At 41.0% G+C, this 281846-nt stretch overlaps 20 protein-coding genes, 3 non-coding genes and 2 pseudogenes across 37 annotated transcripts; 21 read left to right on the top strand and 4 right to left on the bottom strand.

Moving 5' to 3' along the window:
* The first annotated feature begins 40124 nt into the window (after positions 1–40124).
* On the top strand, positions 40125–51440 carry LOC146624215 (multidrug and toxin extrusion protein 1-like). Its single transcript, XM_085363776.1, has 16 exons — positions 40125–40313; positions 44989–45090; positions 45264–45332; positions 45462–45610; positions 45731–45773; positions 45883–45927; positions 46106–46203; positions 46371–46468; positions 47249–47430; positions 47945–48053; positions 48243–48318; positions 49428–49497; positions 49598–49730; positions 49827–49921; positions 51083–51128; positions 51271–51440. Exons 1-16 carry the CDS (start codon positions 40125–40127, stop codon positions 51438–51440), a joined length of 1674 nt encoding a protein of 557 aa, XP_085219902.1.
* Positions 51441–58021: 6581 nt separating this feature from the next.
* Positions 58022–79453, bottom strand: slc47a1 (solute carrier family 47 member 1). Its single transcript, XM_085364508.1, has 17 exons — positions 79212–79453; positions 78755–78856; positions 68544–68612; positions 68278–68426; positions 67877–67919; positions 67583–67627; positions 65533–65630; positions 64874–64971; positions 64671–64784; positions 63621–63688; positions 63412–63520; positions 63242–63317; positions 63088–63157; positions 62826–62958; positions 60400–60494; positions 58959–59063; positions 58022–58865 (listed from the first exon to the last, which is right to left on the bottom strand). Exons 1-17 carry the CDS (start codon positions 79422–79424, stop codon positions 58500–58502), a joined length of 1953 nt encoding a protein of 650 aa, XP_085220634.1. The 5' UTR covers positions 79425–79453; the 3' UTR covers positions 58022–58499.
* Positions 79454–83172: 3719 nt separating this feature from the next.
* Positions 83173–90506, top strand: tmigd1 (transmembrane and immunoglobulin domain containing 1). Its single transcript, XM_085363774.1, has 5 exons — positions 83173–83236; positions 83366–83644; positions 89841–90128; positions 90261–90364; positions 90449–90506. The coding sequence occupies exons 1-5, from the start codon at positions 83173–83175 to the stop codon at positions 90458–90460; spliced, it is 747 nt and encodes a 248-aa protein (XP_085219900.1). The 3' UTR covers positions 90461–90506.
* A 4284-nt stretch (positions 90507–94790) lies between these two features.
* pimreg (PICALM interacting mitotic regulator) lies at positions 94791–97922 on the top strand. The gene is made up of 5 exons (XM_085363773.1): positions 94791–94843; positions 95538–95855; positions 95969–96270; positions 96508–96603; positions 97763–97922. The coding sequence occupies exons 2-5, from the start codon at positions 95562–95564 to the stop codon at positions 97920–97922; spliced, it is 852 nt and encodes a 283-aa protein (XP_085219899.1). The 5' UTR covers positions 94791–94843; positions 95538–95561.
* A 2358-nt stretch (positions 97923–100280) lies between these two features.
* On the top strand, positions 100281–106641 carry cct8 (chaperonin containing TCP1, subunit 8 (theta)). Of its 3 annotated transcripts, none has more exons than XM_085363771.1 (16): positions 100281–100422; positions 100921–101011; positions 101099–101178; positions 101273–101422; positions 101522–101702; positions 101800–101861; positions 101939–102076; positions 102165–102343; positions 102701–102767; positions 102852–102939; positions 103020–103135; positions 103528–103599; positions 103709–103873; positions 104904–105023; positions 105446–105582; positions 106370–106435. In XM_085363771.1, exons 1-15 carry the CDS (start codon positions 100363–100365, stop codon positions 105551–105553), a joined length of 1677 nt encoding a protein of 558 aa, XP_085219897.1. In that variant the 5' UTR covers positions 100281–100362; the 3' UTR covers positions 105554–105582; positions 106370–106435. The 3 variants fall into 3 exon arrangements, with proteins under 3 accessions (XP_085219897.1, XP_085219896.1, XP_085219898.1); XM_085363770.1 differs by having other exon boundaries at positions 105446–105586; positions 106370–106434; XM_085363772.1 differs by lacking the exon at positions 105446–105582 and having other exon boundaries at positions 106370–106641.
* A 1283-nt stretch (positions 106642–107924) lies between these two features.
* Positions 107925–114768, top strand: rskrb (ribosomal protein S6 kinase related b). Of its 2 annotated transcripts, XM_085363768.1 has the most exons (14): positions 107925–107954; positions 109657–109947; positions 110089–110172; positions 110335–110403; positions 110766–110835; positions 111692–111799; positions 112074–112114; positions 113263–113313; positions 113388–113415; positions 113641–113730; positions 113888–113976; positions 114137–114247; positions 114326–114439; positions 114532–114768. In XM_085363768.1, the coding sequence occupies exons 1-14, from the start codon at positions 107925–107927 to the stop codon at positions 114766–114768; spliced, it is 1413 nt and encodes a 470-aa protein (XP_085219894.1). The 2 variants fall into 2 exon arrangements, with proteins under 2 accessions (XP_085219894.1, XP_085219895.1); XM_085363769.1 differs by lacking the exon at positions 113263–113313.
* Positions 114769–117111: 2343 nt separating this feature from the next.
* Positions 117112–128290, top strand: aldocb (aldolase C, fructose-bisphosphate, b). Of its 3 annotated transcripts, none has more exons than XM_085364505.1 (9): positions 117112–117183; positions 123187–123303; positions 124972–125183; positions 125638–125692; positions 125791–125951; positions 126076–126159; positions 126255–126429; positions 126835–127034; positions 127145–128290. In XM_085364505.1, exons 2-9 carry the CDS (start codon positions 123192–123194, stop codon positions 127235–127237), a joined length of 1092 nt encoding a protein of 363 aa, XP_085220631.1. In that variant the 5' UTR covers positions 117112–117183; positions 123187–123191; the 3' UTR covers positions 127238–128290. The 3 variants fall into 3 exon arrangements, with proteins under 3 accessions (XP_085220631.1, XP_085220633.1, XP_085220632.1); XM_085364507.1 differs by lacking the exon at positions 117112–117183 and adding an exon at positions 118449–118537; XM_085364506.1 differs by lacking the exons at positions 117112–117183; positions 123187–123303 and adding an exon at positions 124342–124699.
* A 2853-nt stretch (positions 128291–131143) lies between these two features.
* Positions 131144–136757, top strand: pigs (phosphatidylinositol glycan anchor biosynthesis, class S). Its single transcript, XM_085363767.1, has 12 exons — positions 131144–131162; positions 132378–132517; positions 132614–132725; positions 132810–132899; positions 133008–133099; positions 133310–133550; positions 133628–133770; positions 133855–133969; positions 134072–134217; positions 134310–134410; positions 134490–134700; positions 136423–136757. Exons 1-12 carry the CDS (start codon positions 131144–131146, stop codon positions 136699–136701), a joined length of 1689 nt encoding a protein of 562 aa, XP_085219893.1. The 3' UTR covers positions 136702–136757.
* Positions 136758–137290: 533 nt separating this feature from the next.
* Positions 137291–141604, top strand: LOC146624207 (serine/arginine-rich splicing factor 1B-like). Of its 2 annotated transcripts, XM_085363765.1 has the most exons (5): positions 137291–137691; positions 138158–138360; positions 138464–138636; positions 140546–140634; positions 140978–141604. In XM_085363765.1, the coding sequence occupies exons 1-5, from the start codon at positions 137501–137503 to the stop codon at positions 141126–141128; spliced, it is 807 nt and encodes a 268-aa protein (XP_085219891.1). In that variant the 5' UTR covers positions 137291–137500; the 3' UTR covers positions 141129–141604. The 2 variants fall into 2 exon arrangements, with proteins under 2 accessions (XP_085219891.1, XP_085219892.1); XM_085363766.1 differs by lacking the exon at positions 140978–141604 and having other exon boundaries at positions 139908–140607.
* Positions 141293–148497, top strand: LOC146624206 (serine/arginine-rich splicing factor 1B-like; annotated as a pseudogene).
* A 3135-nt stretch (positions 148498–151632) lies between these two features.
* Positions 151633–153134, top strand: dynll2b (dynein, light chain, LC8-type 2b). 2 transcript variants are annotated; one of them, XM_085363764.1, is made up of 3 exons: positions 151633–151708; positions 152266–152406; positions 152500–153134. In XM_085363764.1, exons 2-3 carry the CDS (start codon positions 152275–152277, stop codon positions 152635–152637), a joined length of 270 nt encoding a protein of 89 aa, XP_085219890.1. In that variant the 5' UTR covers positions 151633–151708; positions 152266–152274; the 3' UTR covers positions 152638–153134. The 2 variants fall into 2 exon arrangements, with proteins under 2 accessions (XP_085219890.1, XP_085219889.1); XM_085363763.1 differs by having other exon boundaries at positions 152262–152406.
* An 884-nt stretch (positions 153135–154018) lies between these two features.
* On the top strand, positions 154019–161637 carry heatr6 (HEAT repeat containing 6). Its single transcript, XM_085363762.1, has 20 exons — positions 154019–154312; positions 154556–154663; positions 155400–155540; positions 155625–155740; positions 155940–156054; positions 156138–156239; positions 156335–156499; positions 156589–156806; positions 156922–157096; positions 157175–157381; positions 158160–158259; positions 158353–158741; positions 158823–158945; positions 159054–159140; positions 159755–159889; positions 159976–160098; positions 160213–160337; positions 160457–160553; positions 160670–160874; positions 161027–161637. Exons 1-20 carry the CDS (start codon positions 154019–154021, stop codon positions 161635–161637), a joined length of 3636 nt encoding a protein of 1211 aa, XP_085219888.1.
* A 1478-nt stretch (positions 161638–163115) lies between these two features.
* On the top strand, positions 163116–167281 carry ddx52 (DEAD (Asp-Glu-Ala-Asp) box polypeptide 52). Its single transcript, XM_085363761.1, has 15 exons — positions 163116–163229; positions 163465–163711; positions 163853–163992; positions 164143–164328; positions 164427–164570; positions 164724–164835; positions 164915–164987; positions 165113–165316; positions 165408–165498; positions 165640–165762; positions 165856–166006; positions 166090–166165; positions 166449–166520; positions 166637–166933; positions 167223–167281. Exons 1-15 carry the CDS (start codon positions 163143–163145, stop codon positions 167257–167259), a joined length of 2040 nt encoding a protein of 679 aa, XP_085219887.1. The 5' UTR covers positions 163116–163142; the 3' UTR covers positions 167260–167281.
* Positions 167282–168014: 733 nt separating this feature from the next.
* Positions 168015–170499, top strand: rpl23a (ribosomal protein L23a). Its single transcript, XM_085363760.1, has 5 exons — positions 168015–168084; positions 169030–169210; positions 169457–169633; positions 170178–170247; positions 170439–170499. Exons 1-5 carry the CDS (start codon positions 168015–168017, stop codon positions 170451–170453), a joined length of 513 nt encoding a protein of 170 aa, XP_085219886.1. The 3' UTR covers positions 170454–170499.
* Positions 169253–169325, top strand: LOC146624202 (small nucleolar RNA Z17). Its single transcript, XR_014906556.1, has one exon. It is a non-coding gene; the product is annotated as a small nucleolar RNA Z17 (small nucleolar RNA).
* LOC146624201 (small nucleolar RNA Z17) lies at positions 170034–170105 on the top strand. Its single transcript, XR_014906554.1, has one exon. It is a non-coding gene; the product is annotated as a small nucleolar RNA Z17 (small nucleolar RNA).
* LOC146624200 (small nucleolar RNA SNORD42) lies at positions 170294–170362 on the top strand. Its single transcript, XR_014906553.1, has one exon. It is a non-coding gene; the product is annotated as a small nucleolar RNA SNORD42 (small nucleolar RNA).
* A 2510-nt stretch (positions 170500–173009) lies between the features above and the next one.
* Positions 173010–180480, bottom strand: birc2 (baculoviral IAP repeat containing 2). Of its 4 annotated transcripts, none has more exons than XM_085363759.1 (13): positions 180451–180480; positions 178273–179086; positions 177913–178193; positions 176602–176904; positions 176152–176440; positions 175315–175414; positions 175090–175168; positions 174945–174993; positions 174308–174550; positions 174099–174197; positions 173567–173722; positions 173419–173460; positions 173010–173288 (listed from the first exon to the last, which is right to left on the bottom strand). In XM_085363759.1, the coding sequence occupies exons 2-13, from the start codon at positions 178364–178366 to the stop codon at positions 173095–173097; spliced, it is 1929 nt and encodes a 642-aa protein (XP_085219885.1). In that variant the 5' UTR covers positions 178367–179086; positions 180451–180480; the 3' UTR covers positions 173010–173094. The 4 variants fall into 4 exon arrangements, with proteins under 4 accessions (XP_085219885.1, XP_085219882.1, XP_085219883.1 ...); XM_085363756.1 differs by lacking the exon at positions 180451–180480 and adding an exon at positions 179930–179974; XM_085363757.1 differs by lacking the exon at positions 180451–180480 and adding an exon at positions 179361–179595.
* Positions 180481–184405: 3925 nt separating this feature from the next.
* On the bottom strand, positions 184406–196418 carry LOC146624197 (transcriptional coactivator YAP1-like). Of its 2 annotated transcripts, XM_085364504.1 has the most exons (9): positions 196182–196418; positions 195623–195852; positions 193645–193844; positions 192748–192902; positions 189875–189976; positions 189532–189635; positions 189218–189336; positions 188749–188849; positions 184406–188457 (listed from the first exon to the last, which is right to left on the bottom strand). In XM_085364504.1, the coding sequence occupies exons 2-9, from the start codon at positions 195821–195823 to the stop codon at positions 188279–188281; spliced, it is 1161 nt and encodes a 386-aa protein (XP_085220630.1). In that variant the 5' UTR covers positions 195824–195852; positions 196182–196418; the 3' UTR covers positions 184406–188278. The 2 variants fall into 2 exon arrangements, with proteins under 2 accessions (XP_085220630.1, XP_085220629.1); XM_085364503.1 differs by lacking the exon at positions 189875–189976.
* Positions 196419–209165: 12747 nt separating this feature from the next.
* Positions 209166–213523, top strand: angptl5 (angiopoietin-like 5). Its single transcript, XM_085363755.1, has 8 exons — positions 209166–209371; positions 210314–210485; positions 210606–210709; positions 210792–210885; positions 211786–211889; positions 211974–212094; positions 212760–212945; positions 213091–213523. Exons 1-8 carry the CDS (start codon positions 209315–209317, stop codon positions 213408–213410), a joined length of 1158 nt encoding a protein of 385 aa, XP_085219881.1. The 5' UTR covers positions 209166–209314; the 3' UTR covers positions 213411–213523.
* Positions 213524–216192: 2669 nt separating this feature from the next.
* On the top strand, positions 216193–229640 carry trpc6a (transient receptor potential cation channel, subfamily C, member 6a). 2 transcript variants are annotated; one of them, XM_085363754.1, is made up of 14 exons: positions 216193–216349; positions 217224–217546; positions 219490–219622; positions 220705–221005; positions 222107–222292; positions 224596–224760; positions 224844–225075; positions 225178–225405; positions 226216–226480; positions 227275–227470; positions 228741–228941; positions 229120–229176; positions 229295–229370; positions 229460–229640. In XM_085363754.1, exons 1-14 carry the CDS (start codon positions 216210–216212, stop codon positions 229588–229590), a joined length of 2634 nt encoding a protein of 877 aa, XP_085219880.1. In that variant the 5' UTR covers positions 216193–216209; the 3' UTR covers positions 229591–229640. The 2 variants fall into 2 exon arrangements, with proteins under 2 accessions (XP_085219880.1, XP_085219879.1); XM_085363753.1 differs by having other exon boundaries at positions 217218–217546.
* A 2263-nt stretch (positions 229641–231903) lies between these two features.
* LOC146624194 (rho GTPase-activating protein 42-like) lies at positions 231904–248950 on the bottom strand. The gene is made up of 24 exons (XM_085363752.1): positions 248406–248950; positions 245719–245814; positions 245563–245624; positions 241298–241369; positions 239346–239447; positions 239144–239254; positions 238470–238574; positions 237781–237910; positions 237558–237658; positions 236797–236906; positions 236618–236696; positions 236452–236491; positions 236282–236344; positions 236123–236197; positions 235949–236033; positions 235812–235870; positions 235554–235659; positions 235295–235454; positions 235052–235202; positions 233594–234289; positions 233317–233470; positions 232851–232922; positions 232667–232746; positions 231904–231992 (listed from the first exon to the last, which is right to left on the bottom strand). The coding sequence occupies exons 1-24, from the start codon at positions 248557–248559 to the stop codon at positions 231904–231906; spliced, it is 2952 nt and encodes a 983-aa protein (XP_085219878.1). The 5' UTR covers positions 248560–248950.
* Positions 248951–253257: 4307 nt separating this feature from the next.
* On the top strand, positions 253258–268061 carry LOC146624192 (uncharacterized). Of its 3 annotated transcripts, XM_085364498.1 has the most exons (18): positions 253258–253474; positions 254060–254266; positions 254369–254479; positions 254714–254813; positions 255794–255861; positions 255961–256031; positions 256123–256205; positions 256291–256402; positions 256519–256659; positions 256874–256974; positions 257158–257323; positions 259610–259694; positions 259785–260349; positions 262329–263104; positions 263301–263605; positions 263699–263807; positions 263976–264114; positions 264217–264388. In XM_085364498.1, the coding sequence occupies exons 1-18, from the start codon at positions 253258–253260 to the stop codon at positions 264386–264388; spliced, it is 3528 nt and encodes a 1175-aa protein (XP_085220624.1). The 3 variants fall into 3 exon arrangements, with proteins under 3 accessions (XP_085220624.1, XP_085220625.1, XP_085220626.1); XM_085364499.1 differs by lacking the exons at positions 262329–263104; positions 263301–263605; positions 263699–263807; positions 263976–264114; positions 264217–264388 and adding exons at positions 261049–261353; positions 261447–261555; positions 261724–261862; positions 261965–262136 and having other exon boundaries at positions 259785–260852; XM_085364500.1 differs by lacking the exons at positions 262329–263104; positions 263301–263605; positions 263699–263807; positions 263976–264114; positions 264217–264388 and adding exons at positions 266800–267530; positions 267727–268061 and having other exon boundaries at positions 259785–260004.
* LOC146624193 (uncharacterized) lies at positions 264393–266562 on the top strand (the record flags this gene model as incomplete). The annotated part of the gene is made up of 6 exons (XM_085364501.1): positions 264393–264472; positions 264815–265278; positions 265475–265779; positions 265873–265979; positions 266148–266288; positions 266391–266562. Coding segments are annotated over 6 exons (1269 nt in total), but the record flags the coding sequence as incomplete, so codon positions are not given.
* Positions 268062–271507: 3446 nt separating the features above from the next.
* Positions 271508–273063, top strand: LOC146624191 (U11/U12 small nuclear ribonucleoprotein 35 kDa protein pseudogene; annotated as a pseudogene).
* The last annotated feature ends 8783 nt before the right edge of the window (positions 273064–281846 follow it).

Genomic DNA, 281846 nt, shown 5'->3' with positions numbered 1-281846 from the left:
GCTCAGCGGTGAGTGGTCGCCTCGTGTCCTCCTAAAGTCAACAACCATCTCTTTTGTCTTGTCAACATTCAGAGACAGGTTGTTGTCCTTACACCAGTCCGTTAGTCTCTGCACTTCCTCTCTGTACGCTGACTCGTCGTTCTTGCTAATGAGACCCACCACGGTCGTGTCATCAGCGAATTTAATGATGTGATTTGAACTGTGTGTTGCTACACAGTCATGAGTCAGCAGTGTGAACAGCAGAGGACTGAGCACACAGCCTTGTGGGGCCCCAGTGCTCAGTGTGGTGGTGCTGGAGGTGCAGTTCCCGATCCGTACTGACTGAGGCCTTCCGGTCAGAAAGTCCAGGATCCAGTTGCAGAGGGAGTTCTGGGTGGACAGACTTGGTTTTTGGGATGATGATTCAGTGAGATGGACCAATATCTTACAAAGAATGGAAGGAAATTGCTTAGTCCCAGGAATTCAGTACAGTTCAGAAATGGCTACAAAGTGCAGCCGTCACAAAGACAAGAGCAGTTTGACAAAGATGAAAAGAAGAACAGATATTTCTATACTCGATGTGTCCTGCATGGGCATGTTTTTCTCGTGGCATTCGCAAGATATAAATGTGCAAATTTCTCACTAGCACAACACCCCATGACAATACATAGTGCTCCGTTTGTGAGAAAATACAAAATGCAGTTTTTAAATGATGATTTTATTTCTTAAGAGAAAGAGATTTGTGCGAAAAAGTAATTCCATCTCCATACTTGTTAAACCAAGAATTAACTGTGATGAACCACTTTTCCCTCTCTTTTTTTTTTCCACTTTTACTAACCACACCCAGGCCTGATTACTGCCAGCCCTGCTGAATTAAGAAATCACTTAAATAGAACATTTCTGACAAAGTGAAGAAGACTAAAAGATGTCAAGAAAGCAGCACATCAAGGTCGAAAGAAACTGGGGAACTTCCCATTCCAATCAGTATAGAAAGGGTTACAAAACCATTTCTAACCCATTAGGAATTCAGCAATCTGTAATGAGAGCCTTTTCCTTCGGGATCAATAATGTATTCTGATTCTGATTCATGGTGAATATTCCCAAGAGTGTCCAGCCTACCAGAATTACTCCAAGGGTGCATCCATGACACATCCAGGAGGTCACAAAAGAACCCAGAACAACATCCAAGGGACTGCAGACCTGACTTGCCTCAGTTAAGGTCACAGTTCATGATTCAACAGTAAGAAATGCACAAGGCTAAAATGGCCCAGTGTGGCTGAATTAAAACAATTCTGCTGAGAACACTGAGCAAAGACTCCTCCACAGCGATGTGATAGACTCATTCACAGTTACTGCAAATGCTTGGTTGCAGTTCTTGCTGCCTAAAATTAGTTTGATGATCTGAAACTTGTAAGTGTGACAAATATGCACATACACTAAGAAATCAGAAAGCCAAACCACTGTGCATACAACAGAAATCTCAAGATCATGTCAAAACAGAGTAAGTTTAAACACTACAGAAAATAAACATGTTTTTTTTACCACTAGCAACAATTTTCATCCACACAACTGTCATTGTGGAGGACTTGTGGTGAGAAAAATGTAACTCGAGATGTGTGCGCTGCTATATTTAGATGACCTGCGGCACAAAAATGCACAACACGAGGACTGATACCGCACTCTATTAGCAGCAATCAAGAAGGCAATCACAAGGAAGTGGTGTGAAGAGGACCACCCTACTCTGGGTAACTGACCGCACGTAGCTGAAAAGATGTACACTTTGAAGGACTCTCACTTGTTTTGTTTTTTGGGCCACTGTGAATCATGTGAAGTCTGCAGAAGTTACACTGATGCAGTTTGGCCTCTGCGCCAAAACAGTTTAGGGCTCTTCCTACTATAGGCGAGAGCACAGATCTGACAGGGGCCTTTTCAAAGTGTAACTGGATCCGGGCTAATTTGGTGGCATATGTATAAAGCAACATTCATTAACTGATGATTCATTCATTCAGTGTGTGAATGTGTGTGTGAATGGGTGGATGACTGGTTATGTAAAGCGCTTTGGGGTCCTTAGGGACTAGTAAAGCGCTATATAAATACAGGCCATTTACCATTTACCATTCAAGGTTAACTAATCACATAAACCTCTCAAAAGTGACCAACAGGGTGTCATGAGACAACCTGCATTAATGCACGACTTATTAAACGATAATGACTCATGCATTAGTTAAGCACACTGCACTCTTAGCAAAAAAGCTTTCCATTATCAATACTAAAACAAGAAGAGGCGTAGCATTGCAGCAGCACTGTCCCTCAAAAGGTTTAAACCTCACTACCTCTGCCTGAAACATGAGGATAAGAATCAAAGCTCTGTTAGGGTAAACAACTCCAGGTGGTAGAGGAAATGTTTGTTCTTTTTTTCCAGCTTCCATTCGACTTTATTTATTACAGAAACAGCTTCCACTTCCACTGTCAACCAGTCATTCCCAAGGTCTGCCGTAATGGGGCATTTTTGTACATAATGACTCAAGGGCAGATAAATATAAAGTTATTTCTGGCATTCAGTTTTCCTGTTGTTTTGAAGGTAAAGGAAGACACTGCACTGCTATTACTAGCATTTATGTGCCGGATAACGTGGAAACAAGTTGATTCACAACGTTAAGCCAACCTCATTTCCATACACTTCATTTGTCTCTGACAAGCCCCTGCTCTGGCCTTGTGCGCCACTAAATTCAGCTGTCAGTCCTCGTACAGGTTGGGTTTTCACTGCATTAAGGCCTGTGCATGTGTTTATGGGTGTGTTTTCTTTGTATGTGTGTCTGATTCATCCTCGCGCTGTACGTTCAGTTAATCACAGACAGGGGTTTGGTATTTTCACTGATGTTTTGAGGTTAATTGGATATTAGCAGCAGATGTCACATGTGGCCAACTTTATCGAGCAATTATCGAGCTTCCTGATTCAAAATGTCTTCGTTATTTTTACAGACAGAGAATTGCAAATATTATTTAGAGTCTTGAAAGTCTTCAGTCCTGTAATTAGCTGAATTTTCTGCTCTTACTCAGAAATTAGTCCTGATCTCCTCCAGATATCTAAACTAATACGGCACAAACATTTTTACTTTTCATGTCTTTTTTTAACTAAGTGAGTAATTACTCACAGGGAAGGCTGGAAAAAATAAAGTCAGCGCTTGAATTTAGTAACTTGCCAAACCTCTGACATTTCCTGCATGTGCTTAGGGGGACTTATGAGTAGGGCTTTTGAATCACTCGTCACTAAAAAAAAAAAAAAGAAGCCTGTTTCACTTCCTGAATATTCCCAGCATCTCTTCATTAAACATCTCTGGTCAGGTTATATAAAACAATATCAAGCAGTTTGGTTACACTTTGAGTTTTTTCCCTAAGGTAGCAAACACCTGGCAGTCAGTAAGGTCCAGATCATTATGCTACCACCATGCTCACAGTTGGGATGAGGTTTTGGTGCTGGTATAAAGTGCAGTGTTTTATGAAATTTATGAAATTTGTGCAGCAAGTCTTTCTTTGCTTCCTCACATGCAGGGCCAGCCCATGGTTTTATGGGGCCTTGGGCAGAATTTGATTTTGGGCCTCCACCCCCAGCTAAACCCGTTGGCCACATCAACTATACTTATTATTTGTGTGTGTGTTGAAAAGGTGTCCAATAAACCAGGAGACAGTGGAACTTACAAACAAGTTAAAAGCAGGTTCAATAGGGTTGAAAGGTAAAGCAGGTCATCTGCTAATATTAAAGTTGATGGTTCAATCCCTGGAGGCTCCAGACTGCATCCTAAACATACTTGGGCAAAATACTAACCCCTAAGTTGCTCTCCGATGCATCCGTTGGTGTGTGAATGTTAGACATGTTGTATCAAGCACTTTGAGCGCTCAGGTAGAACAGGAAAGCACGTTACAAGAATCAGTCCATTTAAAGAGCAGAACGACCACAAAGAATTTAACATAGGCTTGAATATTTTTCTTTTTTTAACATAACAAATGCAAATGTAAAAACAGACAATATTAATTAATTTGAATGGAATCTAACTAACTAGAGAGCTAACAATAGTTTGCTTCTGGTTTCCATCAACATCACCACACCTCACCTGAGCTGAACGCTTGTTTGGAGCTTCTCATTTAACATTATTGTTAGTGAAAGTTCATGATAAACACCTAACATGGACCTTTATTCATGGACCTTTATTCTTTGCGCTCTTTTTTGTTTTTATTTTCTTTTAAGCCTCAGAAGGACAAATCCTTTTTCAAGACACACTTGCTACAATCTACTTGCAAACATTTACAGTTTGCGTGAACGTGACCCCAGCTCAGCTCTCACAGTGAAGACGATTAAACCAGTAGCAACAATTTGTCAGTCAGTGAACATATTTATTAAAACATTTCCCTTTCTCTTGTATGATTACTGTATGATTAATATATCACATGCACAAAAAGATGCACTCACTTTGGGTGTTTGGAGGCCCCAAGCAGCTGCCTAGTCTGTTTATTCTATGTTACCCACTCCAAGTGAGATTTCTATTGTGATGAACATCCAGCCATAAAAAATGCTGCTGCAGTCTATAATGATTTTTCTAATGTCCTGTAAAAGTTGGTGAAATTGAGATGCGCTCACACCAACCTATCTTTTTTTTTGAGTTTGTCAGTAATCACAATTTGTGTCTTCATTAACAAGAAAAACACAGTTCCAATCCCATCTCCCTAACTGAAACATCTGACTCCAGACAGAAGTCATTAGCACAGAGGTTCACTTATCTTTTCCCGCCTGCACCGAGAGTTATTGCTCAGTGTATTCATTAAAGGCATGAAAAGTACAAGTGTTTGTGTGTTATTAGTTTAGCCAGATTGTGTTTCGTGACTGTGTCTTAGATGAAAATCAGATCCCCGCTGCATGAGTAAATCAGTGAAACTGATGGACTCAATCTGGTAATTCACAAACCTCTTTCATCAACCGCATAGCCCGCGCAGCCTACCTGGAAAATAAAATGGAGCTTTGTTTCTGTTTTAAAGTGAGGTTTGACTCGTCTTTGTGTGGAAATATGTTTTGTGTTTGCAGATGAGATATGCACACATCAAATGAAAATGTAATTTGTTACAATGGCTTGAGGCACCACATAACCTCTGTTTGATTAGATTCTGCGCGAGCGACTGTTTGCTGCAGAATGTGAAGCATTCGCAAGGCAGCCGTGTCGTTGCGCCTGCGTGTGTGTGTCTGTGTGTGTGTGTCTTTGTTGAAATGCTTGACGGCAGCAGCAGGCTCAGAGAGGTAAGCATGGAGCCGGAGGGCAGATGCTGATATAACGGTCTGGCATTATCAACTGCCACTCAGCATTAGTTGGCCCCTTACCCTCACTCCATGTCCGCACCCCCGCACTGACTCACACTCTACCGCCTGCTTGGCCACTCACATAGTTTAACACTGGTACACCGTGCTTGCATTTAATGGAATACACACACTGGAGAACACACACATACACCTCGCAGTAATAGTTCCATTTATGTGGTCTTTTTCGCTCGCACAGACACACACACACACACGCAGGGAAACAAACACACTCGCCCCTCTCTTACTGTAATGTACATTACAGACAAACGAACCTTTGGAGGAGGTTGGGGCGTGCTGTCACTGATGGTTCCCAGTACAAACCGCTAAGACAAGAGGCAATGACAACACGTGGCTGGCCTTTTGTTCCATTTAATTAACTTTTTCTTTCCACTGTTGGTATTGGACTGAGGAGAGCTGCAGGGTTGCGAGGCAGAGCTGAAAAATCGACACGCTTCAAACAGTCGCAGACACGGATTGGTGAATTCCCCAGGTTTTGCTGACATTATGGCCACAATTATAGTAATGGCTGGCTGGGGATCTTTCGGCAAGTGTGCTAATGCAGCTACCTCGCACAGCAAAGGGTCTCTACCTGGAAGTGATAAAATAGAGCTCCTGATTAACAGAAGCTTTTCTGCCCACGCCATTTTGTCAGGGGAGGGAAGGACAAGTAATTGCACCATAAGGTTCCTACAACACAATGCTTAGCTGGGACTCGATGATGTGTGCAGGACCCCGGCGCCCACACTATAATCTTCCGTTTCATCGAGGCAGAGGCTTTTTGTTTTTTTCACATGTGCTTTAAAGTTAACATTTTATGCGAGCTATGCTAACCTACACACATATCTGCATATGCATGTTGCGTGTCTTAGTCACAGGAGACTCATATGATGACACTTCTTACAATAATGCGGATTATTAGGTTAATCTTTTACATCCATTGATCAAAAGTTTTCTGTCAGTGCTCAGGATACGGAAAGTAGATGCTGTCACTTTATGGCCCAGTTTCATAGAAAGCAGCCATTTCCAGCCACCGAGCTGAATCACTCCCTGTCGTTCCCACGTTGTTCTCTGTGAGTCAAATACCGTTCGCGTCAGAAGGTTCAACGCAGCGTCGCACAACAACATCTGTTCTACTGGGGCTGGGTGACACACTGCTGTTATGCTGCATTGTTATTGTTGGCTTTTATAGCTAAGCAGCTGTGTTTACATATGGAAAGTAACGTGGTAGAAGAGCCTGACAGCGGAATTTTTTAAAACCCCTGTCCCATCGGTAGCCCTCAAAAGCCTCCAGATTAATTGGTGATATTACAACCAAATCCGGCTTTAACGAGCGTTAAATGACACCGATGTCAAGCCTGGTTTGTGCCGTATTGCAGACTTAATGTCATCGTAATACATGATGCAACTTTTCCCTTTGCATTGTTACAGAAATGCTTGTGGAGACTGCATATGCAACATAGCAAACATGTTATGCAGGAAGTCATATGTAGTCATATGTAATTGTAGCGTTACGTTTTCTTACAGTATGCACATCTTTGAATTTACCTTTCCAAAGTGGGCACAGCAGCTAATATCCAACGTTTCTGGTCAGCTTGTGTCATGCTGCTTTTTATCTGCTAATGCATGCTGGGAAAAAATGCATCAGTATTAGCACTGTTGCCTCACAGCAAGACGGTCCTGAGTTCAAATGTACCATCTGGCCGGGTCTTTCTGTGAGGAGCTTGCATGTTCTCCCTGTGTTTGCGTGGGTTCTCTTTGAATATTTTGGCTTCCTCTCACAGTTCAAAGATGTGCAGTTAGTGGGGTTAGGTTAATTGTGGTGATTCTAATTTGCCCATAGGTGAAATTTGTGTCTCTCTGTTAGCACTCCTTCCTATTTGTCTTTTATCCAGTTGCACCAGTTCCTTACTCCTCAAACCCAAAACTTTGACTTACTTAAGTTTGTATTTCTGGAATTTTCTTCACTTCTCTTTTGACTGTTTATTTTTTATTATATCTTTTTGTACTGTTTTACTGACCTTTAACTCAGAATGTTTCATGCATGGTGTGCTTTTGGATTCCTGGGCTGCTTTGTTTTTTTGGACCTCGCCATCCCTTGCCTCTTTTACTTGCCTCACTGACTGCCTTAATGTCCATTGCCCTAAGCCTAGTATTAAAGATTTGGATATTTGAACTTTTATCTGCCTCTGGCGTCCTGCATTTGGGTGCACTCAAGGATGTTGGTTGTCACATGACATGTCACGCTGATATTAAAGTAAATAAATAAAATAGAAATGGAGCAATCAGCAAAATCAATATGGTCATGTTAGTGGCTTTTAAGAAAATACCTTAAAAGGATTTTTAAAAAAATCAAATATTCCTAATATTTGTATTGCATCTATCCTCCCAGGTGCCTAAATCGGTTCTGTCAGCCCTGCAAAGAATAATGTCTTTCTGTTCACACTGTGCAGCCCTGTGAATGAACACCATCCTTCCATAAGTAATCCATGACAGGTTAACGCATCTACCCTGATGAATATGTGTTAAGGGTAATATTGGAATCTATAAACCAATATTAATGATAGTTCGAGCAGCCACTGAATGCCAAATACCTATTAGACCTTTCAAAAGAGTTATGGTGGGACTCCATGGACCCCTCGGGAAGTGGATTCTGTGTGAATAATGTGTGCGTATTGTGGTGATTGTTGTCCTACTCTCTCACTGTCTGCTACCCAGAAATCATTTACCCACTTGAATATTAGCTGTAAAATGTGCATTGCAACCTTTGAGAAACTGGTGGCGTCAGTGACGGATGGTGTTGGAGGCCAGAAGCAGGCAATGAATTTGAGGTTGATGAGGCGACTCATATCGGAGCGCGCGACATCAGTGCTCGCCATCAATCTCTTCGCCTCTTCCCTGTAGACATCTGGCACATGCATCAGCAAACACACTACTGAAAGTGAATTGAACCCAACCCTGACAAAAACACATGCAGACACAGGGCAATGCAAAGCCTGATGACAAGATGCTCGGCCTGCAGCCAAATGCCTCTAATGTAATACAGTAGAACCTGAGACTTTATTAGAGTAATAGCTAGCATCCACGTCATTTGTAATCACTGCACCAGAAAGCACAGATGGCAAAGCCACGAATTGAAGTCTTAAAGGCAGGCAAGTTGCAGTTTTGCAGAACTTCTCTATAACATGTGGCCAATTTTATCCTTATGCATTGATCCAAAATAGTCAAACAATGAAACACTGTGTTTAAATATACAAACAAGAAAATGCAATGTTAAAAATGCAGCTTTTATTTTTTTACTGTAGCTATATTGATGCATAGAAGTTCCTCATTTACATTCATGAAAAAAAAGATGCCATTGCAGTTGTCATTTTACTGAATTCTGAAGCTTAGTAAACAGTAGATGTTTATTTGTTTGTTTGCACGATTTTACATTATTCATTCTATTGGTATTAAAATAGAGCATTAGACTTCAGGCTACTAGTAATTGTGAAAGGCATAGCTAAAGCTATGTTGGCTCTTTTTTTTTTTAACTTTACTTAAAAATGCTGATATAATCTCTGCTAATACTGCACATATATACACACATATATACACCAAGTGCATTTCAGCTATCAGACTGGTGCTTGTGTCTTTACTTTCCTCGTGTTTTGTTTAGACTGCTCATTTTTAAGTGACCTTGTTAGTGTTGTCACTGATTGTGAAGATGCTTTTCTTATTTGACCATTTAAAGTGTTGACTTCTCAACCCAACTGTAACACTAAAATGTAGTATTGATTAAATTTTACGGTCATTTTACAGTTTTAAATTTGGTCAGTGATGTCCTGGCAACCAGCAGTCGATAGAGAAAAGTGTGTTTTTCAAAAATGCTAGCAGTCGCTAGTGTGAAATTGGTCACTAAGGGGTATAAAGTGCTGAGCCAAAATCTTATTTGAGATTACTTTAGTTGCTAGAAGATTTCCAACTTGACTGCAGTAAAAGTTGTGCCTTTCGAATTTTTTACAACGTTTACTTTGAAGTCAAACGTTCACTGTTTCCAGTTTGTGTCACACCTTTTCAAGTTTCATTACAGCTGAAAGAGTAAATGGCGAGTGTTTACAGACAAGTCAGCCATGCAAACTATTGGCAACCATAGCAACCTCTTCAGTGACTGATGAAATCTCAAGGAGTTTCTTGGTGTAGCATTTTCTTTGCAATCAATAAAACTCTTTTTAAACTGCCAGCAACCCCTCGTCATCTCGTTGCGAAACATTTTTCACAGATCACCAACCGTCTGGCTGTAACATTAGGTTTCTACCCACTGTAGCTTTAATATTGTCTTTCTTATCTCATTTATGATAGTACAACAGATATTTTTTTGTTTCGGCTGCAGGGCCAACAAATTTTAGATTATAAAGTAAAAAAAACCCCTCCTTTGTGAATCCTAACTGATCGGGAAAGAAACACGGTCATTTCCCATCAGCTCACTGCTTGCCTGCGTGTGTTGCTGGTCTAGACCAAACGCAAACAGGCACAAGCTGTACCACTGCTATACCTTGAGGCAAACAAACAGAAGGAAGGATGAGTCCTCCAAAACTCCTTGTTGAAGTGAAAACTGTTATCAGTTATCAGCGCACCACCCGACTGGAAGGGAAGTAATTTGAAAGCCGTTTGAAATGCAGTAATTTGCCAGTGTGACTCATCGCTGACACCTACAGCGACAAAAACCTCTGATCCTCTAAAGGAAGAATGGGGGTAACATAACTGTGTGTGTGCGTGTGTGTTATAAACCAGCAAGCTGGCATTTGAGGTTAATAGATAGAAAGCTATAAGAAGATATGTACCTTCAATCATAATAATTATGGATCATATTTCCTGCATCATTGTAAAAAATATCTTTTATGTCCGGCTCCAAGCTCCACTTGCTAACCTTTAATTGATGCAATTAAAACATGAAGTTTTGTTTTATTTTGTTTTGATTTTCATTGATTAAATGCACTTGAGCTCCTGTGTCTGCAACTGCAAAAAAGGATCACGAACCCTTTTATTGTTCCGACAGTCAACACGTCTTTCTATTTATAAATGTCCTGTGAATATTTAGGGACTTTCCATTAAAGGAGAACAAGCTTGCTGTGGGTATTAAATGATATCACAAGGCTGAGATATAAAATAAACTGCCTACATTTCCATATCAGGCAGGAAGCCGGGGTCCAGTTAATATGATTTTGATGACAACCTGATGGCATCAAAGAAAATAGGGCACGCTCACTCGAGGTGTCAGGGTGACGGAAATTATCATGATTAATGTTGGGTTATGACTAGGCAAGAATGTAATCAGTCTCTCACTTGTTAATCATTATCTCTCCCTGATTAATTTTGGCTCAAGATTTAAAATAAGATATCATGCTTCATTGTGTTGGGCGAAGGCCTTAAACAAGGCTTTCACTGCATGAAGCACTAGACTTTGCGACTCGTAATAATATTAATAATCATACGAACACGTCTCCTGCATTTAACATGTGCTGAAATCAAAAGCGAGACACTTTAATACCATAGAAAGCCTACAGTTAGGAGGTATACAGTATACTTGTCATCAACAGTAAGCATAGCCCCAGGTACTGCATCGAGTATCCACTGTGAAGCCATCGGGTTCAAAAACACTTCAAGTCCTAACAAAGCCAGGTGATTTGTGGCCAGCTTGTCAGCTAAAAAAACATAAGGTGCATTTTTGCATTAAGCTTATTTCTCCTTTTAGGGATGCTAGAACCCTCCAGCCAACCCGCCAAACCAACACGACACACAAATGAATGAACAAAGAAAATTTATAAGCATCCTGTCAAGTGGACAGCAGGCTAACCAACAAAGTGGGACATGAGTGAAGCCTTTAAATGTATTTGTGGTTATCATATTATTGCAATACTGCATGATCCATGTAGAATAAAAGTTTTTCAAAGATTGCTAAGGCACTGCAAAGGTTTGACAACACTCTCTCATTTTTTAACAGTGAGTTATCAAGCACAGAGTAACTCATATACTGTTATTGTATGTCTGAGTGCCACGGTGGCATGAAGAAAATCACACAATGAGCAGTGTTATTCCCAACAGTATTACATGTACTTCTATTCTACACTCGCCAAACACTTTGCTAGGTTAGCCCAGGGGTGCGCAATCTCTAAAACCTGCAGGGACACGAGGGCCGGTGTCCCTGCAGGTTTTAGATCTCACCTTGGGTCAACACACCTGAATCACATGATTAGTTTGTTACCAGGCCTCTGGAGAACTCCAGGACATGTTGAGGAGCTAATTTAGCCATTTAAATCAGCTGTGTTGGTTGGAGGACACATCTAAAACCTGCAGGGACACCGGCCCTCGTGGACTGAGATTGCCCACCCCTGGGTTAGCCTGTCAACTGCTGATTACAAGAAATATCAGATCACCTCATTGGATGGTAGCAACTCAGTGCATGTACATTATGATTAGAGGTTATTAAAACGACTTTGAATGTCTCATGGTTGTTACCACTTGACCTGCTAGTTTAAGTAAACTGCTGATCTACTGTGAATTTATTGCACAACCATCCCTAGGGTTTACATACAGTTGTCTAAAAGTTCAGAGGAGAATGACCAGATTGCTTTGAGCTGTAACTCAAATAACCAAATTCCAACCAAGGTATGCAGAAGAACATCTCTCTACACAGCAGCAGAAGCCCACACTGGGTACTACTCCTGTCATCTGTCAACTGTAATATTAAACACATCCCACCTCCTATCTCCACCAAGGTCTAAGTCATATTTCACTCAATGACATATAAATCAATTTATAACTTTTATGTAATGTGTTTCCTCAGGATTTTTGGTTGGTATTGTGCCTCTCTCCATTAAATTGAATATACCACAAAATTAGAGAATTTACATTTCGTTGTAAGTGAGAGCAACTGTTGTGCTTGTCCTTTTTCTGCATATTAAATTCTGCCTGTATATTTGTTGTTAAACTGTTAAATAAAACAAAAATCTGCACATTTAAGTCATCCCTTTGAGCCAAAAGCTCAAACAGCTGGTTCTCTACTCATGGATCTGTGTGACATTAACAACAGTTGACGGTCATCTCAGCTCTTGCTGTGCAGCGCTCCCCTCCACCTGCTCTGTTTGATTTATATTTATCCACCGCTCTAAAGCAGAACACACTGCAAGGTTTGGATGACAAAAAGAAAATAAAATTAGTCTTTTTAAAGAAGAAAGCTTAAGAGGATTAAGTTTTTATTTCTCTATTTGTTTCTCTTTGTTAGCATTTTTGGCTAGGCTAATGCTAACCAACCCTGCTGTTACATCTGTAAGGATCATCACTGAGGAGTGAGAGCAACAGGCGACATGCTATAACATGTCTCTGAAATGTTGCCATGCGTAAGAAAAGGTTAACATTACCCAGTGAAGATACCACAAAATGCTGCTGGTACAAGCTGCCAATTATAGGTAATCAGTATAATCATTATCACCTGCTTGCTGATTGCAGTTTAACAGAGGCGTTTTCTCTGAAGGTGGTGAAAATGCACTCAGTGACTCAAGGAAACTCTTGAAGGCTTTTTGCAAAAAAGTGTGCTGTGCATGAAAAAATTAAATTAAACACACTCTCACAACAACCTTTCTATTTTGCACACCATGAGATTAGCATTAGATTATCTTGCTGTATCAAGGGCTTTAGAGTTTTCAGAGATCTGATAAGCCTGCAAACTGTTAAACATCTTCATCTGATAAGGGTCTTAAAAGTGTGCATAACATTTATGGTTCAGAAACATGTGGGAGTGAGATTTAAAGATAAAAATATCACAACGTAATAATGATGCACTCGTGAAATGCCAAATTTGGTGCAAAAAGTCGACAAATGGGTAAGTATACATTGTTTATGTACAAGTATGTATGTATATATATATATATATATATATATATATATATATATAATTATTATTTTTTTTTTTTTTTCATTTATGCCTGACTTTGATAATCGCATTGAAGTGTGGAACCTTAATCCTCACATCCCAACCTGTGTTTGTTTTTAAATCACTGAATTAAACTGTGAAATTAATGACTTCCACAGGGTTGGACACCTTCAAAAGCTCCGATAAGGATTTATAGGGCAACATCAGTAATGCGATCATGTTCAGGCACATATGCAACCTTTTATTTTTGTAAGTGGAGGCAATATTCCTTTCCTTATGTGGTTATCATAGTGAATTCTCATATTAAACAAGACAAAAGTTTAGGATAATACCACTGTTGTTTGTATAGGTAATCCCTGTGAGCTGATGAAGCTCAGACTTTGGTTTTTCCAGTAGTTACCATCAGAGTTATTAAGAAAAAATTTACTGTTTCTGTAATAAATTCAAATTTGCTTTCATTTGCTTAAGAAGAAAGAATAAAAGTACATATTATTTATTTGAACTGCCAAAAGTGTGGTAGGCTGGAAAGCCGGAGCCCTTTCATGCACAAAGGACAATGTTGAGGACAAGCTGTAAATCACAATTCATTAATGAAAGGTGTTTCTTGTATCTCTATTAAGATTTATTTGTTCATTTCAGTGCAAAATAAGGATATTTTTACAATATAGCTAAGCTTATCTTCATAGTTCTACCATCTCCTACAAACTGTTTTAACAGCTGCAAGGATGAGAGGGATATACAGTCCTGATCAAAACTTTAAGACCACTTGAAAAATGGGGTAAAATCACATTTTGCATGGTTGGATCTTAACCAAGGTTCCAAGTAGAGCTTCAACACAGAACATGAAGAAATGGGAGAGAGACAAAACATTGCTTTGAGCATGCAATTTATTTAAAACAATGTTCAAACTGAAACAGCCCATATTGTAGCTGATCAAAGGTTTAGGACCACACTTCCAAAACAATGTAACCCCCCCCCCCCAAAAAAAAAAACAAAAAACAGAAATAAAAGTTCTCAGAAATGAGTGGCTCCACCGTCACTGTTGATAACTTCAGAAATTAGTTGCTGTGTGCTTGATGCAAGCCTTTCCATGAAGTGAGTAGTAACATTTCTCCAAGTGGTGAAGATGTCCACACGAAGGGCATCTACTGTCTGGAACGGATGTCCATTTTTTTAAACTTTACTTGCCATCCATCCCCAAAGGTTCTCAATTGGATTTAGATCAGCGGAACATGCAGGATGGTCCAAAAGAATGATGTTATTCTCCTGGAAGAAGTCCCTTGTCCTTCGGGCATTGTGTACTATAGCGTTGTCCTGTTAAAAAACCCACTCGTTACCACACAGACAAGAGCCCTCAGTCATAAAGAATGCTCTCTGCAACATCTGGACACAGCCAGCAGCCGTTGGACAGTCAAGTAGATCCGGCTCAGTGCTGGGCAATTCTTTTGAGTCTTCCACTTGACTTTTTTGTTCAATAACCCTCAGGATCATTTAAGAAATTCCAAGTTACTGTCTGACCACGTCCCACCTCAGCACTGATGGCGCACTGCAAGAGACTATGCTTCCTGCGTATGCAGTTCAACAACCCAACCATGTTCAAAAAGGGATGGCTTTTTGCCTTTGCTATCAGAACGTCATGACAGTCTGACTACCTGACAGAAAATTACAATGAATCCACATTTTTGCACAGATTTGGCCTTTTAAAGGCATGCGGTCCTAAACTTTTGATCAGCTGTAAAACAGCCTGTTTCAGCTTAAGAGTTGTTTCAATTTCAATGGGGGAGCAGCACAGCAAAGAAGGACTCATCCAGGCTGGAGAAACTAATCAGGAAGGCGGGCTCTGTGGTCGGCATGAAGCTGGACACTCTGGTGACAGTGGCAGAGAAGAGGACCTTAAAGAAACTGATGGACATTATGAACAATGCCGGGCATCCTCTGCACACGGTCTGTTGTTCACGCCTCAGTGTGCCCCACAGCGTGCACCACAGCTGGTTGTTTCACTTCCTGTCTTTGTCAGTTTTCCCTCCTTCCCACCTTCTTCAGTTTCACCTGTGTTGAATTTGTTTCACCTGTGTCCAGTTCCCAAGTAACTCTCTATATCAGCACTTTTATTTTGTCCTCTTGTCTTAATCAAGCTTTTCAAACATTTTATGATGTTGCTAATATTTGTGTCTCCTCGTGTATGTCTTTAGTGGAACTGTTTACTTTCACTTAGGATGTTTAGTCAGTTTAAATTGAACTCAGTTCGTTTTCCCCTCATTTGTGCAGGATTGAAGACAGAAATCAGATTTGAGTGTGGACCAAAACACCCACACCAAGACCCTTTGGAGGTGGTGGTACGGTCCCAAATGAACTAATGAGTGGTTCGTTTATGGTGTGAACATAATCCGACCCTGATCCGAACCAACTACTGGGTGTGCTTTACAAGTATGAACTAAAAAATGTCTCATAGTTATGTATGCTGTGTATTCTCAATGCAGGAAGTTACTATAGATCAGGGGTGTCAAACTCAAATACACAGTGGGCCAAAATTCAAAACTGTAACAAAGTCGCAGGCTAACATTAATATTTATTGAAATATATTTATTCCTCCAGATATAAGAATGAATCTTTTCTTATGGACTCAAACACGTTTTGCTGAAAAACTTAATATGGAACAAGCAAAGCTTAATACTAAACAATATATATATTAGCTGTATAATACCAGTAGGCCAGCTCTAATAGTAATTTGGTATGGCTTTGCGGGCCAAATGTAATTAGGCTGCGGGCCAAATTGCTACATTCCAGGATGCCCTGTACCCCACAGTTAAGCCAAACTGAACTAACCCTGTTCGCCGACAGGTCAATGTCGCGCGTCCACGACAAGGAGGGAGCATAACCTCCGGGCTCTGCGCTTCCTAGCAGACTCGAACTGCCGTTCTAGAATAATTTATAATACTTTGAAACAACAATCAACACCCAACACAAGTGTATGACTGAGGCAGATCTACCCTGATGGACAATGGGGACTCTAACCCACAAAATGACCAACCAAGGTCTGACCTAATGACCAACCGGGACTTTAACCCACAAAATGACCAAATTTCCTACCAAACTACTTGAGACTCTAACTCAATTTCTTTGGGACTTCAACCCAGTATTTAAACTTTTCCTGGCAGACTCTAACTGCTTTAGCAGACTTTACTGCTTTCATTTCTTCTTAGCAGAACTCTAACTGCTTCAACTCATGAGATTTTTCATCAAAATCAAAACAGACATCCACCAGTAACTTCAGTGAGTAGACTTAAATTTTATCATGTCCAATTTGGCACACTTTGGAAATAATTCAACAGGTAGTGCCTTACCTTTGGATCAGCCGGCTTATGTCCACTCACTTCGACCACTGGAATTCATGTCTGCCCGTCAGACCACCTAAGACCAAATTTCTCCATCTACACCTTCAATTCTCCCTCCTCAACCACCGGACGAAGCCCCCAAATGTTAAGGTTCAAAATTGAGGAAGGAGAATACAAACCACCCATGGTCCAGGAGCTCTTGGTCAAACAATGATTTTAATGAATACACACGTGTGGGAAGACAACTCTGTATGCAGACAGCAAGTAGTCTTCAACTTAATCAAAGCATGAACAGATATTTTATAGCATCAGGGTTTGATTTACTGACGCCCCTTCATGCGTCACAGATACATTTTATACATAGATCAGATCAACACCACAATGACTTTTAACCCAGAAGATCATCTTCTATTTTCATGGCTGGTACTTTCCGTTCTTGTCTTAAAGTGAATTGTTCCTCTTTCTTACCGAGACATGACTAATCTCTCCTCTAAATAAATCTAACTCATGTGTGTGTGTATGTTGACCTCACATGCTCTCTGTGTCACCTCTTCACCTACTAACTGTCTGTGTCTCGTCCTCAAATGCTCTTTCTCAATTCACCTGTTGCACTTCTGACCTTTCACCAGACCAGAGGCTCACTGAGACTATATGTATGTCTTCTACTAAATAAATGTTTTAACCAAGAACTTCTACTAAAACCTTAATATAAAATGACCTGATATAAGTGTTTTGTAAGCATGTATTGCAATTCCTTCTATGGCTCCAAGTCACTTGCACAATAGATTGTCCGGACATCGCGCCGAACAAAGCTTCCAACCCCCAATTAATTGACCGAGCTCCAACTCTTTAATAAGCACAGATATGCATTGTGTATAAAATAGTCATAACTGCACCTGAAATACAAGGTCAACATAATAACTGTATGCATAACATCTTAAGGCCTTCTTAAAGCTATCTGTTACATTGTTAAAGCCTCGTCTTAGCCTGCTGCTCAAAATAACTTCCTGCTTCTGCAAACTCTCTGCAAGCCTGTTTCCTGTCAGCCTGTGACTTTTAGCCTTTCTGAAAGACACACACTGTTCAACCCCTGAATGCAATATAAACTCCAGATTATATTATTAATGCAATGGTAATAATGATGATTATTTAACAATAGCAGTAAAATAATTTCCCTGCTCCACAACACCTATGCTATAGATGTTCAAGGTCTGTAGTAGAGATGGACCGATCCGATATTACGTATCGGTATCGGTCCGATACTGACCTAAATTACTGGATCGGATATCGGAGAAAAATAAAAAATGTAATCCGATCCATTAAATATCACGAAAGCACCTCACAAAACTTGCAACACGCCATAACTCGCCTCAGAACGTTAGCACGTCGGAGCAGTATGCATCACGTGATAGAGCGGCTGTGGCATGCGGGACCTGTCGGTGGTCTGGATAGCATGTGGAGCTTCACTAGCAACCCGGCATTTCATCTCCGACAAAGTTATCCCCGAGAGAAGTAAAAAAAGTGTGTAAGTCCATCTCTGAATGTTTGTAAAGCATTCCTGCGTTAAGCTTAACAAGCGACTGCCTCTTCTTGCTGCTACTTCAATCATGAAACTGGTTAATGATCAGCTGATCGGCTTTTCTGTCACGAGTCCGTCTCTCTTGTTTGTTTTTGGCCCACTTTGCACCAGAAAGAGGAAACCAGTGGATAAACAACAGCAGCACGTTTAAGCTTGATAAGCTGTTGTTAGAATTTATTTAATATTACTTTCTACTCGAGGAGCTTTTTCTATGTAGCTGACGGCTGGTAACTGTGCAGGGGCGGATCTAGCAAAGTTTAGCCAGGGGGGCCGATAGGGCATGAACAGGGAAAAGGGGGCACAAAGACATACTTTTCTTTCTTATTCTCATTTAAAATGTCTAGCTTTTAATAATTAATTATCTGACACCCAAAGTTTTAATTTGATGTAAAATGAATAGAAGTCAATTACTGTATATAGTGACTATTAAGTCTAATATATATATACTGTATATACCCTAGTAAGCTATAGTACTTTTTCCTTTGGGAAGGTACCATCTGTGCAGTCTGCAATTTTGTTGAAGAAAGATGTTGAATCTATTTAATATTTCTTGAAAAATAATTGATTTCTGTGCATTTTTTTTCACACTGCATCAAATTAAGGTTGATTACGTCGATTAAGCATCATGAGGTGGAGCGTGAGGGGTGGTTCCCTATTTTTTATTTATTTATTTTTGTTGCTGGGAGTTGGAACCCTATTAGTTAGGTTGCTTAATATTTATGCTAAGTACTCTTTAAAATACCAGAATAGGGAGGATGGTGTAGGTTTAAGTTTATTAGATTGATCAGTATTGCTGAACTATGAAATTTTTTTTTTTGCATACAGGTATAACAGAATAGCTTTAGTGTAGTTGTTGTTTTAAACTTGAGTATGAACTTATATACAAAATGCAGCAAGATATTTAAAAAAAAACAGTTGTTGATTAAAAAACACTACATCGGATTCATATCGGTATCGGCAGATATCCAAATTTATGATATCGGTATCGGTATCGGACATAAAAAAGTGGTATCGTGCCATCTCTAGTCTGTAGATTCCTTATTTCTCCAATAGCCCAGAACTCAGGATATTCTTCCTGCATTTACTCTTGTTGCTCCCGCCCCAGACACATCTGGCCAATGAGCAGAGTGAACATTGTCATGTGCTTTGTAGAGACACTTTTTGTTTTACTTTCAGTTCACTTGGACGTTTCTCTGTATGTAGACAAACCAAACCACAGGAAAAAGCTCCAGTTTTTCAAACTTCTCAACTGATTTGGACCAGAGTAAACAAACTATAGGTGTGCTAACGCCCTCACAACTTCTAGACATATGGCGCCTGATCCGGTTAGAGAACTGAATGAAACTGGACTGGTACCTTAAACAACACAACTTCGCCAATGTGGCCACCGCACTGTTTTACTTCATTCATACAATACATAGATACAATTACATTTCTGTGGTGTGTGCATCTGATTCAAGAAAATTTGTGGCATTCGACAATTTCTAAAACTCAGGAGCAGCCCAGACCTTTACTAGAAGTCTTATAGAAAAAGTTTGCTTCTCTCCACAGGCGGAAAGACTATTTACTTGACACGAAATGTCATTGTAAATTATGAAATCTTGGCAAAGCGCACCTCCTCATGAGCAGGTGGCATTTATTTCACTGGCTCCCACTCGGAACACTTTGGGAAAAAGACAAATAACACGTTTTGCAGGTCCATGTTAAACTTTGTACACATACTTTATTTTACAAGCTGTAGAGCGTGTCACAGAAAAAAGGGCCTCATTGTAGCCAGGGGTAAAACCTGAGCTTGTCAGTGTAAAAGGATTCAGCCAGAGAGGGACTGAATAAAGCTTATATTCAGCTAGCTCAGTATTCACAAAATCCATTTTCCAGATAGCAGTGTACAATGAAATTTTCCATTTCTTTATCTGTCACTTCTGCTAATCCAGACACTGATCTTCCTGAAACAAAGCTCTGCTTTCTGTATGTAACTGATTGTCATAAACTCATTTCTCCTTTATCATTTGAGCTCATCACCTCCTCTATTCTGGCTGCATGCATTTTATTTTTATGATTTCAGTTTTCCAAGAGTGTTTCTCTATACGTTCTGAGTGCCTGCCTGCATCCATGAGGCAGCATTTGCAGCAGAAAATGAAGATGGTCTAAGCACAAAGATATGGAATAATTCTGGCCTTTATTTGTTAAATCTCATTACTTTTAACATTCTAAAATTCATATTATTATACTTATCATACTCTTAATTTCAGACTTGAAAGTTTACATGTCAATTAACACAATATGTAATAATCTCCACCTGTTATAAATAAATCAAAGAGCCGTAAATATTTTATATTTTCTTTCTGCTACGCGTGTTGTTTCTTAAAAGACAAAATGCACTGCACTTGGTATGCACAAGGCTGATAAATATTTTTGTGACTTGGCATTAAAAGACCTTTGCTCAGCTGTCTTGGTCAAAGACTTAGAGAGCCGAGCTACTTCAGGGATGTATTTAATGTTATGTTCGTACAGAGAGTGTTATCTGTAATTGAAACATTATATCCTGTGCCTGTCCTGATCTGGACGGACTGCTTACTGACAGAACAAGTCTCTTTAAAAGTAAACAACACGGCTGAATAGCAGGTTTGTCTAATCTTTCTGTTGTTGGAGGAGTTCATTGCAGTTATATTCAGTTGTAACCACAGAAAAGAGGCAGAAGAATCCTATCACTTTTGTTAATCACTTGTTGAATTCCTGAAAAAAACCTCTGCAATGGTAGTTCCGTCAGTCTGGCATTTTCTGGCATGAAAATGCACTGTCAAAAGGCTAAGAGGCTGGTATGAAGGTGGCCCCAAAAGCAGACTCAATACACGAAGAATTCAAACTTAAACAGATTTTATTTAACACAGGGATTATCAAAGGCAGAGCAGGGCTCAGAGGAAACTTCACAGGAGCTGGATCCACTGCAACGGGAGGAGAGAGGCATTATTTCCAGTGCAGTGGACTACAGGAGAGTTTAATGATGAGGTGGATAAAAGAAGAGTGCTTACTTGGCAGGTAGAGGAAAGAAGCTATTGAGGGTAGGGTGGTTCACTGGGGGTGATGGCAAAGTTAGCAGGGAGTGAAACGAGAATGCCCAGGCACTAGAAGTTGTGGATGGTTGCAATGAGCAAGAGGGCAGGCCAGTGAGTTTCCTGATTTTCCACAGGAGGTGTGGAGGCAGCTGGGAGGAAGAATCAGGGTGGAAGTAAACTGGAGCGAAGGAACAGTGTCAGGGGAAATCCAGGTAGTTACAGCAGTAAGTGGAGAATGAACCAGGGGTGCAAGCAACCGGAGAAATGAGACCATGAGTTTACACGAAGAAAAACTTGAACAGACAAAGCATGGAGTCCAATTTACAGCTATGGTTTAGCTGACGATCTGGGGAAGAATTAAGGCCTGAACCGGTCCTTAAGACTGCCATGCTGATTGCTGATGATGAGCTGCAGGTGGAGACAGGTGGAAGTGGAAACCCTGAACTCCACCCGGAGGTGAGGCTAGAGCTCCGGACAGGAAAACAACAAGCAACGGCACATGACCGACACCCTGGGTCATGACAGGAACACACTGCTTTGCCCTGACCGACAAGGACAGGGTGTTTGTCAGTCAGGGTCGTGAATTCAAGTCACCACTCTAATGAGAGATGCCATAATCTGTAACTGGCAAACACACTTAATACACAATCAGAGGGTTGTTTTAGCCTGCATTTAGACACTAAAACCAGCAAACGGTGATGCACGCTTGTTTTTAAGGCGGTAGACTATTGTAAAGACTGCTGGAACATCAGAATTCACAATGCTTCAGCAACCGCCTGACACAAAGGGTACAAATGCCCACCTGCCTCCATGATCTGGTATAATGTCCTGATAGGACACGAATTATGATATTGGGCAAAAACTCTCAGATGAACATGTATTGTGGAGAAAAATGGAGCATTAGGTTAAATAGGAATGGTTTAGCTTTGAGGCTTTAGGAATGATTTCCAAAACATTTGGCACATTTGACAAGTTGAGTCTACCTTGGAGACTACTTGGAAAACATGCAGCTATTAAAAAGACAATAACAACCAGTTGGGAAACCTGCAGCTTTCATTTTGACTGCAGGTAGATAAGTAGCTATCATCATGGGATCCAAGGATGCTCAGCAACATGTGGAGTAGAATAGGATCTGCTAAACAGCACAAATTTGGAAACAGCAGGAGGACAAGATGGACATAATGTGGCTCATTATGTATTGTTGGTTAAGAATTTGCAAAGCAGTTGTTGTACACACTTAGTGAAACCCAGCTATCACAATAATAACCACTTTTTCATGTGTTCCACATCTATTATTATAAATAAAAGCTGATTTTTAAAAAAAAAAGCAAAAACGGTGATGCAACACTTCGGTTTTAGTGCTTTATTTTCACATGAATCAAATGGCCTTTTTTATACTTTCTTATGCAAATTTGAAAGCATCTGAGAGTTTATTGACAGCGGAGAGGAATAAAGAAACATTAGAAGAGTGATGTGAATGACTTGCAGCAAAGTTCTCGAACTGGATTCAAACTGCAGATATTGCTGTTTTATGACACGTGTCTTTATCAGCAAGCTAACAAAAACCTTTGTGTTTGTGTGTATGTGTGTTATCATGGCAAAGAAATGGTGCTAGAGACACCCACTGCTGCAGGAACCATCATTTTAAGTATTGTAGCCGCTCTTTGTATGTTTGTTAGTCTGTGGATAGATTTTGTCGGCTTATCTGACAAATGTGGACTAAATACTCATGCAATAATGTAGTAATAACTCCAAAATACTCGCAAACCCTGCTTAGGTTGCATTAAGGTTTTAAGGCTTTAAGTTATGCAGGTTTGGCCATTTTGAGTGACAAACTGGATACTTTGTCATTTTAAGGCTATTACCTGAGAAATGAAGAGACACAGTGTGTGATTAATTGTAAAAACAGGTCAATCACGAAGTCTGGGCACCAGTTTAGTCATTACATTTCCTTTCCAAATTTGTTAGCGTTAGCTGAAAACTTATGTCTTTAAAAAGCGTTCCACAAACCAATGAGTGACACCACATCATGTTTCCATCAAAGACAGTATACAACATGGGCGTATACATCAGGTGATAGCTGTGGTTGCAAAAAAAGACTTCGAGTCCTATGGAAGTTTATAATATAGCATGTTTCTGACATCACCTCTGTAAACACTTTCCAACTTTGCTGGATTCAGTCATTCGTTTTGGGTCATATTAAACAAATAAAAGGAAATCTTTAAAAATCAAGTCTTTACAATTTTGGGCTATGCTCTGTTCTAAGTTTTCAATCATAAAATTATGATTCATTGTATTTTCTTTGCCCAAGTTTATGCTCATCTCAAGGCTTCAAATCAGGACGTCAGGGTAGCGTCCATCTTTTATGCTGTCATTGGTTTACAATTAAGACATAGGCACCTATAACAGGGTATCCTATTCCTGTTTTAAATGTCTAAAACATTTGCACATCTCAACACTTTTAGTGTCTTGAACGTGGTATTTAGAATTGTGCTTTGATGTTACAGTTTTCATTTTAGTGAGGTCATATTTCTAGCTTGTTGGCATTAGGAACATTGTAGAAATGTTATATATCATATATAACTAGAACAGAAGAGGTTAAATTACATTGCATTCCTTCTTGGTCTTGTTCAGAGCTGCTATATCATAGTATTACATAGAGTAGATGAGTAGTAGTAAATGGTAAATGGCCTGTATTTATATAGCGCTTTACTAGTCCCTAAGGACCCCAAAGCGCTTTACATATCCAGTCATCCACCCATTCACACACACATTCACACACTGGTGATGGCAAGCTACATTGTAGCCACAGCCACCCTGGGGCGCACTGACAGAGGCGAGGCTGCCGGACACTGGCGCCACCGGGCCCTCTGACCACCACCAGTAGGCAACGGGTGAAGTGTCTTGCCCAAGGACACAACGACCGAGACTGTCCAAGCCGGGGCTCGAACCGGCAACCTTCCGATTACAAGGCGAACTCCCAACTCTTGAGCCACAATCGCCCCAATAGTAATAAGAATCTTGGATCTACTCTAGTATAAAGCAGTTAAAGTTAAACTAACTCAGATTTATGTTGTTCCTTTGTGCCTCAAAACAACCTTTAGCAGGAGTGAAATGGTGAATTTCTCAGTATAAAAATTTTATTTTAGCTCCTGCAAATCTTAATAGTTTTCTTTATATCAAGTATATCATTTTGTTTGTGTAGCTTTGGCAGTGGGATATAGCCAGAAATTAGACTAGAGGCAATCATTTAAATCCTACTCACAGTGATCGTATCACTACACCACAGTATTTGCTAAGCTTTTCCTTTTTCTTTTCTTTTTTTTTTTTTGTCATCTCCACAGTCATAGGCTATTAAAAGTCTGCATTGTTCAAAATACGCTTTCAGCAACTTCCAATTCAAGTCATAAATATTTCAAATGTTTGAAATAAATGTGGGATGCTCTGATGGAGAAGTATGTAGTGCCATAACACTGAGTCATTGGCTCTTGGATTCTGAATAATAAATGCTGAGGAGAGAGTGTTGCCTGCATGTATATATACATATATGCAACTAGTATTATCCCCAAACTTTGAAAACTGACAGGAAGATTTTTGTGGCATACAAGTTATTTTTGTCTCTTAAAGGAAATACTCCTGGATTATTCCATATTAGAGCATGTTTGGCAGATAAGGTCTATTCTAAATGAAGATTTCCACACATCATTTTTGTGGTTCATTCACACGGTGAAAAAAAGACGGTGTCTTTATCAGGAGTGTCCAGGATGTGCAGAAGATTAATGTGCACATGCTGGAGCAAGATAATAAATAACACTGGTCTGTGGGAAACCCTTATACAGTCAAGCCGCTTGGCTTTGTTAATGAACACACAGCTTATGGCATCCGTGTGCGGAATAACCAGCTCAGAGGATAACAGTGCAGGATCCCCTCTGTCAAACTGAAACAACTAATGCCGAATACAAAACTATTGCACTCAAAATGTAATATTTCATCAGACAGCTTTGCTACGTATTCGTGAAGGTTTCTCTTGGGGATAAAACATCTATCAGGAACAGAAGCATGTTGGCATACATCCGCTTAGCCACATGTTTTGTGTAACTAATTGGATAACCACACCAACTAAAGCACGAAATTGCCTTTTTTTTATCCCTCGTGCAGCAGTGGATGCAAACCCTCTCTGCAGGGCGTTGGTGGGGCACAGAGGCGCGCACATTTATGAGTCATACATTTAATATGCTCTCCCTTCCTACCCATATCATAAACACTCAGAGGGATGGAAATGAAACATCCCCTTTTTTTCCTCTTTACCCGCGTCGGGAGACTTCGTCAGACAGCTGAGAGAGATCCTCTCCTCTCTGTCCTTTGAGTGTTTCTCGTCCGTACGCGCCGGTGCCCCCTGACTCTTCTCTTCTTCGCTGTCTGACACACAAAAGTGCTGCTTTGACTCTCCTTGCACTATTTTATTTTTTTTTAAATAATCTGCGCGTCTGTGTGTGTCTGTGTGCGTGTGTTTGGCTGAGAAGATAAGAGATTAGCATGAGTCAGATAATGATTCAGGACGCCAGGTGGCAAATGCCTCAAATCACGCTCTCCCCCTTTTCGCTCCCTCGTTTCCTTTTACTTGTTCACTTGCCGTCCCTGCTCTCTGCGCCGCACGAACTGTCGCTGCTGCTCTTTTCTGCTCACCAATTCCCACTCCTTTCTCCTCAAAATTTGAGCCCATCTCTTTTGTCTACCCCCGTTTAAGTCCCTCTCGCTCTTGTTCCTCCCAATGTCGCCTTCTGTCCCCTCACCGCCTGCAACTGTGGCAAACTTAATAACCCATCGGTTCAGGGGTGGGCGTGGAGAGGTTAACAGGGGAGATAAAGAGGGCAAAGACAGATCGAGTGAAGAGGGGACGGTGGTGGGGGTGCAGTAGGGAGATCGATGGCCCGATGTGGAGAGATAAACGGGAGCGTGTCGGATCAAGGTGGATTTTGAGCACGAATCTCAAGGAGTGCTCATGGAAAAAAGCGGCTGGTTTCGTGCATGTGCCGGAGGGAGTAGAGGGTGGTGGGTAATTTAGAAAGAGTGGGACATAGGAATGTGTAGTGAGAGGCAGAGAGGGTTATAGAGAGCTGTGTAGAGGTGGATGGAGGCAGGGATAGAGAGATAGAAGGAGGGGTGGTGATCCTGGGGGCCTGATGACTCATGGCTGTGCTGCGGTTTGTGCGTCACTGGCGCTGGTTGGAGGAGGAGATAGTGGAGAGGTCTACGCATTTAATTACAGCCTTCCAATTTAGACACACTGTACACACACGCACCTACACACACACACACACACACTTGCACAAAATAATATCACAAATAATAGTCTTGCAAGTACCCTAATTGGTGACACACAAACACGTAGGAATACGTGGATGGAGGGCGCACTGTGAGCGCCTCAAACATGACATCGTTGGGTTTTACTTGCAAGCTGGATGTAAAAATGTTTACATCCCTTCCCTTTTTTTTCTGCATTCCCTTTTTTGTTGTCAGCGGTATCGAGCTAAAACGATTACAGTCATGGGCGTGTTGAGCATGCACGTTCACTGTGTGCAGCCACCCCATCCCAGACAGACCTTGAGGCACAAAACTTATCAATCCCACCCCCACCACCACCACCAAAAAAATAAAGAATTCCAAAATACAAAATCGTACCCTTTGAGCAGTTGCACCACACAGCCTGTGACTGGAATATGAAATAGAGACAGAGACATACAGAGGGACGTGCAGGACTGGCTTTGATGACGCAGTAAAGCAAACTCTTCTCTCAGAAAAATCCTGCACGCTTGAGAGTTTTCACCACACAGCCGCTGCAGCGTGATATACAAGTTGTCCTGCTGGTTAAAGGTCAGCCCCGTAAGAGCAGGATTTCTGCATCATCTGTTATTTATTCATTGTATTATACATGGTTGTGTGGTTTTGACAAAGACATGGAGAGCTTGTTATTTTTAAATGCCACACCTGAGAGATTTTTTAAAAGGATAAAACTGTGGAGGAAAAAAACCCCTCCAAATATCACATTCTTTACATCGAAGGAGCTGTTTGCACAGTTCCCTGCTGCATAGTCGAGTCAAGTTTTAACACCTGCTTTCCATCAGCCACTTTGAGAAACAAAGGACACATGTAGATAGAAATGGAAGCAAGACACAGAACAAGAACATCATGAATATTAGGAAATGGGTGCAGAGCGTGCTGTTGGCAACAGAAGAAAATGCAACAGCTGCTTCGTGCAGCGTTCACTGCATGTATTTCTGGTAATATTTGTTTTGTGTTGTTGAAGCATCAGAAGAGAGGAAGCTAAATGTAAATAAAGCATTAATACAGTAGATTTACAGGGATTTACAGGGATTCTCTATTACAGACTTAAAGCAGGTAAAAAAAAAACATTAAAAATTGTAATTAATGTAAATAGTAGTGATTTTTATATGTTCAACAACTAGGCTAATAAGAAATAAAAAGATAAGATAATAAAGATAATATCTGCTGATGATTTCAGTTTCTGTGTCTACAGATAAAAACAAATAATGTTTCAAAATTGCCATGACTTGCACAGAAATACAAAGGCAACTCAAAGCAGCAGAAGTTATTTTTGTATTTCAACATCCTGCTATCAGCTATCATTTCCAGGTTTCCTGTGTTTGTCATGGGTTTAAACATATTAAATATACTATTTTCCTTCTCTGTTATATTTCATCCAACAGGAAACTGTGGGGAAATTTGATTCCAAGGCCTCTTTGTACTTTGATGTGGCAGTAAAAAAAAAAGAAATTAAAGAAAAAAACATGTGAAAGAGAAAAGAGCTCCAGGGCAAAAAAAGAATAAATGAAATACCGATTTCAGAATATGCTGCTTTCACTGGTTCAAATTTAATTTCAAATGTTTCAGATTTAACTGATCCACTGCATCCTCTCATTGTGGCATAAGGGCCACGTTCCTTTTAATTTCCCCACTCTTTTTTTCCTTTTTTTTTTTGACTCCTCTTTCCTGTCCAAACACATTACCCTCCTTGTGTGCCAATTATCCCCTAAGAGGCAGCAAGCCTCACTCTTAAACAATAGGAGCAATCAGTTGCCCTCACTCCCTCTCCCCCTCTGTGCCCCTTTACTCACTCTCTTTTCCAGCAACGAGTGCAAAGGGAGGATAATTTTTTCCAAACAACTGCGGTGAGAGTAGAATGGCAGAGGGAAGAGAAAGGAGAGGTAGAAAGAGATAAAGGCAGAGAGAGGGACTGCTGATCGGCCAGGTCACGTTGGTTCAAAGAGTCTAGAGGCACATCTGACAATACAACGACGCATACAGATGTTTGCTGTCCTAAGCCAAGACAGGCAAATGCACAGCTGCTCTATAACCCCTGACACAGAGTCTATAAAGCCTAAAATATACAAAGACACAGCTACAATCACATCTACTAAAATGATCCCAGGACAAAGAACCGGAAGAAGATAACAGCTTACATTTGCATACTAGTAAATATGCACGTGTATTTCTCCAGCGTTTCATTTCTGTCTTTTGTCTGCAATGTCTGAAAAAATGTGGGTTTGCAATTGCTTAAATCTAGCAAACATTTATTAAAATGTTATTTTTTATTAACAATAATAAAATCATCACATTTTTAGGTAAACCAGACTATTTTTATTGTTCTGCAGAATTTTAAAGTAAAGGAAGAAAAGCACTCTGACACAAATAACTTTTGTAAAAAATATTTTTTACTGTTACTGTGTGTGTGTTTTTTGGGTTTTGTTTTGTTTTTAATTAATTCAGGGTGTTTTTCTTCCCGGCAGTTTTCCAGGTCTTTCAATTTAACGCCTATTTCCCCTTTCATTCATGTCTCCTATCATGAGTTGTCAGCAGCTACATCCCGAGGGAGGGAAATCCCAGCTGTCACTAAATAACTTTTCAGATCACACCAATAAAGCTAATGTCCACGGACATTAAAGGCTATGGAGTCCATTTAACAACCACTTAACGCATGGGCACACATGTGACACACACACACATACACACACACACACACAGGCTGTTGTGGATTACTCTAACCAGGCTAATGATCTCCTCAATGGGACAACTGGGACTCTTCTGAGACCGTCTTCAGCCTGAGGTCCCACAGGGACCTGGAGAGAGGCTCAGGGGTAATTACAATGTAAATGCTCCTTTTGGGTGTGTGTGTGCGAGTGTGTGTGTAAGGAGGGGCCTCCTGTCTGTATTTTCAAGATTAGGCTAATCTATAGTTGTACATTTTGATTTTGATGGTAAAAATCACACTTTTTATAAAAAGGGGGGGAAGCCACTTATTTGAACCTTTTTACATGCATGTGTGTGGACAGTTTCACTTTCTGTGCATTTCTTTTCTTAAACATATCAGATGTACACTGTATATTTGAATCCTGCTGCTATATTTGGTTTGTTTTGAAAGGTTTTAAGAAGATTTTTTAGATAATTCCTCTTTTACCAAAGTATAAGTTTCCAATAAAGTTTAGCAATGGCTACATGTCATGTTTGGAAACGTCAATACGGGCACATGCTGGCTTTCTGATGGCCTTTTTACCATCCAAATGAGGCTCAGCTACTTTTCTGCTCAGTAAGCATTCAGATTTGGCATCACAGAGGCATAACAGTTTAGACTGCAAGAGAGAATAGACATTTTAAATTATTTTCAGCGCTTGAAATCTGTGATATTGGGTGACCAAAAAATGGAGGGGAGAGTATTATTGAGAGGCAGAGAGAGGAACGGGGTAAATGAATGTATGATTGATGCGAGTTTGACACTAGGAGGGTTAGACAGAGAGAGAGAAAGAGATATACACCTCTTTTTTTTCACTCTGCCTTTGTTTCGGCTCATCGCCCCTCATCATTACCCTCATCATCATCATCACCATCATAATTATTTCCCTCGCTCCTTTTTTTCGAGCTCTGTCAACAGTCCCCTTGTCCCACCCCTCTCTGTGACGCTCACCATGCCAATCAGATCGTAACGTGACATTATGGCTCATTATACCTGGGCTGCACCGTCTGCTGCAAGTGGCCAGCCTTCTCAGAGACACACACAAAAAAAAACAAAGATCTTTAGCTCAACATGTAAATGTTTCTTTTATTTATCTCTTTTATTTGCATTTCATGTCTGTAGTATCCACACACAGAACTGTATGGGATCCCGCATTGTGTAATCTGGAGGCTTGTAAGCTGCTTAAAAGCACCAAAGGGAAGGAGATAGCAAGAGGTCTGAAGCTACAAAAATAGAGTAAAGAAAGGGACTAAGAATCATAGGAGAGGCAAAGGTAGAAAGAGAGCCACGAACACTCAAGCAGCAGAAAAACATTGTGGTCATCTGCAGTGCGATGAGTCACCTGTAGGCAACACGCACACACACATACACACACACACAAATGCGCACTAACCCAAAAGAGACAGGCTTTGCAATCACAGCCCACATCTCTGTACTTATAATGCCATATTGTTTCATGAGCTGCATCTACTGAGAGCTTTGCATTGTCAAATCTGGAATGCAATCTTCTGCTGAGAGTGAGAACCAAAGTGAAACGATGGAATCAAACTGCAAAATGATTCGACCTTTTACAGCCTTGCTGGCGAATTCGAGATCTCGCCCCGATAATTAACGTCAACCGCCGAACAAAATGTTAATGAAAGGCAGCAAAAAAAGACATGGTTTACTTGCAGCAACGATGTTGTTGCTCTTGTAATTAGTTAAAATACAAATCTGTGGATTAAATCAGCCATCTGCATCTTGTATACATATTTCCTTCTGCACCCCTTCTGCTCCTCTTCTTGTGAGTAGGGCGTGAAACAAAAAACTGCATCAAATATGCTGTCATCAGTGTGATTAATCCATTCTTTTTTTTTTCACTCATAATCAAACCTACAGACACACCACATATGCACTAAAGACAATTACTAAAGCTGCAGCTAATTATGGTTTTCATTAATGACTAATCTTTCCATTATTTTCTCAATGAATCATTTGGTCTATAATAAACTATAAAACCAACGCAACATCCTACGACACAAGGTGACCCTAGAAAATGCCTAAAACTCAAAAATAGATAATGGAAGGCTTTAAAAAGCATTTGATTATCTTGTTTAAAGGATCTGGAGATATTAGCTTTTTTTTTAAAAAATCAACTAAAAGAATTAATTTAGTGTTATTGTTATTATTTTTAGAATGATACAGTAACCATCTGCACTGCTAAAATTAAAGACAACCTCACTTTGACACTTTTAAAAGGGTTAATAGAATATCTCAGCCCTCCTGTGTGATAGCAAATCGGGGCAAACTGGAAAGCACATTTCATGACAAATAATCAAAAAGGAAAAATCCTCATAAAAAATGACAACAACAGAGGGGGGAAAAACATTTGACTTTCACTGTAGATTTGATTAAATTCCTGCTACAGTTTTATCAAATCTTGTGGAGCCCAACACTGGATTTGCTTTGGTTTGATTATCACAAATATTCGCTTCATCTTCTGAACTGTGTCTCCTTCCGTTCTAAACGACTCTGTATGTTGAGCTGGCTCATTATTCATTCATACTGCTGCCTGACAGAAAATCAGGTGAGCTTTCACCAGCAACATTAGCTAATTTCCAAACTGCCAATCCATCATCAGATGTTAAAATTTCCTTGTTATTTGAATGTGAAACGTCTGACTGCTGCAAAGTTTGGGTCGTGAGGCGATGCCCATCGAATTCCGACAATGAGGACAAAACAGATGTGGGGGAAAAAGGAGTAGATCTTGTCATCATTCATTCCAATTCTCTTTGCGTTTAACTCTCACTCTCTAGTCCTCCCCCCGCACGGCTTCATCTCTTTTCAAGCCTCATCACCAACACGCAGCACTTCCCCCGCTCCGCCCTGCCACCTCCCTCCCCTCCCCAATTTCCTCCATCCACACTCATGTTCCTGAACAAGAATGAGACTAATTCAGACCATTTGTATTAGCAGGAGCTGTTTATGCTCCTTTAGGTTCCCTAACAGCAGTGGAAAAAAAATTATAAATTCATGCTCCTTGTCTGCTGTACGCTCACACAGCATTACCTCAGTGCTGTGGTCTCACTCTGATATATAAACATGCATGCAGCTAAAAGCCTGTGCTCCAGTTTGCACAATTTATCCTCTTGTAAAAATGCATCTTCCATTTCTGAAATGTTTTAGTTACATGCTTTCTGCAGCTTCCAGGAGACAGGAGACATTCAGATGAGAAAGACAACAGTAATCATTAGTGCAGTGATTTAGCTTTTTCAGTACCATACAATGTCAAAGACGAACATATTGATTATTACTATTTTGCTATCTCTTCAAACTTAAGACACACCGGGTCCTGCACCTGTGTGCAGCAGGCTCTTATTTATAGTCTGTGGTGACCTTTAATTCTAGAGTCTGACCACATATTTGGCTGAACCCTGTTCAAACACAATGCGTACATGGACAAACATCCACACTGGACCAAATCTGAGATTCACCCAAGCCGGAGAGCAGATTCATCACACAGATTTAGTCCAAAACCTAATCAGTCAAGTCTAAAAAGAGACAAATCGCTGAAAAACTGAAATACTTAACTTGCTGAATGTCAACTCTTAGTCTTCGCTCTAATGTAATTGTGTGGAAACAAAAAGAGGTTTAAAATGACGTGAATTATTCTCTGGTTTCTTAGCGCATCATTTGTAATTGCCAGGTCTCTCTTGGAAATGAGATTTTTAATCTCAATTAGATTTTTTACCTGGATAAATAAAGGATTAATAAATAAATAAAAATTGATGTGATTACATCTTAGATTTGAAATTTTGTGTCATATGCAAAAACGTGTTACATAAAGTCACTGAGAATGAAGATGATCAAGATGAAAGCACAAAAAAGGAAGAAAGGAAGACTCTGATTCACCCTCTTCAATGAACTGCACAGTATGTTTGTTTGTGTCCACGCTTCCTATATGAGTAACTTTGTCTGAATATGAAGACGAAGGCGAGGCGATATTTTTAGAAAGTTCTTGGTTTAACTTGCTAAACAATAACAGTAATGATAATGCTGTCATAAATTATGTTCTATAAGCCGCCTTTTCCTCAAATAATTGTAACCTACAGATGGTAGTTGCACCGTAGATAGTCTTAGAAGGCAGGGAATGTTTAAAAAAAGGCACTGGACACTTAGTGTTTCAATTAAGTTTAATTGAAATGTATTTTTATGACGTAAGTTTAAGCTATTGGGTGAAATGGATGATGTTGGAGCTATAAAGCTCGTCTTTCAAGTCACTGATCTCCTTTCTTTGAGCTCTTCATGTTGCATGGCCACATTACGTTTTCAGTTTCCATATTATTATTATTTTTTATGGATCACATTTTGTTTGCCATCTGCTTAATTCTAGTGACGCATTTCAAATGTAACATTCAGGAAACTTCAAGACGTACCACTGTCTGTTTTTTGTTTTTGTTTTTTGTTTTTTGCAGCAAACAAATGTTACAGGATATAATGTCGAAAACTCAAGCAAAAAGTGGAGTGTGTTTGCCCTCCCTACTCTTTGTTTCACAGGTGTGATGTGAGTGTACAAGTGAAGGTTTCAAGCTTAAAGGTTGCACATGTGCTATGATTCAGCCCGAATCAAAGACTATCTTTCTGGGTAATCAGGACCATGCCAGTATAAGGACAATGCCCCCCTCTTCAACAAAACATACTTCATACTTTACCATGAGTCTAAAGAGCTGAAAGACTTTGAGATCATCAGTAAGGCATCACTTCTGTGCATTAGATATAATGCACCGTAGGGTGAGGCCAGGTGCCTCTCACCTCCGACTCTCACGTCAGAACGAATATCTTCTGTTTCCCTCCTTCAGACAAGGCACGCACAAGAAAGCTCCAGAGGTTCAAACTGAAAGTGAGAGAAACAGGTTGCTTTCTCACCAAGGTCAACCAGCTGCCACAGTCAATGAGCCTCTTCAGACTGTGAGTCCACAAAGCACCGAATCACTTCCTATTATAAATGTGTCATCAATAATGCCGACCCTGTCATGCACATAGTCACATGTGGGCTCAGTGAGAGGTTTTTGACTGACTAATGCAAGATGTCCGCAAAAACATGTTTACCTCTTATCACTTCCTGTGTTTTCTTTTTGTTTTGGGGGAGGTTTGGGTTGTTTTCCTGCTCTTGACCATCCCCATGTGAGAAGTCCCTGAGATACCCTTTGGAGCTGTCGGTTTGCGTTTATCCCTGCGGACAAACCTTGCAGCTTCATCAGGGGTGCTACGGAAAGGACAGTGTGTCATGAGGGAGCGTGTGGCATGGTGTCGCATTGTTTCAGAGGCTGGATGAGTCATGGAAGAAAAATCAGGGTTGGTGGCATTTTGAGAAGGCTCGTCCGTTGCGTTAAGACAGCACTGCTAAATCAAGAGCGGAATTATAATGTGGTCTTTTGATGCCTGTTGCAGCGGGTCAGACATGGAATTGATTAAGGCATAGTCTAATCTAATTACCTGAGAGGCTCCGCAGTTACATGTCATGAGTGTAATTTGTTTTTGAAGAATACCACCGCCATCCTCCGCCATCCTCTGCCGTCCGTCCTCACCGAGCTGACGGGAGTTTAAATTCCCAAAACATCCGAGCGTATTTATAGCGCCTACTTTACAGTTTGATTGCTGTGACTGTTTCAAGTAATTTCTATATGACTCACCAAAGAAACTCAATGGCTCGTACATCATCAAAAGGCAGACAGCAAAATTTCTTTTCTGCTTTAGTCATGGCTGAATTACTTTTCATCTGTATCGTCATTTTTCAGTCAGATGAGTCCACGCTTCAATTATGGGTTCCCTTTTTTTTATTTTTAGCAAAGTCCAAAATTCAAATGACGTGCTTGACATCGTGTGGATTTAAACTGAAAATGTGGTCAAAGTGATGTCAGACAACCCCCTCTACCACCACTACCACCTCCCGACACCCCACCTCCCTCGGACCCACCCGACACCTCCCACCATCTCATTCAGCTTTTACCATGTTTCAAAATAATGCTTCCCAGTAGGGTTCAGCTTTCTCTGAGTGGCTGCCTTTGAGTGTTTTTTTTCTCTTTCTCTCTCTGTACTGATAAAAGCAAAATTACACAAGATTGCCCACATACAATAGAGGGAGCTATAAATGCTTTCATTTTGTTTTTTCATTTCAGCTCCTACACGTTCGTCCCATACGCGAATGTCAAGTATATGCAGGTGACAGGCTCTAATCTCTTTCCCTCCTCGTGCCCCTTTTTTTCTCCCTCTCTCTCTCTGTTTCCACCTCTGTCTCTCTTTGTGTCTCCCTCGCTCCCTCTGACCACCCTCACACACTCTGCCAACATGAGATAGTCATGTCTGCGTGTCCGGCGCGTCGCGTGTGATAGCCTGTGACGTATAGCGTCACGTGCCGGCGGTTTTAGGGTTCCACAAGAAGCTACTTATTATCGTTATCGTTTTTAGGCATCATCATTATCAGCTGGAGCAGACGCAGCGGGTCCCTCTACGTCATTGTTCACTCCAAAGCCCCTAAAGCTCTTGCCGCCAAAGCTACCCACAACATAGCCAACAAATGGAAGGGAGGGAGGGAGGGAGGGTGGAGAACATGACAAAAATCACTCTGGCACTCTTTCAATGTCTCTCCTCTCATCCAGGCCTCCAAGCCCCCCACCACCACCACCCTACTTCCCATACACCCTCTCCACTCTATCTTTCTGTGTTTATTGTTTTTTGTTTATTGGGGGGTTTTCACCTCTCTATTATCGAATGTTCACGTTTGTCTCGTCCACGCTTTCTTGTTCCATCACACTCTATCTTTCAGCGTGACACCCTCTGCCCTCGTCCGTTCTCCGTGGCGGCCATTATCTAAACCACCCATCTCCTCATCTTTCCCCCCAATTCTACTCGCTGACGCTCAGGAGGAAAAATTTCACAACCTAGACGTAGATAGACACACACAGTCGTAGGGCGTGCGTGCAAATGCTCTCACCCACCAACCCCACCGTCCTCCTCTTCCCCCTCCTCCTCCTCCCACACCACCACGACCACCTCCACAACCTTCTACTCTTTTCAAACCCCTACCCCCCACCCTAATCCTAATCACACCACCGCCACCGTCATCAGCCCTTATCTCCCTCCACCAAATCTGCTCTGACTCAAAACAATTTCCTCTCATTTGCGATTTTTACGGCCCGCCCCCCGCCTCCTACACCTTCATCAACCCACCTACCCCCTTCCAATAAACCCTCTCCACCTCCTCAATACCCCATCGCTACCCATCCGATACAAACCCCACCCAAACTGCACACAAACACATACACGAATGGACTCACGTACACACACTCTGAGCGGTCGCCATTAAGAATGACGGCTCATCGCGTGTAAGCGGCGAATTGCCACTGTCATCCAGTGGAGCCCGAGAAGAACTGCAGTGTGACGTCATGGCGGACGCCGGCCCCGCTGGTTGGTGGAGAATATTTACGTGTGTGTGATTCTGTGCATGTGGATGGGATGGGGGAGACAGAGGAATACAATTTGGTGAGTGGGTGGACCCGTTGGGCCTTGCTGCATCACTGAACCAGGAAAATGAATGAGAACCTACATTAGATGTCACCCCTTCCTCTCTCATTGGTCTCCGCTAATTTTCATTCCTTTTTCCTCTAATTCACATCTCCTTTTGGCCCCCAAGGTGAAGAAAAACAGTTAAAACTGCAAAAACTATCCAAGTGTTTGACGGTATGTTCGACAGTATGTTACAGGGTTCTTTAACTGTATTCAGTTATTTAAAGCAGCTGAAGAATAAACAAATGGGCGTTTTTTTACATTTATTATATGGTAAGAAATCCATTCAAAGTTCAGTTAAGCAGTCTGGTGCTGGTGCCAGAAATTTTGTGCATTTGAATTTTCACAAGAGCAAAACAGCACCACCCAATGGGAGGTTTTCATAGCCACAGCTGGAGAGAGGAACGCCTCACTGAGAGGTGTTACTAGGGCAGAAAAGAACATGAACATACTACGCAATGAGCTGCAAAATTGACAGGATACAAGCATGCACGACGCTTTACAGCAGCAGTGACTCAGTGATTTACTTCAGTGAGGGGGGAAACAAAATGTAGTCTGTCTCTGAAAAGCACAGACCCAGTTCTTTTTATGTCTCTCCTTTGACTAAAAGGCACATAGTTTTTACAGTGCAGTTTTTATTGGTGAGCTGATTTTTCAATTATTGCCCTTAGCTGATAGTGAACATGGTGATTCACAGATGTTGAGCCTATAGTGAGAAGGTTTAAAAACTGTAATTCAGGTCAGATTCATGAACAAATTGGCAAATGTCAGCATGGTTGTCAATGCAACCTTACACTGTTGTCCAGCAACTTCCACTCAAAGACCATTGGTCTCATGATTGCATCAGACACAAAAATATAGCAAAGTCTTGATTTTAAACTTTTAGCTACATTGGTAAACACACATATTGAGATAATGTGGTATATTGCTAGGCGAGATTGGTTTTTAATCTCTCAGATGTTATGTATAAAAAACATTTTCACAGGACACTATGCAGTGTAACTTTATCGGTTTTTCATATCACTGTGGAGGAAATGTTACTCTATAATGTTGCTTCATTGAGCTTTGTGGGCAAATTCTCTGGCAGGAATAAAGTCCGCCACAAAATTTCAAACAGATAAGGGTTTGGACTTTGACTGGATCACCTGGATTCTCTTTATCAGCCTCCTCTCTGGTGTAGATTTCATGCTGTCATTGTCATTGTCATTTTGCGTGATCCAGTTTTGGCCAGCCTTTAGCTGTCAGGCAGATGGCCTCACATTTGACTCTAGAATACTTTGGTATATAAACTTCAAGTTTAATCAACAACTGTAAGATGCCCAAGTACTGTGGAAAACAAGCCCAAATCATCACCCCTCCGCCATTGCGCTTGACAGTTGGTATGAGGTATTTGTGCTGATACATATAACATTTAATATGCTAACTGAAATATTTGCATGTTTGCATTTTTTCTGAGCATCCGACAGTGTGATCTTGTGAATGTGGTACGATTTCCATTCCTAGGAAGACTGTAGTGTCATGTTAACACACTTGAATGCTCCAGTCCTGCAAACTACCCAAACTTCATTTTTTATAAAATTGCTCACACATGTGATAACTTTCATTTTCACGTGACTGTATATTATCACCCAGCTTTATGGTAAAATCAGCATCTTAATATAATAGTATTTTGCCGTTAGTTGTTTTGGCTCGGGGAGTTGGGAAGCGCATCTGTAACCGGAAGGTCGCCGGTTCGATCCCTGGGCTCTCTGTCCTGGTCGTTGTGTCCTTGGGCAAGACACTTTACCCTACTGCCTACTGGTGTTGGCCAGAGGGGCCGATGGCGCAATATGGCAGCCTCGCTTCTGTCAGTTTGCCCCAGGGCAGCTGTGGCTACAACTGTAGCTTGCCTCCACCAGTGTGTGAATGCGAGAGTGAATGAATAGTGGAATTGTAAAGCGCTTTGGGTGCCTTGAAAAGCGCTATATAAATCCAATCCATTATTATTATTATTATTATTATTGGCTTTATCAATGCCAAAACAGAAAACAGAAAAAGAAAAGCTTATATCAAATGGCAGCATTGGATCCTAAAAGAAAAAGAGACCAAATCCAGAGCAGGCTAAATCTTTGGAACCAGTGACAGTGTCTTTTTAATCCCTCAATACATATCTAGCACCAAGGATAATGTGTCATTTACCTGCACTGTTTAATTCTTCTTTGATGGTGTTCAAAATGCTCCCTTTGTCCTGATTCAGTTTCTATTGCATTTTTGGATTATTGTGTTTTTGTTGGCTTTCTTCGTTGTTCTTGTGCTTTTGGTTTTTGATTATAGTCAGGCTAAGGTTTTGATTTCACTTTATGCATTAGTTCCCATTGTTGTCTTGTTATTGTTTAGTGTTTACAGAATCGAAATCGTGTTAATATGATTTACTGTTCCAGTGTAGGTTTTGAATCCTTGTTTTTTTCCTACTAGGCTTCAGTTCATATTTTGAGTTCCTTTTCTACTACTCACTCTTTCTCCTCTTCCGATGTTACCCAATGTATTACTTCATATATGTTTAAATTATGGTTGTTGCTAATTGTTTCTTGTATCTTGTTTTGAGTTTTACCTCTTTGTCTACGGCTGTCTTGATTGCATTTGTGTCTACTTTCCCCACCTGTTTCCACTTCCCTTATCAATCCCATGTGTATAAATAGTCCAATCCTCCCTGTTATTTCCTTTCCCTAGTGTGCCCTAGTGTGAGTTATCAGGATTCCTAGGTCCTCTGTTTTGTTATGTCTGGGTTTTTTTTGGGGGGGTGTTTTTGTTTTTTTCATTTCTTGTATTTTTATGTTGAAACTGTTAGACTTTATGAGATTTTAATAAAGCTCTCTCTTTATTTGATCTGCATTTATTTTTAGACTAAATCGTAACACCTTGGAGATTTAACTTCTTCTTCTATATAGCAAGTTGTGAAATCCACCCCTGTAATAACCAATAAGGCACAGGGAGAAACAGGATGAACACTGTTTTGACCTGTTAGTGTTTAACCATAGAACTGTGAACTTGCACTTTGACTGCTTTGTTGATGCGGTGAAGACCAGTGATTCTTCAATGATCAACCTTATTTGTGATGCAGCTTGCAGTGTCCTGGCTTTTTTGGTGGGACAGAGGTGGTGAGATCCCTGCTGCCATTTACAGTGCATGTCCACTTTCAGAGACAAGGAGCAACGTGGGCAAGAAGAGCCTTGGTTATTGATTAATACTCTGGTAATTGGTTATTGATTGCTTTCAGCCTCCTTCACATTGTCTGAAGGGAATGCACTGTGCGAACATCATTTAGTTTGGGACTGAGTTTTGTTTTCTGCCAAATCTCATTTCAGGATGGAAGATTTAGTATCTGAAAGTAGATGTAGAGGGGTAATTGGTCAGTCCAGAACAGACGAATTGCCTCCTTCTGCTGCTCTCAGTGTTGACTCATCCTGCGGATCCTGCCTGAAAAGCATCAAGCGCTGGGTGCCTTTGGACTACAAGCATGAAATGGTTCAGCTTTTAAAACTTGCAGGTCCTGTGGTAAGACTGTGTTTAGCTGAAGCAGCTGACAAAGTTTTACCCTGTCTGTATGACTGAATCTAACGGTACTAAGGTACTCCAATTTGAATGTGAATCTTTGTAAATGCTGGAACAGCTCTCTAGTTATTATTAGTGTATACTGAGCAGTTTGCAGTGTAGATCACAAGTTGTCATGAATGAAGTTTGTTACTTTAACTTGGGGTTCGTTTTAGACCAGTAATTATTTTTAATGTGACACCTGTTTTATTAAAACAGTAATGAACAGGTTAATTGCTTCAAACCACTGAGGCTCACTGATAAATAATTATCCAATGGTGATAAAAGTATGATCATGATAGCACTTTAACTAAAACTAATTTCACCCTTTTACTGACCTAAGATATAGTATACTGTATGCTTTAGAGAAGTGGCTCTCAGGCTGTGTGGTGGGCCCCCTGGTGGAGGATACAATCACTGCAGGGTGGATGTAGAAGACTTGGGATAAAATATGGAGTTAAACTAAGTTGAATTAATATGAATTATTTAGGGAAAATAAACCAAAAAATACCTTCCTGTTATTATGTTGACCTTTATTTTACTAAACTGATCTTTTCTTATTGTTGATGACTAATGGAAATTGTGTGGTATTAGAAAGAAGCTATGCTGTATATGTCTGTGAAGTTTGTCAGTCATCCAGGTCATCGTAGTCTAAAGAGCTTGGAAAGAAAAGCTTCTGGACTTCTTTAAGTTTCTTGAAGATCTTTCAACCCTCATCTGATTGATTCTTCAGTTCTAAGAGCAACTGGTGCTTCAGGGAACTTAAAGAAGTCCAAACGCTTTTCTTTCCAAGCTCCTTGCAGCAATATACAGCACAGTAATGTATTTTTTATTTTATTTAAATGTTTTATTTCAAACTTGTGCAGTCTTACACTGATCACTTTAAACACAAGACAGATAAATAGGCTGCTCAAAAAGCAGGTGCACCAGAGAGGCAACAACAAGACAACCCTCAAAAAGCAGGTGCTGTCTCCTTATCCCTGCTGACTGATTTCTCTCTACATTCACTTTCTGTTAGGATCTTTTTCAATACAGCATAACACGCTAACCGGACCCCATTCAGGCTGGACAAGTAGTCCAGCTCCTCCAGATAGCACATCTAATGTGGCATCACAAGAAGGCTGGCTATGTCTCAACACTGTCTCAAGAGTGTGGAAGAGATATCTGGAGTTGGGTTGTTACGCCAGAAGAGCTGGACAGAAGGAACCAGCAGGACAAGTATCTGCTCCTCTGGGCAAGAAGGAGAAAGGGTAGCACTATTAAAGCCCTAAAATAACCTCCAGTAGGTTACTCATGTACATCTTTCTGATAAAACTGTCAGAAATAGCCTCCATTAGACTGTCGTGAGGACTTGATGTTTTTTAGTGGGACACATTCACAATCAAGTAGCTCAATTAGCAGCCACAGAGGGTTCACCTCTGGCGCCCTGTTCTCTTCCAAGATGCATGCATCATAATGCTTGCCAAAGCATTGACTCTTGTGTGAGCTTGCTCCCATCGATGAAGAAAATGGGTACCACTGGTGGACCTGCCAGTTCTGTGGATCTGTGGCACATGCCAATCAATCTGCATGGTGCTTGCCCCACTAAAGGATATCAGGATCTTGTGCCATGCTCATGGTTCATTTTCTGACAGTTTAGTCAGAAAGAATGCACATGAATAGCCCTGTGATGGTGATGTTGTAGGGCACTGGCAGTGCTCCTGCTGTTCCCCTTCACACAAAGGAGCAGAAACCAGTCTTATTGCAGGGTTGACGCCTTTCTATGGCCTTTCCTGATATCTCGTTCACACAATAGAAACTGTCCTGGGAGACACAGCAAACCTGTTTTTGACATATGGATGAGTCATCCTGGAGGAGCTGGACTACTTGTGCAACCTGAATGAGCTGCAGCTACTGTCCCCTGCTAGCAGTAGTCACAAGGACACTAAAAAAAGCAACACTGGAGACAAATTGAATAAGGAGAGAGGAATGGTTTCTTGAAACGATTCAGAGGTCTTATTGTTACCTCTGTAGTGCATCTGCATTTTAATTTGCATCAAAACAGGTGAAACTCCTTCACATTGGTTTGTGCTTCCTAATCTAATAACTGATATCCAGTGTTGGGTAAGTTACTTTAAATTAGTAACTTAGTTACATTACTAGTTACTTCCATCAAAAGTAACCCAGTTACTTCAAGATACTCGTTACTTTCAAAGTAACTAGTTACTAGGGAAAGTAACTTTGGTTTTACTCAGACTTCTCTTGTTAATGTGTTGCTAACTGGATACCCAGCAAGATTGCCAGTCTTCTAGCTTGCTTACTTGCCACAAGTGCACTGTGCCACCTACCAAAGGAAAAAATTATGTGCATATTTCCACGAGAGAAATCCCACGCCTGGACCGTCGTTGACCGCCGCCATGATTCTAGCCTACGTTACAGCGTCATGTGCGCTTTTTACATCCAACACAAAAACTGCAGTCGTGGTGCTTTTGATTGTACTCAGAAATTCTGCCTTCTGAATAGGAAGATGTAGGCAACACCAGACTGCAGATGAGCTGCATACAGGGCTGGACTGGGACAAAAAATCAGCCCGGGCATTTTGACTAGAGACTGGCCCGCCATTATAGCAAAAATCATAAAGCCTTTGAATGAAAACAAACACTGTTGTGACAGTGATGTACACTGTCTTGATGGTATATATGTATCAATCTTTCAATCATTTGTTGTAAGACTCAGATAATTATTTATTAAAAGCTAGACATTTGAAATGAGAATAAGAAAGTATTTCTTTGTGCCCCCCTTTCCCTGTTAATGCCCTACCTGGCCCCCTGGCAACACTTTGCTAGATCCGCCCCTGCACAGTTACCAGCTGTCAGCTACTTAGAAAAGGATCCTGGTGTTATTTGTCTCTCAGAAACAGTTCATAACTTCCCTTCAACTCATTCATGTCACCTAAAAGGTGAACCTGTTTTTCCATCACCTGTTCAGCTCTGATGATTCAGTAAGGACATCTCCTGGTTTCATCTTCATGTTTCCCACTCACCAGATATACAAACCAATATCATGACCAGCAGCTTTACAGCTGTGGCTCCAGCAAACATCAGCTGATACTAGAAATTAATATTAAATAAATTCTAACAACAGCTGATCAAACGTGCTGCTGTTGTTTAACGCAACATCCGGTGGTTTCCTCTTTCTGGCGCAAAGTGGACGATAAATAAACAAGAGGGAAAAGCCGATCAGCTGATCATTGAACAGTTTCATGATTGAAGTAGCAACAGGAGAGGGAGGGGAGAGAATGAGAGAAGAAGAGGCAGCTGTGCAGCAAAGACAGAATAACTCCAGCTTTGTGTCTTTTTCATTGTAGCTGAAGTCCGGGACAAACTGTTCCTTTTCACCTCAATACAAATCGCATAATAATTTCTCTGAATATGAGACGATCCCGTTTTTTAGGGAACGGTTGGCAACTCTAATAATTAACCGTATGAACAAAATGAAGTTCAACATCAGTAACATAGCACCACCCAGCTGTATAGAAACCCCGTCATGCTAGCTAGCACGCAGTACGAAAAAGTCAGCACAACGAAAATAAACTCCAACTAAACTTGGTTTATATCTGACCCAGATAGACTGCAGGTCATAACTTCTTACCTGAAGTTCAGTTCACCTGACACTCGGACCGGCGGCCGCTTCGGGTCTCTCCTCTTGCCTCCCCTTTCTCTCCTCCACCTGCTGGCCTCCACCACTTGCTAATGTTACTGAATCTGTGGAAGCCACGAATAACGAGCCTATCTAAATCCCAGTAACGAGTAACGCATTCCTGATTTTGGCATAATAACTAGTTACCGTGCTCGTTACCACAATAATAACGTAGTTACTGTAACGCGTTACTTAATAACGCGTTAGTCCCAACACTGCTGATATCCCTAAAGTCTAACTGATTTTGTCTGCTAAAGTGTTCCCTTTATTTATTTTTAGCACTGTAGTAGAAAACAAACACAGCAACATTTCTTGGATGCATTGGCCGGGTATATAAAAATGTTCTAGAAGTTCCAGGTCATGCACAAAATGTAAATGAATCTAAATTAAAACACTACCCTGAACACCTTGCAATGCATCTACCATCAAATTCAATGCAATACGATAGCAAATGTGGAATCACAGATATTTTTCAAACAATAGTCTCCACAGAAAATAAGGCACATTTACAAGTGCCCCCTCAACAGAAAATTATAACTGTTATAACCCCAACATGTATCCACTTTTCACTGAGTGCTGTTCATTGCACAAAGCCAGAACTTGATAGATGAGGGCATTTAGTTTCCTTTGTGCAAACCTTTTGATGCCAAAAACCTGTCAAAAACCTACACCAGCAATCATAAGAACTACTTTCTAAAGAAAGGAGAAGTCGTAAAAGACATTTAGAAATACAAAGGAACTGCAGCAAAATCAAAGCATGACACATGTCAGCTGCCAGAGCAAATAAGAACTTTTTTTTTCTTATCTCAGGGCCTCTTGAATTAATGTTTCTTTTATGAATAAGAACCCAGCCAGCAACTTTATGTGTTGAATATTAAGTGTAACATTTCATTCATTTTTGGCGACGTTCATTTATCTTTTTATTGTTATAAAAACGAAAGCACTTGATTTTGTTTTTCAGTTCATTTCACAGTTGATGAGCTTCCTGATCGGCTTCGTCAGCGCGGTGTTCTGCGGTCACCTGGGAAAGACGGAGCTGGCAGGGATGATGTTAGCAATGGCAGTAAGCTATCTCGATGCGTTTTTTTGTTTCTACTTTTTTTGCTATTGTGAAATGTTGAAAATCGCTTCAATAGCCTTTTTTGCCTTTAAATAAGTATTATACTCACGCATTCAGCTTTTCATTTGTGAGCCTGAGGTTCTTCTGTAATGTAATAAAGTTTAATTTCAATGCAGGTCATAAATATCACAAGTATTTCCATCGGCTATGGTTTGATATCAACATTTGATACTCTCATAACCCAGGTACAATTCACTTTATTCATCTAATCGGGTCAGTCTTAAACACAGTCTGCTTTTTCAGACTTGTGGTTACCTTTTTCTTGCACCTCAGCAAATACTATGAGATTTTCCTTTTTACCATTTTGCTTTCAGACTTATGGAAGTGGTAACCTGAAGCGTGTAGGAGTGATCCTCCAAAGAGGAGTTTTGATCCTCCTCTTAGCCTGTTTCCCCTGCTGGGCTCTCCTTATTAACACTCAGTCCATTTTACTGGCTGTCAAGCAGAGCACGCAGGTTGCAAGGTGACCTTCTTACACAAATCAAACTGACATCAATGGCACATATACACTTATTACTCACAAAGTTATTCAGTATGGGTTCTGCACTTACTTACAATCTCCCCTTTTCTCTCTGCCATAAAGACTGTCACAGCTGTATGTGAAGATCTTTATGCCGGCTCTGCCAGTGAGTTCAGCTGCCACCACGCTTTTCCCAAATGTCTTTTGTATCTCCTTCCATAATGTGTTGCATTATCAGTCTAATTAACCCCCATTCAACACGTTGGGTTCGGCAGGCTGCCTTCATGTACTATCTGCAGGGGAGGTATCTTCAGAATCAGGTGCATTTGATGACTGCAAAACACTGGTGTGAAACAAAATATTAATGAGATGTCTTGGAGTATGCAATGACATTGTTTTGTGTGTTGCTAGAGAGACATTTTTTGGGGAAAAATAGCAAAAATAACAGCAGGTGCACCAAAACCCTGTGTTTTTCATACAGTTTGCTTTGGCTCACAGGGCATCATGTGGCCCCAGGTGATATCCGGAGCCATAGGAAATGTTTTAAATGCTGTTATCAATTACATCCTCCTCAGTGTTCTGGATCTGGGGATTGCGTAAGTACACACCATCACTCCCTGCTCCCCTTAGTTAATATTTTACACTAATCAGCTTTGGAAAGCAATATAATGTTGATTACTGATAGTCAGCTGAATGCTTAATCTGGGAACGTCTTTGTATGTGCAACTTTCCTTTTCTACTTTTCTATTGCTTAACATTCAAGCGGATCCGCAGCTGCCAATGCCATCTCACAGTACTCCCTGGCTGTGTTCCTGTTTTTATGCATCTACATCAAAGGGCTGCACATACCTACATGGGATGGCAAGTTTACTAGATATACTTTTTCTTCAAATTTTCAAATTAAGTGACAGGATATCAGAGAAAGGGCAAAGCCACTCTCTTGGAACTAATACTTTGCTCCTCATTACAATTATAGTAATCAGTTGTGCATAAACTCTTTAAGGGTGTTGCTATTTAAACTGACTGGACTCCACATTACAATCATTATGGAGGATTTAGTTTGTGATGCTATTATATTTTTAAATTGTCCTCAGAGTGTACACGAAAAATACTAAAAGACAAGCCAGCAAATACTTTTGAAAAACCTATTTTTTTTAAAAAGCACATTTACACCTTAATTATAGATTTGTTATTAATTTGTGGCATGATCGTTACATTAAATTACATCAGCTTTGCTGTCGGTGAACATGTACAAGCTGTTTGTTTTTTAAATCATTACTTTATTTAGTTTTTATTCCTTAATATGTGCTGAGTTGAAAACTTGTCTATATATGTAAAAGTCAAATTTTTTGACATTTGGGTTTCAGTGTTTAGCTAACGTGCTTAAGCTAGCTAAAGAGCAACATAGCTGAGGTAGAAGAATTACAATTTTAAATAATTTAGGCATATTTTTGTCCTTCAAAGCAAGTGTGATACATAAAGTTCCTAAAAATTAAGGAATGCTAGCATGCTAACACACTGCTAGAAACGCCTTGTAGCATAGTAGATACTGAAAGAAGTGTAATTTAAATGGCAGCACAGTGTAAAGAAGGCAAATGTGAGCATTTAGCTAAACCTTTCATACCTTCTGTTATCTTTCAGGCTGGTCTAGAGATTGCCTGCAAGAATGGGGTTCCTTCCTCCACTTGGCCCTCCCCAGTATGCTGATGTACTGTCTGCAGTGGTGGTTGTATGAGATTGCAGGGTTCCTGGCTGGTGTCATCAGTGAAACAGAGTTGGCGGCTCAGTCTGTAGCTTATGAAGTGTCTACTGTCGTTTTCATGGTAACTCGTTTTTTGATATAGTTATTTAAACATTTTTTAAAGGTATGTGCAAGAGGGCTCATAACTGAGTAGCTTATTGATAATAACTGTAACACTGTGTCACTAATCCACACACACTCAAAATATATTTATGCCCAAAATGCTGATATAAGTTATTTGATTACATGTAAATTCTCCACATAGTTTTGTTACATTATTGCAGTGTCAAATGAAATGTACTTGATTGGTATAAATTCAATTTAAGCGTCTTCTTTTTTTGCTTAATGATTAATTATTTAAATATTTTTATATATTTCAGTTTCATTTTACTTAAAATTATTGATTCATGTTTATTCATGTGGTGAATAATTGTGAAAAAAAAGATCTTTTGCCACATTGGCGAGCCTGTATATTGAGTTTATTTTACACACATTACATAAAGTTATTGATAAATTCTAAAGTAACTAAATGATTTTCATGAGCAAAATGTTACTCTGTTACTGTGAAGTAATTGCTAACATTTGCTCTTCCACAGTTTCCTGTAGGCTTTTCTGCTGCTGCCAGTGTTAGGGTTGGAAAGGCTCTTGGTGGTGGGAACACAGAACAAGCTAAGCTGTCCAGCAAGGTCTCCCTTCTCTGTGCATGTATGAAATTATATTACATGCACATTACATTATATTATATTGGGATGTCACACCAAAATCAGAATTTCCTGTTTTAGTATGCTGTTGTCAAATGAAAAATATCTCAAAAATGAGAGCAAGAAAATAATTATATGCCTAGTTAATTTATTGCTCGCATTTTAAAAAACGCCTTTCTTATATCCAATCCAGTGATTGTCTCATGTTTCCTTGGAGCCGGTATTGGTATAGCCAAGGATGTGATTGGTTACATATTTACCACAGAGAGGTGAGTAATACAGAGAGGTGAATAAACTTGTGTGTTTATCCTTGGTCCAGAAACTATGAGTATATGTCAGTCATGAGTAATTCATCATGTATTAACTTCAGTACTAATCCATCTGTGCTTCTTAATACACAAAAGTAAGTCATGGAGTTCCACAGGGGTCTGTAGTGGTAACCAATACTTTACATTATACATGTTCCCCTTATATAATATTATTTGAATTATATTATTTGACACTGAATAACATTTTCATTGCTATGCAGCTGACATCCAGCTTAATGGCATAAAGGCCTGGGTGACCTCTCATTTCATACTTCTAAATTCAGACATAACTAAGGTTATAACCTGATATTTATTTTAGAAGGCGTTTCTTTGGCTTACCTCAATGATACTGAAAAGCTACTTCATGAATGTATTACTTCTAGGCTGGACTATTTTAATTCATTATTATCAGCTTGCTTTAAAAGCTCCCTGAATAACCTTCAGTTGGTAAAAAATGTTCCAGCAAGAATACTAACTGATACTAGAAAGGGGGACAATATTTCTCCCATATTAGCTTCTCTTTATTGGGTTACTTGTGGCTGAAGGTAAAATAAGGTAAAATGGGAGGCAGAGCCTTCTGCTTTCAGAGTCCTGTTCTGTGGAACCAGCTCCCAGTTTGGATCAGATGACCCTGAGCTATCCATTAATTACACTGCAATACGACTAGGCTACTGGGGGGTTCCCGTGATGCACTGACCATGTGCTTTGTGCTTATATACCACTCTGCATTCAATCAATAATAATTATGGAACTCTGGCTTTTTTTAGATGCGTGTCTTGTCCTGATTCTCTCTGCTGTCTTCTCATTCTCTTCACCCTCGACCGGTCACAGCAGACAGTTCTGCTGGAGGTTTCTTCCTGTTAAATGGGAGTTTGTTCCCTTCCCAGCTTCAGCCACTTGCTTGCTCATAATGGGTCACGTGATTGGGGTTGGAGTTTTTTTCTACTGTTGTGGGATATTTACGTTCCAATATGAAATACCTTGAGGAGACTGTTGTTGTGAATTGGCACTATATAAATGAAACTGAATCTAATTAAATTGGCTTACTCCTACTTACTCCTCTATTTCAGAGACATTATACAGAGGGTGGCTAATATCATGAAGATATACAGTTTCATCCATGTTGCTGAGACTATTGCGGTGAGATCCTTCCCAGTTCAAAAACACTTTTTCCCTCTGCTGAGCAAAACCAGCCTGATGTGTCGACAGAAAACTTTTATTTGCTTTTTTACCTTCACAGGGTGTGTCAGGAAGCATTGTCAGGGGGGCAGGGAAGCAGAAGATTGGTGCGCTGTGCAGCTTGGTGGGATACTACCTCATTGGGTTCCCGATTGGAGTATCTTTAATGTTCCCTGTGAAAATGGGAATTTTTGGTTAATGTCAACAATATATTTTTGCAGCATATACAAAAGATAGTTAAATTATATTTACACTAACAACTAACTGATGACTTTCTATCTCTGTTGCAGGGCTTTGGACTGGGTTTTTAGTTAGTACTTCTTTACAGTCCATGTTTTTTATAACTTTCCTGTGTAAACTAAACTGGACGAAAGCCACTGAGGAGGTGAGTAAGTCCTGGGTGAGGAAGAGGAAGATACAGTCATGTAAAAAAGAACATGTTAAGTCCTGTGAAAAAAGCTTCCAGAGCCACTTTTAGTAGCAAGAACTAGAAGTAATATATTTCAATGTGACTTTATCAGAAGGAGTTTCAGTCTCTCATGTTGTTGTGGAGGATTTTTTTTACAACAGCACTCCAGTTTCTTGAGACTTGCTGGTATTTGTTTATGCACAGTTCTCTTAGGGTCCCACCAAATTTCATTTTCAATCAGTCTGAGGTCTGGACTTTGACTGGGTCACTCCAACACCTTGATTCGGATTTAGTTTTTTGTTGTTGTTTTTTACCCTTTCTGTTGTAGATCTGCTGCTGTGCTTGGGATCAAGTGACAGTGACAAGTGCGTGACAGTTGGTATGAGGTCCCAGAAAGTTGATCCTTTTCATCTGGATGTAGTGTTTTAAGTGGGAGAAGCCATTTTGTTAGTCATCCAAATGACCCCTTCAACCTCACGTGGCTGCAGGTTTCCCCAACTAACACCACTGACCAACACTGGGCCATGAGCACAGTTTCCTAATCATTAACATGCAAATTGTCAAGACCATTGCTTAATGGCCATTCACAGAGAATTAGGGAATGACTAGAAAAACAGCATTGTAAGATTCTGAAATAGCCTGACACAAAGGATGACCAAAGTTCTTTGCTTAGGCAGCGGTTGTCCTTCTTCTCTTCTGGAATGTGTGGAGCATTCTTTAGGGGACTTCCCAGCTTTCACAACATGTCCAGCTGGAATAACCACTTTCACTCAGGGCCTTTCTGATATGATGTTCCTCTGCTTTCAAGATGAGATAAGAGCATTTTTCTCCAAAAGAGAGACGTTTTTGTGCTTTGTTCAGATACAGCTTTACAAACCTAAGCTGTGCTGCTATGTTGTTATTACAGAGATTCTTCTGAGAACCTTTCCAAAGAAGCCATGTTTGTTCAGCGTTTTTCTCAGTGTTCTGAGGCCTGTGTAGTCAGAGACCTAGCTTATGCGTTTTGGGCATTTTCTCTTTCGTGTGAATGTAAGAAATGTAGTTAATGTAATGTTAACACGATCTATGTAAAATCTGGGATCTGTGTTATTTTTAAAATACTTATTTTTTTTCTTGTTTTTTAATATCTCTGAATAGGCACTTGTAAGAGCAGGAGTCCAAATTACAGAGAGGAATACTAATGGTAAGCAAAAAAAAATTTCCTTCAGTAGCTTTTGGTCATTTTTCTGGGAAGTAAGATTACCGTGATTTTAAAGTTTCCCTGAGCACCCTGGACCCAAGGGAAGAATGCATAACGACCAGCCGATCCAGTTCTGTGATTCCAGTAGAAGAAAGGCCAGAGCCACTCAATTCAGATGAGAGGGCCTTGGGCGCCATGGCCTTATCCACCAGGCAGCTGGTGTTACGACGTGGTGCCACTGTGCTGCTAATGTTCGTCATCCTTGCTGCTGGAGTTATCATCAGCGAGATTCTCATCAGACGCCTTGAAAAGTGATTGAATAATGTGTGCAGTACAAAACAAACAAACAAGTCTGCCTTTAGGAGTATATGTGACATGTATCATAGTAAAGCATATCTTATAAACCAGCTTAATATTTATCACAGGATGCTGTGAAGTTCTGTCTGCACCCATAATATGAAGTAATTAGGATGACTGTGAAGACTGTGAATTGCCCCATCTCAACTAATTCATCATTTAAAATATTCAGTCCAACTTTTACACAATTTTAGGCCATTTTGTTTTCTGCACTTAGTGCATGAGATGGCAAATAGCAGCATTAGAATGAGCAGTAATTACTGAGCTTTCTAAAAGTCAAACACGCTTCTTGGGGCTGAATTATAGCTTCATTTCCTGACATTACTGCACAATCAAAATGTCTTTAAAGCCACAGAATATTATCTGCTTGCCATTTCAGTAGTAGTATTTGAGGTCAGTTTTCTAGCTCTTTCTAGATCTAATTTAATCCATAGTCGGAAAAATATAGTAAATGAAAAGCCAAACTGAAAATAGTTACTGTATAGACAAGACGTTCTTTTTTATAGGAACATGCTGTGTAAGCTGAGCACCAATCGAGACTGTGAAATAAATAAAATTTCCCATCCTACAATTCATAGCCTGAATTGGTGCCGCAATTAGAACCTAACATGATTAAAGGTTATATTTAGGCTACAGCACATCTGTGGAAGGGTGCTTTCATCATCAAAAGGCAGAAATGCTACTCTCTTGCTTGGTTTATCTTGCGTTCCTTTGATCTGTGTTGCCAAATTTGATGATAATGAAAGGCCTGTATGTGCTCACTGTAACATGCTGGCTGGATAAAGACATGTCACCCTGAGCAAATCAACCACCTGTTCCCTCTGCCCGAGCAGATAACCAGCTCACAGCTGAAGCCTGCTCATAAATAAAGGATTCAACCTGCTTAACAATGAACAGTCAACCATGTGGGATTTTGGCATGTATATGTGGTGTTTGTACACAGCTATTAATTAAATAAATTGACTGTTTGTCTGTAATATCTAAGGTTAGCCTGGAATCAGTTAGCGCAAAGGCTAGAAAGAGGAATCACTGCTCAAAGATAACAACCCCTAACAATCTGCATTTAAATACCTCTAAAGCTCACTATCTACTCAATTGTGACCAGTGACTATACCAGAGCCTGGCTCCTCCTTGTACAGTCTGTCCTAAAGCAAAGACATGCTATTGTGTTTGGGCCAGATTTCAATTAATTCTTTTTTTGGAGCAAGTCAAGAACAAGTAAATAAGAAATCTGATTTTTATTTGATTTTAATCTGAACTCAACCAGCATGAGAAGTTCCCAAATTACGCTCATAACATGTTAAGTAAATAGAAAACAGGGGAACAGGTTTTGGTTGCTCTAGCTTTATTTTTGCTTTTTCTCATCAAGCGTATTCCCCTACTACATTACTTTTATTTTACTTGTGCTAATGCTAAACCTTGATGTTAAGCAGCTAATGGATGGTCACACAAGGCCCTGCACTTGCTACAGCTTGATGTTTGCAACAGTACGGTTAAAAAAAAACTTGCATATTAATTTATCGTTATTCAACATGTAAATCAGGTTTGATTCATACAAGGTTACATCGTCATCTGAGCTTCAGTCTTGCTCATCAGTGGAGGTATTGCCACAGGCTCCTCACAGAGACCATAATCTTGGTCTGCTCACCTCCAGAGACTGCAATCAGTAACACGCTGCGGCGTCATTAACAAGTGAAAAGTGACTGTCTAAAGATTTGCTGTTAGTATCTTTAGACTGCAACTTAGTCTCTTTACGAGTCTCATAATAACTTTTCAGGTGTTGTAACCACAAAGCACAATAATATTCTTGAACCTCAGTTAAATTATGACTCCAATTAATGCAACAATATAAAGCCGGGACTGAGTTTAAATGTTCAAATTTAAATGGAAATAAATAGAAATAGTAATAAATGTTGAAACGAACACATTTTCTTGCTTGTTTTTTGTTTTTTAAGAAATACATTCTCGTTTTAAACGCGATGCCAGTTCGCATGCTTTAAAATAGTTGGGATGGGGGCATGTATCCCATTATGTGGCTATACATGTACTTTTAAACTACACTTTTGATAACTGAGGAAGCCAGCAGCTGTAGCTTTGAAAGCAAAATGATTTTGTGTTGTTGCTTGGAATTTCATCTCCACAGCAATTCGGGGACTCCTTTGTTGTATTTTTCATTTCATAATATACAAAATGTTTCAAGGGGAGACAGCTTTGGACTGCAGGCAGGGCCATTTATCACCTGCACTAGTTTGCCATAGTGGTCTCCTTGGTCTACCTGCATAATGTTGTCTGGCACTATCTCACAGACACAAGCAAGGCTTTCTTAAAAAAAGACATCATCTGCAGGACAACAAGTGCTGTTCCAAAACCTGCAAAAACAGTACAGTGTTGTGCATAAGTCTTGAAGCACCTCTCATTACTTTATATTTTGTTTTCAAGGAACCAAACGTTCTCCTAATTTGTGGTGTTTAAATATAAATCGTTTCCCAGGCTTTATGAAAGTCTTTTACTATTTTTCTTTGGATATTGTCTGCTTTTCATTCATTTTCATTCCAGACCTTATGTTCACCATTTTCAGAGGTTTTGTTTGTTTTTCTTAAGGCACTTAACACTATGAATCATTCAAGCACAAAAACTAACAAGAAAGGCATATATCAAGGGACAAACTGGTACATTGGACAACTTAGCAAAGAGAACCATTTAAATTGGCACTTTGTTACAAGCAGCCTCTCAAAAAAAAAACATAATTTGTTCTTGTATGTTCGAACAACGGTATGACAAATGCCAAGGATAACACAAAGATAACAGTAAGTATTTTATGTGCACTAACAAGGTGATTCTCAAAGAGGTAAAAAGCACGGTTTGTTGTACTTAAAATATTTGAGTAATGTGAAAAAGTGGAGGAAAAAATAAGTAGTGGCCAATATAGAAAAACTATCACAGCAGATGAACAGCACCTGATAGTCATGTCCTCTAATATGCCAAATTTCATAAGAACTTGACTGAAAATCAGGAGAAACAGGTTTGATGGAGTGATAAATCCAAATTTGAAATTTCAAATGCTTATGAAGTCAGGATACAAGAATCTGGAAAGCATCTGATTGGCAGCAGCTTAATTTTTCAGTATGACAATGATCCCAAATGCAGTAAAAGCATACTGCATTGAACTACACACTGGAAGAGTCATGGATTGGCCTCCCCAGAGCCTGAAACTCAATGTTATTGAAGCAGTGTGGTGTCATCGTGGCAGAGAATGAAATAAAAGGCAGCCAACAACCAACGAAGAACTTTGAATGTCCTTCAAGAAACCTGGAAGTATTCCTGAATACTACTTAAAGAAATTACAAGAAAGTTTTGCTAAGAGAGTTCAGGCTATCTTGAAGAATACAGGTAGTCATACCAAATATCCGGTTGTTCAGTCTGACGTCACTAGCCGTGTCTGGACCTAAACTCTGCTGCAGGTCCATATATCAAACGATAACTATGGCATTACTAAGCATTGAAAAACTGTCTAAAGTCTTTCATCTTTAATAAAATGATCAGCGTTCTGCTCTACCAGGTGTAACAATTGAGTTTAACATCCAGGCATCCATGAAAACGGAATTTATGACATTTAACAGAGTTAGAAGTTAGCAGGGAGTTAGCTCGCTAGCTTCTATCTAAATACAATAAAGCATGTCCTGACTGCGGGGTTTTGGAAACAAATTAAAACATACAGCTTTCTTATCACTTCCAGCATAAATGAAGACAGAAAACTAAACAGCAGTGACGTTTGTAGGGTTACTGAAGTTTGGCTAGCTGGTATATAATGATGTGCTACGTGACCGCTGGCGACACAGCTATGTTAGCATAATATAAACAAGCTAACTTTTTTTCCACTCGATAAAAGTTAACGTGAGTTTTCTCGGTGGTCAGAAACAAATGTAATCGCATGGCAGGATGCTGTAAAAGGACCAAACTTCAGCCAGGAGAACAACTGAGATAATCCATCCACAATACAAAGTTAGTCATTCATATACTGCTGCATGGGCTGGGCTGTAGTTACATCCTAAGGTTTTAAAAACTGAGCTTAAATAAATGATTAGCGGTAATAAAAGCCGAGGGAGGTCAACAGGGATCACTGACTGTTTTAGGAGCTTTTTGAGATCAAATAGAAGAAAATACATAGCATTAAACATGTTAACAACACAAAAGCCATATTAAACGCAGACTACTTTAGACCCGGAAGTAGGATTCGTCGCGTCATCACTGAACAACCGGATTACCACATTGACTTGTATAAACTCGGTTTTTTATATACTGTCTTTCAATGTGTGTTTGGATATGTCAGTAAATCTCTGCACCTGTTTCCAATATTCCTAACAAAATTTAATGAAATGAGTGTCTCAGGACTTTTGCACAGTACTGCAGTTATGAGCATTCATTCACCCCGATGCCCTCCTGGATATTGATACTCTTCTATTTTCTTTTTTCTTATTTTCTTTTATTTCCAAACAAACCATAATCAGTGACAATGACTTTTTTTTTTTTTTTGCTGTGTTATTTCTAGGCTTTTTCTCTGGGATTCTCTTTTCATACCCAGTCCTGTCACTAATTAACCTGATTACCTGTGCGATTTGTCCCCATGATTACACAATTTTCTAGTCTTATTTTGTGTAGAGTGCATATCATATAAGCTCTATTCGATACTGCCACTCTTTTGAATACTCCATTTGTGCTGCTTGTGCAGTATCTGTGTGCTAAGAGGTTGAATGGGTATGTTAGGCCCAGAAACAATTGTAGCTTCTTTTTAATATGTAATAGACATTAGCGGTTATTGATTGGGGTGTGAGCTTTGTTTCAGTCTTACCTGCATCAGTCAAGTTCCTCCACACCAAATTCGCTCCTCCACATCTTTATGGATCTTTCTTTGTGCACTGGTGCGCAGTCGTGTTGGAACAGGAACAAGCCATCTCCAAACTGTTCCACCAAAGTTGGGAGCATTTAAATTGTGCAATATGTCTTGGTGTGATTAAGCATTCAGTTTTATCTGTCATATGCAAGTTAGCACAGGGTCAACATTGCAATGAAATGTGTTTGACGAGCAGCAGTCACTCAGCAGCATGGTACAGTAGAAGAAAATATAATAGAATAAAATAAAATAATTAAAAAAAATAGAAAATTAGTAAAGAGCAAAATATTAGAGAGACGTGGTAAAAGAGAAAAGATAACTAAATATATATGTATCTATAAATATAAATATATGTACACTAGTGATTAAATAAGAAAATCTTGAAAAGAAATATGATGGGGGGGGGGGGGGCAGATGGGATATTGCACAGGAATGAGCAGCAGAAAATTACAGTATTGCACTTTTTAAATATAAATATCAATAACAATAAAGTGACCAGTGCAGATTAAACAGAGTACTTGTGAAGCTGCAAGGTAGCTTCTGAGTGCGTCCTGTGTGTTGTGTGTGTTTAAGTGTTGTGGTTGAAGTGTCATATGGCTTGGTGGTAAAAACTGTTTTTCATTCAGAATTCCTCTCTCTGGAAATGAAGGGCAGAGCCCAACTCTTGAAAAACAACCCAACACTATAATCCTCCCTCCACCAAAATTCACACTTGGCACAATGCAGTCAAAAAAGTACTGTCCTCCTGGCAAACTGCCAAACCCAGACTCATTGAAATGCCAGAAAGAGAAGTGTATTTCATCACTCCAGTCCAGTAGCAGTGTGCTTTATATAAGTCCATCTGACGTTTTGCATTACACTTGGTGATGTAGGGCTTGGATGCAGCTGCTCGGCCATGGAAACCCATTCCATTAAGCTTTCTACACACTGTTTTTGAGCTACCCTGAAGGCCACAGGAAGTTTGGATTGACTCTGCAGAAAGACCTCTGCGCTTCAGTATCCACTGGCCCGGGTCTGTGATTTTACATGACTGAGTTGCTGTTCCCAATCATTGACCCTTTGTTATAATATCACCATATAATATCAGCTGTTGGTGATATTATAACCAACAGTCAGCTGTTGGTGACTGAATATTTTTACAACTGGACATGTTGCACAAGTGGCATCCTATAATGGTATCGCGCTGGAATTCATTGAACTCCTGAGAGTGACCCGTTCTTTCACAAATGTTTGTAGAAGCAGTCTGCATGCCTAGGTGCTTGATGTTATACACCTGTGGCCATGAAAGTGATTGTAACACAAGAATTCAATCATTTGAATGGGTGAGTAAATACTTTTGGCAATATAGTGTATTATTTAAAGGATTTATTTCCACACTGTTTTTCATGTGATGATAGTCACTTTGCAGGTATTAGTAGAGCATCTATAACAGAAGGAACTATGGTTCTTTTGCATATTAGTATATGAGTCTTCGTGTTTTGTTTGTAAAGAAAAAAAAGAGTTCAGACTAGAGGCTGTGATGTATTCCAGTGACACATAGCTTATTATTTATTATTCACTTCTGTCCTGAAAATAAACAGAGCCAGAGCAACAGTAAAAGACTATGTGACGATGATATTTCACTTACAGACATGTCAAATTTAGCATCACATATTTACAGTCAATCTTCAAGTTAAAAAAATGAGAGAATGATTTGAGGTCAGTAAGCTGCGATATACACCTCACAGTGCAACATGTAAATTAAGTCAAGAACAGGTTGAAAAACAAAAAGCTATCTGTGGGAAAACATCTGTTGCTTGATGCCCACATGATTTTCCTGTGAGGATTTGTAACCTACCTTGTTGCTCCAGTTAAGAAATCTCAGCTCTGAGCTGGTTAAAACACGATCTTTGTAACAAGACCTTTGTTAATCCTGCCAGATTCCCTCTCATTTGATATTGCTTCCAGCTTTCTGTGGATTTGCTCAGCAGTGCAGCACTGAGACAGGGTTTTTTTCTCTCTACACAAGGTAGCACCAGTTTTAGAAAATAAGACCCCTGGTTTATGAGAAGATGTGCAACTAGGAAGGAATTTAACACTTACTATATGCAGCCATGACAAGTCAATATTTGGAAGTTAAAAATATCTCAGAAGTGTGGTGTAAAGTTCAGAGGAGCCAGTGGCGTGGGAGTGGAGTCATTGGCCCAGTTCAGAGTAAAGTTGGCCTTGCTCTGTGCACTCTCCTCTGGTACAGGGAAAGCAATATGACAAGCAACACCTATAATCAAAATAAGAAGCGAAACCAGTAAGGCGGTTCCCCGACGGAAAATCAGCTGTGTTGTAGAAAGCACCACTTTGGGTTTGGTGGTTTCGTTATGTTCAGTGTCCCTCTCAGATGGTGTTGCATTAGTATTGATGATGCCTGGCTCTTGAGCAGCTTTCATCTCCTGATCCAGGGTGTTGACAGGACTGTAGCCATCTGTTTTTGGAGCTTCTCCACCATCCGACTGGGCCTTCACAGTGCAAAGATGCAGTTAATGGATGTGTGAGTGGCTCCATTATGATATGACAAGATACAAAAAAACACGCTGTGTTGAAAGACTTACTGAGTCTGGGCAGACAGGACCATCCAGCAGCATCGCTTCATTGAGCCCTGTACCAGGAAGGTGTCCAGGTCCTACCAATAACTTCTTCCCAGCTCGCAGTTGAGCCTAAAACATGTCAGAGCGAGTTTCAAGAAGCAAATAAAAATCTGGTAACTCTTGGGTATAAATCCACAAAAGTAAACCACAATCTAAAAACAGATATAGTCCTCTGCTTTCTTCCTGCTGTTTTCAAACACATTACTACTCACCTGTCAGCTCTGGCATCGTTATACAATAATATGAATAATTATTATTATTAACCTTTATTTTACCAGGAAAAGTCTCATTGAGATTAAAAACCTCTTTTTCAAGGGAGTCCTGGCCAAGAGGCGACAACATGTTAAAATTACAAAGTTACATACATGTTATAAGTAACAAAATAATAATAAAAAAAAACAAAAAATGTAAATAAAAAGAAACTGACAAAAACAAGGAGATTATATAGAGTTTATAGAGCTACTCTTGACAAACAAATGTGTTTGGCACAACCGGGCATTAAGATCTTTACTCTGCTCGCTAAAGCAGCCGGATGTGGCAGGTTTGTCTCCCTAGCCGGCTCAAACAGGCTACAGGTATTTGTTGTTGTTTGTTGTTTTCTCCCTAGCTCGCTCTCTCTTCTGTCTCGCTCGCCTGGGCGGAGCTCAATGTGTGGTGAGCCAAAACACCTGCAAGCGACTGCTCACCTGTGTCTCATTATTCCTGCCTCTCCCAGCCACCGTTCAAGATGGTGGCTCGGAGTTTCTTGTCGCTGGAACGTTAAACGACTATCGTTAGCGTTGCCCAGCTGTAAAATGATCTCCAGTGTTTCCTGCGTATCTTTCCTGGTGTTGATTCTCTCATCTGTCTCCGTACCTAGATTCCCTGGTTCCATCCTTATTTCGCGTCCCTGGACTACCTGAGTGTGAGTGTTAATTACAAGCATGGAGAGAAGTGAAGAGGAGTGTGTTGAGTGGCGTGGCAGAAGAGGAGCGTGTGTGGAATTTCCCTCACCATTCCCTGTGGCTGCCCTTCCCCTTTCCTCCCCTCAGTACTTGTATATAGTCACCCGGTTTGTTGTAAATAAACCTTTTGCACCTTTCTCCCTGTCTGCGCTTGAATCCGCTCAGTCCACTGTGGCAAGCTTATACACAAATAATTAAATGTATTAGTATGTGGGATATGTGAGAGTACATATTGTCTTTTATGTCTTATCTATTTTTTTGAAAGTAAGAAAAAATTAAAGCTAAACAAAAAAAAGAAAAAGTTCTAAGAATAAAACTAAAATAACGATATACAGATAAAAAAAACTTACTGACAGACCTCCAAAGATTTAACTCAGAAATGTCACCTGTTACATTCATACTTTTTTTTTGGAAGATTGAAATAATATCTATGCTTTTAGAGAAAGATATGAGCGTCTTACCTTCTGAGTGACTTTTTTCCAGTTAATTTTAAAGATCAGAACCAGAAATAACACTGTCTCGAGGGAAAGGCATACAAGTAGGCCCAGCCACAAACCTGAAAGGAGGAACAGAAATTCAAACAAACACATCAAGAAATAGTCTAGCTATCAAGCTATCAAACTGCTTATACCAATGGTCTTTAAAGACACAGCCAAGCTGACAGTCGATTCTGCTTATTCACAGCTGTAGACTATGAGTCCATATGCTCGTATAAAGTAGAGACAGCACACCTAGACTGTGCTTCCATGTTCGGATGCTGTGCCTGTGTACAGAATTTCCAACTATCTTTGCAATCCCATGGTACTTGAATTGTTTTATTTTATTTTTGTGACAACCACTATGAAAGCCATGAGTACCATTCACAGAGAGTTGGGGAATGGCTGCAATCACAGCATTGTAAGATGGTGAAAGATGTACCCTTAGGCCCCCTCCTCGATTCAGAGATGGTCTTTCCGTTTTCACGTAAATGGCCTCCTTGACTCTGCGCTCAAACCAGCGTTCCTCCCTGTCCAGGATGCGTACATCCTCATCATTGCAGGAGTGTCAAGAGTGTCTTTGATTAATGGTCATGACAATTTGCACATTAAGGATCCAGGAACTGACTTCACAGCTCATTGTTCACTCAGTGGTGCTAGTTTCAGTCAGTATGCAAAGATACTGTTTATAAGGTTGGGGAAACCTGCAGTCAGCTGAGACTGAAGAAGTCACTTGGTTGAGTGACAAAATGTTTCTCCCACTGAAAACACTATGTCCAGATGAACAGAATCAACTTTTTGGGGTCAAAAAAAGTCTCCTTCAAAAATTTTAAAAATCCTACAGACTGCACAAAAAAGTGAAAAAGTGTTAGTGTACACAAACAGACACACTTGATTAAAAGTTCACATCCCTGATGTACATTAGGATAATCAGATTTATTTACAATACTGTGCAAAAGTCATGAGTCCCACACTGCTTTAATAATATTGCGGGCTGATAGTGCTTCACTGTGTACTTTTCTGTCCAGATATCCTTTTACTGCATTGTCAGAGTGTTTGGGATCATTGTCGTGTTGAAAAATTAAGCTGCTGGCAAGATGGCACTGCACTGTGAATCATAATCTGATGGCATTTTTTTGCGTTCATAATTCCATTAATTTTGATCAGATGTGTTTAAGAACACTTTAAAAATTACAAGTCTCACTCCTTGAAAGCAAAAATTAAGAAATGAGAAATTTGCACAATACTGTATAATATTTAATTGTGTGTTGTGTGCAACTGTTTTTAAGTGAATGAGAATTTAATTTAATCAGCTTGGATTAAAAAAAAAGAAACATAAATAATTAATAATATTTTTTTGAAAGTTAATCATATCTATATCCATCCAGTTTTACACATCAAGGTTTTTCAGCTCTTGTGGAAAATGTTACAAAACAGCTGTTGAGGTGAAGAGTGTGACCTATAGCTGGCTCTTTATCAGACTGATACTAAAGGCTGGGTTATACAACTAAATCCTAAATCAACAGCAGCTGAAGTGCATTGTGGGTAATGGGATATCTTAGTATTAAAAATGATCAGACTGCAAAACTAATCGTAAATAATTGAAATCCAGTTACATGTAGTTACATTTAGAAACCCAGTGTTGCTGCCTACAGGCTCTTATGTGCCGGCTTAAGTGCCACTGGTGATAAATCTTGGTATCAGACATTGTTATCGGCTGTTTTATTACTTGTCTCACCCTAATGTCATATGACCTCTGTCAAATTGTGCATTCTCCACTGTGTATTTTGTGTTCCTTGTCTCTGTGCCAAATTATCTTTGCATTGAGAATTCCTGCCTTTTCTTCTCCATGAAGCTCTATCTGTGAGTCTGAACCTACCTGGTATCCTGGTTTTTGTCCTTGCTCTTCCCTGTCAGACTTGGTTTGCCTGTTCTGATCAACTTCCTGAGTGCACCTGACTGTCTCTTGCCTGAAGTAAAGACTGCATCTCGGGGCTTTGAAGCCTATTTCAAAACTTTTTTTCATGTTATGCCGTTGAGTCCTTTGATTTTGACTTATCAGTCCACCCATCTATTTTCTTAATCATTTATCCAACTACAGTCACCAGGAGTCTGCACCTTATCCCAGGTGACTTTGTTAAAGGGGCTTGAGTACACCCTGGCTAACACAGGGCTAACAGTCACATCCACACCTACACCCTTGACCTAACATGAAAGATTTTAGGCTGTGGCAGCCGAAAGCCCTCACAGGCAAAGAGGGAACATGCAAACTTGTAAAAAAAAAAATTTAAAAAAAAGAGCTATGAATACCAAACCTTCTTGCTGTGAGGCAAAAGTGAAAACGTGTGCACCACTACAGCAACTTATAGCTTGTCTGTAGAAAGATGCCTACAATAGAATAAAAGTATTACCTAATATCCTCAGGTTGGCATAAAACATCAAAGCTATTCCTACTGGCAGGCCGATGAGGTAGTAACCCAACAGGTTGGAGATGGCAGCAATTTTCTGCATCCCAGATCCTACAAGAATTCCTGAGCAGACACACTGAAATGGAACACAGAATAAAAGGAAACAAAGTTGAGGGTTTGATTTGATCAAGCAGACAACCAGCTCTCGGAACTAGTCTTTGTAAAGTGAGATGAGAACATAGTTTTTTGTTGTGTAAAGGCATACCAGAAGTGAATCAAAGAACTGTACAAAAATGTGCACTGTGAGGTTTTCAGACACGGTCGCCACAATTTCACTGCAGAGAGCAGAAAAAGAGCATTAAAACAGTGTTATGATAATATTTTACAGGCTTGAATGTGTGTGTTGCTGTAATACTCACACATCAGAGGTAAATATGAAGGCAACAACTGACTTACAGCTTGCAAAACCAATACCCTGGCAAACAGCAAGCGTTCCTATAGAGAAAATGCATATAAGTCCATGTGTCCTTATTTTATCATGTATTACATATGTTTGAATTTTCAAAGAAATGTTTAAATATCCTAATACCCGACAGAAATAGGGTCACTTTGCAGGTGAGCAAAGCTCTGGTGGTGTCCCCGGCCCCCAGAGCATTCCCAACACGCACACAAGCAGCTGCATGGATACCTAAAGGAATCTACAAGGTCCAGACCAGAGTAAGCATTTTTCCCAAATTGCAGAAGTGCTGTTAAATAATAAGATGACTGTGTTCAACTAAGTAAATGGCTGATCCGTACCATGTATGCAATGGTTCCTATTTCATTCAGCACATGCTGAGCAGCAAGATCCACCTCACCAAGTAAACCTGACATGATTTAGAGAGATTCATGAAAGGTTTTGCTGCTGTGCACGAATGCGACATTTTTACACAAACTTTTGAGACAAAGATTTTACAGTGAGGTAAGATCTTGTGAATTAAACTTTTCCATTTTCCATGATGATTTTTTTGCAAAAAAAAAAAGTGAAAACCAGGACATTATCTGGGGAGATAACCTCAAAGAAGATGGGAGAATTGCAAAGTAGTAAATATATTTTAACAGCATTTCGACTGTAATAATTTACAATATCGCTGATACTGAACAGATTCTAACCGGAAATATCAGGCCACTGATTAGAGTATAGATTTTTGTTTACAGAAAGATAAGACAACCCTGGTAAACATTTTAGTGCATTTTTGAGAAAGGTTTAAGATTTAATCGTTATTATTAAATCACTGAAACATAACCCCTTCATCAGAATTTACTATTTTATCATATTTAACCCTTTGCTTCCTTTACATGTAGATCTATCAGTATTGCATATGCACTCCTCCCCAACTCTGCTCACCTCCAGCATGAGCATGCTCATCTCTGTTCAGTCACCCTAATTCTAATCTATGCTGCATAGTGTAATATTGGATTAATAGAAGAACAAAAACAACCAGAAGCACCAACAGTAATATCAAGGTCAAGTTATCACACAGTTAATGATATGCTGCTAATGATAGATAAATCTTTTTCCTAGAAACCAGTTATAACAACTTAGCCTAAACCAGCAAGATTATGCACTCTTTCTTTAGATTTGTTCCATATGAAACCCTGGAAGTCTGAATCTGGGTTTTTGAGACATGATCACTGTATTTTTGTGACTTGTGCACAGCAGAGATGTTCTGTCATAGTGATAACTGCTAGGTTAAAAGGAAAAAAATAGCTTGATTTTTGTTTTCTTCTTGAGAAAATAAGTGTAAAATGAGTGTGTGTAATCGGCCGTTTACGTGCATGTTTGTTTGTCTGGCAAATAACACTGACCAGCGAGAAAACTGCCAATCTCCCAGAGCCACCATTCAAAGCAGACCATAAGTAAACTTGGAACAGCCAGCTTCATGTAAGAGCCCCATTCCTGCAGACATTCAGTGGACCAACCTGTAAGGTTTACAGAAAACTCAATTCAGTAAAACTAATGTCTGAAAAGCTGTATCATTCACTTTGTGTTATTCATGTGTAGCACTCACCTCCCCATGTCTTCTGATGGAGCTTCCTTATTCTGATGTAGCCGTACAGCAGCAGGCAGAGGGTGATCTGAGCGAGGCTGTTAGCGATTGCTGATCCACTGAAAACACAGATGATAAAACGTATTTATACCTGTGGTTGCCAGAGGAATGACCACTAACAAACAACATTAACAAACACAGGAATACGCTGAGGAGGCATGGACCAAAAAACTAACAGAAAGACTGTGGTTTGGCACACTAGGTTTCTCATGAGCTGAGGAAAGACTTTTCACAATTAGTAGGAGTGAGTGCTTGGTAAATGTGAGGGATAGGAGAAACAGGGCCCAGACTGAGGCCTGGGTTGAGTCATCTGCCTGATGAATCAAATGTTTTTCCAGCTGGAATAACTCCTGTCAGAGAACTTTCTTCTTCCTTTGCCCTACACTGCCCCCCTCACTTAAATAAATTTCAAAAATAATAAACATCAGTGCACTGCTGACTCACATTTAACAGAAAACAAATTTTCTTCTCCTCTCAGTCCCCTCTTTGGACAACAGTGTAGTGAACATGGCAGTGACAGAGGGCTTTTTTCTGTTTTATTCATAGATTGTATCTGTTATTCCACCATCAAAAAGTACATAAAAATGAAAAGGCAAAATGAGGCAGTGTGACACACTTACATGATGCCCAAATTGAGGGTGAAGATCAAGACGTAGTTGAAGCCCAAGTTTAAAACATTCGCTATTCCCGCTGTGTACATCTGTGGCAATATGATCCCCTGAAAGATTTTTTTTTTAAAAGACATGATTAGCAATCCAGTATGCAGAGCCACCATTCCTTCGGCAAGAGTATTTATTTACTTAAATTACTTTACTATTTTCCCAAAGACAAATTCAGGTAAGTGTAGCACACTGGTGGAAACTAGAATAAGACATTATCTCACTGAAACTGCACATTAGCTGCTTATGATGTATTTGGTGCTAAAAAAAAAAAAAAAATAGACCTGACAGTTGAACTAGACAAAAGGGGGACAATATAGGATTTCAAAAAAATTTCATAGTATGTGCATGATTACATTTCTGTCACAGAAAATCACAAGTCTGAACCTTAAAAGGGCGCTTTACGATGTTATATATAATATTGTGCTAACATTAGCTGATAGTGTGGGTAAACAGCTGGAATGGCACAACATGGCACAGTGTCTATATATGCATATATATACAAATATACATATAAATATCTGAATATTTATATATTATTCCCCTCTTGCTCCTGTGGGCAGTCTTTATTTTTCAAGCTCGGGTCCTCTAGCAGAGGCCTGGGAGCTGGAAGTTCCTGCACAGTATATTTGCTGTTCTTAGGACTGCACTCTTCTACACACCAATCTCAGATGTTGTTACTGGGAACTGCTGGAGCCACTTGCCTAGCTTGAGTCCCTGCACCGAGTGCTCCGGCAATCACTGGGACCACGGAAACTTTCACGATCCACATTGTCTCAAGTTCTTCTCAGGAAGATGTGGTGTTCCCTTCTGGTAGTTCCAACCCCTCAGTTCTAACTACTTTCCCTCTCTTTGTTTCCATCCGACTACACTTCTCCAGTCCGAATGACACTCCGATCTTGTTGCTGTACATCATGGTGGAAAGCCCAGCAGCACCTCCATTTCTTGAGGATTCTGAGATGGAACCGGCTGCAGACTGACCTACTAGTGTCCTACTGAGCCACAATTGAGAGTGTGCTGGTGCACGCCATCGCCATGTGGTACGCTGGTTGAACAACAGCTGATAAGAAGAGACTCCAAAATGTCACCAGAATTGCAGAGAAGGTAATCGGTTGTCCACTCCCCTCCCTGGAGTGCATTGCCAGCTCTGGATGTCGCTCCAGGGCCTGGGCAATTTTAAAAGACCACTTCCATCCTAACCACCACCTATTTAACATCATGCCCTCTGGAGAAAGGTTCAGATCCATCAGATGCAACACCAACAGACTAAAGATCAGCTTCTTCCCGTGGGCTGACAGAAGTCTCAATGCACCAGAACACTGACACCACACTGACACACTTCTGCAGTCTTCCCCTTTGTTTACTTATGGTAACCTTGAGTGTGTGTACGTGTGCATGGGAGGGTGGGTGTGTGTGGACGTGGGTATGCACGTGCAAGCAGACCTCTCCCATACAGTCATTCTGTTTTTGCTATTGACAATTTCCTGCGCAATATCTTGGTAAATGTGCAATAATAATAATCCTACCTTTTTTTTCTAACACGAAGATGCCTGTTCATCTTCGTGGCTATGATGGCTGACAGGAGCTTCCATTTGGTACTGAGGCAGGTTATTGGCCGGTAGTTGGATGGGATTGGTCCCTTTTGGGGATCCTTGGGAATCAGGACTGTCTGGCCTTCAGTTAGCCATTACGGGTGTCTCTTGTTCATTCGCAGCTGATTTATTTGTGCTGCCAGTTATTCAGACTGGAGATTCATTCTTGGATGTTTGCACTATGATGGTTATTGGCCCCTGTTCAGAGAGGTTGCTGTGGTCTGCAACCTCTGGTTTATTCTCCTGGTATACCTCTTCAAGTGCTTGCTGTACTTCTTAGTAAAAGGAGAAGGAGGATATCTCCTTCGTAGATACCACACTTAACAACATAACAACATGACCTTTCTGTTTTAGTTTCCCCTGGAAGGTGTCTGACTCCTACACACCAGAAGCATACTTGTTTCATCTCATGAACCTACCTGGTTTTGCAGGTAGGCAACCTGCAGCTGGTACAGAAACATAGCCTGTAGCAGAAAGAAAGACAACATGAATTTAGTTGTTTGTTTGTTTTTTACTAAATTAAATTGGCAGTAATAATTCTCAAACATGAGGGTTAAACAACTCAATACTAGTGCGCTTACTAAACTGCTGCATGTGTGTTACTAAATGCAGATGTTGAAACACTGCAGCTGATAAGTACACAATAACTAATAATCTCAGTCAAGGTTAGGAAGTAAGTGAACTAAGTCTCAGTCTCAGTTCATTAAACTCACTGGAACAGCTGGTAGAAATGCCATCACATATATCTGGGCAATTCTGAAAGGGAAGCAAACAAAATGATATTCATTTAGTGAAGCAAACATAAAGACAATCATTCAAGTTTGCAAAAAGTACATCTGTAAATTCATTCATTGTGGGAAAGTGCATCAGCACTGTCTTCACATTACATCAGTTTTCAATCGTAGTCCCTTGAAATCAAATTTAATTTAATCTCATACAAATTTACTCAGAAACTCTGAAAACACATATAAAGCTGAAGTTTTCTAAGCACAGAATAGTATTAGTACTGCTGATAAAAATGCCAACAACAGAACTAAAAATATAGATTTGTATTCCTTTTTTTCCAGTTATATATTCAAAGATGCTACATCAGCTTTAAAAACCATGATTTTACCTCGCCACCTCTTCCTCTTGGTGCATGAGGATCAGTAGGCTGTAAGAGTTCATGATAATAGCCCAACATGGCAGGCAAAACGCCAGTAGGATCAGTGAACTCCTTTGAAGAATCACTCCAACACGTTTCATGTTTTTACTGCCAAAAGTCTGCAAAACACAAACAATGCTAATGGGAACTGGATTTGACTCCATAGTGAAATTATAACCTTCCCGTGGATAAAACCGCTGCAACAATAATACACACGCACAGTGTGGTTTGCTCACCTGAGAGATGAGTGTATCACAAGCCAAGGCAAGGCCATGGCCTGTTGCAACTGTGGTCGAATTAACGGTCTGAGAGGTGAAGAATAAAAAAAGCCACACTTTAGTAAACAGTTCATACATTCATTATGTCCAAAACTTGAAGTTGTATTATAAATAAATTTAAGATCATGGGTTGCTGTCACCTTCAAATTATTCTTAAATTAAAAATGTATTACACTTCAACCTTTGACAATCAAAATACGTATCAAGTCAAAGAGAGGCAGTTTTGCACACCAAGATGAAAGTTGGGTTAATGTTGCATCAAACTGAAATGTGTCATGTACTCCATTCCTTTGTATATTTTATGCCACAAAGCAGCATAAAATATAAAATGAGACCAGATCTTGAGATGGAGTCACACCATCCATTCTGGCAACACCCGTCTTCAAACACAGACTTCACTTTGAGCTTACTTACATTATACAGTAGTCTTAAATGATTGTGAAGCTACTGAGTGGACAAATTGGTCCACAGACAGAAAACACCTGGAAAGGTACTGAAAAGCACCCAAGAGCTGTTCCCACTATTTTAAAATGGTGACACATACGAACACAGAAAGAGAGAGAGACAGACTCACAATATAAAAACAATAGGGGCGAATCGTGGCTCAAAGAGTTGGCAGTTCGTCTTGTAACCGGAAGGTTGCCGGTTCGAGCCCCGGCTCGGACAGTCTCGGTCGTTGTGTCTTTGGGCAAGACACTTCACCTGCCGCCTACTGGTGATGGCCACAGGGCCCGGTGGTGCAATATGGCAGCCTCGCCTCTGTCAGTTTGCCCCAGGGCAGCTGTGGCTACAACTGTAGCTTGCCTCCACCAGTGTGTGAGAGTGAATGAGTAGTGAAATTGTAAAGCGCTTTGAGGGCCCCGAAAAGCGCTATATAAATGCAATCCATTATTATTATTATTAGTATTATAAACATCCATCACTGAGGTTAGTGCAACTTGATTTGCTCCTCACAAAGATGTAGGGTGATTCAGCAAACACAGAGCACTGGACCGTTTTCGGAGTATATGCTCAGAGCTTAAAAACTTTCTTACTGATCAAATGAAAAAGCAAAAATGTTTGTAGATTTTCTGCCATACATAGAGAAAATAAGAGCTGTTTTCATCTCTGATACATTGCACTTCAATGATCCTAATTTCAAGTTACAGGCCAGAAACAACAGTGAGCAACCTCGTGTCAGTGGAGTGATTTTCAGATGAAAACAAAGGTCGTTAAAGCGTTGATAGATAAAGTTCTGTTTACTTCCAAATTGTTTTAAATGAATCAGACGAGGTGTACTAAAATCGTGCTAAAAAAAAATTGTCCCTGGAGAATGAAATTTCTTTGAATTTGTTCAGCAATCCAAACATAAAAGATCATGCAGAGTAATAAATAAATAAATAAATAATAAATAAATAAATTTTTATTTATATAGCACCTTTCAAGACAGAATCACAAAGTGCTGCACATAAGATTACAAGTCATAAAAGATTTAAAAAAGAGAAAATAAAACAGGCAAAAAATTAACCAAAAGCAGTTTTAAAAAGGTAAGTTTTGAGTTGTTTTTTAAAAACAGCTACTGAGTCCACAGTTCTTAATGCTTGGGGGAGAGAGTTCCACAGTCTAGGGGCCACAGTGGCAAAAGCTCTGTCACCCTTAGTCCTCCTCTTAGTATTTTTTATAGCAAGTAAGCCCTGATCAGATGACCTCAAAGACCTGCTAGGGACATAGGGCTGTAACAGATCAAAGATGTAGGCAGGAGCCAGTCCGTGCACAGCTCTGTAGGTCAAGACCAGGATCTTAAAATCGACTCTAAATTTAACAGGAAGTCAGTACTTAGTTATCAAAAATGAAAGGGATACCAACAGAAAAGAAAAGACAAAGAAGATGCTACGATTTTCACAGGGAGTGGCCAGGACAAGATTAGAAATTAATCTATCAGAGGGAGAGCTGAGACTGAGTAGTTTAGAGACATAGTTAAAAAATTGAAAATTGACTCTACTGGACAAAGCATGAGGAAAAGAGAAATATCACAAATAGGATTCATGGATGCAATGAAGGAGGCCATGCAGAGGGTTGGTGTGCAGAAGAGGATGCTAGTGACCAGGTAATATAGTGGCAGATGATATGCTCAGACAACCCCTAAAAGGAGCAGATCCTAGTAACTACAGCCTCTGGTTGCATTTCAGTTAAACAATAATAATAATAATAATAATAATAATAATCTTGATTTTTTTTTTAAACAATAAAATATAGTTTGATTTTTTCTTACTGGAAAGGAAAGGAAACCTAATCTCCCATTAACAGAAAACACAATATATTAATTCTTACTGAGTTTTGCAGTCCCCTTGCTAATTGTTCCTTTGACATTTTGAGTTGATTTTGCTGGCGGCAAGGGACAAAAAACAATTCACACAGTGCACTGTACTAGTGCTTAGCTGATCTCCTCTGATCTGTCTGATAGTCAGTGAAATGATCCTTTTGGGTGTTTCTTAACAGCTCTAAGGCTTACAACCTAGTAAGCAAGCAGCAATAGATCATTCAACCAGTTTTTTTTGTTGTTGTTGTTTTTGTTTGCTTGTTTACTTTTTAGGCTTAATGTTAACGAACAAAAAAGAAAAGAAAAGAAAAGATTAAACTGCTTTATAACCAATCAAGCCCCACTGCAGTAAGGCTATGGAGCTAGCCTAACCTAACCTCACGCCAGTAGCGGGAAGTTAGCAGGTTAGCAGAGGGGATAGAGTTTGTATAAAATTTAAGTTTTAAAATATTGCTTTTGAACTGAAACTCAACCAAAACCAAATCCTGAGACTGGACCGCACTCACAGGCAAAGGTAAAGGAGAAGCTCTGTCATTTTTAGATGGAAACTTTCAAGCACTAAGCTAAACCGGACTTGCCTCTTGTTGTACCGGTCAGGCAGCTACCTGGATGCTTGCACACCCAGTCTGGAGTCTGGAAGTCATTTATAAACAGGAGCTCCGACTGAAATGTTGCAGGATCAAGGATGGATCAAGTTGCAATCAGCAAGGTACAGTATAATCGAGTGAAGGAGAGGGATAGCAGGCCAGAAGCAGGCATGCCGTGCAGGAGGTGGACTACTATGCAGGTAGTGTAAACTTTTACCAAGTTAAAAATAATGCTAACAGAACACTTAGCATTAACGACTACATTCCTGGCATATTGAGAAATGTGTAGGGTCATTTCAGAGCTGTTAAAGTGGCTAACACCATATCAAAGATATGATGGAGCAACTACAGTTCATTCACTTTTAAACACTAAACCACAAGTCTCAAACATAATTACAGGCTCCAATCCGGCCCACTGGACAGCTAGAGGTTATAGATTTTGTACTTTTAACTATCTTTACATAATATTTAAAAATTTCTTACTGAGAAAGACCTCCTCTACTGCCATTCATGCTACACCAAAGTAATTCAGTAGAAGATAAGCAAATAAATGACAGAAAAGATTCTGTTTTTTAAGAGTATACTGTAGTTTTTACAGTGGTTCTACATTTAAATATTTTCTATGAAATTTCTGTTTTATAATTATAGGACAGCCTGGGCAATAAGCTGCCTGAACTTTCTCTGTAACTTTACACATTTGTTTTTTTCAATTTCAATCCAAAAATTTGTGCTTTCATTTACTACACCAGCATTTCTCTGTTATGTAGGAAAACTGACACATACTGTTGAAATTGCACTTCTTTTTCTTACATTAGGATATCTCAGGGATTAAATGTATAGTTAAATGTCTTTACACTGAAAGAAAGTGCAGCGTCACTGGTTTGACCTACTTAAAATCAAAGTGTGGTGTATTTGGCCTATGATGTAAAATGAGTTTGACATCCCTGAGAATACAAGGAAGTATTCATTAATTCATCGAAGCAAGTTCAACAAGCTTTAGCATTTGAGCTGAAAGGACAGCACTATCACTGAGGTGGATGATTGAGTTTTGCTTCTGCTTTGGACCAGATAACAACTTGTTCCTGCACGAAAAGCTAGAAAGGAAACATCTGTCTCCTGTCCACTTGATAAAGGCATCCTCTGTTACACGAGAGCTGGAGCTACAATGAAGGATAAGGCAAAGTCCTTCTTCTGCAAGGACAGGTGAGTAAGTAGATATTTTTCTTGGCTGGTTACTCTTTGCCCATCTCCTTGCCGCTTCAGCACCTCGGACAGTGACATGACCTACTGGGGTTTTGTTTTTGTAGCGCAGTTAGTCGACTTTAAAACACTTTTTTAATAAGATCAATCTAATATTTTACAGTATCACTTTTATGTGCATTCTTAAAATTCATAAACGCATGAGATTTTGTTTTTGATAATAACTAGATTTGGTATGCTATTGTGCTTGTTTCCTTAACAACGTTGTTTTTCAGTTAGAGTACAGGCGACAGCCCCTCCTAAGAGAATGTACATGATTCATTAGTTGATATTAACCAGTGCTTAGTAGAAGTTTGAATTTTCTAAATATTTCATTCAGTTGTGTTTTAACCCTTGTATGGTGTTCTGGTCTGTGAGACCCATTTTCAGTTTTTTTCAAAAGAAAAATTAAACAATTAATTATTTTTTCAACCTGAAATTCATTGGCTTTGGCTTATTTTCTGTGAAGAACATAAATCCAAACTAATTTTCAATGACCTCATACTGTACCTCCCCCCACGCATTTACATTACATACAAGGTGTTTGGGTCCACTGGACCCAGGTCTAATAAAAGTGTTGAAAGTGTAGGTCCTGTGTTCCCACACTCTGTCTTCCTCCTTTCTGGTGCTGCTGATAGTGTTTTCTTCCCCTCCTGCTCCCGCACAAAGTTGCAACATTGTTGAAAATTCAACTATCAACATCGTCTGCTCTGACATTCCCGCACATTTTACCCTCTTTCTTGAGGGATCCAAATTTTATTTTCTCATACCCTGTCCCTCCTGCAAATTAGGGGCATAATACTATAAATAAGACTTTGCCAGTGTGGTTCTTTATCCCAACTGATCAAGATGGCAAAAGATTATCTGCTGCGAGGGCCATCCAATTGATTTTGGAAGAGAGAGAGGCTTCGAACGATGATGTTGACAAAGAGGTTTCAGAATATTTCACATTTCTGAAAATTCAGAGTCTGACAGTGACTTTGAAGAAGAGGATGAGGTTGAGCACCATTTAGTAACAAAACGAAGACGAGTACCCCATCTGCAGCCAGCTCCAGGACCAGAACAAGCCCACCAGACAGCAAGTGAAGAAACATGGATGTCAATAACTGGTGAAATTGAATGGTCTTCTTGCCCAAGAAATGAGCCACCCTGCAGAGCTGTTACTGGGATAAGCCAGGGCCAACACGGCTGACAGTTACTCATGTGCAGGACATCAAGTCTTCATTTGAGCTTTTCATCCCAGATTCCATCCAGAAAATTATTCTGGATTGCAGTAATCTAGAAGGAAGGTGTTTTTTTGGAGAGAGGTCGAAGGAGATGGACCAAATTCATCTAAGAACCCCAAAGGCCTACTTTGGGGTTCTTATCCTTGCAGGAGTTTTCAGGTCCAAAGGGGAATCCACAGAATCTTGTGGGATGCAGAAACCAGCAAGAACCTTTCCGTGCATCAATGTCTCTGGAAAACTTCCACAAAATCTCCAGGATTATCCGTTTTGATAACCGAGATGACAGACCAGCTCGACGGCAAAGAGACAAGCTAGCTGCCATCAGGACAGTGTGGGATAAGTGTGTGCACCACCTCCCCTGTTTTACAACCCTGGGCCTAATGTCACCATTGATGAGCAGCTGATCCCATTTAGTTGTGGAACATATTGCTTCACGTGTAAATGTGTTGTGTCTTTCCACTCACTCCACTTGATTATAACTGATTTATTTTTTTTATAACATTTTATAAAAAAAAAACAAAAAAAAAACGAGGAGCACATTAATTCATAAATGTGATCTAACAAAGGTAAAGGGAAAAAATTAACCATGTTTGCTGTTCACATGTCTTGTAATTGGGATGAAGTAAACATCTGTTCAGTAATTTAACATAAAATTGTTTGATAGTGTTAATTTGGAAAGCCAAAACTCTAGCGGGTCCACCAGACCCATGAACACTGGCTGAGTAACAAAAATATGAACACCACACAAGGGTTAAATGTGCAACAAGCCACATTCAGAAACTCAATATCCAACTAGTGCCTCGCCATCTCAAACTGAAAAGGTTTCAATTACAGTCAGAAAGGTTGTGCACACGACAGCCAAAACAACCCAACATCAACTTTTAGCCCAGGGTAGTGCTCTAAATTACAAAATGGTTAACATGTTAAAGTGAACCCCGTCTCTGGGCTGGGGCCCTGGCTGGGCCTTGGGGGCTTGGGTCCTGGTTGGTGTGTTGCCGGGGTTGTGGGCGGGTGGGTGTATGGGGGCCCAGCCCTGGCGCAGGGTGCCGCCAGTGCATCAAGCCATCTGGGGGGCTCTTCAACTGGTGGGGGAGGCTGTTACATCTTGCAGGAGGTCTCCTCTCTTCAGGAACTCACTCTGCAGGAGGGGGAGATATAGGAGAGGTGAGGAAGCTCTCAGCCTGGGCGTCTATTGTCTTGTGTAGTCTGGAAGATGAGTGGATGACGGGGTGGGTGCAGTTTTCTCTGTGGTGGGGTCGGGTGGGCTGTCCCGGGCTCTGTGGGGCCAGGCGGTGCTGCTGAACTGGGCCCCGGTCCGGATGGGCCTGGGCCCCCTTTCCCTGGCAGGTTGCAGACAATGGGGGTGCCTACTGGGGTCAGCGGGGGAGCTGGCCCCAGGGAGGGGTCACTTACCCCTCCCTGGGTAAGTGACCCCTCACTTACCCCTCCCTTCCTTCCCTCCCCATCTCCAGCTGCCTCCCTCTTCCCGCTCCACCACAATCACCCACACATGCAGGGCCTTGGGGTAAAGGTGTGTCACCAGGGTGCAGGGGAGGCACCCCTGTCCCCTTCTGGCTGCCTGTGCCTCAGTTTTATCCAACAACTTAGACATTCACATTACTCACACTCTCATTACACATACATATAGGATCTTAGGGGTGGGCACGCTACACGGACTCCAAATTACCATCAGGGTGTACACCTCACCCCTGGCGTCGTTGCACACCTCTCAATTTTAAATACATGTAGACATTGAGGGCTATCAGGAGGGGCTATGCGCTTACCTGCTGCTCTCTGGCAGGTAGCTCCATGTCCTCCTGCGTTTTAAATGCACCTTAGAACACACATGCATCAACACTACATATGAGCGGGTGGAGGGAGGTTTGGAGTCTTCACACACCCCCGTTCTCTGCAGCCTGCTGGAGCGGGGGGGCTAGGAGGAGGAGCTGGTCATCCAATTGGGGTCTGGAATGTGGGGCCTCCCTGCTGCTGCCGAGTCGGGGCAGTCTGCTTCTCTCCACCCCAGGGAAAAGGGTAACACTACCTGGGTCTGGGTGCAGTTTCCCCCTCCAGGGGCAAGGGTACCTAGACCTGGGGTATAGAGTACGCTTGGGGAGTGTGATCGTGTGTACAGCGTCTCTTTATGTCTGTCTCCACGTTGGGTGAGTGTTGAGTAATTGCATATGAGAGCATGAGGGTGGGAATGGATGTTTGTATCTGTGTGTGCCTGTATGTCTGTGTCTATATGTCAGGTTGGGTATCAGATGAAACCTCTCTGGGGACATCTCAGGACCTCCAAGGTATGGAGGCCTATCTCCCCCCACCCCTTCCCCTGCCAGTGGCGGACTCCCTCAGACATCGGTGCATTGGTGGTTGTTTGTGTCCAAGGATGGGCGTCCAGGTACACACTGGCTCACTCCGGGTGGCTGCTTGTCGGGGCCTGGAGCCTGGGGCTCGCTCGGCCACTTCCGGGGTGGGGTGCCCTCAGCCTCTCAGCCTGGGGCTCGGTCACTCTGGCACAGCTGGCTGCCGACAGAGCTCACGGGCATGTCACTGCAACCCCCCCCTGGCTTCTGCTCCGCGGCTGCTGAGTGAGCCCTCATCTGGGGCTCTCCTCAGCTCTTTCTGGGATAGTGGCGCGGCTGCCCCTCTGTTGGTCTTCCTTGGTCTCTTGTGTTCTGAGGGCCTCTGGATGTCTGGAGTTTTGATCTCCTCCATACCTGCTTCATGCCCTGGAGGACGGGGCTGTGGCTCCCCACACCCTCTAACACAGCGGTCCCCAACCTTTTTTGCGCCACGGACCGGTTTATGACCAACAATATTTTCAGGTGTCGCAGATAAATACAACAAAACAAAACTAGTACCGGTACTGAAAAAAAGAAGATTTATTCATAACACACGTGAAAAGACCCAGGAAAACCGAGTAAACGATAAAAACGATAACAAAATAACGCTGAAAACCGATAAAAACCCTGAAAACCATACATTTCACACCTGAGCCTCAACTCTCGCGGCCCGAGGCCCGGGGGTTGGGGACCGCTGCTCTAACAGATCATTACATGTAGGAACCTTTTAAATACAAGCGCGCTCATGCTCACAGGTGTACACACAGGTGCTCACCCACACAAACTACACCCTTTTTGGCTCCTACCTCTAAGCACACTGTGCGCTGTCGATCTTACGTGCTACACAGTAGTGTTTAATATTTAGTATTTACTGTTATATTCCCATAGATCATCGTGATGTTGTTTATTGTGTTGCTCTTTTTTTTTCTTCTGCTTGTTTTCTCTTTTTTCTTTCTCAACAGGTGATCCAGGTGATTGATATATGTATTTTTTGTCTGCTTATTTTGTTGGTTTTTGTTTTTTGCACTTTATCCCCGTCCCTCTTCTCCACTGTTTTTCTTTCCCTCTTTCTTTCTCCCCTTTCTTTTCCCCAGTCAAGTCTGTCCTGTATTTAGCAAGTGAAAATAAAATAAAATAAATAATAAAAGGTGAATCAAATAGACCATTACGGCAAGGCTGGGATGGTCTATTTGGTAAAGTAAATCCATTGGGCATCTTTCTTCACCTTTAGACAATAATTCTGATGGCAAAAGAGCCAAACAGGACAGGCAAAAAAAAAAAAAAAAGTGAACCCCAAAAAGCTTAAAGTGAAGTGTTTGCCCTCTAAGTGCAGTCAGAACTGTAAGTAGGCTGTTCATTAACATTATGAATAAGTACAATTAAAGCCTATCACAAATTAAAGTTTTGCCTTAAGGAACCATTCATCAACCCTTCATGCCTTGTGTACGTAGGAACAGGCTAGAAATGTTGCTTAACAGGCTAAACCCAGTAACTCAGTATTTTTTACCCCTCAGCTGTAAAAGGCTGATGAGATATTTTTATCCACTCGCTGGGCAGGTGGGAAGGCAGCGTCAACACCCAAGTTTGTAAATACAATAACTCGAGAATGAGGTGACCAGGAGTTTCAAATTCATATCTTAGACGTATCTACGAAAAATCTTGGATGATTTTGAATCCTGGTGACCTCGACCTCAAGGTTATAGGTCCTTTCCTAGGATTTTCAGATTTAAACCATTTAGACCACTTGTCACATCTACTAGGAGGCTGAGGGGTAGCCTTGGCAACCGCCAGTTTGTTTGTTTTTTGTTGTTTGTTTTTAAATTAATTTGCAGTGTCCCTTCCCTCTGAGGTGACAACTGGACCCAACTCATACCTGTAACAGGACCTCACGGCGTAACAGAGCCACTGGATCCCTTCACTGCATGCATCAGTGGTTCTGATTTTCCTTTTCTTTTCTCACTTCTCATATAACTAACTATAGAAACCACTATAGTAATAAGAGTTATTAGCTATGTTGCTGCTCTTTGTTTCACCACGTGGATTTGTCTCTTCTGTTGCACTCAATGAACAAAATAGTAGTTGAATTTCTGCTTTGCAAATAAGTTATAATAAAGTTCCTGTATAGTTGTTCTGAAAAGATGCATAAGCTACAAAGTTTTGTTTTTGTTTTTTTTTACCATATTGTTTTTAAATTTGGTTAATTTTGGTGAATTGAATTGCTTATGGAGCCATCCATAGTGGCTACTCATCCACAGAGGTTGCTGCTTGGCTATGTCACTCAGCTGAGATGTAGACCTGCACTGTATTTTACACATACCAGTACATTCAGGCAAACCTGCATCACCTCCAGTATGCAAAAAGACAAACAATTTAGAGAGAAAGTGGTCTTATTGCGCTACCATAACAACCCACAAGAAGCAGACAAAGCAGTGGTGCTAAAATAAACTGTTCTGAAAAGGAGTACAGTACGTACCGCTGAGGCCAGTGCATATCCAGCCAGTGCTGCATTGCTAATGTGACCACAGAATATGGTGATAACAAATGACAGGAGGAAGTTCAGAATCCGCGACAGCAGCTGTAGAAACAAGCAGGACTTTAATAATTTGCTGGTACGGTGAAAGCACAGTGATTTATTGCCATTAACTGTGTCCAGGGGACTTGTCAGTACTTGGCAAAGCAGTGTTGTGAAATCACAAGGCACAGACTTGTCTGCATTAATATTCAGTCAGTATAGACAACATTTTTTCTTAGGCATGCAGTATATTCAGTTTTATTTGAGAAATAGTGACTAGTTTCACTACATTATGTAAACCTGCACTAAAAACAGTAATTCTGCACTGCAGGAGTGTGCTGACTGTGCGTATTATAATCATGGGATCCCCCAACTAAAAAGGAAAAGAAGAAAAAGAAGACCACTTTCTGCTACTTACCAGTGGGCCTGTGAGTCGTAACACTTGGTAGAGTTCTTCTCTGTAAGCCTGCGGCAACAAGCGTTTCATGCAACTACACTCAAAGAGTTTGGATCTCACCCATGATGCACCCTCGTCTTCCACAGCCCCTGCCGTCTTAGCAACAGAAACCTCAGCAACGGGCCCTGCACCGGGCAAGGGGTGTGCTGGTTCCGGTGAATCCAGCTTCTCCATTCAAACCCAGAAAGAGAATACAGACGGGAGAGAGGAGAGAGAAAAGTTAGAAAGCACTGGTGGGAGGGAGCGAGAGTGGCAGGGAGGGAGTGGGGTAAGAGAGTGCAAGGGTAAGAGGGGCATTTGGCCTATCTGGGTTTAGAAGTGCGACACATGCACTTCTTAGAAGTTATTGATTAAATTATGTGGTTTTGGGATGTGGTGGTGGAAACAACAGATTAAACAAAATAGAGAAAATAAACATGGGAGGTGACGGCTGGAGAGGTTTTGGAAAAGAACAGAAGACCTTTCTGATACAAGGATCAAAACAGGGCTGACAAACGTGTCTTGAAGTTGGGGGAGGGAATGCAACGTGTTTGAGTATTTGCTCTGTGTGCAGTGTACGACTGCGTGCTTTGTGAATATGTTACATGGCATATTTTGTCGTGTGGGTTTACTTGCGCGTTTGAGTGGTCTTGCAGGGCTCAGTGGTAATCTGATGAGGAATGCCTTGTTTTTCAGTGTATACAAGGAATTTTGATGGCATCTGATCTGCAGGCTTTGAGTAATTGGTGCAGGGCAGTCATGCTGTTTGTGTTTGTGTGTGCTGGTATTAGCCATTGATTGTAGCTCCCTCTGAATGGACTTTGACTAATGATTTTTGGAGTTGTCCTTCCTCGTGTCACATAAATCAACAAAGTCACATGAGCACAAAAACCCGACCGCTCTACAACTCAAACATTTACTCACAAGCATTTACAGATAACTTGACTTTATAGTCTTTATAGTCGACTGACTATTGAGAATAGACCACCTCTCACAACACATGGGGACCTGTAAATCCTATAAACTTACATTTATATGTTAATGAATTGCCTGACGACTGATGGTGATTTAATCACTGAAACTCCAAAAAGGCACAGTGTGGAAATGAACACCTAATACATATCATGTCCACTTGATCAAACTGATTTTAACCTGGCCATGGGCTCAGTCAGAAGTTAAAGAATTAGTTTACACAGTAGAGCTGAAAAGTGTGTGTGTGTGTGTGTGTGTGTGTGTGTGTGTGTGTGTGTGTGTGTGTGTGTGTGTGTGTGTGTGTGTGTGCCTGCACATGGATAGAAAGAGTTTCCTGTCCATAGTGTGCGATCCAGTCAATTGTGCAACAGCATCATAAAGAGTGTCTTTTTACACCTCTGTTTGTGTTGCAATTGCAGCTAACCTTTGATCTTTGTGTGATCACATAAGGCTTTCTTAAAGAGCGAGCGCAGAAATCTGTCATAGATTAAAAAGTACAGCATTGGCAGTGGTGAAATAGATGAATGAAGACGGTCCAAACGTGAAGGCGATGGTTATTATTACAACTTGCACTTTAGCATATGTGCTAAGTCGCAAGAATAAAAGGGAGAGGAAGCTGGCCTTTTTCCTGCTTCAAATTTGATTTCTGATTTATTTCTGATGTAAAGTAATAACTAGGCGTAGTGTGTCCGCTGCAGGTCTTGCTTTAAAGCTACTTTTAGACGTCTACTCCACCTGGAGTCAAACATTGCATGCACAGCACTGTGACTTAACAAATTTAATTGCTGAAGCATCAGAATCTATGCCTCAGCAAACAGTGGAAAATTTTGAAGCAAAGTTTAGCCAAGCATATTTCACAAGCTATCAGTAAGGGTAGTAACATTATTTGCATTCCTCACAAATGCTCATTAAATTAGCACATTTTTGTTGTTGTCGGTCCAGCAGTTGGTTCAGAAATGCTGATTTAAAAAAAAAAACTTAGGGCAACCCTGAATTATTAGCATGTTACAGAGCAGTAAACCCATGTCTTTGAAATTTCTGTTACAGTTCAAATTTCACGTCACGTCTCATTAACATTTGTTAGGTTTTTAGAAAAAAAAAAATTCTTACATGTTTTTATATACTCACAAACTTCCATTGCACTGATCTGCGTTTACCGTCACTCATCTGACATTAACAGGAAAGGCAGGAAAATTGACAAGGAAGTAAATCCACAAACACTATAGTTACATTTATCCCTTTTCCCACAGCAAAATAACAATGCCTTCCGCTCCTTTTCAAGGACACACACAAATTTAATGTATAAGTAATTTATATATTTTGTATTATTTTATAGTATTAGAAATAATTAATGGGCTTCCATTGTAACTTGCTTCATAAATAAATGTGTAGAAGTACACTGATTTTAAAGAATTTTAATTTAATTTTGAATCCCTCCAACCATTGATTTTAAGGGTTTGTGATAAAATAAAAATTTAACTATTAAAAAGGGTGTTTTTTAACTTGGCACACACACCCAGTTTACTTTTAGTGCCATTGTAATGGCTACAGCCAATAAAGGTTTTCCTTGTGTTAAAAGTGTCCACAATAAAAGATGGAAAAAAGTCATGGGTGGGAGGATTTAAAGGGTGTTGACATGAAGGCAAATACTATTATAAGAAAGGCATTTTGAACGAGACGGTAGTTATAAAAAGGGACCTGCGAAGTACGGACTAGGAGCTGATCCAGGTTAAAACAGTCATTCATACCCTCATGTAACACAGACAAGATACGAGCTTCATCAGGTAAATTCGTCTAACTCATCTCAGAATGCGAAACATATATATATATATATATATATATATATATATATATATATATAGTATAATTCCTAAAATCTTTCTTATAGTTTTAAATCCGGAGAGGTTTTTTTAGGATTTTTAATGCTGTCCTTAATATCTAACAAATGCTGAAAAAAAAGTATTTTTAAACAAATGTGTTTCCTTTCTGAGTCATAAAGTTCTGGTTGCCAGAGTTGGAAATAGTCTGATTTAAACTTAAATCAGAAAAATCCCTTTTTTTTTCTGTAGACGGATATAAGAAAGGCATTTTGAACGAGACGGTAGTTATAAAAAGGGACCTGCGAAGTACGGACTAGGAGCTGATCCAGGTTAAAACAGTCATTCATACCCTCATGTAACACAGACAAGATACGAGCTTCATCAGGTAAATTCGTCTAACTCATCTCAGAATGCGAAACATTTATATATATATATATATAGTATAATTCCTAAAATCTTTCTTATAGTTTTAAATCCGGAGAGGTTTTTTTAGGATTTTTAATGCTGTCCTTAATATCTAACAAATGCTGGAAAAAAAGTATTTTTAAACAAATGTGTTTCCTTTCTGAGTCATAAAGTTCTGGTTGCCAGAGTTGGAAATAGTCTGATTTAAACTTAAATCAGAAAAATCCCTTTTTTTTTCTGTAGACGGATTTTGAGATATTTTGATGCTAGCTGATTTTTAAACCAGGTTTGTAAATGTACAGCCAGTCAACAGTTTAACACAGCAGCTCATCTGCTTAAAACCTGTGTAACACAGACATTTTCAGGTCATTCAGATCAGGTAGTTATTTTTTTTTAAGGTTACAGAAGGATAAATAAGTTGAATGTTTTTTGATGGCTTTCTCTTTTTTTAGAAGTGCAGAGGAGAAAATGTTTGCACTTTTGTCTGGAATGTAAATTTAATCTGAGGCTAAAATTCCGAGAGACTAATGTTTAACGTATTTTTGGTTTGTTGTTTGTCCTGTTAAGTAAATGGTTAGAGGTCTTACTAGCTCTCGATGAAGAACACAACAGAATGCGGTGTCTGGTGGTATGCCACATCTGAAAAAACTTGTAATGCTTTAGCTTAAAATTGTAAATGAATTGCATACCAGTGCTTTTTCTAATGATCTCTTCCTTTCCTCCAGGTTCATTGAAGGCAAAGCAAAATGAAGTTTATCCTCAGAGCCGCAGTTTTCCATTTCCTCGTCCTCTATGCAGTGCACGTTTTAGGTAAGTTTGTTGTTTTAGAAAGACCTGGTCACAGGGAATGTATCTCAATCAGTTTTCTTGTCACTATTTATATTGTCAAGATTTACTCCCCCGATCTTACTCAACTTCCTTTTCTTCCCCATCCTAAAGGCATTAATATCCAGTCTAAACCTGCATTCAACGATGAGGGTGTTATACAGGTAAAGCTCAATGACCCTGTATCGCTGGTTTGTACGCTTGGTGTTACTAAAGCTGAAGAAGAGCTGGTCTGGCTGAGGAATGATGCAGCAGTTCTTCTGAAGGAAGGGAACAACAAGAATCGCAGCAGTCTGTGTGTCACACCAACCTATGAAGATAATGGTGCCAAGTTCACTTGCCACCAAAAAGGCAATTCCACAGATCAAGTCTCTGTCACCCTGAATGTCACATGTAAGTCCCCTTAAAGAATTCTAATCTGTAATTTTTTTTTATACAGATCAGAATTCTTAAAAAATTACAGGCAGACGTTGTTTTATTACAAGAGATCCACATGCCTGTCACAGGTTTGAATAAACTTAAAACACCTGAGTTTCCTAATGTGTTCTCAGCCTGTTATAATTCTAGACAAAGAGGAGTAGCAATTCTAATACATAAAAATATTAATTTCACAGTACTCGATACAGTTATAGATCCAGAGGGCAGATTCCTAATCATCAAACTATCTATACTTAACCAAAAGCTATGTATTGTAAGTATATATGGTCCAAATGTTGATGACCCCTCATTCTTCCATGGTTTTTTTAGTACACTCTCCGAACACCTAGACTGCACAATTGTTCTTGGGGGAGACCTCAACCTGGGACTAAATGAAGAAATGTATAGGCTCAATACAGCAGGAACTCAGCGTAATTGGCAGTCCACAAATATAATCAAACAGTATATGAGCGACTTTGGTCTTTGCGATGCATGGCGCTCCCTTCACCCCAACAGTAAGGAATATTCTTTCTTCTCACATGTCCATCACTCCTACTCTCGTCTGGATTGTTTTCTGGTCAGCAGCTCACTGCTAAGTAACATTTCAGACAATGAGATTCATCCTATAGCTGTCAGTGATCATGCTCCTGTATCTTTAACACTAATACAGAAGAATAATACTACACCAAGTAAAAACTGGAGATTTAATACATCACTGCCCAAAGACGAAGAGTTTATCAAATACTTTAAAAAAGAATGGACTCTATACTTAGGCTTTAATGACATTCCAGGAACATCAGCATCTGTCCTCTGGGAAGCAGGGAAAGCCGTGATGAGAAGTAAAATAATCTCTTTCTCATCACATAAGAAGAAAGAAGAAAACAAAAATATTCAGGAACTAGAAAAAAACATCAAATTCTTAGAAAAAGCCTATGTGTCACAACAAGATCAAGAAATATTAAACAAAATATGCAAGACAAAACTAGAATTAAATGAAATTATTAATAAAAAGAATACATTCTCAGTACAAAGACTTCGCCTGCAAAATTATGAACACGGTAAATTATGAATACGCCTTCCAACAACTGCTCACACTGCACAGCAAACACACCGGACAATTACATCCACGCTCTTTGGTTCTGTCCACCAGTTCAGAAGTTTTGGCGTGAGATATGTGAAGACTTATCAAAGTGTCTGAAATGTAACATTCCAGCCTCCCCTTTAGTATGCTTGCTGGGCAACTTGGATGAGGTCACTGCAGAAATAAACACAGCCCACGTTGTTTTTACGGCCCTATGCATTACCAAGAAAATGGTCCTCATTAACTGGAAAAATAAAAATAATCTTAATTCTAACCAATATAAAAACCATCTAATAGATCACATTAATCTTGATACAGCCTCTGCCATCACATTTGATCACTCCCTTTGGGCTCATTTGATCGACTTAATCACCTAGTTGGGGTGGGGGGTCATGGTTTGGTCCTGCCTTCACTATTGTGGTTGATATGGTGGTAGGGACGGCCTTACGGCGTCTGGGGAGTCCCTAGGGACGTTTTCCCTGGAGGGCCTAACCCGGGGGATGTGGCCATGACCTGGGTAGGGGCCCTGATGGCTCTTAGATGGTGTTTTCCTTGTGGCTGCGTACAGCGGAGATGGGGGAGGGTCTGTGCTGGCGGACGTTGGTTACTGGCCTGGTAGCCTGGCTGCCCCTGGGTAGGTCCGGGACGGGCGCGGAGGCTTGGGGGTCTGGGGGTGCTCCGCCCCCGGTCTGGGGTGCTGGCTGGGCCTTGGGGGCTTGAGTCCTGGCTGTTGTGTTGCCGGAGCTGTGGGCGGGTGGGTGCAGGGGGGCTCAGCCCCAGTGCAGGGGACCTCTGGTGCATCGGCCCAACTAGGGGGCTCTCTAACTGGTGGGGAGGTTGTTATATCTTTGCAGGTGGTCTCCTCTCTACAGGAGCTCACTGCACCCCACCTCACTGCAGGTGGGGGAGAGATATAGGAGAGGTAGAGAATGAACTCAGCCTGGGTGTCTATTGTCTTGGGGCTGGGCGGTGCTGCTGCTGCGGGCCCCAGTCCGGATGGGCCTGGGCCCCCTTGCCCTGGTGGGTTCCAGAGTGTGGGGGTGCCTACTGGGGTCAGCAGGGGAGCTGGCCCCAGGGAGGGGCCGCTTGCCTTTCTTCCCTCCCCATCCTCAGCTGCCTCCCTATTCCCGCTCTACCACACCCACCCACACACGTAGGGCTTGGGGTGCAGGTATGTCACCAGGGTGCAGGGGAGGCATTCCCCCTCTGTCCCCTTCTGGCCGCCTGTGCCTCAATTTTATTCTGCAACCTAGACATCCACATTACTCACACTCTCACATAACACATACATATAGGGCCTTGGGGGTGGGCACGTTTTACAGCATCCAGAGGATGGTCGGTGTACTCCAACCCACCTCTGGCGCTGGTGCCCTACCCTCAATTTTAAATGCATATAGACACTACAGGTCTTCGGGAGGAGCCGTGCTGCTCTCTGATGTTTTAAATGCACTTCAGAACAGCACACAGCAATACTACATATGAGCGGGCGTAGGGAGGTTTGGGGTCTTCACTCAGCCCGGTTCTGTTAGCCGTCAGGGCTGGGGGGCTGGGAGGAGGTGCTGGCCATCAGATTGGGGTCCGGGATGCGGGGCCTCCCGGCTACTGCAGATAAGGAGGTGGTCCGCTTGCCTCCACCCCAGAGAGAAGGGTAACATCTCCTGGGTCTAGGTGCGGCTTGCCCCTCTGGGGGCGGGGGTACCTGGACCTGGGATATAGAGTATGTTTGGGGAGTGTGACTATCTGTGCAGTGTCTATTTGAGTCTGTCTACACGTGGGTGAGTGCCGAGTATTTGGTTGTGTATATGGGGCTGGGAATGCACGTTTGTGTCCGCGTGCGCCTGTTCGTCTGTGTCTATATGTCAGGTTGGGTCTTAGACTCAACCTCTCTGGGTACATCTCAGGCCCTCCTAAGTACGGAGGCCTATCTCCCCTCACCACACTCCCTGCCGGTGGCTGATGCCCTCAGACGTTGGTGTGTTGGTGGTTCTTGTCAACTGGGGCTGGGCTGAGCCCCTTCCGGGGAGTGGGGTGCCCTCAGGCCTCTGGCCTCTGGGCCTGAAGCTCGGTCCTCTTTGGCACAGCTGGCTGCCGGCAGAGCCCGCGGGCACGCCACTGCAACCCCCTCTGGCCTCTGCTCCGTAGCTGCTGGGTGACCTCTCGTTTGGGGCTCTACTCAGCTCTTCCCAGGACGGTGGCACGGTTCCCCCCCTTTTGGTGGTCCTCCTCGGGTCCTTGTACTCTGGGGCCTCTGGATATCTGGGGCCTGGATCTCCTCCATACCTGCTTCATACCCTGGGGGACGGGGCTATGGCTCCCCACACTCCCTAGCAGATCGTTACATGGAGAAACCTTTGTAATACAAGCATGCTGATCCACACAGGTGTGCACACAGGTGTACACACGGGTGTTCACAGACGCGGACTACACCCTTCTTGGCTGCTGCCTCAAAGCACATTGTGCGCTGCCTTTCTTGCGTGCTGCACAATAGCGTTTAATATTCAGTATCTACTGTTATCTACTGCTAGCTAGTTTATTGTGATGGTGATGTTGCTCTTTTTTTTGTTTGCTTTCTCTTCTGTTTTTTTTTCTCCATACAGGTGATCCAGGTGTTTTGTTTGTTTTTCTTTCTTTCTTCCCCCCCTTCTCACCCTCTCTTCTCCCATCTTTTTTTGTTTCTCTCCCTCTCTTTCTTTCATTCTTTCTCCCATGTCATGTCTGTCCTGTTTGTAGCATCCGAAAATAAAATAAATTCATAATTATAATAAAGGTCAATCAAATGGACCAATATGGCAAGGTCATGATGATCCACTTGGCAAAATAAATCCGCTTGGCATCTTTCTTGGCATTAAGACAACAATTCTGATGGCTAAAGATCCAAACGGGACACAAAAAAAAAAAAAAAAAATTCTGATCTGATCTGTTTATTGTATTTATATATTAATACTCCCAGCCAATACTGAATCACTTTTAGATGAATTTGAAATTATTTAGCCAAGTTAGGAATCAGAAACAATATAACTGCATAATGACCAAAACTATCACACTGACTGACTGAGTTCAGTTTTATGATCTTTAAATAGTGGGGCAACGGATCACTGTATGTGTATGGTGTGCGTGGTCAGTCTGTCAAGCCATAGTTATGGCCAGCGCTAGCAGTCCAAGTGGAGGAGCAGAGGAGTTTCCAGCATTTAAGCAGCCCTTTGCTGCCCAGTCCGACCGGGCTAAAACTATTATAAGGCCGTATTCCGTTGTGCAAAAAAGGGGGTTTAAACTATGATGAACATGCTTGAGCCACGCTATGATATCCCGTTGCGCGTCCACTTCAGTGACAAGATCGTTCCAAGCATGTATGAGCAGGAAAAGTCTAAAGTTATGCCTGAACTGTTCCAGGCATCTTCTGTTGCCCTAACTACAAATGGGTGGACCTCCAGGGCAACGGAAAGCTTCGTGACCGTGACTGCTCATTATATCACAGTGGAGTGGTAAATACAAAGCCCTGTACTGCCCTATATTGCACCTTAATTTGTTTTTATATAATTGCGTGGAATGAGTCTTGAGTTGAATGTTTTTTAATAGCCAAAAAATACTTAAATAAGTAAATGGCGAGTTAAAGTTTTGTCTTTTTGTCTTTTTTTGCTGATCCGAAAATTTATCCGATCCATGACTTAAAACTGTGATCCGATCCGAACCGTGAGATTTTGGATCCGTTGCACCACTATCTTTAATATGTATCAGTATTCAAGGTTGGATTGTCATCATACTCTGGAGCATAAACAGGTTGTCATCAGGACACTACAACACAGAGCGAACGACATCCTCGCAAACATGCCGGGTAGGGCAGCAGAAGAACATCATATCAAAATGGCCCTGGGTAGATGTGACATTCCCAGTTGGACATTTGACCAGCCAGGAAGCCACCTAAAGAATACTTGAGGAGAGAATTACAACCCATGCCTAAACGAAAACCTTTTGGTGATCCTGAGACACATTTTCTCTAAACAATGTGGCTTTCAAACCAAAAAACATGCTACGTCAGAAAATTGCTCCACCCCAAGGATCTAGTCTATGTGTTTAAGTACAAGGAGCATTTTTGTAAAATTATACATCAGTGAAATCAAACAACCTCTAAGCTGATGACACAACACAGAAAAGCTACCTCATCAGGCCAGGACTCTGCAGTCTGTTTAGACCTACAGGCCAGCAGCCACCCTGTCAGTGATGCTGATGTGCACATCCTGGACACGGAGGGGTTATATTCTATAAAACAGAATATAGAAGAAAATATGCTGCCATAGGCTGTAATTTATCTGTGTGTAAACAAGCAAATAAGACAGAACACAAAGCACATTGAAAGATGGAAGTATTCAGGAAATGCATTTTTATGTGGATTTGTTTTGAAAGAAAGAAAGCAAAGGTAGGACAAAATTCATCATGTTTTTCAAGTGGGATGCATAATTTTGGTCTTGTTTTGCTGCTGGTTCAGAGAACTTTGGTTGGAGCGTGATGAAACATGCAGTTTTGCTACATGTCTACTTGCTCTTTAATTATATGTTGTTTTAGCTGTGTTTGGTGATCGTAGAAAATGTTTTTGAGCCTTGAGCTCACAAAACATTTTGATTTTTCTGTGGATGCCACAGATGTTTATATTTTAAAAAACAAACGTGGCGGCACATCTCGTGGACCATTCAAGTGGACTTGCAGGAAGCGTGACTGGAAGGAACTGACCACGATCCCATCTTTATTCTAGCCCTGATTTGTCCACGATTATCAGTGATCATGAGTACAACGTTTGGGTTTTTATAGTAAACTGACATCTGGGTTTTTGAAAAGATTTGAACTAGTTGTTCTGTGGTCACATTCCTGCATGACAACAGCACTTTAACAGGGAATTTCCATTTTAAGAGGAGGGAGGGATGGAATCATACAAACACACCCAACATACCTGTGCAAATTTTAATGGCAGGCTGGTCATGGAATATTCCGGTTTGAATCAGTGTAGCTGCTAGGTTGGTTACGTTGATGTGCATCTATCTGGAAAAAATTACTTCAATAATCTCACAAGCATTAATATTTGCACTGATCATTTTTCAGTCGCCCCAAATATCTCTGAAACAGTGGAAGTTACAGTTGAAGAAGAGGATGACCTTGTCTTGGAGTGTGACACAAGGGCCAATCCACTTGTCTCCTCTGTGACATGGTCACTAAATGGAAGCCTGGTGGATCTACTAGCAGATGGCCTCTCTGTGATCAATAATGGCTTAACAAGTCAGCTGACATCCAGCAAAGTGAAGAAAACCTTGCATGGAGGCATGTACACATGCACAGTGGACTCTCCTATGTATGGAAGTAGCAGCAGGCATTTCCAAGTCACAATAACAGGTGAGCTCACTAGATCAGCACTCTGCAATGCTACCCAAGCCACATCTCCACATTAAGTTGTTAAGTGGATTATAAAAATCAGTGCATGATATTATGGCTTGGTTATTAATGTTTTAATCTTCATTTTTACAGACAAAACCCTGAAGTTCCCACTGGGGCCCATGATAGCTGGGCTGGTGGTTGTGGGCCTCACTGCTCTTCTTGCTGTTGTTTCAAGGTGGAGGAAAATCGTAAAGGTAACGCACAGAATACACGTGTGGAGTACAGAGACTGACTGATTACAACCCAGACCTTCTAATATTTTAAATCTCTTTTAACAGTGCTGCAAGTAAGTTGTGCTCAAAATAACCAGTCTTCTCTACATCACCAAACGAGACAAGCCATGAAGATAACGCCACTACTCTGTGTGTAAAAGACTCTGATTATCCATTATTGTGTCCTTCTATTTAATTTTGTGATGTGATGAGAGATACATCTATTCTACATTTAAGTTTTCTTCCCAATGTATAAACAATGAATATATATACATATATACTATATGGACAAAAGTGCAGGGCTACATATACATTACACCTACAGGAGCTGCACAGCCATGGAAACTCACGTTATGTAGCTCCCAGCTTGTGCTGATGTTAATGCCAGAGGACATTTGGACCTCTGCAGTTACTGAGCGAGCAGAGCACTGCCGACTTTCATGCACTACACTGTAACTTCATATGATCTGCTACATTGTGTGGCTCCTGAACACTTCCACTGTACAATAATACTACAGCTGACTGTGTACTATCTAGATGGAGAACAACTTCAGGAAGTGACTTCCTGTAATAGAAATATCCTATCAAACTCACATTCAGCTCTTTAGCACAACATGTTCATTCCCAAATATTTGTAATGGGAGACAGCATGGCTAGGTGCTTGATGTTATACACCTGTGACAGCAGGGCTGAAAACACCTGAATTTAAAGATTAATAGGTGTGGCCTAAAGCTTTTGTCCATATAGTGTATTTCTGTTATGTAAACAGCTAGCTAGTTTAGCTTAGAGTGAAACTTCAGTGAAACACTTAGGTAGTGTTAGTCTAACTGTAATCAACTCATAAAACTCACAGTATGTTAGTTTTTCTATGTGTTATACAATCAGGGTATAACTTATCAGTTAAATGTCCTGTTACCTTTGGTTAAAACCAGACTAGTGTGTTTCCCATGTTTCCTGTCTTACACTGTGCTAACTGTCTGGTAATGGTAGCTGCATATGTTCAGAAACATTAATAACAATAATGATGCAGCTAGTAAAGCTCATCTTTCCAATGTAATCAATGCAATATAAACTGTCTTTGTGTGTAAGATCATTTTTATTGGTTATTATAAAATATAGATACAGTGGGGCAAAAAAGTATTTAGTCAGCCACCGATTGTGCAAGTTCCCCCACTTAAAATGATGACAGAGGTCAGTAATTTGCACCAGAGGTACACTTCAACTGTGAGAGACAGAATGTGAAAAAAAAATCCATGAATCCACATGGTAGGATTTGTAAAGAATTTATTCGTAAATTAGGGTGGAAAATAAGTATTTGGTCAATAACAAAAATACAACTCAATACTTTGTAACATAACCTTTGTTGGCAATAACAGAGGTCAAACGTTTACTATAGGTCTTTACCAGGTTTGCACACACAGTAGCTGGTATTTTGGCCCATTCCTCCATGCAGATCTTCTCGAGAGCAGTGATGTTTTGGGGCTGTCGCCGAGCAACACGGACTTTCAACTCCCGCCACAGATTTTCTATGGGGTTGAGGTCTGGAGACTGGCTAGGCCACTCCAGGACTTTCAAATGCTTCTTACGGAGCCACTCCTTTGTTGCCCGGGCGGTGTGTTTTGGATCATTGTCATGTTGGAAGACCCAGCCTCGTTTCATCTTCAAAGTTCTCACTGATGGAAGGAGGTTTTGGCTCAAAATCTCACGATACATGGCCCCATTCATTCTGTCCTTAACACGGATCAGTCGTCCTGTCCCCCTGGCAGAAAAACAGCCCCATAGCATGATGTTTCCACCCCCATGCTTCACAGTAGGTATGGTGTTCTTGGGATGCAACTCAGTATTCTTCTTCTTCCAAACACGACGAGTTGAGTTTATACCAAAAAGTTCTACTTTGGTTTCATCTGACCACATGACATTCTCCCAATCCTCTGCTGTATCATCCATGTGCTCTCTGGCAAACTTCAGACGGGCCTGGACATGCACTGGCTTCAGCAGCGGAACACGTCTGGCACTGCGGGATTTGATTCCCTGCCGTTGTAGTGTGTTACTGATGGTGACCTTTGTTACTTTGGTCCCAGCTCTCTGCAGGTCATTCACCAGGTCCCCCCGTGTGGTTCTGGGATCTTTGCTCACCGTTCTCATGATCATTTTGACCCCACGGGATGAGATCTTGCGTGGAGCCCCAGATCGAGGGAGATTATCAGTGGTCTTGTATGTCTTCCATTTTCTGATGATTGCTCCCACAGTTGATTTTTTCACACCAAGCTGCTTGCCTATTGTAGATTCACTCTTCCCAGTCTGGTGCAGGTCTACAATACTTTTCCTGGTGTCCTTCGAAAGCTCTTTGGTCTTGGCCATGGCGGAGTTTGGAGTCTGACTGTTTGAGGCTGTGGACAGGTGTCTTTTATACAGATGATGAGTTCAAACAGGTGCCATTCATACAGGTAACGAGTGGGGGACAGAAAAGCTTCTTACAGAAGACGTTACAGGTCTGTGAGAGCCAGAGATTTTCCATGTTTGAGGTGACCAAATAGTTATTTTCCACCCTAATTTACGAATAAATTCTTTACAAATCCTACCATGTGGATTCATGGATTTTTTTTTCACATTCTGTCTCTCACAGTTGAAGTGTACCTCTGGTGCAAATTACTGACCTCTGTCATCATTTTAAGTGGGGGAACTTGCACAATCGGTGGCTGACTAAATACTTTTTTGCCCCACTGTATATATATTACCAGACACAGACAGAAACCACCATTCACACTGTCACATTTAACTGCTATTGTATGAGAAATGCATGCACTTACTCTGATATATAGCTCATGCTGGCTTCTGCATATTAATCAGTGTGCTTTTTAAAACAATAAAGAGACAGATAATTGTCAGACTAATTGTGTTAAAAACCAAAAAGCTGCTTAAAAGAGAGTAACTCAATGCTGAAGCTGATGCTTTGATAATACCCAGTGTAAAACTATCATACTGCTGTCAAACCAGAGAAATAAACATGTCTGTGAAATGTTTATAAATGCTTCAGAATCTAATTCTTGCATTTGCTCTGAACTTTACCTCCTGACTCAACTATACAGCCATAGCTCATTAAAATGATGTTATACATTTACTTTTAATGAGAGAAAAGGACAGTGGCTGCTATAAGTCAAGGTCTCCTCTTTATGTTCTTTCCAATAAAGAAAGAAACACTTTAAAACACATAAAACAGAGTGATATCAGTGAAGGACAAATGGATTCAAAGTTAAAGATAAATTATTCTACAGCCTTGTTAATGCCTTTACTAAATCACTACAGAGGTGGACAAGACAAAGATTTCAAAATACTGAAAGCATTTCATGTGCAGGTGTGCAGTGACATCTGCTGGTCACCAAGCCCTTTGTAGCCACAATGGTGGATTTTTGTGTACACGTGCAACCAAAAGCAAAGAAAAACCTTATGGTGTTTGATAAATGAGCAACAGTATTTAGTGACCTGTTATAATTGTGCTGTTGGTGGAAAAAACTGTGCAAACTATCTAGCATTTCCCAGCAGCTAAATATATTTGATATACATCACCAAGTCCAAAGGCACTGTTATACTTAGCTTTGTAAAGTGTTTCTTACGTGTATTTGTATGTATTCCTTTATCTGTAAATTGGGTGGTAAAACAGTATTGCAATAGAAGAGCGTTACTAACACCCCTGTTAGTTGCTTCAACACCAATCTCATGCCAAGTCAATAAAAACTGGACATATTACCTGGAAAAGATAAGGTTTATTGCTAAACATTTCGTAATTTTTCTTTACTAGAAAATGTGACGGTGTTTGAGAGACAGTTTACAAACACTCATCATGGGCATAAATGCCATGGTAATTTGGGGCTTTTGATGATTTCTTTAAGCTGTTATTTTTCCAGGGTGAAATGATTGTGCAACATAAATCTTTAATGACTTTTTTAAAAAAGAATTAGGTGCACATGTTAAATTTATTTTGGATTTTCCCTAATCCACACAGGATCACAATTACACATACAGGCTCAAATATAAACATAGACCCCCAATAATACTTAGCTAAATGTCCCTTTGCAAGTCACAACACGACTTTTGGTAGGCATCAACAAGCCATAGAGGAATCTAGTATTACAAACTTGTGATCCTAAGTATTTTTTACAACTATTTTGAAAATACAGACCTTAACAGATCATTTTAAAATATATATTTCAAGAAGAAACATCTTGGAATCTTATTCGGACACGATAATCCTAGTCACATTTCAACGTGAATCCCATTAACGTAAAACTGTACGTAGTGACGCATCGTTTTACGTCACGTAACACTGCGTAGGGCGTGGTGACGCGTGCCTTTGTGGATTCTGTGGTCCGCCGCCAAATTCAAACAGCGAAAGAAGAAACGGGAGCTACAGCCGCCTAAAAGCCACAGAGAATCGGCTACTTTTACAACTGATACTTTTAGGTAAGCTCTCTGTACAGCAGGTGTCCCAGCAGACGTTCTTCTTTTAAGTTTTTATACTTATTTGAGTAGATGTTTTGTCGTGTAAATAGTAATTTTTTTTCCTAGCTAACCGTGGCTTCGGGGGCACAGCCCTCTTTTGTTTTGTTAATGATATTCACTGAATTTTATGGGAAAAGGCAGCATTTGACAACAATGGCACAATTTGACAGCGTTTTTATATAACGGCAAGTGAAAGGTAAACTTTAATTCTCATTTGTTGCTTAAGGCTGTTATTCCCTCCTCAGGGCAAGCCATTCCTGGGTTAAGTTGGACACTTGACCAGGAGCATTGTCCCTATCTAACAAAAGCCACGGAGCTTTTACTAACACGATTACTGCTGCTTGATTGTATGGTTGTTACGGCTCATTTTTCACTTTTTCCGTCCTTTGTTCATTGACATTTTTCAAATTTTTTGACAGTGACAAAGGGACTCTGAAATAATTTCCTCAAATTTGAGGATTAAAAAAAGAAAGATTTGTCTTAACTTGTAACTTTTTCTTATTTTGGTCTATCAGTCCAAAGAAATATTCAAATTTCATAGCATGCTGAGCCAGATTAGAATATAGGTTTTTTTTATATTGTGAGATTTTGAAACTGTAGTATTAAAAATGTTATTTTCATAAAACTTATTCATACAGATCACTTTTTTTCTCAGCTCGGTCATATAGCCTGTTTAGTCATGGATGGTGTTGGTAAAGCTGTGGTTGGAGTCTGGCGGGCACACACAGTCCTGGATGAGTCTGATGGAGCAGAGAGCTCCCCAGAAGCCCCGGACCGTTTCCGCAAACTTCGGTCCTCATCTTCACTCAACTCTCTGAGAATGTCACTGAGGAAGCGACTCCCACTGCGATCTGTCCAGACCAACTCCCTCCCTGAGAATCCGACCTGGGAAACCATGAAGGAGCAACCAAAGACCAGCACAGTCCACAAACTTACTCGTAGTGCTCGTAACTCTATCACCGGAGTGTATCAGGTAGATTAACTGTTATGTGTGAAATTGCCTATTTTTTATTATTATCAGTCTCAACAAAAGCCACCAGTCAGTTATTCTAGAGTTGTTATTTTCTTTCTCTCTCTCTCTCTCAGAGGTTGCAGAGGACCAGAGAATTTTCCCGTGAAGAGTGTTTGGTAGCGACCCCGGGTCGTGATGGAGAAAATGCTGGAGCATTGAATTCTTGCACCCCAGGACGTACACCTCATCGGGCTGCAACACCCAGACGCACACTCAGAGCAACAGGTACACCTGGGCGTACTCCAGGCTCCAGAGGACGCAGGACTCCTGAAGCATCCGTAAGAGGAGTGAAAACAGGAGGTGGCAGGAGGCAACTGGTCCGCATGGCTGCTGTACGAAGTCCCTTTGCCTCTCCAAATACGCAAAACCAGAGGAAGTGAGTTTGATTCACTCTTTATGCAACTTTGCTTTTTAGGACTTTGTTAGTTTATAAGTTTGAGTGCTTTTATTTCATTGGATCCCTCTGAGGATGTGTCAGGACGATCATACACCATTTATTTATTTAAAAAAAAAAAAAACTCAACCAAATATGTGGAGCAGCTGAGAGTAGCTCACTTGAATTTTGGTGGTTATCTTTTTCTGCCAAATATTTTGTTTTTATGATCTATAATAGGAAATTTGACCAAGATTTGGAGTCAGTTTCCAGTGGACTCAGGAGGCTCAAACATCTGTCGAAGGCTTTTGATGACATCATTGGGAGAGACAGCAGGTAACATTTTTTTATTTTAGTGAATTCTTTTGATATCTTGATCATTGACTGGGTGGTAAATTCTAAAATTGTAAAAAGTGTTTGCATTATGCGTGTTATTAGTTTCTCCCAGATTGGGTAATTAACAGAAAAAGGACATGTTTTGTTACCTTTTTCTATAATCACAACTAAAGAAGTGTTTTGTTGGTAAATTAAAGTTTTGTGTAACTGAAGAAGCCATTAGTCCATTTCCTTGTATTCATGCATATTCTGTATTGAGGAAGGGAGTCTCTGTCCTCCTTGCCCTCTCACCCAAAGAATCCCAGCTTGTGGGTCCCCAGACTTCCTCCCCCTCCCTCCAGACATTCCTCCCGCCTCAGTTTGAAACAGGGCCTGTGTTTCTGGTATTCAGATAAGGAGGGAGTAAGGGGGAAAGGAGGTGGATGTGGGAATTGGAGCCAGATGACATGACAGAATGCATTTGAAAATTTGCGTCACTTCCTGTGTTGTCATTTAAAATATTTGTGTCCTGTAAACGATGATATTCAGTGCGGAAAGCGAGCACTCGGTAATGGTGATCTTGCCTGTTATTTGCGCACATTACATGCTCCCAGAGGCTTTCCTCACTGAGTATAGACGTCTTCTTATTTAATTGAGATCAGTTTTTTGTTTTGTTTTTTACTTGCAACAGGCAGTTCAACTATTCCCAAATTGTGGAGTAATACAGAAGGTAAAATCCCCTTTCCAAAGAGTAAAACTAGTTGAGTTTTGAGAACATAGCTTTCAGTGTAAACACAAAGGTGCATGGCAGAGCTTCTCGGATGCATGCAATCTGGAAGAAAAACAGATTAATAACTCGCTGTCTGAACAAATGTTGCTCACACTTTTTCTTGCTGACTTTACAGCTCCTGCTTTAAATTTTCCTTGACACCAAACTTTCCCAAATACCTTTTCTGATATTACCTGAATGTCTACAAGGCCATTTACACATTAAAATGATAAGTAATAAAATTCAAATTGTAGATCAGGAAATGAGTTACTGAAAATTTTCATTTGTTGCCTGATGGCTTAACACTTGCCTTTTTCTTTTTAAATAACTAACTGATGTTACAGTTGTAAACCTATATGGTTTTAATGGCAGTCTCTTTTTGCACTGAGTAGTGTCTCTCTGTCTCTGCAGATCTGGCCCAAAGGAACGTTCTGGGGGAGCGATGATGAGAAAGCTGGATCCCAGCGGTAAACTCAGCCGCTCAAATGTCACACGCAGAGCCACACGCGTCTCAGACACGCTGGGCAGTTGGGCCCACACAGCTGTGAACACTATTCGCAAACCCAACTGAACTACATGCATGTCTGTGTGTATAATGCAGGACCTATTGTAGCCATGTTTTACACTTATTATACTCATTATTATTGTGGTGTCACTGTTACATATTCACAGTGGCGTTATGATACTGGGAGACTATTATGCTACAGCTTGTCTTTTTTTATGTGTGCTCTGCATCTTTGTGAGCATCTGTGTGACTCTTGTGTGTTTACATGTCTCAGGTTAGCTTGTTGTGGGTAAAATATCCTCACTGTAGCTTCCAGAGGAATTTTCTTTGCATCTGTCGTAGCTGTTACAACCAAAATGTTACATTTAGTTACATTTTCAAAATACTAATATTGTACTTTGTGTTCTCATTCTCTGCATAGAAAGTTAATGAAATGTACTCTAAAGGGATCGCGAACAAGAGCTGCAGTTATCTGCTGAACGAACACTAAATTTTCTGACAGAGGGGAAATCTTTTTTTTTTCCACTATTTTTATATGTATGCAATAATGTTTCTAACACTTGTTACACTATTTTTAAATATCATTTGATTATACCAAATTATCAAGTGTATTTTCTAAAACAGTATTTAAATGTGAACATTCCTTGAGGCAGAGGTTGGCACTTCTAATGGCCTGTGGATGATTCATGCATCGATATTGTACACACAAATCATCTGATAATGTGATGGGGAAAAAGATTTAGTGGCTCATTACCAGTTGATGGCTATAATGATGATGTTATAAAGAGATATCCCGAGTCTTATTAGTGACTCTCAAGTTACCAGCCTCAAATTAAGCAAAGCTCTTCTGTGGGTGTGTTGTTGTTGTTGTTTTGTTTTTCTGTTTTTGATACTTTCTTTTTCTGCATTATTATTTTTTTTAAAGGAGAACAACTGTCCAAATGTGAAAAAATAAAACTTTGCCCTTTTTATGCATATATATATCCGTTTCATGTTTTCTCTTCACATCATTTTTGTTGGGTGTTTTCTTTTTCTTTTCTTCATTTTTTTTGGGGGGGGGGGTTAAAATAATATTTTCCTCAACATCATGATGTTGATGATGGTGGTTATCATTTGGTGTCAGTTTTACAGCACATTTGTTCATTAAACTAACTGAAGATTTTAGAAACGGAGTGGAAAAATGTGTTTATATCACTATTTTGGGTTTTTTGTTTTTTTCTTTCTGTTCAGATCATTTTCAGGTATTGAAATCTATATATGCCAGTATACTAACTTCCCACTTCATTAGGTATACCTTGCTAGTACTGCCTTAATGCTTGCCTAATGGCACAGATCCACCATGGTGCTGGAAGGCACTCAGTTTGTAATAAGAGGCCCAATTTATGGCAATAAAACACTCCCACGCCATTAAATGAACACCGTCAAACCTGAACCAGTGATCAGTCCAAGGAAGGATTGATCCATGCTTTGATGCTGTTTGCATTAAATTTTGACCCTATCACTTGAATGTTGCAGCAGAAATTGAGATTAATAAAAACCAGGCAACATTTTTCCAGCCCAATTTTATCTGTGCGACACTGCAACTCATGCCTCTTTCAGATCACAGTGATGGTTATGTGGGAAAATTTTAGTAGATCAGCAGTTTCTGAAATATTCACATCAACCACCATGTCATGTTCAAAGTCATTTAAATCTCCTTTCTTCCTCTTTCTGATGCTCAGTTTGAACTTCTTCTGGTACTATAATTTGTGTTTTAACTTAGAATAATTGTAATATTCATACATCCGTACTCTTCTGCTTATTGTTATGGGGTGGGGGGGCTATCCCAGCTAACATAGGGCAAGTGGAGGGCACACCCTGGATAGGTTGCCAAACCGCTGACCTAAAATTAAATTATGTTACACATTTGTGATTAAGTACTTTATATGAGATTAGTACTACTTTAATTTGTATGTAGAAAATTTGTGTAATTCTTTTAGTGGGTAAATCATTTGGGATAGCATGGTTATATTTGTATATATTATATTTGTATAATATGCAAGGCACAGTCTATAGAAAACTAACTGGTAAAGGCAATACATTTTTAATTTAAAACAACTACACATTTAAGACAATAATTCATTATATTTGTAATATTTCATGACTAATGATAGAAATTTGACAAAGCAAGTAAACAACAGGAAATCAGAAATGCCATCTGTCGTACTTTACTTGTGTTTCTTTGGTGAGGTAGCTTAAATTATTTGGAATTCACTGAAAAGTCAGTCACTTAGTATAGACTTGGATTTCGTTATAGTAACACGTCGGTAAGACTGCCCCCGCGTGGTGTTTTACGATCACTGCGCGGTGAAACGAGAATTGCTCTGTTTGTCCTTTGTTGTCACCCGTCTGTAGCTCGCTGCCTCGCTGAAGTCGCTCCACCTCTGCCTCTCCGGCTTTGTACCCAGAGCTGAACCCACGCCGCGGCTACCTTCTCTAGGATACCGGGGCTGCTAAAAATTTGAAAATGGCCCTCCACGTCCCAAAAGCTCCGGGCTTCGCCCAGATGTTAAAGGATGGCGCCAAGGTGGGGTTAAATTAGGAATATTGGGCTCGTAGATGAGCTTTGACTGAGTAGTTGTGAAGAAGCGTGCTAGCTAACGTTAGCCGCTAACTTAGCATGTTCATTCAGAGTCATGAGGGATAGTTCTAGAAAGCAGCAGCCAGGCCGCCCAGCCGGCTGCTGGACGAAGGTCTGTTAGGGAAGATGAAATGCTTATTCTTGATATTTCACTGTCTCCCTTCAGTCTAAACCGTGCTAAATATAGCAGCAGTTGAGCTGCTGTTATAACGGGATGTCACACTGCAGTCACACCCAGCTAGCATTCAGCTAACTGTCAGTACTGTCAGCTTAAAGTGATGCTGATGCTTAATGAAATGCTTACATTCTCAGACTATCCATATTATATCCAGTTATTTGCTTTTAACATATTCATTGTTAGGTAGTAAGCTAAATATATTAGTCTGACATGGAAATGAACGGTAATGCACCTGTCTTGAAAAGTTGATTTCTTGTCTGTTACAGCACTTTTCAGGTCTTGAAGAGGCTGTCTTCCGTAATATCAGAGCTTGTAAGGAACTTTCTCAAACCACCCGCACTGCCTATGGGCCCAACGGTAAGTTTGGTCTGCCTACAGCCTATTAGGGTTGTGCTCTGTAAAGATATCAAAGCAGCACCCGTTAAATGAAGTGTTTTCTTTTAGGCATGAACAAAATGGTCATCAACCATTTAGAGAAGCTGTTTGTCACCAATGACGCTGCAACAATTCTCAGAGAGCTTGAGGTGAGGAGATGTTGTTGTGCACCTCACTGAAATTCAGCTGAGTGCATAATAAATGTATGAATTTAACTATTTATGTAAATTGTTTGTTTTATAGGTGCAGCATCCCGCAGCCAAAATGATTGTAATGGCGTCCCACATGCAAGAACAGGAAGTCGGCGATGGTACCAACTTTGTCCTGGTCTTTGCTGGAGCTCTGCTGGAGCTGGCTGAAGAGCTCCTTAGAATGGGCTTGTCTGTTTCAGAGGTAAACAAGATAATATTGGTAAAGTAGCATGGCTTGATGTCAAACATGTGCTATGATTGGTGCATTTTCTCAGTGCCTGCTTTTTCTTCTTTGCCACAGGTGATTGAAGGCTACGAGAAGGCTTGTAAGAAGACTCTGGAGATCCTGTCAGACTGCGTTTGCTCCTCAGCCAAGAACCTCCATGACATTAATGAAGCCAAGTCGCTCATCCGTACAGCAGTCATGAGTAAACAGTACGGCAATGAAGACTTCCTTGCGAACCTCATTGCAGAGGCCTGTGGTGAGTCAGAAGTGCACACTATCTCAGAGTTGATTGTCTCGATTTTAGCATTGCCTTGGTATTTTTCTGACTTCCTTTTTCTCCCCTCTTCGTGCAGTATCGATCTTCCCAGAGACCGGCAATTTCAATGTTGATAACGTCAGAGTATGCAAGATTTTGGTAAGCAGCATCTTCTGTTGGTTTTATTTTGTGTGCGTATGCAGTTTGGCCTCTATTAACATTTGTGGTCATTTTAGGGTTGTGGGGTGACGGCATCCTCTATGCTTCATGGCATGGTTTTTAAGAAGGAGGCAGAGGGAGACATCTCATCAGTGAAAGACGCCAAGATCGCCGTTTTCTCCTGCCCCTTCGACTGCATGGTGACAGAGACTAAGGTAAGTGGAGGTGACCGATATATTAAGTTTAATGAAGATGATGCTGACATTGCTCTCGGTGCTGACAATAGTCCCGTCTGTTCCACAGGGCACAGTGTTGATAAATAATGCACAGGAGCTCATGGACTTCAGTAAAGGAGAGGAGGATTTGATGGAAGCTAACGTGAAGGCTATCAAGGAGGCTGGTGCCACTGTGGTGGTAACTGGGGGGAAAGTGGCTGACATGGCGCTGCACTACGCCAACAAGTACAAACTCATGGTGGTCAGGTAAGAACTACAAAACCTTAAGTGAGCAGGGAACGTATCATATACAAAGAGCTAGACATTTACGGCAAATTCAGCCTGAGTTTCTTCTAGTTGAGCTTACTGTTTCATGTAACTCGCTTAAGAGATCACATTTCTCCCAAGTAAAGATTGATCTTTTTGCTAATACAGATGGTCCTTTCATGGCCTAGGACTAAAACTTTTATTTTGAAGGTGCAAGATGTAACTGTGTCTGCATTTTTTGGGACATTTAAATAAATATATGATGGCCGTATGTTAAATATTACATGATATATAATAGTATATCTTTGGCATTGTGTGCTTCCCAGCCGTAAACGTTCTTTTTTTCCTTCTCGTCAGGCTTAACTCCAAGTGGGACCTCAGGAGATTATGCAAGACTGTGGGAGCTGTAGCTCTGCCCAAGATGGTGAGTGTACACTTGTTTTTATCAGATCAGGTATTCGAAAGAGCCGTCCATTTTTAACTATAAATACATTTTTGTCATCCTTAGACGGCTCCGACTCCGGATGAGATGGGTCACTGTGATGATGTATATCTGACTGAGGTGGGAGACACTCAGGTGGTGGTCTTCAAACATGGTAAATGACTCCATTCTTCAGGCTTGTGAATCTTAATTTTAAACCTTTCTGAGTTAACATGTTGGTTGGTGTTGACACAGATAAAGAGGATGGTGCCATCTCAACCGTGGTGATCAGAGGCTCCACTGACAACCTGATGGATGATATTGAGAGGGCTGTAGATGATGGAGTCAACACCTTTAAAGTTCTGGTCAGGGTAAGTAGACATTATAAGTCACTGGGGTTATTTTGTTGTTGTTGGGATTTTTTTCTTACTTTTAGATGAATCACAAGTTTTAACAAATGGATGCACAAATTATATTTTAAAGATTATTATTGTCTTTATTGTAAAGCAACTCAGGCTGATGTTTATCTTTTTTCTCATCGGTGTTGAGCACCTGTTTACTTAATAATAATAATAATAATATTAAAATAGAATTAGGAACTGAAAAACTAAAACTATGCTATCAGTGTTCACTATGAGCAAAACTTTCCCTTTAAACATTGTTATTGAGAATCTTACAGTTCACAAATTTCAAGGGGTTTTCTTTTTATGTACTACTTAGTTTGCACAACAGCTACAGTCTCTCTGTCATTCATTATCTTTAGGACAACAGGCTGGTACCTGGAGGAGGAGCCACTGAGATTGAGCTGGCCAAACAGATCACCTCATATGGAGAGGTATGCACATTCAAGTGAATTAATTAACATATTCCAAGTCCACACACTTATCTCTCGTCTTCGTTTTGTCCTATTTTGACTGATACACCATTTTCCTGCCTTTCTGCAGTCCTGCCCTGGTCTCGAGCAGTATGCCATTAAAAAGTTTGCCGAAGCTTTCGAGGCGTTGCCACGTGCCCTCGCTGAGAACTCCGGCGTGAAGGGGAGCGAGCTTATTTCAAAGCTGTATTCTGCGCATCATGAGGGAAACAAAAACATGGGCTTTGACATTGAGGTATGTATGGATGCATGAGAAGAATGTGTGGATGGCTTTGATATAGTTTGATTTCAGATGTGAATCGTTTAAAATATTCAGCCTGTGTTTTCCTTGGTTACAATCTACAACGGCACTGCAAGAGGCACCTAAACCTTACACACTGGTCCTTAACGCATTACCAGTGGTGTCCAAAACGTGACAGTGAATGCCGGAGGAGCTAACACTGCTGTTTGCACTAAAAACATGCACTACATCATTCTGTCATCACAAGAGAAACTTGGCTCATGTGTTGGCCTTTGAGAGAAAAACAGTTACCTTGACTGAAATGCTGGAAGGACTTGAGCTCCCACCGAGTCCATTTGTGTTGTCTGCGCTATGGAGACAGATACAGCCTGTTCCACATGATCTTTAAGCTAAATAATATGATGTTCACATCGTATGTAATTACCAAGCAGGCGAATCACAGTTTAGATTTTTTTTTTTTTTTTTTTTGGCTTCCAGTTAACTTGGGTAGATGCACACCACTTTTTAGATTAGGGTACACAGCTTAACACTAACAGTCCTTTTTCCCACCTGTACCTACTCATCTTGGCTCAACTCGGTTTCGGACGGTTTCTTTTACAGTCGAGTACGAAGTAATGGCGACTCAAACACCACGACGATGGAGGAGGTTGAGGTGATGCTATACCTGCTGCCTCCTTTTTTTTTCTTTTTTTTTGCATAGCCAGGTCCCTAATTTCCGGGTTTCAAAAATTATGCTTTTGATTTTCGTGAAGGAGACGCCCTCATGACTAATTGAGGAACGCCACTGACTAGCCAATCGGTGACATGCAGTCTGTTGACGTCTCGTTTTCTGAGTATGGGAAACCCTAGAAACAGTCGAGTTAAGTTGAGCAGACTAGGTCTATAAAAGACATCTTAAAATTTGTGTTGTGGCATCCTTTTTTCCCCCTTAAATCCAAAATTTGAAATTATTTTTTTTAATACCCGTTTCTATTGAAGCGTCTCATATTCTTGACTGACGGTGCGGTTGTCATGTTGTTTGCAGAGTGATGGTCCTGCTGTGAAGGACATGCTCGAAGCCGGCATTCTGGATCCCTACCTGGTCAAATACTGGGGCATAAAACTGGCTACCAATTCCGCTATCACAGTGCTGAGGGTGGACCAGGTGGGTACAAACAAAACATTCTTAACACACAAACTCTACATGTAATGAAAGCCAGCCTCATACAGAATATTTTATGAACTTTTGAAATTGTGTTTTTTGTTTTTGATTGAGACAGAAAACTGCTTCAATCAGTCAGACAGTAAGAGCCTTTAGGACTATTTTTCACCTGTTTACAAAACTTCATCTATTAAACGGCTTTTAATGTATCGGTTTGGTTTTTAACTGAATAATTTAGGCTTTGAGGCAAATCAACAAACGTAATGCCACACTCCAGAGATCCGACAGACCGCATCAAATCACATCTCACAGATGTTTGCTTTCTGTTTATATTTTGAGTTTTGTATTATTCTTTTTAGGATTTTTTTTTATGTTCTTTAAAGCAACTGGTGGATAAATTAAGTGTGCATATATGTACGATCCAGATCATCATGGCTAAGGCTGCAGGGGGACCCAAGGCTCCCAAGCAGAGAGGCCATTGGGACAAGGACGGTTGGGATGAAGAGCCTTATAATTTTGAAACTCACCATTAGAGGGCACACACAAAACCCTCAGTCGCTCAGTCAGTAGGTTTTGGAATGTGTGTGCGCTTTTAACTAAAAACAAAACAAAAATCTGCACCGGTGTGCTCAGTCACTCACAGGAGGTTGAAATATGTATGTGTTACCTGTCACTACTAACACTGGAGAAATGTTGCGTTACTGACTGGATTCAACCACATCACAGTTGTTTTACACAAACCCAGATGTGCCACTGCCTAAACCTGCACAGAGCAGATAGTGTGTGTGGTGTGATAGCATGCTGCATGCGCAAGCAGTTTGTGAGTGCAAGTACCAAATCAAACACTGTTTTGTTTTTTAATCTATTTTAAGAGAAGATTAATTCAGTTTAGACGTAGTTGAAGATGTTTTGTGAAACATGAAGTGCCTTAAGTAACTGACCCAGAGTTTAATTATTATTTCTTCAGCTCATTTTTTTTCTTTAATTATTTATTTGATTTTAAGTGTTCACGTTTTGTGCACAAGTACATTTTCCTGTGTAGAGAATTTCTCTTAAAGCACAACATACGGTACTCCCACGTGTGCTCATGAATGTTTAATCACTATAAATGGACTTCTGGAATATCTGTAGGGATTTAAATGGTCTTTTTTTTACTTTGAAAATATAGTCCCCTCATTTATAAATAAGCACAGCAGTTTAAGATTGAACACATTTTGGATGCTGTGGTTAATGTTTGTCTATCAATTATTTTATGAAGGTCAGAGGTGATGTGCTTCCACTCTGCCATAAAGCCCACTCACTCAGCTGCATGGATCTTATGATGAAATGATTGTTTTCTTCCTTTATAGATCATCATGGCCAAACCAGCAGGAGGACCCAAACCTCCCCAGGGAAAGAAAGACTTTGATGAGGACGACTAAAATGTCCAGCAGATGCTCCTTTTAACCCTGAACGCTCTGACATGGATTCCCAAACTTTTCTACTTATTTAAAGCTTACCTGTTTATTGGTTTATTTTGTAGAAATGACCATACATTGGTAACAGAAGTTTAAAAAAAAAAATCATACCAATGGCTCTGTTTTGCTTTTTATGTTCTCAGTCCCAAATAAAAGGCACCTGTGCTGTCACTATTTGGTTTGTTTTTTACTTTTTGCCCAGCGTTGCTTTATAAACTTCTTTGGTACTTCATATGATCACTAACTTTGTTTCATCACATATTGAGACTCAAAAAGAACGAGAAAATGTACTGTTACCACGCTTCAAATTGCTGTGTGTTTCCCATGATATTTAATGGCCAACATTGTACATTGCTTCTTGATATGATACAAACATGCATTAAATTCAGTTTTACTTATATAGTGCCAAATCACAACAGTCTCCTCAAGGGCTTCATATTCTACACTAAAGATATAATAATAGAGAGAAAACCCCATGTGTTGTAGTCAGATCAGCATCTAATCTAATATAGGACATATGCACAATTAATTAACCTACCAGATGCTTCCAAGTGTTTAAAGAACATTACAAAATTCCTAAAAACAAACTCAAAATATGAACAGAAATAAAGGATCCCCAAAGAGCAAGCACTTGGTGACAGTGGGAAAGAAAAACCCTCCATCAGAACCAGGCTGAGGAAGTGGTCGCCATCTGCTGTAATGGGTTGCAGGGTAGGAGAGGAACACGGCAAAAAACACACTGGAAGAAATTGGGGTGATAAGATACTGTGAGATCTTACTGTGAGGTTCTAGTTTGTGAGGATACAGCTTTTAAATTTGATTCTGGATTTAACAGGGAATCAGTGAAGAGAAGCCAGTATGGGAGAAAGATGCACTCCTTTTCTGTATCAGTGCTCCCGCTGTAGCATTTTTAATTAAATGAATTGCATTCAGCATTCACATTTCCTCCAAACATGCTAAGACAGCACATATTATGCATGCATGGGTTTATTTTTAGAACAAGTGAATGGGGGGTTGAAAAATGTATCGGGAGATACAGGAGGCTTTTCTGTTACACGTTTGCTTTTGTGCACACAAGTCACGCCAATGCAAATGATGCAAACCTAACAGAAACTGTCACCGACGTGTATAATTGATGTGTGCGGCTCTGATTACCGCAAGCAGCAGCACAGGGATCTGAAGCGTGCCTCTCATTGGACGGTAGTGATGGGGGCGGATTTACGCTGACGTTGCCCATACGCGGGATTAACTTGTTTTCTTTATATCGCCATATCTGTCACATTTTACACCGCGTAGCCCGATCAGCTGCAGATTGTTAGCGAAAGGTAAGCGTTGTGTTCGTGCAGCCCGACACCGTTGTTCGTGGAGAGGTTGCGGAACAGCGCGGATGGCTAAATGAAGAGCAGACGTCGGTATGAGGACACTGCGCTGATGTCCTGTCACACAGATGGGGGCCGACGGCAGTAAGAACAGGAAGGTGAGTTGGATATCTGGTTGCTAAGGTGTAAGGCACGTGCTTTGGTGGGGGTGGGGGTTCCCTGTGTGACGGGGTTCCGCAATCTCTTGGGACCTGAAAAGTGTGCTGAAGTTGCGTAACGGTGAAAAGTCGCCAATTAGTATTACAATGTGTTATTCCCACGTTACGATATATGGGGTGAGACCATTCACTTTGAATGCAAATTCGTCACTTTTCAAACAAAAGTCTGACACTCCCCAGATTGCGGTCACTGGTCGAAGCTGTTTAGCAGAGTGAGAGCGGAGTAGATGTGCCCCTTTATTTTGCTCGGATGATAATGACACTCTGCATGGCTGATTACGCGCATCTTGCATTACATAGCTGCAGAGATGTGCAGCAGGAGCCCCACGGGGAGGGGGCTTGTTGACCCGGTGACTGCACTTTGGATGCAGACCAGGGAGTGTTTTTATATATGAGAGCAGGAATGGTTACATGAAAATGCTGTACCACTCGGCTCCACTTAGGCATTTGAGGGATGAAGATGGGGCTGTATTATAGCAAAGTCTGATGTCTTGTACAGTAAGCCACAATCGTTAGGAAAGCAACCTTTTATAAATTAAATCAAGTATATACTGTGTACTGTCTTTCAGGCAGGTTGTAAAATTATTTAAATACAACCCCAGATACATGTGTCATTGTTTTTGTTTTTTTTAACAAACACTAAGATAAAATTCACAAGTGCTGTGTGTGTGTGTGTTTGAGAGAGAGAGAGAGAGAGAGAGAGAGAGAGAGAGAGACTATAAAAGATACAGAATCACAAAAGAGCTGTAGATGTTAAACAAAGAGTACAAATAAAGGAGGAAAAGTTAGAAAAAAAGACTGAACGAAGTTGTTGCGAGGGTTACTAAGAAAAAAAAACTTCTCTACAAAATACATTTTTGCAAGTATGGCTAAGGCTCGCAAAGCTGAATCTCAGTAAACCACAAGACTTCTAGAACAATGTCCTTTAGACAGATGAAAACCAAACCCAGCGTAACATCACAAACACGTCATACCGACTGCCAAACACGTCGGTGGAGGGGTGATGATTTGAGCTTGTTTTGCAGTCGCTGAGTTGACCACAAAGTCCTCTTATACCCAAGTTTATTACAGTCTAATTTGAGGTCATGGTGTCAATACCCAGTCAAAATCCAGACTTTAACCTGATTGAAATGCTTTGGTGGGACCTTAAAAGTGCTGTTCATAAATGAATGCCTGCAAATCTCAATGAACTGAAGCAACGATACAAAGAAAAAGTCGCAAAAATTCCTCCACAGCAACGTGTGAGACTGATAAAGTCATACAGAATACGACTAATTCAAGTTATTGCTACAGTAAGTTGTGTTTGGACTTAGTCTGTAAATTTAGAGCAGCATTTAGGCAATTCTCTTCTGTATTTTTACAAAGCATTTTTCAGTACAGGTTGTCCTGTGCCAACTTTCTTTGTGTGTTCTAGTTTCCAAAAGGTCAAGTGAAAGCAGAAGGGCGCTTTTAGCAGTGCACGCCTGCCTTGATAAGTGTTGGTACTTAACCTTGCGTAAAACACTCTCTGAATGAACAGTCTATTCATTTTTGTTCTCCAGGAGTTTGTGTAATAAAAACAGACAATCTAAATGTTTTTTTTTATCCTGTTTCTTCTGTAGCATCTACAAAACTGTGTCTTTATCTTTTGTTTCCCCAACAGAGGCCTTCCGAAGGGCAGGAGAATGAGCACTTATCTTCTGGATGGCGTGGCTTCCTCTCAAACATTGGCCTGTCTGTCCCAGCAGGCCTGTGTCGCCTTGCCCCGTCTGCCCTTCATCTGGGCCAGCGTCGAATGCTCCAGGGCAAAGCCCCCGAGATCCCTGACCACGTCTTGAGGCTGGCAGGAGTTGGCCCCCACAAGCTGAGAGCGGAGTGGAGCCTGCCGGGGTTTATTACCATGTTCCTCCCCGAATTCCCCCACAGAACTGTGCCTGGCCACGAACGCTTTCAGGTGAGGGTCATTTTGAACGCCAGCGCCACATCATGCGTCTTATGATTGAACAAAGCTTTCTCATGTTCTGCTTTTACTTTTTTTTTTTTAACTAGACACCATCCCATTGTATCTGTGTCTGCATTGTTCTCGCCTCACTAGGTGTTGGGCTACATCGCCAAAGGTTCATTTGGACCCATCCTGAAAGTGAAGGACAAGGTCAAACAGAAGACATATGCTGTTAAAGTGAGTGTTGATTATCTGGGTTTTAACATATAGGTTTTCTGCGTTTAAATTCTAACATAAATACCAATCAGGCTGTTGCAGGAAACTGAAGCTGTGAGATAATTGTGTTCATGGTTCATTTATAATTACAGTGGCCTGATTTCATCTTGTGTCTGCCCACAGGTCATACCTAAAGCAGAGATTTTAAGACTCGGGGTTTTGGAGCAGTCAAAGGAAGAAGTTGTAGTCCAGGTGGGTTTTGTGTTAACTTCGAAGGCACTATATTTGCATTTCATACAGTTAGCACTCAACAAACCAAGGCTTTCTAAAGTACACATAATAGTCAGTGAGTGATAATTACTGCTAACAGTTAATAAGTGATAAGATCTCATGTAAATATTGTGCTATTCTTTGATTTCTTAACTTTAGAAATGTTGATAGAAGGTAGAAAAAATCTGCTGTGATGGTGATGAACCATTTATGTTTATTTGCCTTCTCACAAAAATGGCGTGTGCCTGTAAAGTCTGAAGTTAATGCGATTCTGAGTGACGTGATCTCTCAGAAACAATGGTCGGTTGAGCCTTTCCAGGCTGACCTTTGACCTTTGCCTGCAGCGTCAGGTGCGCCACCCATTTGTCCATGACCTCCAGGACTGCTGGCAGACACAGCGCCACGTCTACATTAGTGAGTCAGACAGAGACCGGTGACCCAATCCAACCCAGATCCACTCTCCCTTTACTTCACCTCACCTTTTCTCACCTCAAAACTGGCAGCTAGGTCCAAGATCTACCCACAGCCCCACCCAAACCCAGCTCCTACAACACGATGAACAAAAAAAAAAAAAGGCAAAGAGGTTCCCGTCGAGACTTTAAAATTCAGGGTCTTTTGAGCTTGTACCCCACGTTTAATCGCACCTTTATCAAACACCCTCCAGCCCTGCAACCCCAGTCTACCACTCCCTCTGCATCGTGTAGCTTCTTCGACTTCTTTCCTCTTTCCTCCTGAGCATTTACCCTCTTTTTCCAAATTAGCCACTGACTCAGAAAGTGTGACCCACTTTGTTTGCCTCTCCACCCCCTGCAAAAAGAGAACGAGTTAGCCCCCGAAAACCAGATGCTGAACATACTGTGAATCATCACTGAGTCACATATTTTTTGAGCCTGAAATGTAGAGTACATGGAAGTCACCACAACAAACCGATGAAGATCTCTGCAGATATTTTAAAGCAATTAAGGTTAAACAGTTGCTTAATTGTTATGTTGCCTTATGTAACAGTGTTAAATAAATATGGCTATCCTCAGTTACAGTGTGGTGATTCATTATTACAAACGCACACACATGCAGTTTAAAGTCATGCTCCATTAAGGCAGCCAGCCTTAAAATTCCACCTTGCTTGCTTCCTAGAGAAAGACAGTTTTCACTCTTGTCTCTTCCCTAACTTGAGCAGTGTTGTGTTCCACCTCCCGCTGACCTTCACTTCCCAGTCACATCTCGCACCGCTGCACAGAGGCATGCTTTGATCCTGTTTCTTCTCCAACAGTGTGCGACTACTGCAGCACAGGAGACCTCTACACCTACTGGCAGATGATTGGTCAGTTCCCAGAGGACACGGTGCGAGTATTTGCTGCAGAGTTGGGATGTGCGCTTGGTGTGTATGCTATTACATTACTAATTAAATGAAAGATGTGAACCCTCATCCGTACTGTAAGCCTAACTTTTCCCTTCAGAAATCTTAATTAGCTCAAAGCGTCGTTTCCATAGTTATTTAACTGGAAGTAATTATCAGAGGTGGTCTTATTAAAAACAGATGAGCTCTTTAAGGATCTCCACCAGCAACACAGCAAAGTCAGAATGGTTCAGTTTGCCAGTACGAAGACATGGATTTGAAACCTGTTTGCTTACTAGTTGTTGTTTTTTTACAGGCTTTCTGCACGATTTTGGGGTGATCCACAGAGATGTGAAGGTAAAAACCAAAAAAATTGTACAATGACACAAAACCTATGTTAAGCACAGGCATCTAGATCATTTCAGGCAACACATATTCATATCAAGGTTTTTCACAGGACTCTCTGCAGTCCTCAGTCTTTTACATCATTGTGAAAGGAAATTTGTCCCACTGTTCTTTACAACTTTGTTTGAGTTTAATGATGTTTGTGGGAAGTTGTTCACAGCAGCTCTCTTAAGGTCCCACCACCTTGGACATTGACATTGCTCATTGGTTCTTTTTTTTCAGCCATTCTGCTGTAGATTTGCTGTAAGACATGTGGTCTCACATTTGTGTCTAGAATACTTTGGTATACAGATGAATTCATTATTGATTCAATAACTACAAAACAAGCCCAAATCAGCCCTCTGTCACCGCAGTGTTTGACAGTTGATATTTTACAGCTGATATTCCACTTCGGTCACTCCAGGCATTGTTTGAGAAATCTTGAAAGCTGAGAAAGCGTTGTTTTGATGGAATTTTGCAAAACTAAGCAATGCTTCTTTATTTTAGAGAAGAAGCTTTTTCCTAGCAATCCTTCCAAATACTTGTTCAGTTATTTTCTAAGTGTGCTGTCATTAACTTTAACATTTAACATACTAACTGAGGCCTGTAGAGTCTGAAATGGGTTTTTGGGAAATTCTCCGAGCATTGCATATCAGCTAATCAAGTGCACTTGATTATCAGGCTGTTACTTAGCTGCTTCATTCCCATGGATGGAGTAAGGTATCCATAGGAATACCATAGGCTAGAATAAAGGATATCAAATGCTGCAAGCCTAACATTTATCATGAAGAGTTTTTGTCTTAACTCTGAAACCTTTCCAGCTGGATGTCCTACTTTTGCGTCTCATATAAGAACAGCAAGCTCAGCTTCCTTTTCCATCATGCACACGTACAAAGGCTGTTTTTGGTTTTGTAAGGCTGAATACTGAATACTTACTAAAAAGTTTCTAAACTGCTCATTCCTGTTTTTTAGTCAATGCATGAACACAACAATGTGTACAATGCATTAAAAATGTTTAAATTGCCACAAAATATTTTATTGAAGTAGAATTTGTTTGATACTTTGTGTTTTTATCAGATACCGTATTTAGAGTTTTGTTTTGTTTTAATATTTTGTTACAGGCTACAGGTTTCCTTTCATCAGTGTTTCGCAGTAATCCGATGGCAGACACGGTGTGTGGCATAAGAATTCAGTGCAAGAGTGTAATCTCATCCACCTATTTATTTATTTTGCTCTGTTGTTGCAGATGGAAAATATCCTGCTGACAGACAATGGTAAGTAAATCTTGTCCCCAGCAGAGAGCAGCATAGCTTTGGTATGAGGGAAAAGCACAGAAGCTTCTAGAAAACAGAGCTGTGCACGTCTATCAATCAATACCTATCACTGCAAACTATGAGGGAGCATTATGATACAAATAAAAATCCAGCCTGTGTCAGTTAAAAAAAAAATAGCCTGGGATTTCATACTCATCATAACATAGAGAAAATGATCTTTTCTAGGACACATCCGGCTAGCTGACTTTGGTTTGTCTCGTCGCCTGGAGAGAGGGGGAAGAGCCTTTACCATCTGTGGAACCATCCAATATATGGGTGAGGAAAACATCCACTCTTAACCTCCCCTGCAGCTCATCCCACCACAGCTGCAGATGCTGGGATTTGGAAGCATTTAGAGCGTATCTAATTATGTTTTACTGGGAGGTGAATTTATGAATGGAAAAACATTGTGAGGGTTCTCTGTCCTCTGCAGCTCCTGAGGTGCTGAGTGGTGGGCCCTACAACCATGCAGCTGATTGGTGGTCACTGGGAATTCTGCTTTTCTCACTGGCTACTGGGAAGGTTAGCTATTGTTGCCTGTTTGCACGGTCAGCAGTTCGATTAATCTCTCAGTGACACATGAGCATGAAAGACTGTGTTCATTTAATGTTCTGGCATGCTGAAGTATTAATCTATCAAAGTAGCAAAAGATGAATCATCCCCTGAATTTTCCCTCTGTCAGTTCCCCGTGGCTCCTGAACCAGACCACTGCAGCATGTTGAGGAAAGTGAGGAGCTTCCCCTATGAGATGCCCCTCAGCCTCAGCTCCCCACTGGCCTTGCTAATAACAGAGGTAATCATTTATTGTATATCTGCTAAGCAGCGAGCCAGTTGAACGGTCAGATCATCATCTGCACATTTTCCTGTCCAGCTTTTATGCAAGACTCCCTCGCGTCGCTTGAGGACGCTTGATCGTTTCCAGCGGCAAACCTTCTTCCGCGGATCAACCTTTGACCTCGACCTACTGCAGCGTCAGCCCATGGAGGTAACAGACGAGACGTCTGAATGTCCTCGGTTTGGTTGTTTCCTCTGTAAGCTGAAGCATGAGTCTTGACTTCTCCTCTCTGTTGCTGTCAGGTGATTCTGGAGCTGCGGGAGAGACCGGACCGAGCGGCCAAAGCTCGACGAGGCCTCACTTTGTCCCTACAGCCTCTCAAAGGCTTCGACTACGACTCGCTCCTCAGCCCACCCGCCACGCCACACTCGCAGCAGGATCCCAGCGCAAACACTCACACAGCTGTACCGCTGCCTGGCCCAGCACTCCCACTGCATCCTGCTCAGGAAAAAGGTCCACGCAGAGAAGTGTTTGTTTGACAGACACTGAGTTTACAGTGTAAAGGCACACTTGTGCACATTTGTTCACCCTTGAATTGGTGCGCCTTTAAAAATTTTCTAAACTTTAAAATTACTGACTTAATGGAAATCACCTTTTTTTTTTTTCTCCACGCATATTTCAATGACTTTTATGTTTTGTGACGTGCTTAATACAAGTTATTCTTCCTTTATGTGTTTGCCTTTCTCCGCTGCACAGTTTCTTGCACACTTGTTTGCCCAACAGTTGTGCAAGAAAGATTGCACTATTGTGCATCCACTTTCCAGTAAACCATCATGGCTGCCGTGTTAATACATAGTGGACAAATGCTGTGAAATTTACCCCTTGTGGAAATGTCATGCTTGTTGATCATAATATTATAGATCATAATATTTTTTTCTTTTTTGTTTTAAGTGTGCAAACCATAGTTATCCTTTCAGCTAGGTTAGTTGATTTCAAAATCTCTGCTGTTATTTTCATGTTGCAAGATGTTGCAGTTATTTTAGCAGAAGCGGATGGAAGACTCGTTGCCTCAATCTGTGCAACTTTTACTTTGAAACATAGTCTGTACCTTTGCTCATGCCACGATCTGACCTTTCCCAAACCTGACCTTGGCTACATCATCTCCTCGAGCAAGTGACACAGTATCAGGTTCAAATGTGTATGCCTTCAACACCTTATTTAGCTTCATCATTTATAACCTACGTCTCAGGGGAGCGCTTGGTGGTTTTCCCATTCAGCCTTGATTTTTGACTCCAAGAGCTGTACAAAAGTGTGCAGATCAGAGCTGGGACTGGAACAGCAGTACCGTTTACCTCCACTTAACATTTTGATCGATACAGGGCTTTTTCTACGGTCTGTGGATGTGGTAAGCCCTTGCCAGTGATCTCACCTTTATGCACTTACCTGCTCATCTGATTATAGTGTAATTTATTTATTTATTTATTTTTGTAAAGTATGCCCTAATGTGTGCCCAGAATGCCTCGTGTGTGATCCTTGACCTTTCTTTATTTCTGGTCACCGAATGCTGATGTGTATATATTCCTGTTTATAAAGTTTATATGACTTTTTTTTTAATACTCTTTGATGTTTGATATGTTGTGTTATGATGTATTTTTGTAATTGCCATGTAGCACAGATGGAATATTAAACTCTGACTGTACAAAGTTCTGCTGGTTTGTTCTGTCAGGGTGGAACCTGTTGAAGTTCAAACCAAGCATCAAAATGAGGAAGAAAGTTATTAAAGTGACTTTGAACGTGGTGTGGTTGGTGGTGCTAGACGTGCTGGTCTGAGTAATTTGGAAACTGCTGATCTGCTGGGACTTTTCCACACAGCCATCTCTACGTTTTACAGAAAAATGAGAAAATATCCAATGAGCGGCACTTCTCTGGGGTAAAAATGCAGTGTTGACATCAGACCTGACGGGATGGCATTGGCAACTCAAATAACCACTCATTACAACCAAAGTATGCAGAAGAGCATCTCTGAACGCACAACACACTGAACCTTGAAGCGGATGGGCAGAAGACACACCATGTGCTAGCAAAAGAAAAATTAGTACCAACTGAGCATCATTTAAACAGCCCAGCCTAGCTGAGCATTGACTCTGACAGTGTCCATCCCTCTATGACCACAAAATAGAAAGTTGGCATTAGCACCAACAGTGTCATCTTTACACAAAGTGAGAAGAAAGAAACAACACACATGTACAAAATGCACTATAAATGGAGCATGTATATTAGGCCACAACTAAAATAGAGGTATGCGGGCAAATCACCAAGTGCAGATCTGCATTTGACCAGGGGGAGCTCAGCATCTCAGAAAAACTTATGAAAACAAATTCCTTTTAAGGTCATATTATTGTTAATGCTCAATTCAAATGCCTTACAGAAACCTCTCAACAAATTACATTACCGAAGTATCAGAACATACCATAAACAATAATATGAATTGAAATCTAACATATGTGAAAGTCATAAAAGTTCACTCAGCTTTGTCTATAACTAGGCCGCAAAACATGAGTATTAATCATTTTCAGAGGTTATTTAGCACTAGGACGAAAAAAGACTTACCAAATACAGAGTATATTTAATTAAAGTAAATTATTTTTATCTTATTGAACAGTTTGCACTGTAGGAGGCGAAGTTCCGCCTTTGTTCACAATCGCTTTGTCAATTTTACCATCATCATCTATAAATACCTTGGTACTTTTAGAAAACAGAGGACAAACTGTCTCCAGAAAAAAAGATGCACAATCACTCTGGAGCTCTGCGGCGCATGCGCCCCGTCGCTTCGTGCCGTGACGCCTGGTTTAAGCTCCGCCCAGGCTTTCTAAAAGGTCACGTCGCGCTGCAGCAGTGAAACAGGAGACCGTTCCGCATCCTCTGCGCACACCTCACTTGATCTCTATCAGCAGGTAAGAGTCACCTCATCCAAAAATTGTTTAAATTTTAAACGTTTATTGTATGTTACTGAGCGCGTCAGCCATGATGGCTGTCATTCTGATGGTGATGCGGATGTGATGCTGTTGACTGAACCTACAGCTAGCTGTATCTTCCAAAAGCTAGCCTGTTAGCCATAAATGAACAAACAGCGTCATTAGCTGTATCACTGATGCTATGTCATCTCAATTTGACAGACAACTCCTAAAAGTCTATCACCTTCTCAAAAACAGTCGTTTTAGAGTTGCGCATTTCGGCCCCATCATCGAAGTACGCAACAGGAAGGGCGCAGAAGTGATGACCTTCAAGGATGGAAGTGGAGGAGACGAGCCTGTTGCGCCTTCCTTCGCTTCAGATCGACGCTATCAGTTTTTACATGTGCTTGATTATGCGTGATTTGTCGGGTACAAACGTGGGTGGCAGCGGTGATGGGTGAGGGCTGTGACGAGGTTGTTTCCCGTCAGGGTGTAGCTGTCCCGAAGCACGTAGACATCGAGAGGCGGAGCCGCAGAGTACGTGAAAAAGCTACACGTGTTAATGAAGTCATATAGCGGCCTGAATTTTGGAAGCAAGGCCTGCATATATATATATATATATATATATATATATATATATATATATATATATATATATATATATATATATAATGCATGCGCTAGTTTTGTAGGAAAGTGGCGTAAAATTAACCAACTTAAGCAAATTAGTTCAGAATGTAAAATAAATACTAATATCAACAATAATCATGATAATATATAACAAATATGTTTTAGCCCTTATCACGTGGGGATGTAATTGATGAGGGTTGGATTGCAGAAGTGTTTATAATTAAAAAAACAAAACAAACGGCAGTTTCCACTTAGTAATTATATTTTTTACTATTCTCTTGCATTATTAACGAGTGTAATTCTTAAATAAGTGTTTTCATTGTTGATTTGTACGCTACTACTTCACGTGTAAAATGAATTTTAAAAAAAACAAATGAGGCAATGGATCAATGAACAAATCGAAACCCTTAATCAATAACTGCTGTTGCTAAATAATTCTCCATTGATAAACTAATAGTTTCCAGTCCAGAAAGTATTTTTACAATCATACACCAGGTGTTCTTAATTATGAGTGGTTTCCTTACTGACGTTTGTTATGGACATGTTTCTGAAGTCTAACCTGCACATTTTCATCAATGTCCACCTTTCTTTGAACTGCAACACCCTCGCAGCCTCGAGGTCTGTAATAGGCTCCCATTGAGCTGCATGGGTAACAGTGCTCCTGCTACCGCTGCAGCATCAAGGCCTGAAGATAGATGCGACGCCAAGGCCAGAGGCCCGTCTGGTAACAAAGCACAGCACTGAAAGCAGGCTTTTTATTTTAGTGCTGTCCTGCAGGAGCCATTTCATCGCAAAGCTCATGCAACTTGAAAATAGAATTTAAAAAAAAAAAAAAGTGGCACCCTCCAGAGGGTTCTGATGATCTAGACAAAACGGCAAAAAAATCCTCATCCTCCCCCTACATGCTTATGAACATAGGCAGTAAATCTAGCATGCAAGCTCAAGACCTTGTAGTTGAATGCTTGCAGCAATGCTTAAAAGAAGACCAGCTGCAGCGTGATGGCTGTAAATGTGGACTCTGATGTTTTTCTTGTATTTGTGATTTCTCACTGCATGCCGGGCTGCTCCTGTTTTAAGGTGAGAAGCATTGGATGGCCCCTCTGTTTGTTTTTGTTTTTTCTTCTGTTAACCTGAAATTCAATCGAAATCAGACAGCATCACAGTTAAATCAGCCTGGTACAAATCTAGATGTGTCATTTTCCATCTAACAACAACTAAAGAGCGTGTGTGTGTGTGAGTCCGGTCTTCTTGTTTTTTCAAGTGGTTCTCTGTGACTCAGCAGGGAGTTGATCTTCATGTCGCATTGCAGAAGTGTTGTTGAAGCAGACCACTTCAACAGGCTGGATCAAAGATCAGAAAATATAGAGAGCTGGGCTACGTGTCATGAAAGCCTGCATATGCAGTCTACTCACAACAGTGAACCAGCTTTAAACTGTTCAGTCATATCACTTCAGGCTTATCAGTTTTTAGTGATGGTATGGTTTTGTTTTGGGGGTTTTTGGGGGGTTTTTTTGTTTATTTTTTGTTTTTTATTCTTTTGAGCTGCTTTAGCCACACAGGAAATTGATCAGGAATCGATGAAGAATCTGACCTCCAAGCAGAATTTCTAATTTCAGTTACCAAATCAATAAATCTCACGAATGACAATCAATAGGATGCACTCGAATTTACTACACACACGCCCGTTCAACTATCTTATTGAGGACCTTCATTGACATAATGGTTTCCCTAACCGTTAAAAATGAATGCCTCAACCGAACCCTTATCCTAAACCTAACCATAACCTAATTGTAACCCTGACACTAAAACCACATTTTGAGCCTCAAAAAGTCCTTCAAACTTGTGAGGACCAGTGTGTGTGTCCTCACAAGTGACTGTTGGTTCTTACAAGTATAGTAGAATGCAGCTTTCGGTCCTCACAAAGATGGCTAAACAGGAACACGAACACACACAAACAGCCTTAGAACCTTGTGCACATAATTTATAAAATATTTGAAAGCCGCATTAGATAAATGTCCTTGGCCACTGGGGCAACATGATCACTGAACAGTGTATGTTATTGGTTAGTTATTGGTAACTTTATGTGTATGTGACTGTCTGGAAGATAACGGTTATCACCAGTGTTGATGATAACGCTACTGGAAGGTCTCTACTTGATTCTGATAGCGCTTACGCTGCTCTAGTTTTAGCTTCCTATTTTTTTTTTTTTTTTTTTTGGAAACACAGGAAGATCTTTTTAACCCTGGAGAACCCATGGGGTCAAATTTGACCCCATGGTTTCCCTAGTAAACCAATGGGGACGGATCTGACTCCATGGGTTCTCCAGGCTTAAAGAGTTCTTAGCCTAATACTGTAGCTCAGGGTAGTCAATACAAATGAAGACGCAGGTTCACCCAATTGTAATGTCCTGCAGTTTTTATAGGATGTGCTATAGTTTCTTTAAATCTGCTACAGTTGGGTAGTTGAGGCTTCTACCGAACTCAAAAAAATTTCTGTATTTTTAATATTAACTCAAAAAACAAAACAAAATGGTTTCAAATAATCACTTGACTTCATGAATAGATCATGAAGCTAAAGGAATATGCAAAGCAGAAATATTTAAACTCAAACACCAATGAAAAGCCTTCCTTTTAATTCTCTTGATCAGGCCATTTCCCTAACATCCTATGCTCTGAATAATGGACTTTTTTTTTTTTTTTTTTTTTTTTTTTTGTCTTTTTAACCTTTTGGGCTTGTTTGTTTTAAGTGTGTCACATCTGTGGTGCAAGGCCCTGCAGTGGTGCTTGTGTGGCACAGAGTGAGGTAGTTGTCTTTGTTCTAATGGCCTCCTCTGGGACTGTTTCCTGGAGACGTTCAAGAAGCAAACCCAAAAATGGAAAACATAAGATTAGTACCTCCTTTGGCTGTGAGTAACATAAGCTGAGTTGTCATCACCTGATTATGTCTAAAGCAGTTCAGCCACAGCCTTCTGACAATCTCCCATTTTTTGATTTGGGAGCCATCGTAGATTAAGAGAGACCGAAGGATAATCCTATGTGACAAATATTTTCCCAGGTTACTTTACCAAAGAGAGAAATGTCCTTGACACCACACACTCTCTCTCTGTGGTTGTTGCATTGATGCATAGTAGTGATTCTAAAACTTTATACTTGCACATTTAGCCAATATCTTTTTTTTTTTTTTTTTTTTTTAAAGCTAATAACCCTCCAAGCATAAACTCTAGTGCACTACTACCAAACTTGCCCCAGCTGATAATGTGCTAGAGTCCTGCCTCATATTGTTCTTTTAAGGGGGTTGTATTAATTTGTGTATGCAATTCCCTATGGACGGTGTAAAAAGACAGGGTTTCACCCATTGCAAACGTGCTCCTGTGCACTCGTCCAAAATCCCGGATGCATGTCCCTGGTTGCGGATGACCTATGTGTCAGTTTAATGCCGATTGGTTGACACGTGGCGACATTCACAGGGACTGGGAGAAGCACAGGCAGTGACTGTGGTGGTCACTTCTCAATGTGTTTGACACTTTGTTTCACTTCAGCTCTTTTCATGTTGTAACTTCCCTCTACTCTGTCCTGAGCTGATGGACCAATAACAGAATAACCAGGAGTAGCCCGCAGACCAGTTATACTACATAGTTGTGTAGTATACTGGTACACTCCCTCCACCGAGGCTCTCTGTGGGTAAGCAGGCCTCCATAGGCTGCTGGGGCTGAGCCGTGATTTCAGCGTAAGCCTCCAGTCAATGTAAAGTTGTCATCTTTAGTAATTTTCCATTATTTTATTTTATTTTTTATTTTTTATTTTTTTTTTTTTTTTTGTCCAGTTGTTGCATAAACTGTAGATTTCCTATTGAGTTAGCTTGTTGTGCAATGTTTCCTTAGCGAAACTCCACCACGGTGGAGTCGTACTGCTTCACAAAGGAGGGCAGGTATTTGCTGAGCATGGTTTTTGGCTGGTACAGACAGTGGAGCAGAGCTGAGGGCACACATGCCTGTGCCCTTAGGTTGGCTTTTATCACGTGTAAATACTTCCTTTTATTCACTGGAGATGTGAAGTATGCAGCTTGTACCCCTGCTGAAGCTATTCTCCTCGGGGACACGATATGCCCTGCAGGCCTGGCCGTGTGAGTGTGTGTGATAAGAGTTGCACACTGATTTCATTGAGAGGCCTGTGTGTACTGTAAAGGTTATCTCATAGCTTTAAGCTGAGGATTAACACAGAGGGTACAGGGAGTATATCAGACGGTGTGCTCTCACAATAAACCAGCCTCCCTGACTTTATCATTAAGCTGTATTACAGCCTCCTATGAATGTGTGCCTTTACAATATACTGACAATTCCAGCTTTTAGTTGACACTGCTTGCTGTGGAGGAACATTTAGTAGAATAAATGAATAGTCTATCGAATTCTCCAATGGATGACCTGCTATTGTGGCCCACACCCGGCAGCGTTGTGCACAAAGCTACAGCCTTGTGTTCAGCGGGAGCGCCTCGGATACCAATATAGCCAAACAGACAAGTCACAGCTTGTTCTCAGGCACACAGTGCATTAGCTGGAGTGAGAACGGAAATTTACAAATCCTTGATGCACTCATATCGCATGGCTCCAGTAGAAATAATTTGTAGTCTGAGAACAGCAGCGCTTAAATGGATGCGTGACGTGTCACTCCAGGCGAAGAACTAAAGGTGTAACTGGCAGAGAGGTGTATAATGACAGAGGAAAACAAAGAGTGTTGCTGAGGAGGGGGAAACGAGCCGTGTTGCATCCAGGCCTGCAGCTATAATGAGGACTGGCAGCAGAGTCTATAGGAGCGTTATTACACAACCCCTTCCCCCTCCCTCCATCCGTCTGGTGTGGTTCACATGGGGGAGGTGAGGGGTTACGTAACTGCTAATTTATGGAAGAGTGAGGAAGGGAAAGGGGAATTGAATAATCTGGTTTGAAGGCTGTTTATGGAGTTTGGTCACTGCCACCAAGCTTTGTTTTTAATGACTGACACCAGATGATGCATGAAAATGAATGTCAACAAGATGGGGTGTTTGCTTCTAGTCACAATAAGTGATTTTACTGAATTACTTTTTTTCTATTTCCTTTTCTTTTTTCTCCCCCCCCCCCCCCCCCCCCAACTCTCAGGAAACAGGAAATGTACTGCTCGCATCTTGCACACATGTCATGTTCTTGTATGGTGTGATTAAGTGCCATCGTGTAGGAGTTTGCCCATTTTCACCAATCTGGCTGCACTTAACTTAGAAAAGCTCATTGGTATAACAGTATAGTTGAGCTGCAGACAATGGAGACATTAAATGAGGCCAGCCCTGGGCAGTCATCCAGGTTTGCACATAGTGAAGCAGTATGTGTGTTTCGCTCTCTTTCAGCCACCATGACTCACCAGTATCCCGCACTGACCCCTGAGCAGAAGAAGGAGCTGCAGGACATTGCTCACAGGATAGTAGCTCCAGGCAAAGGCATCCTCGCAGCTGATGAGTCCACCGGTATGTGTTGGTGTGTCGGTGTTTCAGCAAAGGTGGCTGATTGAAACGCAACATTAAACATGGTTGAATACCAACATACAGTACACTGAACATGCAGTGAGTTGCATGTGAAATTAGAATTGCTGTGCGTTTATTTAAAGAGATCATAAAATAAAGATGCATGTTATTGTTTCTATAAGATTACTGCAAACTAGAGATGGCACGATACCACTTTTTTATGTCCGATACCGATATCATAAATTTGGATATCTGCCGATACCGATATGGTGTTTTTTAATCAACAAAACTGTTTTTTAAATATCTTGCTGCATTTTGTATAAGTTCATACTCAAGTTTAAAACAACAACTACACTAAAGCTATTCTGTTATACCTGTATGCAAAAAAAAATATTTCATAGTACAGCAATACTGATCAATCTAATAAACTTAAACCTACACCATCCTCCCTATTCTGGTATTTTAAAGAGTACTTAGCATAAATATTAAGCAACCTAACTAATAGGGTTCCAACTCCCAGCAACAACAAAAATAAATAAATAAAAAATAGGGAACCACCCCTCACGCTCCACCTCATGATGCTTAATCGCCGTAATCAACCTTAATTTGATGCAGTGTGAAAAAAAAAAATGCACAGAAATCAATTATTTTTCAAGAAATATTAAATAGATTCAACATCTTTCTTCAACAAAATTGCAGACTGCACAGATGGTACCTTCCCAAAGGAAAAAGTAGTATAGCTTACTAGGGTATATTAGACTTAATAGTTACTATATACAGTAATGGACTTCTATTCATTTTGCATCAAATTAAAACTTTGGCTGTCAGATAATTATTTATTAAAAGCTAGACATTTTAAATGAGAATAAGAAAGAAAAGTATGTCTTTGTGTCCCCTTTTCCCTGTTAATGCCCTATCGGCCCCCCTGGCTAAACTTTGCTAGATCCGCCCCTGCACAGTTACCAGCCGTCAGCTACGTAGAAAAAGATCCTCGAGTAGAAAGTAATATTAAATACATTCTAACAACAGCTGATCAAGCTTAAACGTGCTGCTGTTGTTCAGCCGCTGGTTTCCTCTTTCTGGTGCAAAGTGGGCCAAAAGCAAACAAGAGAGACGGACTCGCGACAGAAAAGCCGATCAGCTGATCGTTAAGCAGTTTCATGATTGAAGTAGCAGCAAGAAGAGGCAGTCGCTTGTTAAGCTTAACGCAGGAATGCTTTACAAACATTCAGAGATGGACTTACACACTTGCTTTACTTCTCTCGGGATAACTTTGTCGGAGATGAAATGCCGGGTTGCTAGCGAAGCTCCACATGCTATCCAGACCACCGACAGGTCCCGCATGCCACAGCCGCTCTATCACGTGATGCATACTGCTCCGACGTGCTAACGTTCTGAGGTGAGTTACGGCGTGTTGCAAGTTTTGTGAGGTGCTTTCGTGATATTTAATGGATCGGATTACATTTTTTATTTTTCTCCGATATCCGATCCAGTAATTTAGGTCAGTATCGGACCGATACGTAATATTGGATCGGTCCATCTCTACTGCAAACAAGCAGTTTTAGTCTTCTGCTGTAGGCCATTTTATACTGTAAATGATGCTAAATAAATGGCATTTGTGTCGTCTGTGTGTATTTTATTAAATCCATGTCCTTGTTTTTTGCTCTTTAGGCAGCATGGCAAAGCGTTTGAACCCCATTGGGGTCGAGAACACTGAGGAGAACAGGCGCCGCTACCGCCAGTTGCTCTTCACAGCCGACCAGCGCATCGACAGCTGTATCGGAGGTGTGATCTTCTTCCATGAAACCCTCTACCAGAACACTGACGATGGCGTCAACTTCGCCAAGCTCATCAAAGACCGCGGCATTGTCGTTGGCATCAAGGTAGGCAGGGGATTGCCGTTGCTGGGTAATCAGTTCACCCTGGTGCATTCTTGAAAATTAGTTTTAGCTCAGTTTCATTATGCTTCTGCTGCATTGCCTGGTTTGTGCCATTACGTGTTAGTTTACATAGTTTGTTGTGCTCAGAGTCTACCTTAAAACACAAGAGCCTGAGTGCTGAAAATCTCAACCTCCTTTTGTTTTGAATGTCATCATCACTTCGCTGTTGATATAATGCAGTCAAGTGACTCAGCTTAGCAGGCAGTGTAAACCCTCATCGTTTAGCAGGTAAAACCTGAAAGGTGTTCCTTTTTTTTTCTTAAACCAAAAAAAAACACGCTTTCAGTGTGTTTACATACACTCAGACCCACACATAACAGCAGATCATGTTGTTAGGACCAACTGGGCTAAAGTTATTTCAGGTCAAATTCAGAACATTTTCTGTTTGTCTTTACAGGTTGACAAGGGTGTTGTACCCCTCGCTGGAACAAATGGAGAGACCACCACTCAGGGTAGGAGACAGTAGACGCACAAGTTTGAGAACTGAAATGAACTTCACGGAAGCCCTGTGTGTTTCTCATGGCTGGTTCTGTGCGTTGTTTGAGTGCAGGTCTGGATGGGCTGTCCGAGCGATGCGCGCAGTATAAGAAGGACGGCGCAGATTTCGCCAAGTGGCGTTGTGTGCTGAAGATCAGCGAAACCACGCCGTCTGAGCTGGCCATCTTTGAGAACGCCAACGTGCTGGCACGATATGCTAGCATCTGCCAACAGGTTAGTGTGGTACTATAGAGGATTCCTTTCCTTTTTTTGGAAAGGACACTAGTGATCATCAAATGGTAGTATTGTATATTTCTAAAATACTGGTGTTAAATTTACACTCTGTAATCTCTTTCAGAATGGTATTGTTCCAATTGTGGAGCCTGAGATCCTTCCCGATGGAGATCATGACCTGAAGCGTTGCCAGTACGTCACCGAGAAGGTAACATGTTGCAGAATGTGGAACTCTGCCACCTTTATCTGTTCTGGAGAGTTCAAGTTTGGACTTGCGTGCTATCGTTTGTCTCCTGCTGTTAGGTCCTTGCTGCAGTGTACAAGGCTCTGTCGGACCACCACGTGTACCTCGAGGGGACACTGCTGAAGCCCAACATGGTCACAGCTGGACACTCCTGCCCAACTAAGTACAGCAGTGAAGAAATCGCCATGGCTACTGTTACTGCTCTGCGCCGCACAGTGCCTCCTGCTGTCCCAGGCAAGATACTTGTGTATATAATAGGAAAAATTCAGGGAGTGGGACAGTATCTGTGTGCAACAGCAGGGCTCCAAGTGACTTAATAGAGCAGCATATTTAAAAGTTAAACCATTATATGTTATCATGGATAAACTGCTAGCTGAAACATGCTTTTGTGAATGTATAAAATCAGTTAGATCATCCCTTGGAATTTGGATGAGTTGACTAGTAAATTGGCAGTCTTGGCATTTTTCAGATTGCTTTGATTTCCTAATAGTAATACTTAAATCTCTAGATTCTTTCACTCGTTTATATCTACCTGCAGAGTGCAAACATGCAGGAAAAGATGCTTTCGAAAACCTTTAAAATCTTCCTCGACATCAGGTATGAGCAGATCGGTAACTCGTGTTTCTTTTGTATAAACAGGGGTGACATTCTTGTCTGGTGGCCAGTCTGAGGAAGAGGCCAGCGTGAACCTTAATGCCATTAACAACTGCCCACTCCCCAAGCCCTGGGCCCTGACTTTCTCCTACGGCCGTGCCCTGCAGGCCTCAGCTCTTAACGCCTGGAAAGGACAGCTGAACAACGAGAAGGCCGCCACCGAGGAGTTCGTCAAGCGCGCCGAGGTCAGACCACAGGAAGGGACATCAGATGTGTCCTTTGTACTGCTAATTTAAAAAAGCAAAACTTTCTTTGCTCTTTTGCTTATGTCTGTTTTGTTTTTTTTCTTCTCCAGGCTAACGGTCTGGCTGCACTCGGCAAGTACGAGTCTTCCGGAAGTGGCACCGCCGCAGCCCAGTCCCTCTACGTGGCTAATCACGCCTATTAAACAGCAAACTACCACGTTGAGCTGTGGCATAGTTATAGTCTTCTATCTGCTCTGTCTCCCCTCTTCACTCCTCCATCAATCACAGGCCTGTGCTGTCTGCTTTACTTTAGAGTTCTTAAATTTACATTATTAGATATGTGTATTTGAAACCATCATGTGACATCACAGTACAAAAGGAAACAGACATGGGTCATCTGTCTTTTTTTTTTCTTTTTTTTTTAATTCCCCCCAGTTTCAACAAATGGTTAGTTTTGAGACAATTTGAAGTTAAACGGTTGGAGGATAATCAAAAATGTTTAGTCAGTATTCATTCCACATTCCTTCTTTCACGCAGCTGTCTCTGCCCACTTCACACAAAATATCAAATCACTCCCAAGCAGGCCAGATCAGCATGTTTGTGTCAGTGTTTCGCTTCTGTCAGAACAGCATTTGTTCATTGTTGAAACGCTCTACTAACATCCGCACTGACACCAAGTGGGACCAACTGCTTATTAGTGGCATCAGAACATGCGTTAAGGAGCAAGATGGCAGACGAGGTGAAAATGTTGAGCCGAGTTGATCTTTTGAACAAAAGTGTGGAGTGCTCTGTTGTGCTTTCAGACAGATGTATATCTAGTAGATGTTAGCAGGCACATTATACTGTAATAAGCCACTACACACCAGGATTCTTCCTTTTTTTTTTTTTTTTTTTTCTTTTTTTTTTGTTCTTGTGCTCCTTATCACCATTATTGAATTTTAAAACAAACAGCCATCTTGTGTGTCTGTTCATTAGCTTAACATTACATGCAGTAATCGATGTATTCAGTTGTGTGAAGGTGTCAATATTATGTGATGCTAGTGTGTCATCCTCCCACCTGATTTCCCCCCTGCCTGCCCTACCGAACGACCAGACTAGTTTCTATCGACATTCACATCCAATGGACCAATGGCGTGGGGTCAGCAGCGGGGAAACGGTCGCTGCTGTGTTGGAGTACTGTGCCGTTTGTGGTCTTAATATTGTTCTTTAAGCACTTGGTGTGTCAAATAGTGGAGAAAAATAAACTAAAACCTTAAAACATCAGATGCTTTTGTGTGATGGAATTTTCTACACCTGTCCTGATACTGGCGATGACAGAGTTATGCATGTTAGTCAAATATTGCTACTTTATTATTTAGAATCTTTACTGCCTCTACATTTTAGAAATCAATGTTGAGTATTTAATTATATTTAGTTGGCTGATATCATTACCTTTACACAATCAGCTTATTGTGATTTGAAATTAAATGGCCAACACTAATCTGCATATTTAAACTTTATTTTCAGTTTCCTGGAGGTGTATATATGCCTACATGCACCCCCTTTCTGAGTCAAAGTCATGTGTTTTGCGCTCAATCTTGCAGATTGGATAGACAGTCGCATGGAAGCAGCTCAGGGTGTGTAGGCATGACCTGCTGAAGTTAAAGCTAAAGATCAGAATGTAACACGTAGGATATTACTTTGGTCAGGGTTTACGGAAACTGGTCCAAAAAAAGGGAAAAAATATCCAGTGAGCAGTATTTCTCTGGATGATAATGCTTTGATGGCAGAGGTGACTGGCCAGACTGCTTTGAGCTGATAGAGAGGCAGCAGTAACTCAAATAACCACTCAATAGCTAAGATAAGATAAAACTTTATTAATCCCTCGGGTGGGTTCCTCTGGGAAATTCGGTTTCCAAAAGCACAGCACCGACAGAAGTTACAGTTACAGAATATTTTATATATATATATATGTACATACACACACACATATAAATACAGAGACAAATATAAATAAAATATACGAAGGGGATAAATAGAATAAATAGGAATAAAAATAAAAATACAAGTGAATTGCACATTTCAAGTATTGAGGTCTATTGCACCATTGACTAAGATATGCAGAAGAGCATCTATGAATGCACTACACATCATGTGGCTTAAAGGAGATGTGCTACCGCAGCAGAAGACCACACCAGCTAAAATTTCTTTCAGTGGACAGTGAGTCTGTGTGAATTTATAAAGCCTTTTTAAAAACAACTACAGGGTCTCCTTCACCAAATGTAAAAGACAAACTTGGGCCAAAAGGTAAAAAATATAGAAAATCGCTCCACAATTTTGCAGCTGCAACTTCGAAAGCCCCGTCACCTCTGAGTTTATGTTGTGTCTTTGGAACCAGCAAAAGTCTCTGGTCTGCTGACCTGAGAACGAGGTGGGACATAAGAGTGCAATAGCTCAGACAGATAAAATTATGTAGAATCATTAAGAGACTTAAAGACAAATAAAAGGATTTTTAAAATGGATTCGTAAACTAACTGGAAGCTAAAATTGGAGTGATGTGCTCTTGCATCCTTGCACCAGAAAAAAATCGAGCGGCGCTGTAGGTGACCAACTGGCCTGGCCAATTCCAATGAAAAGTGCATTGCAGTAATTGACACAAGAGGTTTTAAAACAGAAGTATTAATGTTTCAAGGTTGGACTAGAGTGGCTTGACCTTTGGCAGTCATCTCAACTGGAAAAAGCAGGCTTTTGCTACAGTGTTCACATAAGCTTTGAGCTTTAGAGAAGGATCCATTTTCACTCCTAAATTAGTGATAATGGATTTCTCATTTGGGGCCAATGAGGAAAGGTCAATACAGGGGCTGCTGCTGGTGCCGCTGAATCTAAACAACGTGACTTCTATCTTGTTCTCATTAAAATTCAAGTGATTTATCACCATCCATCTCCTGATGTCAATAAGGCCGTCATGGAGAGGCAGGACAGAGCATTCAGTCGTGTGCTAACATGAGGTCTAAAGTGTACCTTATGTTGGGTCCAAGCTGTGTATCACCATTTTCACTAGCATTACTGATGCTACCAGTTTCTTAAAATTATTTAGATGAAATATGCACTTTATGAAAGGGTATCTGTGGTGTCCAGTAGAGTCCAAGGGTCACCACACAAATCACCCAAATTTAACAAAGCTGACCTAAAAGTAATGAGGTCACCTGTTTAACACCAGGACCAGCTGGACAAATCAGAGCAGGGTAAATACATAACTGAGAGAGCAGCTGTTTCCTCCCTTATTGCCTATTCTGGGTGTCCTTGAGCACCCTGGCTAACTTCCATATATCATCCCAGGGTTATCAGATCAGATTTGGGTTTTACTGGACAGCTTGAGGAAGATGGCAGTGATGCAGGTGGATGTCCCTCTAGTGTCCTTACCTGACAGAACGACCACAATATGTGCATCTTCGGTGTCTGACAAGTGGTCATCAACACCAGGGCACCACAAGGAACTGTCCTCTCCCTTTTTCTATTCACCCTCTACACCACGGACTTCAGCCACTGCACAGAGACCTGGTATCTTCATCAGTTTTATAATGAGTCTGTGGTGGTTGGATGCAATAGCGAGAGTGATGAGATAGAGTACAGGGCTGTGGTGGACTTGTTTTTCCACATGTTGCGGGCATGCTGCTGGAGCAGCAGACTAAGGATCATATGTGTTAATTGTGTAAATAACACTAAGCATACTCACTTTTGTTGGTTGCTCAAGGAATTTATGCATTCACAAAGATGAATTGAGCCTGTCGTAATTAAAGCTACCACAGATGGCGCTGAATACCCACATTTATCACAGTGTGTTTGTGCGTTTAATTCTTTTACAGGTTGCGCCGACGGTCATTTTCACTCCTGCAATCCTTTGCACAACAACGTACAGCCCTAACACCTTTTTAGAACTATACGGGCAGACAGATGTCTATGCAAATATTTGATCCTATTTAATTTAATGTAAGCTATCTGTATGAACCACGGTTCTGTTTTCGTCCTCACGCGAAGAACCGCTTAGATACGTTTAAAAATTGGTCATGTGATCGGTGCTGCTGGCTGCTTGGCATCCACGAGTGCTCCCTCCCAGTTCATTGGAAGAAATGGCTATCACGGAAGTGGGTGAGTAGATTCGTAACTGAAATGAGTGTAAATGATTTAATTCTTATTAAGTGTTTCATTTTCATTGGTTTACGTTAGATTTATTAAACATGAACCTTTGTACAGAGTGCAACCATAGCGGACTAACAGGAGCCGTTTTCTCCATGTTATGACCCTTTGAAGCTAATGGCTAGCTAGCCCCAGTTGCAGGGGTGATGCCCTGCCACTGCAAGAACACCTGCTGTTTACTACATGATTTGTTTTTGTTTTGTGTTTTTAAATATATATTTTTAATTAAAGGAATACTTACGATAGTAAAGCTTCCACAAAGGGCAGTAATATGCCTAATGTTTACACTGAGCCTCGTTTACAACCATGTAAGACACTGTAGTTGATGCAGCATGATAGACACAAATGTCTTACTCAGTCAGTGGTCACCAGTCTGGACATATCGAGGGTACGTAGGGGTCAAGGATTGGGATAAAATCCTCTGTCATAATATACAGTCACCGGATATTTTATTAGGTACACCGTGAGACTACTGAGTTCGATCCCACACTGTAGTCACAAAGGGGTGGACATGGTCAGCAAGAAAACTCAAGTATGGTATTTAAACGAGGCTCAGTTGGTGCTAAGGGGCCAAGAGCATATCCCCCACACCAGTTACACCACCAGATGCCTGTACTGTTGATACAAGACAAGGTGGATCCCTACCTTTATGCTGTTGATGTCAAATTGTGACTAAAAAAGTGGCCAGTGAGTGCGTGTAACCTATTTTAAAATATTATATTTAACATATTGTTCAATGATTTCCAGAAGCAAAAAAAAAAAAACCCCAAAACTATTTCATTTTTTAACAATTGAGTATTTTTAGTTTAAACACCATGGTAAACTCTGATTATGTTTGCTGGTGCTTATATAAATGATCTGATTTTGTTTTAGCCTGAATCCCAAGTTAGGTTTGAATGTCGGCATTTAGAGCTGAAATAATTGGTCAGTTATCTGTTTAAATGAAGTTTTACTGCAGTTATTTTGGTAATAGATCGATTGTTACAGTTAGTCATTTTAATGTGAAACAGTGTTTATTTTAACTAAGCTGTTATTTAATTTAAAATGGGTGTATTTCAAATGTATACTTTAATTTCTACTGTACTCCATTTTTAATTGATAGATAATTAGCAGATTTATCATCAGTGAAAATCTTTCAAACAACAATACTGTGTGTTTGTCTCCCAGAGCGTCGACGAGGTCAGCTTGCTGCTCTATCCATAGCAGCCGTTGTCATCATTGTGGGAGTCCCTTTGTGGTGGCGAACAACTGAGACATACCGTGCCTGGTTACCTGTCAGTCAGATCAAAGATCTGGCTAAACTGCAGGTTTTTTAGTGTTTCCATTTATCTCTCATGCCTTGTAGTTGATTGATCTTCCTTGTGTAATACATTCTTATCTCTACGTTATTTCTTATTTTGCAGCTGCACTTGAGCGCTGATGTCGAGGTTGTGTTTGCACGCGGCACCGTCACGCCAGAACAGCAGAAAAAGGTCCCGTTGACGCAGACGCAGGATGAGGAACATACAGTGGATGGTGATTTGCTCATGCAGTTTATGATTCTGCGGTCACAGAATATGAAGCCTGCAAGGTCGTTTGACTCTCAAACTTTCTTTCCAGAGGACACAACATTGAGGTACAGGTATGAAACAAAGTACCGCACAGCTACAATCATGGAGGAAGATGCCCTGAAAAAGCCGACTGCTGCAGGTGAGCAGCAGCCTGTCAAATCCAACTTGTGGTACTTCAGATGTTGACATTTGACATTTTTTCTCAAAGAAAGCACAGCTGATAATCACGATAATTTTTCTGCTTTAGAAGCAGATCTGTCTCTGCACATGCTCAGTGAGAGTCCGTGCGGTTCTTTAGTTGTGTATGTGATCCCGGAGTCCTCTTCTTTGCTGCCTGAGGTAAAACTGAAGCTTTTTTATTGTATTTCATGAGTGTGATCACTCCATGCTAATTACTATTAGAAAAAAGGATAATGAAGAAAATATAATTTACTGTCACAGATTGTAAATAGAGTACCTTCTGCAGAGCTTGAAACACAATTAATTATTTGTTATATTCCAGGTAAGACAAAGATAATAAAGTATGCATTGCACCTTCATGCCTTTCAGGATGTGAATGTGTATATCGGTCAGCGAAGGACAGCCCTGGTGCGTATCAGCGCCCAGATGAGAGTGGGCAAGACACTAGAGCAATTGCTGGCTCAGTTGGAGCCCCAGATCAAGCAGGTGCTCCAAGTGATGTCTTTTAGCCACACTGACATCACTGTTGCACTCAGCGACAGAGTCCGTTTTAGACCTGGCAACAAAGAGAGCATTGCTGACAGCATGAGAGCCTTCAAATCTAGCCCAGGTTGGTAATTTGGCTCCAGGTTTAACTCTGAGAACACGTTTGTGTCTTTTCTTTGATTGTTCTTATCTTCCTGTCAGGTTATGAGATCACATTCAGTCTGCTAAACCCTGATCCAAAGTCACACCAGCTGCACTGGGACATTGAGGGTGCCGTGCAGACATACATCCAGCCTTTGCTTACAAAACTGTCCCCTCTGGCTAACTTTAGCATGGACTCTCAGGTGCTGTTAATGCACAGTCCCTATTATGACAAAGAAAAGATGCTCAATTATTGGAAGTTAAGGTTTACCTTTCCTTTTTTATAGACCTTGTACTACACCATGCTCGGAGTGACCCCACGCTTTGACAGCAGCTTCGAGGCTTACACGCTCAATGCTGACAGCCTTGCACATGTCATCAACCCGGTGGAGGCTAGACTTGGTAAAAGTCTGCTTTTTTAAATGATCATGGTTTAGCTTTTTCTGCTGTATTTAAATACAATATGTTTTAATTCTTTTTTTTTTTTTTGCGTTTGACTTCCAGGCTCTAATGCGGCATCTTCTAACCCTGTGTTAAATTTTCTGCTGTATGTCCCGGATATTCGTCATTCACCCCTTTACATCCACGATCACAGGAAACAGGAAGTCCCTTCCAATGCGTTTCACTCTCCACGGTGGGGTGGAATCATGGTAAGAAGAACGAAGAGCAACGCTGAGGGAGAGCTGCATGTTTATTTTGTTATGTTGGGTATTGTAACCTATATTTATCCATGTTTTTGCAGGTTTATAACGTGAATGGTTTCTATGGGTCGGAGACGGAGTTCCCTGTTCACGTCAACATTAACATGGCTAAAGTGATGGGAGTCTTCCTCACCCAGCTTCGGTAAGTGTTAACCCGCAGTGCGGCAGTCGTTTTCTTTCCTCTCGACACAAAGTAACCTTCATGTGCCGTGTCCTGTCAGGTTGTTGCTGGGCGTGCAGTCATTAAGCCCCCCACCTGGCTTCCTCGTGGCACCGTGTGGTAGCACAGGACTAGCTGACTGGGAGCTGGATCGCCTCATGTGGAGTCGTAGTGTGGAAAACATTGCAACAGCAACCACCACCATCACCTCTCTGGCGCAGTTGCTGGACCAGATAGGCAACATTGTTATCAATGACAACATTGCACAGCAGGTAAGGTGAAGGTGTTTTAGTAGTTATGCGTTTGCTCCATGTAGCAAAATTGTGCATGTGCGTAGATTTCTTAACACATCTTAACTTTGATTCTGGAGATTTATGTCATTGTTTTGGTTTCTCAGTTTAAATTTAAAACTGTCATATGTGACTTTATTTTGTTGTTAAATACTTTGTTATTGTCAGTTAATCAACAATAAACAAGCTACTTCCTGCTCATCACCTGAAGACAAAAATCCAAAATTCATCCTTCTTTTAATAATTGTATTATTGTACTAGCGACATAGTAGTGAGGACGCAAACTAAAGTTAGTTAGTAAGCTTCTACTCTGAGGGGCTTCTGGTTCATTTGCACTGGCAGGTAACAAAGATTGGCCAGAAGAGCATCTGTTTAATGTAGTACAATCAGATCCTAGCTGGGGGAAGTCAGGAACAACATCAGCAATCTCACTACATAAGCTGAAATTAGAAACATAAAAAACAAAATCAGAAACTATTTCTGTTGTCACAGCCAGCTCAAAAAGTAAAAAAAAACCCCAAAAAGCTCAATTAATCTCAGTGACTGCAACATATAAAGAGGATGCCACACCAGAGTTTGAATTTGTCAGCAATACTTATTTTATTTAAACAGAATGAAGGTCTGGAGGCCTGGAAGACGGTAAGATAAACATGGAAGGAGTCCAGGCCAGCCACACAGGAGGCTGTGGGACCCAGAACCTCTCTCCCTAAACTAATAGAATAATAAAACCCATTCATGCATCTTCTGCCACTTATCCGTGTCCAGATCGCCATTGCAGCAGCCCGGGGAACACAGAGGCATACCCTCGGTCTCTCGGCCATCCAAGAAATGTAATCTCTACAGCATGTCTTGGGTTTGCCCTGGTGCATCCTCCCAGAAGGACAGGCCAGGAACAGGACATGCCCAGGAGGGATCCTAGTCAGATGGCTGAGCCACCTTGGCTGGCTCTTTGCAATGTGGAGGAGCAGCTCCTCTACTCTGAGCCCCTCCTAGATGACTGAAACCCTTGCCTGTCTCTAGGGAGAGGTCAGCCAACATTCGGAGAAAGCTCATTTATATTGCTTATATCCATGCTCTCATTCTTTTGAGTTAGTACCGAGAAGCTAGTGGACAAAGTTGCAGACCTGTCCCTCTGTCTGCCTCTGTCTGCATCTCACTCAACAAGAGCCCGATATACTGAAAAATCCCCCATTTGGGGCAGCAACTTGAGCTTAACCCTGACTGGGCACTCCACCTGGCATAGATCTGTGGTCTCAGACATAGAAGTGCTAGTTCTCATTCTTGCTGCATCACATGCAGCTGTGAACTGCTCCAAAGTGAACTGGAGGCGACCACCTGATGAACCACATCATATGCAAAAACCAAAGATGAGGACCTGAAGCCACAAAATTAGAAGCTTTTTGCCACTTGGGTGCACACCTAGAAATTCTGACTCTAAATTTTGTCAATGCCTCTTTTTTTTTTTAAAGAAAAGATACACAAAAAAATCGCCCTATGGAAAACCAAAAAATAACACTTTCATATCACACGAAGACTGCATATATGAACACAAAGACAAACCGAATGAACCCAAATAAAACAAAAGGCCATTTCAGTCTCGGTATCAGAGTGGTATCTTACGGCTAACAATTAGGTAGTCTCCTCTAATTTCATAATAATAACAATAATAATACATAACCTGTGATCTAATTTGCTAATATGCAGGTGTCCAGTGCTGTCACGTCCCTGCAGCTGGCCATGGCTGAGCTGGAGGTCGGAAACCTCGGCTTTGCTCTGCAGTACAGCAAAGAGGCCATCTTGGCTTCGGAGAAAGCATTCTTCGACCCTTCGCTCCTTCACCTGCTCTACTTTCCAGACGATCAGAAGTTTGCTATCTACATACCACTCTTCTTGCCCATGTGCGTGCCTATTCTGCTCTCAATGCTGAAAATAGTGTCGGAGGCCAGGCAGAGACGCAGAGAAAAGCAAGCCAAAAAGGAATAAGAGGCACTCAAGCAGGAGAAGAAGAACAAAGAAACTGTATGAACAAACCATTTCGTTAGTGGCCTGAAAAGGCTCATGTGAACCATTGTGGTTTGGGGTTTACAACTCCTATTGTTTTGTACAAGGATTTATGCCTGATGTACTGAGTGATTGCAGCGACTGTTTGACACTGCATGGCTGAAAGCTTCAGTTTATTTATTTTATTTCTCATGTTATTAAGAAATAAAAACTAAAGTTCCGTCTTTTGTTGTTGCACAATACCTAATGGGCTGGTACAATGGGCTGGGCGCCTGAGCAATCAGAGCACATTTACCAATTATACAGTTGTTCATACACTCGGTATTTATACCTAAACGCCTTCTAACATTAACACGTTCACTCACACTCTAATCAATTGGGTTTAGGATCTTCCTCGAGGATTTATAGATCAATCCACTGAGCTTCAGACTGGTAGATAACCCTACCATCTGAACAGCTGTGGCTTGTGGCTCAGGTTACGGGTTACGCTTTAAACTGTAACCCCACTCTCCGATAGGTGGCGGTATACGCCTTTTAAAGCTAGACGTACCCTGTGAAGAAGAATCCGTTATCGGTAGCTTCTGCTTGCAACTTTTAGCCCTTGCTTATCTCGCTGTTTGAATTCCGCTTCGAAGTGTTTCAATTTTTATTAAGGTGTAGCTTAAACCGAATCTCTAACGCGTAGTTCGCCGCTTACTATCTAGGCGCCACTCTAGTCATTTTTTTTTACCAAAAGTTGATCTATTAGCCGGCTTGCTAACTTCCCTCGCGTTGCGCCATCATGTCTGGCGGTCTTATTCGAGGACCCGCGGGGAGTAACGACTGTCGGATATATGTGGGAAATCTCCCTCCCGACATACGTTCAAAAGACGTGGAAGACTTATTTTACAAGTACGGAAGTATTCGTGATATAGATCTGAAGAACCGAAGAGGAGGACCACCGTTTGCTTTCGTGCAGTTCGACGACCCGAGGTGAGCCGCATTGTCCCGCCGCCACGTCTGCCTGTTATCTCCACAGTTAGCCAGCTACACCCAAATAAGGGGACACAACGTGCGAGTTGACGGGATATAACCTGTAGCAAGAATTTGGTTTAGGAGAAGGTTTGAGTCGAGTAATTGGAGCTCTTTTTGGATTGTCGTGAAATGTGTGTTGTTGAGGCCTGCAGGAGGCCACGTTAATTGGCGGTTTACCCCGTTAAGTACCTGTGAATGTGCTTGCAAATGGGCTACTACCAAACCACTTTTTAGCTGATGGGTAATGATCAAGATACCAATTAAACGATTTAACAAAATATCTATCATCTATAAGTCCACTATAAGAGGCTAATTTCCTCCCCATTTTTAAATGGTCTATGACAAAGACTGAGATGCGAGTAAAACTGCATGTTTGTTTGCATTATTGGTATTAGATTATTCATTTCACTGTTCGATTTCACAGGGATGCTGAAGATGCTGTTTATGGGCGTGATGGATATGACTACGATGGCTACCGTCTGCGTGTGGAGTTCCCTAGAAGTGGAAGAGGAGGTGGTGGTGGTGGTGGTGCTGGAGGAGGGGGAGGAGGAGGAGGGGGAATGGGACCCCCAAGGGGAAGGTATGGTCCCCCATCCCGACGCTCGGAGAACAGGGTGGTTGTCTCAGGTGAGTGGTGTATTTTTCTATCTGAAGGTTGTGGTCTCTAGTTTAAAAGTGTGTAGTTGTATGTGTAAAGCTTACAAAACTTTTGTTGTTATTTACTTGTTAGGCCTTCCCCCCAGCGGGAGCTGGCAGGACCTGAAGGATCACATGCGGGAAGCAGGTGATGTATGTTATGCTGATGTGTTCCGTGATGGCACTGGTGTGGTGGAGTTTGTACGCAAAGAAGACATGACCTACGCCGTCCGTAAACTGGACAACACAAAGTTTCGCTCCCATGAGGTATGTAAATCCTCACATTGTCAGACTCTCTTAACTCATTCACTGCCATTGACGTCTATAGCCGTCAATGGCAGTGAATGAGTCAATGGGTTTAACTCATTCACTGCCAATGGCTGGCAGTGAATGAGGCTTGCAAAGAGGTTTCACCTTTAATCAAACGGAAAACAAATAGTTACAGATATTTATGGTGTGTTCCTGAATAAGTCAGAATTTCTGTTTTCCAGTCAGAAATTTAATCTGGAACACCCCCTGAACTTGGATGTGCCACTTGTAAAGTCAGACCAGACCCAGGAACTAAATAATTCATAGGCAGCATACCTTGACAACAAAATGTAGCATTAACCCACCTTGGCTCATGTGCTGACTCACATGATCAGTAATGGGTCAATGATACTTGGAGCCGCTGCCAAAGGGAACAAATGCTGCTACACTTTAATTACCCGGGACTCTCCACCATTTGTTTTATATCATTTATTGATCTCACAAGGGAAATTGTTTTGTTACAGCGGCAGGATAAAGAATAAAAATTAGCCTGTTACAGAAAGACAGTTAGTTACAGTTTCACAGAAAATGTCAGGAATGTCGGCCTGAGGGAGAACTAACTCTTTTACCTCAGAATTGTGGAGTGGGTGAGATGGATTGTCCAAGATGGAGAGCAATTTGAGCGTCCTCCAAATTCTGGCCAATCATCGTTCCAACCTTGTGAATCAGTTGGCACTGATGCTTTTTCTTGCTCCTTATTGCTACCACAGATGGGTAGGAGACCTTCAGGATCACTTAGAACTGAAGGAGCCTGTTGGCTGCGAAGTGAAACGTCTTTGCAAACCTAAAGAAGTCTTGATGCCTTTTTTTTTTTTTTTCTTCCTCCTTTATCTCCAATCTCTTAAAGCTGTTAAGACTACCATTACCCAGATGACTGAGAGCCAACACAGACATTGAAAAGCTTACTTAAACATTGTAAGGAATGTGACAGTTAATTTGCAGTAAGTAAAGCAAAATGCTCAACTGTAAAGATTTCCTGGTGATAAGAATCAATAATTGGCTTATCTGTTTTATATTAACAGAAACGATCTTACTGAATGATGAATTGGCTGATTATGAATGCAATTTAAAATTCTGATGTGTGGATTGGGGTTGTTGTGCAGCAGTATGTCTGTTTATTTATGACTAATACATCAACCAGGAAAAAATGTGGTTAGCTATTTCTGTATGTGGGTTTCATATAACAGGAAAAGGAATGGTCGGTGATGTGTGCTCATGTTTGTGTTCAGGGTGAGACGGCTTATATCCGTGTGAAGATGGACGGCCCTCGGAGCCCCAGCTACGGTCGCTCTCGCTCTCGTAGCCGCAGTCGAAGCAGGAGCAAGAGTGGATCACGCAGCTACTCCCCACGCCGCAACAGAGGATCTCCCCGATATTCTCCCCGCCGCTCTCGCTCCCGCTCCCGGTCCCATTCCCGCTCTCGCTCCCGCTCTCGCACCTAGGCAAGCCTGACCTAAGAGCCAGAGTGGAAATCTTCACATTACTCAACGAATCCTGTGTATTCATCAAGGATCATCTCGTGTGTCACCTATGTATGCTGTCATGGTGTGTGCTTCCTTCCCTAACCGACACCAACCCACCTGCAGTTTTATTTTCCATTCTAATTTTTGCAGACCAGTTGAGCGTGCACATGACCGAGTTTTGCTCCATTATTTCTTCTCTTCTCTCAAAACGTGTTCTGCTTCTGCTGTGTCATCTCTAATTCATCTGTGTACCTCTCTTCTCCTGATTGTCCTGGTTGAGTGTTGAATGTTTTTTCCTTCATTTGCAAAGATTCTTTTTTTTATTTTATTTTTTTTTTATTTTTTTTACTTCCTTCAGGCGAAATACTGCTGTCTTTTTGACCTTCTTGTGTTTCTCTGTTCAGAGTTCAGAGGAACAGGATAGGATGGGAACAGAGGAAACAGTTCATATTAGGATAAACAGGAGGAGGAGGAGTCAAATGTGGCACCAATGGTATGATGGCTGTGCCTTGTCAACTGTGAAATTATAAGGCTGTTCATTTTTTCTTTTTTCAAAAAGCATAAATCTGACAATAGGGCCCAGTTTGAATGTTTTCAGTAGTTAAGTTTTTTTTTTTTTTTGTTGGTTTTTTTTGGGGGGGGGGGTTTGGTGCTTTTTATCATCCTTTATCATACAAAGTAAATCTTTGTATTTTGGGCTTGATTATAGATGGTTTTCTCCTTTTTCTCAAAGTAAACTCCCTGGTAGCTGCATTTATTTACATTACTTCAAGCATTTTCCTGAAGGTGTGATTCTAACTCGCCTCCTTCTCTTTGGTTCTGCTGGTATTCTGAAGGTTTGGACTGGGCTCATTGTCTCACCATTCCGGAGCTGGATCAGGATTCAGGATCAGTTTAGGATTAGGCTTCAGGATGGATACATGGAGCAGGATCATAGGAGCGTTTTTACCGGGAGAAGATCCCGACCCCCTGGCCCTGTCCACATAAACCCATCAAACCGGAACCATTGTAGTGCGATATTCAGAGAAAATTGGCTTTCGAATTTTCCAAAATTTCCCTTTTTGTGTGGGACCTCACAGACAGACTTACTGGCTACACAGTGCCGCACCGTTTATTTTTATTTTTTAAATAATTAAAAAGAAGAGAAAAGCATGGATCAAATCCAGGAGGAGGGCTGGGAGGTGCAGGATGGATCCACACGCGTAAGGAGTGGTAAATAGTGGAAAACCGTTACCAGTGGAGGAGGGAGGGAGGGGTGAAGAGGGAAGTCTGGGAGGAGACAAGGGATCGTAACTTTAATGTGGTTTGTATCTTTTTTTTTCTTTTTTCTTTCTTTTTGGTCCAGTTTATTTTTTTTTTCTAGCGGTGGCTGACTTCTGGTTTTCTTACACATGATCTCGATTATCTCAAAGCTTTATTCTCTTTTAATAAAACGTTCTACAACATTAGATGAACTGACTTTTTTCTTTCACTGCATTAAAAATGGTGTGTACAGAATATTTGAACATATTCCTCTAGGTGGCTGCTGTTAATTTCATTGTCTTAAAAATCTCATAGCTTAGCAGGAGCACTGTTTGCCAAGGTGCTACCTCTTTCAGATCTTTCAGTCCCGCACTCTACACTTCTTTGTCTCTTATGATGAAGCCAGATTTGCCTCATTCTTCTTCCTCTTGCCTGGTCCACTTTGACGTCTCCACAATGGATCATCTCACCCTGTCCTCTATGACATCAGTCCTCTGTATATCCTACACTACATCCATGAATCTTCTCTGAGGTCTTCTTTTACTCCTGCCTGGCAACTCCATCTTCATTTGTCTAGTATAATAATGGATTGCATTTATATAGCGCTTTTCTAGGCACCCAAAGCGCTTCTCAATTCAGTCACTGAATGGCGAGGTTGCCATATCGTGCCCTCGGCCCCTCTGGCCAATACCAGTAGGTGGTAGGGTAAAGTGTCTTGCCCAAGGACACAACAACCAGGACAGAGAGCTGGGGATCGAACTGGCAACCTTCCGGTTACAGATAAGCTTCTCAACCCCCTGAACTACAATCGTCCCACTATGCATCCTCTGCACATGTCCAAACCATCTCTGCCTTGTCTCCCTAACTTTGTCTTCAAATTAAGCCGTCCCTCTGATCTACTACTTTCTAATTTTGTCCATTCTGGTAATTTTCAATGACATTCTTAACTTCAACTTTGCCACCTCCATCTTTGCCTTCTGTCTTCTTTGCTTGTGCTGTCTCTTGTTAGTGTTAGGAGGCAGTGAGAGAAGAAAAGATTAACATCTTCCCCCACTCTTCTGTCATCTTCAGGCACATTATTGTGCAACAGCTCTGGAGGCAGTTGTTGGTAATCTGGTCTTGGACAGATTTTATGCCAAATGGCTTTCCTGACAGAACTCTTCCCGTTTGTCCAGGTCTGAGAGTGGGGTTAACGATATTCATTATTATTCAATAACTTCCTCGGGTGTTGGTTTACTTAAGTAGTTGAGCCTCAGGGTCATTTATAGCAACTGGGTTCGTATTCAGCTTCAGTCTTTCCTGCTTTCTTGTCTCATCATCACATACCTATTTAAATAAAGGCATTTCTTTAAAAGAAAAAAAATGCAAGTATTTGATTGTGTCTGTGCCAGCACGTTTAAACTGTGATGGCTGAAAATCTAGTGGGTGCTGAAACACGACTTGTATAAATACTAGAACTATTTTGTCTCTCGCTCTCTTATCTAAGATCACGTTTTGTCTCGCACTTGTAGAAGCGGTTTGCCGCTTTATTACGTGTGCGTGTGACGTACGCTGTCCCTGGTCTCCATTCAGTAGCGTCATGATGGTCTTCCTCAGTATTGGCACTCATGTCACCAGTCCAGTCAAACTGTGAGCACATATTTTGTTTTTACAGATAAAAGCTGTGTCTTTATTTATCTATTTTCCCCCTAACTGCTTGTTCGTAATGCTCGGGTCTTATTTTCTACAGTTGACAGGCTAACAAACCCCCCTGTGTCAGTGGCAGCTGAACTTCATTCGACCATGGCCTGCAATGACTTTGCCAAATTCTTCACTGAAAAAATCCAAAAAATTAGACAAGCAATTGGTACATCAACAGCAGATCCAGGATATGTACTGTGTCCACCAAAAAACCGTTTAAACACCATGAAACAGTTTCAACCTATTAACAGCAAAGACCTGGAGGACATCTTAGGTCAACTGAACTCCTCCTCCTGCTGTTTAGATGTCCTGCCAACAAGTTTTTTCAAAAAGGTCTCAAAGACTTTAGAGTCAGACCTGTTGCAGATCGTCAACTTTTCTTTATTATCAGGTGTGTTTCCAGAATCACTAAAAACTGCTGTAATCAAACCTATACTGAAAAAGGACAATCTTGACAAGACACAAATGAACAACTACAGGCCGATCTCAAATCTCCCGTTTTTAAGTAAGATCATTGAAAAAGCAGTTTCTCAACAGCTCAGTTACTTCTTAAAACAGAATAATTGCTACGATGCCTTCCAGTCAGGTTTTAGACAGAACCACAGCACTGAAACCGCTCTGACCAAAGTGTTTAATGACATATGTCTGAATACAGACAGTGGAAAAATGTCAGTCCTAGTTTTACTGGATCTCAGTGCAGCATTTGATACAGTTGACCACAACATATTACTCAAACGACTGGAGAACTGGACAGGTCTTTCAGGAACTGTACTAAACTGGTTCAAAACATACGTAGAAAACAGGAAATACTTTGTATCAATAGGTAACTTCACATCTGAGCAGACAAGTATCACATGTGGAGTTCCCCAAGGTTCTATCTTGGGACCCCTTCTGTTTAACATCTACATGCTCCCACTGGCACAGATTATAAACAACAACAAAATAAACTATCACAGCTATGCAGATGACACACAAATATATATCACAATGTCACCAGGAGACCGAGGCCCTGTACAGGCTCTTGGTAAATGCATTGAGGAAATCAATGACTGGTTGTGCCACAATTTTCTCCAGCTAAACAAAAACAAAACTGAGGTAATAGTCTTTGGCGCCAAAGAAAAACGATTACAGGTCACCAGAGAACTTCAATCTATACATCTAAAAACCACAAACCAGGCGAGAAATTTGGGTGTAGTGATGGATGCAGACCTAAACTTGGAAAAACACATTAAGACAATAACAAAGTCAGCTTACTATCACCTCAAGAATATATCAAGGATAAAAGATCTGATGTCTCAACAGGACCTGGAAAAACTAGTCCATGCATTCATCTTTAGTAGGCTTGATTACTGTAACAGCATCTTTACAGGTCTACCTAAAAAATCAGTCAGACAACTACAGCTCATTCAGAACTCTGCTGCTCGAGTCCTCACTAAGACCAAAAAAGTGGACCACATCAGTCCAGCTCTGAGGTCCTTACACTGGCTGCCTGTCCGTCAGAGGATAGACTTTAAAGTTCTGATGCTGGCCTATAAAGCTCTGAATGGTTTAGGACCAAAATACATCAATGACCTCCTGACCCAGTATGAACCATCCAGATCCCTCAGGTCATCTGGATCCGGTCTTTTATCAGTTCCCAGAGTCAGAACCAGACACGGAGAAGCTGCATTCAGCTTTTACGCTCCATATATCTGGAATAAACTCCCAGAAAGCCTCAGATCAGCTGAAACACTCAGTTTATTTAAATCCAGGTTGAAGACTCACCTGTTCTCAGCTGCATTTGAATAAAGCACCAAATCCACACTTTAAGCTTAAATTTCAAAACTTACATTTAACTACTGATTTTATCTACTGTTCTGATTTTATCTGTTTTGATTTCATATAGGCCTACTGTTGTTTGTTTGTTTGTTTGTTTGTTTGTTTGTTTGTTAATTAGTTTATTTGCTTGTTTTAATCAATTTTAAATCATGCTTTTTATTTGTTCTTGTTTCTAATGTCTCTGTAAAGCACTTTGAATCACCTTGTTGTTGAATTGTGCTATACAAATAAACTTGCCTTGCCTTGCCTTTCCTTGCCTTGCCTTGTTCGGGCCGCAGACGTTTAACTGTCACCCTAGCTCGCTGCTAGCGCTAGCACGCTAGGACGTGTTTTATAAATACGGAATCATTCGCGATATTGACCTGAAAAACCGGAGAGGAGGTCCGCCGTTTGCCTTCGTAGAATTTGAGGACCCGAGGTGGGCTGCAGTGCCACATTTTAACTCATGTTTACACCGAAATATCAGGACAGACTTTAAAGGTGATTTTAAAGCCAAAGAGATTCATGTTAATGCCCACACTTTAGAATTGTACTTCAGAATAAGCATGTATATTGAAATGGTTGTCATTGTTAATTTGGGTGACAATTGTAGGTAATTGTGCTTAAAAATGTTTTGTTTTTTATTTGTATTTATTACTTTTGGGGCAATGTATGTGTATGGAGTCAACAAAATATCCACAAAAAACACTTTAAAACTATATATTGTATCATTATCTCTTCTAAGAAAACAGACAGTTTTAGGTATAAATGAGACAACAAAACCCCCTCCCAATAAATAAATAAATAAGCAATTAGTTTTTACAAGTATTTTAAGGATATAAAAGCTGAGGGGCAATGCTCTACACCAGGGGGACATTTGAACCCTCCCCCCCCCCTGTAGATTTGCCCCTGGTGTTAATAAGATAATATTGGTTTTAAATTATAAGCTCAGTTTTTTATGAAATCTTATTTCTACCACTAAGGAGGAAGAAACAAAGAGTTTTGACATATGCCATTCATAAGTCAAAACTCCAACTTAATACCTCAAAATGTCCTTATTATTTTTCAGTTTCTGGTATTATTTCTCCAAAATATGAGTTAGAAAGTGGCAGAAATGAGTTTCCATAGATTTTAACCAACTAGTTTCACAGGTTCCGGATACAGACTGCTGGGTTTCAGATGTTTTCATTTTATTGGCTCTGTATTATGCCATAGTGACCAGATATTTGTAATATGGTCATCTCAGGTACACAGGTCTACTCCCACCTGTATTATCCAGAGATGTTTTCAAAGGTCTGCACAAAGACCCTATTATATAGATTATAATAAACAGATTAATTTGAACAGTAAACCTTGCAAAGCCTTTTAAAGTAGTATCCCTGGCACTTGCTTCACAAAGTTTGACCAAATTAAACTATTTATCTTCAAAATGATTTACAGGAGAGTTGTTCTTTGAACTTATCAGTAGAAAAATAAACATCTGTAACTAGAATTTAGCTAAAACAGTTAAATAATTTTTTTAATTAAGTAAACACTATATTAAAAGTAAAATAAAGCAATTATGAAGTAAGATGAGCAAGATATCTTGAAACCTCATTGAAAACGTCCCTGTAAGTCCCCCTGATATTTCCCATTTGTATTTAATGAAATCCTTCATACCACTGGAAGTAGGCGGTCAGCTCTATTTCCAGCTTTTCTGTAAAAGTGTGTGTTTCAATTAAAAAATGATTGAACAGACAGAACATAGTTTGCTGTTTCAGCACCATGGAGAGTGACACTGGGACTGATGGGGTCTGAGTGTTTTAATAAAGAAATGACGTTTCTCTAAAAACACTTCCCATGTCTAATTAATGTGCACTGTGATTTATTTACACAGCTGTATTGGTCTCTCCATGTAAGAAGTGTCCTCAGAAAATTATGCCAATTTTAGATAATGTTGTAAAAGTAAATTAAGACCAATGTTGCAATTTTATTTTGGGTGAAGCAATATTTTTAATGCCTTCGGTTATTTATGGGTTTAATATAAAACACAGATGTGCTTTGCAAGTCTGAAAAGTGAAAGCAATTAAATCTGCATTCTATTTGATTGCCACTAGGGGGCAATAACTGCAGTTTCAAAATACTTGGGTTCCTATGTAAATCTACGGGAAACTGGCTTTCTTACTTAACCTTTCTAAGCAATTTTTTGCTGAGTTTATGGGTTCAGTCACTCATTTGGGGTAATACCGAATTTAAAAAATTGAGTCACGGTTTTAAATCTTTCTCATACTAAGTTTCACAAAGGTAATGCTCATTGGCTAACCACTTAAGCATGTGGTTTCACAAAGAGAAGCTTCTTTCCTCACATCCTATTTCAAAGCACCAGCTTGACTGCGCAAAAATCCCCACCTCCAAGCTTTTTAACCCAGACTTCAGAAGCCAGTAGGTGGCAACACATTTTATACTGTCTGTGGTTGCATACTGTTTTGTCCTTACCATTTTTTTATCATTGAGGGTAAACTGGACAACAAGACTACTCTAATTCGTCTGCACTACAAATGAGATAATGAAAACAGACCATCAAATTGCCTCTCTGAATCTTAAGAAAAAGTTGTATGCTTGTTGTTAGATTGGCTCAGTTTTACGTTAACACATTAAAGTGATATGTTGAGTCTTCAGTAGTCCAAAAGTCAAAAGTCGGTACCCTCTGTCATGTTCCGAGGAGTGCGTGAGTGTCAGTATCACTCTTCAGGGATGCAGAGGATGCTGTTTATGGACGTGATGGTTACGACTATGATGGCTACCGTCTGCGTGTTGAATTCCCTTGAAGTGGAGGTGGAAGGGGAGGTGGTGGCAGAGCTTTAGGAGCCCCAAGGGGACGGTATGGTCCCCTGTCACGGCGCTCCGAGTACAGGGTTATAGTCTCAGGTAGGCGCGTGCATCTTGTCACCTGGCATCTTATTACCTCCCCACCTTAATGTGTTACATTTCCTATAACATCCCTATTCTTCACGTCAGGCCTTCCCCCCAGCGGGAGTTGGCAGGACCTGAAGGATCACATGCGGGAGGCAGGTGATGTATGTTATGCTGACGTGTACCGTGATGGCACTGGCGTGGTGGAGTTTGTACGCAAGGAAGACATGACCTACGCCATCCGTAAATTGGATAACACCAAGTTTTGCTCCCATGAGGTAGGTTAGGGTCGCTGCAATGAATAGCTCTGGGAGTAAATTTTAGGATTTAAATTTTCCAAGGTAAGTCCTGATACAAAATTTCGAGCAGGGAGAGTGAGGAAAATGGTGAAATTCTACATTAATGACACTAATCAGATGGTGTACAATGTTAAGACCATTTTTAATTTCTTTCGTGGAGATTCTTTGTAAGAGGGCAGCAATCTTTTCCAAATGTTTTTAACCACAATTAATGTAATCAAGCAGCTCTTTTGCCATTCCCGCTCTTCTGTTTGTATGTTCAGGGTGAGACGCCCTACATTCGCATAAAGATGGACGGCCCTCGCAGCCCCAGCTACGGTTGCTCACGTTCTCGTAGCCATAGTCGAAGCCGGAGCAACAGCGGGTCACGCAGCTACTCCCCACATCGCAGCAGAGGATCTCCTCACTACTCTCCCCGACGCTCCCGCTCTCGCTCTCGCACCTAGACGCCCCTCCTATGACATAAACCACCAGCTCATCCCACCAGCTCGTCTCAGAGTGGAGACGACAGACTTCACAGAACAGATCTCCATGGACCATTTGCTGTGTTAACTGTTTCCTGCATCTCTTGTGTGTTTCTTTTCCCCCAGATTTCTGTTGCGGGATTTATTTTGCTTTAGACCAGCTGAATTTTCCTGGTTTATGTATGTCCCCTTTACTTATATCCTTTTCTCACCCTTTTCACGCACAATGATCTAAACCTTTTTCCTGCAAACTTGTCCCTTCCTATGTGTGTACTCCTCCTCTTCCAGTTCCAACCTGTGTGTGGATTGTATGCTTTGTGTTTTGGTTTTTATACTGGGGTTGTTATGGATGTATATATATTAATATACATATATTTGTTACCAGCATTTGCTTATAAAATTGTATTTTGACCCTTTCCCGTGTTTCTCTGTTCAGAGTTCAGAGGAGCAGGATAGGATGGGAACAGAGGAGACTGTTCATATTAGGATAAGCAGGAGGAGGAGGAGTCAGATATGGCACCAATGGCTGTGGTCTCTATATCTGAAATCTGCATAAGATAAGGCTTTAGTCCATTTTAGCCATAAATATATGCTTGAACATAGCTGATTACTGTAATGAGATGTTTGTGGTTGTAGTAAAGGTTTTGTTTGTTGCATGCTCACATTCTAAAGTTCATACCGGCAAGGTTAGACAAGCCCCTAAAGTCCAGTGATTCTTCTCAGTAGTCCCTGCAGATTTTTCTAAAACATTATAAAGTCCTGTGATGGTTCTGTCCCTGGTAGCTGTATTTGTTGACATTTCTTTAAGCATTTTCCTGAAGGTGTGATTCTAACTTGCCTCCTTCTCTTTGGTTCTGCTGGTATTCTGAAGGTCTGGACTGGGCTCATTGTCTCCCCATTCCGGAGCCGGATTAGGATTAGGCTTCAGGATGGATACATGGAGCAGGAGCATGGGAGCAATTTACCGGGAGAGGATCCCCACCCCTGACCCTGTCCACATAACCCCATCAAAGTGGAAACATTTTGTAGAAATATTCAAACTTTAAATTGGCCTTCAAACAGCAGAAAGAAAATTTCTTTCCACACGGGAAGGCTTCCTGATGAGAATTATTTTTCTTTTTTAAATTAACATGATCAAAGCTTGGTGTAATCCAGGAGGAGGGCTGGGAGGTGCAGGATGGATCCACGCACATAAGGAGAGTGGTAAAGCTAAACATGAACACACTTACGGAGGGTGGGGAGACTGGGAGGTTACAGGAGAATGTGACTTTATGTATGTCACATTTCTCTTAGGTCAGCGCTTTTCTGCAGAAGATGCATATTCATTAGGATAAATATAATCTCCAGTACATTGAAAAGCTTCAATAAAAAATCAGTTTACAGTTTCCTGTTTTCCTGTTTTTCTTTTTTGTACAATTTCTGCAGATTTATCAGATTACACAGTACGTCTACAAGTTTCTGACATATTTCTGGCCTGATATTTGACTGCTCTTCTGTTGGTTGGTTTCTGGCATGGACTCAGCTTTTAAGCATATCCCACAAATTTTCACTGAGGTTGAGGTCATGACTTTGGAAGGCTATTCCAGAAAATTAATGTTAGCCTGTTTTCATGTGTATTTGCGTTCATTTTTTTGTTGAAGCATCCAGTTGGGTCCAAGTTCCAAACATCTAGCTCTTAATTTGAGGTGAAGTTAAAGAATCTGGAGGTAGCCCTCTTTCGTTATGATTCCATCCACTTTGTGCAGTGTACCAGTACCAGTGGCAGCTAAACAACCCCAGAACATGATGCTACCATCACTATGGTTGGCCATACCGTGTCATACCGTGGGGTATGTTCACGGGGTATGAAGGATCTCCAGGCATTTGGTTTGTTCATGGCTGGAAATTTCAGTCAAGCTTGACATCTCAGTTAATGGTGACAGTGGACAGTGACCCTGCAGGGTCACCATGGTGTTCCAGCAGTTCCAGTTAATGGCCTGCTTGAGCCTTGGAGGTTCCCTTGAACGTACTAACCAATTTCAGTGACAGTTTGGGTCTTCTTCCAGACACTGGAAAAGTGGTGACACATCTGAATGACTTGTACTTATGTACTTTGAACTCATGATCTTGGAGCCTGCAGTTGTTTAGAAATCACTCCAAGAGACCTTCTCAACTTGTGTAGATCTACAATCCTCTTCCTTAGATCTTCACCGAAGAGTTCCTTGGACTTTCCCATTGGACTTCCCCATTGGTCAATCCACCAACTGCTGTCAAATAAATACTTTATGTGTTGGCAAAGAAACTACCATTTATAGTCAATTGTGACAATCAATGAGAAGTTAATAGGTCTTATCAAGTTAAAAAAACACTGTAGAACTTTCAGCACAACTTAAATGATTTAAGCGAGTGTGTGCACAAAATTGACTCTCTGGATTATAGAGAATCCAAAATAATTCCAACTTGTTTCTATAAAATCATTAAAGATGTATGCTGTAAAATCACTACACTGTGGAAAAAGAACAGTTCAAAGAAATCATTAACACACAAAAGGACTGTGATGTTTATGCTTGTGATAAGTGAAAGTAAACTTCTGGGCACATTTGCAATGCCTCAGTTTAGGGTCTTGGTTATCTACACTACCTTTCTGAAAGAGGGTAGAAATGGACACCAAATAAAATTACAGTCATACCAGCATGAATAAATAAGGATGATTATGAGTCATGCAATGGGAGCCCAAGAATAAAACATATGAAGTTGAAAATGATCATAACGGGTATAATTTAATGTTACTGTGAGGTACTGAGGACTGTGGAAAAGGGAGAAAAAAGAGAAAAAGCAAACCAGGACAATTTGAACCTGTGTTTGTTATATGATTTGAAAAAACTAAAATCTTGTTCATAACTATTTTATTAGTTATGAATGTGCATATTTTGGGCCCGAGGGGGGTTGCACATCAATCACCTGGATCAATGGGGCAAGTTGGGGGAGGGAACGGGTGAAACGTTGCATTCTGGGTGGAAATAAGATGCGGGGTGCTGTCCGCAAGTAAAACCACGCCATTGGCAGGGTGGAGGCTTCGCTCGAGCCAATCACGTGGTGAATGTGAAGTGGAGGGCGGAACGCACGGGGGCACACTTCCTTGCATAAATAAAGGAAAAACCTGCGCGGTCCCTTCATCGCACTCCGTTGCACGTTAAGACTTTCTTGAAAGACGGTAAGAGTAAAATGCACGTTTGGTTCTAACCTTTGCTGCGAATTGTCACAGTGAGCAGGTCAGCGCGAGGGTTGAGGTTTCTGTACCCCGCGTGCTCATCCACGCTCTCAGGCTCTTACCTTACTTGCTGCACATTATTTGCAAACCTGGTAATCGGAGCACTTACACCGTTGTTGGGTTAAATTAGCGATACTGCGTGTTGCAATGGTTAAACTGGGCTATTCGAGCAACATTTACCAAATAATGATGCCAGCGACGCATGGCTTCTATTTCTTGTGATCCTAACATAAAGGGCCCTTTATGTTAATGTCTTAAATTACACGAGGGACCTCAATAAAAGGGACGCCTATCTCCATCAGCTGTTTTGGATAGTGTCCTGGTTTCATTTAGCTCTCACTTGCAAATCATGTAAATCATCTATTCAAAATGAAAGTAAATAAAAGGCACCCCTGCAGCCAGTGACCGCTTCCTTAGGCACATTGTGTGATAACAGTGATGTCATGAGAAGGTAAGAGCTGAGCGGACACGGTAAAGATTGCTTTGTCTCCTGCAGTCAGAAAGCCAACATGGGTGACAAGAAGGCTGTGATCAAGAACGCAGACATGTCTGATGAAATGCAGCAGGATGCAGTGGACTGTGCCATGCAGGCCATGGAGAAGTATAACATTGAGAAGGATATCGCCGCCTATGTCAAAAAGGTATGTTGCTGTTGCTTCAAAGTAAAATGAGTAGCGCAAACTTGTTGCATGCATTTTTGCCAAGAAGATGCTAACTTGTGTCTTCCCCTGCAGGAGTTTGACAAGAAGTACAACCCCACATGGCACTGCATTGTTGGGAGGAACTTTGGCAGCTATGTGACACATGAGACGAAGCATTTCATCTACTTCTACCTGGGTCAAGTGGCTATTCTGCTGTTCAAGTCTGGCTGAGACGTGGGCTCCTAAACTATTTCAGCATTTCTTCTCCCATTTGCTACATGACTACCTCCTAATTTCTTGCCGTCTTCAGCCTGTTATTATTTTTGTCTCCTGCAACACTACCAACAGTGGCTGGTGCTTTGAGCTTGTGTAATGCCTGGACTGGTGATGTGTCATTCATAGAAAATGCCAATATAAAATGACTTATGGTGACAGCACTCAGTCAGCCTCTGCACTTCTAACAGACTCATTGTGGCTCATGACTTCCCAGTAATTTGCTGTGTTGTGGTGGCACAGACTTTGTATGTTAGTTCACATGACTGTATAATTTATTTTCATTGAATTAAAATGAGCAACAGCCTTTTTTGTTATCCTTTTGATTTTCACTGACAAACCATGCTGAGACTGTTGCTTACATGAAATAAAGGATGCAAAATACTGAGATTTTAAGGGTTTTGTACATGCCTAAACATTCCTGTTGACACTTGTAGTGTTGTTGTAGATCTTTGGGAATGTAATTCAGTGAGTAGTCATTGTGATATTTTCATCATATTGACCAGAAAAAACTTTGACGACAGTAAATTGGTTCAAAATGCTTTGTGTGCTTTAAATTCATTTCACTTCCATGAGCTATTAATGGCTTGGCACCCTGTTGGGCTGTCGAGCACTTTATCTCCCGTGTATTCTGAAGCATTGTGATGCATCTAAACTTTAGGTGCTCTGACATAACTGCAAATAGGCAGATATAGAGTACCTCTTGTTTGGAAATGCAGAAATTTTTTTTTGTGCATTTACAATGCGGTGTGTAAGGCAAAAACTGAATTTGTACAGTTTCAAATGATCTTAAAAGCTAGTATTTGGTATGAACACCTTTATTCAACACTTAAGTTCTTGTGTAATGTGGTGTACTGCAGCCTTTTCTCACCGTTTGCTTTCCTGTGAAAAAAAAATTACAGTAAAGTTAAGCACAGTTTTAGAAAAAATAAATGGCAAATCAAACTACGTGGAAGCTAATGTCTGCCAGTGAAATAAAGTTGACTACGCATGCAGGCAAAAGTTTACTTTAACTAATTCAAAATTTTGAGTTGCCTAATGTGAAATTTTCTGCTTTTGGATAGCAGAAAAAATAAAAAATTAATTATTTTATTGTATTTTTTCAGTGGAAGAAACAAGCCTCCATACATACGTAAAGATATTACACATAAAAAACACACAGAAACATTGGAAAACAGTTTTTGGCAGACAATCACTTTTTGGCACAACAGCGGTAAACGCTGTAAAATGGATAGTTTTGTTTTTCTGGTTTTCACCGCAGGGGGGCGGTAATGAGCTGAACTCTTGGATATGATGCTTTAAAGAAAGCCCAATAACCACCGAGGAGATAGTAGAAGTAATGGCGGCTCAGAGCGGGTTGTCACACCCGGCTCTTGTCCGCGGTGGTGTGTCTGTTTTCCCTCCGGTGCCTCTGTCCGCTGAGGCCGCTCCGTTCACTCCCATGGAGCCGTCCGGTTGGGGGCCCGGCTCACAGTCGGAGGCCGAGAAACTGTTTTCCAACTGCGCCATAAAACTGAGAGCCCTGCGAGCAGACTCGGTCCAACTCAAAGAGGAGCTCAACCTGCTCTTTGACCAACTCTTGTCCGAAAACTACAACAGGACCTTCGAGCCCGCTGTCAACATCCGTCCAGAGGTACGGACACTCGCTTTGGACCTGTAGTCTGTTTTCAGCGACACAAACTCTATAAAAGTCTGCCGCCTCTGTATTTAGAAGCAGAGCTGGGATGAATAAACACTGAAATAGCCATAAACCCACGCACTTCAGAGCCCCGAGGATAACCATATAACCAATAAGAGACTAGCTCTAAACTAAACCAACAACTGTGACATCAGCATTTTGTTTCTTTTCTGTATTGGTGTATTATTTCCATTTCAGGACGTGTGTTCTCTGCTGAAACATGCCAGCTGTCTTGTGCCCCTGACTCAGGAGCATCTAGTCATCAAACTCTGCCAGGTTGTCCATCATCTGCTCAACCAGCTGAAGGTAACAGGTCATGCTTGTGCCACATGTACACTTATGTATTGTTAGGACTGCTTTTGTCGCATTTACACTATATGGACAAAAGTACTGAGTTGTCACTGAACTGAGGTGTTTCGTTCAGTCTCGTTGCCACAGATGAACAAAATCGGTGAAGTCGAGTGTGGTACTATAACAGGATGACCGATGCCAACTAAGTGGTATTATTGCGAAGTGGAAGCAATAAATCAATAACCACAGACATCCAGACCTCAATAGGCATTAAAACCATATATAGAGAGCTTCGTGGCATGGTTTCTATGGCCAAGCAGCTTTGCATCACCAAATATCGGACAGCAGTGGGCCATCTATAAAGTTTGTTTGGTCTGGGTTGATGGTTCCAGTAAAGGCATATCTTAATGCTTTAGGGAAACTGTGCCAACTTGGGTCTGCCCCAGTGCACAAAGCAAGCTCCTTAAAGATGTGCTAGGATTAGTTTGATGCGGAAGAATATGCCAAACTGATCCAACCGTCAAACACCTTTTGGGATGAACTAGAACAGAGATTCCAGCATCAGCATCAGGCTTCATAAATGCTCTTCTGGATGAGAGGACGAAATTTACAAGCCTGTAGAGGATTCTCTTAGTGGAAACTCTTATATCACGACAACCAACTCCATACTAACAGAATGGGATGTCATAAAAGCTTGTGTAGTTGTTGGGATATACTGCACTTACAGCCACATTTGTCTTTTATTTTTAAGGTAATAATGTATGAGCACACGCTGGATGTACTGGTGAACTATACTGCAGGTGCACTGAAAGTATGCAGTACGTGGACCCACACAGACGTCCTCCTGGCACTCTCCACTGTAGTCTATGGGAATGGACCTCAGTGCCACCAGGTAGATATTTAGTGCACTTTCCGAAAAGTGTGCCCTAACTGTTGACTATTTACGTCAAGATTTTTTTTGTATATATATTTGTAGCACCTCAGCGACTTACTGGGTGAAGAGGGATTCCTCCTGCAGTATAGTTCTCCATCTCAGTCAAACATGGAGTTGCGCCGCGTTGCTCTTACCTGCATGGCCAACATCTGTCTCAGGTACTGCTACAACATGCTTGAGCCAGTAGCCATTTTTATCTGTGTAAACTGCAGGCTATATGAAAGCCTGGATGTAGTGTCTATAATCTGATTTCTGAAGAGCTGCTTCGAATCTGGAACTCGAATGAGACGCAGTGCCAGTTTCTCCCATCTTTAAGCTTGTATTTGTCGCTCTAATCGTCTGCATCTGTCCCTGCAGGATACCTGGTCAGCCGCCTTTGGATGATCAGTACAGAAGTGTGTGCTTCCAAGCCTTCCTGAAAACGCTGCAGTCAACCAAACCTCCCGACACTGATGAGCTCTTCTACTGCATGGTACTGGATACTCAACAACAAACATTTAAACGAGAAACAGATTAATTCAATCCTGCTTATATAAAATTGTGTAATCTGCGCAGGTGATCCAAGCAGCTCTAAAGGGACTTCAGTGTTGTCTCTCAGGTGGGAAGTGGAAATTTGGTGGAGGGGAGGAGCTCGGGTCTGTACTGGCTGCACTTAAGGTGTAAAATCTCACCACATGTGCACAGTTATTATTAATTGATTAATTTTTGTTGAGTTGAGTATTAATATGGAGTCCTGCTCATGTATTCTGCAGCGACTCATGTTCCAGGGGGCTCCAGGTGTGATTGTGGAGTGGCCGGCTGTACTTTATCCAGCACCTTTACCGCAGTACGAGAGTCTCTCCGCAGCAAAAACTGCAGAATCACCAAAATCATTAGAGCCACCAAAGGATGTCGCTGTGCCAGGAAAAGCTTCAGGGGTAAGAAGAGTGTTGATACCAGCAATGGCCATATTTAAAAACACTGAGGAAACTCTGATTTTTAATTGAATGTATTTCTCTCTCCAAAGAGTAAAAAGAGGAAATCTAAAGGTAAGGGAAAGAAGACGAAAACTGAGGAGAGCAGAGGGGATGAACGAGAGGAAGGAGATGCAGAGACTGTGCCTGCACTTCTGAAAGGCAGGGCGGAGGAAAAACAGCCTGCCTCATTTCTCTACCCGTCCTGGAAACTAAACAGTTCTGATTCTGAATTTTCCGACCTAGAGGGCAACGCACAGAGCAAATTAAGGTACAGAAAGACCCTTAATTAAATATTTTTCTCCCATGCATGTGTATCTTTTAAAAGTATCAATAGATGTTTTTAATTTTATTTTTATTTTTTTTTACTGTTTACACTCTTTCAGAGTGAACCACGGTCGTGTGCGTCAGGGGGCGCTGCACTGTTTGTTAGTTGTGGTGAAAGCAGTAGAGAAGAGAACTCTGTACGGTTACTGGTCTTCCTTCATCCCCGACTCTCCCATCGGGGGATCACCGCCTCTTACTCTCGTCACAATTATTCTGAAGGACCTCTCTCCAAAGGTACAACACACGCACACACACACTGTGCAGTTCTGGACCGATACGATTGTAACATCTCTCTCTTGACCCCCCTTCCAGGTGAGGTTGTGTGCACTTCAGGTGTTGTCAGCCATGCTGGATAGCTCCCGGCAGTTCCTGGCTGTGGCTGAAGATACGGCGTCTCCTCGAACATCTTACACCCCTTTCTCCTTCACGCTGGCGACTGCTATCAGAGAGCTGCACCGCACCCTCAGTCTGGCCCTGCTGGCCGAGACCTCCCCTCAGACTCTCACACAGGTCATAAAGGTACGATTATTTGCTCTCCACGAACACTTTTTATCTTTCATCTCTTTCTCTTTTGGGTTACAGCTACTGTCAATATTTCTTTGTTGAACTTTAATATAAACCCGGATGTTACAGACTATAGCATAATGATTTTTTTTTCTTTGCTGTAAAAACTCATTAGGTAAACATAATTAAATTTAAACTCCATTTAATTTCAGCGGAATTACACCCTCAGTCTCATAAAGTATGACGAAAACTGATAACTTAATGAATCCATTAGGGTTTAATTACATTTATTTCATTACATGCGATATGTTCAGGTTCCAGTAATGAAATGCGCTATAATGCAAAAGTAAACAAGTATGCTAAGTGATTTTTATAGTGTTAAAAAGTTCTGAAAAGACTCTGGAATAGTCTTTAAAAGTTGCGCTTTTCAAATTCGGACATAAAAATAGAATTAAGAATAAGTCTGGGCAGTATTAGTGTTGTTGTTGTTTTTCAGTATTGAAGCGAAAAATAAACAGAATTTGTTGTGACAATTAGCAGTTTAGCTAGATGGTTGCATATTGCCTGCTAACACTTTGAATAACTTCACATACCTTTACTGTGTAAGGTCACATGTTTGCAGTCTGTGTGTGCATATAAATAAGAGGATTAGTCACTGTTTGTATTTTTTGTGGTGTTTATCAGGATGTAAATTACAATATGAGTTTCATGTGAAATGAGCTGAGAGAGTGCTGAATTCTGACATGCATCTTTGTTATCCACACTGTAAATATCCGTCTGCTCCGTCTGTTAGTGTCTGGCCTACTTGGTAGCCAACGCTCCCTATCACCGCCTCAGACCTGGCCTGCTCACTCAGCTCTGGAAGCAGATTCGTCCGTATGTGCGCCACAGAGGTCTGTATGTTGTCGGCACGCTGAAATAACTGCCAATAGGATGTAAGACACTGAAGTCTGTTACCGTCCACACAACTATCTGTCCTTCTTTAGATGTGAATGTGCGTGTGTCAGTCCTGACACTTTATGGCGCTCTGGTGACCACGCAGGCTCCTCTCCCTGAGGTGCAGCTGCTCCTCCAGCAGCCAGATCACAGCAGCAGCATGGGTGTGTTCACGCCACAGGACTCGGGCCTCAGCTGGAGACAAAGAGACGGGGTGTCCTCACCCTCTCGTACACCAGTCAAACATTCCCAGCGGAGCTCTAGCACACACTCCCCACACATTCCTCACACACCAGGGGAAGAGGACAGCCGGCGACTGTGGCTGCTGCAGCTCTGTGTGACACTAGTGACTCAACCCAGAGAGGACCAATCAGACAGCGAAGGAGTGGGAGGGGGTGCTGCTTTAGAGCCACCTCCTGTTCGACTTGAAGCTCTGCAGGTGAGCAATAATGAGCCAGACAGGAAGCTCCAAACAGGCATTTCTAAAGTCTGAAGATGTTTTTAATCTCTTGTGTTTCAGGTCTTGTCTCACCTGGTGCGTGGCTACTTCCCTCTAACTCAACACTACCTGTGTGAGATTGGGCAAGTGAGCGCACGCTGTCTTGGGGAGACGGACACCTCCATACAGCTGCACGGAGCAAAAGTAATGCCCTCTATATAATATAGTAGTATGAATTGAATACTGATCCTGCAACAGTACACAATAAAACAAGTATCAGATATTTAGAAATAACATCTGTCTTTTATTTAGTTGCTAGAGGAGTTTGGTTCGGGAATAATTCAACAGTACAGAGCAGAAAACAACGTGCCTGAGAGCTCAAGGGTCCCCATAAGCCAGGTAAATGCAGATCATTTCTACACAGTGCATTACACACAGCATACGATTACAGAGGTTTAAACAAATGCACTTCGTTCTTTTTGGACAAATCCTCATTCGCCTGTTTCAAAGATGGATTCAGCAAATTTAGGGTTAAAATCTAAGTGTAAGTGCTATTCTTAATATCCATATGTAACAGACAGGTTTAAAGTATATATTTATGTAACGTTTTAGAGCATTTAAGCAAACTTTTCTCAGACTTTGACACTAATGTCATGTTTTCTGTCCTCACACACTGATGTGCATTTCTAAGAGATTGTAAAATAATTTTTCAGAAGTGTAAAACCTGAGTTCAAAGAGCCCAGAGATCTTAGATGGAAAATCTCTTTGTAATTATAAAGATAACCACAGTTTCCTGAAATACTTATACTTACAGGGGTAGGAGCATGATTTCATATGAGCTACAGGTCGAGCACAGACTGAGAGTTAAGCTGCTGCCACTGAGGTACAGATAATTTCTGTGCAGGCTTTAGCAACAGTAAAAGGAGGCATTAAGAACAGGTTATATTTTAAAAAAAAAATCTCTCTAATCCACATTAATGTGTGGTAATTTAATCAATGTGTGTACAATACAGGTGGTGCAGTTTTGGTCAGAAGTGTTGAGCGGCCCGTTAAACCGAGCGCTGCAGAATGAGCAACATCCCACGCTGCAGGCGAGCGCCTGTGACACGCTCTCCTCCATTCTGCCGCAGGCCTTTGCACAGCTGCCTGTGAGTTATCCCCTTTTATTGGACTTGTTTTTCTGCACTAGTGCTGCCGAGCTTCACGGCGCTGTATGTGTACTGTTGTTTTTAAGGACAAGACCCAGCTGATGTGCATCACTGTGCTGCTGGGACTCACCTATATTGAAAACTACCTGGTGAAGATGGCAGCCGTCAGGGCTTTGGGGATCTACGTACTGTTCCCCTGCTTGAGAGAGGTAGGTGTGCTGATCACCAGCTATGACCACAATTTACAATTTAAATCAGATATTTTGAATCCAAGATATGTAAACCTCTGGAAAAAAATAGAACAATTATGTTCTTCTTTTCAGGATGTCATGTTTGTGGCTGATACTGCAAACACTATCCTAGCTGCGCTCGATGATCGATCTACAAATGTGCGTGCCAAGGCTGCCTGGTCCCTTGGGAACCTCACAGACACTCTTATTGTTAATATGTAAGACAGCATGGATGTACCACACATATAATCTCAGAACAGACTGAAATCATATTAAAAGGGTAGAATAAAATATACCGAATGCCTATAAACAGTTGATCTTGTTTCTCTTTAACCAGGGAGAGTGTAGGTGTGGACTTCCAGGAAGAGTTATCAGACATGTTGCTGCTCAAGATGCTGCAGGCAGCCACGCGAGCAGCAGCAGACAAAGACAGGGTGCGAGCAGCTACGCTTTCACACTCACACAAACATGCAGGTTATTTTAAAACGCCCCCGAATTCATCTGTTAGATCTTGTAGAGTGTACTTACGTCCTCCCTCGATCCCTACCAGGTGAAGTCTAATGCAGTGCGCGCTCTCGGGAATCTGCTTCATTTCCTGCGGCAGAGTCAGATGACCAGGCCCGCGTTCCAGCAGCCACTGGAAGATGCAGTGCGTGCTCTGGTTAAAACGGTCCAATCAGAGGCTACGATGAAGGTCAGATGGAACGCCTGTTATGCTTTGGGAAATGCTTTCAGAAACCCCGCCTTGCCGCTAGGTAAGTGTTTAACCACAGGGCTGTAAAAGCATCATACATTGTCAGTGTTATGCATTACATTTGAAGGAGGCTGCTGTGCAAAATGTCTCCAGCAGTGATTTATTTGGATTTCAGTTTTTTTGAAAAGCTGCTCATGTCCATCTCTTCATCAGACTCAGCTGCCTGGTCTCACGAAGCGTTCTCTGCGCTCTGCCATGTTGTTACTTCCTGTAAGAACTTTAAAGTGCGGATCAAATCTGCCGCTGCCCTTGCAGTTCCCGCCCACCGCGGCTGCTATGGAGACACAGAGCGGTTCACCCGTGTGTGGTGCTCCCTCGCAACAGCCCTTGAGAACAGCGAAGACACCAACGACTTCTTGGAGTACCGCTACAGCGCCAGCCTGCGACACACACTCTCTCAGGCTCTCTTACACCTGCTCAGCGTAAGCCAGTCACAGGACATGCTCGGGCTCGGCACGTCACTGGCCAGCGAGGAGGGGACGGGCATCAGAGAGCATTTGATGAAGTACCTCCGAGCAGAGGAAGGAGGAGGAGAGGAGGCAGAGAAAGATATAAGGGGGGAAAGTTTGCACCCTCGGGAGAGAATTGGAAGTGTGGAGCAGATTTTGATCAGGATAAAGGGGTTAAAGGTGGAAGGGGAGGAGGAGAGGGGTAAGGAGATGGTGAGTCATTTCCTGGAGGATTTAATAAAGATTTGTGAAGAGACTTGGGAAAACACCCAAACTAACAGAGAGGTGACTGAAAGCAAAGCGGATCATGTATGAACTGCTGGGCAGTGATTTATGACTGATAATGTTGAACATCTGTTCAAAGATATTTGAAATCTGAAAAAATACAAATATTTTCAGGAAGAAAAAGAATAAATTGAATCCTATGTATTGATCTCATGCATTTATACCACTTTGGTCATTCTTAGTTAGAGGATGATTGTGTCTTTTTAATTTTACTAATATGATTAAAGATTTTTAAGTGTAAGCATGTACTTCCCTGCAGTCTGGATTTGTTAAACTATAAAAACGTTCTTTTGAAACATGTTGCCAAGAAATGTACTGAACTGAAGCCTTCAGTTGATCCAAAATGCTCCGGAGAGGGAGGGAGGGAGAGCACATTTCTCCCATATTGGCTTCTCTTCACTGGCTCCCTGTTAAATCCAGATTCAAATTTAGAGTTCTTCTCCTCACATACTAGGTCTTAAATAATCGGGCCCATTTTACAGACCTATAATGCTCCAATAGAGCGCTTAGTTCTGAGAATGCAGGCTTACTTGTGGTTCTTAGGATATTTAAAAGTAGAATGGGAGGCAGTCTTCAGCTTTCAGGCCCCTCTTCTGTGGAACCAGCTCCCAGTTTGGATTCAGGAGACAGGCATCCTCTCTGCTTTTAAGATTCGGGCTGGATCAGGCTGCTGGGGGATTTACCATGATGCACTAAGCATTTCTTCTTCACACTGTATATTTAATTATTAATCTGGCTCTCTTCCATAGTGTACTTTTTGTTTTGTCTCCCTGCCCCTCACCCCCAGCCTGTTGCAGCAGATGGCTGCCCTTTCCTGAGCCTGATTCTGCTGGAGGTTTCTTACTGTTAAAAGGGAGCTTTTCCTACTGTTGCCAAGTGCTTACTCATCGGGGCATCCTTTGAGAGCTTACCATTTGATACCTTAAAATTTAAAGTGTATAAAAAAATTGTGATTTGATGTTACATAAAAAAAATATATTTAAAAAATTGCTACTTTGGGTCACTATCCAACCTTAAAGGTTGCTACTGCAAAAATCAGAATGTATGAGATACGCTCTACTCTAAAGTTTCATCAAATACAGTCCTGTGCAGAAGTGTTAGTTTTTAGTCCACTTCAAGATATCAGGAGAGCATCTTTATTATAGTCCTCAGAATGAGTGGCAGTTGCTTTGAACAGCTGTTCACAACACCATGGAAGTAAAACAGTAAAGTTAGTACTTTCAGATTGTTGAATCATGTTCATCTGTTAGTGTCACTTTCACAGGTCACGTGGTTGACCTGTGATTGTATGATTATGAATTGTAACAAATAAAGAAAATCCTTGAAGAAGCAACTCTTACACAATTTTCTTCTAAATCGGCCAGAATTGGGATAATATGGTTTATATATATATATACACACACACACGAGAATAATTAGTGTAAAGTTGCCTCACTCGCTGTAACACTCACAGCCCCCAATAGGGGGCGCGAGAGGTGGATGATCCGGATGTTGATTAGTGATGCCTGATCAGGGCACACCACGCTGTTGTAGAAATGGACGCGTTCGAGTTGTTTCGGAAACTCGGAGTTGGGGCTAGATTTGACCTGAAGAGGTTTGGTCAGGACGCCGCTCGGTTTAAGGTAAGCTTTATAGTGTAGCTGATGACGTACTGGATGAAAACAGTTCATGCTGCTGTTAACGAATCGCTATGGTTTAATGCATTTTAGCTAACCTCGAGTTTTGCTGTCCTGCTTGTGTAGGAGTATAACGTTTTAGGCAAGTTGTTGTGCTTAATACATGTATTTGAAGAATTGTACAACCGTAACACTCACACATACATGTACACACACGCTTGTGTATCGTTTTATTTTGTAGCCCGTGAGGAGTCACTCAGAAGAAGCTTCTCCCGATCCTCTCTCTGCGATTGATTATTTTGCCACTGCCAATGGAGCCCAGAGCTGGACCCAGGCACAGGAGGAAGAGGAGGGCAGGGAAGAATATGAGGGAAGTGAAGACGGAGATTCCGACATAGGAGGCAAAAGAAAGCGCAAAGAGGAGGAGAGAGAAGTGAGGACCAAAAAGAAGAAGAAAAAGACCAAAAGCAACCAAGCGGAGGTGAAAGGTAAAGAAGTTGTAGTAGTAAAGGTTGCAGTTTTAAAGTGTTCACTATGGAAACCTTGTTATTACAAAAATTTCGAGTGACGTTTAGAATGAACATGATCTAGCTGTTCACTCCTGTTTGATGTCTTCTGTCTGGCTGAAGCTGGCGGTGAACTGCTGAAAGAGACGCAGGGAACTGGCATCACCTGGACCTCTTCTTTGGACAGAAAGATCCAAAACCTGCCGAGTGACGGGAAGGAGAAATCTTCGTTGAAGAGGCTGAAGCATCTTCATCAGGAAAAGGTCCTTACTGGGCTACATTTTATAGCACAAAGAAGTAAAATAAAGAGATTCTGATACATTTTAAAACTTCTTCTTAGTGGTGAAATGCTGTGCAGAACTACTGCTGTCCCCCTATCCGCCATCGAAAAAGGTATTTCTCTTTCATTCTAGGTCAATCGTATTCGCGCCCAAAACCGCATAAATGTGCACGGCTGTGACATACCTGACCCTGTGTGCACATTTGAGGAGCTGCTGTCCGAGTATCGCCTCAACCCGCGTGTCCTTCAGAACCTCAGAGACGCCGGGCTCAGTTCCCCAACGCCGATACAGATGCAGGCGATGCCCCTCATGATGCATGTAAGCACGCACGCTCGTCCTCATTTCTTTGATTTGGGATTAGTGCACAGACGGTGATTTTTCTGAGGGTTTCACTCTTGGTTTGGTTTGTCTGTCAGGGTCGGGAGCTGCTGGCCTGCGCTCCCACGGGATCTGGGAAGACTTTGGCTTTCTGCCTCCCACTGCTCGCTCAGCTGCAGCAGCCAGCCAATCAGGGCTTCAGAGGTGTGATCATCTCCCCAACCAGAGAGCTGGCCAGCCAGGTATGCACCATAAATTAGAAAGTGATCTGTTTAAAAAGTAAGGAGGCCTTTCCTGATGTGAACAACAGCAGCTGGTGATAGATAAAGGATGATAAGTGACTGACTTCCTGTGTTTTCAGCAGTATTTGGTCATTGTTGTTGAATTGTGTTCAGACCTACAGAGAGCTGCTCCGTCTGTCAGAGGGAGTCGGGTTTAGAGTTCACATCATAGACAAAGCGTCACTAGCGGCTAAGAAATACGGACCACAGTCAAACAAAAAATACGGTAAGAGATCGTTGGTTCATAGGGGAAGAAAAATAAGTAAATCTCACTGGCTTTTAACTCCTGACGTTTCTGTGTGCAGATATACTCGTCAGTACTCCAAACAGACTCATCTTCCTTCTCAAGCAGGATCCTCCAGCTGTCGATCTCAGCAGGTGACATTTGATCTGCTCAAATCTGATGGTTTTTGTGTGTCGTACCCACTCTATTTGTCTCTTTATTACTTAAAAAAAAATAAAAAAGAAGACAGATCGATGATGTTCTGGGTGTTGCTTTTCAGTGTGGAGTGGCTGATTGTCGATGAGTCCGATAAGCTGTTTGAAGACGGCAAGACGGGCTTCAGAGAGCAGCTGGCCACCATTTTTCTGGCCTGCTCCGGTCCAAAGGTGCGCAGGGCTTTCTTCAGCGCCACTTGCACGGCAGATGTAGAACAGTGGTGCCGCCTGAACCTCGACAACCTGGTTTCTGTAAACATCGGGCACAGGTACGGCTCTAGCTGAAGAACTGCTTACTGCAGCAAATTCATGCCTTCTTTTTTTGTCACAATAGAAACATGGGTGTTTCATCTTTTTTAGAAATACAGCTGTGGATACAGTAGATCAGCAGCTGCTGTTTGTCGGGACAGAGAATGGCAAGCTTGTGGCAATGAGGGATATCATCAAAAAAGTAAGGAGCTTACTTGATTTCAAATAGAACAGATTTATTAGTGGTTATTGCATAAACACCCGTTTAAATCATTTCTAATTTCTGATTATTTTATCTTACAAGCTAAGATAAAATAAAAGAGTCCTCTTTTCTGTGTTTCAGGGCTTCCTGCCGCCTATGCTGGTGTTTGTTCAGACTATAGAAAGGGCACGGGAGCTTTTCCATGAGCTGGTGTATGAAGGCATCAACGTGGATGTAATCCACGCAGACCGCACACAGCAGCAGGTACATCAACACACCTACCACTCCTGTCATTTATTTCCATTTCAGTTTATTTATTGAGTGCTCTCGTCCTCATCGTTTGCTCCTATGTGTCAGAGAGACAACGTGGTGAACAGTTTCCGCTCCGGGAAGATTTGGGTGTTGATCTGCACCGCTCTGCTCGCCAGAGGAATCGACTTCAAAGGCGTAAACCTCGTACTCAACTACGACTTCCCTACCAGCGCTGTGGAGTACATCCATCGCATTGGTTGGTTTGGACAGTGATCCACAAATAATCAGCCTGATGTTTCCACTTTGTCTTTGACGCGTATCACACTCTGTGTCTGTCAGGTCGTACTGGGAGAGCTGGACATCAGGGGAAGGCCGTCACCTTCTTCACAGAGAATGACAAACCTCTGTTGCGCAGGTAGGAAAAGAGCAAACTGAGTTAGTTTTTTTTTCTTCATTCAAACCCATATCCAGCTGTTAACACACAATTTAAAAGGATTTTCTGGATTTTCCATGGACCATCCTATTTGGTTCTTGGTCTCTATCGTTGGTGTTGCTTTTTTTAATAAAATAATTTCACTGCAGCACAATGATTGCAAGTTTAGGTCACTTCTTGCCATTAATTTATTTTTAAAGCACCTTGAATTTAAATACTGAGCCTGTAGTTTTTCCTTTTTTTCCCCTATGCTTCTCTTTAACAGCATTGCTAATGTTATAAAACAAGCGGGCTGTCCTGTACCAGACTACATGGTTGGTTTCAAGAAAATACACAGGTAAGAAAGCTCCATGATTGCCTGCACATTTACAGAAATGTTTCCTTTGATTTAATGCTTAATTGCTCCCTGTTGAGTTTTGGTAAGAGCGGTCTGGTCGTTATCTTTTTGTTTAGCAAAGTAAAGCGGAGACTTGAGAAGAAACCTCCCAAGAGAAGCACCATTTGCACAACTCCTCGCTTCTTAATGAAGACCAAAGGCAAAGATCAGAAAAAAGGAAACAAGCGAGCAGCGAGAGGAGAGCAGAAAGGAGAAAACGGAGCTCAAACAACATCACACCAGGAGAAAGAGGAAAATAAGACAAAAGGACAGGGGCTGAAGAAAGGAAATAAAACACAGAAAGAAGGAAAAGAAAAACACAAGAAAGTGTCTCAGAAAACAACAACAGACACTTCAGGAACCAAGTTACAAAGGTGGGGAAGGACTTTCATGCACATTTATCCAGTCCAATAAACTACAAACTGCAATCTTATCAAACTCTGTTATGTAAAAAAAACAAAAACAAAACCCATACATATATGATAAATGACTCTGTACACAACATAAACCAATTTCCTTAGCATACCATTAAAGTGAAAATCTGTGAAAAGTTGAAAGTAGGAAACATTATTGTCAAATATATCACAGAGGCCTGTATGGAGCCAGAAATTGAACCCACTTGAATAAAAATATTTCTAATATTCATTCTTTCTTCTTCAACAGGAAAAAGGGGAAGAAAACTAAGCTGAAGGCAGACTAGAGGAGTGCGATGCAGATGGACTGATGAGAAGATGCATTTGCAGTCTGATTTATTGCCAACCTTTACATTTCTGCTTTGTAATATGAGAGTATAAAATAAACTTTTATATGTGTATAAACTTTTTTTGGCATTTTATTACATTTGTTCACCTGACTGAACAGAATTTTGTATATTTGTTAATAAAGATGATGACTGTGAAAGTACATTAAATAGCAACTGGGTATTTTTGATTAGAAATAAACTATAAACTGTAAGTTATTGTACTCTTGAGGGCCAGCTATAACAGACGGTGCCCTAAAATGTACCATTTCTGTTCAACCCTTCACCAGACTTTTTTTAGTGTTCGATTAATACTTTAAGGGTAACTTAAAAAAAAATGGGTATTCATACACACAGATATAATAACTGTTATTAAATCAGGCGAAATTTCTTTATAAATATAAATGTCTTTATATATAAAATTTGAAATATATTTCTTGCCAGTCCAAACTGTTGAAACCTAACTGAAACCTATTTTCCTTCAATAATTACACATACAGCACTGTAACAACAGTCTGGTGCTTAAAGAGAGGGGAGATATGTTTATCTAATTACATAATTATTTTTTCATGAATTTATATAAAGAAAGAAAAGATTATTGTAATAAATTTGAGAGTCATGCAAACAAAGTATTTTCGGAGCAACTTTTCATCAATGTGATAGCAAAAAAGCAAATTTCCGAACTATCGCGATACATTTGCTATGAGATCTCGCCCATGCAATATACCGCAGGAAACCCCGTTCAGTCTTCCTTTCTCAACATGGCACCGAAGGTGAAGAAGGAAGGTTCGTGAATCTACCAGTTTTGAATGAATAAATCGTATATTTTAGTTGACTTGGTGCCTCTATTTATACCGTATGTGTACGGTATAAAGGAATATAGTGAAATTGTTTTGTTTGAGCTCAAGTTATTGCTGTCAGAGCTGTAAATATGTGGATATCTCAAGAGTGTGGGTCCGGCATGTAGACTGTAACGTGATGCTGGCTAAGCTAAGCTAAATCAAGCCGCTGTTGATGAAATCGCATGTGTTTACAGTTACATTTATCTAATGTTTTCTTGTTAAGTTGTCTCTTATGGACACGGCTTAGCTAGTTCATCTCATTATGGCTTCATTAACTCAGATATGTCTGCGGATTAGGTGTTTTAGCTCATGTTAGCAATGGCCTGAGCAGGCTTTAAAACGTTGCATTAGCAGCGCGTGAGAGCATCTCTAAATTTCTTTGATGTTATTGAAAATTTGACTGTTGAAGTTTTAGCTGTTGTAGTCAGCGATACTTCCTGTAACGTAAAAAACCCTGAGAGCGTGTTGGTGTGCTAGTAATCTGCCTTCTGGGTGTTAATACTGTGTGGACGGCAGATATGGTTGTGTGCATACTGAGCAGTAAGAAGTAAACTCCCATGTCTTTTAAGCACATGTATCTTAAGATCATGATTCAATGCAAGTACTGTCTAACTTTGAAATAGCTGTGAGGCAGATCCATTCAGCTTCATTTGTATATAATGCTTATTTTAGTATTTGTGTCAGTGTAAATGTGGCTTTCACTGGATCAGCTACAAATCATTACAGTATTCAGTAGATGACCTGCTGTGTACATTGTATGTGGTATGTGGGCCACAGGTTGACTTGACAGTGCTGTGATATTTTCCAAAGTGTTCTTTGCCATATTGACAAAGCCTAGAATAATGAACCACTGTCTAATAGTGGTAACTTTCTTTTCTCCCAATCATAGCTGTCCCTGCCAAGACTGAGGCCAAGTCAAAGGCTCTGAAGGCCAAGAAGGCTGTGCTGAAAGGCGTACACAGCCACAGGAAGAAGAAAGTCAGGACTTCTCCCACCTTCCGTCGCCCTAAAACCCTCCGTCTCCGCAGACAGCCCAAATATCCCCGCAAGAGTGCTCCTCGCAGGAACAAGTGAGTTACAAACAGTTCACGCAGGTCACAAACATGGACCTTGGTGCACATGATGGTAATAGCGATCAAAGCATGAAAAAGCATGATTCCAGTTTTTTTAAACTTCTGATGCACCAATCTTAAATTTTTTATAACATGTTTGTAGTGAGCAATAGTTAATAAGCAGTTAACCTTTAATTATATTGTAGAGACTTTGAAATTAAGTGAGGACCTCTGACCAAAGAACTTATGCATTTTATTTTATAGGTTGGATCACTATGCCATCATCAAGTTCCCCTTGACAACAGAGTCTGCTATGAAGAAAATTGAAGATAACAACACACTTGTGTTCATTGTGGATGTCAAGGCCAACAAACATCAGATCAAGCACGCTGTCAAGAAGCTGTATGACATTGACGTCGCCAAAGTCAACACACTCATCAGGTAGAAATCCTCACACAGGCTGAGCCGAAAGCCAACTTCATACAGACCTTTTCAGTCCTTTACACTTTCCCATGAAGGAAGCATTGACTTCATATATACTCATCATACGCTGTGCAAGTATCTGGATAAATATGACATTTAAGTGGATGTGCTGAAAACAAGACAAACCAACACATCAGGATATTACAGGAAGATTTCCAACCGATGTTATTGTGGAGGGGGTCATGGGACCCTTTTTTACCCATTAATTTTGTATAGCATTGAAATGACTGTGTGTGTGTGTGTGTGTGTGTATAATTTGTTTTAGCCTTCTGGTAAATGATTTGCCTGATATCTGTCCATCTATGTCCCAGTAATGAATTTGAATTTGCCACATCTGACAGCCAATAACAGCCAATTTGGTGCACATGATGGTAATAGCGATCAAAGTATGAAAAAGCATGATTCCAGTTTTTTAAACTTCTGATGCACCAATCTAAAAACAAAAAACATTCTAAACATGTTTGTAGTGAGCAGTAGTGAATAAACATGCCTTTATGTGCAGGCCTGATGGTGAGAAGAAGGCGTACGTCCGTCTCGCACCTGATTACGATGCGTTGGATGTTGCAAACAAGGTGAGCCTTTATTCCGCTGTTGACTTTCTGAAGCCATATCAGTCATGTGCATGTGATGTAAACTTTATATTTGCTCTGAATGTCTGTGATGCATTCAAAGGAACCACTGATGCAAAACAGTGCAGATACAGATGTGACGACTCTGTTGATGAACATTGTGTAATTAATATCCTTTTTTATTTTATTTGCAGATTGGCATCATCTAAACAGCAGTCGAAGAGACTTGTGGAATAAAAATAAATATTTGTATAAACAAGCTCTTCAGTCATCTTGTGTGTTTTTTGGAGTGTAATTTACACCTTTGACAAACACTTGAGTTATTGTAATTATGATTCAGTTAAGCTGTGGAAATACTGCTCCATCCTGAAAGTGAAATGCATGCACTTTTCTCCAGCATAGGAAATAATCAGTGCTTATCTAAGCACTTACATTTAATTATCAACCTGTGAGCGATTGGCTGTGATCCCTTTTTTATGCCAACACTTACATTTGATAGCAGTTTCTAATTTTAGTTTTTTTAGTACAAATCTGCTTTGATGACGATGAGAACCTGCTAAATTTATTAGTTTAAGCTCTCCTGATAGCGAGTTTGAGATTACTGACTGTATTTACGCATTTTATAAAAGTTTATACATGTTAATGATATTTTTGGAGCACAAAAGAACAGTAAGAAGAGGGGAAATTTGTGATTTAAACATCTGCTTGCTCTATTTTCAGTTTAAATATTTGTCAGTTATACATAATATTAGCAGTGCTCACCCATTCCTGGTTCACTCCACAGCAAAAGAGTGTGACAAGGCATTGTTGCACATTGTGGCGGTACACACAGAAGTATCACAATCAGTCAACCACCCTTTCACTCAGCAATGGCTCACCACAGGGATGTGTGCCGAGTCCTCTCCTATACACCATCTGCACCAGCGACTGCATCCCAAAAGCCGATCTCCCTCCCCTATCCATAAAGGGTGACTGCATGGAGAGGGTATCCTCCTTTAAGTTCCTTGGTACCCACATATTTGAGGACCACAAACACATCAGCCCTGGTGAAGAAAGCCCAACAGCGCTTCCCATTTCCTGAGGGTTCTGAGATTTGAAAGGCTGCAGACTGACCTAATACGGTATTTCTATTGAGCCACAATCGAAAGTGTGCTGGTGCACACTATCCCCGTGTGGTACACTGCTTGTACAACAGCCGATAAAAAGAGAATAAAGAGGGTCATCAGAACTGCAGAGAAGATGATCGGCTGTCCACTCTCCACCCTGGACTCCATTGTTGGCTCTAGATGTCTCTCCAGAGCCTGGGCAATTATAAAAGACCACCTCCATCCTAACCACCACCTCTTCAACATCCTGCCCTCTGGAAAAAGGTTCCGATTCATTAGGTGCAAAACCAACAGACTCAAGTACAACTTTTACCCATGGGCTCTCAGAACCATAAATGCAAATTAAGAGGTTTTTTTTTACAATCATTCTGTTGCTGCTACTTGCTATTTATTATGTTGTTTTGTGTGTGTTTCTTTTTGTTTCCGTGCAATATTTTGGCAGATGTGCAATTTCCATCATTCAACGACCATAGCCCTTCCACCCTTAATTATTTATTATATTTTATTACGATGCCCTTGTACACACCCCCACAATGCTTCCTGTAACCCAAACATCGCATATATAGTGTACATAGTGTTATGTACACTATGTAGAAAATCTTTAATTGTAGCTAGCTGAATGGTTCATCATTTATACCTTGCTGTCACAGCTGTGCTTGTTTTTAATAATAAATTTGACTACAGATGACAGGATTCTTGGGAGTGTGAACTTCACCATGAGCAGCACGCTCAGTGAACGCCATGAATCCCAGAAGCATGTGTGCAGAGCCAAAGTGCTGCAGACTCACTCTGGGAATCAGTCTGTGTCTGGTCTATACAGAAATGTTACACTTGAAAAACACATCATGGTGACAATTTCTTTCTATGTCTAAACAGGACAATATGCTATTTGAACAATTACACTTTCTTTAGCCATGAATTTGACAGTATTTAGTTTTTAATCAATTATTTGATTTGTTGCATTATTTGTTATTGTTTTGTCATGCTGCTGAAGAGACTGAGGACATTTTGATCTATGCCCTCTGTAATTGTTCCTGTCACCAGACAATCACAGTACTTTCTTTACTTCTGTATTGAAAGCATCAACCTACTGTACATGACTCCCCTGTAATCATCTGATGCAGTTTCTCTTTGTGGCTTAATTTAAAGAGTGAACATATGGCACTCAGCTTGCACTGACACTTTCTTTGGCACATGCAGGTTAATGTTTGACAAACTAGGACAATTAATATATCAACAGCAGTGAAAGCAATGCCACTACAGTCATGATCGTTGTTTAACAGCTATCATCATCGGGCTTGATAGAATCCATGATTTAAAAGAAAGGTGCCTTTTTATCTCAGTAGCAAACACATCTACTGCATGAATGAAAAGACCACAATAACAGATGCAACTCTGAAAGTGATTGTTTTATTAAAATTCAAGCATGTCATTTGTAGACAGATTGCACTGAACATTGTGTTTTCATCTATTTTCTGACTTGTTAAGTTTAGGGTAAAGTATAAGTAAAAGCATGAGCATTACAACTCTACATCACTTTCAGATACGGTTAGTCTGCGAGCTTCATCTCGTTATGTAGATAAATCTACAAACTTGTGAGTCATACAAGTTGGAAAAAAAAAAAAAATAACAAAAAAAAAAAAAAAAAAAGGTGTGCAATTACCCTGCCACCCTTTCCAATAAATATAAACTGTAGCCTATTAATTAGATTTACATGATAAAACTGTGACAGCAGATCTCCTGCTTATGAGAGAAAGGTTCGAACTGTGCCTTTAACAAGGCCTCTGCAGATCGGGCACTTTCGCAGTGATGGCGCACACTCTTTACACACCACCAGGTGTCCACAGGGGATGAAGACGATGTTGACCTCTTTATCCATACACACCTTGCATGTACGCTCCTCCTGTAGGCGCCGCAGCTGCTCCTCCATTGGGAGGTCTGTAATACAAAGGAGATTTTTAAAAAAGAAAAAAAAATTAGGTAAATGAAGAGATGGTAATTAAACAGTAAAGTGAGTTGAACACAAAACAATTTAACAGGACAGTGAGCTCTGCTTCAGGCTACATACCTGAAAGATCCTGGCTTGGCGATGCAGCTTCGTTCGACTGAGCTACAAGCAGAAAAGACAGCACGCACTTAACCACTGAGCTACAGTTTGATCACCGTCATGGTTTCCAGTGCAAACCCGTCTGTATTTGAACTGCTTACACACATACCCATGAGATCTCTGAGCAGGTGGACGTCATTTTTCTGAATCCAGTTGCGGAAGACCTCAGCTGCCGCATTTCCCTTTGTGAGGATGAGCTCTATCAACCTGGCAGTCTGCTGCTGAGCAGATGTCTGAGCCAGAAGACCGCTATACTCCTCAGCACCTGCAGGTAAAGAAGGGCACACGTGAAACACTTTAAGCAGCTGAAATAAAAGATGCAACAAAATATTACACTGTTGCACCTCAAGTTATGTTGTACCTTTATTTAAAACTGAGAACAGAGGCTACCCAGAAATCCACCATCTGATTTAACAGTATTTGCCCCTGACACCAAACACTCTAGGTTTGTGCATCGGCACCAGGTGCAGGTCTTTCGTCTCCATGTTTTTAAATCACAAAAATGTAACCCTGGCTCTATGATTAGGGTTTTGCTGACAAAATTATGTTTCCGATTTTCATTTGTTATTTAACCAAGAACGGATGTGAATTCAGACAAAAATTGTGTTTGTTGAGATATGAGGGCTGAAAAATGTACATACTCAACACATTCTGATCTCTTAAATGCTCAAACAGTGGCTCTACACTCTTTAGTCGTTGGATCAAAGCTGCCTGGTGTCTCTTCACAAAGGTGAAGCCATCTGAAAGGAAAGGAAAGATTATCATTTCACTGCAACGGAACACCTAAACCGATTTGATTTTACATTTCCATAAATTAAGGGAGTGAGAACAGTATCAATGTCAACTCCACCTGATGCCATCGCCTCTGCCAGCATCTCTCGCTCCTCTTCTCTTTTCTGATCTTCTGCACTCAGCAGGTCTGAGACCAGCTCCTGGACTGTCCTGTAGTTCTCTCCACTGGTCAGGATTTTGCTCTGGACCGTTTGCTTGACTAGACTTCGCTCAAAGCCCATCTCTAAAGCAGACTTTATCACGGGGGTGTTCATCATGACGGCATCCTCAGACCGCTCCTCTCCAGGACCGAGGTGAACCACTGAGTGAAGAGAAAGCAGACATTTATGGATTTCAGTTTTAACAGAAAACAAAGAGCACCAGTCTCTCCGATCAGAATATGAGAACATTTTTATTCATCAGACTCATAAAATTGTTAACAATCCTATATCGTTTCTCTGCTCTCAGTCCTCCCAACATCTATTTCACTTTTAAATAAGGACTCTGCTCAGTTTAAAAGGTCCGGAATCACATTGTTGTGCACTCGAATGTTTGCTGCAAGTATATTATGGTAGAATTCATTTTTATCTTGTCTTATTTTGCTGGTTAAAGATCCTATGTGGGACAATAAAGTTTATTCTTTTCTTAAATATTCTTTTTGGGGAGATTTTAACAAACCTTTCAAAAATGTAAAGAATTTCATTTTCCAAACTCACCTGGTGGATCCACAAACTCTCTGGAGTTATTGTCTCCATTTGTTAAAAGCTATTGTGGAAAAAAGGGAGAAAACAGCATTTTTTTAATGACTCATTCCAAACCACATGTTTGAACTAAATCTCAGATGTGTTTGTCTTTACTAACTTGCTCAAAAAGCCGAGGAAATCGAGCTTGGATCTGGTGAACAAAGTCTTGTCCTTTCTCCTGGAGCAAATATTCACACCTGCAGTTAAAAAAGAGGTACAAGAATACAAACATTCATGAACCACCGCAGGTACGCACACCATTTGCCTAAGCAGCGCTTTTCTACAGCACACTGTGTTTTGGATAAAACTGACGACAAATCGACTTTACAACAGCAGTATTTACCGAGGAAACCACTTAGCATGTTCCACCCATGGATCATCTCCAGACTCCCAGCATCGCAGGCCTCCATCGCAACAGAAACACTTGACGTCATCATTACGACCTTCAGGAGGGGCAAACAAAGAGCTTTCAGTTTCAGTAAGAAGCTTTGGGCAAATTTAAGAAAGGGGGGAAGACACACACACACACACACACACACACACACACACACACACACACACACACACACACACACACACACACACACACACACACACCTTCTTTTCACTTCTTTCATTTTGCTTTCAGCTCGAAAGCACTGATCTCATCACATTTAGATGCTTTAGTTTCGTTATGACACTTGAGTTTATAACCAGGTGTCCCCCTTGATATATTTTATTTGAGGACTTTCCAGTGAAATCAGAGAAACTCTATAAGAAAAACTCTTCTGTGGAACTCCCTCAAAAACAGCAGGAAAACCCTCCGAAGTTACTGGCATTACAACCACTTCATGTAAGGGAAAGATTCTGAGTAAATTTCCAGGAACATTATCACCTAGTAAGCATTTCTTATAATGACCAAAGTCAAACGAAACTTTTTCATCTGTGATTTACACGTGCAAGGGTCTGACTTTGGCACTAAAAACATACAAATTAATATGGTTTTTCAACCATATTAATTTTTTATATTGAAACTAGCATTAACTGCCTTTTTGGCCACTTTAGAAGAATACAGCACCTTATTTACAGACAGCAGCCAATGAGTAGCATAACCTCCCAATAAAAAGTTCCACACGTCAATTAATGAAGGTAAATCAGTCAAGGTCACTGAACAGGTGTGCCTCTTTGACAGCATCCATACCTACGTAGTAGAAGCCAGCTTTAGCCAGCTGCTCTGGGCGGACGGGGATACGTGATGGCCAGTTAACAAAAGTGAGCAGCCTCTCCTCACTCTGCTGCATGGCAGGGTTGGACACATTGGTGAGGACTGTGGCTCCTGAAGACATCTGGGAATTCGCAGCTAAGGATGCAGTTGCTGCTGCACCAGCTAGCGACACGTTGTCAGCCCTGTCACCTCGGACAAAGCGACAGTTTGGATAATGCCTCTGGTGTTCAGATAATGCTCTGTCCCCTGGCTCCCAGTTACTTAGCTGCAAAGGGGAAGAAAGACAAAACCAAACTTCATCAGTTTGGTGTCTGAATGATGTTGCCCATCTTTATAATACTGCCTCATATTTTTATATTGTAAAATAACTGTTTTAACAAAGGGCTTTAAGCAGAATAAACCCAGTACAAACAACAACACACACACCTGTCCTCCACAACTGAAGCAGGCCACTCGATCGCCCTGCCCTAGGTAATAGAAGCCAGCTTTGGCGAGTTCAGCAGGCATGATGATTGAGAGCGTCCAGGAATGGAAGGTGTCCAGGCGGTCTTGCTCTCTGCGCATGGTTGGGTTGTGGCATGTTGGTCTCTGGTGGGACATGTCCTCAACACCTCGCGAGCTCAGTGGGCTGGAGGGCGGAGGAGCAGAGAAGGCCATATTCAGGTAGCCAACAGGCTCTTCACCTTGGCTTACTGCTGTGTTAGCAGCAGCTGGGCCGGGACCAGAAAGCTAGATAAAAAAAATAAAAAACTTAGACAGCTCAGTGCCTCTGGGCACTAATCTATTAATCTTACTGTGAAGAACTATTAAGAATAACTGTTTAAAAGAAATTGAGAGAAATGTAACATATCAATAAGAAAAACTTTAAAAATAAAAAAAAAGCTGGTTACTTTAATCTAACATCAAAGGGATTATAACACTTGTAAATGATTAATTTAATCTAATCTATCCATCTTTGAACAAGGCATTGTGTTGCCTGTGAGTCATCATGTTAAAAAGGTGACTGATTATTAGAAAAACCCTTTGTCAATTATACTAGCACAGCTGAGAACTGTTCTGATAATAGAACAATAAATTTGCCCAGCTGAGCCTCAAAATTCCCACTTCCTCAAAGGTTCTTGTTCTAATAATGCGTACCACTACCACCAACTGAAAACCAAAAACTACCTCTAATTAGAATAGGAAAATGTGGAAGATGGTGTACCACCCACATTGGAGTCTCATTAAATGATACCGCTAAAAGGCTGACTGAGCTCGTTTGTGAAAGTAGCAGTACACAGAGTTGTGTTAAAGTTCTCAATGTTTTTGGAAATTACTTGATGGAATAACTAATTTCTTGACTCAAGAATATTCTGGCAAGTTCTTTACTATAATTTATATTTTTATAGAAAACTTTTAGACTGATCAAATCCACAAAGGATGATCCTCTAGACCAGGGGTATGAAACGTTAGTCCTCGAGAGCCGGTGTCCTGCAGGTTTTAGATCTACCACACCTGAATCAAATGATTAATTCATTACCAGGCCTCTGGAGAACTTCAAGACATGTTGAGGAGCTAATTTAGCCATTTAAATCAGCTGTGTTGGATCAAGGACACATGTAAAACCTGCTGGCCACCAGCTCTCGAGTTCCCTACCCCTGCTCTAGACCACAGGTTTGAAAAAAGCCATTTCTAAGTGACTCCAAAATTTGAGTGGTAATAACTCTTATTTGAAGAAGCATGCATTGATGATCTTACTGGTATCGCTGGGACAATGCGGAGAGGGGAGAAGGCGGAATGAGAAGAGGAGAGGAGGTTGGCTGTAGATGGGAGGCTCTGGATGAAGGAGCAGGAAGGAGAGAGCTGTCTGTGTTTCTCTGTTGGACAGTCGCCGGGCTGCCAGCCCTCAGCTGTCACGTTACATCTGAAACACTGCACGCGGTCACCCACGCCGGTGTAGAACCAACCTGCTCTCGCCAGACTTCGTTCGGTGACCGCAGATGTTGGGAATCGAGCAAAGGTTGAGATGCGGAAGAGCTCTAGAGATTAAAAACAAATTGTTTGAGTTTCAAAGGTAAGATACAAATAAATTCAAAAGAAAAAAATGTACATATATACCTGAGGAGTTATCATATTGCAGTTCAGGTGGAGGCCCATTGCGAAACAGACCCATTAAAAACTGATTGTTTTTAAGCTGAAGAAGAGTTTCCATTTTGGGAATTTAGTGCAGTAGATAAGGAAAAAGAGATGTCCCTCTGAGGGAGAGGGGTTTGAGAAAACCCAAGGTCTTGCTCTCTCACACAAACACACTCAGTAATGCCGAAGAGGTAAGCAGACGAATGGATAAGGATGCAAAAGAGGAGGGAGCTCTTAGCGAGATCAAGATAATTAAAGCTTAAGAGCTCTTGTGCAAAAAAAAAAAAAAAAAAAAACTTAGTTTCACCACAACCATGATGCAATCTTTACTTGCATGCATATTACCTATGCCTAGCAAAGAGGTACACCTGAACCTAAACATTTAACTGCCTAAATGTCAGCATCTCTCTTTTAGCCACAGTTAACGCAGATGAACGTCAAACAAAATCCATCCTCTGCAGTAATGACACAGGGTGAGTAAAATGCACACGTAAACATGACATCACCCAGGATCGTTATGCACGCTTAGGAAACACATATCTGACATGCCACCAAACCGCTCCAACTCAAACATATAGCATATGGTTATGCGAACAAACAAAACATGTTAAAAATTTGCCTCTAGCAGATGTACACACACACACAGACCAAGGAATTCCTGCTCTCAAACCCCTCCCCCCATCTTGGACATCCCTTTTTGGGGGTGTTTAAGGGTTCATAATTCAATAAAAACAAAACACTAAAAAAAATTAATCCTCCAGGGGTAACACGAGTGCCTCCTTTATATCAGCAGAATCTGTAAATGACAAGAAAAAAAACATACATAAGACATGCTGTAGTTATGTTTCATGGCCATTTCAGCAGTGAAAATCTTGCAGGCTCAGTTGATATAAAATTACACGGCAGGTCACAGAAACAAATGTCAAACTGTTTTGATGCTAAAGCTTAAGTCTCCAAAGTGATATATTTGAAACATAAAATTAGGATCGATTCCTGTCACTTTCGAGAGCAGTTTCGGAGCAAAACCATTACAACAAATGGCAGCTAGACCTTGTGACAGATCTACTGACCTTCATGTGAAAATCGCTGGAGCGATCCTATAACCCACCTGACACTGACTTCTTAATAAATCAAAACTGAAAGTGCGAAGATTGACAAGGAGAGCCCGCATTCAAACGTGGGCTCTCATTCTTGGAGAAAAGGGATAAGACTTGCTGTAAACTGCAGTGGCAGGTACGGTATTTCCGCCAGGTACTTTCCACACCAGCTGTCTGTAATTACGCAACAGAGTTCCTGTCTTAGCCATTTAATGTGTCCTAACAATTAACATGTCAGGTTAGGAGGGCACTTGGTTTATTTACATTTTTTTTTTTTTCGCACAATCAAAGTATGAACCAAAACGCACGGTTAGCAAGCAGCTAAAGAAAGATATGATTATAAGCTTTGCAACGGGCGTTAGCTTGCTAATGCTAACGGCTGCTAACATGAATTGCAGTCACTTTCCGCTTCGTTAACGCGCGGGGCCACAACACTGAGGAAGGGAAATAAAAACTAGCTGATGTCCGTGACGCAAAACGCCAGACGGTACGTTATTAGCAACGTGGCGTGATATGTCCTTTCCACTGTTGTGCTAACTCACCGCTTTCCAATATGCTCGGAAAGTCCCGAAAATTCTGGTCACGCCCCCACGAGTTTACTTCCGGTTAAAACGAACCAAAATATGAATGAATCGATAAGATATCCCACAGGTAAGTCCCTACATCCGAAAGTCGTGCTTGGGGTCCCAAAGGTCGCCACGTTGGATGGATAACAAACTAAAAACGGCATGTTTTGTGTCAAAAATGTTCTCGCTCGTATTTCACTGATAAAATCCACTAAAAATCCACTGATACACTAACAGACCCTACAGTAATCAGTTTTTGTGTCAGCTCACATTAAACAACACAAAAAGAGCCACATTACATGAGCTAGCTTATTAATACTACTCACCTTTTTATGTAAGACTTCGTGGATGAATTAAAAATATAGAAATGTTCTTACATTTACAGGAGATTCGTAATCCAACAACAGTCTGACACAAGTTTAAATCTTGTCACATTTTAGGATTATTAGATTAAAATAAAAATCATTTTTAAAAATTCCATTAAATGAGATACTTACATAGAGGGCTTGGTGAACACAAGGCAGTCGTTTCGATGCAGTGAATCATTTTAAACCCGTGAATGACTGAATGCATGTGGCTCGGGCTTTCCCTTCACACCACGCCCCCACAAGTCACAGCGTGAAGTTCTTAAAATTTCGTCAAATTTCCCTTCAACGGCAAAGTCTTTGTTTTTCTGAATAATTTAAAATTTCAGTATGAATAAAGGTTTCACTGTTCTGCAAATCCCCCCCCCCCTTGGGGGAAATTTGCTTAACACATTAATGTACCGACAATCGAGACAGCCCCAAATGCTGTCTGAGACAAAGCAAGTACACTTGACAGTGGTGTTGATTCAATAACTGAGTGATCAAGCAGCTTAAAATCACCATTTAAGTATTTATACATAAAAAAATGTTTTCTAATCTTTTTTTATTGTATTTAACATCCTGTACAGGTTGCCAGTTAGGCAATCTTTCATACACATATTCTGTCTCTCTCTCTCTCTCTCTCTCTCTCACACTCACACACACACACACACCTACCTCTTTAGGCTGTAGGAAGAAGCTGGAGTGCCCACCCATGTAAGCACAAGAGGAGCATGCACAATGTTCATGGCTGTGGGTTGGATGGTTGATAGCATCTGTGTTGCCAGTTGTTATGAAGTGGAATGAGTTGCCATTAATGTGTCTTTTATGGTTAAAAAAAGAAAGAAAGAAACAAAACCCTTTGTCAACTCCAATGTTTCACAAGGGCAGACCTGGAGAAATGTTCTTAGGGTGGCATGAGGATGGCATGGAAATCAAATTGGGTGGTAAATATAGTCCATAATGTAATTATTTTCTGTAGCCCACATAATTAAACATTTCAGTGACATAAAATCCAAATTCACATGTGATATGTATCGTATAGCCTGTATAATAAATAAATATGTAGCCCAATAAATGTAAAATCCAGAAAGCTCCACAACATGGGGCGGTTCATTTACAAATACAAGTCAAAAAACAATTCTAACTTAAGTTTCATACTTTGTTTGTTAAAAAAAATAAAATCAGATTGTTACATGTGTAATTTTACACAAAATGTCAGAAACCTGCACAAGTCATGAACAACAATTTATACCCGATGATTTATTTTTTTTGAGTTAACCTTCTGAGGTCCAGGGTATAATTGGTGATTTTTGGCTACTTTTGGTTTTACATTTGTATTTTTATCTTCAAATTGTTTTCTCTATTTATGTATTTATTTATTTATTTTACCTTGCCTTGCTTGGTATCATTGTTTTCAGCTCAATCTCACATGTCTGAATTTACAGTTATTTTTCCATTGACATACTGTATTATCCCAACTGATCTGAAATCACACAAAAAACAAATCCTAGTAATAGTTAGCAAATTATTTTCATAACTTGAAATGCAATAATAAATAATAAATTATGAAAACCTATGTACACATTTTGTAAACAAAGTTACAGTGGGGCAAAAAAGTATTTAGTCAGCCACCGATTGTGCAAGTTCCCCCACCTAAAATGATGACAGAGGTCAGTAATTTGCACCAGAGGTACACTTCAACTGTGAGAGACAGAATGTGGAAAAAAAAAAATCCATGAATCCACATGGTAGGATTTGTAAAGAATTTATTCGTAAATCAGGGTGGAAAATAAGTATTTGGTCAATAACAAAAATACAACTCAATACTTTGTAACATAACCTTTGTTGGCAATAACAGAGGTCAAACGTTTACTATAGGTCTTTACCAGGTTTGCACACACAGTAGCTGGTATTTTGGCCCATTCCTCCATGCAGATCTTCTCGAGAGCAGTGATGTTTTGGGGCTGTCGCCGAGCAACACGGACTTTCAACTCCCGCCACAGATTTTCTATGGGGTTGAGGTCTGGAGACTGGCTAGGCCACTCCAGGACTTTCAAATGCTTCTTACGGAGCCACTCCTTTGTTGCCCGGGCGGTGTGTTTTGGATCATTGTCATGTTGGAAGACCCAGCCTCGTTTCATCTTCAAAGTTCTCACTGATGGAAGGAGGTTTTGGCTCAAAATCTCACGATACATGGCCCCGTTCATTCTGTCCTTAACACGGATCAGTCGTCCTGTCCCCTTGGCAGAAAAACAGCCCCATAGCATGATGTTTCCACCCCCATGCTTCACAGTAGGTATGGTGTTCTTGGGATGCAACTCAGTATTCTTCTTCCTCCAAACACGACGAGTTGAGTTTATACCAAAAAGTTCTACTTTGGTTTCATCTGACCACATGACATTCTCCCAATCCTCTGCTGTATCATCCATGTGCTCTCTGGCAAACTTCAGACGGGCCTGGACATGCACTGGCTTCAGCAGCGGAACACGTCTGGCACTGCGGGATTTGATTCCCTGCCGTTGTAGTGTGTTACTGATGGTGACCTTTGTTACTTTGGTCCCAGCTCTCTGCAGGTCATTCACCAGGTCCCCCCGTGTGGTTCTGGGATCTTTGCTCACCGTTCTCATGATCATTTTGACCCCACGGGATGAGATCTTGCGTGGAGCCCCAGATCGAGGGAGGTTATCAGTGGTCTTGTATGTCTTCCATTTTCTGATGATTGCTCCCACAGTTGATTTTTTCACACCAAGCTGCTTGCCTATTGTAGATTCACTCTTCCCAGTCTGGTGCAGGTCTACAATACTTTTCCTGGTGTCCTTCGAAAGCTCTTTGGTCTTGGCCATGGCGGAGTTTGGAGTCTGACTGTTTGAGGCTGTGGACAGGTGTCTTTTATACAGATGATGAGTTCAAACAGGTGCCATTCATACAGGTAACGAGTGGGGGACAGAAAAGCTTCTTACAGAAGACGTTACAGGTCTGTGAGAGCCAGAGATTTTCCTTGTTTGAGGTGACCAAATACTTATTTTCCACCCTGATTTACGAATAAATTCTTTACAAATCCTACCATGTGGATTCATGGATTTTTTTTTTTTTTTTCACATTCTGTCTCTCACAGTTGAAGTGTACCTCTGGTGCAAATTACTGACCTCTGTCATCATTTTAGGTGGGGGAACTTGCACAATCGGTGGCTGACTAAATACTTTTTTGCCCCACTGTATATACAGTTATTTATCTAAAAATGCATCTGGCCTAAAACCTGCAGGCCTGACAGCAGCAGGCATGCAGGCAGCAGCAGACACTGTCTCCAGCATCCACCTGGGGACAGTGTTTACATTGCAATCTACCTTTGTGACATTCATTAGTGCCTTACTGACACACAAAACGAAACAACGAATATACTAACTACACAAGACAACACAACACACTAACTGTACACTCCATGCTAAACGTCACAAATCTGTCACATCTCGAAACTTGCTCTCTCTATGCGTCTCCGCCATCACTCCCAAAAATCTCCCCTCTTCCTAAACAACCATGTTAAACTGGTTGACATGGTACATTTTTCCACCAATAGAAAGGAGGGTTTTTTCTCTTTTTTCATAATGTCATTACAAAATGATTTATAACCGCTTATACAACCCCAGAGAGTTAATAACACTCACCTTCATTTCATTTCCAGAGTGTAACAACTAGCCACCTGTGTGAAATGTGAAATGCCCATGGTGTTGTTCAAAATGTGCTCTGGGACAATCATAGGCATTGGTTGCTACTGAAAACAAGAAATAAAGGCGGTCTAAGATGGATGCGCAGCAACAACCGCTTCTTTAAGATCGTTGCTGATGTCTTTCCTTCTAGGCATTGTGTTAATACACACCTGAATGCTCCAAAACGTCTGCTTTTATAGAGGTGCCCACACCTGCTGATGATCAGTTAATCTAGTGAATTTCATACCCTCTTAATTCCTATGGAAGCAGTAAGTTTATTACATTTATTGTTTTTTAATACATAAAAACCTCAGAACTGTAAGGGAGAGTATTTTGTTTGGTACGAAAAGTACAATACAAACTCAGCACATCACAAGAAACAATGTTTTTATTTAGGGGTACATAAAAGTTTGTTAAACAGAAACTCCTTTAAAATGATTACAAAGAACATTTATATAAATCGCATGCATAAAAAGGTATAAAATAAGTCTGATTGCATCCAAACTTTCTGTAAATAGGATAACAAAAGTCATTATATGTAACATACATAGCAAGTGTCATGCATCCTCAGATAAATATTAGGCTAGGTAGTGTGTTGCACTATGTGTACGAGCAGTAAGCCGCTCAGTAAGTTTGGTACTTAAATTTTAGGAAACATCACAAAACGTTGACTGTGGGGGAGGGTTAATTATACCTTTTTACTCTATACTGTATACTAATAGATATATTTAACAATGCTGGTTAGAGGAAATTCTTTCACCAACAATTAAAAGCTTCAACTTTAGATAAAATATACAAACACACACTGCAGAAACAACCGAGCAGTTAAAAAACAACAAAAAAACCAAACAGATTATACACTTCTTACATAGCTTTACTAATAAGGGAGAATTAAACTGCTCCCCAGCTGATGTTTGCCTCCTGCATTGCAACTTCAGATAGCCTTTTCAGTTAGAGTACAATATATACTACAAACACAGCATCCGCATTTAGTATTTTTCTTTTTGGAGAAGTCAGAACAGGATCTTTGATTTATGCTGAAGTCCTTTTATGAAGCACGACACGTTTCGCTTGATCCACAAACAATTCTAACTCTACAGTGTGGCAGCAAATCAATATCTTATTAGCACTAAAAAAAGATTATTTCTCTATGATAATATTGTATTTTTCCTACTATTCCAGGCATCTAATGCATTCCTATCCATGCAAAACTGCTGGTATGATGCTGCTTTCCTGTAAAACCATCTAATCTACATCAAGTAGCTGTAGACTGTGAAACAGGTTAGTTGTTGCAGTAAATTTTACTGGTTAATAAACAACAAGCCCAAATGAAAGACTGCATCTTCTACAAGATATTCTAAAAATAATATAATGTAAATCAGACACATGACTTATCGTTTCATTGAATATGAGAAAATCAATTAGCCTTTGACATCCTCCCCATTAATTTTGATGCATTTGCAATTTAGGAAACTAAGGGGTAAGACTGGATGCCTGAAATAGTAGAAAAGTGCATCTGAAAAATAAACAGCAATGATAAAAATTGTAGCTGATTTGCAGTTGAGAAGTTCAAACTTGGCTTGCACGTTTTTTCTGTGTGGAGGTGGTGCTTTGGTGTTATACGAGGAGAATCATTAGGATTGCCTCAAGCCAAAAAAGGGAATAAACCAGTTTAATTATCAAAGCTGGAGGAATGCTGGCAGATGATTTAATTTATGTTAGAAAAAAAACCCAACAAAGAAAAGGAGTGGACAAAGCAGCCACACGCTACGCAATCCAGTATAACAAATCTCTAACACATACTTGTGAAGTTTCAATCCAGTTCTGTGTGCACAAAATCATGGGAATAAAATGCAACCTAACATGGCAACAAGACAAGTAAAACCTGTATGTTAGTAACTGTATATGCAGAGATTTTACATCAGAGCGGTGTGAGGGTTTCTTTTTAGAACAGAGATGGGCTAATTAATTAATAAACTTCATCAAATCACCAGATGAGTTGGGATTACCGTTTGCCGGGGGAAAATCCTGTATTGGGAGACATTGCGTTACAGTGATCATGAGATCATTCACTGAAGATGTTCTCTGTAACAGTTCCTCTCTGTGTGAGGAGGACTCCTGAAAGCAGATTATATTCTAGTTTTAGTCTTCAAACTAAGACTCCTTTGTATGGTGGCATCACTCTGTAGCTCTTTTTATTATTTTTATTTAATGGCAGACTTTGAATTGTCAGGTCTTTAGACCAAGTTTTAATACTTCTGCTTGTGAGGATTTCAAACAACTGCTTTTAAGGTTTGGAAGTAAATGCGACTCCTTTTAGCATCTTCATTCATGACAAATTCTATAGAGTCACACCACAAGAGTGCATCAAGTCCCTAAACCAGAAAAGTGGCAGCTTTTCAGCAGGAGGTCTTTAGTCAGGTATAACTCACCTAGTGTTAGTTCTTGAGTTTGATTGCTTAGTTCTGACCCTTGCTAGGAATGTTTTGTTGTTGTTGTTTTTAGCACACATGTACATTTAAAAATCTGAATTTAGAGGCTGTTTTGACGTAGTAACCCACTAAAAGTGTGTGTAACAAAACGTCGTATCGCTTCTGTACCACTTTTATTCTTTTGAAATGCTCTTTTTGTGAATTCACTCTGTTTTTTTAAAGTACCCCTAATATGCTGTTGTTATTTCTGTGAATGTTGAAAGGATCTTATTGTAGCGATGATGTCTGTGTGTTGCAAACATGATATCAGCTGAAGAGTAAATGGGGCTGGCCTGTACTCTTCTGTAATACCACTTTGAACCACAAGGCGGCGCACTGTGTCAGTGTAGTCTCTACTCTGTGTGAGCTAATCTGCTGAGATCAGCATGAGATGTTCAAACATGATAAAAGTTAGTGTTAGTGTGACATGTGTACAGAATTCATGCTACTATCATATTAAGCCTAATAATTTGGGTAAAAAAAAAAGTATAATTTTTAAAAAAGAAATATTAAAGTTCATATGTTTGGATAGTAACACAAAATATTTTGAAAAACACATAAAATAATGCATTTCTGGGTGTAAGAAAGCTTGTTAATGGCACAGTTTTGGGGGGGGTTTGTAGGTGATAATTAAACATACTTCCTAAAATTTTTAATTATCTCAAACTTTTAACTTAACTTGGAACTTTAAAAATTTAAAAATCTAAATTTTGAGATAAATTTCAACTTAGAAAGAATTTGCAGATCTTTCTTTCAAGTGGCAGAAACAAACTTCCATTTTGTTGCGTGGACAACTACACTAAAATTTTATTGTAAAACACTGCCACCTTTTGGTTAAAGTGTTTTACAATTAATTTTTGCATGCCACACCATGTACTGGACTTCATGATATTGCTAAACAGTTTGAGGGGCTTTCTAAGCAGTTCAGGCTTTTCCTCCGTTACTCATCTAACTCACTATGTAACACATATTACCCACTTGGCAGTTTTGCAGAGCCCAAAAGCAAGCACGAGGAACTAGTTAAATCCAGATGCAGGCCACCCTTGTATCACCAACAGAGTTGGTAATTATAAATGTACCTAACGTTAGAGTTCCTCGACCAGACAGAAACATCATTGACATATGTTAAAAACTATAGGAGTGCTGTGATTTTAGCCTTAATTACATGCAAAATGCTCTCTGTGAGAGAAAATAATCAACTATTGAATTTAATCCTAATGTGAATAATGTTTTTCTGCTTGCACCCAACGCCTCTTAGACTGTTAAAAACCTGTTAACTTCATAACCTCTTCAGTGTTTCCTTGCTTTTGTCATTTCAACCAACCAAACAGAGCAGCCTTTTAGTGACCATCTTAAAGAGACAGGAGTGTAAATGACAAGGCATTTTTAAATGTACAGTTTGAGAAAACCAGCATTAAAAAAATCATTTATAGATTTTTCTAGTAAACATTTAAAATAAAATTCTGAACCTGTAAATGAGTATAACGGGGCACTTTAAAAGTTTGTTCCAAACCAGCTACCAAGTAAAGACTAAAAAGAATGGAGTGTTATTAGAAAAATGAAAACATGGATGTTCTGTCGTGCTTCTCTTTAAAACCAGGGCCAAAAAGAGTAAAATACCAGCAGCTTACCACCTTCTTCCTCAGGATGTGAGTAGTGTTAGGTTATCCATCACACAACGGTAGCATATTCTCTCTGTAATGTTGTTCTGTACCACCTTTGGAGCCAAAAATCCACCAGAATTCTCAGTCACGTTATGGAAATTTGATGCCAAATTACATTTGGACCAGTGGCTGGTCGTGTCTATAGCCAGGTGAGCAGGCTGTCTCTGTCCATGTGCGAGCCGGATAGAACGGTCTCCATGTCCATCAGCAGGTCTGAACTCAGACCCTCTGGGATACAGGGCATCAGTTCCTCGCCCTCGGACATTGGGAGCACGGGCATCGAGTCCTGCAAGGCCATCGAGGGGGGCTCCGAGTCACCTGAACGAATCAGAAAAATGTTGCTTTAAATCAACAAAAGGTTCAAAAGATTTCAAACTGCACTGAATTTCAGTTTCACTGTCAGTGGCTTAAGTTTCGACACATTTACTCTCACAAAATAACCCCAACTAAAAACAAAGGATGCTAGGATAAGATCTTTACACTGTGTTAATCATTAATTTGGTTTAGCTAGAGTGTGGATGGATGATTAATCAAAAGCCTTATTTCCCCACCACAGAAACCCAAGTCTGTGTTTTTGTGTCATGGATGTTGTGTGTTTAGGTACATTACCAGTGTCCATGTGCTCCACAGAGCTCAGCATGTGGTCCGTCGTGCGGGGTAGGCTGCTGACGCTCAGACCGCTGTCAGTGCTCTCATTGCGAGAGTGAGCGCTGCACAAAGAAACATGCAAACCACAGTTACCTTGTTTTAGCATCTCAGCTCACAGTAGACTTTAAAGAGATTACAGATACATCAACTTCTTCTGGTGACTGAACTGCCAGTGCCTTCTGGAAATATTAATTTATGTAATATTTGTTTGCAGGTGGTGACCACAGATCTTTTTGTTGGCTTCCCACTTAGTGGACATGGAATTACGATGGTTTACGTTTCACTGGACAGATTGATCTCCCTGAAATTTAAAAGGCTTTTGTTATGCTGTGAAGATCAAGTTGATTATTTTTTTATTTTTTTGGGCGGGGGTAAACACTTCTAAATTTCTTATGAGTCAACACCCATGACTTCAATGATCACCACTCACCCATTAAGTGTAGGTTCGTGGTTCGATGCTCTGATCCTGACATCCAGAGACGGGACGAGTGTCTGTGCGCTCCTGTCGTGGTCCATCCCACCGGGCATCTGGCTCCTTCCTCCTACATCCTGAAACGCAAGACGCACACACACCTACTTGTATGACTTTGTGTTACACTCAAACTGAAACTGAACTGAACACCTGATATACAGCACAGGATAACTAAGTAAGCTAAAAAAAAACTTCTCTATGCAGCAGCTTATGGACACAACTGTGCAACTTAAAATGAAGCGCAAGAGTTTGGGCGCAGTTTGACCCCTGACCTGTGGTGCGATTTGCTGAGGGATGCCTTGCTTGCATCTGAGCCTGTCCTTTTCCTGACTTTGCTGCATTGCCATGCCAAGGATGCTTGGGTTCATCTTCTGAGCTGTAACACAGAAAACGACAGGAAGAGATGCTTTTTGAGAATTACCTGAATATTTTTCACAACATTTTAGCATTTACAGTTATGAGGAAAACTTTTCAAAACTTTGCGATCTTTCTTTTTTTAAATTTTTTTTATGGCTGCCACAAAGCAACTTGTGATGGTGGACATTGGAACAAAATAGTTCTCATTGACAAACAAGAATTGTCAATTTAGGAGACACAAATTTGATAGTGTGCTACCTAGACGCGGGTCGACCCATGTGGTGTTCTTATTTATGTGATCGATGTAGTACATCTCTCCATCTGCAGTCACAGCCTGCTCCCAGCCTTCAGGCAGTGGACCTGAACAGCAGTGAAAGTACACAGTGAGAAGGCAAATGGTAGATGGAGAGCATGGAGTACTGAGAGAAAAAATAATAAAAAAAAAAATTAAAGAAAAAAAAGAGTAGAATATGGCCCACGTCCTTTAATTTCTGTGTTGTCTCTAGTTTGTATATATGTATATATATATGTGTATGTATATGTATATGTGTGTGTGTGTGTGTGTGTGTGTGTATGTGTGTGTATGTGTATATATATTAAAAAAAAAAACACCCAGCACGCCCCTGCGGGCGGTTTATCCTTCAAGCTCGGGTCCTCTACCAGAGGCCTGGGAGCTTGAGGGTCCTGCGCAGTATCTTAGCTGTTCCCAGGACTGCGCTCTTCTGGACAGAGATCTCCGATGTTGTTCCTGGGATCTGCTGGAGCCACTCGCCTAGCTTGGGAGTCACCGCACCTAGTGCTCCGATTACCACGGGGACCACCGTTACCTTCACCCTCCACATCCTCTCGAGCTCTTCTCTTTGTGTTCTGAGTGTTCCTTCTTCCTGATATTGCTGTCATTCGGAACCGCTACATCGATCACTACGGCCGTCTTCTTCTGTTTGTCTACCACCACTATGTCCGGTTGGTTAGCCACCACCATTTTGTCCGTCTGTATCTGGAAGTCCCACAGGATCTTAGCTCGGTCATTCTCCACCACCCTTGGGGGCATCTCCCATTTTGACCTCGGGACTTCCAGGTTATACTCGGCACAGATGTTCCTGTACACTATGCCGGCCACTTGGTTATGGCGTTCCATGTATGCCTTGCCTGCTAGCATCTTGCACCCTGCTGTTATGTGCTGGATTGTCTCTGGGGCATCTTTACACAGCCTGCACCTGGGGTCTTGCCTGGTATGATAGACCCCAGCCTCTATGGATCTTGTGCTCAGAGCTTGTTCTTGTGCTGCCATGATTAGTGCCTCTGTGCTGTCTTTCAGTCCAGCTTTGTCCAGCCACTGGTAGGATTTCTGGATATCAGCCACCTCTTCTATCTGCCGGTGGTACATACCGTGCAGGGGCCTGTCCTTCCATGATGGTTCCTCGTCTCCCTCCTCTTTCTTGGGTTTCTGCTGCCTGAGGTATTCACTGAGCACTCGGTCAGTTGGGGCCATCTTCCTAATATGCCTTCTTGTTCCAGTAGCCCACTTTTCGTCAGGGTGCCCTGGTTCCTCAACACCTGACGCGGACCTTGTTGATCCGGGCGACGTCCGAGCCGGCATGCCTTCATATTTATCTGTCTCGCTCATGTCTGCGGTAGGCTTGCTTAGCATAGGAGGTCTAGCCTTAGGACCCTTACTGGATACAGACGCCCCAGGCAGGAATCGAACTTGCGATCCTCTGTTCCAAAGGCGTGTAGTCTAACCACTACGCTATCATGTGTGTGTGTGTGTGTGTGTGTGTGTGTGTGTGTATAAATGAGAAAAGCAAATGCAGAAGCAGTGTGTGAGCATGATTGGAGGAAGTCTGACTCACTGTTACAATGCTGAAGTAACACATTCTGTGGTTCTGTGGCTGCAAAATGAGCCCAAATCATCACTCCTCCACTGCCGTGCTTGACAGTTAACGTGAGGCGTTTGTGCTGATATGCTGCGTTTGGCTTTTGTGAAACGTGATTGTGCATCACAGACAAATATCTCTACTTTGGTCTCACCTGTCCAAAGGACATTGCTCCAGAAGTCTTTTGGTTTGTCCAGATCCACCTTGGCAAAGCCGAGCCATACAGGCTTTCTCCTGGCAACCTTTCCAAACAAGCCTTACCTGTTCAGTCTTTTTCTAACTGTAATGCTATGACCTTTAACATTTAATAACCAACTGAAGCCTGTCAAGTCTGATACGCAGCTCCTTTTGTTGCAGTTTCTCTAAGCATTGCATAATCTGACCATTGTTGGGACATCCACTCCTGAGAAGACTGGCAACTCTCTTGAATATTTTCCACGTGTGAATAATTCTCACTGTACAATGAAGACCTTATATAACCTTGTATAACTTTATAATCCTTTGCAGATCGATGGCCAGAAACATCAGCTTATCTAAGATCATTGTGGTCGTCTTTGCTCAATAAATACTCACTCATAGGTGCTCAAACATGGTGTTGATCAATTAATCAAGTGCATTTGCTATTACTTCACCTCGAATTTCCTAAGGAAACAGTCAGGGTCCACTTAGCTTGTTCCCCACACACTGCTTCTACATTTGAATTTTTTATTTTATTTTTTTAAAGCAGTGACACGATGTAATATGTCATGTTTTGTTGTTGTTTATCTGACGTTGTATTTAACTAATTTTAAGACCGGTTGTAAGAATGTACACAGAAATCTCTTATTGTGCAGCTGCATCAAAACGCAGCAGTGTACTTTGTTTCATGCAGTCCCCCATGCTGTCTCCACGCACATTTACAGTCAGTCTGTCATTTGACCCGTCAAAAAACCCCCAAAGAAAATATATAAATAATTGCAATTTGGGTGAACTGACCTTTAGATTTTAATTTATTTAAAGATAAGACGGTCCAGTTAACTGGAAAACCTGCATCTAAGTAAGGAAAACTCCTGATTTCTCTCAGATGAAATCCAAGAGTCCCGTCTCTGTGATTTTGCTCCCACCAAAATCACCAGAGCCACCAAAAGGATAAAGAAATCCCACCCAGCAAAGACCTGATCCACCGGAGGTGGAGTTATTATCAGAAGCAGGTCTGTGCTTTTCAAAGAAACTGGACGGCGAGCTGAGGGTTTGTAGGAGCTAGCAGAGTGATACCTTTCTCTGGGTTGATGTTTTGTGGTTGCGTTGTAGGTGCTGGGTTGCTGAGGGAGTGGGCATGGACCGGAGGGCCAGAGATGGGATGCTGAGCCGCAGCTGACTGAAGCTGTGCCAGGCGAGGGTCATGCCAAGTGGTTGTCTTATCCAGGTGACTGAAAAAACACAACAAGTCTAAACGTATCTGTGACTGTTAAACTACTGTAACCTGCTGGATAAGGAGCCTCGGACCTGCTTTACCTGTACGACCAGACGCTCACACAATCACATTCACACAGACAAATGACAACATTTGTGCTGCTGTAAACTACAATGACCTTTGTCAGGAGTGTCAGCTGCCAGGCCATGTGCTCCTGTGAAGTTACAACCGCACTGGTTGCAAAACTAGTCAGAACATTTTCTGGCTGCATGCAGCTAATTTGTTTCAGGCCTTGGTTACAGCAGCACTCCTGCATGCCTCTCCTCACTGTTTCCCATCACTTTTTAATCACATTGTTTGCACTGCTTTCTGTTGCAGGAAAAAAATCTAGTGAAAAATCTAAAGAAACGTTTCTTGGTGCAAATATAATTAGCTTTGAAATGGGTCGGTTTGATGATCCACGTAACCTGAACTACTATTGATGATTTTTATCATATTTTTACAGGAAGCTGTCAAGCAAAAGTGCAGCAAATGTGACTGTAAATTAATCACTTGAACAATCAGTGTGATCAAATTCTTATAAGATGCCACCTTGAGATTTGGAAAATTGTGAAAACCACTTGTTGCAACACAGGATGAGTGCCAGTGCACAACAGAGAGGATTGGAACAAGATGAACGGGGCTCCTCCTACACAACCTTTCTAATAACCTGCAGAGCAGAAGAGATGCAACACAGATAAACTGGAGGTTAACCTTACTTGAGGAAGTAACGCTGGCCAGTCGGTGTTTTGGCCATTTCCCAACCTCGGGGGAGTGGCATGTCATCGGGTATGATTGGTGTTGCTGCTACATCTGCTGCTTGAGTGGAGAGGGAGTTGACAGGAAGGGAAGCAGGGGAGGAATGGGCGCGGACGTGATGAGGAGCCTGGGAGCCGCACACACCTCCATCTGAACTGGCCTGACGAGAAACAAGCAGGGTTAACAACTCTGTCACGAAACCACAAACGGCAATCAGAAACATAAACCGACCGGATGGACAACAAGATCTGGAAGGAAACCAGAGTGAGCACTAAGAGGAAGAAGATTTAAACCGGTCATGTTCAAACTCAAGTGCTACGCAGTGCTGTGCACAGTACTAGTGTTGCTTTCCACACAGTTGTCCCGATGTTACTGCTGATCAAGTCTGACACACTGCAAGAATTCTCATGTTTGAGTCACATCTACAAATATAAGAAACCGTTTAAGGAGGTATGACTGATGATTGTGAAATAAATCAGAGTGTTATGCAATTTTAAATGATAAAGATGACAGGTGCTTTGTAGTCACAAGAAAATCCAAATGTTTCTCCCTGTGGCTTCTGTGAATCTCACCAATACCTTTATAACATATAACAATCTTCTTACAGCTGCTCCATCTCACCCTGTTCCTCTGTCACACCAGCCCTCTGGAACTCCTCCTTCAATGCATCTACAAACTTCCTCTTTTCCTCCTGCCTGGCATCTCCATCAACATCTCAGCCTTGCCTCTCTAACTTTGTCTCTATTTCTCCACTCATTTCTAATCTTCTCCATCCTGGTCAATCCCAAAGAAAATCTTAGCATCTTCACTTCTGCCACCTCCAGCAAACTAACATGGTAGAGTTAAGGACATATCTGAAACACTTTAAATATACAAAAACAAGGCGAATCTTTAACAGATACAGTCATTTAAGGTTTTATGCATAAAGTGAAATCCTCGTCAACTTACAGTTATAGATTCAAAGTTGGTAAATTCCTACCTTTGATAATTTTGCAGTGTAACTTACAATCTAAAAAAAAAAAAAAAAAAAAAAAGCAGCCACTTTTGCATAAACCTGAAAACGTCGAGCAGGTCAGACATAGGGAGCCGTGCATCATTTTGCAGCACAGCTGAACTGTTTACTGTGGCCAGAAGGACTACAAATATAAGACAGCTAACACAACAGGTTAAAACTCTGTGTAAGAGTAGGAATCATACAATCATCAGTCAACTCATATCATTTTCTTAGTCTCAACACAAAATACTGAACTCGGCAGGCATTCGGCAATGAGAAAAATGGGAAAACAATCCAATAACCTCAGTAAGACAGTCAGTCAGGACAGACACTGTTTTGAACCCTTCTTTTTTTAAAGAGCAATATTTTACACTTGTATTATGAAGCGGCAGTCTGCGATAGCTGGCTGACATTTCTAAGACGTCTCGTTTTGACACTTAGATAAACAGATGAAAGCATCAGGAAGATGGAAGCAGCAGGAAGTGTTTGGTGTTTTTGCACAATAAATTCTCTTAAAGTAAACAACTTCCCTTTAAACCCTAAGCTGCAACCATTTACCACCCATGTGGAAGCAGGGAGGAAAGCAACAAGATTCCCCAGGTCTTATAAAACGTACATGTTAAGCTGTTATTTACCCACAAAACCGCTCCATTTTACTTACTTTTTTATATTTCTAATATTTGTTTTGCATGTGTAAACAAGGAAAAACCTAAAGGATCAGAATGTAATGCATCAGCTCCATGTGTTTCTAAAGTATTCACCCCTCCTCCTGCCTGCTCATACAGAACATGTCATGTCCCCACTCTGTCGGACTGCAGGTTTTTTGGATTGCTCTGCATCACTGTGGTCACTGCACAGCTGTGATTTGCCATGAGTGTAAGAGTGTAATGCAGAGTCGGCTCTGTAAGCCTGCATGGTGAGAGAACAGCGGCTGTTTTTAGTACTTGTCTGGAGTGGCCCCGGGGATCCGGCTGTCTGAAGAAGGAGTCCGGCAGCTTTCTCATCCTCATGGGGAGAGATGAAGGCTGTTTGGCCGCGTTGGGGTTCATCACCGCCGTGAAGAGGGCCTCCAGCTCCGTCTGCGAGTCCCCGCGGACGTGCACGATCTGCTGCCCGGCCGGAGGCGCGCCACGGTGCGCGTCCATGTCGCCAAAAGTTTACTGTCGAAACAAATCTGTCGAAAAAGTGAAATAACGTAAACAAACAAGGAGAGAAACCCCCCCACCGGGCCCGCTGAGACTAGATCCGTCAAAGTGCTGGAGTTATGATCGGATTTGTTTACACTTTTTGCCCACCAAACCCCCCCTCCCCAATCACCACCAACACCACCCCATTTGAACTTTTGCGTCGTTGCGGCTCTTTTCCAATCTCTAATGTCTCGGAAGTAAATCAGATGTGAACAGATTGCCAATCATTCTGTAAAGAAGTCGAAAGATCGCATTTTAAAGCACGGATCTCAGAGCAAACTCAGTCTTAGCGGTGGACAACATGCCTCCCACATACCTTTAAGCAGCCAGACCGTTTCCCCCCTCTCTCTGTATTCCTGCAGAGGAAAAAAATAAGTCGGAGAAATCTCAGCCGGGAAAACAGTCAGGAAGACACCCAGGTTTGACGCAAAGTCTCAGCCGAAAACCTCCCAAAGTAAAAGAATAAACGCATAAATGGAAGCTGGTAGGAGAAGAGTGGTTTCTGCGAGACCTCCAAACTTTTTTTTTTTTCACATCCAGCTTTCAGTCTAGATTCCCGTGATAGTGCGAAGGGGCGGGGTTGCAGGCTTTAAAGCTGCCGCAGTTGCAGGGGAAATACTTCACTCCTAGGACAGACGTGTGAACTATCAATAAGAAGGAACAAAAAACGACTTTGAGTTTTTTTAACACCTCCACTTGGATCATGTGAGTCACTTTCAGCCCTTACAATGGACGGAAATGAGCGTCATTCTACTTTCTGCCTAGATTTTTGATTCCAGTTTGTGCGGTTTTCCAGTGCAGCTGATGAAAGTAGCACAGCGCCAAATGCGGATAAGGAGGGAGGTGGGAAAGAGACAAGCGCAATAATATACTTTCAGGGGATAGGTGGGTGGGGGATCACTTCTTGAGTCCGGGCCTGGGTCTCGTCTGGTTTGGGGGTTGGGTGGGGAAATTGGGAAGTTGTACTGAGAAAACATCCGCCCCTGATGAGGCCAAGCCAGCCGGAGCCTGTTTGTCCCGTGCAGGCACGCAGGACACAGCGCCTGCCTCTAGTGGAAAACACGCGCTACAGTGAGCTCAGAGCTCAGCTGGCCAACAGATTGAATTCAAGAAAAATGTCTTTCTGGACTGCAGTGCGTCCACTAATTCAGTTCAGTATAACCCACCAAAGGCAGCAGCTCACACGGGGGGCGCCCGAGTCTTATATTAGCTAATAAACTTTGACTTGACGACTTATTGATCTGAATAAATGCTTGACTTTTTAATTTTAAAATAGTGAAAAAGTTAGTTTGAACTCATGCCTCATGAAAAATGTAGGCCAATTACCTGATTGAGCTTTAAAAAAAAAAAAAAAAAGTTAAAACAAATAAAAAAGTATTTTTCCATTCTGATTGTTTCTGTAAGCACATTTTTATTTACTTCATAATGTTTTACAGTCAAGCACTGGAGATGTTTTAGGTTTTTTCTGCATCGATCACCTTTTAGAAACCAGTTTGTTTACCTTCAATCCAGTCTGATTAAAACACTGATGGAGTTATTAGGCTGTGTAAAGTTATATATTATCAAAATATATAGTTTGGCTTATATATTGTGTGTGTGTCCCCCCCCCCCGTTTAGTCATTACTTTAGAGAAGTGTATACAATTTGAGGCCCATTATTTTACCAGTGAAGTACAAAGATAGCAGCATGGTGTAACACATACGTTTACCACTGTGAGCACTAAAGTGCTGTGACGGCCTCCTGTCTGTATACATGGGCAAGTTGCATAAGCTGAAGGTGAAGAAAAGGTCAGCAGACACTTTTCAGACACTCTGCCCTCTCACAGACACTCACAGGCTCAAATATCTGCGAGTCCCACTTTGCTGGCTAAACTGAGTGACCTGCACTGCTTCCATGTGAAATAAAAGTGTAAGAAGTGTAAGTATTAGCCAGGCGAATTAAATGCACTTGATTCACTGATAACCAGTAAGTGCGGGCAACTCTAAAAAAAGCAGATGTTTTTGACAGTTTGCTGGTCTGGACCATTCAGGTATGTTTTAACACTACGCTGCTATCTTCCCAGGAGTGGACGCCCCAGCAAATTCACTCCAAGGTCAGACAGTGAAAGGCTCAGAGGAAGGGTAAAAAACCCCTAGAGCTACATCTCACACTCTACAGACCTCAGTTAGTAGGTTAAATGTTAAAGTTCATGAAGGTATGACTGAAAAAGGCTGAACAAGCATGACTTTTTCGAGGGTTTGCAAGGAAAAATCGTCTTCTGTTTAAAAGAGTATGGTAGCACAGCTTAGGTTTTACAAAGCTGGATCTGAACAAACAAGACGTCCTTTGTACAAATTAGCCTAAAATAGAGATATTTGCACATTAGCACAAACACTTCATATTAAAGGTCAAGCGCGGTGGTGGAAGGGTGATGCCGCAGCACCTGGACACCTCATTGAGTCAATCATGAGCTCTATAGATCACGTGAAGCCATCTTTTTGACAGCTAAATTAGGTCAGAAAACAGGACAATAATCCCAAGTACAGCAGCAAATGGCTGAAAAAGAAAATAATCAAAGTGCTGCTGCAAAGTCCAGACCTCATTTTCATTAAAATGCTGTGGTAGGACTTTAAGACAGCTGTGCATATACAAATATCTGCAAACCTCAATGAACAGAAGCAAATAATGGATGAAAATTCCCTCCAAGCAATGTGAGAGACTGTCACACCGAAAGCCTCAAGGTATTGCTGCTAAAGATTGTGTTCTTACTTTTTCACAGCACTGCACAGACTGTTTTTAAATGTTTTAAATGTCAGGCTTAGGACATCACTGTCACTCATATTGAATTTTCATAAAATCAAATTCATGAACTGTTCTAAGCAAGAATAAAGTTACAGGATTGTTTTCAGTCCAGTGTCTGATTATTTTTTTAATTCATACATTAAGATGTTTTCGATTGTTTTATGTGTCTGAGGTTTCAAAGCAGGATGCTTAAAACATTCAGATCAGTGGACCTTACCATAAATGCAATGTAATACACAGCACTACGCATTAGATGGCAGTGTCTCACCTTGACACCTGAAACGTGCAGCGCGTTGGGTTTCACGTCTCATTACTAGACGGAATGTACAAAAGGAGGAGCGAAGATTCGAGGATCGTTTCTCCAGTCTTTTGATTGCTGTCTCAGATCAAATCATCTCCACATGCGGTTTTTAATCCGCAGCGTTTCTCTGCCAAATCAGCGGGCATGACTACAGCGGTCACGCACAGGCAACTTATCAGGTGCCTATTCACGCCACAAACAAAGCGGGTAAAGAATTGCTCTCAGAGACACAAACTGGTTTGGAAAGACAGGACTTGGCTTTGGAGAGTATTCAAAAACGTTAAAAATGGTTAAGATTGAAACCAGAATAAAAAAAAAAAGTGTGAAACGAAAGCAATATAAAACCTATGTGGTGACAGCTGTTGGTTTATTTTTGATTATTTAGGGAATATTCTGGGAAACACATTTTGTCGCTGGTTCACCTCCAGAATGTTAAACAGCTGCGTTTTATGGGAAGTCGTGCGCTGGAACAAAGGAGGTAAAACAGTTGGTTTTAGGTGGATTTTGTTACAGACACAGCCAGGGTAGCTATTTCCCTCTGGAGCTTGTCAAACACAATTATTATTCTCATACATCTCATGTCGGATAAATATCATGCTACAGCTGGTTGGCCTTTCAAAGGCAACAAGCCAGATAATCAGTCAGTCTGGCCACACAAACCAGTAAAGCCACAGAGTGCATGTTTACATTTTGGCTGTTATGATATGGGGCGCCGTTTGTAAAGTGAAACATGCTAAAATTAACGGCAACACTTTTCCACATTTAGCTCAAAACAAGTCATTTTTTACAACATTTAGTAAAATATTTGTAACTTTTCATATTTAAAACAGAATTTTAAATGTTAAATCTAAATGTTAAATATTCAATCTAAATGTTAAATCTAAATATTATATTTAAATCTAAATCTAAATGTTAAATCTAAATGCTAAATGTTAAATGTTAAATCTAAATGTTTAGGCTAACATGCAAATTTATTGCACGGATCAGCGGAAATACCAAAATAAAAGCATTCCGAAAACCTCCGATGCAAAAGTGTGCCGGTAGTGGTCAGACACGTTCTCACTCCCAAAGCGTAATAATTTTCGCTAGGTGACAAATTGTCAACATTTTATGCTTTCGGGTACCCAACAAGTTCCTAAATTAGGCATCGGAAAAAGGAGAGCACGTGAGAACCATTTGGACTCAATCTACGCATGTTCTTTCATTTTCTAAAAATCGCTTTGGAAAACACTATTTTACGTCATTTAACTGCTAGTAAAGGTTAGGAATAAGGTTATAGTTAGGGATAAGGTTAGGTTTAGGGCTGCAACACATGGCTGGAATTAGGGCTGGGCGATATATCGAGTTTTTTTAAAAAATATCGATATATTTTCATGCGAGATATAAGATGTGACAATATCGTTTATATCGATATAGTCTATGTTACGTTATAATTATACTTGTGGAGCCGCAGGTTTGCCTCTCTTTCGTCCACTTTTGTCTCTACGCTGCGTTACTCGGCCTCGCCTCTCCTTCACTGAACACAACTGCCCCTCCGCCATAGCTTCATCTGCAGGCAATGACAAGATGAAAGCGGAAAATCTCCGTTAGCGAGTTACCGCGGATCGCCCCGTGCGTGGGGCTGGACGGCGTCAACGTGTTAGCGAGCTAACCGCGCTAACCGGGCTGCACGGCCTAAAATCCTTTCATTTTCTCAAAACTCGACAGTGCGCCCTATGTATGGATTCTGGTTGTGCTTACTGACCGCGAACCGATTTTATGTGGTACACAGCTCTCAGCAATCTGTCAAAAAATGTTTTAATATGACTTTGCTAAGCTACGAAGCTGCACCGCTTGATGGATTGTCGGATGATTACGGCTACCGAGGAGGAGCCTCGCGGAGTGATACGTACTGTGCTTCAACGTAATATTACCATACTGTGTGTGTATAAGGACCACAAATGGCACCTGTTCAGAGACGTGGTGCAGCTGTGAAATCTTGTAAATGACCTCATTAATATTTGGTAAAGTGTTTTGTAAACTTATGAGTGGCTATTATATTGTTGGAGTGAATGCTTTTATTTTGAAAGTCACAGAGCGACAAGGTGCCGTAAATCAAGTGGCGTAAACCATATGGCAGAAGCGCGAGTTTTAATGCACAGAGAGAAGGTGTGCTCTATGGTTAATGGACGGGAATGGGAAAAAGAACGGCTATTAAGGTGCAACACTGAGTCGAAAGCAGTTTCTTAGCACCTGGTTGATGAGGGAACAAGGTTTGTAACAAAGTTTGTCCTGTAGATATGTATTTTGTTGTTTTACGGAGCATATAGCTGCTGACCGCTACTAAGCATAAAGGCTAAGTTTTCACCCACTAGAGGGCGCTAACGTACCTCGTCATGTTTAGGCAGCGATGCAACGATTTCCCTGTTATATGCAATAATTTACAAGTTTTAGTGTTATTTGTTATGTAAGGTAAGGAGAATTAATTTGTGATTAATGAATAAGTCAAAAGGTTAAAGATAACACACTGTTTGATTTACTAATAGTCTTTTATTCTGTATGTTGTAGCTCTTACGGTGTGTTCACATACACGGCTGTTTAATAAAAGGATTGTGAACCATCAGTTTGAGAGACCATCTTTTCAACCGGGGATGCTACAAATCTGTCTCTTTGTTATTATGCTCAGCGTCTGTTAGTTTACATTTTGACTGCACAATTGTGAGCTTTTTGTTATGCACAAAAAGAACATAGTTTTCTTTTATTTATGGACCATGATTATTTAATAAATGCTGATAATTTATTTTTGAGTAATTTTTTCATGTACATCTACGCTGTATGTAAATAAAAGTGCCCGTGTGACATCTGGGACACAGTGTGACTAAGAACTCTCTTTTTGTTCTTAACTTATTGCTTTAAAAAAAAAATATTGAGATATATATCTTATATCGCCATCCAGCTAAAAAATATCGAGATATGAATTTTGGGTCATATCGCCCAGCCCTAACTCAAAGACAAGTATCTTTGACAGTGTATATATAGATGTATTATATATAAGAGACAAATATTGTTCGTTTAATATGTTGGCATTACTAAATTTGGCTCAATGCTTACATATATGTATAAAAAGAAAATGTACAAGCTGTGATAACTGTGTCTGATAGAATGAAGAGTAGACTGATATATTAAATAATCCTTTATTGGGTGAGAAAATCAGACCATGTCATAACTGCATTAAGTCATACAGAATAGATATCAGAGCCTTAAACAGGCTGACTTCTGCTAAATGGGTCAAACTGGGAAGAAAGTATACAAACACATAACATCCTTATGTAACACTATAGATCAACTTACCTCTGAATATATAAAGCATATAAACAATTACAGCAATATGATGCAACAAACACAGCAGTGCAACTAATCCAAAATACTCAAAGCTTCATAGAACTGAAACAAACATTTATTTTTAGGTCCATTCTGCTGCTGATACATACTTTAGGTTTCTGAATATTACACTTGTTGCTGCCTTTCATAGTGTGTAACTTGAAGGCCCTGAGTACTTTCTCCCACACTGAAAACATTGGAATGATAAAATGATTTGAACATTACCTAATAAGACTGATTCAGGACAGACAATTAGTTATTTTAAACTTTTCTAGCAGTCCTTCACAAACAGGGAACAGTCTGTCTATTCTCTCCATCTGTCAGCTGCTGCTGGCTCTTCCTCCTCTTCCTCACACACTGCTGAGTTTGTCCTGGTGGATCATCAGGGGTGCAAAGCCTCACAGATGATGTGCAGCAGTGGGTCCCTCAGTCTGTCCTCACTCTGGACACTTGCAGTTGTCACACATGGAAATCAAATGTGTGATAAGCTGCAAGTGTAACTTATAAATAGGGCTGGGCGATATGGCCTAAATTATTGCGATATAATTTGAAGCATGTGCGGTAACGATATATATCGCGATATATTCTTTTCTTCTGTATAACGTATTTTCCACACTATAAGGCACACTTAAAATCCTTTAATTTTCTCAATTGAAGCTGGAGGATAAACGCCAACTTTTTTTCCACTCGATAAATGTTAACGTGAGGTTAACATTTATCGAGTGGAAAAAAAGTTGGTTTGGATTCCTGTGGTCAGGGACAAATGCAATCGCATAGCAGGATGCTGTACACGGGCTAAACTTCAGTCAGGAGAACAACTGAGATTATTCATCCACAATACAAGGTTAGTTATTAATATACTGCAAAAATATGGGAATAGAACAGCTGCGAGAGAATTCAACATTAATGAATTAATGTTACGGAAGTGGAGGAAGCGCAATGTTTGGCTTTCCCCATATTTCAAAAGTGCTTCATCTCTGTGCTATGACTGTCACCCGGCAGATGATAATGGTTGTAGTCGCTGCGATGCTTTGTACCTCAGGCTCATCAGAGACAATCGTATCTAGACAATTGTAATTTCAGTGACTGAATTATTGCCGGTCATTCGTACATTTACTTTATTATATAAAATGTAGAATATATATATACTGGAAGTGCTGGGTATACAAGTCTGGCCTAAGTCTTCGGTCAGAAAGACTGCAGCAGTCCAGGAGTTTAGTTCACCGTCTTTAATGAAGCTTCACAGAAGATATGCACTTATAATTGGGGCAGGTGCAGTATCGGTGACTATAAGCATGGTTGTCTGGAAACAGAAACAGGTAATACTATAATTAGCAGGGTCAAAGATAACTAAGCAACAATCAGAACACATCATTTACTCAGACACAGCAATATTTTACAATGTCCACAAGGGGTCGCCGTAAGACCAGAAGTTGGCTAAATAGCACATATCTTCCCAGTTGCTAGTACTAAGGCAAGCATGTGGCAAGCTAACAACAGCTAAACTAAACAATAAACAACAGAAAAATCCTTTAACCGCGGGATATAATCATTGGGGGAGATTCTGGCCACTGGTATTAACTTAGTGCTAGTTAATTAAATAATTAAATAAACCTACTAACGTGGTAGCAGTGTACTGAGGCATAACTTTAGCTTAAACATACACAAACAACTATAACTATTATCATACCAGTTAACCTGTCAAAGGTAATAACACTTACAGTCTCATTAACGCACACGGAATCACACAAACTGCGATGCAACTGTATGGAAGAAATATAGTATCATCAGAATTCAAGTATTTTTAGACATTGAATTTATTTCTTCCATACAACTGCCATGCTCTGCTGCTGCTTTTCGTCCCTCACTCTCCCTCTGCGTGATGCGCACATGATCACTGGTGCGCTCATTTGGGTGCGCTTGGTTCTTGCCTCTAGACATCCTGAGGCCGAGTCAGCAGGGAATTTGCACATAAAATATATAAATTAAATCTTTTTGAAACTTATAGAATCTAATCTTTTGGTTTCTTTTTTTTCATAGCATTTTATCAAACTGTTGTCTGCTACAGAGTTAAAAGTATTGTACTAGTAGTAATATAGCATCCACCATCTCCTGCTTGCATATTGCAACAGTCACCTGAAGGGGCTGAAAATTGTAAAGACCCTACAGAACAATCAGTAAATGTGAGTAAATCTGTGATTCTGCGAGTAACACACTGGGTTCAGTTTGGAGGTTGAACTCTCACTCACCAGGATTGACAGCTGTCTGTGCCACAGTTAAACTCATGCAGTGCTAATTTAAAAACTCTCAAATATTTTGGACAATTTATATTTTTCTATCACAAAAAATACACGTCTTCATTGAAGTAAACACACAGAGCAATTAATATATATTTTTAAATATAATTTTCTTTATTTTAATTATCAAATTACAAATAAAAAAAACCCAACCCACCTCACGAGCCCTGGTCAACCCCTCACTTGAATTTTTGATTTTCAGTTTAAAGCAATTAAATTCAATCCAAAAATTCAATCCCAACAATCAAGTGATTCCCTGTGAGCAACGGTGGACAGGGAAAACTCCCTTTTAACAGGAAGAAACCTGTGACAGAACCAGGCTCAGTGTGGGGCAGTCTTCTGTCATGACTGGTTGGGAGGTGAGGGCAAAATAAAACTGAACATAAATGAGAGCACAGTATAGTTATTATGTCATAATTAACCAGTCAAGGTGGACAGGCAAACTGCACCGAAAATACCGCCCGTTATGGCAAGACCTAGACCTATACCTAGACCTAGGTTATTTGCGAGGTTGGCAAGAGCACTCTGTGGTACTTTCTCACGTCTAACAATCGCATTCTGTTCCTTTAGTACACTCAAATCCCATTCAATGTTGCCGATCCTGGCATTAATCATTCTATTTTGCTCTATGAGCAACTCTAAACGCCGAGCTATTCTCTCCATTGACTCACTTTGGAACTGCTGCAGGGACAAGTGTCAAAAGAAAAAGAATGTTCCCTGAATTATTTAAATGTAAAGGTATTACCTTTGTCAAAGACTGCTGCTTTGCAAAAACAACTGGCTGTTACTGAAGACGCATCAAGGTAAACTGTGTTAAAGCACCTCTATTTATAGACTCATGTGGCAGAGATGATGACGTCAACCGTCACGGGAGACTGTGACGTGCGGTCGACCGTCACGTCACAGTCTCCCGTTTGAGAAGATCAAAGGATCAAAGAATAGCTCCGTGTCATTCCGCGCATGCTCAGATCATGTGTATTGAAACGAACGGGATATTTATTTATTCATTTTAAATACCTTGCTATATAACAAAGGCGACTGCGCACTCAAAGGACGAGGAGAGTTCAAAATAGGGCTGTTCGATATAACGACACATATGGATGACGATATGAAAAAGTCTATCGCTTCATATTACGGCAATATTTTTTCATGGTTTTTATGGCTGTATCCCAATTCAGGGTCTGCAGCCTTAAAGTATGCAGCTTCAATGGTCCTCAAGGGCCGCGTACTCAAAGACCGCTAAGGCCGGAAGTGCGAGGCTTGTGAAATGGGACGGTCTAGCCTCCGTCGCGCTGCCCAGGTTGCCTAGCAACCATGATAGCTGGAAACGTGTGGTTGACAGAAATTAAGGAGAACATATTTTGCTCATTTGTTTGTTTCTACATGAGCTTTGTGTGATTTAATAAGTATCTGAGGCTGAGACCACAGGACTGTAAAACATGATTGTTGCATTCTTGCATATTTCTGAAAACATCTTAGTGGTGTGGCAGCCATGGGTTGAGCCAGCCCTGCAAACCCTGTGGATGGACGATGCAGTGGACAGTGGGAGGAAGCATCCTAAAGCTCTCTTTGCAGACCAGCCTGTGCGATTCTCCACTCGCCGACCAGAAAAGACAAACGGCGGGTCTCAGTTGCAGCACCTCATCCATTACAACCAATGTATGCAGAAGAACATCTCTGAATGTACAACACTTTGAATCTTCAAGCAGATGGGCGACAGCAGGAGAAGACCACACCAGAGCCACTCCTGTCAGCAAAAAACAGAAACTGAGGTTACTGAACTGGACATGTGTGTGCTTAATAAACTGGCAAATTACAGCAGGATTTTCCTATCCTCGGTCAGAAGGCACAGGTGACTTATATGATGAAAGAGAGGGTCCACAGCAATGAGAATTAGGGTTCCTTTAATCCAAACATCTCCAGAAGTGAATTCGTGTGAGTATATGTATATGTGTGTGTGGTTCTGTAAAATAACAGAAATTACAATTAGCAAACAATTAAAGTCAACCAAGCTGGTCTAAATAATACAGAAAGGGTTGAACAGAAATGACTAAACACCACCCCCTGGTGGACACAAATGTGCTGCTGCACAGGGATAGACTCCATCTTTACTTTGGGCAGCTCAGTTCACAAGGGTAGCGCCATTTTGGTCAAATCAGCGTGAATATACAGTGTCTCGTGGCTACACAAACCGCTGGAAAACTCTATAAAGGCATCACACAATGTACATAGGCAAGTGTATGATAAGTTACAACCATAGAACAAACAAATACAAGGCACTTACTTATCATTCACGCACACGCACGACACATGTTCAGCACAACAGCCCAGCTCCACCAGCGCTATCACGGTGAACCAGCGCAAACACAAACAAAGGATGGGAGGAATGTACCATCTTAGCAGTGGTTAGAGGGGGTCCGTGGAACAGTCTATATACACAAATCACAGGGGTTTTCTACAGTTACAATTTGCTCACCAGAATTGGACAGTAGAAGAATGGAAAACATTGACTGCTCTGATGAGTCTTGATTTCTGCTGTGACATCCCAACTATGTTTTATTGTCATAAGCACAGTAAAGAAACATATTCTCCTGTAATATAAAATTCTTCCTTTGCTGTCCACAATAGATGCCAAACAGAAATAAATTCACATGTAAAATAGATAATAATGGGCAGCATGGTGGTTAGCACTCAGGCCGGGGTCTTTCTGGAGTTTGCATGTTCTCCCCGTGTTTGTGCGGTTTCCCTCCGGGTACTCTGCTTCCTCCCACCATCCAAAAGACATGCAGTTGGTGGGGATAGGTTAATTGATTAATCCAAATTGCCCATAGATGTGAATGTGAGTGTGAATGGTTGTCCCTGTCTGTTAGCCCTGTGACAGACTGGCGACCTGTCCAGGGTGTACCCTGCCTCTCGCCCTGACAGCTGGGATAAGCTCCAGCGCCCCCCGCAACCCTGAAAAGGACAAACGGAAGCGAATGGATGGATGGAATAGATAATAATTTAAAGACAATAAAAAATCTCATAACTATAAATCAGCATGTATGAAATGCAGTAGGTTATGAACTCCTGTCAAGTGTTTGAGTCTAATGGCAGCAGGGAAGAAAGAGTTCTTCAGTCTGGAGATCCTCCATTTCACACTTCTGTACCTCCGGTCTGAGGTTGAAAGTGTGAGCAGTACGTGTTGGGGGTGGATAGCCTCCAAGAGGATGGATGCGGGTATCCAGTGGACTCTCTGACAGTAGGCAGCCTTCACCACTCTCAGGTGTTTGCAGTAAAAAAAATTTGCAAAAAATAGCCTGAAAGCTTAGTTCCAGCTGACCTTGTATCAACCATTCAGGTTGGTGCTGGTGGTGATATTTTCTTTAGTACCAACAGAGCATGCTTAAACACCCCAGCTTACCATCCATCCATCCATCCATCCATCTTGTTCCGCTTATCTGGGTCCTGGTCATGGGGGCAGCCTACGCAGAGAAGCCTAGCCCCTCCCTCTCCCCGCCCACTTCCTCCAGCTTGTCCAGGTGAACACCAAGGCTTACCACAGCTTACCAGAGAATTTTTAAATGATAGAATTGGCCAACTTATAATATTCAGGAGCTGGAATGGGCTCCAGCCCAATTGCGACCCTGATAAGGATGTGCAGAAGAGAATGGATGGATGGCTAATATTCAGGCTTTACCCAGGCCAGATCCGTACTTACTCTTTTATGTTAGGCTAACTCTCTCCCAGCTCTGTCACATTTACTGTGCTGGAATAGGAGAGTATCAATCCTCCCTGGTAACACAAACAGATTTTAATGTACCGTATGTTTGATTAATTGCTTGATTAATCACGCAGTCATGTCTAAATATACTCATTATCTCAGCTCTCATTTACTTGTACAGACTGTTTTACAAGAGCATGTAACGTGGGACAGATGTGGGGGCCCAGAGGCTGCAGCATGTGGCTTTTTCACATTCCTGTCACTGACCATGGCTGTAAACTCACACAGGTTAAGAACAGCAGCAAATCTTCAGTTTGGCAGTTGCAGGACAGTTTTCCAGGGAAATGACAGGCTGGAGTCTGAGTGGAACGCTTTCTTTACTGCTTCAGTGCCAAGTTAACTGAAGTAATTGTTCTGACTGTCAAGGAGGGTGAGACTGTTTTCAAACAGAGTAACTGGGGGGGAAATACGAGCAGCAAAGACACCCTGCCTTCACTCCTCCCTACCTTCAGCTGTAGCTCCCACGCAGAGACACAAGCAGAGGGAGAAGGTTCCTACATTAAAACAAGCTGCCCATTTCCCTTTTCCACATCTGTTTCTCATGCTGATGGCAGGATATAACCTGTAAAACAACAATGCTCAGTAATAGACACACTGAGGGGGAAGGTAATGGCTCTGAATCAGCAGATTCAGCTACTTGCCAGAGTTTTATCAACAAATGTGACCTCCTCTTTTAAAGGGTATGCTGTCATGGGAATGTAACAAGAGAAAGTAGGAGTGACTGATGGAGGTGGAGAAAGAGCAGTTGGACAGGAAGTGTAGAGAAAAAAAAGTAGTTTAAAAAATGAAAGGAAGATGCAGAAATACTTCGTAGATGAGCAGAGAAGACGATTAGAAAAGGAAAGAATTTGTGGAAAAATAAGAACATATGAAGGCGTGTCTGCTGGCGGACCGAATTCAGCTCCTTCAGCTCCTGGTGGAAATAATCACAGTCAGAAAAGACTGAGATGATGTGGACAGCAGCTGTCCTCCTGCTGCTTTTGCCTTCGCTTCTTTCCTACGCAGTATGTACCGCACTGCATGCTATGAATGTTTTTAACTTGTCATCTGTCTTATTGATCAATATCACTCCTCCATCAGGAGTTACAGCAGGAAGCTATAAATTATGACTTGTGAGGGAGCTCATTTAAAGGTGTTAAAGTGCTTCAAGAAATGCCCATATAATCACAGAGATTTAGAGGTTAGCCACAAATTCTTGTTTTTTTAAATTAGTTATATCATCTTTAAAATGATCATGTTATGAGTTTGTGTTTTAAATGAAAGAAAATAAGTATTTTTTAACAAAATATACAGGTAAAAGTATCTGTTATGCATATATATCCACATATTGTAAGTAGATTTTTTAATTTATTTTGCTGATGCAATAATGTGTAAGCAGCACGTTTCCAAAACGTTTTCTTAGGTGGAGTTTAACTCCTTATTAGAGCTGAGCAATCTTTCCAAGTAGGTTCAGTCACGTGAAACCTACTTGGTTTCAAAGGACTGTGCACAATTTCCATCCAAAATGTGCTGTAGTGGAACGATAAAGTGAAATACCTCAAAAGCCATATTTTACTGTCGGTTACAAATCTTTTTTCGGTTTATTGGAGTTACTCTCAGCCAAGTGCGATATTTGACCTACAGCACTGCTGATCCCACGATGAAAGTCTTTTTTTCCTTGTGGTGGTGGAGAAGTTAAAACACAACAGCTAATCAGGTTAAAACACTAACAGAGTGTCTACTTCCTGACTCAGGGGACTTGAGTCAGGAAGTAGACTACAAACTACATTTTCTGTAGTACATTTGAAATAAGAAACCATGTGATATATAAAAGGCAGAAAACAAACACAACGCTGACATTATTCAGTCTCTAATGAGCCACAGGAGTCATACTTTCCAGGCTAGTTACACATAAGTGCTGACTTATAGATTGAACTCTCTCATTGTCCTTTTCTCCTGATTTCCAGGACAAAGAGAACAGAGGTAATATAAACCAATCGGAATTAGACAATCGAGATTTCGCTGATGTTCCTGTCAAAGATCAGAGACCTCTTGGTGAAGTCAAAGGTCAGGACTCATGCACCATCCCGTGTGACATCACTGTCAAACTCCTGCGAGATGAGAAACAATCCATTTGTGGTAAAGCCTTTTCTGATTTGTTGTGCTGTTGTTAGCCCCATTACCTTCATGTGTTGTTCAGTGTGTGTACTTTTGTGTGTGTGTGTGTGTGTGTGTGTGTGTGTGTGTGTGTGTGTTCAGGTCAGCTGCAGCAGTCTTTGCTTGCGTTTGGACGCAGCAACAGAAAACTGATGAGGGATGTGATGGAGGCGCAACAGAGAGCTCTGGACATCCTAAGCAGTCAGGTTAAACATCTGTTAAACATCTGTTAAGTGTTTGTGATCGTCAGACTGGCTGAATGTATTTACAGTGATGTCATATTTCCAGGTCACAGAGTTGATGACCAAAGTGCAAACGCTCAGCTTGGAAGTTCAGAGAAGCAACACTGAGATGTACTCCATGAAACCTGTACAATCTCATGGTAACACACACACAAACACATACGATTGTGATTATAGAGCTTGAAAGACATAAACGCTAACTAGTAACACCCAGTGACATGGTGAATTATGAAAAGTACTGTACCTTTGGTGATTTAAGTTGTGAATCATTATTTAAGAAGCTACTGAAGTTCCTTCCCCTTCCTGTTTTTCTTCTAATAGGCTACCCCTTACAAACATAAGGTTTAAACAGTAGGTTCAATCCAGAGATCACCATATTAATGACATCCCCTGTTTAAACATCATATAGAGCCAAGAGCTGAGTTTAATGTGATCTATGTTTATAACAGCATATAAATAAAAGATAATGTGGATATAAACACTATGGCCTCCCTTTGAGGATATCTTTAAACCTGGTGCATAATTTTGTCCATTATTTAAAAATGAAATCACCAGTATATCAGTTTTAGAAAAAGGTTTAAATAGAATCAACAGAACAGCATTTTTTCAAAATCTGAGGTTCGTAAAAGTTTTTTTTTTCTGACCCACAAAGCCACACCAGAAGGTATTTAAACCTTTAGTACATCAGAAATCTTCAAAATCTGCAAATTTGGAGGTACATATTTTCCACTAGATGCTGAACTGCACCACTAACTTGTACAGTCTATCATAACTCAATAGTTTGTGCCTCATTTGAGTAACTAAACAGCTCTGACGGAGAAAAACAGAGAGAAAAACAGCTCTGACAAATATATAATGATTGTGCGGCGAAGGCGGAGAATAAATTGATGCCATTTATATTAAGCTCAGTGACTAATTATTACATGAAGTGCACAGTCCTTCAAGTCATTAGTGGCTATAAATCAAAAAAGTTGCTTCACCATAAATTTGATTAAATTACTCTCCTGGTGACCAAACAGAGTGTTTGTTGCATTGATTAGGACGAGACTGCAGCGACATCAAGGACAACCTCGTGTCAGTCGTCCCCAAGATCCCCAGTGGCATTTACATAGTCCACCCAGAGAACACTGACTCTTCATTTGAGGTACATGTATATAATTCATTCATTCACTCCTTCAGTGATTTATTCACTCTGTGGCCGACACTCAAAGCAAAGCTTGTCCTGCAGGTTTTCTGTGAGATGGACTATATGGGAGGCGGATGGACGGTGATGCAGAGGAGGAGTGACGGTTTAACTGACTTCAAAAGATCCTGGGATGGCTATGTCAATGGCTTTGGACACCTTGCAGGTTGTACATTATCAAAGAGATCCTCTTTGAGGTTGAACTGTTAAAAATAACATTAGATGGTGGTAAGCTAGATGCTCAAAATATACTTTATAGTATCAGCTAAAGAATGTTTTGGGAACCACTGACCAACATAATGTTCACTATCTGCTGGACCTGAGGTTGTGTGATTCGTAGGTTTCCATTGTGAGTGAATTCATTTGCCACAACAACCATAATTATCCATCACTTTAAGGCTTAATACAGTCTAAAGGTGTGCGTTACAGAGTATTTTGCTTTTGGAATCGACTTTCTTGTTGATCCAGTCTAAAGCAGCCATTGGAGGAACTGCAGTCTAGGAGGAACTTTCATTTTTTATCAATGGTTTTTGCTTGAGCAGCACATAAAGTTGTGCTAGCATAACAACTAGCACAGAGGAAACGTTAGCAAAGCATGAAGAGGATAAGTTTTAATAGGCTGCTGCTGTATATATAGGACTATCGGTGTATGGATGGCAGGCTAGCATTTTGATTCTGTTCCCAGTATTTATACTAAGGTTAGCTAGCCATCACCTAGTGAGGTATCATAGCATTTCCTCAAAGTTGTCACACCATCTCATTTTTATCAGTCTACACATATTGAGAACTATACCTTTCACTTCACCACTAAATCTCTCGTCTTGTGTTTAGGAGAACACTGGTTGGGCTTGAGGAAGGTGTTTCACATAGTAAACCAGAAGGATACTCGATTCCAGCTTCACATTGCTCTAGTCTCCCATGACGATGTCACCTCTTATGCATCGTATGATGACTTCCGCCTTGACAGTGAAATGCAGTTCTTCAGCATACACCTGGGCAGATATGCAGGTAGTGCAGGTATGGCTTAATAAGTTAAACTTCACAAAACAAATGTTATTTTTTTAAAATTGCTAAAGTGCAAATTAAAACACCGGCGACCGGTCCACTTGGTTATTTTGTGTCTCCTGCATGTCTGCATGGATTTCTGCGTGCTCTGGTGCAGGTGATGCGTTTCGAGGCTACAACCAGGAACAGAACCAGGACACGGCACCGTTCAGTGCCTCAGATGTCGACAATGATGGCTGCAACCCTTTCTGCTCCATTGGCAATTGCACGGTGGAGAGCTGCAGCATTCACCACAACCACACGGGGTGGTGGTTCAATCAGTGCGGTCTGGCAAATCTCAACGGCTCTCCCGAAGACACAGAGCGAAACCAGGGGCAGAGGACGCACATCGTGTGGGACACCTGGAGACACAACGGAGTCCCCTACACCATCAAATCTGTCACCATGAAGATCAGGAGGATTGCAACCAATAATTGAGAGATGATGGGAAGAAATGGATCATTTCAATGCATGACTAAAAGCTTCATTAAAACAGAATATAGTTCTTCTGGATTACTATTTTCACTGTGACCAACATAAAATAAAATAAAATCAGCCAATTACTTATGGTGTTCTTCTTCTTTTACACTAATTGCAAACTCTGCTGCATTCCTGTCAGTTTCAACTGATCTTGGTTCAGCTAACATACACACCAAGGTAAGGGAGGAGAACTTAAACTGATCCAGTCCAGTAGGTGGTGCTGTGAATCTCAGCAAAGTGTACCGATTGAGACCTACATCACATGCAGTTTATTAGTATTGACCAGATTATTTCTGTCACTATTGCAGCAGAAATAATCCGCAACCATGAAATCCAAGCCTGATTAGTAAAAAAGAAAAACCCTGCAAAGGTCTGATCAAACAGAAACTAAATGCGACCTCCCCAAATAAATACGTTAGCAAGCCAGAGGACCTCTGTTGCTTCAGACACCCAGAGTACCCTCCCTGCTCCACAATCAAATCACTGGATTAGAGAGAAAAGGTTACCGAGGCTACAGCTGAAAACTGGGGCTTCTTCTTCCCCGAGGTCACATTCACACTGACGTGTGAAACTGAATCAGCCCCCTGATTCATCTCAGTATAACCACCGTGTTGAAACAGTCTGCAGAAACCTCGTGGTTTCACCCCTTCAGGTGCATCACATGATAGTCATTGATTAAAAGCAATCAAGTTTGGTAATCCTGTAAGACAGTAACGACCAACAGTAGCTCATACCTGTCTCAAGGTCGTGGTGTTAAAGACTTCCTGTTTCAGTAAATCTTTTACCAAATGATGATTCAATCAGGAAAGTTTCATGCGCATCAGAACTTTTGAGCGCTCCAAGAATCAGACGCTGTTATTATCGTCTCTCCAGATGAGCACTAGACACTTTGCAGCTGTAATGAAAACCGCAGCCTCTTGAGCACGCTGGCAGGACCTCAGACTGTTTAGTTTCGCCAGAAAATCACAGAAACTGGTGTATTCTAATCTTGCAGGTGTCCAACAAACCAGCGGTGATACTGATTTCTTATTATTCACACATTAGAGAAAGAAAACACAGAATAAAAAACAAACTCGGGAGAGTCTGGAGTGTGTCTAAGTTTTACCTGTTACATAAAAAATAAGGAGAAGTAGAAGTAAAGAAGAGCGAGAAAATGGTGGGATTGGGTGAAGGAAGGAGCTGCAGGTTCAGGTTGGTTTATTGGACAAAGAACAGATGCACAGGCTGCAGAACAGCTGCTTCCACACAGGAAACAATTTGGTCTGGGCCTTTGTGTGCGTGTGTGTTTTTCTTGTTCTTCCTCCCCTCCTTCTTCAGAGTTCAGCCCAACAAAACATGAACTATGAGCGAAATATCTTGAACTCAGGTGGCTTCATCATTTCAAGTGACGTCTTTAAAGTATACGGCTTTGGTAACTCTACTCCAGTTAGCTGCAGCATTGTGGGGCTTACATGTACGGTGTCCTGTTGGTGCCAAAGTTTGTCTGTGTGTGTGTGATATGTGTGTGTTTGTGCTTGTGTGTTTTAGCATCAGTGATTCAGGTGATAACACTGAAGGAGCGCCTGCTCTATGTGTGGTCTGGTATGCCTACATATCACCGCAGTTAATCAATACGCACACCCACACATGAGGAGGACACACAAAGGACTGTCCAGGTACTTGTCCACTCAGTGCCCCTCAGTAAGAGTGTGTATGTTTAGGCTGACAGTGTTTACATCCAGATCTCAGGTCTGTTCTGTTCAGACGAGCAAATCTTAACAAAAACCCACAATGGTGACATTTGTCAGACTTTACCCCCATTGCCCTGACTATTCTCCCACTGAAATGTGACGCCCCTACGCCACGACACATCCAAACTGGCTAATCTTCAGCAATCAGGTCCTTAAAAGGCAATTCTCTCTGCCACAATTGTGCATTGGAGATCCTGCTTTATCAGGCTGATTTCACGCTGAGACTTTTTACAGACTGTAAGGGGTTTTTTCATGTGAAATTCAGCTTGAAAGCAGACAAAAAGTGCTCTCAGCTGACATAGGTAGCAACAAAACAAATAAAAGAATTATGGGACAATAAAGCAGAAGATGATCACAATATTGCTGCAAAGAGCTACTAAAAGCTGGACAGTTGTAAACACATGAACACATGTGATTGGGTACAGAGTTTTCCCACACTGGACCAGGATCAGCTGAGAGTGGGAGCACACAGGAAGCAAAGTCTACAGGGAATTTAAACCCTGAGGAATCTCATCTGCTGTTCATCAGCCATCAGTCACTTCTGCACGCATGTACACACACACTAAAACTCTCAACACGTACTCTAAACAATGCAGTTTAAAATAGCATCTTACGAGTCAAAAATACAACTATTGGTAAGACACTATATCATGAGAATATTTCATTTCTTTACTCCTATTATTTTTGTAACAAATCCACCTTTATTGCCACGACTAATACTGAGTAATATCAAAGAAAGAGATGAAGGACTTGGTGAAACCGCTGAGACAAATATGAACCTACATCTGTAGTAACTCTGAGCCTGTTCAGTCGCAACCCTGAGCTTCCTCCCACATCTGTAAAGTTCAATGCGTCACGTAAGGAAAAGTGTTGTGGGACCCAGAAGGATGCATTCTTTCTCAAGAACACAGAAAAAACCAGAGGGGGAGGGCGACAGAGAGACGGAGAGAGAGAGACGTGCCACAGACACTTGATTAGTCTTTCACATGAAACGGGAGCACAGCCTCTGCTGTCGATCACCTCCAGGATGAACCACAGACCGCTTGCAGTTCATCATGCCAGCCGGACTGCAGGTTACAGCGACAGCCCCAGAGCCAGGAGCCGTGATAACCTGCTCATGTACGATGATTTTGGAGAGGAAACGTGTTGCTCCGGACGATGCCTTGGGTAAGTCTGCCAGAGGTGTAGCAGGCATATATGCTCATCCTCTGCATCTTTTTGTTAAAATCATGGATAAGACTGACAGATTTTAAAAAGTTTGAAGGAGAAGATAAAACGTATTTGGACGCCTGATGGTAATTTTCACTAAATATTGCAAGCACAATGTTCTTCAGTTTGCATTCTTTAACTTGGAACCAGCAAAACAGCCACAGGTGCTCATTGGGTTTAACTCTAGGTCAGCGCTCTGGGATGGAGGGAGGGAGACTGATGTACATTAGAGAGTGTACTTCAGAACCCATGATCCATTAGTAAACGTAATTTAACTTATGAGTAACATAATGCTTATAATGTAAACCATTTTTTTTGCATTTCCTGCCTCGTTATTTACATTAGCCTCAGTGCTCAGTGCTACAGGATTTCTCAACCTCTTCTTATACTCCTCTCGTCACACACTGATGTCTGCTTGGGAATCCTTTTGGTCGTTCTGATGCACTGAGTACTTCGTTTTTATGTGCAAACCTTGTAAGCCATCATGGCATAAACAACAAACCTCATATGATGTAGCAGAACAGAATGTTAGATAATGCATCTTAAAAGAATATTAAGAAAGAAATACAGAACCAGGAAAATGTTGTAACTTGATACTATTTCATCTGTTCTCTAGGTAAAAGTTAACTTACATCTACTAATTGCAGATTATGGTAGGCAAGTATATGAATGAGGTTAACTGTGATTCAGTGCTCTCTCACGGGTGTGTGGGTCTCTCTCTCATTACTTGTGTGGATAGCACACCTGCACTGTTCTGGTTGAGAACTACATTGTGTGTAAATTCATGTGTGGACCATACACCGAGTGTTTTTTGTGTTTCTGGCAGCCACAGTAACTCTGAGCGACAGCTTATGGCTCGTCTCACTGCTGCTAAACGACGCCAGGCTCTCCGTGGACCTGCCTACATGTTCTCAGCTCCCTCAGTCAGCCTGTCAGAGGTTGAGCAGCGTTTCCTGGAAGCAGCTGAATACGGGAACATACCAGAGGTGCGGCGTATGCTGCTGCATGTACCCAACTTGAACGTCAACGCTGTTGACTACATGGGCCAAAATGCACTGCAGCTGGCAGTGGCCAACGAACATCTGGAGGTGACAGAGCTGCTGCTGGGGAGGGCAGACTTGGCCAGAGTGGGCGACGCTCTCCTTTTAGCCATCAGTAAGACCTGATTATTTATGTATGGCCAAAAACACATAATATGGCAAAATCTCTATATCACTCAAAAGTTCCAAAGATGTCAGACACAACACATTGCTTGACTGGATGGAACCACAGTTATGTAACCGTTTATCCGTTAATCTGTGTCCTTACATAGCTGTGTCTCTTTATGAGTCTAGTGACATTGCTTAATAATAATGATTAATTGCCTCAGTACTGTTAACCCCTCTGTACCACAGCCTCTGAGTCAAGTTTCTCATACATCCTGCAGCCACTCAGCCGCCTGCAAAAATGTTACCACAGTTGCATTGGCATTTTTCTGCTCAAACGGGCCAGACTTGGACCATTTCTGGTGAAATACTTTGTGTTTAGTTTGAGGAGATTGTTGATGACTACGTTTTTACATTTTACTTATTTCTTTATATTTTGCTAGGACAATGGGAATGTAGTGTATAAAGCAAAAAGAGTGCAATTCTAACAAACTTCAAAATCAATGTTTGGTATCACCACCTTTATTCTTTAACATAGTTTCAGCTCTTGTAGCTTCATTCTCTGGTCTGTTGAAGGAAATTCAAAGTTTTACTTTGGATGTTGGCTGCCTTCTGTTCTCGTCAAGATCTCATACTGCTTAAATAATGCTGATGTCCGAGCTCTGGGGAGGCCAGTCCATCACTGATAGTATGCAAGTGTGTGTTTTTCTATACAGGTATGCTTTTACTAATCATTGGCAGTGTGTTTGGGATGACTGTCATGCTGAATAATGAAGCCACTGACAATCAGATGCTTTTCAGATGGTATTGCACGACGGATCAAAATTAAAAAGTTTACTTTTCTGTGTTCGTAATTTCATTGGTTTTAACAACATCTTCAACACCACTGTCTATGATGCCTGAAACCTTTAAAGACTCTCCACCAACTTACTGTTGTACGTCTCTGCTGACCTCCTTCATACATAATAATGATGATTTGAACCAGAATGTTCATATTTGGATTCAGTGCTCAATATGACCTGTTGCTAGAGATTTTCAGTCCACTTATTGGGAAATTTGGCAAACCTCAGTTTTCCTGTTTTCCTTCTTTAAGAAGGTCTTCTTGACAGCCACCCTTCCAATGAGGCCAGTGAACAGTAAATGGATCAGCTGAAGGTTCAGATGCGTCTCTCAGGTCTGGACTAAAAATGAGGGGAAAAGAAGCCAATGCCTAAAGAAAAACCTTTGAAAGGCCCTGAGAAATCCTGGAGAACTACTGCCCAAGACGACTAAACTTTGGCTTTTGCAAAATCCTGTCTAGCTAAGTTGCCAACATGTTAATTTAGCACGAGTACAAAAGACTAGACTTTTAGCCTCTTCTGTTAGCAGTTACAAGATTTAAAAGATTGTTGCTTTAAAAAAGACAATATTAAAGGTTGGTTCCATTGTTCAGGAAGGCTGAGGATGTATGTTTTCTTCTTTAGTAAGTCATCATTTAAAAAAAAAAAAAAATACAGGCGATGTAGTATTGAAAAACTGTGACCAACCTGAGTAGATAGCCTATATCAGGGGTTCTCCAAGTATGGCCTGTGGGATAACGGCGGTCCTTATCAAAATCTATTATGCACTGCAGGCATTGGAAGGAAAATATACATTTAATTTCTCCACAGTTTATGTTTTAAGGTAGTAAAATATGAGTTCAAAGGACCATTTTCTTTCAAGTTGAGCTATTCTGTTTGAGCCATTATGGCATGCTAACAAATGATTAGGAAATTTAACAACTACTTCAGTAATGGTTAAAAATACTTTAAACCAGCCCCCCCAAAAAACTGCAATAATGATCACAAACTCCAGCAAACTACCAAATGCTATGTAAGCTAACATTTTAGAGTTATCGTTAAGATTCAGTAATTTTAGCAACAGCAGTGTAAATGAAGTTGTACCACCAACAAGTTTGCTCCGTTTTTGTTTTAGGTAAAGGTTATGTTCGCATCACAGAGACTTTACTGGGCCACCCTTCATTTAGAGACGCCCGTCGTCTAACAGCAAGCCCCGTTCAGGCAGACATGTTGGATGACTTCTATGCTTATGATGAGGACGGGACAAGGTATGTGTGAGGAAGAGGTGTTTCATTACTTACATTTGTATATTTGTTTAAGGTAATAGCGGACACTTTATTAGGCACATTTGCATTTCAGGAAAACATTTGGAACATGCATAAACATGAGACTTTTTTAGATATGTATTGAGTATTTATTAAACACCTCAATGGTTTGTGTGATTCTGTCTTTCAGACACTTGAGCAGCTACTCAGTTTATGGTGGGCAGATGCTGTAAGATAAAGAGACAGTATTAGCCACAAATGTATCCAGTTATTGTGTGGTTAAGAGAAGTGTGGGTAGTGTATTTATGCGATAATCATGAACATGGGTGCTGATGGAAAGAAGGAAGTGGGGTGGGGGATGAGCATGTTATGAGCAAGGTGTGGCTTATCAGCAGCAGCAGACTCTTTCTTTTGCTATTGCTGCTTCATAAAGCTGTTGTGTGAAGTTTGCAAATTAAAGCTTCAATAAATAAAATAGCAAAACTTGTGTTTTATAAAAACAAGTTCCTGACATGCAGATCTCTCCTTAATATTTGGTTTCAAGGCTCGTTTTTGCTTTCATCATGCAGCTACATGCAGCTTTTTTTTTTTCCACTGGCAACTAAGTTTGTTTGCATTAAAGAAACTAAGTTTAGAAGTCCTGGCAGATGGATTTAGCAGCAAATCATTTTCCTGTTTACAGTCTTTGTGCTAAGCTAGTTCTGGCAGTAGCTTCATATGTGCTGATTGGAGATATTATATCTAATCTATCTCTGAACAAGAAAGCAGTTAAATATGTTCCACAACTGTCATAGTCTCATACGAGTCAACAACAAGAAGCTGACAATAGGGGGGTAGTGAGGTATAAATGGAAATGTCCATGCTTGGTGACGCAATGTAACTATGATGGATGCACTGACTGCTCCAGCTGCTGCTATTTTTTTTTTTTTTGCTTTTTTGCAGTTAGTTTGCAGAAAAGTTCATTAAATAAATTCATAACATTCATAAAAATGTTGAAACTTAAACCTCGTTTGCAGAAACGAAGCTAAGGCGAATGCTGATACTGCGTACTATCTGCATGTTTCTCTGTGTGTAAATTCCTGCAGGTTTTCTCATGACGTGACTCCAGTGATACTGGCTGCACACTGTCAGGAATATGAAATTGTTTACACCCTGCTAAGTAAAGGGGCTCGCATCGATCCGCCTCATGACTACTTCTGTGGCTGTGACTCGTGCAACTACCAGCAGCAGTTTGACTCCTTCAGCCACTCCCGATCGAGGATCAATGCCTACAGAGGACTCGCCAGTCCTGCTTACCTCTCCTTGTCTAATGAGGATCCAGTGCTGGCAGCACTGGAGCTCAGCAATGAACTGGCCATGCTAGCTAATATTGAGAAAGAATTTAAGGTACAAATACAACGACAAGAACAAAAATGCAAACACAAGTCCGGCAGAACTAATGTGCACTGTCTGTTATCACTGCTGTACACATACCCTAAAACATACCCATGAACATTTTATAAACCTTAAGAGAAGAACAGACGAGGGTCTAGATCCTGTGGTCACTGTTCAGATTTTTGGTTTGACACATAAACAACAGCTGTAATTATTGCTGGGCTCAGAGTACCAAAGTATGCTGTGGGTACTGTACAATAAATAAACAACAGGATGCCTGAGCAGAGATGTCCAAATACAGCCTACACATTTTTTTCTTGATGTTCATGCTGTGAAAAGTATTTGCCCCCTTCCCGATTTCTTATTCGTTTCCATATTTGTCACACTTGGAAGAACACAAAGGCTTGCTAACATTGCCAAGACTTTTGGGAAATATTCTGTGGGCTGATGAGACAGAAGTTGAACTTTTTAGAAGCTTTGTATCCTGTTACATGTGGCATAAAACTAGCAAAGCATTCCATAACGAAAACATGACAACAGCCAAACACGGTGGTGGTGATGTAGTGTGATGGTCAGAGGCTGCTTTGCTGCTTCAAGACCTGGATGACTTGCTGTTGACTTGATATATTCATGAATTCTGCTCTCTAACAGGAAATCCTGAAGGAGAATGTCCATTCATTCCCTGAAGCTCAAGAGCACTCAGGTTAAGCAGCAATGACATGGAGTGGCCTAGTCAAAGTCTGGTCTCAGACTTTGACTTTGACTAGACGGAGATGCTTTGACATCACCGTAAACAGACTGTTCAGGCTCAAACACCCTCCAATGTGACTGAATGACAACAATACTGCATGGAAGAGTAGGCTAAAAATTCCTCCACAGCGTTGTGAAAGACTCACTGTCAGCTTTCAGAAATGCATGATTGCTGTTTTTGCTACTAGAAATAGCACAAACAGTTATTAGGTTTAGGGGCAAGTGTGGATAGCTTTTTGCTCTCAATAAATGAAAACATCATTTAAAAACTACCTTTTGCATTTACTTGCATCTTACTAGCATCTTACCAAATCATCTCAAATGTTTCACTCCTGATGCACATTTCCTCCATCATGTTTCTAGAATGACTACTCCCGCCTTTCGAGCCAGTGCAAGGATTACGTGGTGGGCCTTCTGGACCTGTGTCGCAGCACGGAGGAAGTTGAGGCCATATTAAATGGAGAAACTGACTCGGACGATAGCTATGATGTACCAGGTCGCCCCTCCCTCACACGGCTCAAATTAGCCATCAAATACGAGCTCAAAAAGGTCAGTGTGTTCTCAAACAGGCAATGACACAGCAGCAGGATAAAACATGGGTTTTCTGAGCAAGTTAGAAGTATTGCAAACATTTATCTGTGCTATGGGAGCAGCATAACCCATTTAGATTGATATCCTACTAAAAACTGTCATTGTCATTCCAGTTGTGGACGACATAGAGCCAAACTGATATGTTGGCCGATAACAGCTATTTGCCGATATATCAGTATTGGCAAATAATTTCCATTTTTAGGTTGATAAATGAAAACTAAAGAAGAGAACGAAGAAACATCGCTCAACTGTGTTGCGAAGGTTATTACGTAAGTTTTCCACTAGAAGGTGCTCTGCAGCTCCCGTGTTGGAAAAGTATTCAGAACAACCAGCTGATCTGAGCAGAGTTGGGCAGAGTGTAAACGAGTCATGTGACAATAAAACAAGTTTATTTTTAAACTGCTTTGTTATACTATCTTAGTAAAAAGTAACTACACAACACATTTTGGGGAATTTTTTTTTCTAGTGTGCCTGAAAGAAAAAAAAAAAAAAAAAAAAAAATCGGCTAATATATCAGATTTTTAAATCACCAAATATCAGTAATGGTGTCTGTCTAAAAAATTCTATATGAGTTGGACTGTCCGTAACATTACTGCATGAGGGTAACAAACTTTTAAAATCAGACAAATATCCAAAGGTGAGAAAAACAACAACAACAACAACAACAACAGCTATGGATGCTGGGAAACAATGTCTAATTTTAAGATCAATTTAAAAAAATAGAAATGAAAAATGGAATTTATAGTGTGAAACATCAAAATGCTGTCGACAAGTGTTTTTAATATAAAGATATTTGTAGCACTTAGTCACGTTGAGCTGAGTCTGAACTCATCTGTGTCATGATACGTTGTGTGGCAGGCAGGGGAAGGACCCAAGATGCAGATTCGCAGACACGGGGATAAACTCAAAAACACAGCTTTATTGCTGGCCACGGGAGGCAATACAAATAAACTAAAACTGGGAAAACTAAAGCATGAACTGTACAAGGGAACCGAACCACGGGGAGAATTACACACAACATGAGGGAGAACGCGACGCCGAACAGAGGGAGACTCAGACAGAAATACACAGAGGGTAAACGAGGAAAGTGGGCACACACGGGGAACACAGGTGACACTGATAATCATAACGAGACAGGGCGGGGTGAACTGAACATGACATGTACAGGCACAGAGGTTCAGACAGGAGGAGAGAGAGCACGGGGAAAACACAGACATAACGGGCTGGGGAAACATGAAACAACCACAAAGGGAGACGAGGGCTCATAAATACATAGAGGGCACACAGGGGGGAGAGAGCCATGAAGGGAAAACACTTAGGGAACAACACAACAGGGCAACTCAGAAAACATGGCCTAAATAAGGAACAAAATACAAAAATACATGAAAACTAAGAATACTGGGCCCACATGGCCCAGGACCATGACAATCTGTCTTCATTTCTAATTGCAGCTGTCTGATGTAATCGTTTTAGAAGCCAATTTGTGTGGTTTAAATCATTAATCAGTTTGTAAAATGCCAGAAAATTACTCTTCATAAATCGATTAAATGTTCAGATCAATAAAAACAAAAATAAATCTGCTCTAGTTTCAGCTCTCAGGTGTAATGGATTTCTGCTTTTCTCTGTTTCAAATAAATAAAAATAGAATCACACTTTAAGGATTCTACCTTAAGCTTCCAGTAGCCTTTATGTCACGGTCCGGGGCAGCGGCCGTGTGAAGAGTGGAAAGGAGGACTCAAATGCAGCACTTACTCAGATGTAAAGGCGATTTATTGACAATATCAAACATAAAGTGGAGATGGCAAAACAGAACTAAGGATGAACTAAACTGGGTGAAACTACACAAAGGAGTGGCAAACCTGAACATGAAGGGAGAACAGCAGGGAGAGCACGCAGGGGATTTCACAGGATATGAACACAGACGACGCGACGAGGAGCAGAGGAAATCACACACTATAAATACACAAAGAGACACTGGGAAATCACACACAGGTGGAGGAAACAGCTGGACCTGATTAACCTGACGAGACAGGGGAACACTAACACCAGGGACCAACAGAGGGAGCACAAACCCAGAACCCAGTGTCTAAAATCCCAAACACAAACCATCCCAAAACAGCCATGAATAATAATGAAAGTAATAACAATAAAGAACATAAACATAAAGTCACTGAGTCATGGTCGCAGGACCATGACACTTTATTTTCCCGTTTCCTTCTCCTTAACTCTTCTGTCCTACTTCTTTCATCTGTGCCTTTCAGTTTGTGGCTCATCCTAACTGCCAGCAGCAGCTGCTGAGTATCTGGTATGAGAACCTGCCTGGCCTGAGACAACAAACCACTGCCATCAAACTGCTGGTGGTGCTGGCGGTGGCTATAGGACTGCCTGGACTGGCTGTGGCTTACTGGATTGCCCCATGCACCAGAGTAAGTAATATTTACATCCATAAAGATCATTCACAGTACAAGCTTTCCTCTCACCCTTCCGTTATTCCATCTCTCATTCTCAGGTGGGAAAAGTGATGCGTAGCCCCTTCATGAAGTTTGTGGCTCATGCCTCATCCTTTACAATTTTCCTGGGTCTTCTCATCCTGAATGCTGCTGACCGCTTTGCAGGCACCACCCTGCTGCCAAACATGACACACCATCAGCTCCCGGGCAGCTCTGACCCTCTGCTGCTCTACCGCATGACTACAACACCCTTCACTTGGATGGAGATCCTTATCATCTCATGGGTCATAGGTGAGCATAAGATGATGATAGATAATAAAAAAGCAAACAATTAAAAAAACAACTGAACATCTGCCGAATCATGTCATTTGTGTTCTTGTGCTCCTGCTGCAGGTATGATTTGGGCAGAGGTAAAGGAGATCTGGAGTCAAGGACCAGGGGAGTACCTGGTTGAGCCGTGGAACTTCTTGGATTTTGGGATGCTCGCCATCTTCCTGGCTTCCTTTAGCTGCCGCTTCTCTGCGCTGAGACATGCTAACTTAGCACAGACCTCTGTGTATGCAAAATACACAACGCTGATTAATGTCACACTGCCTAAGGAGATACGCTACTTCACTATGGGTGAGCAGTTTCACATTTTCACACATCGCATGAACTAATTCAAATACCATGATGTGCTTGATTTATACAGCAGCAAATCACTTGAAAAGAACCCCCAACAACCAGACAACCCCCTATAAACAAGTACTTGGTGACAGTGGGAAGTAAAGACTCCTTTCTAACAGGAAGAAACCTCTAGCAGAGAGGGGTAGCCATGCGCCATGACCGATTGGGGGTGAGGGGAGAGTCTTTACAGGACAATCTGTGTTATAGTAGAGCCTTTACTTTACAATATTAAGCACCTTGAAGTGACTGTTGTTGTAATTTGGCACTGTATACATAAGATTGAATTGAAACAGAACAAAAGACACATGTTTCCTTCCTGCTGGGAGACACTGCCATGAGGTGATGTGATTGGCTGGAAACAACTTTTAGGCAGGTTACAAGCATCAAAGTAACATCGGCAGAAATGCCAGAACCCAAGGTTTCAGAGCTGAAGATTGATTTATAAGGAAAAGATTCACTTCACTTGTTCATGGCTTTAATGTTGTGTCTGTTGTAGCTGTCAGTCTATAGATGTAAAAAGTAAAAAGTATCACTGTCGCCCTAGATTTTCCTGTGCTTATTGGCAAATTAACTTTTGTTTTTTCCTTCTCTTTAAAGAGAACAAGATGAAATTAAGCCGCGTGGCTAACACATCCTTTGTTAAATAGCCTTTTTAGTGCCCGGCTTGTGCTCATTTATCAAAATAATCTTCAGTGTGCCTTAAAACAATAATTGCAAGCTTTAATCAAAGGTGATTTTCTGACTTACGCTTGTGTTCTTTTGTAGCTCGTATCGAGTGGGTGGCGTCAGATCCCCAGTTGGTATCAGAGGGCCTGTACGCGGTCGCAGTGGTGCTGAGCTTCTCTCGGATTGCTTATATCCTCCCGGCCAACGAAAGCTTCGGTCCCCTGCAAATCTCTTTGGGAAGGACAGTAAAGGACATTTTTAAGTTCATGGTCATTTTCATCTTGGTCTTTCTGGCGTTCATGATCGGCATGTTCAACCTGTACTCTTATTACCTGGGTGCAAAACAAAATGATGCCTTCACAACGTAAGTCAATACCAGTGAACATCTGAATTTGTTTTTTTATCTATTTATTTTTTTCATCAACTTGCACAGACGAATTCATCATGAAACTTGATTCAATTCTTGATCAACAATGGATTACCAATCCAAACCAAGGATATCACCACAAGGGTTCACAGATATTTTATATCCTGATCCTTTCTAACTATTCTTATCCAAGATCTGAGAGCTGTTTCTTTGGTAGACCCACTCATTTTGTGGTTATTACAGTTAAAAGAAGCCCCAACATTTTTGTGGCTTGTCACCATTTAAAACCAAGCCCTTGGGACCCTTATCACTGGTTGTGGTTATAGTGTGGGCAAAACTTATCATCAGTGCACCCAGGAGGGATTTGATCTCCCTACAGCTGAAGAAGTTTTGAGTCCAGAAAAAGTTAAAGTATCTTGGATTTCAAAACAAAGAGCAAAATTATGTGGCAGCAATGAAAAGAATCTTGCATTTATCTTGGGACCCATTAGCACAAATAGTTACAGCTAAACCTTTACACAGTCATAATAGAGTATTATAAAAATATGACATGTTGCCTCAAAATCAGATTCATTGTGCCAAATAAATTCATGCTAAACTTGCATGTTTGTGCAATAATGTCAACACTATTCTGAATTATTCTGTAATTTTAACTCCAAAAAACATTTTGTCCTTCTGTTGATTTACTAAAAGAGTATCTCTGACGTTGATGGTGTACGGCTGGTTTGAATTCAAAAATAACTTCCCTCTGTTCTCCCTCTGTCCCTTTATTCGTCTGTGCATCCGTCCAGCCTGGAGGAGAGCTTCAAGACATTGTTCTGGGCTATATTTGGACTGTCTGAGGTCAGATCCGTAGTGATCAACAACGGACACAAATTCATCGAGAACACTGGTTACGTCCTGTACGGAGTTTACAATGTTACCATGGTGATAGTGCTGCTCAACATGCTCATTGCCATGATTAATAGTTCCTTCCAGGAGATTGAGGTAGGTCATTAAGACGGTAAATCATTCTGTGCCCCAGATGCATGCTTGAAAATATGAAGCATGGGCTGAAAAAGCAGCCCCACATGTAGCGCACGTTGAACTGGTACTTATATAGCACTAACTCTAACAAAGATTCACTACAAGGTTCATTCACCCAAGCACACACACATTCATAAAGAGAAATAATGTCATTTAAATTAAGATATAAAGGGAAGCAAATTACTTTAATTTATTTGTGTCACAGAATGTGAATACAACTAAATTAAATCAGGGCCTTTTCCTTTACCCAGCAATTATGCCTGTATAGACCCACCTGTGGGTAAAGTGTCCTGCTGTGTGGACTTGGTAAACCCCCACTTATCCCATCTGAGCCCCAATTAGGTGAGCCCACACAGGGTTGACAGCAGTGTTGGCCTTGGAGTCTCTATAAGAGTTTTCTGTAAGCCGCTGTGGGTTGCCCACAGAAAACCTACGTGAGCCCCATGTAGGCTAGCCCATGAGGGGCCCATAGCAGTTTTATCCCTTTGCCCTCCCAAGAAGTAATTCTGTGGGTGCTCCACAGTGGATGCATCTAATGTAGTGCCCATAGTAATTTTTTCCTTTTGGATTCCTGTGAGGATTTTCATATAGTGAGCTTACCCATAGAAAACCCTCACTAAAACACCTATGGGTTAGCCCATTAAGGCCCCACATTAGTTTTACCCCCTGGGCTAACCCATAGGTGTTTTCTGTGGGTAACCCATAGTGAATTTACCCTGCTCACTGCTTACTCAGGTCCACACTTCACCCATACCTACCCACTGTGTGCCCATGCGGGTATGTTTGCTGACACATTGTTTATAAAAAGGCGAGCCTATATAGGGAAACGTGATTATTGTGGAGAAGACGAAACTGTTGAACATATTTTATTACTTTGTCAGAGGTAGTATTAACCTGAGTTAGGATTTGAGTTTTCCTTCTTTTTTTTCTTTGAGGGCAAGTGGCTCCATAGTAATTGACATGTTTGCTTAACAAGCAAGAGATCCTTGGTTTTAACTTTGGGAGGAGACATAAATGTATTTGGAGTTGTGTGAGGAAGGACTGTTGTTAGAATCTGCTATGTCAATATGTGGAGACCCCTTGTGAATAAAGGAGTGGCTGGTCCACACTTCATACCAACTGGTGGTTGTAATGCACCACAGGCTTTTCCCCCTTCTGTACTGTCAAACATGTATATTTCCCTTCCCTGATACATTTCCCCGTTTTCGTCGTGATTTTTAATTTTTTTTAGGATGATGCTGACGTCGAGTGGAAGTTTGCTCGTGCAAAACTTTGGTTCTCCTACTTTGAGGAGGGAAGGACACTCCCTGTGCCCTTCAACCTAGTCCCCAGCCCAAAATCTATGCTCGGACTGGCCACAGGCATCAAGTCCTTGCTCCTGCAGTTAGTTGAAGGACACAGCAAAGAGAAAAATGAGACACAACTCAACCAGGTACCACACAGTATGGCGATTAATTCCCTAATATATCCAATGTTTATCCTTACGCAGCTTGAAAGGTAACATGATAGTTCAGCGTTAGTGGCAGAGCCTTAGCACCTCCCAGTGGTATTACTGCCACACCACAGAAATGTCACAATTCTGTTCAGCTAATTTGAGCTCAATTTTCCAGCTTGGAGTAAGCAAAAACTCAGGATATGGTGCTTCTACCAGCCGAACCAGATATCAGGCACGTGTTTGTGTATTTCACTGTTTTAAAACATAATTTTATTACTTGTTTTAATGTGTTATTTTTGCACAGAACATTTTGTTCATAATTCGAACCCCTTTCCCTTTACTGGTTACAGAAGATCATGAAGCGGCTAATAAAGCGGTACATCATCAAAGCACAAGCAGACAGAGAGAGCGATGAGATCACTGAAGGTAAAATAATAAAGAGCACCATTTGTCCTCCCATGCTGGCATCAACATTTTCTTTGATAGCTTTGCATCTATTTTTTTTTTTAATCCAGGAGAGCTGAAAGAAATCAAGCAGGACATTTCCAGTTTGCGATATGAGCTGCTAGAAGAAAAAGCACAAAACCTGGAGACGCTCGATGGGCTGCTGAAGAGGCTGGGAGAGATCAGTACGCCTTCATCATAGCAATGTCTGTCATAAGTGAAGAGCGCAAAGATTAAGTGCCTATTCACTGTCAAAAGATGCTGTATACATAGTGACACAACATTACTAACGATAAATGACAATGCACGTATGTGAATATAAACATTAAATATAAAAGGTCAAATGTATGTGACCGACAGTGTGATACACATTTTTTTGTAAAGTACAGACTCAATTTAAATATTCTATACTTATCTGCACACACACACACACACACACACACACACGGAGTACTGTCCAAAACTCACTACCTATCATTTCTTCATATTTTGCTTCCAGGTGGTCAGACCTTATTGTAATTTTTAAGCTGGTCTTAATCAATAGTTCTCCAGCTTTCTGAAGCTCTTTCAAAGTTTTTCATTTCATTTCACTAATTTTTCAGTCCAGTCCTTGTACCTGACCATTTTCATGCCATTTAACCCTGATCTATGAGTTATAAATCTAATTCAACATAGCAAAGAATACATTTAAATTGTACATTTAGGCATTTTGTTAGTAGCAGTCAATTGTTTTCCTTAATCAAATCTACAAAAAAAGCCAACGATAACACAGTTTGACAGGCATGAAATGGTACTTTTGCACCAACAATGTGATTCCTAAAAGATATATTCGTAAAAAAAACTGGGATATCTTGGCATGGTGTGCAGTATATCCTCAAAATCTCCAATGGGCAGGAAACCGGACAGGTGAGGGTCAAAAGAAGAAGTGGCAGATCTATAAATTATGGACAGCACAAATGAAAAATAAAATCAGCAAAGACCTGACAGGACCTGAGTGATGCATCTGGCCTTTCAGTCAATCTATTACTGTTCAATGAAGTAGAGGAAAATGGTCTCAGTGTAAGGGTGGCTGTCAAGAAGCCATTCTTAAGGAAGGGAAATAAGGGAGAAAAGGCTGAGGTATGCCAAGTTGCACAAGAACTGAACGGAAAATCAGCGGGAACAGGTCTTATGAAGTGATGAATTCAAATTGGAAGTTTTTGATTCACTATGTTTGAGGATATCAGGAGAGGGGCACACCATTGAGTGTCTACAGCCATCTGTTGCACATGGTTGATACTCTGTCATGGTTTCTGATTGCATTTCAGCCATAGGTGTTCGAGATCTTGTCAGCACTGACTGAAACATGAACACAGAAAGGTCATCATCATCATTTGATCCACAATGCAGTACCATCTGGAAAGCATCTGACTAGATTAGAATGACATGACAAACACACTAGAAATGCAGAAAAATCATACTTGAATAAAAACACACACAATGGAACACTATCAGTGATGGTGCATTATTGAACTACTGTGGGATCATCATGACAGAGAATGGAACAAAAGGCAGCAACATCCGAAGACAAGCTTTGGATATTTAAGCAGTCTTCTATTCCTGAAGAATACAAGAGGTCAGGCTATGTTGAAGAATAAAGGTGTCTGTACCAAATATTAACTTTCAAGCTTATTAGTACAAACTCTGTTTTTGCCAATGACTCAATATTTACATGCAAGTTTGCACACATCTCATCGAACCTATTCCTATTTTTCCCAGTAAAATATAAAGAACTGAAGGGTGGCTCAAGACTTTTGCACAGTGTTGCAGATACACAAGTTTCCTTTTGTGTCGATATAATTTACATTTCTTATTTCCTACACATTTATTAAAAATATACTTAAAGCTATCAAGACAATAGTTATTAAAAGTAGTACATAATCAAAACCTGGTAAACTGAAAATGCAAAATAAGAAACATGCATTGTAATAATAAGTGTCACCTCAATCTACAGATTAAACCTTACTTTTTAGCAAAAGTATTTATTAAAACAGCAAACTGACTGAGCCAGCAGGAAAAAAAGATGTTTTGGCAGGATTCAGACCAGCAGTTCATACAGTTTTAAGGCACAGTGGTGTGAACACTTCATTTCTAATCTTAACGTAGTTTTAATTAAACATATAAATTACCAAAACTGATAGAAAAACACTGTTTCCATGTACCTATTTGACACATTTAATCTAAAGGTGGCATCCTCAAAAAAGGAGCTGATAATGGCGATTAGTAGAAACGATCAGACATTAGTCAAATATTACCATCTAGTGTATGATAAGATGGTTAATAAAGCATAACATGGTTACATACAGTATACATATTGTTCATATCCTGCCACAGTAGTCAGTGATAAGAGTCACAGTTACATGATAAATATATTATATCTTTAATCAGCAGCACAAAGCAGAACTTTATGTACTGGAGATCAGCAAAGTCCAAGTAAAATCCATGTTTCAGTGATGTGGTGACATGATCAGGAACATCACATGTACGTGATGTAGTTTTCAGGTACCAGGCCTGTTCTGCCATTGTATGTTGCTTGAAGCCATCCTGGTTCCACCGACGGGCACACTGCAGACACAAACAGATCAGTTAAACTCAGCAAGTCGAGACAAAGACCCTCGTAAACCACTCACATTTCATATGATGACTTACACAGACACCCATAACCTTGCTCTCTACAACCTACAACTCAAGCTGAAGAACTGCTGTTATGTTAGGATGGCACAAACTTTACAAGATCCAGTGACCCTCATGCTAAATTTTAGTCCAGATCATGACGTTTCTAATGAACCTTTCAACAATGAACAATGAGTAATGCTTTTTAATACTCACAAAACAGCAAAGATATGTAATTAAAGTTCAATGAGCTACAATGCTGTAATGTAGGTCAATTGTCTGAGCTAGTTTTATGAATGAACAAAACACAGCTTAAAACACCCCTGAACACCTGATACTGAGATTCAGTCTGTGTAGAGATGAGCAAGAACAAACGAACAAGTCCAACAGAAGCTTCAGGTAGAAGCAGTGATGTTAGCTCGCCAATGGAACAGGCCTTACCCAGTCTCGCCTAACTGATTTGTTGCATGAAATGACATCACAGTGTATGCACACTCGAGAAAACACAAAAACATCTCAATACCAGCTGGCCCGTGGAGCAGATGCCACATGTTATCCAGGTACCGATATCATTGTTATACTAGTAGTAAACAGAGCCAGTGCTCCCTCAGCGGATTTAATCTTACCATTTGAGAACAGCGCCCCCTGTGGAAAACTGAGTTCATGGCTGTGTTCTGCTTCACAGGAGTAAAGAGCTTTAGCGTCCCTAAGAAAACAAAAAATAATTTAAAGTCAAAGTCAGTAAAGGGGAGTTTTTGTGTGCAAAGATGTGGCAGCTTAAAAAGTAGAGAAACCTCAAAGTTAATATACCTTCCAGTGGAACACACGTCTAACGCTGAGGAGAATATTGAACTTTCGCGCTGCGGCAGTCTCGCTGATAATCTGTCACACACAAACACAAAACTATCATCTGCGGTACGTAACTTGAAAAACATTTCCTGAGATAATTTCCATCTTTAATTGAGGGTCAATAAGTGACCAGGTCTGGGTTGAGAGCACCATCTAATAACAAGCAGCTAAACTGTCATTTTAATAATTTTAATAAATGATTCAGGCTGTTCCTCAGCCCAGACAAGAAAGAAAATACTCTAAGAAACTTTAATTTAAAGCCAACAAGCGCAATCCACAGCATTGATTGTTACTTTGAAATATTCTTTAAGCCAGCAGCTGTTTCTTCAGTCAGCCATGCAGCCTGATTTTCTCCTGAGCTTTTGGTTCAAAGGTAAAACTGTGCGGTTAGACCACCTTGATATTAAATCATTTTACAGGCACTCACAGTGATCCAGGTCTCTGATAACCATTGGTGGACACAGAGTGTTTCGAGGTCAGATCAGAGCCACAGCGGATGCGTGAACTTTTACGCATGTGCGTAGCCTCCTGTGGGTCCAGCGACATGAGACTCTGCACCGATCCGTGACAGCTTTTGTAATCTGCGACAAGCCACACAAGAAATCAGAAGCAAACAAGGGACTCGTATTTATAGTTTATCTTTAAACTACAGCTTCGATTTTGCATTTCTGCAAAAGGCTGAGCAGGTGAACAGAGTTACGCACCCTCAGAGATGTGTAGGGAGGTGAGAGAGGAAGACGTGGAAAGCCGGTAGGGAAACAGTGAAGAGGAGGAGGACGATGAGGAGGAGGCAGTTCTGTAAGCAGTTCTAAGCTGCCGAGGAGAGGTAGAATCGGACACTTTGGTGTCTGTGACAGTGACACTGGGTGCATTTCTTCCATCCACCGAATGGGTGCTTTTCAGAGAGGAGACAGACGCCACCCTCTGAACTGGTCCAGCCTCCCTGAGCGAGGAGGCGCGCTCTACTGACGAGTTCTGGGCGGAGGAGGTGGATGTGGAGGCTCTGGAGGGAGATCTTGACTCTTTCCCAGAAGCCAAGGAGTCAACTGAGTTCCTTTTGATAGACTTCTCCACAGCAGAAAGTAAAGAGGATGTGGAGGAGGAGACAGAGGACGTCTGCTGAGTTGGAGTGAGCTGAGTGGATGTCCAGGATGCAGAAGGCAGGAGGTGGGGGGAGGAGGCACTGTCTGTCGGGGGTTTCTGACCTTTACCGTTTTGTGGCAGTGAGCAAGAGGAAGCTGCAGCAGGAGAGGATTGTTTTGACGAGGGTGAGCTGGGCTCAGCAGCAGGAGAGGACGGAGGTGAGGTTTGAGACAATCCGTTCTTTTCAGAGGAGTGTGAGGACAGAGACTCCTGGCTGCCCATCGGAGTCGTGCTGGAGCTGCTACTGAATGTATCACCTAGAAGGAGAAATGGAAACAAACCCTTCAAATAAGACTTTCGAAATATTAATGCATTAGCCTGTCATCTCACTTTCTCACTGACTTATTCTAGTAATGCAGCTAAAACTCTTTGAAAAAAAAATTCTTGGTTCATGCTTTAATACCAGATTTACCAGTAAGAACGCTCAAAATGTTTTCGACATCAGCCATAATTTAATAATGTGTGTATTTATGTTATTCATATAGCACTTTTTAAATGAGATATTAAGTGGTTTATAATTTAAAGTGAGAGGAAACTGATGGTCACCCACTTATCAATGACACTACTCCTCCACCCCTGAAAAAGAGCAATAAATTGCACTGTACATTTTAAGAAATAAACTGCAAATATGACACAAACTAAAACTCATATATGCAATTAATATTTACTGTTTGTTTTTATCTCATCAGAAGTTTAAATAAACACTCCTTTTTTGTTTAAAAAAAAGCACAATTTTCTGGCAATTATTTCATTTGGACTTTAAAGGTTACATTTAATTCTGTGGAGATATTTTGGCATTAATGAGATGCAGTTTTTAGGAGAACGGGTGTCAACTTACAGATACGGTCTTTTAAAAACAAAATAATTTGCAAACACTGCAAACAGCTGATTGGATCCATCAAAATGAGAGGCATTCTTCTATTATCTTCTCTCGAAGCAGCAGAAAATGGATATGTAGTTGCTTCCATTTGTATTTGAGCAAAATGTTTGACTTCATGTGTTTAGATACTGAGACTCACTGTCATTGTCTGCCAGGCAGAGAGCAGGAGGGTAAAGGCGGGCTCGTCTCTTTCCAGATGACAGACAGATGGCCTTGCTCCTGCGGGGAGTCGACCGAGAGGATGGAGCCTGAGGCAACGGCACTGACAGGTCTGGGGCCTCACTGAAGATCTAAGTGCAGAGTATACACTTACATTAAGTGTGTGTGTGTGTTTGTGTGTGTGTGTGCATTAAAGCGTTGGTGTACGTCTCTGTAAGCGCACCTTGTCATGGTTTTCAATAATAATCTCCACCACAATGTTCTGAAACTTGATGTTCATCATAGCAGCCACTGTCTCCTCCTGGGACCTCATCAAAGTGGGACCGAAGATCATTCCCAGGTTGGACACAGTCATCATATTTTCGTTGCTGTGAGAGGACACCCTGCACACACACAGACACGCAAACAGTGGGCAGTTTTATTTATGGCAAACAAACAGAAAAAATATCAAACAAAGCATTATGAAATCAAAATGTGCATACTTAAGGAGATGGTTGGCTAAGAGGTCCAACATTGTTCTGTTTTTTTCTGGTAACTTGTGTACAAGAGCATGAATGGCTCTCACTCTGTGGTTCAGCTCATCATATCCTTTAAACAAGCACAGGGTACACAGGGAGGGATGTGATTTGCTTCTGTTTACATCACATACAATACGTGAAGTGACAGTTTCAATCTAAATACTTCTAAAATGTTGTCTCTCAGGCTGTACTCTGTAATATAAAGAGGCGGTAAGATTTTACTTGCAGCCCTGATGAAGTCTTTATGCAGCCTGTAAGTCAGCAGTGGTTCTGCCAGGCACCTGCACACACAGAATGATAGAAATGAGAAATGTATAATTCATGAGGTGCATAACTAATAAAAAGGAGCTTTTTGCTACCTGAAGTAATCCTTGAGGCCACTAGTTATGGTCTTGGTGTCCCAGGCATCTGCCTCCAGCTGCATGTCAGAGGCAGCTGTAGAAGCTGTGAATAACAGACTTTTAAATATACCTGATAATCTTTGGAGTGGAATAAATCTTCCCTATGCACAGGAATAACAGGGCGTATCTCACCAAACACACTCGTCATCAACCGCTGGACCTTAGAATTCACTCCTCCTGTCCTGTAGAGTCCAAGAGTTGTAATGCCTGCAGGTTTTAACATATATTTCACAATAAGCTCTCAAAAGAATTCAATTTTTCCCACATGAACATTTTAAGGATGAGGAATACCTCTCGCTTCAACCAGCTCGATACACTTCTTAACAAATTTGAAGCCTGCCTCATTTAGAAATGCTGTAAATCACAAACACAAGATCAAGTAAATCTCTGAGGCACTCCGACACACATGCTCTAAGATGGTAATAAACAGAGAATTGAATACAAAGCTTTTCAGCACTTACTCTCTTCTTTTTTACTGAGCAATGATGGCAGAGTGTATATCTGAACAAAGAAGGACAAAAGGTTATTTAGTGCAAGAGCAAGAATATGAGTATAATAATATATCTAGGTGAGCTATCCTTGAAACCCCTTCCATTGGTAAGTTATTAATAGTGGATATTTTCATACAGGCTCCTTCCCATCCATTGCCTCCATCCACAGCCGTCTGTTGGCCTCTGAAAGCGCCTGCAGGGTGATCACACCCTGTCTGCAGTGAAAGGGAGGTTATTTTAGCTAAGAAAACTCCGGCAGCAAAATCTCTGTTTATTCAGTTCACAAATAATCTCTTGGTTTTGTTTTCATCTCACCTCTCCACCACCTCGATGTCGAAGCAGAAGCGTTTGTCTATTGAATCAGTCTTCCTTCGAACGCACGAGCGCAGCCTAAACATCTCTGGTGTATTGTGCACCACGCCGTTCTGTTAACAAGGAAATGTGCTTTCAGTATGTGCTATTATAGCCTAATAATGCATCTGACAAAGTTTGAGCTTTTGGTATAGTCAATAAATATTACTGCTCAATCCTTTTAGTACCATATTTGTGCTTTTGCAAGTCCTACTTTTCAGTCTTTGCCAAAATACTACAAATAAGTAGCTTTCACAGCTTCATGTTTTTGTAAATGTTTTAGTAACAAATTATTTTAGTTTTATTACACAGATTTCAAATTATTGAGTTCCCTGCTTGTTTTATTTGGTTTTAATTATTTGGCTCCTTTAATTTTTTAACATTCTTTTTGACTGTATTTATTCATCTTAAGCTATTTTAGTACACACTTATTTTTAATTTTTGTCTGTTATAACAAAGGCATTTCCTAACTTTTGGGATAAATAAAGTATATCTTATCTTGGTGTGTGCAGGAGGAAGGATGTTTTCAAAGCAGTGCTGGTGGACATTCAAGTAAAGAGCTGTGATGCCTAAACCTTATATGTCAGAGCTGAGCTGTCAGAAATCACAGACCACACCGAAGTAGTTTCAAAATTGGAAAGTGAGCCCAGTGCAGAAGCGTCTGATGACCATGTTTGGTAGTAAATGGGCTAAAACGTGTAAAAACACGGTGTGGGTTTCCTCACCTGTCTGCTGGCTGGTCTGATCTCTGTGTTGCTCATGGTGAACATCTTGGAGCTCCTTTCATAAGTACAGTAGTATCTGGTCCACACACTTCCCAGTGGACCTACATAATAGATAGAATACACATTTTCATGGAGCTGAACGTGAATGTTTTCAGTTTGAATGTGAGTCTAGGATCTTCTAAGAATAAGGGAGAGGACAAAGTATAAGAGTTGCATGTCTTACGTTTCTCCTGTATATACAGATATCCCTCCATGGTAAAGCAGCTGGGCGCTTTGAAGTCCTCTTCTGCAGATCTGATCCTCTTCATCAACCTCTCAACCTCGGCGCGTGTACTTTCAAAGTTATTGCGAGCCTTAATAACAAACACATGCATAATTTGTACAGGAAACCACAATAGAATGAGACTTGCTTGATGGTCATTAAGTATACAAATCTTTAAACAATGTAGTCAGGAAATGGTTTCTTCATCTAGTCTACATTACTACAAGAGTTTCTTTGTTAATCTGAGCTCATTTTCTCTTATATATTATTCAAAGCAGTGGACTGACTTTATATTTGCATTTAAAAAAAATCCAGCTTTAAAAAATAAAAAAGACACACAGGTTTTCACCTGATAGAGAAGTAGCAGTAGATATAATTTAAAAGACCTTACAAACAAACTTAAAAGTCTAAAAAAGTTTACGGGGCCCAGTACATTTTTGCAGTCTGGAAATAATTGATTAAAGAGAGCCTATTTAGATCACTTTCACTTTCATAATAGTTATATAGTGCCAGATGGATCTAAACCTTGTCTGTAATATAATTTAATTAATGCCTAAAATGTAAATAAATCAGACAAAACACATCATAAACAAGTAAGCATTAAAGGCTCCAGATGTTATTCAAAACATATGCAGTTAACAATCACTTACATTTTGCAGATTAAACTGAAGCTGCTGCTTATAGGGTTCAAACTCAGAGGCCAACTCGTATCCCTCATGGTAAAATGTAAACAACCCCTGAAGGAAGGCTAAAAGCTGGAGAGTAGAGGCACAGGAAAATGTTAGCTGGGGGCTTGGGAGTGAAGAGTATAATGAGAGGATTACAAAAGAATGATTGTCAGTCATCGGCTCAATCAATCCAAAATAACTTCAGCTGGAGAAAACCTCTCTATCTCTGTCTGTTGTTTGGTTTGCTGCCCTTGTTTACCTTACAACAAAGAGTTTCCTTTTCTGTCTGCCAGAAAAATCTCAGTGCAGGAAGTGCTGTTACAGCAACAGGAAGTGGGCTCTACTGATATGTATCATTAAACATGTTTATCACTGGGCAAACACTCCGTGTAATGTATACTTTTCAGAAAACGACTTTCTTTTTACTTTAAAACTGAAATTTTATTACTTGATGTTTATGACACAGAAGAGACTCATTACTTAATATTTTCCTGCGATGTCGCACTGGTGACTAGGTTTTCCCTCTACTGATCAGAGCAAAAAGTAAAGTGTGAACTGGCAACTCGACACAGGAAGCAAATACCTGATAATGATTTCATCGTGTTTCGTGTTACGAAAAGTGAAATTTCTATGGCACTTGTGTTATGTGAACTCACCGGCTCTACAAATTCAAACTTCTTTCTCTCCTGCACTTCTTGGATCTTGAAGACATACTGGAGAGACGCATCATAAAAAATCTGCCTGTCTTTACTCATCTGTGAGTCAGCCTGCAACAGATACAGCAGAAACATCACACAGTGTTTAGTGTATTTAATGTTTACGCTTTATTTATATGTAACAACTTATGTAGAGTTTTACCTCTTGCAGCTGGGACTCCTTCTTTTTGGAAGACAGACTGAGGTGTTTCTCCAGGACAGAGTAGTACCGTTCTGTTTCTTTGTCAAATTGCTTCTTTTCCTCCTGAAAAGAGTGAGGGATCCACAGACTTAAATAAATAAATAAATACATTTAAATCTGCCAATGTAATTTCCAATGTAATTTGTGACTTTTTGCTGTAAAATGTAAATAAAGAATGTCTGTTCAGTTGTTCAAATTGAGGAACTGAACAGACTTAAGTGTTGTTCAGACTTAAGTGGGTTTTATACTTTCCACATCTGCGAATCTTCTTGGGTGTCTGTGAATTTCAATTACAATGCACCAACTACATATGCGCGTAGGCAGTGCAGTTTAAAGAAGTATAACTGGAATGATTACTCAGTCGTTGGGTCTCCAGTGGTCCGTGTATAATCGAGGCTTTAAAATATCTCATCATCTACATCTCTCCATGCTACCCTGTCGCACCTGGAGCACCAGGGGAGCTACACACGCCTCCTCTTTATTGACTTTAGCTCTGCCTTTAACACCATCCTTCCTCACAGCTGGTGTGCAAGCTGTTAACCCTAGGAGTCCCATATTCCACCTGTCTATGGATTAAGGACTTTCTGACAAACCGTACACAAAGGGTTACGGTGGGCCCCCACATCTCCTTTTTTTAAAAATCAGTCTTTTGTAATTATATTTAAACTTTTTCTCTTGACACCACAGGCTAAAACTTTATCATACAAAGTAGAAGCTATATATGAACATATTCCAGAAACACCACCATCTTCTCTGGGCTAACGCTTATTTGAAATGGACTGAGGCAAAGCAGAAAACTGCTCTGTGGTCAGACTAAAGCGGAGACACACCTTTATCTGGTTTGTTATCAGTGCTCAGCTCAAAAGTTTGAATCTCCTGGGGTGCGTCAGTGCCTGTGAAATTAACAGCTTACACATCTTAAAAGGGGCCGTCAATGCTGAAGGTTTTACAGCAACTTGTGCTCCCAGATTGTCTTTTCAGTGAAGGCCTTGGATATTTCAGCAAGACAATGCCAACTACTCAACCAGTATGGCTTCACAGTAGAAAAGTCTTGCAGTCCAGACCTTTCAGCAGCTGAAAACATTTGGACATTATGAAATAAAAAAATATGGGGCTGTTGAGCAGCTTTAACTGGTTATATTTGCAAATCACTGCGTTCCATTTTTTGTTTCAATTTCTCACATCGTCCTAACTTCTTATGTAATTTGTTTTATTCTACAGATAAAAGTTAGGCAGTCACTAAAGTTTTGAGTTTATCCTGCTGGAACTGTGAGTTTCAGTAGCACATTTTTTGGAAGAGACACACTAAAAATAGTTACGATAACATCTCTTTTACAAAAACAGCTGTAGCTCTCAATGCCACACGTGTATCTCTATTCTCTGAGAAGTGACTACTGGCATTTCTCACGCAAACACCTGCAACATTTCAGGCTGAGGAGTTACTTCCAGTAATACAAAGAAGTGAGCTTTGATTTCATTTTCAGGACTAGTAATCGACCACGTGATGCTGCTATCTACATCCTTATTTTTCACTGAAAAAGAAAAGAGGAAACCAAAAAATAGATAAAACTGGATTATACAACTCGAGACAGCTGCTGAAACCAGACACCAAACTCATTTTTTGTTTACACTGTCTGTCTGAGTTCAACCATCCCTCTGTCTGTGACGTGCTCCTTTTCTTGCCCTCCCAGCGTCCGTTCCCATGACCTTGTTGCTGACACTGGACTGTGATCCATCATTTATCTCGACAAATTGGATTCTCTGATCGCTGACTAACAACCCGAGCGGGACCAGAAAGAAGCAGAGTGATCTGTCTGATCACCACCCAGAGTGCTGCATACCAAATGAAAGCAACATCCATGTTCATAATCTACTCAGCAGTGACCCTTCGACTATAAGAAGAGGAGGTATACCTTTACAGCTCCAATCTGTTCCTTCCGAAACTTCTCGAGTGGTGAGATCAAAACATCATCAGCATTTTGGATCTAAGAGATGAAAACAGAAAATGCAGTCAGCTCAGTGTGTCATATCGAGTAAATATCGAGACAAGCAACATAAATAAAGCAACAGCTCCCATGAGGGCTTTAGCGTCTCACTCAAAATAGCTTTTATCAACTGGTCAGCAGAGGCTTGCCTTTTATTATTCTGAGAGTTTTACCTTAAAACAGGAAAATTTAATTCAAAATATTTCAAATCAATATGCTAACAAGACAATCTATCGAAAACTTCACCAAATTGTTGTATAAAAGCAAATTTCTGGTTGAGATTTACTCTATTTACCTTGTCAATTGTAAACTATTTAAATGGAAATTATTGAGAACAGAGGTAGCAAGGTATGTATATTTGAGCAAAGCAAATGATCTGAATAATCAAACACCTTTTAATGCCTACACTTTACCTGCTGCTGACATAACAAAACAAAAACAAAGCTTAAGCTTCATCACCTTGAAGAGCTGTTCAAACATCACAGTAACACCCAGCACAAACATTTAGTTATGATTTCGTCATGCTTGGCACATACAGTACTCTGCCAAAGCCTCAAGCCATCTCACATTCCTTTATATTGTGCCAAAGCCAGACTTTCTGAAGGTCTTTTAAAGCTTTTCTTTTGACATCGGCTCCTTTTTCACACATTTGCTATCCAGTCTTTGTATCTGACCATTTGCAAAATGACAATTATCCCAAACAAACTGCATACCTGGATAGAAAACACACAATGAAACACTATTAGTCATGGATTGGCCTCCCCACAATAATGTTGAACCTGGACTTCAACATCAACAACAACAGTGTGAGATTAGAATGGAACAAAAGGCAGCCAACATCCAAAGGATAAAAAGAAAAAATCTGATTGTCCTTCGAGAAGCCTGTAGAATTGTTCCTGAAGACTACTTGAAGAAAGAAAGCTTGCCAAAGAGAGTTCAGGTCTTGTTGAAGAATAAAGTTGCTCGGTGGTGATATCCAATTTTGACTATAAGGTTTGTCAGAAATGCCCTTTTTTTTTTTTTTTGCTTTATACAATGTATTCCTGTTGTCCTAGAAAAAGATAAAGACATGAGGGGTGGCTCAAGACTTTTGCACATCACTCTATTTAAAAACACTAGACATAAAACTGTTTTTTTGCCAGTAGTCATTGAAATACTGCAAACCAAAGAGCTCTGATGCAAAGTATTTCACAAAATATTGGCCAACACTGGCCTGTTTCATCAGAAAAATTACAGTAAAACTGCTGTAACATTTCTGCTGGTTGAGTTGCTGCAGTATGTATGAGAAACTTGTGAGTGAGAGGCTGTGGTACAGAGGGGTTATCAGAACTGAGGACTCTGGTGTTTACATTAGGTCTCTGCCCTCTTTAGTCAGGAGTCTATATATTGCAAATGTCGGTCAAATCTTACTTTGTTCTGTCTCAGTTGATTTAAGCATCAGACTATAAATATACCCCCACTCCCACATCATGACTCCACTTTCACTTTGACTTTCGTGCTGCCCTAATACCCCAAAAGAGATCTGGTTTCTTATTACATTCAGCTGGATGAAAGTGAAATCTAAGAGACTGAAGTCCATTGTCAGGTCACAATAATGGTCTTTTCAGGTTGGACGGGTAGGTATTTCAGAGGAACTCATTTGCTGGAATTTCCCTTAAACATAATAATGATAATAATGATGTTGTTAGAAGGGTTGGAGTAGTGCCACATTAAGTGGAAAAGCATGCAATCGAAATGCGTGCACACACATACACACTCACAAAGAGAAATGGGCAGTCAAACACACACACACAGGACCCTTATATGGACTTTCCCAGGCACTGGGGCTGTGCTCACGCTCACAGGGGAATTGGCAGAATAGGTTCCACATGGTGCCTCTGTAACCAGACCGTGCTCACAACCACAAAGACACACACATGAGGTTGCATACTATGCACATACATTGCACATGCGCACAGGTTTGCCTTCACACAGACTGTGCCAGACTCGAGTCACCCTGAAACAAAGACCTCTGACTGATGGAGGTTCTCTGAGTCAAAGACATTTCCCAAATTGCCATGGTGCACAAAGTGCTGTCGGTAAAACGTATTCACTAAAAAAAGAAGAAGGTGTGAATCAGACTTGTGGGAACTGGACTGAAGTAGGAGCTCGAGGAAGTGACAGTGGCTAAGAATGAGTTCAGCTTTTAAACAGAAATCCTGTACATAGTAACTAATAGGGCTGCTCAATTAATCGAATTTTAATCACGATTACGATCTGGGCTTTCAACGATCATTAAAAATGACTGAGCCGATTATTAGCCCCTCCCTCATTTATCCGCGACACCTTAAAGGCCGGTCCGTAAAAAGTATTGTCGGGCATAAACTGGTCCGTGGCGCAAAAAAGGTTGGAGACCGCTGATTAAGAGGACCCGAGGGAAGCTCGGAAAGCTAAGCAGAAGTTATTTGGAGAGGAGAGTGACTGCCGTTGGTTGAAAAGAGAGGTTAAAAAAAACTTCAGTGGTGTTGCACACTATTTTATATTATTTTTTAAAGTCATTGTTAACCCTTTAAATCCGGTCAGAGCAGCACGCTCCGTTTTGTGTAACGATTTTTAAATCCCTGTAGAACCTGAACCGTGTAAGCTAGCGCAATAATTTGTTTTGTATATGAAACTGGAGGAGTTGTACTTACATCTTATGCCATCAGCTTGTCCTCGGTCACGGTTTCCTTCCACATATAGCTTTGCAAAAATTGCATAAAAAGCGCTTGCAGGAACAAAAACATAATATTCCAGAAACATGCTTTGCCGATCCGATCAGCTGTTAGTAACACTTCCCACAGTGAAACAGACATCAGCACGAACTATCCATGTCCGCCATTTCCTGGCCGAAACCGGAAGTGACGTCATTTTCGCGGAAATGTAGTTTTTTACTTGTAGGCCTTAAAAACCTATACTGGTCATGTTTGACTTTTCTGAATAGTTTCTGAGATGCTTAGAACTCAAATTGCACTGCTGGAAATAGTTTATTTTGATGCACCTGCTGTTTTCTTTGCAAATTTGCATCATAGGATTGTTTTTTTGTTTTTTCTGCAGTGTATATAAAAATTGGTGTATCTCAAAAATAAAACTATAAAGACACTCAAAATAAATTTCCTGTTGTTGTAAACTATTTTTTGCAACTTTTTTGTATTTAAAGTTTTAAGGGATAAACCTCTTAAATTTCTCCAAGTAGAAATATATGTAAAAAACAAAACAAAAACTATTTTCAATTTTTTTGTAGTTTATTGCACTTTTTTGCAATTAATGTAGTTACTATGGACTTAATGCATACATATTATTAAAATATGGGCCATATCAGTTGTATAGCAACTTGAAATGCTCCCACAAATGGCACTACAACATGTAAAAAAATAATATAAGCTCTGGCGGACTTAGTTCTATGGTAGGTCTTAAAGGGTTAAATAAATATCGTCAAATAATCGAGATCTCAATTTCAGTGAAAATAATCGTGATTATCATTTTTGCCATAATCGAGCAGCCCTAGTAACTAATGACTTAAATCTTAATCAGTAATGGTGAATAAACATGTTTTTTTTTTGTCCACTTGGGCTGGTGAAAAAGTTGTGAACACATTTACAGTCACATATTGGGTTGATCATTAGCATTCATTTGAAATTGCTTTCTAGCCTCCTGGTGATCCTATTTTTAATATTTACTCCTTTTTTGGTCAGTGTATAGTAGTTAGTAAGGTAATGTACAGTGAGATGGTTTCAGCTCGGCCAAAATGACACTGAGAAAGAACTGAGAGGGAACCAAAACAGGCTAGTTTCAGTTCTCTCGTGATAAAGTTCTGCAGACCTGAAGGAAGCCTCAGATTCAAGTGGTATTTTTTCCCTTTCATGCTGCCACAGTATTTTCAAATTCTTACTATTAAAAAAAAAATTACAGGTGCTTAAAGATGGGATGCACTTGCTGCTTTCTGCTGCTCAACAGGAGACATAGAGTGCGAACACATTTCTGGTTGGTTTAGACTTTGGTGATAGCAGTTTGGTTAATTTTTTTAAGAGATGAGCATAGTCAGCCAGAGAAAGATGACAGGTATAAATATCTACAAGAACAAACATCCTACAGTTAGTTATCAATGTATCAAACTGCTACCAAGTCTGTATTTCTACGCACCCACACTCAAATACAATCACACATTTTCTTACCAGACGTTTTCTCTCCTCTTCCATGGTGCTTAAGAGCTGAGAGAACTCCTTTAAAGACTGGGCTGCAAAATAAATAACACATCCCACTGCTGTAAAAGGCTTTGCATATCTTAAATATTGTGCAAGCTTGTGTAAAAAGTGGCATTTCTGTCTCACCTATATTGACCTCATCATCAGTCTCTGCATCTCCAATGCATTCAAACTGAAACTCCTGCAGAGACTGTGAGAATCGCTGTACAGCAAGAGAAAGACCTGAGGAAGACAGGTAGAAGTTCATTACGTCAACTAAAGCATTGTTAACAGCTGGATTACGGGTAACATCTTTAACTTAGCCTGTTTAGCTTTTTGCACAAGTTGCCATCAGCGGCCACCTGAAATGCTCCCTTTGTTCTACAGGTTGCAGGGAAAAATCACTTATTCCATCCTGTAATAAACCATTAATATATTTTCCTACAAGTCTCTTCAAGTGTGATGTAAATGAAGTGCCACACCCTGCAACAATCTCCTGTGTGTTTACGTGTCCAAACAACACTCCAATAATAGAGTTTAATACCACAGTTTATTCTCTAAGGCACACAAAATACTTGGCTGCATTCTGTCATTAACACACCCTGAGATTGTTGTGCAGGGCAGCCGCTGAGAAAACATCTTAATCATACCACTCCACTGCAAACTGGTAATAAAACCATTAAACTGTCATTTATATTTCTATCAGTGTACACCAGATTACTGCAAAAACTTTGTTCAGGTTGAATGTATGAAAACAACAAAACAACCACTTCATTCTGCACTCGATTTGGTGTCCAGGACTGTTTATGTCCTAGACTGCATTCGTGCAGAAAAATGTGCTTAATGTGCTTATTCTGATGAGGGTTTGTTTGGTGTCAAATAACTTGCTTTTGACTGGTTTTCAGGTTATTTCACATCTGTGTGGTCACAGAGCAGTCAAACACCTTGTGTGTTTAAGGTGACCCCCTCGTGTTCCCTCAATCTTACAATTCAACACTGTTAGGCACACACTTTTTCCAAAGTATGGCTTTTTACTTAGAGGCTGCACCAAAAGACATCATTTCATCAAGGTTCTCCTGAAGTTAACATGTGGAAATCACCACAATAACACAAACATTGGAGACTTTTGTGAAGTATAAACACAATAAAATATACAACTACAATAAAGACTCGAAAACCCTTAATAACTGTGTAAAACTAGTGGTAGGTGATTCTCAAGAGGTTTTTTTTTTCAGCTCAAAATGAGATGTGCCATTTCATGGATGAACTAAAACCTAGATTATTATCAGAGAAATCATCCTCTGAACAGTTAACAACAGTTTTAAAGGCTGCTGGGATTTTTTTTTTTAAGAGAGAGAGGATGCATGAGAGTAAGACATCTAATGCGAAAAAGTACACATATTTACTTAGCAAGAGATTTGGAAAACATTCAAATAAAATATATCTCTCTTTCACTGATTTACTCTCAGCATTGGTAATATGTCCCACATTGTCCCTCACAAGCATACTTCTTGTCCTATATTTACTGTTTTTGAAGTCTGGTCATGCTTCTTTTAACAGAGGTTAAAACTCCAGCAACACTTGTGGTATTATTGCTTCACCCTGGTGAAAGCTGCAAGCTGAAATGTGGTGATCAAACAATAAAATTGAAGCTTCAGCCTCTTTAGACTTCATGTTCTTCTTCATCCAGTTCGGAAGTAGGTAAGGTTTTCTGACAAACCTCTGCCTTGTTTTGACCTTGTGTGTATACAGCTGGCAGCGGCAGGTGATGACCTCAGCCAACAGGTGAGCCAAAAACCCCACCCCCCCACCTTAATCAAACACTACAAACAACAAGGAGGTATATGCTGTTTGAAAGCTGTCATCAGGACAAGAATATGGCACCCAGTCAGTAACCCAGCCATGTGCCTTTATACTGTCAAATGAAGGTGTCAAAATTAATAAACACACAGTCATTAACGCGATCTTTGGGGGCTGACCTGTACTATGTAAGGTTATTTGATGGTGAATGCCATGAGACTGAGCAACCTTCTTTAAGACTTTCTTTGCATAGCATTTGCGTGTTCCAGTTATTTCCAACCATTTAATAAATACAAGGTATTCTGGGGCTGGCGTTTAAAAAAAATTGTATTCAGGAAAAACCCCAAATGTGATAATAATAAAGATTCATATGTGCAAAAATGTGAATATTTCCACTTTTCCTCTGTTTTAAAGAAATTGAGAGTTTAGTGCCTTTAGGTTTAGTACTAATACCCAAGCAAAACAAGCTAAATTAACATTCTTCTGCCACTTTTAAAAAAAATACCCACTGTTTATAGAAAAAAAAAATCAAAAACATCACTGATATAGTTAATGTGGACATGGTCTTTTTATATATTTTCAGTAATCTAGCCGAAATCAGGTAACACCCAATAGTAGCTTGGTGGGTGGAGGTTAGGCGGTGGTCCTGCTGTTTTGGGCCCTCAAGGCAGTTGTCAGCTGTTTGCTGCTTTCTGCTAGTTAAAACCTGTATGTAACAGCAGACTACAATATTGTAAAGGTGACCTACATCAACAAATTAAGGTGAACAAATATTATTAATTATTAACTCGCGCAATAGCTGCTGTGTATATCACAGACCTACACTGTGCATAACACTGTAACTACCTTCCAAACTGTCCTGCTCATACTACACACACAAATGAAAAATGAGACACTCAAGGTTCAAGTCCCTACAGTGGTTCTGTTTGGAATGATACCCAGAGGACTTCCCTTTGGATCAGGTTGCATAAATCACTGCAAACTGTAAAGCACATTCGCTCCCAAGAATCAGCTATTAATCAGCGCGTACTTACTTTTAAGGGCAGATATGAGCATGTTTCCATCTTTGATGAGGTCTTTTATGAACCTGTTGGTTCGCTCCAACTCTATTTCATGGCACTGCAGCCGCTCTCTGAAATCCGGGCTGTCCAGGAAAGAATCACTGAACTCCAGCGTCGGCAGACCCATCGCTAGATTAATACACGCCGCTAATTACGAGAGAACAACAGCACGACGCCTTCTCTGCCTCCTCGGCGAGACACCAAACGGTGTTTCAGTGTGCTCCGAGCAAATTTCTCAGAAATTTCCTCCAGCTACTCTTTTTCATGCCTTTCTTACTTTTTTCCCAGCAGAACTTCCGGACACAAGAACACAACAGAGTCTCTGATAGAGAAGGCTTGGCTAAGCTATACAACGAGCTCCATGCAGCTTCTCTCCAGCCTTCTTACTGTCGCTACTTTCATATAAGGCGTCGCGCTGACTTCTTATTTACTTATTAGGTGAAGCAAAGCGGACGTACGGCCGTGCAGAGTAACTAACAGGGCTTAATGTTGGTCGCACCAAAGAAAGAAGTCGGCAAAGACTGGCTAACTTTGTCTACGGACGGATCCTAGTCTTGTTACTATGGGAACGGGAGACTCCTGCTGGCGCGTGCTGAAATTGGTGGAAAACTTGGCAAAGAATACAAATGGGCCGATAACTCTGTGATCCACAGGTTTTTAACAATATGAACACCAGCGGCAGCAACAACAACAATAATTTTAATAATAGAAAATACTCGAGCAAATTTTTAAATAAATTATTTTCCTATGAATAAATACTTAAATAACACAACAGCTCAAATTAAAGTCCTGAAAATCTGTTTCATTTCAGCGCTAATTGTCAGTATATTCCGGGTGAAGTGAAAGCGTTACAAGGAACTGAGTATGTCAGCTGATGTGTTAAAGGATTAAAAAGTACCCTGCCGTTTTTCCCTTTTTTTCTCTTTTTTTTAAACCCCGTTTTCCTCACAGACAACTAGAGACGCCTAGATGTACTGTACATCGATGAGCCACCTCATTAACTACATAACTACAGGGTAACTAACACTGATTGCCTGTTACAATGCAGTGTTCATCTGGGATACTTTGGGTGCTGGCACTGGGTGGTGTTTTGACACTTACCAACCCACCTGGACATTGTTGCAGACCAGTCATGCATCCCATCGCAGTTACACTCCCCAGTAACAGCAGCCTCTACAAGTGGATGAAAACCAGACCACAAAAACTGCTCAACAAAGGTATTAAGCTACTTTCCCCAACAAAACAAGCCCACTGAGAATCCAGAGCACACCTGATCTATGGAGGTCCCAGGCAGCCAACAGGACCTAGAAACCAATCCACTGTTAACATCCCAGTGGTAGACTCCAGGAGAACACGTCCTACTGTATTTCAGTACCCCCAATGCATGACAACTAATGTGACCAGATCCAAATAAACGTAGGACCAAATAAATGTGGGACAAAGTGCAGTGACTATAAGGGAGAATGACATGGACATGTTACTCGTACTGAGCAATGGGTTAAAAATGTGCTATATCTGACTCAAACACACACACAATATGTAAGCTAAAGCTTGAGAATCAACCACTCCGTATCGCCATATAACCCCAACAGACCACTTCAGTCTCAGAATGCTGGCTTACTCATGGTTCCTTGGGCATTTGAAAGTAGAAAGGGAGGCAGAGTCTTTGGCTTTCAAGCCTCTCTTCTATGGAACCAGCTCCCAGTTTGGATTCGGGAGATTTTGTTACCCTGCAATAGGTTTATGGTTCTGGGGGCTTTCCATGATACACAGAGTGTTTCTTCTTCACTCATCTTTTTTCGCTCTCCTTGTATTTGTACACTACTCTGCATCATTAAATATTAATACTTTCTGTCTCTCTCCCACAGCCTGTCTTTGTCCTGTCTCCCTCCAGTCATTCACACACACACACAGGGTCAGTTCAAGTGGCTGCCCCTCCGTGAACTTGGTTCTGCTGGAGGTTTCTTCCTGTAAAAGGAGAGCTTTTCCTTCCCACTGTCGCCAAGTGCTAATTGTTGGGGTTTTCTATGTGTTATTGTAGGGTTCTTACCTTACAGTATAAAGCACCTTGAGGAGGTTGTTCTTGTGATCTGGCGGTATATCAATAAAATTGAATTGACTGTGAAGCACAAATATGCTGTATTTATTTAAATTTCTTTCTCTCTCTTTTTTTTTAGTATACACACTTCTGTAGTCCCCCTTAATCTGGACATAACTGTTGAAAGTGTCATCTATTTCACATGCTATCCGATGGTTAAGTGATGACGTGACAAATCCTACTTCCGGGCCTAAAGTAGTCTGCGTTTAATATGGCTTTTGTGTTGTTAACATGTTTAATGTTTTGTATTTTCTTCTATTTAATCTCAAAAAGCTCCTAAAACAGTCAGTGATCACTGTTGACCTCCCTCGGCTTTTATTACCGCTAATCATTTATTTAAGCTCAGTTTTTAAAACCTTAGAATGTAACTGCAGCCCAGCCCATGCAGCAGTATATGAATGACTAACCTCGTATTGTGGATGGATTATCTCAGTTGTTCTCCTGGCTGAAGTTTGGTCCTTTTACAGCATCCTGCCATGCGATTACATTTGTTCCTGACCACCGAGAAAACTCACGTTAACTTTTATCGAGTGGGAAAAAAGTTAGCTTGTTTATATTATGCTAACATAGCTGTGTTGCTAGCGGTCACGTAGCACATCATTATATACCAGCTAGCCCAACTTCAGTAACCCTACAAACGTCACTGCTGTTTAGCTTTCTGTCTTCATTTATGTTGGAAGTGATAGCAGAGCTGTACATTTTCATTTGTTTCCAAAACCCGGCAGTCAGGACATGCTATATTGTATTTAGATAGAAGCTAGCGAGCTAACTCCCTGCTAACTTCTAACTCCGTTAAATGTCATAAATTCCGTTTTCATGGATGCCTGGATGTTAAACTCAATTGTTACACCTGGTAGAGCAGAACGCTGATCATTTTATTAAAGATGAAAGACTTTAGACAGTTTTTCAACACTTAGTAATGCCATAGTTATCGTTTGATATATGGACCTGCAGCAGAGTTTAGGTCCAGACACGGCTAGTGACGTCAGACTGAACAAGGAGACGACTAAGCTCCAGTTACATCAGTGCAAGTAAACAAACAATATATATAAGAAGAGTAAGAAAATAAATATACACTTTAGGACTAGGGATAAAGGGATCAATAACAATTTAAAATTTACAGTTTGATGATTTAAAGTCTCACACACAACCGAAAGGGGAGGAGGGGGCGGCTGCTTCCAAATAGAGCGCATTTCATTCATAATGATGTAAATCCAAGCCCATTATGTATTCATGATTTGAATCCTGGGTTGTGTGAAATCTCAGAAATGCACCCTAGACAAAGTGAATCTGTGAAAGGTGTGTTAGATCATGTTGTGGTGATCCTTGGGTTGAGGGATGGGTGTTCATACTGCAGTGCAAAATTAAAACCAATGGAAGATGGACAAGAAAAGTTCAAAGCCATCAGGTCTTCAGTTTAGAAAAAAGAGAAAAGAAGAGGAGGAGAAACGAGCAAAAGATACAGGTAAGCAGATGTGTCATTGGATAATGGCAGGTCATCCTGAAACAATCAGAATCAAAATACTTTATTAATCCCTAAGGAAATTATGTGGATTACAGTTGCTCCAAGAAGAAATGGTAAAAATAGTAACAGTAACGGACTAAACTCCAAACAATATATTATATTACAGATTTTAATATTAATTAGTCATTGTCAATTGTTGATTTGTTCTGTTCTCATTGTATGACGAATTATGATGGCTGTTTGGTAGCCGTTTGCATACTATGCATACTCTCTCTCTCTCTTCATATGTGTGTGTGTACAACACACACTTATGAAGCGCCTTGAGGCGACTTTTGTTGTGATTTGGCGCTATATAAATAAAATTGAATTGAATTGAATTGAACAGCTTTATGTTAATGTACAAATATGTTTATGTGGTTTCCATGGTTTTTGCATCTTCTTTAAGTGCGCGTCAGTCCATCTCGGAATTTGACAAGACTGGTAAGCTCTCAACTTGCTCTCCGTCTGATATGATCAGGGTTTTTTGTGTGTTTTCTTGAGGTTTTGCGACGCTGCGTGTTAAAGGCCTAGCAGCCGTCATTTAGCCAATGTGAGCCACTCTGTAAGAGCAGGTGGGAGGGAACAGCTGCTTCTGTTGTAAACGTGCTTCCGACTTGGAAATTTCCTCGGTCGAGTGGGTTATCTGGCATTTCCCCTCTTGAGTTTTCTAAACACTAATTTTTGTCGATATTTTAAGTTTGTTAGTTGGACAGAGTTAAATTAGATGTCGAAAGTTACTCTTGTCTACTGGTGTTTGTTATTTAAAAGGAATCTGACAAGATGATTCAAATAAAAACAAACGGTCAAAAACTAATATTTGGCTCTCACTTATGCTAGTCTGTTTTTGAATGTAAACAAATCATCCAATCTAACACAATTTCTGATACTTGTTTGCTGAAAGTTTAGGCGATGGTATGAGGGCAGTGTTTAATATAGCGTTATTTAACTATAAGCTATAAGAGACTTAGAGCTTTTTATTGTCATTGTGCAGTTTTTTGCACAGCGAAATTGGGTATAATCTGTTAATGTGGCTTTTGTATTTAGTTGTTGTTGCCCAAACTCACTGTACTGCTACCTAACCAGTGTAGGATTGATGTAGTATTTAAGTTTTCTTTCCCTTTCCCTTTTTCCAAAATAACAATGAGTTGTTGTTGTTTTTTTTGTTTTGTTTTGTTTTCAGTTCATAAACGTATGTGTCTATGTTCCTAATGCAGCTATGAACAATGACCATAGTTGACAGATCTTCAGAAAAGTCTGACTACGAGTCAGCCGGACTCGGACCTGGAGCTGCTGTGTACAACAGTACACCCTCCTCTGAGGACCAGCCCAAGGACCAAGGGGCTGGTCCTCAGAGTACACCCTCCTCTGAGGACCAGCCCAAGGACCAAGGGGCTGGTCCTCAGAGTACACCCTCCTCTGAGGACCAGCCCAAGGACCAAGGTCAGAGCAAAGCCTGGCTTTTTTTCAAAATGTCTTTTTAAGCTGTTTGAAGATTTTTATTGTCAGACAGAATAGTTTTCCAACCAGTTTTAGCAAATATGGAACCACACTTTTTAGCCATTATTTACCCATATTTGTCAGAATTGGTTTTAGTAACGTACAGCTAATCTTTTTGCTTCTGCTTTCACACAAGTTTGACAACTGCTTTTGTGGGTGTTGTGTTGCTGCTTCCCTTCTCCGTTCATTCATCCAGTTATGTAATGCATCCAGCTTTGCATGATCAGTCACTTCAGCTCGTGATGCAATTGCTGTTTTTATATAAAGACCGGCAGCCCAACTTGTTTAGCAGAAACAAAGGAGAAGGCAAATTGTCCTATCTTTCTTCCTGAGGCTGTTTAGGAGTTTTTCACAGTGGCCAGAATCACATTATATAACTGTTAATAGTTGTAGCTATTACTGTGATGTCCTGACATGACTTTGCCATGTGCCAGTGTGTGGTTGTATAAGTAAGGTGGCATTAAATTATCTCCTTTTTAAAATGTATTGAAACAGATTTTTAGTAATAATTGTGGCTCTGTGTGTCAGTGATCAGCAGTGGCGATGGAATTGACTTGCCCCAGAAGGTGCTGTTCTCACCAGATCGGCTCAGCCTAAATTGGGCCCAGGTTCACCTCATTGGTGCAGGCCTCCAGAACATGGGGAACACCTGCTTCCTCAACTCAGCCCTGCAGTGTCTCAGCTACACCCCTCCTTTAGCAAACTACATGCTGACGCGGGAGCACTCCAAAACATGTAAGTTTATTTCACCAACAGTGGTGTTACGCAGTCCTGCGCTGATTCTCACATTGTATCACTCCTTACTCACTCAGTATTTTGTCTCTGTCTCTGCTGCAGGTCATGAGCCAGGGTTCTGTATGATGTGTACCATGCAAAACCACATCATTCAGGTTTTTACCAACTCTGGGAATGTCATTAAGCCCATTGGTGTACTCAATGAGCTTGGGTGTAAGTGGATGACTGTTGTTGCTGTGCTCTGTGCAAAGTGTTTACCTATATTTTAATGATAGGAGGCGCTGTGTGACTGTTTACCTTTTGTAATTTTGGAGGGAAATAATCTGGAGGGATTTTGAATTCTGTTTTTAAATAAGTGTAAACTTGCATTTAACTGTGGTATCCTTTACAATAATTCACCTCCTGCTTTGTTTTTTGGTTCTGTTTTTCCTCGTTCCCCTCACACAGGGATTGCAAACCACTTCAGCTATGGAAGCCAGGAAGATGCTCATGAATTCCTGCGGTGCACAGTGGATGCTATGCAAAGGTCCTGCTTACCTGGAACCAAGTGAGTGTCATTTTACATTGCATGCATTCTAAACAAGTTAAACACACAAAAATATTTTTACTTGGGCTTGACAGTGTTTGCACTTTATTATGTAGTAAGATCCATAATTAGCTACGTAGAGGTAACACCGTGACAGTAGGAGAATATGAAATAAATCCTTTATCCTGTTTTTCAGGAAGTGCAGTTTATACTAGTTCCTTTTAACTATTAATGCTTCAATTGCTGAGAGTATTTTTCAGAAATGCAGATTCCTCAGTCTCTTGCCTGACTGACACCTCAGTTTACATACTAGGCAAGCCACTTGATATAATACCTCATTATTATATCAAGTTTTTTAATGAACTTGACTGCTCCAACACAGAAAGTATTCTTACACTGGGTGTGGTAGCTTGTTTTGGTAACAGGGCTTGAAAAGATCAGAAGCGGCTTAAACGTGTAGTAAAACAGGTGTCTGGGATTATGGCAGAGAGCTGCCAGACTTAGTGTCTAGTATAGATTTCTTCTGAGGCAACAGGGTAAGCAGTGTGAGCAGGAGCACTCAACCCCTCAGGTCATCTCTTATTCACCCTAATGGCATTAGTGCTATTATTGCAGCAGCAAAATTCAGAAAATCCAGGTTTTTCTATGTGTTACTATAGAGCTTCGAAGTCTATGTGCACATTTAACCAAAACTACACGTTTAACAGATGCACTGGGCTGAGTGTTGTGCTTCTTGTTAGACTCCTAAAAATAATTTATTAATTCATTTATTTTTTTAAGAACCTAAAGTGTCAATTCTCATCAAATCAATTCTTCCCGTGTAGCAGCAGATGGCCTCTTAAGTAATTAATCGTGCTCCAATTCCTCCTATTGTCTTTTCTGCTACTTGAATACTGTAAAGTGATTGTCTGGTTCCAAAATGCTAAAAAATAAATGGTCAGTCAGTTAATTGTTGCACTGTCCTTATTAGTTAACTTTTGTGCTTTATCTTTTTATTATAGATTGGACAGGCAAACGCAGGCAACCTCTTTCATCCATCAAGTGTTTGGCGGGTACCTAAGATCCAGAGGTAAGTCACTGTTTTTTAAGGTTTGATTTATTTTTCTTTTATTTGTCTTTTTATGTCTTACAGCTTGTGTGATACTCATAGCACTGATTTCTGTTTCAGTTAAATGTTTAAACTGCAAAGCTGTCTCAGATACATTTGACCCTTTTCTGGATGTCACTCTGGAAATTAAGGTAATTGGACAACATTCAAAGTGACGTTGCTACTATGTATTCTCTGCATTATGGAGTGTGAGGTTTTTCCTCTCTCTCTCTGTTCATATAGACTGCTCCAAATGTCTCCAAAGCTCTGGAGCAGTTTGTCAAGCCAGAACAGCTGGGTGGTGAAAATGCTTATAAATGCATCAAGTAAGTCAAAGAGATGCCAAACCATGATGAGTTTTAGTGTTTAGGTGTGATTTTTGTCAACAAGCTGAATGTTTGTTTCCTTCAGGTGCAACAAAATGGTAACGGCCTCAAAAAGATTTACAATCCATCGCAGCGCCAATGTGCTCACCATCTCACTCAAACGCTTTGCAGACTTCAGTGGAGGCAAAATCACAAAGGCAAATGGCCAATAGTGTCTGCTTAAGTCATAAAGATACATGACAGATGCTTTGTTTTATTATAAAACAGGATATTTGCATGTAATGTTTGAATTTTTTTGTTTGGTGGTCATCAGGATGTGAAGTATTTGGAGCATCTGGATCTGCGGCCCTTCATGTCGCAGTCCCACGGGGAGCCCCAGCTCTACAGGCTGTATGCTGTGCTGGTTCACTCTGGATTGAGTTGTCATACTGGACACTATTTCTGCTATATTAAGGTACTGGCTGTGCCCGAATCTGTTTGAATGCTGCTGTTGCGTAGTACAAACAAACAAACACCATAAACAACACATTTCAGCAGAAAACTACTTTGTATGCATTGAAAGAAAGAAAAAAAAGACCCCTATATAACCATAAGATTCTTCTTTTTAGCTCAAATTCAATTCAGAAACTGAATCTGCTGTGTCACATCTCTCTCATTCTGTCTCACAGGCCAGCAATGAGCAGTGGTTTCAGATGAATGACTCGTCCGTGTCAGTCAGTGACATTAGCACTGTTCTCAACCAGCAGGCCTATGTCCTCTTCTACATCAAGTGAGTAAACATCGGTATTTTTAAACATTCTAGGCTTATTCCTTCAGTAGAACTTTTCCCATCATTATTTAATAATGTAGACATGTTTATTCTCACTTTTCTTGTAGAAAATGTATTATTATAACCTAATGTTATAATGTTGATGCTTTGTCATGGTTAATATTCTTTTTTCCATGTCATCAGGTGCACAGATGTGGGAAAAACTGGGGACTACAGCCACTTGAACCATAACGCTGGCATATCTGGTCAGGCATCTCCCCAGCCGGTGGTGAGCCCAGGCACCATCGCCACCATGCCTCACAACAGTGTTGGCTTCATAGGTCCCCAGCTGCCACCACACATGAACAAGGTACTTCCTCACCTGAGGGTACTGATAATGTTGTTGTTTTTGTTAAACCCAGTGTTTCATGCAAAATACATTTGTACCTTTCAATTGTGTCTGTTTGAAAAGAATGAAATGATATCATATATTCCTTATTGGCCTACATTTGTACAAAATTCCAAATTATATACACAAAGTCATAGAAATCACTGCTCCAATTGGTCATCATGATTTTAATATTCTCTTTTTCCATAACAATGAAATACGCCTTGGACAAATATGACACGTCAATATTTCATTAGTGTTGTCACATCACATCCTGTAAGCATCGTCTGTCTGTGTCCTTTCTCTGGAAATTAATATTTCCAGCCAATATAGGCAATCCATCAACATGGCTGGAGAGTTGGTAGTTATATACAGTCTGTATAAGTGTGGTTAATCCAATGAAGATTTGTAAGGAGATGGCAGTTACTGTGAATTTACAGCAGTTACACAGTGATTAGTAATAAACAGAGCCAGTGAGAGTGAGTGGATATAAGAAAGTCAGTGACTCAGGTGTGTCGATTGGTTCTGTTTGTGAGACTGGAGGAGACGTAGAAATCTTTTGTTTTAAATCTTAGTTAGGAAGATTCCTGTTTGAAAACAAGCACTTTTTGTGAGAAATACAAGAAGTACATCTGCAGAAAGCACACAGTTACATTCTGTCCATCATGTGGACAAAATCGAAAATGTTGAGCATTGAAAAACTGAGAACGTTGGGCAAGTTCAAAATACGTGTTTGTAAGAACGAAAAACCAAATTGTTCCTAAAATAGTTATGGAAAGTCACTGTTGTATGTCTGTGTTCTACATGTTTATCTGATGGAAAATAAAGGTGCTATTGTTTTATTGCAGTTTCTTGACAATTCTGAGTGGATTTACACAGTATGGGTCAAAATGACCCGCAACAAAATCAATGTCACTTTTTTGTTTTTCAACATAATACAAGGGTTAATTTCCAAAACTTCCATATGATCTTCAATTTGTAGCAGATCCACTATCACACAGCAGCTGGAGCAGTTTCAAATGGAGGTCAGTCCACTGCTGCCACCTGTGGCCAAATACCATAGCCCACTACTAGATTAACTTGCTATGATGACATTGAGTAGAGGCTGAGTGGCTGCACTTACCCCTGGTACATCCAAATCTACCCACAAACATGTTGAAAGATGCAATGGCAGCAATGTGGCTTGTCAACACTGAAAACAATCAGTAAGCAAAGACAACAGGGATCACTTTTTTCTGTTTATTTAACATGCACAACATTTGTAGTCGCCTTCTGCACAGGGGAAGTCCACACACACTGTGTGGTACCACTTTCCACAGAAGGTGCATTCAATCTACAAGACTGAATGAGAAAGTCAGGGTCATTGTCTGACTGTTTATTACTAATCACTGTGTAACTGCTGTACATTCACAGTAACTGCCATCTCCTTACAAATGTTTATTAGATTAACCACACTTATACAGACTGTATATAACAACCAACTCTAAAATGTTTGTGCATGAAACGAATTCAGACGTGCTGCAGATGTGTGTCACAAGTTGATCTGGCTGTAGGCTGTGGCACTTGGCCAGTGGTGGCACTGGTTGACTCGAGTCCATGTTAGTGCACACAAAGTAAACTGCTCGCTTTAGTTGTGAAGCAAAAACGCTGAATTCGGAGAAACAAACCGTGTGAGGGGAACGATAACGACAACAAGAGTCTCCCGATCGTTTACTCTTGTTGTCCTGTGAACAACATCGGCATGGTGTTAATTGTTTGCTGTTTTCGCGATCGCGTCGCGCATGAGGATAACCCTAGGTAAACTCGCCACATTTTTAAACATTTTGTTGTTCAACAGCATCAAGACTGACGGAGTGTGTTTGAGATAACCTCACAAGTGTCACAGATGACACATTTGGCGTTTTTTTGCTAGTCTGTAGGTAGCAGCTCCTGAAACGGAAGTCTGCCACACATCTGTTCGACTAACGCCAGTTGATCTAAACGCCAGTAGATCTGGAACACCGGCAGCCTCGCCTCTGTCAGTGCGCCTCAGGGCGGCTGTGGCTACAATTTAGCTTGCCATCACCAGTGTGTGTGAATGGGTGGATGACTGAACGTGTAAAGTGCTTTGGGGTCCTTAGGGACTAAGTAAAGCGCTATACAAATACAGGCCATTTACTTAATGCTGAAATCTAATCTATTGTATTAAATGGGTATGCTTATAGTTTGGGTAATTTTGTTATGTCAACAAGTTCTGTTTTAAAACTTAATCTCTTGTTAACTGTTCAGATTGCTGAGGTGATTGATGATCGACCTGAGGAAGTGAAACAGATGGAAGTTTTTAGGACCAGCAACAGATGGAAAGCAATTGGAGGTAAATAAGAAGTCACAGAAGTAGGGGGGGATTTGTGCAATATTAAGTTAAGACTGTTGTTTACTATAGTTTTACTTCCTCTCCTAAAAGTGGATCAAAATGATGACACAGAGGAAGGAAATGGAAAAGAACATCAAAATACAGAGGCTGGCTCATTAAGCAGAGGTCTACATGACTCACCCGAGTTGTCTTCAAAGAGAAGAGGACAGGATTCTCCTGTCAAAAAGACCCGGCATGACTCTCCAGACATCTCTCCACCAAAGAGAAGTCGGAAGTACTCTCCGGATGTCTCTCCTCACAGGACAAGACGTCACGACTCTCCTGATGTCTCTCCTCCCAGGACTAGACCTCACGACTCTCCAGATGTCTCTCCTCCCAGGAGAAGACGTCATGACTCTCCAGATGTCTCTCCTCCCAGGACTAGACCTCACGACTCTCCAGATGTCTCTCCTCCCAGGAGAAGACGTCATGACTCTCCTGATGTCTCTCCTCCCAGGACTAGACCTCACGACTCTCCAGATGTCTCTCCTCCCAGGAGAAGACGTCATGACTCTCCAGATGTCTCTCCTCCCAGGACTAGACCTCACGACTCTCCAGATGTCTCTCCTCCCAGGAGAAGACGTCATGACTCTCCAGATGTCTCTCCTCCCAGGACTAGACCTCATGACTCTCCAGATGTCTCTCCTCCCAAGAGAAGACGTCACGACTCTCCTGTTGTCTCTCCTCCCAAGAGAAGACGTCATGACTCTCCAGATGTCTCTCCTCACAGGACTAGACCTCACGACTCTCCAGATGTCTCTCCTCCCAGGAGAAGACGTCACGACTCTCCTGATGTCTCTCCTCACAGGACTAGACCTCACGACTCTCCAGATGTCTCTCCTCCCAGGAGAAGACGTCATGACTCTCCAGATGTCTCTCCTCCCAGGACTAGACATCACAACTCTCCAGATGTCTCTCCTCCCAAGAGAAGACGTCACGACTCTCCTGATGTCTCTCCTCCCAGGAGAAGACGTCATGACTCTCCAGATGTCTCTCCTCCCAAGAGAAGACGTCACGACTCTCCAGATGTCTCTCCTCCCAGGAGAAGACGCCATGACTCCCCAGACTTGTCACCACCAAGACAGTGTTCAGGAAAGTCAGAAAAAATGCAAAGTAAAGGTCAGTGATCCATTTAAATTGTAAAGTGGAATCTGGTGTGGCATATGAATAAAAGTAAAAAGCAGAGACCCATTTAACATGAGTTTTGAATTGAAATTTATTTTAAAGACATAGCTTGATCTAATAATAAATCTTTAATTTTTGTCCAAAAGGCATTACAAAATGAAAATTAACAAATTAACTGTGTCTTTGTCAGATTCAGCCTCCAACAAAAGCAAGCTCAGCTCATCCTTGTTAAGTAAAAAACGCTCACCGGATCCTCATCGGTCAGCGGTGGCTAAGAAGGGTCAGAATAGACATGATTCAGACTCGGATCCGTCTCCCCCGAGGAAAAGGCCCCTGAAGGGAAACGCCTCAGACTCCGACCAATCTCCCCCAAGGAGGCCCTCAAAAACTAAACGGGGCTCAGACTCTGACCAGTCTCCACCCAGGGGGCAGCCACCGAGTGGAAGGGACTCGGATGGAGATTTGTCACCACCTCGTAGGCCAGGCCAGTCACAGGTAAGCAGACTGTGTTGGAACAAAGATTAATGTCAAATCCGATTTCACTCAAATGTTATATTTTTCAATTGTCTTTTTTTTTTTTATAACCAGGGCCAAAGGATGCTATCTGGTGGAAAGGCAGGCCTGGTTTCTGTGGACATTTTAAGGAAAGAGCAAAAGGAGAACAGACGCAGAGAAAAACACAATCAGCCACTTGAAGGTTTCATCAACTTTTCTCTCTTAAGATTTTTTTACACCCATTGATTGAAGAGCTTCATACAGCTTTGCATCTCATTTCAGCTTATCATCTATATTGTCGTATTTTATTTAGTCCTAAAATTAAATAATGAAGTTTCTACATACTTACCCATTCATCCCCTTTGACCAGATGAATCGCGTAAGGCTCAGACGATTTTCAGAGACAAAAGTGGCAAAAGGAGGGATCTGGATTCAGAGAGAAATGAACAGAAAAAGAAAGCTGGTGAAAAAGCGGCAAGAGACGAGAAATACGCTCAGTGGGGAAAACGGTAAATGTGCATGATCATTTCAAATATCACAGTTTATGTGATTATATCCACATAAAAAATTATAAAAGTGGTTCAATGGTTTATGTTAAAATGTATGTATAGGTTGGCACAGATCCAGATGCATCACCAGAAACTTAAGGAAGCGCTGCGCGAAGCCCTTAAGCCACTTGAGGATCTTGACCGCATGTTGAGAGAACAGGAAAGAGAAGGCGATCCTATGGCTGCAATGCGCAGGCGTAAAAAGGACCGTGGCACAAAAACACAAGATATTTAACTCAAAGAGAAGAGGACAGGATTCTCCTGTCAAAAAGACCCGGCATGACTCTCCAGACATCTCTCCACCAAAGAGAAGTCGGAAGTACTCTCCGGATGTCTCTCCTCACAGGACAAGACGTCACGACTCTCCTGATGTCTCTCCTCCCAGGACTAGACCTCACGACTCTCCAGATGTCTCTCCTCCCAGGAGAAGACGTCATGACTCTCCAGATGTCTCTCCTCCCAGGACTAGACCTCACGACTCTCCAGATGTCTCTCCTCCCAGGAGAAGACGTCATGACTCTCCTGATGTCTCTCCTCCCAGGACTAGACCTCACGACTCTCCAGATGTCTCTCCTCCCAGGAGAAGACGTCATGACTCTCCAGATGTCTCTCCTCCCAGGACTAGACCTCACGACTCTCCAGATGTCTCTCCTCCCAGGAGAAGACGTCATGACTCTCCAGATGTCTCTCCTCCCAGGACTAGACCTCATGACTCTCCAGATGTCTCTCCTCCCAAGAGAAGACGTCACGACTCTCCTGTTGTCTCTCCTCCCAAGAGAAGACGTCATGACTCTCCAGATGTCTCTCCTCACAGGACTAGACCTCACGACTCTCCAGATGTCTCTCCTCCCAGGAGAAGACGTCACGACTCTCCTGATGTCTCTCCTCACAGGACTAGACCTCACGACTCTCCAGATGTCTCTCCTCCCAGGAGAAGACGTCATGACTCTCCAGATGTCTCTCCTCCCAGGACTAGACATCACAACTCTCCAGATGTCTCTCCTCCCAAGAGAAGACGTCACGACTCTCCTGATGTCTCTCCTCCCAGGAGAAGACGTCATGACTCTCCAGATGTCTCTCCTCCCAAGAGAAGACGTCACGACTCTCCAGATGTCTCTCCTCCCAGGAGAAGACGCCATGACTCCCCAGACTTGTCACCACCAAGACAGTGTTCAGGAAAGTCAGAAAAAATGCAAAGTAAAGGTCAGTGATCCATTTAAATTGTAAAGTGGAATCTGGTGTGGCATATGAATAAAAGTAAAAAGCAGAGACCCATTTAACATGAGTTTTGAATTGAAATTTATTTTAAAGACATAGCTTGATCTAATAATAAATCTTTAATTTTTGTCCAAAAGGCATTACAAAATGAAAATTAACAAATTAACTGTGTCTTTGTCAGATTCAGCCTCCAACAAAAGCAAGCTCAGCTCATCCTTGTTAAGTAAAAAACGCTCACCGGATCCTCATCGGTCAGCGGTGGCTAAGAAGGGTCAGAATAGACATGATTCAGACTCGGATCCGTCTCCCCCGAGGAAAAGGCCCCTGAAGGGAAACGCCTCAGACTCCGACCAATCTCCCCCAAGGAGGCCCTCAAAAACTAAACGGGGCTCAGACTCTGACCAGTCTCCACCCAGGGGGCAGCCACCGAGTGGAAGGGACTCGGATGGAGATTTGTCACCACCTCGTAGGCCAGGCCAGTCACAGGTAAGCAGACTGTGTTGGAACAAAGATTAATGTCAAATCCGATTTCACTCAAATGTTATATTTTTCAATTGTCTTTTTTTTTTTTATAACCAGGGCCAAAGGATGCTATCTGGTGGAAAGGCAGGCCTGGTTTCTGTGGACATTTTAAGGAAAGAGCAAAAGGAGAACAGACGCAGAGAAAAACACAATCAGCCACTTGAAGGTTTCATCAACTTTTCTCTCTTAAGATTTTTTTACACCCATTGATTGAAGAGCTTCATACAGCTTTGCATCTCATTTCAGCTTATCATCTATATTGTCGTATTTTATTTAGTCCTAAAATTAAATAATGAAGTTTCTACATACTTACCCATTCATCCCCTTTGACCAGATGAATCGCGTAAGGCTCAGACGATTTTCAGAGACAAAAGTGGCAAAAGGAGGGATCTGGATTCAGAGAGAAATGAACAGAAAAAGAAAGCTGGTGAAAAAGCGGCAACAGACGAGAAATACGCTCAGTGGGGAAAAGGGTAAATGTGCATGATCATTTCAAATATCACAGTTTATGTGATTATATCCACATAAAAAATTATAAAAGTGGTTCAATGGTTTATGTTAAAATGTATGTATAGGTTGGCACAGATCCAGATGCATCACCAGAAACTTAAGGAAGCGCTGCGCGAAGCCCTTAAGCCACTTGAGGATCTTGACCGCATGTTGAGAGAACAGGAAAGAGAAGGCGATCCTATGGCTGCAATGCGCAGGCGTAAAAAGGACCGTGGCACAAAAACACAAGATATTTAACTCAAAGAGAAGAGGACAGGATTCTCCTGTCAAAAAGACCCGGCATGACTCTCCAGACATCTCTCCACCAAAGAGAAGTCGGAAGTACTCTCTGAATGTCTCTCCTCACAGGACAAGACGTCACGACTCTCCTGATGTCTCTCCTCCCAGGACTAGACCTCACGACTCTCCAGATGTCTCTCCTCCCAGGAGAAGACGTCATGACTCTCCAGATGTCTCTCCTCCCAGGACTAGACCTCACGACTCTCCAGATGTCTCTCCTCCCAGGAGAAGACGTCATGACTCTCCAGATGTCTCTCCTCCCAGGACTAGACCTCACGACTCTCCAGATGTCTCTCCTCCCAGGAGAAGACGTCATGACTCTCCAGATGTCTCTCCTCCCAGGACTAGACCTCATGACTCTCCAGATGTCTCTCCTCCCAAGAGAAGACGTCACGACTCTCCTGTTGTCTCTCCTCCCAAGAGAAGACGTCATGACTCTCCAGATGTCTCTCCTCACAGGACTAGACCTCACGACTCTCCAGATGTCTCTCCTCCCAGGAGAAGACGTCACGACTCTCCTGATGTCTCTCCTCACAGGACTAGACCTCACGACTCTCCAGATGTCTCTCCTCCCAGGAGAAGACGTCATGACTCTCCAGATGTCTCTCCTCCCAGGACTAGACATCACAACTCTCCAGATGTCTCTCCTCCCAAGAGAAGACGTCACGACTCTCCTGATGTCTCTCCTCCCAGGAGAAGACGTCATGACTCTCCAGATGTCTCTCCTCCCAAGAGAAGACGTCACGACTCTCCAGATGTCTCTCCTCCCAGGAGAAGACGCCATGACTCCCCAGACTTGTCACCACCAAGACAGTGTTCAGGAAAGTCAGAAAAAATGCAAAGTAAAGGTGAGTGATCCATTTAAATTGTAAAGTGGAATCTGGTGTGGCATATGAATAAAAGTAAAAAGCAGAGACCCATTTAACATGAGTTTTGAATTGAAATTTATTTTAAAGCCATAGCTTGATCTAATAATAAATCTTTAATTTTTGTCCAAAAGGCATTACAAAATGAAAATTAACAAATTAACTGTGTCTTTGTCAGATTCAGCCTCCAACAAAAGCAAGCTCAGCTCATCCTTGTTAAGTAAAAAACGCTCACCGGATCCTCATCGGTCAGCGGTGGCTAAGAAGGGTCAGAATAGACATGATTCAGACTCGGATCCGTCTCCCCCGAGGAAAAGGCCCCTGAAGGGAAACGCCTCAGACTCCGACCAATCTCCCCCAAGGAGGCCCTCAAAAACTAAACGGGGCTCAGACTCTGACCAGTCTCCACCCAGGGGGCAGCCACCGAGTGGAAGGGACTCGGATGGAGATTTGTCACCACCTCGTAGGCCAGGCCAGTCACAGGTAAGCAGACTGTGTTGGAACAAAGATTAATGTCAAATCTGATTTCACTCAAATGTTATATTTTTCAATTGTCTTTTTTTTTTTTATAACCAGGGCCAAAGGATGCTATCTGGTGGAAAGGCAGGCCTGGTTTCTGTGGACATTTTAAGGAAAGAGCAAAAGGAGAACAGACGCAGAGAAAAACACAATCAGCCACTTGAAGATTTCATCAACTTTTCTCTCTTAAGATTTTTTTACACCCATTGATTGAAGAGCTTCATACAGCTTTGCATCTCATTTCAGCTTATCATCTATATTGTCGTATTTTATTTAGTCCTAAAATTAAATAATGAAGTTTCTACATACTTACCCATTCATCCCCTTTGACCAGATGAATCGCGTAAGGCTCAGACGATTTTCAGAGACAAAAGTGGCAAAAGGAGGGATCTGGATTCAGAGAGAAATGAACAGAAAAAGAAAGCTGGTGAAAAAGCGGCAAGAGACGAGAGATACGCTCAGTGGGGAAAAGGGTAAATGTGCATGATCATTTCAAATATCACAGTTTATGTGATTATATCCACATAAAAAATTATAAAAGTGGTTCAATGGTTTATGTTAAAATGTATGTATAGGTTGGCACAGATCCAGATGCATCACCAGAAACTTAAGGAAGCGCTGCGCGAAGCCCTTAAGCCACTTGAGGATCTTGACCGCATGTTGAGAGAACAGGAAAGAGAAGGCGATCCTATGGCTGCAATGCGCAGGCGTAAAAAGGACCGTGGCACAAAAACACAAGATATTTAACTCAAAGAGAAGAGGACAGGATTCTCCTGTCAAAAAGACCCGGCATGACTCTCCAGACATCTCTCCACCAAAGAGAAGTCGGAAGTACTCTCCGGATGTCTCTCCTCACAGGACAAGACGTCACGACTCTCCTGATGTCTCTCCTCCCAGGACTAGACCTCACGACTCTCCAGATGTCTCTCCTCCCAGGAGAAGACGTCATGACTCTCCAGATGTCTCTCCTCCCAGGACTAGACCTCACGACTCTCCAGATGTCTCTCCTCCCAGGAGAAGACGTCATGACTCTCCTGATGTCTCTCCTCCCAGGACTAGACCTCACGACTCTCCAGATGTCTCTCCTCCCAGGAGAAGACGTCATGACTCTCCAGATGTCTCTCCTCCCAGGACTAGACCTCACGACTCTCCAGATGTCTCTCCTCCCAGGACTAGACCTCACGACTCTCCAGATGTCTCTCCTCCCAGGACTAGACCTCATGACTCTCCAGATGTCTCTCCTCCCAAGAGAAGACGTCACGACTCTCCTGTTGTCTCTCCTCCCAAGAGAAGACGTCATGACTCTCCAGATGTCTCTCCTCACAGGACTAGACCTCACGACTCTCCAGATGTCTCTCCTCCCAGGAGAAGACGTCACGACTCTCCTGATGTCTCTCCTCACAGGACTAGACCTCACGACTCTCCAGATGTCTCTCCTCCCAGGAGAAGACGTCATGACTCTCCAGATGTCTCTCCTCCCAGGACTAGACATCACAACTCTCCAGATGTCTCTCCTCCCAAGAGAAGACGTCACGACTCTCCTGATGTCTCTCCTCCCAGGAGAAGACGTCATGACTCTCCAGATGTCTCTCCTCCCAAGAGAAGACGTCACGACTCTCCAGATGTCTCTCCTCCCAGGAGAAGACGCCATGACTCCCCAGACTTGTCACCACCAAGACAGTGTTCAGGAAAGTCAGAAAAAATGCAAAGTAAAGGTCAGTGATCCATTTAAATTGTAAAGTGGAATCTGGTGTGGCATATGAATAAAAGTAAAAAGCAGAGACCCATTTAACATGAGTTTTGAATTGAAATTTATTTTAAAGACATAGCTTGATCTAATAATAAATCTTTAATTTTTGTCCAAAAGGCATTACAAAATGAAAATTAACAAATTAACTGTGTCTTTGTCAGATTCAGCCTCCAACAAAAGCAAGCTCAGCTCATCCTTGTTAAGTAAAAAACGCTCACCGGATCCTCATCGGTCAGCGGTGGCTAAGAAGGGTCAGAATAGACATGATTCAGACTCGGATCCGTCTCCCCCGAGGAAAAGGCCCCTGAAGGGAAACGCCTCAGACTCCGACCAATCTCCCCCAAGGAGGCCCTCAAAAACTAAACGGGGCTCAGACTCTGACCAGTCTCCACCCAGGGGGCAGCCACCGAGTGGAAGGGACTCGGATGGAGATTTGTCACCACCTCGTAGGCCAGGCCAGTCACAGGTAAGCAGACTGTGTTGGAACAAAGATTAATGTCAAATCCGATTTCACTCAAATGTTATATTTTTCAATTGTCTTTTTTTTTTTTATAACCAGGGCCAAAGGATGCTATCTGGTGGAAAGGCAGGCCTGGTTTCTGTGGACATTTTAAGGAAAGAGCAAAAGGAGAACAGACGCAGAGAAAAACACAATCAGCCACTTGAAGGTTTCATCAACTTTTCTCTCTTAAGATTTTTTTACACCCATTGATTGAAGAGCTTCATACAGCTTTGCATCTCATTTCAGCTTATCATCTATATTGTCGTATTTTATTTAGTCCTAAAATTAAATAATGAAGTTTCTACATACTTACCCATTCATCCCCTTTGACCAGATGAATCGCGTAAGGCTCAGACGATTTTCAGAGACAAAAGTGGCAAAAGGAGGGATCTGGATTCAGAGAGAAATGAACAGAAAAAGAAAGCTGGTGAAAAAGCGGCAAGAGACGAGAAATACGCTCAGTGGGGAAAAGGGTAAATGTGCATGATCATTTCAAATATCACAGTTTATGTGATTATATCCACATAAAAAATTATAAAAGTGGTTCAATGGTTTATGTTAAAATGTATGTATAGGTTGGCACAGATCCAGATGCATCACCAGAAACTTAAGGAAGCGCTGCGCGAAGCCCTTAAGCCACTTGAGGATCTTGACCGCATGTTGAGAGAACAGGAAAGAGAAGGCGATCCTATGGCTGCAATGCGCAGGCGTAAAAAGGACCGTGGCACAAAAACACAAGATATTTAACATTACATATGTTTTATTTTATTTATGACTTTATTTTATTTCACCAGGTCAATCCTTGTAAGAAGCTTTTAAATAGCAGCAGTTTTGCTTTTGCTACTGTTTGTATTTTTATTTATTTGTATGTTTGTTTTGATTTTTTGTAGAGAAACCTCGATATAAAGGCCCTGCTCCACCTCCAAACCGGTTCAATATTCCACCGGGGTACCGCTGGGACGGAGTTGACAGGTAGAGTTTGTGCATCGGTGACAGAGGAAAACTGTTGAGGACAGAACTGTAGTTTAATATTGAATGTTTTTAATACACACATCAGTTTGTCATTTTGCACATTAATGGTAAAGAAATTGTGATCATTTTTTTCCACGTCTATATTAAATTTGCGCCTAATTGAATGGATTGTCTTTGGCCTTTTAGCTTGTCGTATCATAATTAATAGGGTTATTTTATTTGTGTCTTGCAGGTCAAATGGTTTTGAACAGAAACGCTACCAGAGGATGGCAGATAAAAAGGCTGTGCAGGAAGCGGCCTATAAATGGAGTGTGGAGGATATGTAAAGGCTTTCAGAAAATGATGAATCTGGAGCAGAGCTAAAGAGCACACCTTCTCAACCTTTATGTATAATTGTTATGCTGTTAGAACAACAAGACTAGATGCATCTACGCAGCAAAAGTTCTTTTTTAAATAAACTACATAGAAGAATTTGTTTCACCTTTCCAAACCCTTTTGATACTGTACCATGTGTATCAGATGGAACTGTACAGAAAAATGAAGTGAAGCATGTTCACAATTTTTGTAAGAAGTTATTCACCGTGGAGCAGAAGCTGTTGTGGTTTCAGTGTTTTATTAAAGAATGTTTTTGTAATGCATTGTCCCAAGAGTGTTCAGGCACCTGTAACTTGGATAGCATTTGACATTCAGTCTTTTTAGATAATTTTATACACTTACCACCCATTTTATTAGGCAACAGTAACTCAAATAACCGCTTGTTACAACCAACATATTTTGGTCCTGGACATAGAAATAGAGACATGTCCCTCATGACTCCAAAATGAAACGTAGTGCACAGCAACCAAATGCTGAAAGAGAGTGTCCACAGCTGACTGTCGATGGTATGGTATAGCTGTGAGGGTTTTGTGTACAAGATAAATGCACATTTGAGAGTTCTGTGGTGTAGCTAAAAAAGACTGACCTACAGAGATGTGAAAAAAGCGGCATTCAAATAAGTCATTCCTTGCCATATTAATCAGGGAGTACATACACTGACAGGATGCTGTGACTCTCACAGTGAGGGAATCAGGTTGGGCTCTAATAGTTTTTCTAGCAATGTCCGATTCAGTCTAACATCTGTAAAAGTTTTAAGGCACTTTCCACCAGCACTGTCAAAAAGAATTATGGAAGAATGATTTGTAGAATCAAGGAATCGGTGTCCTGGTTGCACATGCTAGACCAATGGCTTAATAACACAACAATGCTATTGCCTTTAATCTGTCACTATCTATGCTATTGATTATGGTGTAATTATATAAAATTATTATTATTTTTTTAAAAAGTGACAGTATTGTGCAATGAATAAAAAGTTTTATTTATAAACTTTTTATTTTTATAAAAAGTATTATTTATTATTAATAATAAACCTTACTTCATATAAACTACACAAAGTGTTCTCTAAGTACGGAGACATCCAGCGGCTCCGGCTGGTCCGGGACATTGTCACGGGTTTCTCCAAAGGATATGCCTTCATTGAGTACAAAGAGGAGCGATCTGTGGTCGGGACAGCTAACAAGCTGGTGGTCGACCAGCATGAAGTGTTCGTGGATTTTGAGCAAGAGAGGACTCTTAAAGGATGGGTGCCGCGGCGGCTCGGCGGCGGGCTTGGAGGGAAAAAGTCCTGGACATAGAAATAGAGACATGTCCCTCATGACTCCAAAATGAAACGTAGTGCACAGCAACCAAATGCTGAAAGAGAGTGTCCACAGCTGACTGTCGATGGTATGGTATAGCTGTGAGGGTTTTGTGTACAAGATAAATGCACATTTGAGAGTTCTGTGGTGTAGCTAAAAAAGACTGACCTACAGAGATGTGAAAAAAGCGGCATTCAAATAAGTCATTCCTTGCCATATTAATCAGGGAGTACATACACTGACAGGATGCTGTGACTCTCACAGTGAGGGAATCAGGTTGGGCTCTAATATTTTTTCTAGCAATGTCCGATTCAGTCTAACATCTGTAAAGGTTTTAAGGCACTTTCCACCAGCACTGTCAAAAAGAATTATGGAAGAATGATTTGTAGAATCAAGGAATCGGTGTCCTGGTTGCACATGCTAGACCAATGGCTTAATAACACAACAATGCTATTGCCTTTAATCTGTCACTATCTATGCTATTGATTATGGTGTAATTATATATAAAAAAATTTTTTTAAAGTGACAGTATTGTGCAATGAATAAAAAGTTTTATTTATAAACTTTTTATTTTTATAAAAAGTATTATTTATTATTAATAATAATTAACCTTACTTCATACTTGCAAATTTGTCGACTGATGCTATAATTAATCTACGTTATCTATTTTTAATTTAAGTTTTAAGTTGGTCTAAGTATCTTAGCACAGCGGAACTCTAGTATCCTTAGTCGGGCGAGTAGGGGGACTTTAAAATGTGACACACTGGACCCCGTTTCATTATGGAATGTTTTTGTTGATGCACTTGGAAGAGTGAATAGATTCAGCGGTACTGGTGTGGTTTAACGCGTAATTGGCGACTAATGCAGAGAAATATTAGCCCTGAAAACTGTTTGTAAAGCCCGCCAGTCTCCTGTGCCATCGTTCTAGTTTAAAATGGCTGACTGGAGTCCGATAGCGAAGGTGTACGACCCGCTGAAAGCTGGTAGCATCGACGGCACAGACGTGGAACCCCATGATCGAGCGGTCTGGAGGGCCATGGGTGCCCGGTACAAGCCCAACAAAGGCGTCGTTGGAGACCCACTGCTCACGCTTTTTGTGTCCCGCTTGAACCCACAGACCACCGAAGATAAACTACACAAAGTGTTCTCTAAGTACGGAGACATCCAGCGGCTCCGGCTGGTCCGGGACATTGTCACGGGTTTCTCCAAAGGATATGCCTTCATTGAGTACAAAGAGGAGCGATCTATGGTCCGGGCCCGCCGGGACGCCAACAAGCTGGTGGTCGACCAGCATGAAGTGTTCGTGGATTTTGAGCAAGAGAGGACTCTTAAAGGATGGGTGCCGCGGCGGCTCGGCGGCGGGCTTGGAGGGAAAAAGGAATCCGGACAGCTGCGGTTCGGCGGCAGGGACAGGCCTTTCCGTAAACCCATCAATCTCGGGGTAGACCCGGTGCAGGAACGAGGTGGTGGTGGTGGTGGAGGGAGGGAGTGGGACAGACCAAGCGGGAGAGCCAGAGACGATCGGGACCGACACAGAACAGCAGAGTGGGGCAACAGAGGAAGGAGAGATGACCGGGACAGAGGCCGAGAGTGGGATGACCGCAGGCACGGAGACAGGAGCAGGCACCGGGACCGGAGATGAAGCATGTGGCTGCACTTCAGCACTTCAGCTTTCAAAGGAGGACAGTGAATGAGTGTGTGACTTGGATAACTGTTTGTGTGAAAGGTTACTTTTTTGTATGCTGATATTCTCAGATTGTACTGTATGGTAATCAGGACTCTGCCTGTGGCTGTCATATTCAGTTCTTCTCAGGGAAGTCTCAGGAATGACAAAGTAGGGTTGTTGTGTTTTGTTGGGGGTTTTTTTTTTTTACAAGTCTTTATTCTAGCGAAAAAATTACAATACGGGTGGTGTCCAGCCAAATGAGACTTACATCCATCATTTCAAACATGAGCGCCAGCAGCCAGAATCACTGCTTAAGAGTCCAATTGGATTGCTTTGGGAAATCGGAACTGTACTTTTATACAGTTATCATAAATATTATTACCCCACATATACAATTCAAATTTTATTTCTTGCAATTTAAGTCCCAACAGACTTTTTTCCCCATTTACTACAGAATGTTGTTTATCATGTAGATAAACTGGGATAAACAAAACTGCATTTCTTTTTCTGATATTAAGATATTCCAGGGATTAAATGTGTAGTTAAACTTCTTTTCACTGACAGAAAGGGAAGTTTCGCTGGTCCGGCCCACTCAAGGTCAAAGGCTATATGTGACTCACAATGTAAAATGAGTTTGCAGTTTTGTTTTGTTTTTAAAAAAGCATAAGTTTAAGAGCACATTGTCAGCCCCATTTCTTTTAAAAAAAAAAAAGTAAATCAGATTATATCATAAACAATAAAATTCGTCATTGTTTTGAAATCTAAGGTGTTACTGTTTGTCAAAGTGTTGCAACATGTTTAAGATTTCCCAAGTTGGGTAGTTTTCCAGTGTAGCCTCATGTGACCCCTGTTTTCAGAGTTGGTAATGATGTGTTGTGCAAGATTTATACTTGAGGGAAGAAAACTCAGTATTCAAACACATTTACTCCTTTTTCCATATACATGCAACTCAGGAATTTGAATCAAATGCTTACTCAGCTCTTACTCAGCCATCTGATCCTCGGTCCTGCCCAGTGAGGTCAATCAGCTTTCGGTTATGGGTCACTGGGTGGATTCTTAAACTGTGCACAAGTATTTCTGAAGTCATCAATATGAAAGATGACGGGAAATGAATCTCTTATTTCATTAAAAGGTAATTCTCTAATGTACCAGAAAAAAACAAGAGGCAGAACTGACTTTTATTTCCAAGTGTGTTCTGAGTAGTAAGCTGTCAATTGTAGTGTTATTTATACGAAGAGACAATGAAGTTAGTGCAAACACATATACGTCAAACATACTGAAAACTGAGGCTTTTTTCCACTGGTTTGTGTTTATTACTGTATGATTATTGGGAATACATGCTGGGACAAGACAAATTTCAAGCATTTGTTAAATATGACTTTGACATTTAATATTAATCATGCATGTATGCAAACATGCAAGATGATTTCCACTGCCGCTTAGAAGTCATGCTTAGCTGGTCTTTGCCTTCCACCGTACCCGACATTCACGATGGGCCAGCCTGGGTAAGTCTCTCTTTGGACCGTGCTGAAGTTGATCCTGTGAATCAGAAGAATCAGAGCACGCAGACACAGAGTAGCTGCTCCCTACATGAAGGACACTGTGATGATGATAAACCTGCTCTCACCTGAACGCAGGGTTGATGCCAATGTTGTCAGGCTGCGGGAAAGCAGGTGTCCGCCTCCTGTGGCAGGAGGATGGGGGAGGGAAGTCTTTCTGATACTGAGACTGCATCTGGGCTGTTTCCTGTTCGTTTTTTGCTGCTGCTGACATGTGATCACGGTTGCCTTCTTGCTCATTCCCTCTCACTTCTCTGTCCTCGCGTCTGTTTCCTCTTCCTGTTTATCATGAGGATGCAGGAGGAGAATGGTGAGATTCCTGTTGTGTGTTACAGCCTGCTGAAGGGTAATCAGAACTTTGCTAAAGGCAGAATTTCATCAACAGTAATCACACTTTCCATAAATAAACTTTCTTACTTTCTTGATCATACTACATGTATTACACTATTTGCTTTTTTCATTTTAATCTTGAGAGAATAATACTTTATACATAAATGAGATGAAATGTTCTTATGAATATAAATCATTTGCTTTGGATGTCGCAGAGCTGTGTGAAGGACACGGGAACACATACACAAATAATTACTGCTGAGGGCAATCCAATCCTGTGTCTGTGAGTAAGAGTGGCAGGAATTTCACTGCACAGCAGAGAAAACAATATCACTCCTCCAGATGCTCTGTGTCTATAACAGCATTTTCACATTTAACCTTATATGGTCTTTCTTATGTTCTATTTGAGGTATTAAATACTTTATTACAGTGTTTTTCAGTTTAATGGCAGTGTAGGGGTTTTTTTTTAATCTAAGCTTTAATCACAAAATCACCTTTATAATCTCTACCATCTCTGCCTTCTCACTCATAGCACACTGCCCAAACCATTTCCAAGACACATACATGCACTGAACAGAAAGCCACAGCCTTGCGTGCCATCATAAATGAGTCTTATCTTTATACAGACATGATGAGTTTACTCTCTAGGGTGAGCCAAGTCTGTTGACCTTTGCCTGGATCTTGGTCTGGGATAGGCCTGAAGCAGAAAGCCTCACGTGATGTGGTCTCCATCTTAGCAGGTGTGTCCGGGTAGAGGAGGAATCCTAAAAAGGGTGAAATGTAGACTGTTGACTCTTGTTCCCCTTTTTTAACCCACTACTTTGGAGTGATTCCAGTTAAATCAAATCAAATCAAATCAAATCACTTTTATTGTCACATCACATGTGCAGGTACATTGGTACAGCACATGTGAGTGAAATTCTTGTGTGCGAGCTTCACAAGCAACAGAGTTGTGCAAAATATAATAATGTAAACAAGCAAAACACAAGAATGGCTACATCTGAAACTAATAAATATATGTACAATATATAATAGTGTATGCATTTCTGGATGTGTATACTAAATATTTTCCTACGTGTGTGTGTGTGTGTGTGTGTGTGTGTGTGTGTGTGTGTGTGTGTGTGTGTGTGTGTACACATATTTTACAAGTTTCACAGTTTCTGAAATCTTTCCAGTTAGGTCTCTTTTTCACAGCTTGTTTACTTTGCATATAAATTCTATAAAATATGCTTAATGGCAGTGACAATTAATCATTCACACAGACCTGATTTTTGTGACAACAAAACAAAGTTTTATTTCTGTCTGTTTATTTAGTGATGTGCACCGAGATTAAAGCGAGATCAGAAATAATGACGGTAATTTTGAATCCTTTTGTTATTTCTTGACTAGGACATTGTTTCTATTTCTGTTTTACTCTTTTCAGTGTTTGAACTTTCTTTCTTTTTTTCCTTTGCCACTGAGCTTTTTTTACAAACACTAATTTAGATGATTAAAGCTGACAGTGGAGGATTTGAGAGCATAAGTCACTTTATCTGTTGCTGGTATGAAGGAGCAGCAGGACTTTACCTGCCACTGTTGGTGGTTCGCCCCTGTAGGGTCTACTGCGCAGAAAGAATTCGTGGTGGCGACGTGGTTGCTGCAGGCTGGCATTTTCAAAGAACATTTTGTCTGCTGGTTCCTGGATCACTGGCATCACCCGATGTTCTAAATCTTTGGTGTCTGCTCCTAAAAAAGTTTTAGAAAAGATGCATTAAAAAGTAAGACAAAAAAACTATCAGAATTTAATTTTTAAAAAAAACTACCAAATCCAAGAATAATAACTATGAAATTTAAAATGGAGGGCATTGTGACTGTAATGCTTACCTTCCTTTAAAAAAACACATAAGCTTTCTGCTGTGTTACCCTCTACTTCCTATATTTCTCTGCACTGTGAGTGTTTGTGTGCCCGCTTATACAAAGAGCTTCTTAAAGCTTGTTTACTGCAGTAGTCATGGTGTTCTGTTGTTCACCGGTGGCTGGCAGATAGAGCAGTAACCAGCTGGGACAATAAAGCAGATGAAGTACCAGAATGCTGAAACTTTGGTCCGTGAGTTCAGTCAGACAGGTTTAAAAGGGAATATGCTCCAAAATGAGAATTTTTATAAGTAATATTATTAAAATAAAGGCTGGATAACCATTTTTTAAAAACTGATTCAACTAGGTAATAAGTAAACTAGAAAGTTGGCCAGAGACTCCATTCTCCACTAAAGCCAACGATCTGTTTTTGAATTTAAAATAAAAGTGATCTGGATTCGCTTCACTTGTCCACCAAGCTTGACTTGGTAGTTTGTCTTGCTGACAGACAGGCATAAAATATCACCACCCGTAAGCTAGAAGTGCCGAGCTAAGCCTTGTTTCCAAAGTTAATGCGTTTAAATGTCTTGCAAGGGTGGCTGCACAGTACCAAGTGTGATGATGGCAAAATAAATTTGACCACAGCAGTGTTAAGTGACACACCAAGCCAAGAAAGGAATGGGAAAAAAGAAGGGGGGAAGAGAAAATGACAAGTTTCCCATTCAGTAGTTACCCTGGGGCATTTGGCTAGAACTCAGCAATGTTCCCTGCGTCTTTGACATGAATCCAGCATTACTTTTTTCACATTAGAGGGCTTGTTTGAGCCTGCACTTTTCAGCAGGTAGTCTTATATTTATGGAAAAACTCTTAAGTGATGCAATCCTTTTTAAGGTATTTTTTTGTTTATTGTAAATTCCTCACAAGCTTGCAAATCACTTACTATAATATATGACAACAATAATCTGAGGTGTTGGCGGAAGATGTCATTTTAAACCCTATTTGTCTGAGACTTTTACCACTATGTTGTGCATTTTCAGTATGTGAGTGTTATTTTTTTTATCCTTTTTATCCAATTTCCCCCAATTTTTATCCGTTGTTCTCCTAACCCACATACTGAGTATGTCTCGGTACAAGGTCTACCGAACCTCTGAATCTCGTGGTGCTTCTTTTTGTTTTTCGAATGTTTTTTTTTTTTTAAAGGGAGAGAGCGGCATGACAAAACTAATTTCAAAAAACAAAAACCCTCTGCATCTGGTGAAGAAAGTTAAAATTACAGAGTGAATCTTAGGCTTCACAAATGGGAACGAAGATGAAAATGAAAGCTGGGAAATGTTCTCAAGTCTTTCCAGGGTTAACATGGAGGTATCAGTCAGCAAAGCTCTGTTCCCACCACTGCACTCATCACCCCCCACACCACCCTCCCTCCCTCCCTCCCCTTGCACAAATAACTCCATTAGTTTCACGGCTCACAGTGGGATCAAAGAAAGAAATACAGTAAAACATTGCATCGTTTTTTTCAAAAATGAAAGAAAGTTCAAACACTGAAAAGAGTAAAACAGAAATAGAAACAATGTCCTAGTCAAGAAATAACAAAAGGATTTAAAATTACCGTCATTATTTCTGATCTCGCTTTAATCTCGGTGCACATCACTAAATAAACAGACAGAAATAAAACTTTGTTTTGTTGTCACAAAAATCAGGTCTGTGTGAATGATTTATTGTCACTGCCATTACGCATATTTTATAGAATTTATATGCAAAGTAAACAAGCTGTGAAAAAGAGACCTAACTGGAAAGATTTCAGAAACTGTGAACAGCGTTGGGCTACATGTTCTGTGCTAACTGGAATCACTCCAAAGTAGTGGGTTTAAAAAAGGGGAACAAGAGTCAACAGTCTACGTTTCACCCTTTTTAGGATTCCTCCTCTACCCGGACACACCTGCTAAGATGGAGACCACATCACGTGAGGCTTTCTGCTTCAGGCCTATCCCAGACCAAGATCCAGGCAAAGGTCAACAGACTTGGCTCACCCTAGAGAGTAAACTCATCATGTCTGTATAAAGATAAGACTCATTTATGATGGCACGCAAGGCTGTGGCTTTCTGTTCAGTGCATGTGTGTGTCTTGGAAATGGTTTGGGCAGTGTGCTATGAGTGAGAAGGCAGAGATGGTAGAGATTATAAAGGTGATTTTGTGATTAAAGCTTAGATTTAAAAAAACCCTACACTGCCATTAAACTGAAAAACACTGTAATAAAGTATTTAATACCTCAAATAGAACATAAGAAAGACCATATAAGGTTAAATGTGAAAATGCTGTTATAGACACAGAGCATCTGGAGGAGTGATATTGTTTTCTCTGCTGTGCAGTGAAATTCCTGCCACTCTTACTCACAGACACAGGATTGGATTGCCCTCAGCAGTAATTATTTGTGTATGTGTTCCCGTGTCCTTCACACAGCTCTGCGACATCCAAAGCAAATGATTTATATTCATAAGAACATTTCATCTCATTTATGTATAAAGTATTATTCTCTCAAGATTAAAATGAAAAAAGCAAATAGTGTAATACATGTAGTATGATCAAGAAAGTAAGAAAGTTTATTTATGGAAAGTGTGATTACTGTTGATGAAATTCTGCCTTTAGCAAAGTTCTGATTACCCTTCAGCAGGCTGTAACACACAACAGGAATCTCACCATTCTCCTCCTGCATCCTCATGATAAACAGGAAGAGGAAACAGACGCGAGGACAGAGAAGTGAGAGGGAATGAGCAAGAAGGCAACCGTGATCACATGTCAGCAGCAGCAAAAAACGAACAGGAAACAGCCCAGATGCAGTCTCAGTATCAGAAAGACTTCCCTCCCCCATCCTCCTGCCACAGGAGGCGGACACCTGCTTTCCCGCAGCCTGACAACATTGGCATCAACCCTGCGTTCAGGTGAGAGCAGGTTTATCATCATCACAGTGTCCTTCATGTAGGGAGCAGCTACTCTGTGTCTGCGTGCTCTGATTCTTCTGATTCACAGGATCAACTTCAGCACGGTCCAAAGAGAGACTTACCCAGGCTGGCCCATCGTGAATGTCGGGTACGGTGGAAGGCAAAGACCAGCTAAGCATGACTTCTAAGTGGCAGTGGAAATCATCTTGCATGTTTGCATACATGCATGATTAATATTAAATGTCAAAGTCATATTTAACAAATGCTTGAAATTTGTCTTGTCCCAGCATGTATTCCCAATAATCATACAGTAATAAACACAAACCAGTGGAAAAAAGCCTCAGTTTTCAGTGTGTTTGACGTATATGTGTTTGCACTAACTTCATTGTCTCTTCGTATAAATAACACTACAATTGACAGCTTACTACTCAGAACATACTTGGAAATAAAAGTCAGTTCTACCTCTTGTTTTTTTCTGGTACATTAGAGAATTACCTTTTAATGAAATAAGAGATTCATTTCCCGTCATCTTTCATATTGATGACTTCAGAAATACTTGTGCACAGTTTAAGAATCCACCCAGTGACCCATAACCGAAAGCTGATTGACCTCACTGGGCAGGACCGAGGATCAGATGGCTGAGTAAGAGCTGAGTAGCTGGTCAGGGACTTCATCTGCTCTGCACTACCCGACTCACTGGACCCTCTACAGTTTGCATACCGCCACAACAGGTCCACTGATGATGCCATAGCCCTGACACTACACACTGCCCTGTCACACCTGGAGAAGAGAGACACGTATGTGAGGATGCTGTTTGTAGATTACAGCTCAGCATTCAATACCATCGTTCCCTCGAAGCTGGACAGGAAACTGCAGGATCTAGGACTGAGCAGCTCCCTCTGCAGCTGGATCCTTAGCTTCCTGTCTGACAGACAGGGGTGTGTACTGAGCCCTCTCCTGTACTCACTCTACACCTACGACTGCACAGCCACTAACAGCTCCAACATCATTGTGAAGTTTGCGGACGACACTACAGTGGTGGGTCTTATCACCAACGGTGATGAGACGGCTTACAGGGAGGAGGTCAGCGCCCTGACCCACTGGTGTCAAGACAACCATCTCACCCTCAACGTCGCAAAGACAAAGGAGTTGATAGTGGACTTCCGGAGGTGCAGAGAAGTACACACCCCCATCACCATCAACGGCGCTGCTGTGGAGAGAGTGAGCAGCTTCCGGTTCCTTGGAGTACATCTGGCTGAGGATCTTACGTGGTCAGTACACACAAACAAAACAGTGAAGAAGGCGCAGCAGCGCCTCTTCTTTCTCAGGAGACTGAAAAGATTCGGCATGAGGACCTTCTATCGCTGTGCCATTGAGAGCATCCTCACTGGATGCATCACCACCTGGTATGGCAACAGCACCGCCTACAACTGCAAAGCTCTCCAGCGAGTAGTGCGGTGCTCTGAACGGATAATTGGAGGTGAGCTTCCCTCCCTCCAAGACATCTACAGGAAGCGCTGCCTGAGGAAAGCGGGGAGGATCATCAAGGACTCCAGTCACCCCAGCCATAAACTGTTCAGACTACTTCCATCAGGAAGGAGGTTCTGCAGCATCCGGTCCCGTACCAGCAGACTGAGAGACAGCTTCTTCCACCAGGCCATCAGACTGCTGAACACGTCATAGACACCTCAGCTTCACTACTGGAACTTCAACATTATGCACTCCACACTGTATATAAATGCCACTTGTTTTGCACATATTCAACTCTGTATATTTTATATATTTTATTATTATTATTATTATTATTATTTTATTTTATTTTTTTACTATTTAATTTGTAAAAATGTGTATACACACACACACACACACACACACACACACACACACACACACACACACACACACACGTAGGAAAATATTTAGTATACACATCCAGAAATGCATACACTATTATATATTGTACATATATTTATTAGTTTCAGGTTGGCCATTCTTGTATTTTGCTCGTTTGTGTTGTTGTGTTTGCACATCTCTGTTGCTTGTGGGGCTCGCACACAAGAATTTCACTCGCATGTGCTGTGCCAGTGTGCCTGCACATGTGATGTGACAATAAAAGTGATTTGATTTGATTTTGATTTGATTTGAGTAAGCATTTGATTCAAATTCCTGAGTTGCATGTATATGGAAAAAGGAGTAAATTTGTTTGAATACTGAGTTTTCTTCCCTCAAGTATAAATCTTGCACAACACATCATTACCAACTCTGAAAACAGGGGTCACATGAGGCTACACTGGAAAACTACCCAACTTGGGAAATCTTAAACATGTTGCAACACTTTGACAAACAGTAACACCTTAGATTTCAAAACAATGACGAATTTTATTGTTTATGATATAATCTGATTTACATTTTTTAAAAAGAAATGGGGCTGACAATGTGCTCTTAAACTTATGCTTTTTTAAAAACAAAACAAAACTGCAAACTCATTTTACATTGCGAGTCACATATAGCCTTTGACCTTGAGTGGGCCGGACCAGCGAAACTTCCCTTTCTGTCAGTGAAAAGAAGTTTAACTATGCATTTAATCCCTGGAATATCTTAATATCAGAAAAAGAAATGCAGTTTTGTTTGTCTCAGTTTATCTACATGATAAACAACATTCTGTAGTAAATGGGGAAAAAGTCTGTTGGGACTTAAATTGCAAGAAATAAAATTTGAATTGTATATGTGGGGTAATAATATTTATGATAACTGTATAAAAATACAGTTCCGATTTCCCAAAGCAATCCAATTGGACTCTTAAGCAG

This window comes from Diplotaxodon limnothrissa, linkage group LG10, assembly GCF_057381915.1.
Source record: "Diplotaxodon limnothrissa isolate DT_005_m linkage group LG10, D_limnothrissa_male_GT1.1, whole genome shotgun sequence".
Classification (NCBI taxonomy): domain Eukaryota; kingdom Metazoa; phylum Chordata; class Actinopteri; order Cichliformes; family Cichlidae; genus Diplotaxodon; species Diplotaxodon limnothrissa.
This window is presented reverse-complemented; position numbering and strand designations above follow the sequence as displayed.

Coding starts and splice junctions, on each gene's coding strand:
- pimreg (XM_085363773.1), top strand. CDS start 95,562: ATGGATGGTGTTGGTAAAGCTGTGGTTGGAGTCTGGCGGGCACACACA. Junction 96,271..96,507: donor AATACGCAAAACCAGAGGAA/GTGAGTTTGATT, acceptor GATCTATAATAG/GAAATTTGACCAAGATTTGG. Junction 96,604..97,762: donor ATCATTGGGAGAGACAGCAG/GTAACATTTTTT, acceptor CTGTCTCTGCAG/ATCTGGCCCAAAGGAACGTT.
- pigs (XM_085363767.1), top strand. Junction 132,900..133,007: donor GAAAAAGCCGACTGCTGCAG/GTGAGCAGCAGC, acceptor TTTCTGCTTTAG/AAGCAGATCTGTCTCTGCAC. Junction 133,771..133,854: donor ACTTTAGCATGGACTCTCAG/GTGCTGTTAATG, acceptor CCTTTTTTATAG/ACCTTGTACTACACCATGCT.
- LOC146624194 (XM_085363752.1), bottom strand. CDS start 248,559: ATGGGTCTGCCGACGCTGGAGTTCAGTGATTCTTTCCTGGACAGCCCG. Junction 236,492..236,617: donor CAATGGATGGGAAGGAGCCT/GTATGAAAATAT, acceptor TTCTTTGTTCAG/ATATACACTCTGCCATCATT. Junction 232,923..233,316: donor TATCAGAGACCTGGATCACT/GTGAGTGCCTGT, acceptor TGTGTGTGACAG/ATTATCAGCGAGACTGCCGC.
- LOC146624192 (XM_085364498.1), top strand. CDS start 253,258: ATGACCATAGTTGACAGATCTTCAGAAAAGTCTGACTACGAGTCAGCC. Junction 254,814..255,793: donor TCCTGCTTACCTGGAACCAA/GTGAGTGTCATT, acceptor TTTTTATTATAG/ATTGGACAGGCAAACGCAGG. Junction 264,115..264,216: donor TACGCTCAGTGGGGAAAAGG/GTAAATGTGCAT, acceptor ATGTATGTATAG/GTTGGCACAGATCCAGATGC.
- LOC146624215 (XM_085363776.1), top strand. CDS start 40,125: ATGGAAGATTTAGTATCTGAAAGTAGATGTAGAGGGGTAATTGGTCAG. Junction 45,928..46,105: donor GGAGGTATCTTCAGAATCAG/GTGCATTTGATG, acceptor TTTGGCTCACAG/GGCATCATGTGGCCCCAGGT. Junction 49,498..49,597: donor ATGTTGCTGAGACTATTGCG/GTGAGATCCTTC, acceptor TTACCTTCACAG/GGTGTGTCAGGAAGCATTGT.
- cct8 (XM_085363771.1), top strand. CDS start 100,363: ATGGCCCTCCACGTCCCAAAAGCTCCGGGCTTCGCCCAGATGTTAAAG. Junction 102,077..102,164: donor GCATGGTGACAGAGACTAAG/GTAAGTGGAGGT, acceptor TCTGTTCCACAG/GGCACAGTGTTGATAAATAA. Junction 102,344..102,700: donor TACAAACTCATGGTGGTCAG/GTAAGAACTACA, acceptor CCTTCTCGTCAG/GCTTAACTCCAAGTGGGACC.
- trpc6a (XM_085363753.1), top strand. CDS start 216,210: ATGAACCACAGACCGCTTGCAGTTCATCATGCCAGCCGGACTGCAGGT. Junction 225,406..226,215: donor GATACGCTACTTCACTATGG/GTGAGCAGTTTC, acceptor GTTCTTTTGTAG/CTCGTATCGAGTGGGTGGCG. Junction 228,942..229,119: donor ATGAGACACAACTCAACCAG/GTACCACACAGT, acceptor TCAATTTTCCAG/CTTGGAGTAAGCAAAAACTC.
- heatr6 (XM_085363762.1), top strand. CDS start 154,019: ATGGCGGCTCAGAGCGGGTTGTCACACCCGGCTCTTGTCCGCGGTGGT. Junction 154,664..155,399: donor ATCTGCTCAACCAGCTGAAG/GTAACAGGTCAT, acceptor TTTATTTTTAAG/GTAATAATGTATGAGCACAC. Junction 157,097..157,174: donor TGAAGGACCTCTCTCCAAAG/GTACAACACACG, acceptor CCCCCCTTCCAG/GTGAGGTTGTGTGCACTTCA.
- angptl5 (XM_085363755.1), top strand. CDS start 209,315: ATGATGTGGACAGCAGCTGTCCTCCTGCTGCTTTTGCCTTCGCTTCTT. Junction 210,486..210,605: donor TGAGAAACAATCCATTTGTG/GTAAAGCCTTTT, acceptor GTGTGTGTTCAG/GTCAGCTGCAGCAGTCTTTG. Junction 210,710..210,791: donor TGGACATCCTAAGCAGTCAG/GTTAAACATCTG, acceptor TCATATTTCCAG/GTCACAGAGTTGATGACCAA.
- LOC146624197 (XM_085364504.1), bottom strand. CDS start 195,823: ATGGACGCGCACCGTGGCGCGCCTCCGGCCGGGCAGCAGATCGTGCAC. Junction 189,977..192,747: donor AAACATCAACCCAGAGAAAG/GTATCACTCTGC, acceptor ACTGCTGTTCAG/GTCCACTGCCTGAAGGCTGG. Junction 189,636..189,874: donor ATGGGTCGACCCGCGTCTAG/GTAGCACACTAT, acceptor TCTGTGTTACAG/CTCAGAAGATGAACCCAAGC.
- LOC146624207 (XM_085363765.1), top strand. CDS start 137,501: ATGTCTGGCGGTCTTATTCGAGGACCCGCGGGGAGTAACGACTGTCGG. Junction 138,637..140,545: donor CAAAGTTTCGCTCCCATGAG/GTATGTAAATCC, acceptor TTCTCTGTTCAG/AGTTCAGAGGAACAGGATAG. Junction 140,635..140,977: donor AGTCAAATGTGGCACCAATG/GTATGATGGCTG, acceptor GGTATTCTGAAG/GTTTGGACTGGGCTCATTGT.
- rskrb (XM_085363768.1), top strand. CDS start 107,925: ATGGGGGCCGACGGCAGTAAGAACAGGAAG. Junction 111,800..112,073: donor AGAGTTGGGATGTGCGCTTG/GTGTGTATGCTA, acceptor GTTTTTTTACAG/GCTTTCTGCACGATTTTGGG. Junction 113,731..113,887: donor TGGAACCATCCAATATATGG/GTGAGGAAAACA, acceptor TGTCCTCTGCAG/CTCCTGAGGTGCTGAGTGGT.
- birc2 (XM_085363759.1), bottom strand. CDS start 178,366: ATGGAAACTCTTCTTCAGCTTAAAAACAATCAGTTTTTAATGGGTCTG. Junction 175,415..176,151: donor AGCTGGCTTCTACTACGTAG/GTATGGATGCTG, acceptor CCCCTCCTGAAG/GTCGTAATGATGACGTCAAG. Junction 175,169..175,314: donor CATGCTAAGTGGTTTCCTCG/GTAAATACTGCT, acceptor TTTTAACTGCAG/GTGTGAATATTTGCTCCAGG.
- aldocb (XM_085364507.1), top strand. CDS start 118,459: ATGGGTAACAGTGCTCCTGCTACCGCTGCAGCATCAAGGCCTGAAGAT. Junction 123,304..124,971: donor CGCAGCTGATGAGTCCACCG/GTATGTGTTGGT, acceptor TTTGCTCTTTAG/GCAGCATGGCAAAGCGTTTG. Junction 126,160..126,254: donor GCCAGTACGTCACCGAGAAG/GTAACATGTTGC, acceptor TCCTGCTGTTAG/GTCCTTGCTGCAGTGTACAA.
- ddx52 (XM_085363761.1), top strand. CDS start 163,143: ATGGACGCGTTCGAGTTGTTTCGGAAACTCGGAGTTGGGGCTAGATTT. Junction 164,329..164,426: donor CGATGCCCCTCATGATGCAT/GTAAGCACGCAC, acceptor TTTGTCTGTCAG/GGTCGGGAGCTGCTGGCCTG. Junction 164,988..165,112: donor CCAGCTGTCGATCTCAGCAG/GTGACATTTGAT, acceptor GTTGCTTTTCAG/TGTGGAGTGGCTGATTGTCG.
- tmigd1 (XM_085363774.1), top strand. CDS start 83,173: ATGAAGTTTATCCTCAGAGCCGCAGTTTTCCATTTCCTCGTCCTCTAT. Junction 83,237..83,365: donor CTATGCAGTGCACGTTTTAG/GTAAGTTTGTTG, acceptor CCCATCCTAAAG/GCATTAATATCCAGTCTAAA. Junction 83,645..89,840: donor TGTCACCCTGAATGTCACAT/GTAAGTCCCCTT, acceptor ATCATTTTTCAG/TCGCCCCAAATATCTCTGAA.
- rpl23a (XM_085363760.1), top strand. CDS start 168,015: ATGCAATATACCGCAGGAAACCCCGTTCAGTCTTCCTTTCTCAACATG. Junction 169,211..169,456: donor AGTGCTCCTCGCAGGAACAA/GTGAGTTACAAA, acceptor TTTATTTTATAG/GTTGGATCACTATGCCATCA. Junction 169,634..170,177: donor AAAGTCAACACACTCATCAG/GTAGAAATCCTC, acceptor CTTTATGTGCAG/GCCTGATGGTGAGAAGAAGG.
- dynll2b (XM_085363764.1), top strand. CDS start 152,275: ATGGGTGACAAGAAGGCTGTGATCAAGAACGCAGACATGTCTGATGAA. Junction 152,407..152,499: donor TCGCCGCCTATGTCAAAAAG/GTATGTTGCTGT, acceptor CTTCCCCTGCAG/GAGTTTGACAAGAAGTACAA.
- slc47a1 (XM_085364508.1), bottom strand. CDS start 79,424: ATGGAGAAGCTGGATTCACCGGAACCAGCACACCCCTTGCCCGGTGCA. Junction 67,920..68,277: donor CAAGAGGAAGAGGTGGCGAG/GTAAAATCATGG, acceptor CTTCCCTTTCAG/AATTGCCCAGATATATGTGA. Junction 58,866..58,958: donor GTCCTGTCTGCCCAGACTCA/GTAAGTCTTTCA, acceptor TGCACTGTGAAG/GCCCAGTCGGATGGTGGAGA.